Here is a 288358-nt window from a genome sequence, read left to right as displayed (position 1 = left end):
GGTATCTACCAGGTGATCTGTATCCGTGGCAAACCATAAATGCCACAGCATGAGGCAGTGGCTGGGATCCAGGGATTCAGGATCTAGTCCTGACAACACTATGGACTGCTAAGTGGCCTGGGGCAGGTTGGACACAACGTCTAGGCCTCAGTTTTCCTAGCTGGACAAAGGAAATATTACTACCTGCTGTGACTCACCTACTTCATGCAGACCAGAGGATCACAGAGTCATCTAGGTTCATGAAGGGACCCCTACCTCCTCCTCCTTCAAAGGAAGGCATGGGGTGGGGGGCGCAGGACAGCTAGCAGACAGGACACGGGTCTGGTGCAGGTCCACAGTGGGATGGGACAGAGCCTCGTTCTCTCAGGAATTTTCCTCTTCGTCACCCTCCCCAGCCTTTGCTTGTGGATCTCTTCCAAGTGGAATTTCCTGAACAGCTTATCAGCAGGCAGGAGGTCTCTGCACGCAGAGCTGGGGGTGGAGGGGTCGAGAGGGATTACGTAGACCGTGGGGGGGGGGCAAGGGGAGTTGGATGGGGGACACAATGGACCTGGTCCCTAGAGGAAGGCTTGTTATTCCCCAGACTGAAGTCATACACTCCTTATCTGGAGTTAGGAGCCTTGTCTGGAAGTCACCTGCACAAGGGAATTTTTTTCCAGTCTCCAGGAAAGCCCCATCACAGGACCCTGAACCCGGCCTAAGGTGGTTTTATGTTTATAGTAAACATTAACAGTTCTTGCTTGCAGTTTTACTTTCCTTTTTCTCTATATTATTAGCCTCGTGATGGTGATTCATTATATACTTGCTCTCTTTACTTTGATCCAGTGGCGTCTTATCACCAAAAACTATAAACCCTGAACTTATAAGAAAGAGAAACTTAGAAGCAGCCTGTTTCTCTCCTAAGTACCCTTATTGATTGACTTATTGATTTATTGAGAGAAAGAGAGAGAGAACCTGGGCAGGGGAGAGGGACAGAAGGAGAGAGAAAGAGAGCCCCAAGCAGACTCCATGCTCAGTGTAAAACTCAATGCGGGGCTTGATCCCATGACCTGAGCCAAAATCAAGAGTCAGATGCTCAACCAACTGAGCCACCCAGGCACCCCTCTCCTAAGTACCTTATAAGCAGAGCATTTTTGGCTGCAATGGGACAGGCCAACTGACCCGTGGTCTCTACAGATTAGCTTCCCTGGGGTCAGCGAGGACAGCAAGGGCTGCCCTCAGCCACCCACAGCGTTGAAGCACTCCACGGCCAGCCCCAGTCACCCTCTCCTTCCTGCTCCCTCTGATTTGGCCAATGTGACCTCATTGTTTCCCTGACACATCCTGAGTTTTCCACCTTGCCATGAGCTGTGCTCACTATATGGACTACCCGAATTTCCCCTCCTGTCCCCAAATAGCCATTTGCCCTATATGTACAGTTCAAATATCACTTCCTCTTTGAAGCGTTTCCTGCTCCCAGGGCTAATATTGCCTTCCTCTTTTTCTCCCACTAGCACTTCATTATTCATGTGTTTTAGTGTCTAGTCAGGTGTGGTTTTTTTTTTTTTTTTCCGGCATCATTTTTACACTGAGGCATACTCCACATTCCATAATATCCACACCTTTAAAGTGTGCAGCTCAATGGTTGTTAGTACATTCACAAAGCTGTGCAACTACCAGTGCAATCAATTTTAGAACATTTTCCTCACCCCAAAAAGAAACCTTGTACCCCTTAGCTATCACTCTCTATTCCTCCCTGTCCCCAGCCATGGCACCTACTAACTTACTTTCTGTCTCTGTGGATTTGTCTATTCTGTCACATGATATGGGGCCTTTTATGAGTGGTTTCCTGCTCTTAGTAAGCTTTCAAGCTTCATCCATGTTGTAGTAGACATCAGCACTTCATCTCTCTTTTAAGTTTATTTATTTTGAGAGAGAAAGAGAGCACAAATGGGGTAGAAGCAGAGAAGAGAAAGAGAGAGACTCCCAAGCAGGCTCTGCCCTTTCAGCACAAAGCCCAACGCGGGGCTGGAACCCATGAACCATGAGATCATGACCTGAGCCAAAGTTGGACCCTTAATCAGCGGGAGGCACCCAGGCACTCCATCACTTCATCCCTTTTTTATGGTGAAGGACTACCCATTGTATAGGTATACCACATTTTGTTACGCCATTCATCAACTGATGGACATTTGGGCTGTTTTCCACTTTGGGGCTACTATGAATAATCCTGCTACCAATATTTGTGTACAAGTTTTTGTGTGGACATATGATTTCAGTTCTCTTGGGTGTATACCTATGAGTGAAATTGCTGAGTCATATAACTATGTTTAGCTTTTTGAGGAACTACCAGACTATTTTCCAAAGCAACTATTTTTTTTAACCGATACAGAAATTCGTTTTCATTCTTAAAAAAAAAAAAGCTCAATATTGCAGTTAAACTTAAATTTTTCTCAATCATTTCTGCTACCCCCACTCCTTTCATCAGGGTTAACTCTCTTATCCTTCTAGATCCTTTACTATGCATTTACCAATACACACATACTTTACATATTTTTACATACATTAAACTTATTATATGTCATGTTCTGTATGTCAGAAATATCGTGATAACTTATCCTTTGTAACCATGGTACAAAGTTCCCCATGTGGATAAACCCTAATTAATATAAGATCACCCACACACTCTCTCCATTTGTTTTAATCCAATGACTTTCCATCTCACTAGTGTGAGTGTTAGATAAAACTGGGGCAATAGGGTTAGAATACCCTATTTATTTATTTATTTAAATGTATTTATTTATTTAAAAGAATTTTTAATCTTTATTTTTGAGAGAGAAGAAAGAGACAGAGTGCAAGTAGGGGAGGAACAGAAAGAGAGAGGGAGACATAGAATCTGAAGCAGGCTCCAGGCTCTGAGCTGTCAGCACAGAGCCTGACGTGAGGCTCCAACCCACAAACCGCAAGTTCATGACCTGAACTGAAGTCGGACATTTAACCGACAGAGCCACCTAGGTGCCCCAGATTATCAATACTTTAAATTTCAGTAGGTATTGTCTACAAAATTTTTTGTGCAATTTCCATTCTGTTGGTATCTTATTGCTGCCTTCATTTGCATTTCCCAGATGCTGGTAAGCAAGATCATCTATCATAGGTTCACTGGCCGCTTGGGTTGCTTTCCCTGTATGTGATCTTAGCCACTTACGTGGGGAGTTATTTGGGCTTTTCTTATTAATTGATTGTAGGAGTGAATGTTGTATATATTTCAACATCAGCCCATTCTGTTATATATGCTGAAATACTCTATTTCCTGACTATTAACTTGTCTTTTAGTTTTATTTATGGTATCTTTTGGCAAACAAGAACTTTTTTTAACAATCTGTATGTAATCAAACTTGTCAGTCTTCCCTTCATTGTTGTGTTTTTTGTTTTAAAAGCCTACCACAAGGTGCGTCATTAGCACAGTAGGTAGCGCTTCAGTCTCATAAAAGGCTACCACTGCTGTGAGGTCAAATATTTCCTTATGTTGTTCTTTAAAATATCTTGAACACATCAAACGTAGTAAATATGCACAAGCACGTAACATAATTGCAAAAATTAAATTGTATCGAAAGACATGTTAGAAATTTGCTCAGCAAATTATATAAAAATAAATTATTTCAGATTTGAATATTATTGATTAAATGGAAAAGTCACGTGCTATGATTCTGCAAAGATAGAAACTCAAAGGAAACACCAACTGCAGTAACAAAGTCCAGGATTTCGGTGGTTTGGCACAACAGAGGTTCAGTTCTCATCCACATTATAGTCCAATGCTGTGATTCCTGGTTAGCTCACCTTCTGTCTCATGTTTTGACCGTCCCCTAGAATCTCAGTGTCCTTCATACCCAGGAAGTACACTGGGGAAGAGAGGAGCCTCGGACCAGATATAGCACATATTGTTTTCTCTCACATTCCTTTGGTGAAGGTTCAGAATGTAGTTCCAGGCTGGGCAGCTGCTTCCCAGCAACAGCCCTGTACTTGTACTTGCTTTGAGTCTTGCCAAAAACCCATGCGTTATGGGTCCAAGGGAGCTCTGTTTTCATGGACATCAGGGAATCTCTTTATGAAGGGAGCAGCTGGGAATGGCCATTAGGCGTATTGCACATCTCTTCTATGCTACTGCATGCTCCATTGTGCTCTTAGACCTCACCGTATTTGTATTCTTCCTTTTTTCTTTCATCTTTTCTCATGTTCCAAGATTCCTTACTAATTTTTCTGTTTGGGGAACCTTCTTTTGTCATTCCTTTAGGTTTGTCGGTAACGAATTCTCTTAGTTTCCCTGCATCTGAGAAGATCTTGATTTCCTCTTCATTCCTGAAAGATCATTTCTCTGAATGATCAAATTCTGAACTGATAGGTTTTTTTTCCCTGTCCTTGAAAAATGTGACACTTCCTTCTGGCCTCCATGGTTTCAGATGAGAAAACTACTGTCATTACAATTGCTTTTTCCCTAAATGTAAGGTGCTATTTTCACTGGCTGACAGTAATACTATATAAATACTTGTTACATGTATTACTGGTTACATGTGTTACTGGTGCAGCCACTCTGGAAAACAGTATGGAGGTTCCTCAAAAAATTAAAAATAGAACTAACCTATGATCCAGCAATTGCACTACTAGGTACTTATCCAAGGGATACAGGTGTGCTGTTTCAAAGGGGCACTTGCACCCCAATGTTTATAGAAGCACTATCGACAATAGCCAAAGTATGGAAAGAGCCCAAATGTCCATCAACGGATGAATGGATAGAGAAGATGTGGTGTGTGTGTGTGTGTGTGTATATATATATACACACAACAGAGTATTACTCGGCAATCAAAAAGAATGAAATCTTGCCATTTGCAACTACGTTGATGGAACTAGAGGGTATTATGCTAAGCGAAATTAGTCAGAGAAAGACAAATATCACACGACTTCACTCATATGAGGACTTTAGGATACAAAACAGATGAACCTAAGGGAAGGGAAGCAAAAATAATATAAAAACAGGGAGGGGGACAAAACATAAGAGACTCTTAAATATAGAGAGGGTTACTGGAAGGGTTGTGGGAGGGGGGATGGGCTAAAATGGGTAAGGGGCATTAAGGAACCTACTCCTGAAAGCATTGTGGCACTATGTGCTAAATTGCATGTAAATTAAATAAGTAATTTATTTTATTTTTATTTTTTGTTTTAATGTTTTATTTATTTCTGAGAGGAGAGAGACAGTGTGAGCAGCTGAGGGTCAGAGGGAGACACAGAATCTGAAACAGGCTCCAGGCTCTGAGCTAGCTGTCAGCACAGAGTCCGACGCGGGGCTCGAACCCACGAACCGTGAGATCATGACCTGAGCCGAAGTTGGATGCTTAACTGACTAAGCCATCCACGTGCCCCTAATTTTAAAAAGGAATTTCTATTTAGCTGTTTTTATAACTTCTAGCTCCCTACTGATGCTCTCTATTTGGTGAGGCACTGATAACATACTTTCCTTCAATTCTTTAGACAGTTTCCTTTAGTACTTTGAACATATTCGTAATAGCTGATTTAAAGTCTCTGTCTAATATGAGTGGCCAACAGACTCATGATAAGATGCTCAACATCACTTATTATGAGGGGAATGCAAATCAGAACTATAATGAGATATCACCTCACACCTGTCAGAATGGCTAAAATCAAAAACATAAGAAACAACAAGTGTAGACAAGGATGTGGAGAAAAAGGGGATGGGAGGGGATGCAGACTGGCACAGTCACTGCCACTGTGGTGCAGTAATGAAGGTTCCTCAAAAAATCAAAAATAGAACTACACTACAATCCAGCAACCACACTACTGAATATTTACCCAAGGAATACAAAAACACTTGATTCAAAAGGATATATGCAACCCTATGTTTATTGCAGCATTGTTTATAATACCCAAATTATGGAAGTGGTCCAAGAGTCCATTGATAGATGAATGGATAAAGAAAAGCCATAAAAAAGAGAAAGAAGCCATAAAAAAGAATGAAATCTTCCCATTTGTAGTGACATAGATGGAGCTGGAGAGTATAATGCTAAGGGAAATAAGTCAGTCAGAGAAAAACAAATACTATATGATTTCACTCATATGTGGAATTTAATAAACAAAGGAAAAAGGAGAGAGAGAAAGACAAAGCAAGAAACAGACTCTTAACTACAGAGAACAAACCGATTACCAGAGGGGAGGTGGCTAGGGGGATGGGTGAAATAGGTGCAGGGGATTAAGAATACATTTATCATGATGAGCACTGAGTAAATATATAGAATTGTTGAATCACTATATTGTACACCTGAAACTAATATAGCACTGTATGGTAACTAAAAGAGAAAAGAAAGAAAGAAAAAGAAAAAGAAATTTAAATTTAAAAAAAGAAAAATAAATAAAATCTTTGTCTAGTAAGTTCAACATCTAGCCTTCTTCAGGGACAGTTTCTAGTGACTGATTTTTTTCCTGTGTATATGGGCCATACTTTCCTGTTTCTTTTCAGGTTATATATAGAGAAGTAGTTATTTTTCCTTTGAAAACCAGATCCTCTAGATAATGTAATATGGCAACTCTGAATCTGACTCCACCACCACCACCACCACCACCACCACCACCACCACCACCACCACCACCACTACCACCCCTGCCAGGGTGTGTTGCTACTGTTGTTTGAATATTTGTTTGTTTAATGACTTTCCTGGACTAGTTCTGTGAGGTCTATATTCCTTATAGTGTGCAGCCACCAATGTCTCCACTCAGGTAGTTTCATAGTTAGCTAATGATTGAACACAGATTCTCTTAAATGCCTTGAGTTATAAAATCTTCCACTCTTTGCCAAGGAGCTCTGTGGGTTGAGGCATGCCTTCAATGCTCAAGCAATTTACAACTCTGTCTTAGTCTTTACTTCCTGCTTGCACAGGACCTCAAGGTGAGTCAGAAGCGAGAGGCTGGGGCCCTCTCAGACCTTTCCAGACCATGCACTCGGTCGTTTAGATCTCCAGAAATGTACCAGAGCTTTTCAAAGTCCCCTGTGAACACCTATCTTCTCAGGTCTTCCTTTTAAGTTTTTGGCCAGGCTCATGTTTGCCCCAACTGGTATCTCAATCTTAGGCGGCTGTGATGTTAAGCAATTGAAGCTGATTGTATTTGAGGAATGCCTTGGGAATAAGGGTTTTCCCAAGTAGAAAGCTCCAAGCTGCAGTAAGTAATGACAACACCCCATAAATCCAGCTTTTCCAATGAATTGCCATACAGGTCAAATAGTGATGGACGTTGGGGTGATAGAACTTTCTGAGATGCTCCTAACCCAATCTGTCCCCTTTATGGCCTCAAGGCTGCTGGTTTTTAAGGCTACTATGGAGCTGGGACTATAGGGATGGCAGTAGGCCAAGTTCCAACCCCACAAACCCCACTGTTCTTACAAAGTTGAACAGTTTCTCTTGGATAAACCCCTCGTCAGGTTGTTGTTAGGCTTTGGTTAATAGCTAGAGTTCTGGAAAAGTTTATTTTTATAATCTTGCCAATATTTTTGTTGCTTTTATGGAGGAATGGATACACAGATCTCCTTACTCCACCATTCCAGAAGTCTCTCTGCTCTGGTTACAGGCCCTTTCTAGGATCAGGCTTGCTTAAGGGTTAACTAATAAGAAGGTATTCACTGGTGATAGGCTTAAAGTGCTGCCCTTGACCTGGAGTTGTCTGGATTTACCAACAGAAGGACACTTAAAAGATGAAAAAAGAATCTATAGAAATCATTCCAAAATCCTGGGGTGACATGGGGGCCCTTGGTAAAACTCAGTAGGCTACCACCACTCACATTCAAATCCCTGACACCTAGCCCCCTGCCCTCTTGGCTACTTCCCCTGGGAGATGATTTTTCCGGGGGGAAGGGAGATGCTATATTTTGGGTATTTCATCAAAGGTACAAGTTTCATACTCATTATTCTCACACATACCAGTAAAGAAAATGATCTTATTTCCACTTTACAGATGAAGAAACAGGCTCACAGAAGTCAAGCCACATGACCAAAATCAGACCATTCATGAGTGGTGGAGAGGGGATCCTACCCCAGAGTAAGCTACTCCATTGTCACCAAGCCCAATGTATTGACCCACTGGCTGGCAATGGTGTGGGTAGGGAGGCAGTTGATGAAGGTGTTACTTAACAGGTATGGCTTGCCGCCACCAAAGCACTTGCTGAGGTGGGCTCCTGGGTCAACTCCTCCTTTCATTCAGGAGTCAGGGCCTCCTGGGAGTCCCCCCAAAACCAAGGGTGGCAGGGGAAAAGCCTGGCTGTGACTTCAGGGCTGGGAGTGTAGGACTATCCCCTTCACATACTCAGCAAAATAAAGTCCCCAGGCCTGAATGCCCGAGCCACACCCAGTCCACAGCAAGCCCAGGGTGTATCTGTAGTGGACAGAGGGTATGGAGATGCCCCAGCATCCTGACAGCCGCAGCTCCATCCACTCCCTCTGACTGCTGCAAAGAGGATATAGTCATTGCAAATCATTCACAAAAGACAAACTTTATTTTGACACCTCAGAATTTGGCAAGGAAATAAGCATAGCAACAACAGCGTAGTCTCACGTGCAGAAACATCTTCAGCTATGTGATCTCACTGGAACCTCACAATCACCCTGCAAGGCAGGCCGGCGAGTAACTACTATCCATTTTATGGAAGACACGTCAGAGGTGACCCAGCTTCCACACAGGATTGTAAACATTCCACTCAGATGCCTCTCTATGGCTGGTCCAGGCTTCTCAATACCCAGGGACGGGCTGGGATTTCACCAGATACATGCAGTTACCTTAACTTCCCCAGCTATAAAGCGAAGAATCATACTGTCCCATCTCTGTGCAAAGTCCCTTCTCGTTGATGTGACCTACATGTACCAGGATTGCTAGGTCTACGGTGGCTGTACCAGGTGGCCAGTCAAAAGCCTAGGAAAGCCCTGGGCACAAACGAACGTGAAGCTAAGCAGTGGGAAGGGATCAGAAGCCTGCTGGCCCACTGCTGAACCACTTTCTAGAGAAACCCCCTAGGAAGATCGTTCTGGTGTGGGCAGAAAAGGGGGCTCCTCCTTGCCCCACTGACCCCAACCTACTGGGGAAGACGGAAGAGTCATTGCCCTCCTGCCGCCATCTCTTCTTGAGGACAGGCTTTTCTGACTCTTCTCCAGAACCAAGGCGGGGCTGCACCTCTTCTCTCTGGAGACCCCCAGGCTCAGAGCTAGATTCAATTTGCCATCTGTATCAGGTGGCCTTCCTCAGTCCTCAGCGTAGGAGGGCCCCGCACTGGGATCACCGCCTTGATCTCCCGGCGACATACAGGGCACGAGGCCAAGTCCCTGAAGATCCGCAAGGCACAGGAGCTGCACAGATGTGTGTGGCCGCAGGGAACAAGGTAGGTGTTGGCGGTGTGGTGGAAGCAGACGGCACACTCCTCTCCTGTCGTGTCTGGGAAAGGGGACGACACAAGTTGGGGTACATGAGGGCGAAGGGTGGGCAGCCAACTCACGCCAAAACCACAGGACAGAGAACCACACAGTCCTATCCTGACTACTACTTAATGCAAAAATGCTCACAACATAATCAAGTGAAAAAAAGTGGGAAGAAAACCATACTATACATTCATATATATCACAAAATTCCAACATGGAAAAAAAGGAAAACAGCACAATTCCCCATAGATGTATGACTACAGGCTACTAGGAGGAAATTCCCCCAAGAGTCAGCGGTGATTTTTTTTACTTCCTTATTTATTGTTTAATATTTATTTTCTTTCTGTTTGACAAAACTTTTATGACGAACATGGATTGCTTTTTAAAGCAGGGACAGTATAACATTATTTGTTCATGAATGTGCTCTTGTAACTTGAAAAGTTAGCCAATGTTCTAGAAGCAAAGCTGTTAAATTGCTTTTAGGTTTCCAGGAGGCAGAGCCAAATCTTTTGGCCTAAAGCCTGTGGGAGACTTTGTGGGACTTGGAAAGACTTTGTGAGCTCCCAGAGCTGCGGTGGGGATCGGGGCTCTGGCTCTGGAGTCCCGGGGAGTCAGTCCCGGGTGTTGGGGGAAGCCACTCACCTTCGGGCTGCAGAGCCTGGTCACTGAAGGCCCCCGGCACGGTTGAGGGGAAGGCACGGGCTGTGGGATCTGAGGCAGAGAGCGAAACTCAGGGCCCAGGAAGAGCAAAGCCCAGGTGCTCCCGCCCACACCCCACCCTTGAAGGAGTTCCACCTGCTTTCTTTCCTGGGTTTGCTGGGCTGGAGCTGCCCGCTGATCTTACCGCCCCGGCCATCCCTCCCCCAGTTCACCCAGCAGAGATTTTGTGAAGCTGTCGATGCTTTTTCCTAAACCTTGCTTCCTTTAGACATCTCCCCTTTGCCCCTGGTGCTGCTGCCTGACTGGAGACCCTCAGGATTACCCCCCTTCCTAAACCCAGACGTGCATTAAAATCCCCCAGGAGGCGGGGGAAACAGGTGCTTGGCCCCACTCCAGACCTACCAAATCGGATGTCCCAGGGGCGAGGCTTCGTCACCTGTGGCTAGTGATTTTTAAACCAGTGCGTGGGGGTGGGGTGGGAAGGGGGGCTGGATTGCTTGTACAGGCCCGTGGACAACCAGCACAGGAGTGCCAATAGTTCTTTTTACGCATATTTCCTGGATCCACTCTCCCTGAAGTCCACTCTCCTTTCAGGTGGCTAGAGGGACGGTTATGGTTTCCCCACTCACTGACTGGACGGCTCCCTTCGCCCCCACAGGCAGCCTTCCTGTGTGCCTCCAACTAACCCCTCATACCTCTGTCCCCTTTGCTTGCCACCCTTGACACCCCCGAACTCCTACAAAGGCAGCAAAACCCAGTCCCCAATCTCTCCTTTTGTGAAACAGCCATTTAACAGATGTTGGGAGCGCTAGTCCTAGCTTCTTAGCATTCCCTAGCGACAAGGCTGCCCTCCCTTGGGGGTCTTGTCCCTACGTCCCCAGCGCCACTGACGTAAAAGTGTGCAGGAAAAACTGAAAGGATCTCCGCACGGCTCTGCACGGGGACGCAGTACCACGCGAGCCTCCGCTTGCCACCCCGGGGACGGCGCCTGGGTCCTCGCGGCTTGCCTCACCCAGTAGCGCGATGGCCTTGGTGGTCCCGTACACGTCCATCACGGCCCAGAGCGGGGCGCCCATGAGCACGTCCTTGCGCAGCAGGAGCCGGCGGCCCCCGTTGACCCTGACGAAGAGTCGGCCCCTGCGGCTCACCCAGAAGCAGACCACGTCCCCCGCCAGCGCGCAGCCCTCGGGCACCATGGCCGCCCACGTCGGGCTCTGCAGCTCCAGGTCCGGGCACACGAAGGGCGGCAGGCTGGGCGCGGACACCTGCGCGGGGTCCAGGCGCGTGAAGCCCACGCGGAGCCCGCCGTACCAGCCTCCCTCGTGCCACACCACGCGGAGCACCACCCGCTCGCCCGGGAGCACTGGCCGCTGGCTGAACACGATGCCGTCGTGGAACGTGGCGTTCCTGCGCGCAGTGCACCGCTGGGCGTCTAGATGCACCTGCATGCCCTTGGCCTCAGCGTGGAAGCGAAGTGTCTCCTGGGGTGCCTTGGCATCTGCGGGGGGTGGGGGGGGAGAGGGGAATGGTGGCGTCAGTGTGGTCTGGATCCGGACTCCCTCCCTCCCCAGAGCCATCTCCACCCCCACCCCACCCCCATCTCCCCGGGGGCCATTGCCCCAGCCCTCATCCAGGGAGCCCCCCCAGAGACCTGATTAGAGCCTGGTGAGGAACACACTTTGCGTGCCTGGGATCTGAATTCCTACTATGAATTCCCCCGGCCTCAGTTCCCCCCCCAAAGGGATGTTGTAAAATCATGCCTGTAACGGTCCTACATATCTAGTCATGGTTATTGGCATTAAATAGAAAGAACAGGTGTTAGTATATATAATATGACCTGGGTTTTGTTTGACACATATGTTTAACACACACACACATATATCCTCCCTGTATCTAGAAACAACTTGAAAGGAGATGGGCCTGCTAATTGTGCTCAACTCTGGCAGATGGGTGCTGGTTTGGGTGTTGTTTTCCTGTTTGTCTGACTTTATGATTGTTTCACAGAGAAACTTCATCATTTGTGAAGGCCATGGCCCCCAGTGAGGGTGACTTCCTAGGAGACAACGGGGTCCAATAGCTCCCCCACAGAGCCAGAGGGGGCAGCACAGGCTGGAGAGGGAGACCCAGGTTGGGGGTGGAGGGATCACTCAGTATGGTGGGGCTGAGCCAGCCAAGGCCCAGGGCTGAGCTTTGAAATCAGGGGACTTCCCAACCCCACTCCACTTGGCAGCCGGGAGGGGAAGTTCCCTACCAGGCAGCCTTTCCTCTCAAGCTTCAGGACTGAGCTTGGAGGAAGCTAGTGAGCTTCCTGCACCAGAACTGCCCTTAGCCAGCTCCCCACACCTCATCTCTCTCTTCTCTCTCTTCTCCCTTTCCTTCTCCCTTCCCCCACCCCTACCCCCCCACCCCTGCTCTTCCTGTCAAGCTCTTCCTTGTTTAGAGGAGGGAAACTGAAAATAGAAAGGGAATTCAATCAGGGGATGCCTTGGGGGTTCAATTGATTGTCTGACTTCAGCTCAGGTCATGATTTCTCAGTTCGTGAGTTCAAGCCCTGCATCAGGCTCTATGCTGATCGCTTGGAGCCTGGAGCCTGCTTCAGATTCTGTGTCTGCCTCTCTCTCTGCCTCTCCCCTGCTCACGCTCTGTCTCTCTCCCTCTCCCTCTCTCTCTCAAAAGTAAACAAACATTAAAAAGGGGGAGGCGGATTCCATCCGGGCATGAGCCTGAACCCAACCCAAAAGAGCAAGGCCCCTTCCCTCCCAGATCTCATTCATTTCCCCAGCTCGGCTCCTTTGATCACTCACAAGACTGCAAGATTCCATCAGATCACAAGGAGAGGACACTCAATCTGGTCAAGAGAGACACCCTTGAGGTCATAGTCAACCTGTCCCTGATGGCTTCAGGCCAGAGGCAAGTCTATTCCCTCAGCTGAGGCATTAGGGACAAGCACTCACTCTGGCCTTGCTCACAGGGTCCTGCTATTCAAACTCATCCCTCCCTCACCCACATCCCCTGCATGACCATCACCCCTTCCTGGAATACCCCAATCTCTCCCTTCCTTCCTGATAGTCTGCCCAGATGCCTTTCCCTGGAGGCTTTGCACAAGCAAAGGGAAGTCCCCAAGTAGGCACAGATGGTGACCAGGAGTCAGAGTCGAGGGCCCTGACATCGATGGACTTGTCTTCCGGCCTACTGCAGAGTTGCTGCAGGAGGCTCTGTGGGGGGCAGCCTTGTCTGATATGCAGATTCTAGTCCCCGCTCTGTTGCTCACCTACGCAGGTCACTGCCCCACTGGGTATAGGTCTCCTTATCCACCAGTGGGATCGATATGCATGGTCAGCCAAGACCCACAGTCTCCACACAGGATCCCCAATGTGAGGAGTTGAGTGCCCACTTGGGAAGGCATCATGGCTTTCACATGTCTCCCCTCCCCCTGCCACCCCCACCCCCCACCCCCCAGGTAGATTCAAAGATAATCTTTGCAACAAGTTTCTTGGAATCTAAGTAACTGAAGGGTCAGCCTTCTGCTCAGCCAGAACCTCCCCAAATCTTTATCATCTCCTTCATCTTCACCCCTCCAGCCCTCAAGCCTCTCCGGTGCCAGGCACCTATTAACCCCTACAACTTCTTTCACTCCTCCCATGACCTGCAGGGAAGTGCCCAGAGGGAACAGAGTGGGGGTGGCTCTGCACATCTTTCACAGCCAGGAGTGGGGAAGCCCGGGGCCCACTCCTGCCCCCACCCTCCTTGCTGGAAGGACCTTGACCTGGAATCCAGACCCAGTCAGCACAGCAGCAGCAACAACAGAAGCTTGGCCCCCACCCTCCTTCCAACCTCCCTTTCCCACCAAGCTCAGAGCACTACCTGCTGGTTGATGTGTGAGCCTCTGGTGCCCTTAGGGAGCCAAGGGCTGAGGCTCCAGGCTCTCTGCCCAGAAGGGAGCAGGGTTCTGAGATACAGTCCGGATCTCTGATGGCAAAAGAGCAGACTCTCCATCTCCTGCCCCTGCACACTAAGGGAACGCTGTGGTTTCAGGTGAGGCTCCCAGAGAACCACGGTGCCTGGCAATCTTTTGGTTTGTGCTTCTGGAAGCCCTGTAAGCTGGCAGGCAAGGTGAGTTGCATTGGCCCCAGCCTGCAGGTGAAGAAACTGAGGCCCTATGGGAAATGGACTCGCCCAAGTTTCCACAGCCTCCCCTCTGCTTCTTGTGTTCCTTGCCGATCAAACTTAGGGCTCCCACTTACCAGCCAGGGAAGTGAGCTGGGCCCCCATCAGCCTGGGGTCCTTGGGGCACGGATCCTTGGATCTGGAAGGACTTGTCTGGAGAAGCCCAGTGGACAGGTTTCCAAAGACTCTCAGCAAGTCCCCTTGTGATGGGTCAGGATCATGTTACATAGTTGATGATTAATTAGATGTTGCTGTCACGGGTTACGATATCCAGGGAATTTCCTGACGATTGGCTCCGGCTCGCAGCAGAACCGCTGCAGCTGGCTGACTTAAAAGGAAGCAGCGACTGGGGAGGTGGCCTGGGTAGGATTTAGGATAGACCGCTCCCTTACTTCTGACGATCGATCAATCAATCAATCGTTGTCAGCCAGGCTGTGCATTATCATTGCCTGAAGCACATTTATAAATACACACACCCAGACTGACTCCAGGGGCAGAGGGCGGGGCCCAGCATCCGTAGTTTTTAAAAGCGCCTGGATGATTCTAATGTACACTCAGGGTGGAGATTCACTGCTACAGACCCCGGCACGGCACACACACAGTGCTTAATCGATGTTGCTTAAGTGGATTGAACTGAATGAGCTGCATCCCAGGACCTGTGAAGTTGCCCCAGCTCTGGGTCTCAGGCAGAGAGGAGAGGGGTGAATCAGACAGAATGGGAGAGGTATTGACTGCTCCCCCAACCTTGCTGGAATCAGAATTCTGCTTTCCACAATCTACTACAAAACACATAGAGTCCCAGAGGGGAGGTCATGCCTGGCTCCCAGTGTGTTAGCTGTCAAAGAAGTCAAAGATCTGGAATGCCTGGCACACCTAGTCGGTAGAGCAAACGACTCTTGATCTCAGGGTTGTGGGTTCAAGCCCCATGTTGGGTGTGGAGCCTATTTAAAAAAAAAAAAAAAAGAAGACAGAGATCTTCTGTCCCCTCCATTTCTATAGGGAAACTGAGGCTGGTGGAGGGAAAATGGCTTGTTCTAACCTGGTGCTTCTCACATTGCAACAGGCACATGAATCTCCTGGAGATCTTATTAAAATGCTGCTTGGTTCAGAAGGTCTGGGGCTATGGCTGGGATTTTACTTTTCTAACAAAGTGGTTCTGTGGAACCCACTTTAGGTGGCAAGGCTCTGGGTTAGTTTGGAGACTTGTGAGTATCCTGGCCCTCCACTTCCAGGCTAAGACCTTCCCCAAGACCCCAGATCAAGGCCATGATCAGTGGCTACTCTGAACTCAGCTAAGGGGATAGATATCCCCATGCATGTCCCAGGAGGAGCTGGGGATGGTGGCGCCGGTGACTGGGCTGGGGAGATTGTGGAGGCATTAAAGGATGAAGGGTCTGGAGACCCAGATTCTGCCTCCTGTGTTTCCTTGCCGTCCCCCACCTTTCCTGGGCCCTGGTGTCCCCATGTGTAAAGCAGGAAGCCAAGGTGAGCTAGTCTATGGGCCCTTCTAGCACAGACGTGCAGCCACTTTAATCTTGGCAATGGAGAGGAGACAGCAGTCTGGCCCCAGTTGACTTCAGAGGTTGCCTGGACCCTGGATCTTTTCCATACCACACCCCCAGCCAGGCCCCCTCCGTGTCCCTCTCTAGAAGCAGTGTTCTAAAGGCCAAAGGCAAATTGGTCAATAACAATCACAGTGAGTCCAAGGTTGGCTCCAGCTGGTCCAGGCTGAGGCAGGGGCCCCACACTTTATGGTCCTGCTGGCCCAACCTGAGGGATCCAGCTTAGGGCATCCCCTTATCTCTTATCAGTGCTAGGGCCCAGAGATCTCTACCCTCTCTCTCCAGCCCTGGCTCCACGTGTATCACTGGTTGCCTTGGGTGGTGGCCAGACTTGGAGCCAAGAGCACCTTGTTGACAAACTACATTCTTACAAAAGAAGTGATTATGGAAGCTTATCAGGGAATCAGGTCCTGAGCCTCAAGCCTTGTGGGAAATTAGCTAGCAAGCCGTAGATATCAGGGGAGGCGATGACGACAGGCTGAGGGGGTGTGCTTCCATCTTCAGGACCCCCGTGGGCCTAGGCCTTTCTGAGAGCTGCCATCCCACCTCAGGCCTGACACCTGGGGCACAGGGGGGCACAGGCGGCACCTCCATCACCCACTCCCATGTTTGTTCATTTGACAAACACTGCTGTTCTAAGCCCAGTACTGTATCAACTTGATAACCCTCATGGCAACTTCTCAAAAATGTCTATTTATTGTGATCATTTCCACTTTGCAAACCGGGAGAGCGAGGCACAAAATGGTGAAGCAAATTGTTTACAATCACAAGGCAGTGACTTGGCCTTGGCCATCTGGCTCGAGAGCCAGTGCCTTCACCACTGTGTTCTTGTAATTGAACCAAGGCCATAAAAGCTGACAGAGCTTTGGCGGTAAAGAAAGACAGCTACCCAGGAGAACAGGGAGCGAGAGTTCCCAGTCCCCAGCTCCCAATGGCTTACAAGCAGGGGTTTTTAAAGGATGAAAATCCAAGGTGAGGGTGTCAGGGTCCTGGATCATGCTGATGGATTAGGGATTAGGTCGGCTATAATATTTCCTTTCTTGATCATCTGACATCTCCCTGACTGATCATGGTCAGGTAGTGGCTCTGCTTCAGGGGCCTGGAATTGGGACATTTTCTCAGTGGAGGACAGATTGCTGTCATCTCTAGAGAAATTCTCCATCCTGTGACTATCACTAGCTGCACACTAGGAGGGTTCTTTTTTCTTCCAAACATGGCACATTATGTTTGTTATCTCAGGCAGAACAGCATCCCACAGACTTTGTGGGATGCAACTTTATCTTATTTTTACAGGTTGATGAAACAGTAACTAAGGGCTACAGGGCTCCGGTCAGAGGCAACTAGGAGCCATATGTCTGAACCGTGGGGTCTGTGGGGGCTTGCATCCTCGGTTTCACTCTGCCCCCTCCATGCCTCCTCACTTAGGCCACTTTGCAGCCTTCTGAGCATTTATGGGCCCTCCCTGTTGCACTGTGCTGGCACACAGTAGGAGCTTTGTGGATTGTTGTTAACGGGTTGCCTTAGTGTGAGTCAGAGATCACTTCAAGATGATGGAAATGGCACCCTTCCCTCCCCTCCAGGCCACCTTCACAGCAAGACTGCTGTGTATTTGCTCCCAGGAAGTGACTAGCCCTTTGGAGGAGGGCAGCCTCAGACAGTCATTGAAGCGCCCCCTGGTGGCTATAGTCAGTACTGCAGGATGTGCTGAGGCCCTCAAAGCTAGGAGGGTCACCCTCAGGCAGGGAGGTGGGAGGACCAAGCTTCTGAGGCCTCTGCACCTCCTCTCCTGATCCTGAAGCTCCTCATAGTCCCTCCGTCCCTCCCCAGGCTTCCCTTACTGGCAGTTAACCCTCAGTTAGCCCAAGGACCCATCATTTCAGAGGGCTTTCACTGAAGTCATTTCCTAAGTCGCCTCAAGTGCTCTGAGAATCCGCTGGACAGCTATTTCAGTCCCCACCACACTTGCCCAGGGCTCATGCCAACCATGATGGAGCAGAAGCCAGTGGGAAGCAGTGGGAGCCCAGCCCAGCCCAATCTGGGACAGGTAGGCAGCCCAGCCCCTTGTATCTCCCGCCACGGGGGCCCTGGGACCCCTACCTGATGACACCTGCCTGTGTTCAGCTGTTCCCCCACCGAGCCAATATCTGGGAGGGCAAGGGGCTGCCATGCCTGGAAATCAGACCCTAGAACAATCGGGGCTGGGTGTACAGAAGGTGGTCAGCAATGATTTGTCAGTGCCCAACAGTGCAGCATGGCAGTTTCTTCTAAAATCGTTGGCAGGAGAATGGAAAAATATCGCCATGTAGTCACACCATGGAAGACTCCTGGCAATAAAAACAAACAAATTACTTTTATCCACAGCAAGGTTAAACCTCATTGATGTGATGCTAACCGAAGAGAAGGCCCAGGAAGCACCCACCACGTGCCTTCATTTACATGAAGTTCAAAAACTGGCGAAACTAATCCATGGTGTGAGAAATCAGAATAGTGCTCACCTTCGGGAGTTAATGACTGGGAAGGGGCACAGAGGAGCCTCTGGGGTTCTGGAACTGTCCTCTACCTTGTTTGGGTGATGTGTTTACACATGGAAAAATTCACACAGGTGGACGCTCCACTTGCGTGTTAATTGTAGCTTAATTATATATTAGCTAAATTCCCTTCCAGCCCTAAAACTTGTATTCTGAGTGAGCTGATAAACAATGGATTATCTATACTCCCTTGGAAAATCGGCCTGAGGAGCCAGAGCGCTTGGCTAGCACTGACACCTGGTGGAGAGAAAGGGAACTGACTGCGGGTCTGATATCTGGAGGGAAATGCTTGGGGACCACACAGGCTCCCACTTGCATCCTTGGGTACTTGTTCTCCTTCCTGCCCACTCGATTCCTGCTGATGCACCACCTAACAACTCTGTGGGTGTGGGGGGAGCTAGTTAGATCTGTGCCGTTACTTCCATCCTGCTGCCCTGTCCAGATATTCCGGGGTACTTGTTCTGCTATGGGCCTCCCTGGCCCTGGGACCCCTAGAGCCTGCCCTGCCAGCATCAAAGCCCCTTCTATGGTATTAGCATGGAGCCTTTCAGAGAGGGGAAGTACTGCTGGGTTGGGGGGGCGGGCAACTGCCTGCTCAGAGGTAAGAGAGAGGGGAAGGGGAGAAGCTTAGGTTTGGTTTCCTGTCTTCCTTCTCCCTGTGTCCCTCTCTTCCCACACACATCTGTCAGAGTGTCTGTCCTGGGAGTCTGTGGCAGCTGCCCTGGGGATGGTGTGTGTGTGTGTGTGTGTGTGTGTGTGTGTGTGTGTGTGTGTTGGGGGGGCGGCGTTCAACAAAAATGTACTGATCACCTCCTATGTGCCAATCACTGTACTAATTTCTGGATACGCAGAGATTGAAGAAAACCCAATTTCTTGTCTCTTGGTCAATTTAGGTATGCCCAGGTACTTAGGTAAGTGCTATAAGAAAACCAAACTGAAGGGGCACCTGGGTGGCTTAGTTGGTTAGGCATCGGACTTTGGCTCAGGTCATGATCTTGTGGGTTTGTGAGTTCGAGCCCCATGTTGGGCTCTGTGCTGGCAGCTCAGAGCCTGGAGCCTGCTTCAGATTCTGTGTCCCTCTCTCTCTGCCCTTCCCCCACTCGTTCTCTCTCTCCCTCTCTCTCTCAAAAGTAAATAAACATTAACAATTTTTTTTTTTAAAAAGGTAACTTTAAAAAGAAGAAGAAGACCAAACTGAGGACTGGGAAAACCATGGCTGCGGTAGGGGATTGCCATTGTCCAGGGAATGGATGAAGGTTTTGTGGAGTAATAGCTGTTAACACCAATAGCAACAACATGATTAGGCCTTCAACAGTAAGAAAGGGAAGAAAGGCATCCCGGGAAGGAAGAATCGCATATGCAAAGGCATAGAAATGTAATTGTGCATATTGCCAGTTAGTTGTATCAATTAAGATCAGGATTTACTTGTACATAACAGAATATCCAAAAGAATAGTGGCTTGAAGGAGAGCTGCTCACTTCTTTTTCACATAAAATTAGTTGAAAGTGGACAGTCTAGGGTAACCATGACAGCTCTATGGCCCTAAGGAGCCCAGGTTCTCTCTAGTTTTCTGCTCCACCATTCTAGCACTGGCTTCCATGCTTAAGGTCACTTTACAGACCAAAAGGGCTGCTGGAGCTCCAGCTAGCACATCAGCATTCCAGGCAGTAGGAAGGAGAAAGACCCAAAAAGGCATTCTTTACAGCTAAGCTAACTCCCTATAAGCCAACTGCAAGTTGTGACATATCCTTGGCCTGAATTTTGCCATGTGGCCACAATAAGCCATAAGGAGCCTTGGGTCAGGGGTCTGGAACAATCTGCTTTGGGGAAGGATCCGTCAGGCAGAACACAGCAGGGTGAGTGCAGGTGCAGTCAGGAGTTGTAAGTTGGGGTGCAGGGAAGAGGCAATGCAGGGCTGAAGAGGGCACAAGAGGAGAGCCAGAGTCAAGCCCTGGTGACAGTGGGAGGTGATACCAGGTGCCAAGGGAGGGACACACACCTGCTGAGAGCAAGCCTGGGAGGAATACAAGTCTGGGAAGAGATCTGAGTCTGAGGTGGCTGCAAGCCATCAGGTCAGAGGGCTCAAGGGCACCTGAGAACCCAAGGGGAAGCTTGGGCTAGAGGACAGGGCTGGGCACATAGACCTGGGAGTCAGCAGTCACAGTGGGCAGTGAGGTCAGTGGGCAGGGGTGCCCCGCTGTTGAACAGAGGAATGTGCTGGACCCTCCAGAGTTACTAGGCAAGGAGGACAATGGAGCGGGCAAGTTCATAAGCTCTGGAGCCAGACAGAGCTGAGTCCTGACTTTACCACTTAACAGCCATCACCCCCAGGCCAGCGGATTGCCCTAAGCCTTAGCCTTCTCATCTGCAAAATGGGAACAAAGGGGCCTACCTTGAGGGCTCATAGGATTGAAGGGGTAAGTGTTTCCCAAAGGGAACTGCACTCATTAGCGAACACCAGGCCTTATTATTAAAGGGGCAGCCTTCCTCTTATTGAAGGGGACATCAGTGCCTTTCTTGGGGCCATAGGTGTACCCTGTAGTCTTCCTGCTGAAGGACGGGTCCCCTGGAGCGCTTTGTGGGCTCACTGGGGAGTGAATCTGAGCCCTGTGCATCTCCAGGGCTCTGAGGACCTCTGACCCAGTATGGCCAGGCTCAACCGAATCTCTGGGCAAGAACAGCAGCAGCCCAAGCCGGTAGACTGGGAGAGGAGGTTATGTTTTTGCTAGCAGGAGGGTGAGGCCAGCCATAGATGCCACAGAGATGATTTTAGGCAGACTCAGCTCGTTTTGGAAACTAAGGAAGGCAACAGTTGCTGGGGCAGAGGGAAAGGGTCCAGCCAGCCATGACGAGCAGCGGCACGTCCTCTGTGTCAGCCCAGCCATGGAGCACAGGCAGGCAACATCCAGCCAGGGGAAAAGGCCCAGCAGGGAGTCTGGGAAGACACCCCCACCTCAGCCCAGAAACCGGTTCATCTGCTTCGCATTCAGAAGGACAGTCTAGCCCTGATCCCTAGAGTGATCCCAGACAGAAGCCAGCGCGTCAGGGACAAGCCTGGGAATAAGGGCTCTCCAGGACCCTGGGGTGGGGGTGGGGGTGTCAGAGACATGGGAGGTGCCAGGAGCTAAGAATGGGGCCAAGAAGGAGGAGTGGGAGGCAGCCAGGTATCGGGTGGGATGAGAGCTGGGAAGAGGCCACTGGGTTTTTCCAGGCCGAGGGGTCCATGGTTGGAGGGATGGTGGCAAACGGCAGGGGGCAGTTCCTGGGGAAGTGAAGGTGGTGTGAGTGACTGTATCCTCTAGGCTGTGAGTATAGCTGCAGGTGACAGAGGTTTGAAATGGCTCAATACAAGAGGCTCATTCCCTTCAAAGTGTAAGTTTGGGGCTGGGGGCTCCCAGCATGGGCCAGGGCCCTCCAACTTTCACTTACCCTTGCTAGGGGAATGGCCTCCTCCATGTGGTCCAGAGCGCTTGCCCCACAGCACCGTGCCGCCAGCAGGAGGAAGGGGCCAAGGCAGCACAAGGCAGGCCCCCTTCCCTTCAAGGCACAGCCAGGAAGGTTCCCATGACCCCTTAATTCAGCTGGAATCCCATTGGCCAAAGCTTAGTCACTTGGCCACTCCCAGGGATAAAGGCTAGGAAATGTAGCCTTTATTCTGGACAGTCCTTTGCTCAGCCAGAAACTGGGGCATGCTGTTGCTATGAGAGAGGAGGAGAGAATGGCTATAGGAAGAAAAACGAGCGGTCACGGGGTGCAGGGGAAGAGGGAGGGGGTTGCAGCCAGAGGGCAGCGGGTGAAGGAAGGGAAGCTTTGAGCATGAGAACACCAGCACACGGGTGTAGGGTCACGTGTGTGCATCCCGCAGGTGCCTGGCCTGAGTGCCACGCCGCTGTGGAGTCACCACAGGTGGGTGGGGTGGGAGCTATTGTTGCTGAGAACGAGTTCTGCTGGCTAGGAAGACAAATCACCGACCTTTCCAGCAGAATTTTTCAAGATTCCCTGGAGGTCCTTCTGGCCCCACACCAAAGCCAAAATAGCATTGAGAGAAAGAAAATATTTTCCTTCCACTCCTTTGAGCTTTTGGCCATTGTCATTGGGTCCAGTGCCTGGGCCATGGTCACGGTCCTTGGGGGGGGAGGAGTGACCACCCTCCCAGACCCCTCCATCGTGGCAGAGCTGGGGCTCCAAATATATGGCCAGAGTGGGCTCCAGACTATTCTGTCCCTCTAGGGAACTCTCCTCTCTCCCCATGAGCTTTAGGAAGCAGGGTAAGAACAGATCCATCGCCTAGGGATGAAAGGGTTAACAATAGGGGTGTCTCTTCTCACTGGACTGTGTACCTATTGCCTTCTGCTGCCTCTCTCTGCTCCTCACTGTGTGTAGAAATATATAATTAGGGGCGCCTGGGTGGCTCAGTCGGCTAAGTGTCCGACTTTGGCTCAGGTCATGAATCTCACGGTTCATGGGTTCAAGCCCCACGTCAGGCTCTGTGCTGACAGCTCAGAGCCTGGAGCCTGCTTCAGATTCTGTGTCTCCCTCTCTCTCTGATCTTCCCCTGCTCACACTGTCTCTCTCTCTCTCTCCCAGGAATTTTTAAAACTAAAAAAAAAATAAAATATATAATTGGAGGGAAGGAAGATAGGGTCTTTAAATTCAGTCTCAGTAGGACGTAGTTGTCCTGAGGGTTGATTTCCCCCTGGGTCTTTTGGCTACAAAATGCAGCATGTGCTTTGGGCACCATGTTGTGAGTTGACAAACAGTTTGCCCCTATGTGCTGCATTCTCTCGATTTGTGAGTGGACACCTGTCTCATCCTTGGCGCATGCCTTCCCTGGGGACTTCATTAACTCGATTCTTTCAGCCAGGCAGTTGGCAAACATTCCCAGGGGCTGGTGTCAGGTAAGTACCACAGAATAGCTTAGTGTGGTCTCTGCCACCCACGGGCTCTGGGACTTGGCTATGTTACAGATGGGGAAACTGAGACTCAAGGTTGAGTAGCTGGTCTAGGTTAAACCGGGGTTGATTCCAAAGTTCTTTATTCTTGTACTCATTCTAATGTTATTTATTTATTTATTTTTAATGTTTATTTATTTTGAGAGAGACAGAGCATGAGCAGGGGAGGGGCAGAGAGAATTCAGAGAGACACAGAATCCAGAGCAGGCTCTAGGCTCCGAGCCATCAGCACAGAGCCCAATGCAGGGCTCGAACTCAAGAGCTGTGAGATAGTGACCTGAGCCGAAGCTGGCTGCTCAACTGACTGAGCCACCCAGGCAGGAGCCAGAGAGGGGCAGAGAGAGAGAGGGAGAGAGAGGGAGAGAGAGGGAGAGAGAGGGAGAGAGAGGGAGAGAGAGGGAGGGAGAGAGGGAGGGAGAGAGAGGGAGGGAGAGAGAGGGAGAGAATCTTAAGCAGGCTCTGCACCACCAGCACAGAGCCCCATGTGGGGCTCAAACTCACAAAACTGTGAGATCATGCCCTGAGCCAAAACCAGACTTGGACGCTTAAACAACTGAGCCGCCCAGGAGCCCCCTAGGAGCCCCCCATTCTTTTACTAATTCTAAAACAAAGATAATTGGCTCCTAAGCAAAAGCCCTAAAGGCATGTGAAAAACTGTGCAAAAGTACTTACACGTAGTTGGCAGCATGTTTTTTAAATCCCCATTTCCTTGTTCTCAGGTGTGTTCCGGATAGATTAGGTAGTGAACCCTGCGGCTTCTGGATAAGTGAGCAGGCACCTCTTTGGGTGAGATTGCACACGGGCATGGGTTTGTGGGAGCCACTCTGAGTGCAGAGCCCATGTGTGTGCTTCCAGGCCTCTTGCACAGCCGGGTGAGCCCTTCTTAGAGCTGAAGTAACAAGCCTGAGCTGAGCCTTCCTTTTAGGTCCAGAAGGGAGACCACCGCCTCCCCTCGGAGTCTGCGGGGAGAGGGCAGCAGAGGCCGCCATGTTTCTTCAGGCTCCTCTAGGCCTTGTTCCTTCTGTGGAACCCTCCTTTCCTGTGGATGTTTTCCTCCCTGCAGCCAGCACACCCCAGGGTAGGCTCTTCTTTGCTTTTACTCAACTACCACAGACACAGGCATTTGGTGTAAGCCCCTGGGGCACGAAAGGAGAGAAAATTCACAGCAGCTGAACTCAGAGAACAAAGTTAAATGAAGCTCAACCACTATTTCCAAGGGTCCTGGGATGTCTCTACCCTGAGGGTTTCTCGCTGTTCGTTCTTTAGGAGCCAAGGCCCTTCCCTTATCCCCCCGGGTCCTGTGTTCTTCCCTTGTCTCAGAACCAGCTCTCACCTCCTCACCCTCCAACTCCTGTTTATTTCTTCTCTGGAGAGGGTCAGCTCCCCACCCCCAACTAACACCATCCCCAGGCCTAACTTTGCAGGGTCCCCAGACTCCCTGAGGTGTTCTGCTGAACATCAGGATCATTGCTTTCAGATTCTGGCAACATCATGGACTGAACCAACACCGATACCCCTCCCCTTGAAAACACTGAGAAATGTAGAGCAAAATATTAACTGAAAGATAATAGAACCGCAACAGAACTTGAAGAAATGGTGGGGAAGCACCCAGGTGTCCGGTGGACAGAACGAATTTGCAGTCAGAGTTGAGCTCTGACCCTGGATATGTGGGCTCTGATGACAGAGGCAGAGAATCAACGCCCTCCAAGTGTGGCCTTAACAAGAAATGGGGGCGCCTGGGTGGCTCAGTCGGTTAAGCATCCGACTTCAGTTCAGGTCATGATCTCACAGTTTGTGTGTTCGAGCCCCCCGCCGGGCTCTGTGCTGACAGCTAGCTCAGAGCCTGGAGCCTGCTTCGGATTCTGTGTCTCCCTCTCTCTCTGACCCTCCCCTGTTCATGCTGTCTCTCTCTCTCTCTCAGAAATAAATAAAACATTAAAAAAAAAGAAGAAGAAATGGAACAGAGACCCCTATATAAGCTAGAACACTGAAGGGCTGCCCCTCAGGAAAGAATCTACCCACCAACTCAGAGAACTTACAGTGAATCTTGTCTTGGCTTAGGGCTCTGGGAGAAAAGATTCCTAGGAAAAGTCAAAATTTAAAACGGGAAATGTTCAGGGAAGTAGCATCTAAATTTATGCTGTCCATGAGGCAAAGACTTCCCAAACTGAAAATTGAACACAAAAATATTCCCCTTTGGGCTCCTGGGTGCCTCAGTCAGTTAAACATCCGACTCTTGATCTCAGCTCAGGTCTGGATCTCGGGGTCATGAGTTCAAGCCCTGCACTGGACTCTGCTCTGGACGTGAAGCCTGCTTAAAAAAAATAAAAGGGGCACCTTGATGACTCCGTTGGTGAAGCATCTGACTCTTGATATTGGCTAGGGTCGTGATCTTGCAGTTGTGGGACTGAGTCCCGTTTTGGGCTCCATGCTGAGCGTGGAGTCGGCTTGGGATTCTCTCTCTCCCTCTGCCCCTCCCCCCGCTCTCTCTCTTCTCTCTCTCAAAAGTAAGTAAACTTAAATTTAAAAAAAAAATCACCTGTTGAGCCCTTTGAGCAATTGTAGAAATAAATACAAAACAGATCTAAGACCATTTTCACAACTCAGGACACACAGGACTCTCACAGAACAAAACCACTTCACTGGAGATGAGGTCACAAACACCAGTGACAAATCACATGAAGACACCATCTACTGTGAAGGAGAGTCAGCAAGTGTAATAAACAGAGAGTCATTATCTCCAAGAATTGGGGATGATGGAGCAAGCTGAAAATGATATCAAATCAGTATGTTAAAATGATTAAAAACTGGGGCGTCTGGGTGGCCCAGTCGGTTAAGCATCTGCCTTCAGCTCAGGTCATGATCTCAGAGTTTGTGGGTTCGAGCCCCACGTCGGGCTCTGTGCTGACAGCCAGCTCAGAGCCTGGAGCCTGTTTCAGATTCTGTATCTCCCTCTCTCTCTGACCCTCCCTGCTCACGCTGTCTCTCTCTCTTTCAGAAATAAATAAAACATTAAAAAAATTTTTAAATGATTAAAAATATAAAGGAAGGAATAAAAAGGATAGTGAAGGAACAGGATACTTTGAAAAAGAACCAATTGAATGAACAAAATTTTGCTAGATTGGAAAAAAGATATGAATCTTCAGATTGAGAAGGCATACTGGGTCCTGGGTAGGATAAATAAAATAAATCCACATATAGACACGGCAGAGCACCAAAGATAATCTTAAAAGCTAGCAGAGAGGAAATATGGCTCACTTGAAAAGGGGCAATAATCACACTGATTGAAGACAACTTATCCACAATAATAGAGGCCGTAAGATAATCCATGTATAAATCTGAACAGCCATTGATTTGGGCATCACTATGTTTATAGAAGCATTATTTACAATAGCCAAATGATGGAAGCAGCCCAAGTGTCCATCTATATAGATGAATGGATAAAGAAGATGTGGCATTTATTTTCAATGGAATATTACTCAGCCATAAAAAGAATTAAATTTTACTATTTGTAACAATGTGGATGGATCTAGAGGGTGTAAGGCTAAGTGGCTAAGTGAAATAAGTCAGTCAGAGAAAGACAAATATCATATGATTATACTCATATGTGGAGTTTAAAAAAACGAAACAAGTGAATAAAGGGGAAAAAAAGAGACAAACCAAAAAACAGACTTTTTTTTGTTAAAGCAGACTCTTAATTGTAAAGAACAAACTGTGAGTTACCAGAGGAGGGGTAGGGAGGGAGATGGGGGAAATGGCTGAAGGGGTTAAGAGCACACTTACCTGATGAGCACTGAGTAATGTGAAGAATTGTTGAATCACTGTATTGTACATCTGAAACTAAAATAACACTGTATGTTAATTATACTGGAATTAATATGTTTAAAACTAAAAACACAACAAAAATGTCACTGATTTATGCCACCACCAATGATAATAAATAATTTGAGATGTTAAAACTGAGATGAAATAAAATATTAGATAACAATGCATGGAAAATGAGAGGTGGGTAGTTGGAGTTGAAGCTTTTAAGATCCTTGGCATTGTTTGGGAAGAGAATAAAGATACTGATTAATTTCATCCCTTGTTAAGTCAGATGTACATGATAGAGATGTAAATTAACCACTAAAAGAAGAAAAACCCTGGGGCTCTCGGGTGGCTCAGTTGGTTAGGCATCCGACTTCCGCTCAGGTCATGATCTCACGGGTTCGTGGGTTCGTGGGTTCGAGCTCCGCATCGGGCTCTGTGCTGACAGCCAGCTCAGAGCCTGGAGCCTGCTTCGGATTCTGCGTCTCCCTCTCTCTCTGACCCTCCCCTACTCATGCTGTCTCTCTCTCTCTCAGAAATAAATAAAACATTAAAAAAAAAAAAGAATAAAAACCCAGTATGTCACATCCAAAGCACTACAGGGAAAACGGGTGAGCATAAAGAAAATCTGAGGCAGCAAAAGGAGAAAAGAAGCAAAGCAAGAACATGGTGAATGTAAGACAAATAAAAGAACAAGTTATGAAATATATCAATAATAACTAGATACGTAAAAGGACTAAATTTGCCACTTACATAGCAGAAATTCTTGGACTACAGTTTTACAGCTCTAGCTCTATGCTATTTATAGGAGATATATCTAAAACATAATGATAGAAATATTGGAAACATTTTTGTATGAAGCAAATACGAATCAAAAGAACGATAATGTAGCAATATTAATAGTAGACAAAGTCACTAATAGGGAAGAAGGAGTCACTATACAATGATGAAAACAATAATTCACCAATAGACTAAATCTTGAAACTGACTGCACCTAATGTCTTCAGAATATACATAACAAAATGGGGTGCCTGTGCGACTCAGTCAGTTGAGAGTCCCACTTCTGCTCAGGTCATGATTTCACAGTTCATGGGTTCGAGCCCCGCGTCAGGCTCTGTGCTGACTGCTCAGAGCCTAGAGCCTGCTTTGGATTCTGTGTCTCCCTCTCTCTCTGTCCCTCCCCCACTCACACTCTGTCTCTCTCTCCAAAATAAATTTTAAAAAATTAGAATATATATAACAAAATATTTACAAAACTACAAGGAAAACTGGCAAGGCCACGATGACTGTGGCAGATTTTATTTTATTTATTATTATTATTATCTTTTATGGTGCAAAGTAAGTTTATGTAAGCACGGAGACAGGACTTCTGGGCAGAAAGAGCTGCACTTTTTGCTGTGTGAGTCTGGTGGTTATATACTATTTTTTTCTAAATATATGTATTGTCAAGTTAGCTAACATACAGTGTGTGCAGTGTGCTCTTGGTTTCAGGAGTACATTCCCATGATTCATTGCTTACATACAACCCTCAGTGCTCATCCCAGCAAGTGCCCTCCTCAATGCCCACCACCCCATTTTCCCCTCCCCCACACCCCTCCCCATCAGCCCTCAGTTTGTTCTCTGTATTTAAGGTCTCTTTTGGGGGTGCCTGGGCAGCTCAGTCAGTTAAGCGACTGACTTTGGCTTAGATCATGATCTTTCTTTCAGTTGTAAGTTCGAGCCCCGTTGGGCTCTGTGCTGACAGCTCAGAGCCTGGAGCCTGCTTCTGAATCTGTGACACTCTCTCTCTGCCCCTCCCCTGCTTGGTGCACTCTCTCTCTCTGTCTCTCTCTCTCTCAAAAATAACTAAACATTAAAAAAAAAAAAAAACCCTTGGATGTTTGAAATACTAAAAAAAAAAAAAAAGTCAAGTCTCCTATGGTTTGCCTCACTCCCTGTTTGAAACTATTTTTTTCCTCACAGTGGCTGATTTTATTTATTTTTTTATTTACAAAAATGTTTATTTATTTTGAGAGAGAGAGAGAGATAGAGAGCGAGTGGGGGAGGAGCAGAAAGAGAAGGAGACAGAACAGTGGCAGATTTTAAACCAAGTGCTATCAACCCCAAATCACAGAATCTTTCCTTTAACATAATCTAATTCTAGACATAAGTCCTTCACCCGCCAGCACCTGTAAACTGAAGGAAGCGGTACATATTTTCATCACCCTGTGTGAATAACTGCACACTTGTTAGGCAGCAAAAATGTACATAGCCAGATGCTTTTATAGTCATTTCTTTTTTTTCTCTTGCTACAATGCATGAGCCTCAAGGAGCAGCAGCTGTCCCGGGAGAATTTCCCTTAAACCCTGAGGAGCATCTATTTTACACTCAGGATAGCTGTGCGCCTTAAGACACCAGGTTGCAGGGGCGCCTGGGGGGCTCAGTGGGTGAAGGGCCGACTCTTGATTTCAGCTCAGGTCAGGATTTCACAGCTCGTGGGATGGAGCCCCACACTGGGCTCTGCGCTTCAGCGCGGAGCCTGCTTGGGATTCCCTCTCTCCCTCTTTCTGCCTCCATCTCTCTCTCTCTCTCAAAATAAACTTAAAAAAAAAAAACCCAACAACCCTTCATATTAAAAAAAAAAAAAAAAGACACTAGATTGCAGTAATCTGAGTTTTTGTAAATTAAATCCTACTCCCCGGCACATCGATGCTTAAATGTATACTGCATACTCACATATTATAAATTCTCAAGGCGAGTACTTTAAAAAAAAAAAAAAAAACCTTAAATGTGATCTTATCCCACATGAGAAGCAAATGAGACAGAGCAAATGCGTTTCCCAGGGCCCTACAGCCAGTGTGGCGACTGAGGGGCGCCAGCACCTGCCTTCTGACTTCAGAACTGCATTGAATTTCACGTCACAGAAACCCAAGGATGGTGGTTAACCACACGGGGGCTCATTTTGTTCAAAGGACAAGAAGCCCTGGAGTGGGAAGTTCAGGATGTACAGCTGCTCAAGCAAATCACCAAGGATCCAGCACCCCGTCGGCTTCCTGTTCTGCTTCCTCGGCAAGTGCTTTCTTTGCTACGATTTCAAGAGAGCTGCCAGAGAGCTGCCGTACGCTGCTTCACCTTCCAAGCGGGAAGAAAAAGGAAGTGACAAAGAGGAAGGGACAGAGCCTCTAACAGGAAAGTCAAGCCCTCCTAGAAACCCCCCGCTGACTTCTGACATCTCATTGACCAGCACAAGGTCTCGAGGCTACCCCTAGCTGCAAGGGATGCTGGGAATTTATTTACTTAATTTTGCCAACTCCATCAAAATCGGGGTTCTGCCAGGTACTCCTTTAACAACAAATTAGCTCACATTCCTTTTTTTTTTTTTTTATATTTTTATTTATTTCTAGGAGAGAGAGAGAGAGAGAGACAGCATGAGCAGGTGAGGGCCAGAGAGAGAGGGAGCCACAGACTGAAACAGGCTCCAGGCTCTGAGCTGGCAGTCAGCACAGAGCCCGACGCGGGGCTCGAACCCACAAACCGCGAGATCATGACCTAAGCGAAAGCCGGACGCTTAACCGACTAAGCCACCCAGGCGCCCCTTTTTTTTTTTATTTTATTTTTATTTTTTTTAATTTAGCTCACGTTCCTTAATCGCCTGCTGTTTCTAGGACCCTGGCTCAAGCCCTCACCTCTAGGTACTTTCCAGATTAGGATTTCTTTTCTCCCGCATGTTGTCCTCACTGCATCACATTGTAGCTTATCCACAACTTTCCCTGGAAACTAAATTGTCAGCTTTCTGAAATCAGGGACTACAGTAAGGAGGAAAATGAGTTCATGTAGGAAAGCACTTGTGGAGTCTTCTGGGCCATACAAATACAGGGTGGGGTTTTAATTGTCTACATCTGTATCAATACGTTTTGTCCAATCCGCCCCTCCCCCCCAATGGTGGCTCTGTCTTGCACACGTATGTGTTCAGCATGTGTATGCTCTATCGCTTATCACTCCACGTGGGCATTTCCGTTCCGTGCTCCCCCCCCCCCGTCCCATTTCTGCTGGGTGTGCAAGATCTCAGGTAGCATCCCAGCCTCTAGGTACCCAGGGGTGCCCTCTCCAGTGGAGAAAAGCCGCCCAAGGTCAGTGAGACTCCCCGGCCCTGCGAGCACTTCCTGATGTCCACTCCAGGCCCCGGGACCAGCCCGGCAGCCCGGGATATGCGGTGAGCTGCGGGAAGGGAAAGGGTGAAACGGAGAGGCCAGGACAGACTGAGCTGCAGGGGGGACTGAAGCAGCACCAAGCACAGATGAGGACTGGAGAAGGCCTTTGTCCCCCAGAAACCAAAGCCTACAACACCCCCGCCTCGGTCTGTAAGGCCCTGCTCCCCGCTGGGACAGATGCAGTTCTGTCCAGCTGTGAGAAGAGAGCAGGATGCAGGTTGCAAGGCTAGTGACCCACACAAGGCTGATTTTTCACACATTGATCTCACTGTCTTCACATCCGGACTAAGGTGTTTCCATTTGACAGATAAGAAGAGTGAGGCCCAGAGGCTGAATATCACTCCAGCGGCCACACAGTAAGCGATGGGACGGGGAGTTGATCTGACGCTGAGCTCGTCCCCTCTCACTGAAGACGGGTGCCGTGCCTCCAGCTTAAGGCACCAGCACGCCCTCTGGCCTCATCCCTGAGGTGGCAGGTGGCTGAGGCAGCAGGGGTCAGACCGGAGAGAGGAACCCCTACAAGCTGAGGTGCCTGGTTGCCACCCTCCCATCTGTGGCTCCCGCCTCCCCCTCCACAGCCAGCAAGAGCAATTCTATGGGGCGCAGGCTCCCGTGGGCTCCCCACTTTTGGGCAGAATCCTCAACTCCTCCATCCGGGGGCCATCAGAGAAAGCTCCCCAGAATGCAGCAGACCAAGGCTTTTATGAGAAAGCAAATCATAAGAAAACCATCTCCTTGGGAGGAGTTCGTTGGGACAGAAACTGCAGATTGGTGCCAATGCTGGCCTGTCTCCACGTCAACATGTACAACGCATCCAATGCTAAATCCCTGCGAAGAGTCTGTCAGCGGTGCGGTTCCTCTGAATAGCAATGACAACAGAGATAGTGGCTCCTTTCTAGAACACACACGGCTCCTCTTTCTAGTGCCTGTCATGATCTAGAGAGGCATTGCTGTAAGTATTTTACAGATAAGGAAACTGAGGTTACTGAGGTTAGGTAACTTGACCAAGGTCACATATTTAGAAAGTGGTGGAACTTTTCAAAATACTAAGTTGGGGAAATGCTCGCCATTTGCAGAGAAGTTTTCGATAAAGCCTAAGTACACAGGTTTCCAGTTAACCTTCACTTACCCAGAAAAATCAATTTCCCAGAATGTCCCTACATACGCGTGCACGGCATGCCTGCCAGCACTTGGGTTTTTTGATTAACAGAGCTCTTGACAGGGGCGCCTGGGTGGCTCCATCCATTGAGCATCCGACTTTGGCTCAGGTCATGATCTTGTGGCTCGTGAGTTCGAGCCCCGCGTTGGGCTCTGTGCTGACAGCTCAGAGCCTGGAGCCTGCTTCCAATTCTGTGTCTCCCTGTCTCTCGGCCCTTCCCCTTGCCTCTCAAAAATAAATAAAAATTAAAAAAAAAAACAACATACAGAGCTCTTGATAAACAGGCCAGACAACAGGGGGAAAATGTACAGAAGCCAGTTAACCATAGTCTTGTATCCTTGGAGACCCCCAAGTAAAAGGTAGTAAAACATACTCCTTTCAGAGCCACCGCAGGGAAGGGAGGGGGTAGGAAGCATCCACCACCAATAAAGGCACAGGCATATTTTTGGTCCCCTCTCCAACTCCTGTCTCTCATGAGCAGCTGACCCAGGGTTGACAGGCCACCTCCCTGTACTCATTGCAATGCTGAGGGAAAAGCAGGGGACTGGCAGGCACAGGATAGCTCTCAGCCACCAATCTGCAGTGTGGCATTGAGCAGGGACCTTTCCTTCTGTTGAGCTTTGTTTTTCCATCTGTAAAATCAGGAGTCAGCAAATTTTTTTTATTAAAAAAACTTTTTTTTTAAGTTTATTCAGTTTTTGAGAGAGAAAGACAAAGCACGAGTGGCAGAGGGGCAGAGAGACAGGGAGACACAGAATCGGAAGCAAGCTCCAGGCTCTGAGCTGTCAGCACAGAGCCCCATGTGGGGTGGAACCCAAGGCCCCCAGAGATCATGACCTGAGCTGGAGTCGGACGCTCAACCAGCTGAGCCACCCAGGTGCCCCAGGAGTCAGCAAACTTTTAATGTAATATTCAGATAGTGAATATTGTAGGCTTAAGGTCACAGTCGCATTGTTTTTTTTTTTTTAATTTAAGTAATCTCTATACCGAATATGGGGTTCAACTCACCACCCTGAGATGAAGGGCCCCACGCTCTTTCAAATGAGGTGACCCACATATTCTTTTTTTTTAAAGATTTTTTTTACAGTTTATTTATTGATTTTAAGAGAGAGACAGAGACAGCGAGCAGGAAGGGGCAGAGAGAAAGAGAGAGAGAGAGAGAAAATCCCAAGCAGGCTCTGCACGGTCAGCACAGAGCTCGACGCAGGTTCAAACTCATCAACCATGAGATTATGACCTGAGCTGAAACCAAGAGTCGGACATTTAACTAACTGAGCCCCCAGGAGCTCCCATAGTCTTTTTTTTTTTTTTTTTTACACAACCCTTTAGGGGCACTTGGGTGACACAGTCCACTGAGCAACTGACTCTTGATTTTAGCTCAGGACATGATCTCATGGTTCGTGAGTTCAAGCCCCATGTGGGGCTCTGCACTGATGGTGCAGAGCTTGCTTGGGATTCTGTCTCTCCTTCTCTTTGCTTCTCCGCTGCAGGTGCACACACTCTCTCTCTCTCTCCATCAAAAATCAATAAAAACATTAAAAAATTTAATAAAAAAATTAAAACAAACAAATAAAATAAAACAACCCTTTAACGATGTAAACCCTATAAAAATGGAACCAGGCCAGCGAGGTTTCCAAGCATGTACCACGATAAGGCAGAACCACCTCTACCTCCCCACCTACCTCTACGTTCTCATTCAGCTCCTTAAAACGGAGATGCTCCCACCTTTCTCCCAGGAGCAGGGTCTCCCTTCAACCCTCAGGACTGATAGTCACCCCCCTGCTCTAGACCATTTATAATAGGAACATATTTCATGTCAGTATCAGCGGCTGCTCTAAGCCCCTAGAGCGGCCCCTTCCTTGGTGGCTTCCTCCTTCTCCAGACCTCCCTGTAACTTAGCAACTACAGAGGGATAATGCCAGGGGTTCTGACACCAGTGGCCCGGCCCTGCCAGCCCCACCCACTAGCACCTCCCTGCAAAGGCGGAGGGGGGGGTGTCTATGCACCTGTGTCCTCCTCACTTGTTCAGCTGACCCCACATGTCCCTGACCTTGGCCATGTTCTGTGCTTGTCCTTGCGTGTGCTGTACATCAGCCAGGCCCTCTATGCCACCGTCGTCTTGTATCTATAGGATCATCTGCTTGAGAGCAGCTGTGTTGCCGGCCCTGCCTGGGAGCTCATGATGGTCCTGCTTACGGGGCGAATTTTGTGCTGAGGTGGTGAGCTGGGCTGAGTGGGCAGTGTGGCCGGCCCCGGCCAGGTGTTCGCGGTGGCCGGGAAGATGAGCCATCAGCATCTCCTTTCCACACCTGTCCTGAGGTCAGAATGAACTTGAGTCCAGCAGGCTCCCTGAGCCAGAGAGTTTCTGTGACTGCAAAGGCTGGGCAGTTGAGTCGGGGTCCAAGGGGTCAGAATCCACAAGCTGAATGAGGAGAGCCCCCTAGGCCCCACCTGGCCCTCCGCACCCTGGCAGTTTTGCCCGAAAAAATGATGAACTGCTACATACATGTACATCAATGTTTCTCTCATGACAGTTCAAAAAAAAAAAAATGACAGTTCAAAAAAAAACACAAAACCTTGTTAACTTGGGGCTCACTGTGTCCACCAGGATGCTGGCCAGAGGGCTCAGCACTGCTGAGCTAAGGGGCCTGGAAGTGACATTGAGTGTAGGGGGCTGTGTCAAGGATGTCAAGCCTACTTGAGTGATTCTTTTCAAGTTGGTTTTAAGCTGCTCTCTCCGGTGGGAGGCCAGGCCTTTTGGAAGAGGGGGTAGAGGCCCCCAGGAGTATCCACATGAGACTTCCAGGGAAAATTCTGAAGAGCTTCATACCTCTATCCTCAGGAGGGTGGACAGGCATTTGCAAACTGGTGGAGACGGAACAGCAGAGGGAACAGAGGAGGTAAACACACAGCAGCATGAGGGTCTTGTTAAATGACCTGAGAAGGGTGGACGCAGGCCAGGGCTTACCGGATCGGGCAGATGGGGTTCTCTTTCATCCCTGCCGGAGCACCCCAATCACCTGGGCTCCAAGGAGGATCCCTAGAAGGCCCCAGACGCCCAACAGAGCCCGTGGGACTGGAGGAAGCACCATTTCCCCAGCCCGGCCCTTTCTGCCCTGAGCCCTTCCTGGCCCCTTTTCTGGGGAAAAGAACGATGTGGGGGCACGGGGCTTTCAGCGAAGCCCGAGGGGCCGGGGAGGCTCCGACCCAGGAGCTCCCTGCCTGGCAGTAATTTGGGTCCCTGAGAAATATTGGCGGCCTTGGCTAACCGAATTATTCTTTCGGTTTGAACCAGCTCCCCCTTTTGACTCAGATCCGGCTGGGCAAGGAAAGCGCTTTCAGAAACTCCCGCCCCGTCCTGCCAGCCCAGAGGGAGAGGGCGGGGGCGCAGCGCAGCCGCTCGGAGACAGGCTCCCGCCGCCCGGAGTTGGGGGCCACGGGTCCCCTCCCCCTTCCCCCCTCCACCCCTGTGCCGCCCAGCCCGACCCCCTACCCCGAACGACTGGCCCCTCCTCCGCTGGGCGCCCGCTGGGGCACCGGAGGCCTGGGGCGCGAGCCCGGTTCACCAAGCACGTGCTTAAGGCACCAAAATAGAAAAAGAAAATACTTGGAAAGAATTTGATGTTTCCAAACGAGCATCGAAATCGCCTTACGGGAAAAGTCGGTCTTGTGGGACTTCTTTACACTAATTTAACCGTTCAGAGGTGTTTTTATTTCAAATTACGCCAGGGAGTGGGCATCCTGATCTTTTTCGGGGCTTAATGGCTCCCCCCGCCCCCCCCCCCTCCGGCCGGGTCCCAGGGGGCCTCAGGCCTCTGTGCCTCTTTAGCGGCACCCCATGTCAAATATTTTCAAGTCCCCTTGTCAAATCCCTGGGGCCACAGGGCCGCCCAGCTGTTATTTTGCAGAATTTCTCTCGCGGCTGCCCACTAGCAGTTTTGCTTAATGCTCCTGCCACTGACTCACAAGGGGAGGAGGGGATTTCTGAGCTGTTTCAAAACTTAACCAGAATAGTCGGGGGTTCATGCAGTCCTTGTTTATTTTTTCATAAAAGCCCCCAAAGCCAACAAAATATGACACATACAACAGAAGGGAAGGTGGGGTGGGCAGGGGCCTTCCAGGACCAAATGGCCTGTCTGCTTATCAGAGCTGGAGCCCAAGCTTCCTGTCTTTCTTCCCAGAGGCCTGGCTCCGACCATGCCTGCCGCTTTGCTCTGGGCTTTGGAGAAGAGCTGGCATTTATGGACGGGTTGCTCCTGCCATGCATGGTTCTAAGCTCTTTATAAGAAACAGCTCATCAAGCGTGCATACTTGCACTAGGAGGTGTGAGGGCTATTATTATGTTATCCCCATTTTACAGATGAGAAAACTGAGCAAGAAGAACATCACTGACTTATGGAGAAAGATCCTGCTCAGCCACAGCAGGCCCCAGACTCACCAGAGTGAGGCTCCTGGGTGTCTAGAACTTCCCTATTGCAGAGGCCAGTGGGTTCAGAGCTTGGGGACGCCGAGATCCTGAAGGGACTGAGGATGTGCCGCCCTGAGTGGCATCCCCAGATCTTGCTTACTGCCACCACCGAGGATCCACCAGCACAAGGGATACCCAGTTTGGGGGCTCTGATCCAAGCTGCCAGGCTGGGGCCAGAGGGACGGAGTGACCACCAGGCCTGCAGAGTTACCCAGCCCTGGAACTCCAGGAAGAAGGGAATGTGTGTGACCTGAAGGTCAAAATATAGAGTATCTGCCCTTAAAAATTAGGAAGTTCTGCCTTGGGGAAGGCCTAGATGGTATATGGTGATGGGGGAGGGTGGTGGGAGGACGTGGAAATGGATATCCTGCCCTTTCTACCTTCCTTCCCCCCCCTTCAGCCCCTTCTGTAGATCTTCATCGCACACCTGCTATGCGCCTGCCCTCAGCGGCCTCTCACTTGCTCCTCTTCCTTCCCAATTCCTTTTTTCACCAGCGGAGATCTCCCGAACCAGTGTGGAACCTCAGACAAGTCCCTTCCATCTCTGAACATCAGCCCTGGAAGAGTAGTGGCCTGGGCCCTGTGGCTCTTCCAGCAGATGGTGCAGGCCAATGGGAAGGACCACCCCTAGCCAGGGGATAGAGCCTCAGTGGATGCTGGACAGTCACACAAAATGACATGGGACTGACCACAAGAGCAGCAGTGTGGCAAATGTCACAGCAGAGGTATATGCTGGGAGCCCTGGGACCCAGAAGGGATGTGGATCCCTGCTTCATGTGGAGCCTTGGACGAGGAGCAGAGGTTCCTGGATGGACATGGCAGGACCTACTGAGACAGGGAAGGGCATACAGGCACAGAGGGAACAGCACGCACAAACACTGGGTGTCAGGAACAGAGCACACAGCACTGGGAATACAGTCCTCTGGCTGTATTGGAAGATTTGTCGGGGAGGGGCGAATGTCAGGCTGCCACCAGGACCAAGAGCTGGCCCGACACCCAGAGAAGCCACCTACATGTGGCCTTGTGTCTTCAGCTAACTAATTCCAGTATTCGGTTCTGGAAGAGCCTGCTGAGGCCAAAGCCGGGAGGGAAGTCAGTTGTAACAGCAAAATCCCACAAGGCCAGCCCCATGGCCGAAGAAACCAAGGCACAGATGGGCAGCTAGGGAGAGGCAGGATGGCTGGACAATCATCTTCCTCTCCAGGGTGTCCAAGGTGGGCCAACATGGTGCCCCAGCTGCGGAGAAGGAAGGCCCAGGGGCTGTGGGCCCTCTGGCATGGCTGAGTGTGTCCATGTGTGTATGTGTTCCTATGCGTGAGCTAGGGGCTCCTCTGCACGCATCCTGCGTGCGCAAATGCCCAGGTTTGCACACATGCGCTTGGGTGCACGGAAGCAGAAAGCATGTACGGTGGGTGTGGGGATAATTTGAGCTTTTGGTTGGCAGAGGGCAAAAGAAGGAGGGCCTGAGGTGCAGGCAGGACCATTTGGATCTGAGTTCCCCTTGGCTTCTTCCTGCCAGGCACTGCTTCAAACACCGTTGGGACGTCAGGGAGGACAGACCTCGCCAGTGGCCGTTGCAGGGTGGGTAATGCCGAGATGATGAATGCAGAGGCCTGGCCTTCAGGTATGGGACTAGGTGTGAGGAGAAGCACAGGGAAAGCACAAAACTTCTAACGGACCTGAGTTCTGGGAGCCATAGGGTCCCAGAAAATTCCAAGCCTGGAGGCTTTAGTTTTGATGTTAGCAAGGTCCCATGTGTTCCTTTGGGGAGCAGGAGCTAAAGCAGCCTCCTCCACCCCAGAGTGCAGGCTTGAAGTATTGAAGAGGCCGATGGAGCCTTCTCAGGTTGGAGAGGACTCACTTACCATGCCCATAATTCCTCCTGGCATCCCGTCTAGACCCTAAGACCCCACCAAACACTTCAAGACTTTGAAGCTACTACCTGAAAACTTAGAAAACCTGATCAGGTGGGGAGTCTCAGGGCCCAGCCCAGATCACTAAGAACAAGGCCTGGGGGAGGTGTGGGGGGTGGAATTCAGCCTAGGTCTTCCCTGGGGGGCACACGGGGCAGGGCTGTGCAGGAGGGCCCCTGGGGAAGATGCCTGTTGTGCTGAGAGATAGTTGGGATGGGGGAGTGGGTTAAGTACTCACGTCTTTACTGTCTTCCCCGGGCTCAGAAGCACACTGCATTCGCCCCGTCAGAGGCTGTTTTCACATAACACCACCAACACAACAGAATAGTCATTTGTTGAAGGCCTATTTTATTTCTACCCTCATATTAGTCTTGCAGGGTAAGTATTGCTACCTCTGTTTTACACGTGGGGAAATTGAAGATGAGAAACGGTGAGGAGGTCGTGCTAGCACACCTGCCAAAGGGGGCGCCAGGACGGGAAAACCCCCTGCCTGGCTTCAGAGCCTGGGCGGGTCCTGTTCCAGTAGCCCCGCTGAGACTGAATGCAGCCTCCTGGGAACCTGGGAACCTGTCTGTGCATCCCCTGTCCTTTGGTTGAATGAATGAATGAATGAATGAAAGAAAGAAAGAAAGAAAGAAAGAAAGAAAGAAAGAAAGGGCCTAACTCACTGCCAAGAGTGAATGTGTAAGGAGCTTAGAGCTGGGCCTGGCTTGCCTCAAACTGTCAGTCACTCTAAGCTTCAATTATTCTCTGCTGCCTTGGGGCCAGCTCGGGAAGCCAGTGGGCAGTCTCCGGGCCCCAGCAGCGCCCCCTGGTGAGGATCCGGGTTGGGACCTCCGCGAGTGGGAGGGTACCTGTGTCCGGCTCGCAGCTGGCACTCACCTCATGTTGCTGGCCCCGGAGGGGTCTCAGACAACTGGCTCTAGATGCAAAGAGGCTGCTGCTTGATCAGATAGCTCTCCACAGTTCATCATAATCCTGCCCTCAGGACTCCAGAAGCTGCGCTGGTGGTCATCGCCACCCCCATGACTTTGCTGCAAGTTTAAGGGAACTCTCAGGAGATCGGGGACCCTCTTTTCCTTGCTCCGTGTCTCCAGGCCGGTCCCCAACCCTTCACTCCGACAGTAGGCCTGCAGCTGCCGGGATATGAATTCTGGAATCCCGGAGGAAGCGGGGGACACTGAAGAAAAGAGGACCCCTCTGGCGTAGTCCTCCCCGACCCCCCCCCGCCCCGCCCATGCACCATTCACCTTGTAGGGCTGCCCCCAAGTGGGACACCGATTCTTCCGACAAGGGGCAGCCCCAAACTTTCCCCGAAGCCCTTACCAACATAGTAAACTGAGGCCTGGTGGGACGCGAACCCCCCCCCCATTCCCCGCCTACCCCTCCTTTGCCCCCCACCCCGCTAACTGGCTGGCTGCCCGAGCCCAGGGTCCAGCTGTTAAGGCCCTGGCATCTAGCCCCGCCCCGGGACAGGGCCGAGCAGCCGAGGCGCGCCAGCCGCGCCCCCTCCTGGCTGGGCTCCCGGCCGGGCCTCTGGAGCCTGCCTCTCCCCCTCTGATGTAAACTGATATTTTAATTCTCTTACAAGGAATGGTGTTTAGAGAAATGACTTAACCGGATTACTCATCGTCTATAATGACTTGGCCTGGCTCCGAGGCTATTCCTAGACATGACGCTTGAGGCTTTGATTCTTTCTTTCTCCGCTTGTGCTACTTTTTTTTTTTTTTTTAATACCAAGAAATTACAGCCCTGTGCTCGCAGCGGCCCCGCCCCTACACGCCCCTCGCACAGCATCCTGGGAGACGTAGTTCTCTCCTAGCCCGTCTGCCGCGCCGCACTCTAGCTTTTCGCATCTCGGCCAGGTGCAGCGTGCGGCCAAGTACAGTCGTGCGGCCAGGTGCAGGCGTGCGGCGGGGTCCATCCTGGGAACCTGCCTGTGATAGGGACCCCTACAGGAGAAACCCCTGTTGTGCGGTGATTGGGCAAGACACTTAACCCGTATGTGCCTTGGTTTACCCCTCTGTCAAATGGGAGACAGCAGTACATCATGTTGAAGAGACAACTGAGATCTTATTTTAAGTAAAAAGGTTGCACAGACCCCACGTTTTAAGAAATTTTTGTCCTGTGCATATGTACTGACCTCCAGTCTACTTACTACTTTGTATCACAAAGTGACACAAAGAACCAGACTTCCCGTCCCTCCAGTTAACTGGGACCTAGCCATCAGATGAGCCTCCGAACTTGTCCAGCACTTACTCTCTGCTCCTCAGCGCCCTCAACTGTAATATGCGGCTAAATACAGTGTCCACATCACAGGGTCGAGATGATACTAAATGACATAATTGACCTAAGATGCTTGGTATATGGTCTGATAAACACTGGTCCAAGGCATTGCACCCTCCCAGGGCCAGGCTGTGGCTCAGTGACTGTGTGAAGCAGAAATTCTCTGCAGTCTATGAAGTTGGCAAAACTACATCTTCAGATCCAAAAGATGAAGTCTTTGTTCTGGTTGTGGCTACATCCTCAGTGTCTAACCCAGTGCTGGCACATAGTAGGACCAACAGCAGATGTTGGATAAATGAGACATTACCCCTGCTTTCTAGATGAGGAAACTGAGGGTCCAACAGGTCAAGTGACTTGCTCAAGGCCACATAGCTGGGCTTCATAGTCTGAGTAGGGATGGAAACCCCAATTTTTTCTCTTTGTCATCACCCTCCCCCATACACAGGGGAATTGGCTTTTACCTTTCAGGCTCAGGAAGGGCAGAATCCCAGGGGTCCACCCAGCTAGGACCGTGGTGGGGTAGAGGAGCTCCTAGCAGGCCGGGCAAGGCCCAACAAAGGCAGTTGTTCCAGATTCAGCTGAAGGGCAGGGCTAAGGGGTGGGGGCTGGGTGGCGGGGGTAGGGTTGGAGGGAACAAGCAGTTGGGTGTAGACAGGGCTCCCTGCACGGACAAAGCTTGGGGAAGCTAGTTTTCATGTGCCCTAGGGGAAAGTGGCCAAACCTCTTCTGGCTGGAAGTTGGGCCCTTGGCGAACTCCATCTTGGCTGGATCCCTGCCCCAGCACCACACCTCCTCACTCCCTCACCCCCAGCAGGTCCCCAAAGGCTGAAAGCTATTCTTGGCTTTTTCTAAAAGAGGCATTTGAAGCCATGAGCCAATTTTTTCCATTCCTGAGCTTGGGTATCATCTATTTCGGGCGTTTGTTGTTTTCCATGAGTTGCAATGCCACTGTGAAGCGGCCTTTCCTGGACAGCTAGCGCGAGGGAGCAAGGCGGGGCCAGCCAGCGGTTAAAAATACTTCCCGCTTCATTTCGCCTTTGAAAACAAAGCCCTGGGGGCCTTGGGCAACTGCTGAGCCTGGGAACAGAGCTTCCCAGGGCAAAAACTGGCTGTGTGTCGTTTCCTGAGTGAGCTGGACAGGCTCGTGTGGGTCTCAGAAGAAGCAACACTGACTTGCTGTGTGACCTTGTGCAACACACTTAACATCTCTGGGCCTAGTGGCCTCCTTTCTAAAATGAGGCCAGGTGGACAGCTCTTGAATGGTCTCTCCAGCTCTGTGAGCTCCTGGAGGAGAACCACCCCCAGGGCCAGATTTTCTTCCTAGAACTGGGCCAGCAAGGGTTGCTGGGACATGGAGGTTGCAGTTCAGAGAAGGCAGCTTTTAGCTTTAGCTCAGTCTCTGGGAACACTTTGTGAGCTTCTAAGCCCTGAAAGTGTTCTAAGGTGGTCCTGAATGTTCTCAGAGGACTCATGTAATCGAAAAAAGATGAAAGGCCATTAAAGAGGGAGTTATTTAAAGATACTGTGGTAGAGCCACACCAAGACACGCAGCGCCAGAGTTATGAGACAAGCAGATCTGTGTTCTGACATGGCGAGATCTCCAAAACCTGTCGTTGACAAAAAAGCAAGAATGGAGCAATTAGAAATGTATTATTCGGGGCACCTGGGTGGCTCAGTGGGTTAAGCAACTGACTGTTGGCTTCGGCTCAGGTCATGACGCTACAGTCCTGGGACCTTGGGAAGGAGCTCCGAATCAAGCTCTGTGGGTCGTGGAGCTTGCTTGTTTCTCTCACTCTCCCTTTCCTTCTACCTCTCGCCTGCTCACAAGCTCTCTCCCTCTCTCTCTCTCTCTCTTGCAAAAAAAAAAAAAAAAAAAAGAATTGTATTATTTGTTTAAAACATGCATAAAACAAAGCTAAATACTTTTTTGCACCCTTGATACATATATTTATGAACATGCATAGGGCAAGTTCTGGAAGATTTTACCCAATCTAATAATAGTCCTTATCTCTGGGGCAAGGAGGGCACTGAATTTGGAGTGGTGTCAGACAGTGCCGATTTGTTTGTAATGTTTTACAGAAAGAATGCATTTATTAGTGGGGTTTACTTGTTTGCTTGTTTGTTTCTATTGAGATCCATTGAAAGACACCAAGACAGGGGCGCCTGGGTGGCTTAGTCGGTTAGGCGTCCGACTTTCGCTTAGGTCATGATCTCGCGGTTCGTGGGTTCGAGCCCCGCGTCGGGCTCTGTGCTGACTGCCAGCTCAGAGCCTGGAGCCTGTTTCAGTCTGTGACTCCCTCTCTCTCTGACCCTCCCCTGCTCACGCTGTCTCTCTCTCTCTCTCCTAGAAATAAATAAAACATAAAAAAAAAAAAAAAAGACACCAAGACATTGAAGAGCTAGGCAACTCCTCTCAGGCTGTCCTGGACTGGGACCCCATGGACCGAGGGTGCAGGAGGGGTACAGTGGCTGTGGGCAAGAGGTGGAGGTGTGAGATGGAGGCTTGAGCAATGGAAGTGTTTATGCTTTTAGGGAGGCAAATGGAGATGTTGTTCCTGTCCAAGCTTTATTGGCCATTGTAAATTACATTCTATTGCAAACAGTTGCCTCAGGAGGTAATTACATTTAGATCATATTGTTCTCAGGTTGGCACAGGCAGGTGTTGACTTGCTGAGGCTTTGCACAACAGCCACTGTCTGTAAGTGTGGTTGGCTGCCTGGATGGAAGAATTACCCTATTCCCTGGTGGAATGAGCTGCTGCTTTGTAAGGTAGTGAGTTCTTTGTCAGAGGGGGTATGCAATCCAGGAGAGAGGATCTAGCCCAGACGGTGACCCTGCGGGGAACATCCAGGTTTCTGTCCGGAACCTCAGGCAATCAATCCTGATAAAATGGGTGAACAGGGGACTAGAAAGGCCATTAAACTTCCTGATGGCATCCCACTGCAGTGTCGGCCACCACAGCCTCAGCTGTCCTGGAGAGTTTGTGAACTGGTAAGTGGGGCACACCATTACAATCACCATGAATGAGGGTTCTGGGCAGTCACTAAATACTGTCGATGATGTGTCTATTACCGAGTCTACAGGCGCTGGTTCTTACTAAACGAGCCATTTTGAGGGAGACAAGGGAGCTCACAGTGTTGTCTGCTCTGGACTGAGCCTATGGGAGATCTTCCATCCCAGGGCCACCAACCTGCAGCCCTGGTCCATTTGTTTAGGTGGGCAGTAATGAATACAAAAAAGTTTGGTGGGTGACTGGGTAGGAGGGCTCCTCAACCACCTGTATTTCAAGTCGGCACCTCACTCCTGGATTCCAAAACTCCGTTGAAGCTACTGGTGAGCATCTTGCTGGCCCACTACTTCCTCACCAGCGCTGTGTCTTCCCCTCACGCTCCCTCCTCCTCAGGCTGTTGTCCCTGATTCTGTAAATGGCACTGCTGAGAAGTGGTGGAGGTGACTGGTTAAGGAGGCTTGTCCTGGAGCCCCAATGCCTGGGTTTTCGCTCAGGCTCTGCCATTGGCCAGTTGTATCACTTGAGGCAAGTAACCTCTGAGAGCCTCAGTTTTACCTTATAAAATGGGAACAGTGTGGGGCGCCTGGGTGGCTCAGTTGGTTAAGCAGCCGAATTTGGCTCAGGTCATGATCTCACAGTTCGTGGGTTCGGGCCCCGCGTCGGGCTCTGTGCTGACAGCTAGCTCAGAGCCTGGAGCCTGCTTCAGATTCTGTGTCTCCCTCTCTCTCTGACCCTCCCCTGCTCATGCTGTCTCTCTCCCTCTCTCAGAAATAAATAAAACGTTAAAAAAAATAAAATTGGGACAATGATTTGATGGGAAATATCTAGAGTTGTACTAAAATAATCAATAGAAAAAAACTGAGTGCCTACTGTGCGTTAGGAACAGGGTTCAAGTCCTAGCTAGCCATATGTTGAAACCTTAGCCTCTTCTTTCAAATTGTGGTAAAACATACATAATATAAAATTTACCATTGTAACCAATTTGAAGTGTACATTTCAGTTGCATTAAGTTCATTCAGGTTGTTGTGCATAGATCACCCCATCCATTGCTACTTTTCCATCTTGCAAAATGAAAACTCTGTACTTATTAAACACCAACTCCCCATTCCTCCCTTCCCCCAGCCCTTGGCAACCACCATTCTACTATTTGTCTCTATGAATTGGACTCTAAGTACCTCATATAAGTGGAATATACAGTATTTGTCCTTATGTGACTGGCATATTTCACTGAGCATAATGTCCTCGAGGTTCATCCATGTAGCGTGTGTCAGAATTTCCTTCCTTTTCAAGGCTGAATGATACTCCATTGTATGGACATACCACAGTTTTTATACATTCATCTGTCCATGGACGCTGGCTCGTTCCAACCTTTTGGGTGTTGTGAATGATGCTGTGAGACCTTGGGCTCTCAAAGGCAAGCCTCAGTTTCCTCTTCTGTACCACGCACCTGGCCAAGTTACTCTTCCCTACAGTGGAAGCTGCCTCAGTGGGCTCAGCAGCGACTTCCGGTGCTCACTGCACGCTAGCCTCACCCTCAGCTCCCCAAGCAAGTCATGCCCTCTTGCTAGAAGGCTTTGTAGCTGCCAATCCCTGGCCTTGTGACATCTGCAGGTGTTGTCCCAAGAGTTTCTGGGACCCCACATAACTTTGACCAAAGGACTTGCTAGTAACTACCTCTACCTCTATGTCGGTCTGGGTGGGACTTGGAAAATACCCATGACCCAGTTCAAGTCAAAGTCAGATGCACTTTGCTCAACCCAGTCAGCCCCAGTGTCCTGCTGACGAGCAAGGAGGAATTTTCCAAGATTAGCTTTATCCTTAGAGGCAGCAGTGATTCCTGCGTGTCCTGCCTATTTCAGGTACCTCGGTCTCTGAGCCTGGGGAGAGGGAAAGCGCACTACAACTCCCAGAGGACCTCGGGCTCAGGGGGCGGCCCCGGCCCCCGCGCGGAAGAATTGGACCGACCAACCGGAGCCCAGAGCGGGGCGGGGGCGGTGCCCGGGCGGGGCGGGGCGGGGCTGTGGGGAGGAGGCAGGCTTGCTGCGCCGCGGGCCAGTTGCGCCGAGAGCGCGGGGTTGGAGAGCCGTGCATGCCGAGGGCCTCCGGCGGGCGCCGAGGGACCTCTCCGGGCCATGGGTAAGCGGCTCCTTGGCCTGTCCCGGGACGGTCCTGGCGGCCTCGCGGGGAGGGCGAGGTTGCCCTGCCAGGTGCCCTGCGGGCCCTCGGGGCCCCCGGGGCCGCCAGGAGGGGCGGAGCGGGGCGCGGGGTGGACTACCGGGCGAAGGCGCGGGCAACCTAGCCCGGCTGGGGCGCCAGCGCCCTCGCCCTGCGCTGGAGGGGTGAGGCTGGGTGTCGGCGCTCACTCTTCGAAAATAGGAGAGACAAAAAGTTCTGGCGGCCAGGGGCTTCCCGGACGTTTATCTCGAAACTCTTTTCGTCGTCTCTTGGCTGAAATTTACCAAGTCCTGTACGGTTCTGTCATCCCACTTCCTGCTGTGGTTTCAATCTCGAGCTGGTCTCAGCTAATTTGTTGTGACAGGCTGTCCGCAGCAGTTTCTCTGCCTCCCAGCCCCCATGTGACCCCCCCGCCTCGCCCCGTCACATCCCCGCGGTTCTCAGAACCCGCCGGCGCCGCCGAGAAGAGGCACCGGGGTCTCTGGGCGCGCGGGGCGCTTTCCACTGCGGCCGCCGTTTCCTGAAAGTGACTCTGCGCGGGTTTTGAAGAACTTGCTCAATGCACTTTGAAGAATCAACTGTTCCTCTTTCAGCAGAGGATCCTTCGGCGGTTACCGGCTTCCCGCCCCTTACCCTTTCTCTTTCTCTTTTCTCTTCCCTTTTTCTCTTTTCTTCTCTGTTCTTATTCTTGCCTCCTGTCTACCTTCCTCTGCCCCCCGCCAGGAAAGAGGTGTCTTCCCTCTTTGCTGTCGTCTTCTTTCTTGTGTCTTCTCTTTCCTCGGGTCTCCTGAAGGGACAAGGCGGCGGCCCCGGGAGTGATGGGGGGGTGGGGAGGGGAGAGGGAGCTAGAGAGTTGAAGCGCAGGCTGCGCGCGTGCAAGGAGAGAGATGTTTGCCTTCGCATTCAGCCGGAGCCGGGGAGTTGGTGCGTCTCGGTCTCTTCGCCTTTCAGCCCCGCCGAAGCGGGTTGGGGGTGGCGGGGCTCTCTAAGCGCGAGACTTTGAGGGTTCGGGGTGCAGGTCTGAGGCCTCTGCGCTGGCCGGGTCCATCGTCCCTTTGTTTTCGGGGCGGTCAGCCGTCAGGGAAGGGTCCGCGGGGCCAAGGGGAGGATAACAGGTGCTTCTCGCCCCCCTCCTGAACACCACTATTGAGGGCATCATTGTCTCTGCGCCTAGTTGCCCCCTGGGGCAAAGGAGGGGTGGGAGATCGTGTCTAGAGAGTCTAGCGCCCAGATCGGAGTTCCAGACTCCACCGGAGCCCCGGGGACCCATCTGGGGCGTGTAGAATTGGAGTGGCAGAGGTAGAAAGGACCTCAGAGGATCAGCACACACACACCCCACTTTCTTTGATTTACAGATGGAGAAACTGAGGCTTAGAGTGAGGTCTGGCAGTGAGAGAGAGGCAGACTTCCCAAGACCTCTCCCCTCCCCCTTGTCCTCCTGTTACCTGGTGGTTAACTGGCCAGGGACTGCCCACCGTCCCTCTTAGCCCCTGGGGTCTCTACCAGGAGGGTGGAAACGCTGAAAGGCTATGGAGTGCCCCCAGGCAGGAGTTAGGGGCCTTTCTCAAGGTCCTGGCTGTGTCTCTACTCTTGGGCCATGTCTTGAAACAAGCCACTGAGCCTGGTTTCTCCATAGGTGGAATGGGAACATGGACTTTAGTTCAGGGGGACATAGGAAACAGACCATAGATGGAGCTGTTACTGTTATCAGATACCACCCGGACTTGGAGGGGAGGGACCATGAGGATTCTACCTGTCCTGGCATAGGGTCTTTTAGGACATACCAGAGCTGGCTAACGGGGGACAGGAGGCCTAGTGGGGTTAGGGGATGGTAGTCTCACATTTGGAGCCCCCCCCATGTCACCTACCTTTCTACATTTTTCTCAAGACTGTCATCTTGGCCCTGGCTGCTCTCAAACCCCGTTTTCCTGTGCCCCAGCTGAAACACTGAGGCAGGGCTGGGGCCGAAGCAGCACCCTTCGGGGGTCCCTTGTCTGGGCTCATCTGTCCTCAGTGCTGGCCGGCGGACAGCCCTTGGCAGGTCCTCCCTCCCCAAACTGCCCACTGGAGAAAGCTCCACACCGAGACTTTGCCAGGCAGCCGGCTCCTGGGCCACAGAGTGGACTGGCCGCCTCAAAGGCTGTCTTTGTTTCAGCTCCAGCTCAAACTAAGAGAAACTTAAGCCAACAACCTCGGGCGAGGTGGGGCGGTTTCTGCTGGTTGTTATTGGGCTGCTGTTACCATTATTGACGTAATTGACGTAATTGACGCAGTGCTCCCAGTGGGTGACTTTTCATGAAAGGAAGTGTTGCTTCCTTCCCATCACACCAAGGGTGAATGGGGCGGGGCAGGGCAAGAGAGAGAGAGAGAGGGAGAGAGAGAAAGAGAAGAGAAATATAAGCTAAGCGGTGCCATCTGGCACTAGGTCTCTGACAGGCTCTATGGCTTTGAACTAGTCACAGCCCAAGCCCCTCTCTGGGCTTATACTGCATAATATACAGTGAGATACAGTGTGGGGAGTGAGCGGGACAGGCGGACTTCGGATCTCACCGAAGGGACTCTGTACACACTCACACGCTTGGCTGTGGTTTGTGTGGGAAGCCTTGTTTCTTTCTTTGTCCTGCTTAGAACACTGGGCCCGTGGGCGTCTGGCACCCCCTCCCCCATGGAAGGGACACTGCAGTACAGAGGCAGTGGCTGACTTGGTAAAAGATGCACCTCTGTGGGGCCGGAGCCCCTTCTGACTCTTACCTGATCTCAGCCTGTCAGCAGGAGCAGACCTTTTAGCAGATTAATAGGACTGGTGTGATGGGGGATTGCAGACCCCACTCAGGGAAAGAAGCGAGCCCTTGGAGCAGATACGGAGCTGGGGGTCTCCCTGCTCCCATTAAAAAGTCTAGATCTCAGGGCTCAGAGTTTTGGGACAGTCAGACTGCTCTGGTTCTGCATCCCAGCTTTGCCACTAGTAAGCTGTGTGATTTCAAGCAAGTTACTGAACCTCTCGGATCCTCATGTATTGTATCTGTAAAAGGGGGGAGATCATACCCACTGGGTGGCTGGGAAGATTCAGCGAAGCAGTGTACAACAATGCCTCATCCACGGCCCAGCACAGCACGGAGCTGAGTTGGGGGAGTGTATAATTCGGAAAGGGAAGTAAGGGAGCGCTTGAGAACAAGTAGACTTCAGGGAGCATCCTCTTTTGGAATTAGTGACTGAAACTAATCTCTTCACTGCTGTGGGTTCAGGTTCTGGGCTTTAAGCTTGGACTTTAACACAAGCCATGGAGTTAAACAAAGCAGATTCCTAATACCAGATGGGTTTTGGGCAGCACCGCCCCCCTCAGCACCCTGGCACCCCTGTTCACTGCCCAGTGAGGCACTGAGTCACAAGGGCCCAGGAACTCATCTCCTGGCCCAGCCGGCAGCCTCCCGGCAGCGAGAGGAGAAAACAACAGAGGCCATGGAGTGAAGTCCTACTGTAGATTCCCAAAACTTTTCTCACACTGTTATCTTGCTGCACCAAACACGAGGCGTAAGCGCAACAGAAAACACACAGGGCCTTTAAGAAGGAACGTCCAAGGACAGCAAAGAGAGACCTGAATCTGGGGAGACGTGTGGTCCTGAAAAAGGAAGGTGCCGTATCAGAACGCTGTTCTCTTTCTTCAGAGTAATTTCTAGGTTTAAATGCAATTCAACCAAACCCCAGCGGGGGAGGGTGTGTGTGTGTGTGTGTGTGTGTGTGTGTGTGTGTGTGTGTTTAAGGGAATGTGACAAAATTATCCTGAAGTTCAGATAAAATTATTTAAAAAGAGTAATGTTGGGGGACTTGCCCTCTGGATAGTAAGCTGTTTTACAATTAAAAGAGTGTGCATGAGTACTGGCATTCCGCAGTGAATGAAACAGAGGAGAAACGTCCAGAAACAGCTTCAAGTGTGTTCCTTTTGTTGTTGTTTATTTGAGAAAGAGAGAGAGAGAGAGAGAGCGCACCAGGGGAGGGGCAGAGAGCGAGGGAGAGAGAATCCCAAGCAGGCTTGGTGCTGTCAGCGCAGAGCCCAATGCGGTGCTGGATCTCATGAACCATTAGATCATAACTTCATCTGAAATCAAGAGTCGACTGCTTAACTGACTGAGGCACCCAGGTGCCCCTTCTGTAAATCCCTTATAAGTCTTTAGATTATGGGGAGAGTAGCATTTCAAATCACTGGGGGCAGGGCATCTCTCAGTCAATATTGGGACACCTAACCACTGGGGTGAAATGTGATTAGATCCCCTTCTCCTACCTTATAGATTCCAGCTGTGTTCACAGTAAACAATGAAATAAGCGTCATCATTGTTGTCATTATTGCTTCCTGGATGGAAAATGCCGTGTCTGAATGACATTCCTTTCACCAGCGGAGGTTTTCTTTCTGCAAGTTGGATCCACCAACCCGTTACAATGGGGCATCCAAGGCTTTGTGACAATAGCAGGACAGTAACTCAGTGGCTCCTGGGCAGCAGCGGTCACTCGGGAGCAGGTGGCATTCTCGTGCCTCTGCAGGCCGGACGTGGTTGGGAGACTGGGATGGCCGGTCCCTGGGCCCCTTTCCTCCTGCTCAGAGCCGGGAGAGCAGCCCAGCCCAGCCCTCCCTCAGGCAGCCCTGGAAAGTATGGGAGCTGGGAGCCTGGCAGGCAGGGGGACGCGCCTGTCACCCGTGGCAGGGGGTTCAAAGTTAGCTTTCCTGAGTCTTCCAAATGAAGATGATCTGCCACCCTGATCCACAAATGCCTGGGGAAGGGAGGCTTTGGGGTAGCCAGGGACAGGACAGAAGGTGCCCTGGAGAAGGAGGGAGAGGCTGTGGAAGTGGGGCCCAGAAGGCCCTGCCAGGGGCCAGCGTGCAGAGAGCACACTAGCCTGGCTGGGAAAGAGTGGAGGCTGAGTTCATTTGGGGACTCAGCTGGACGCAGAGATAAAGAGTGTGTTTCCCTTTGTGGCTCTAGGCAGGAGCTCTCATCCTTCTCCTGCCTGGGGTTAAACGGCTCAGATTGGTGACCTCCTTTCCAGGTAACCCGAGTGCCCGGCTCCAGCAGTTTCCCCCTCAGTGTGGCCCAGGCAGAGCTCACCAAGTCTGGAACCAAGCAGAAGGGATAGAGGTCCTCTGGCCCAGTGGCTCAAAAATTGGCTGCCCCCTTTGAAATCCCCTGGGGAGCTTTACACTGATGCCCCTTACAGAACCTTAAATCAGACTGAAGCTGGGGGTGGGGTCATAGTCACCAGTGGGGACATAGTCACCAATGTCTTTAAAACGCTCTCTGGTGATTCTTATGGGTCCCAATCATACCACTTTATTTTTCTGCGGCAGGGGGCAGCCATTCACGCGGGGCGCATACCAAGGTTGCAGGGAGGCTCCGGTGAGAAGCCCCAGTGACAGCACTTGTAGGAACTCAGGGTGGAGAGAGTCCTCTGATGCCGAGAGGCCAAACCAGCAGGAAAGAAGGCAGAGAGGGCGTGAAGACAGGTGGAGAGAGCAGGAGGGCAGGCAGAAGAGCTGGGGGAAGTGGCTGAGCCAGTGACCTGGCCCACTTCAGGGATTCAGGGAGAGTGGGCCAAGGACGCCAGGGTTTCTCCCCCATTTCACAGAAGGGAAGACTGAGGCACAGAGTCACCAAGAACCTGGTTGGAAAGGCATGCGTTGGGGAGGTGGGGGTGGGTCGGTTGTTAGCACCTGGTTGTTTCTGGATATTGACCATGCCTTGAAGCCAGCCTGGGAGGAAGGCCTGAGTGCCTTTCTCTTTGACAAGCCTTAAGATCGGTGTCTCTTCCAGGCTTTTTTGGACTCCTCATCAAGGCTTTGCAAATGCTGGTGATGACAATAGCAACTATGATGGTGGCAAGGCCAGGCCGCTTGGACTGGTGGTCAGACAGCTCTTGTTTTGAACCCTGGTCTCCCAAGGAGACCAGCAACGTAGCTTCTCTGGCTCCAGTTTCCCCTCTTTAAAACGAGATCCCTCCTGGGGACGCCTGGGTGGCTCAGTCGGTTAAGCGTCCGACTTCTGCTCAGGTCATGATCTCGCGGTTCATGAGTTCGAGCCCCGCGTCGGGCTCTGTGCTGACAGCTCAGAGCCTGGAGCCTGCTTCAGATTTTGTGTCTCCCTCTCTCTGCCCCTTACATGCTCGCTCTCGCTCGCTCTCTCTCTCTGTCTCTGTCTCTCTCAAAAATAAATAAAAACATTAAAAAGAAATTAAATGAGATCCCTTCTGGGAGCACCTTGGTGGCTAAGTCGGTTAAGTGTCCAACTCTTGATTTGGGCTCAGGTCATGATCTCACAGTGGTGAGATCGAGCCCCACCGCGGGATTCTCTCTCTCCTTCTCCCTCTCTGCGCCTTCCCCTCTTACATGTGTGCACACACACCCTCTGTCTTTCAAAATAAACATTTTTTTGAAAAATGCGCTCCCTTCTGGGACTAAATAAGAGAACACACATGGAAGAGCAGGGACCCGCGCGGCATGAGTGAGTAGTTGCCGGTGAAGCTTCCACGAGAGGCTACCTAAGGGGACACTGTCCTATGGCCAATGGTCTGGCCTCGAGGACCACGCTGGTACGGGTTTATTGTTGTTCTGGGGATTGTTTCTCCAGGACAGAAAGGGAATCTCACAGGTGCCCAGCGGTAAGGCTTTCCTGAGCTGGAGCAAACCAGGAGAATGGGACGGCTCATACCAGGTTAACAAAAAGGAAAAGAAGGTTAGAAACAAAGGGGAATCCGGAGTTCCCGGCTCCTGGCCTGAGGTGCGCGCTGCCAGCCTGTCAGAGGCCGGAAGCGGTTTCCAGTGTTTTTTGCAGGGACACGGGTGTTGCGTTCTCGCAACTTTCAGCTCACGCCTGCCCTTAGTAAAAGGGTTCCTCCTGCCCTCCATGCACGTTGTTGTGAGACTCCCCGCTGAAACCTGGCGCCTCCCGTGTGGGGTGCTGGGGGGGCCTCACTGAACTGTCAGGAAGCCACACACGCAGTGAGCAGTTCAGTCTGGATGGCTGTCAGTGGCCAAGGGTCCCCAGCGGAGCAAGGTGGCTGTGCTAGGCTGGGGGCTGAGGAGGGCCACCCACAGGAGTGGCTTGTCAGGGGAGAACTGAAGGGTCACCGGACCCTTGCAGGTGACAGGAGCAAGTGGCAGAATCAGGGGGCGGTTAGGCTTCTGCCGGTGCTCATAGAAAGGTCAGATGTTTCATAACAGGAGCTTCTAGTCTTCTCGATTATTCCTGGAGGATCCAAGCACCCAGGGTGGTGTTTGGGGCTCACCAACGTGGGAACCTCTGCAGCTTTCCCATTTGGGCGGAGGTGCCGTGAAAACGCTCTGCCTGAATGTGGGGCAGGTTCTGGAGACAGGATTTCCCTGAGCGACACGGCCCCACCTTACTCTCCTCTGACTTCACCCCAGGGTAGTCTTAAGTTTCCCTTCAAAAGATGTGGGGAGCTGGCTGGAACAGAGGAAGGAACAGCAGCAGGGGTGGGGCTCAGCTGGAGGTGAGCCTGGCAGAGAGGAGGGAGAGCACATAGATAGGTGTGTGTAGAGGGCCGGCCTGTGTGCAGCCAGGGACCAGGGGCAGAGGACACACTGCCTAAGGAAGGGGAGGACTTGCTCCCACCTGGCGGGTTCAGATGGGGGGCGGGAGGGCCTGCATCTCTCCCAGACGACCTCTCCTCGTTGCCTGTTCTTCTTGCCTGAATCTCAAGCGCTCTCCCCCCCCCGCCCCCCCATCCCTTCCCCTTGCTCCTCTCTTTGCAGCACCTCCTGTCAAAGGGAAAAGGAAACAGTCAGAGGAGGGTGATCCCTTAGACCCATCCGTGTCCCCTCAACCCGATGGTGAGCAGAGCAGGAGCCAGAGCCCCATCCATCTGGAGGTGAGTGGGGCGACCCCTGGGGGCCTCTTCCCTGCCCCCCTCTCCCCTGTGCATAGTCCCAGGTGAACTCTGGGACTCCCCAGGCTCTCAGGCAGACGTGTTCCCTACGCTCCAGTCTGCAGAGCCAGGAGAGGGCCCCGGCCCTGTGGTTTCGGGCCTGCATCAGGTGTGGGAGCTGGGAGCCAGGGACAGGAGGACCCGCCCGTCACCTGTGGCAGGGGTTTCGGACTTAGATTTCCTAGCAGAACCCATCTGCCTGGAGCCCTGATGAATGAAATAGATAAAAGCACTGTATTAAGATGTAAAACCACATGTACCTCCATGCATCCCTCCAAGTTTACAGCGTGGGTCTTAAAGTCCCTCCGTGAGATCACTAAGGCCGTTTTGGGGAGTGGGATCTGAGAGGGAGCCACGGGCGACACTGCGGATCGTTGGCCTCGGCATCCGTTCATCTTGGCCACTTGCTTTGGTGGCACAGTCTGGAGTAAACGTCCTGATTCGCAAAGAAGAGTAGTTGCAGACGGTAACAGTTTTTAACAGCTTGTGTGGAAGAGCAGACCCAGCGGAAGAGCTGCCGAGAGAGTGCCTTCCTTCTGAGGCCTGCACAAGACCAGCTGCCTTGGTCCCCAGTGTGTCACAGTTTCATAGGTGACGCGTGAGTTTGTGTGCCGTTCATTATTGGAGGTCTCCATTCAGTGTCAGAAACATTGAAACCATACTAGAATCGAATATTTTGGGAATGCACAGCTCTCTGTACCGTTCTAGGCCCTCATGGTTTACCTTCTTCTGGTGTTTGGGGCCTCCCCATCCAGGACATGGGAGCTGTCTGCTCTCCAAGCCCTGAGCCCCAACTCACTCAGACCCCTCTGCCCTGAGCCACCAGCCAAATGACTAGCATCAGCAGATACTGGCCCTCTGGAAGCAAAAACCACAGGTCTTGCGCATCCGGTAGAAGTGTGTGGGGGCGCCTGGGTGGCTCAGTTGGTTAAGAAGTGTGTCAGGAACCCAGGATCGGGCTTCACCACCCTGAATCCAGCAAGCAGACTGGCAGCTCAGAGAGGCAGGCCACCATGGCAACAGCTCGGTGGACACCGCACCCCACGCTGCCAGAAAACACCGAGCACCTTTGTTCCTTCGGCCTGGGGACTCTGAGCCTGCCACCAGGAACTCGCAGTCTGGCAGAGGAGCTGAGACACAGAGAGAACAAATCCAGAGCAAGAGAGAGAAGTGATCTCTGCTGGAGAGAGGCCTGGGAAGCTGTAGGGCTTCTCCTAAGGCTGTCTCTGGAGCCAGGCCTCCGTGGACCCTGACCTGGGGTCCTGGGCACTGACAGCTGATGACTGCTTCTTTCTGATGCCAGAGACAATCACTCCAGCCCAGAGCTGTAAGCTGGGTGCTGGGGGCCTGCTCCCTCCTATGGGAGCCTGAGGTTGGGGCCCACATGCCTCCTTCCTCCCCAGCAGCCAGTGGGCTCCACCTGTCCCCAGCCGCCCACCAACTGGGGGCTCATCCCAATGCCTCCTGTTCTTTCCCCAGGACTCCCCCGAGGCAGGCGGGGAGCGGGAGGAGGACCAGGAGCGGGAGGAGGAGCAGGCCTTCCTGGTCAGCCTCTACAAGTTCATGAAGGAGCGACACACGCCCATCGAGAGGGTGCCCCATCTCGGCTTCAAGCAGAGTGCGTCCCCGGGGTGCAGGCAGGGAGGGGGAGCCTGGCAGGGGATCCCATCCAGGTAGGGTGTCAGGGCAGGCACCTCCACTCTGGACACCTGGGTGATGCCAGCCCACAAAAAGGGCACCCCCCCTCCAGGCACAGGGCTGCAGTGGGTGGGGCCGGATTTCTAGCCTCATTGGCCACTGGACTACCAGTGCACAGGGCCTGGCACCCACCCATTGCAGCGGCCCTGTCTGGGTGCGTGCTGGTTCTGTGCCTGCCCGACAGGTCCACGGGGAGCGGGCTGCTGGTTGTCCCCTCCCCCTTTGGAGACTGATAGGGGCCCTGCCTTCTCTTTTCTCCAGTTAACCTGTGGAAGATCTACAAAGCAGTGGAGAAGCTGGGGGCCTACGAGATGGTAAGGAAGGTCCTCTGAGCCCTTGCCTTGCTGCATCTCCCGGGCCATCCCTACCACACCCTGTGGGAACCTGGGGAGGAAGGGCCCTGTCTGGAGACAGACCTGTCCCCGCCTCCAGATAGGAGGAAGAGGCAGGGTCCCAAATCCCACCCCTTCCCCAGTACTCTGCATGCTGTGAGCTGTGGGGAAGAGGGCCTGCCTTACCCGCTGCTACTTTGCTGCTCAAAGCAAGTTTTCCCGTCTTCCCATCTGTTCTGTCTTCCCCGTGCTCCCTTTGCCTGGAAAGCTGCTTGGGCCAGCAGCCGGGCAGCGGCCCCTCGGAGAGAGGACTGGCTAGCTGCCCAGCGCGCCCCGTCCCGCCTCCCCGCCGCCGCCACCACTGGAGAAGCAGCTGCAAAACTGCAGTCCTTGTCTCTGTCTGTGTCCACTGGGGACCTGGAGCTGCCAGGACCCCACTGCGCCGGTCGTGCCCTCATGGTGTGCCTTTGCAGGTGACTGGCCGCCGCCTCTGGAAGAACGTGTACGACGAGCTGGGGGGCAGCCCGGGCAGCACCAGCGCGGCCACGTGCACACGCCGCCACTACGAGAGGTACGGTCGCGCGAGACCCTGACCATGGGACACCTCAGCCCTCACCTGGGGGCAGGGCAGGGCCAGAGCAGTACCCGGGGGCCGGGTGCGGGGTGCAAGGCGGGACAGGTGCGGGCACGAGGCAGGACACCAGCCACCTGAGCAGCGTGTGCTGCGTTCATCACCTCCCAGGGCTGGGCTGGGGTGGCCATACCGCATGCCTCCTGGACCACATGAGGAGAGGTGGGAGGTGTGGCGCGTGCCTGCCAGGCTGGCCTCCTGGTGGACACGCTGTGCTCCTGTTCAGGCTGGTGCTCCCATATGTGCGGCACCTGAAGGGGGAGGACGACAAGCCGCTGCCCCCTTCCAAACCCAGGAAGCAATACAAGATGGCCAAGGAGCCCCGCGGGGATGACGGGGCCACCGAGAAGCCGAAGAAGGCCAAGGAGGAGAAGCGGTTAGACCAGGTAAGCTCCGAGCCCACCTGGGGCCGCCACGTCCCCAGGCCTCCACGTCCCCTGGTCCCCTGCCAAACACCTCCCTCTCCCTGCCCACGTCATGGCCACAGAGTGCCTTGCCCAGAATAGCCAGAACCCACTCTGATGGCAGATCCGTGGGGGGCTCCAGGGTCATGGCTGTGCAGGTTCAAATGAGGGGCCCTTTGGGGTCTGAACTCCAGCCTGAGCCTCTTTCACCAGGCCCTGGGCCCTGTGCCCATTCAAAGGACAGGAGACAGTTTGAAAATTTTTCACAAAAGCGCTGGAAGAATGAACAGAGGCTCTTGGGTACCCCTCTGTGACTCTCTGCCACAGGGCCCCTAGGTCAGGATATGGGGCTCACACCCAGCCCTGAGGCATGAACTCTTCTCATTCCAGATGATGCCGGGAAAGACCAAACCAGATGCTGCCACTGACCTGGCGCGGCTTCCCGGCCAGGAGCCCCCCAGGGATGGCACAGAACAGCCAAGCCCAGCCCTGGGGCCCTCTCTGCCCTTCGTGGGTGCCAGCGGCTGCCCAGAGGCCTACAAGCGGCTCCTGTCCAGCTTCTATTGCAAAGGAACACATGGCATCATGTCCCCACTGGCCAAAAAGAAGCTCCTGGCCCAGGTGAGCAAGGCTGAGGCCTTGCAGTGCCAGGAGGAGGGCTGTCGCCATGGGGCAGGCAGCCCTAATGGGGACCCCCAGGCATCCCCAGCTGTTCTCTCGGAAAGTCCTCAGAGCCCAGGAAAGCCAGCTGAGAACTCCCGGCACCGGCTGACCCCTCAGGAAGGATTACAGGCACCTGGTGGCAGCCTCAGGGAGGAGGCTCCGGCGGGTACTCGCCTGCCAGCCCCCATCTTCACTGGCTGTTTCCATGCGTACCCCACCGAGGTGCTGAAGCCCATCAGCCAGCACCCCCGGGACTTCCTCCCCAGTCTTAAAGATGGGGCGCTATTGGGGCCCCCTGGCAAGGAGGAGGGCCTGCTGGTCAAAGAGCCCCAGCTGGTGTGGGGCGGGGATGCCAACCGCCCATCTGCATTCCATAAAGGCAGCTCGAGAAAGAGCAGCCCCTACCCCAAGCCCAAAGCCTGCTGGGTGTCCCCCATGGCCAAGGTCTCTGCTGAGAGCCCTGCACCCCTACCTACCTTCCCTAGCATCCCAGGCCTGGGCAACAAGCGCAGCCTGGAAGAAGAGGGCTTTGCCCACGGTGGCAAAAAACTGCGGGCAGTGTCTCCTTTTCTTAAGGAGGTGGACGCCAAGGAGTGTGGGGCCAAATCCATGGGGTCCGGCCTGGCTGTGTCCTGCCTGCTGGGCCCTGCGCTGGGGCCTGCCCTCCCTGAGGCCTACAGGGGCACCATGCTGCGTTGCCCGCTGAACTTTGCCGGCACCCCGGACCACTTAAAGGGCCAGGCCACGCTCCCCTTCAGCCCCCTGGTCATCCCTACCTTCCCGACCCACTTCCTAGCCACGACGGCACCCTCACCCATGGCCACCGGTCTGATGCATTTCCCCCCGGCATCCTTCGACAGTGCCCTTCGCCACAGACTTTGCCCAGCCTCATCCGCATGGCACGTGCCACCAGCCGCAACCTATGCAGCGCCCCACTTCTTCCACCTCAACACCAAGCTTTAGGTCAGAGCCCACGGGGCTGTGCTTGTGCTATGCAGGGTCTGAAGTGGCCTGAGTCGGGGAGGCACTGCCAGGGGTCTGGGCTGGAGCCTCTTCCCCAGCAGAGCTTGGCTGTGCCCAAAGCAGGAATGTGCCCCCTGTCTAGGCAGCCTGGCACAAAGAGGGAGGCGGTGGGAAAACTGGGTTTGTCTCAAGGAAGCAGCCCACGCCTGGGGCCCCAGTTGTCACAGGGCCATGGGAGAAGGCGGTGCCGGGCTGGCAGCTCCCAGCTAGGTCCCTGGAGCAGAAGCCAGGAGCGTGGTAACGGGCCAGGGAGCTGGGTCGCAGCTTGAGGTATGCAGGCTGCCCATGGAAAATCCAATAAAAGACCAATGTGAATCCACCCAGCCCTGAGGTGTGCATGCATGGTTTGGACCTTCGCAGGGGCAGCTGAGGCTGGGGTGTGCTCGGGGGCGGGGGCATTGGTGGCAGGGCTGGGGCAGCCAAGGAGAGAGACCTACCTTGCATCCACCCAGATCTGAAATGCTCCCCACCCTGCTGAAGAGCAGGACCCAAAGCAAAACTCAAGTTTCCTGTTCACACTAGGCTGCGACATTCGTCTTGTGCTTTCTGTCCGCTTTCACGGTAGAGTCTCAGGGCAACTGCCTGTCAGGTGGGGGGTCTGAGGTTCAGAGAGGGCTGGTGACTTGCCCTGGCCCCCCCCAGGTAGTGACCAAGCAGAGCTAGGCATTTGGATGTGACCCCAGTACCCAGATCTAAACCACAGGAGCCCAAACAGCAAACCGTAGGAAGAGCCCTGGGGGCCTCCGGTGTGAGCAGGGAACCTGAGTTGGTCTGTCCTGGCAGTGGACTTACAGGGCCTGCCTCCCAGCGAGTCCCCACCCCACTGACCCCCGCCTGCTGCCCAGGGGTGGCCCCGGAGGTTCCCGACTTAGGTAGGTGCCTAAAGGGAAAGGGGAGCAAAGGGGCCAGAATCTTGGCCTGGGCATCTGTGTTCATTAGGTAGGGTCATTCTGGGGGCTCACTCAAACCCTGCAGCCTGATGCTCTCCTTGCTAAAGGCTCTGTTTGGGGAGCAGTGGGGGGCCATCTGTCTCAGCAGGAGGGAGGGCGGGAAGGCCCCTTTCAGAGGCTTCCGGCCCTACCCAGGCTGCCTGTCCTCAGAGGCTAGAACAGCAGCCTGCTGACCTGCTGAGCCTCACCGTTCCTGCAAAGGCTGCTGCTCCCCCATGTAGGATGGTAGGGGTGGGGCCAGGCCCCTAACTTCCAGCCTCCAGCCCCAGATTGGTCAACAGTGGCCTTTGACCTGCTAGGCTGGAACTTTCCTGCCTTCTGGGATACTCAGGACCTCAGGCCATGGGAGAGGTAATCCAGTGTGCCTACCCAGTCCCCACCCCATGAGTTGGCTGAGACCCGGATGGGTTCTGTTTGTCCAGTGCCACCACTGAGTATGACAGGGCGCACACAACATATCTGGCACCAGGGGTTGGGCTACCAGGGCTGAAAGGCATCCCATCCAGCCTCCAACTCTGGAAGCTGCCTGTGGAGGGGGAGCTCAGGTGTGCACGGGCCAGAGAGCTGGCCCCCTAGTAGCCAGAGGGTGGCAGTCACCGCTCTTGGCTCTATGGGTGTCCCCAGTCCCCACCTCCCTCCTGGGTGATGCCAGATACCAGCCAGAGTAGCGGCATGACCTCCAGTCCCAAGCCCCCGGTTCCCACATGCTGCCCATTCCTCCAGGCTTCTGGAATCTCAGTGGTGAACAACGAGAGCTGGGAGGGCTGAATTCTGCTACCCTCCCTGTGAGTGCCCTAGGTGCTGGGCCGCAGGCCACGGGGTCAGAGTCCCTGGGTAAGGGGGCGGCAAGGGCCACCTATTGTGTGCAGGATCCTGCCTGAGATGGGACAGGGTCGCTGGGGTCCCTTTTATCTACAAAGCCACAGTGGCCTTGCTCTGGCGAGGTGGGAGGCGCACCGAGCAGATCTCGGGCACAGACTGTTCAGAGCTGTGAAGGTGGTGCCCTCTGGAGGCTGTTTGGGGAGACTGTGCCTGGTGGAGAGGCTGCGGCCCTTGCTTGGGTGTCAGCAAATACCCAGGGCTTAACGTGGGCATGCTTCCTGGGAAACTCCTGCGCCCTGCATTTCCGGTGTGCCGCTTTACATGTTTCTCACTCACCCCTCAGAGTTCCGGGGAAGGTACCGTCCTGATTTACAAATGAAAAAACAGCTCTGAGCCATCTAGTAGGTCCCAGAGGTGGCTGACGTGCAAGCCTGACTCACCGGAAGGACATCCTGCACGTGCCTCCTGGGCACTGCCGCCCTAACTGCGCAGGCGTGCTGCGTGTCGTCCTGTTTCATACTCTCTATTCTTTTGCATTCCTGCTGTGTCCTGACCGTCCTTGCCTCTGCCCTGGGGACACACAGGTCAGCAGGACGGGCCCAAACCTTTCTTTGGGGCATAAACCATGTTTTAGAGCCCCTTTCAAACTGTCTGTGGCATTCAAGCTGCTGAGCGTGGCGGTGAGTGGAGGCGACTCTGCAAGGGACATCTCTTCCTCTGGTGGCAGTTGAAGCAAAAGGCCATGTGTCAGGCATTCAACAGACACGGAACATCTATTCCTAGAGGGCGCCAGGCGCTTTTTAGGTGTTGGGACGGACATGTCAGTGGACAAAACACTCAACCCCCTGCCCTCATGGAGATGACATTCTACAGGTGACGGGGCAGAAAATAAATGAATCAAATACAGAGCGTGTCAGGAGGAGTTAAGCCCCAGGGAGAAAAATAGGGCTGGGGGTGGAGTGTGCAGTGTCTTTTTGCGGTAAAATATAACTCAGCATAACATTTACCTTATTTTGCCCATTTTGAAGTGTACATTTGAGTACACAAGTGTACAGGGTTGGGCTGCCATCACCACCATCCATGTCTAGGTTACACAGAGTGGCCAGGAGCTCTCAGTAGAAGGTGGTATCCAAGCAGTGGCTGGAGGAGGTGGTGGAGGGAGTCATGTGGCTCCTGAGGGGAGAGCAGAGGGAAGGGGGTGGGGGGACAAGGGTTGAAGCCTACGGAGTTGGAGCAGCCTGAGCGGGGTAGGGTGGGGGGGTTCATGGTCTCCGGCTCTCACAAGAGGCTTGTGGTTTCTGGGTGGGACTACATGCCGGGGGGTAGGGGTGGCAGGGAGCCCATCTACAGAGACACAGGCTGCACGCTTGGGCGCAGGTCTGGAGGGAGTGGGGGCCGTGCACAGCTCCAGTGAGTGCTCCTGTTCTCCCACGGAGCATGCCGGAGGAGGAGCAGGCTGGAGGTCTGAGGAGGGAGAAGGGCAACTAGAGATCTCCAAGAGAGGGGCAAAGCTACACAGAGCTGGTGCTGGGGCTTCTGGAAAGCCTGAGTTCCCACCCCGGAGACAAGCGGCAGGAGTTTCCGTGGGACGAGCAGCCGTGAGGTGGTCTCCCTGCTGGCTGGCTGCAGAGCTGGGACTTGGAGAGGGGACGCCAAGTCCCACATGAGTGGGAGCTGCACCGGACAGCTGGCTGAGCAAGGGTGACTGTGATGGGGGTGGGGGGCACAGAGCAGAGGCTGGGGGGATGCAGTGAAGGACCCCTGGATGGTGGCATCAATGGATGGTAGGTCCTGGTGGCTTCAGAGGAAGGATGAGGGGATGAATTGGTGGGAAGACGTGCTGAGGGAGGGCTGAGGGTGGGTGAGGAGGCCTGTGTGCAGGAAGCTTTGAAATCAGCACAGTAGCACAGCAATGGTTGGGGGGCAAGGCCTACCTCTGAGTCTTTGAGGATCAAGAATTGAGGACGGGGGGCGGGGGGACGCCTGGGTGGCTCAGTTGGTTGAGCATCCAACTTCAGCTCAGGTCATGATCTCACAGTTCGTGGGTTTAAGCCCTGTGTGGGGCTCTGTGCTGACAGCCAGCTCAGAGCCTGGAGCCTGTTTCAGTCTGTGACTCCCTCTCTCTCTGACCCTCCCCTGCTCACACTGTCTGTCTCTCTCTCTCTCTCTCTCTCTCTCAGAAATAAATAAAACTTAAAAAAAAAAAAAAAAGAATTGAGGATGCGGAGGACAGAGCATAGCAAGGACTCTTGGCATGACCTTCAAAGTGGGGGGTGGCGCATAAGGTCTGGAAGCAGGGCTTCATTCAGCACCCTCAGAGGAGCCTGATGTGTCCCACGCTGGAGGGGCGGCAGAGGTGGGCCCAGGGTTGGCCGGCAGGGGAAACCCCACAGGTAAGAGATTTGCTCTGACGCTCAAGACCACAGCATGTAGATAGTGGCCTGAAGATGTGTTTCGTTTATTTGAACTGAGGTGATTAAAAAAAAAAGTTTTTGCCAGCATTTAAAAAATCCAGTGATTTCCCATAGAAGTTTGGGAAACTTCTTTTTAAAAATCAGAATGTCCGGCCACAAGAGACCACTTCCTGGAGCTCGGCAGTGGCTGCTGCCCCTTGAGCAGGGATTCCTGCCCATTCAGTATAGTCTCCCTGACCCCCCTTGTCCTCAACCCAGAGGGACCCAGCTCCAGCCTGGTCTCCCCTCCATTCAGGCCTAAGTCTTGCTGCTGTGTGACCACTAGGGGGCAGCTTTCATTCTTTGTTGTCCACAAGATCAGTTTCCTAAGCAAGAAAGTCACTGCTGGGAAACTCAGCAGGGCTTCCAGACCAGAGGGCAAGGCAGAGCCTGGTTGTTGCCAAGTCATCTGTGCAGCGTCCCCTGGTGTATGGGGACAGGGGCAGGCAATGGTGGGCTGGACAGGGCCCCGGCATGGGTCCCCATCCTGCCCAACTCCTGACGTATCAAAAGCCTTTGCCCCTCCCTGGGCTACATGGTGCATCTGTGAAAGGAGTACAGTCACTTCCAGGTTCTGCCTGTGACCCAGAATGAAGCAGATAGGGTCTAGTGACTGACAAGGGACAGGTGACCTCCCCCCCCACACACACACACTCCTGGTCCTGGGAGGACCTTCCCAGCTCCTCTGGGCCCCTGGCCACTTCTGGAAAGCCAGTTCTCATCTGCACACAGCAAGTGGCAGCCACTGTGAGGCCCCCACAGGGAGGGGGAGGATCTGCTGGAGGGAGCTGGGAGTAGGGGCTCCAGGCAGGGGTCTTAGAAAACCAGCTGCACCACCAGCAAACGCCCCGCCCCCCAGCCCACCCCCTCCCCACCAGGCTTCCGACTGCCTCCAGGGTCCCTGCTTGGCCTTGTCACCCCTCCCTTGACAGAGCCCCAGTTTGGGGAGGAAAGATCAAAGAGCTGGAAGCCAGAACACAGGCCCTGAGACTGCTCCCCCACAGGTTCAGTGAGGGTTCTTAGGCCCTGTACTTGTAAGCAATATCAAGGAACTCTCACCCAAGCAGGAAGGAGCTTGCGGGGCTCAGAGACCCCAGGAAGAACTGAATAACCGCCCCTTCTCTGGGGCACTGCCATCTGGGAGCTGGAGCTGCCTCCTGGCTCATCTCTTCCCAACCCCAAGTTCACTGATGCCACCCTGGTAGCTTGAACTAGGCCACACTGACAGCATTCACACCCCCCAGGAACCAGCATATGTACCAGTGAGAGCCTCCCCTTTCCTTGTCACTCTGTGCCCCTCACTCTTGGGGCTCCAGTATTTAACAGCACATCGCCACCATCTGGCTGACCCTCGGCGCCTGTCCCTCCCGGTGGGCCTCAGCTCAAGGATAAATTTTGAGGAGAGAGGGTCTGATCTTGTACCCTGTGCTTACCTGTGTTCCCGAGGTACCAGCCTGTTATTTCAGGTAGACCTGTATTGTCCAGATAGACCAGAACGGTGGCGGCCAGTGGTGACATCAGGGGAATACAGTTTCCCTGGGCTTCCATTTCCTCATCTATAATATAGAAGTGAGTAATTTCTACTTCAAGATTTGTGGGCAGTGAAAGTGCTTTGTAAACTAAAGTTCTGGATGCGTGTGGATCATCACCTCCTTCTCTGCAGTTCCATCTGGCCAGCCTGACCACCCCTGCCTGCCCTTTATCTCAGGGCTTTTTTTTTTTTTTTTTTTTAATGATTTATTGTCAAGTTAGGAAACATACAGTGTTAGTAACACAGTATACAGTGTAGTCTTGGCTTCGGGAGTAGATTCCCGTGATTCATCGCTTACATACAATACCCGGTGCTCATTCCAACAAGTGCCCTCCTCAGTGCCCATCATATCGCTCATGATCAGGGAAGTACAAATCAAAACCACACTGAGATGCCAGCTCACACTGGTCAGAGTGGTTGACATTCACAACTCAGGAAACAACAGATGTTGGCGAGGAGGTGGAGAAAGGGGAAACCACTTGCACTGTTGGTGGGAATGTAAACTGGTGCAGCCACTCTGGAAAACAGTGTGGAGGTTCCTCAAATAATTAAAAATAGAGTTTCCCTACCACTTAGCAATAGCACTACTAATAATTTATCCAGAGGATACAGGAGTGCTGATTTGTAGGAGCACATTTGCCTCAGGGCTTTTGAAATTCTGGCTTATTGCTGGTTGCTCTGGCTTCTGACTCAGAGCGATCCTGACCTTTGGATCCTGTCTGGGTCTGGGTCAAGAATGGTGAATCTGGTTGGCTTGGTCAGTTAAGCATCTGACTCTTGATTTTGGCTCAGGTCATGATCTTGAGGTTAATGGGATTCGAGCCCTGAGTTGGGCTCCACACTGACAGCATGGAGCCTGCCTGGGATTCTCTCTCCCCCTCTCTGCCCCTTCCCCCCTCAAAATACATAAATAAACATCGGGGGGAAAAAGAATGATAAACCTGCTTTATCTCAGGTACCAGCTCTCATCATTCCTGGTTGCCTGCAGTTTGGGGTTGATGGAGTCTGAAAGTGATGCATTGATTAGTAATGTCTGCCAAGGACGCAGGGAAGTGGAAGATACTCACCTGCCACAGTGCTGCCATCCTCATCTCTCTCTCTCTCTCTCTCTCTCTGCATGATCATGGGCCAACTTAGCACCACATCTCAGCTGCAGGTCCTGTGCTCACAAGCAAGGGTTGTGGGGCAGAAGAGCTGGGGCCAGAGATCCCAATCCTAGAAGCCTGGGTTAGACATCACTTGCCTGGGTAGTAATCAGGGAGGCAAGTTCTTAGGAGAATTATTCCCCCCTCCTCCCAGAAGCGGTGTTCCCCCCATCCCCATGAGCTGTGTGGAGAGAGGTAAGTGATGATGAACTCCAAGAGTAGAGTACAGTAGAACAAGTAACCTTGTGTGTGGTGGAAATGAGTAGATGATCCATTAAAAGAATTCCAAATTCCAACTCTGGTCGGCTCACCCCCTCCATAAACTTGGCCCATGGCCCTCTGCCCTCAGGTTAAAGCCCAAATGTCTTAGTTTGGAAGGCTCTTCCCTCAGTCTTCTGGCTCTATGCTCCTCCCAGCCTCTGTCTGGGCTAAGCCCTGAGGTACCACCTCAGCTCTGGAAGCACAGAAAGCATTTACCTGAAAAACTTTTCTCTACTGCTCTCACTATTCCAGCCTCACTCAGAAGTTTTCCTTCCAGAGCCTCACTGGGTTAGGTGCTTGTCCCCTGGGCCCCCACAGCACCTAGTACTGCTCCCATGCTGCCACTGCGGGACCTATTAGAGTCTGCACCCTCCCCCCACACTGTAGGCTCCCTGAGGGAAGTCCGTGGTTCCCCCTCACCACCAATCCCAAGTTCTACCTAGCCCACAGGACAGGTGTCCTGGCCCCACCCTATGTTTTAGCCCAATTATTATTGGAAATGCTTCCCTTCAGAGTGTTCCCCAGCTGCCTCTGAGTGGTTCCCAAACGACTTGCTCAGGAGCCATCCCCAGGTTATTTCTAGAGAACTGTTCCTCACCCTGTCAGCCCAAAATGCTGGTGGCCCTGGAGAGGAGCAGCTCTTCCTAAGGGACCCCAGCCAATTCCTCGCCTCGTGGTAGAACCCACTCTTGACTATTGCTTCAGAAATATGGGCCAAGCCCCTTCTCATTGCTCCCCCCCCCCCCCCCCCCACGACTAGGCAAGAATAGTAGCAAGATTTCATTAAGCTTTCAGGAAAAACAGAAGGGAGCCACAACCCATAACTTCTTGAAATTACTACTCAACCTAACCCATATGGTGCCCCACCCAGTTCCAAAGGCAGCCTTAATAGGAACCTTATGAAGATATCTATCCATTACTTTTTTTAATGCTTATTTAGTTTTGAGAGAGAGAGAGTGTGAGTGGGGAAGGGGCAGAGAAAGAGAGAGAGAGGGAGACACAGAATCCAAAGCCAGCACAGAGCCTGACGCAGGGCTCAAACTCACGAACCGTGAGAACATGACCTGAGCCGAAGTCGGGTGCTTAACCGACTGAGCCACCCAGGCGCCCCTATCTATACATTACTCTTAACATTTCATCATAAGGGATCCACTCATAAAAGATCATCAATTACCACAGCATTTTGCCCACTATAACCATCCCATTTACCTTTAGGCTTGTAATACACACTCCAACCACTAGAGGCACACTTACCAGCAACAATAAGAGACTTCACTTTTCACCCACTCACCTCCCACCCCGCTCCCCACCGAGGACCTGCAATACCAGTGAGGTAAGTCTTAACATCTCCCTCCTTGAAAATTCCAGTTCCTGCTTCTGATCCTTGGAAGCTCCTGGCCTGGGCCTATGTATCAGGAGCCCAGACCTCCAGCCACTCTCTGCAGGCAGCGCCACACCTTGGATGTTAGCCGACTCACTCCCTGCCTCAGGGAAAGGAAGATGGTTTCTTGGGCTTCACCCACTTTTGAGGCTCTTCTCTCCAAATCCTCATTTCCAGTCTCAGAATCAACCTCTGCTACTGGACCAGTGGTTAAAACTTTTGAGACTGGGAGGCACAGGGATTTTGGGTCTGGGCTAATGGAATAAAAGAAGCCAGAAAGAGACTTGGAGTGGCTCCTGGCTGCACTGAAGCCTTCTGCATCCCTCCAGTTTACATCTGTTGCCAGGATTTGCCCCTTTCTGTCCACCTTCAGTTCCCTTATTCTACCCCTCGAGGGACTCCACAAGGGAATTGCTATGGTCTCAATGTTGAAAAAATTTGTATGTTGAAAACCTAATGTCCCGTGTGATGGGTGTTAAGACATGGCGCCTATGGGAGGCAATTACGTCATGTGTGCAGAGCCCCTGCGAATGGCATTACTACCCTCATAAAAGAAGCCCAAGAAAATTCCTTCGCCCCTCCCCTCTTGTGAGGAAACAGCGCAAAGTCAGCCTAGAAAGCAGGCTCTCACCAAACACTGAATTTGCTGGCACTTTAATCTTGGATTTCCCAGCTTCCAGAACTATGAGAAATAATTTCCATTGTTTATAAGGCACCTAGTTTGTGGTATTTTGTTCTAGTAGCCCAAATAGACTAAGACAAAACCTAGGAGGAAGCTGTTGCTGTGGGCATGAACGTGCATACATGTGTGTAAGGCATGTGGGTATATATGTAGGAAGTGCACATGTGTGTGTAACTATGATAACAAACAAAATATTACCCATTTCCCCATGTCCCTTCTCATCACATTCCCATACTTCCCAAACCAGGACTTGGGACATGTGGTTTGACAGAAATTTTTTTTATAATGTTTATTTATTTATATTTTGAGAGAGAGTGCGCATGCACAGGGGAGCATTGGGGAGGAGTAGAGAGAGAGGGAGACAGAGAATCACAAGCAGGCTCCACGCTGTTAGTGCAGAGCCCAACATGGTGCTTGAACTCACAAACCGAGAGATCATGACCTGAGCTGAAATCAGAGTCTGACACTTAGCCAACTGAACCACCCAGATGCCCCTATTTCTGGGAATGTATTATGGAAAATGATTGGAGATGTTTGGCAATAGAAGAAGAAAGGGCTCGTAAGTGAAAATCATACCTCTGATAAGACTGTCTGCATCTGTGGCATTGAAATTATGAACAGGAAGGCTATAGAAAAATAGGCTATAGCAAAATAGAAAAAAAATACATATTCACATATTATTTTAAATTAAAGTTTATCTTTTAATGTTCACTTGAGAGAGCATGCACTCTCGAGCAGGGGAGGAGCAGAGAGGGAGAGAATGAGTCTCGAGCATGCTCCATGCACAGTGCAGAGCCTGACTTGGGGCTTGATCCCATGATCCTGGGATCATGACCTGAGCTGAAATCAAGAGTCAGATGCTCAACTGACTGAGCCATCCAGGTGCCCCCATTACTATAATTTTTTAAATGAGTTCTTAGTAGCTCTCTTTGAATGTAGGCAACAGGAACCATCTTGGTAATTTAAGCAATGATGATGGCTCACACACTCGAAGGAGTAGATAGAGGATCAGGCCCTGGAAAGTGTGGGCCAAATCTGTGCACGAGGGTCTGGAGGCAGAGATCAGCCGAGTCTCCTGGGGGCGGTGGGTGGAGGTGGCCAGAATGAATCTGCTCGTGTGTTACTGGGGTCACGGGTCTGATTAAATGCTTGGTCAGGAGCACGTCTGCACACAGCGATGCTGCAGACTGTCAGTTGTCCACCTAATACCCATCCCCCATTTGCTCTCACTGACAGAATTCCAACTAGGACCAGGGCATCATCCCAGAATTCATGGGACACAATTAATGTAAACCAGTCACAACAATTCTGTTCCCCACTTCCCTAGCCTCCTGGCAGCTGGGAGCCAGCACCCAGTTCTGACCATTCAGATCTGGTACCGACTGAAGTGTATCCCCTCCAAACTCATGTTAAAGCTTTAAGTCCTAATATGACGGTGTTTGGAAATGGGGCTTTTAAGGAGGTAATGAAGGTTAAATGAGGTCACAGGGTGGGGCACTAATCCAACAGGACTGGATTCTTATAAGAAGAGACATTAGAGGGGCGCCTGGGTGGCTTAGTCGGTTAAGCGTCCAACTTTCGCTTGGGTCATGATCTCGCGGTTCGTGGGTTCGAGCCCCGCGTCGGGCTCTGTGCTGACTGCCAGCTCAGAGCCTGGAGCCTGTTTCAGAGTCTGTCTCTCCCTCTCTCTCTGACCCTCCCCTGCTCACGCTGTCTCTCTCTCTCTCCTAGAAATAAATAAAAATTAAAAAAATAATTTTTAAAAAAAAGAAGAGACATTAGAGAGCTCCAACTCCCCCCACCCCCGCTAAGGACCAAGTGAGGATTTAGCAAGAAAGCAGCCACCTGTATCTCAGGAAGAAAGGCTTCATCAGAAATCAACCCTAAGAGACCTTGATCTTGGACTTTGTTGACAGCATCTGTGTGGCTGCAACAGGCAGTGCATGGCCATGTCCAGAATGATCCAACGATACCTATTCCCCTTCCAGAGCCAGGCAGCATCTACCGGACTAATGGAACTGAGTCAGGGTCATGGCTATGCTCCAGGGAGGCCCTGCATTTCCTAGGCATCCCAAATTTTTCTTGGAGCCTGAGGGAATTCCCAGAATCCTCCCCATAAATCCCTCTTTGAGTATAAACCATCCAGAAGCAATTTCCACTACTTGCCACTCAAACACCACCAGCCATCCAGGTGTCCTTTATGGTGAATGTCCAGGGGCTCTAGCCATGGGTCCCAAGCAGCAGACCCACATCAGTGGAGTTGGGCTGAGCCTTGTCCCCTGCCAAGTTGGTAATGGCTGAGAGGACTTCCCTGGGCCTTGTGCTGAGCTGGGCCACCGAACAGCCCTCTGTGGCCAAGACAAAGATATTGGTCTTTGGTGGCCAAAACTGCTTCTCCGTCACTTTTGGCAAAGCACACCCGAAGGCAAGGAACTCCTGGTACCCTAGTGTCCTGGGCTTCCATTTCTTAGATAAGTGAAGGACTCTGTCCAGACAGTAAGTCAGGCCTCTCTGATTTGTAATAACGGGATGTGCCAGATAGTGGAGAAGCTGAATCACTCCAGAGTTTTCAGTAAATACTGCTTAGTGTTCAGCTACAGTCGAGAACTGGGAGCAAGAAGGAGAACTGACCACTCTTTTCTAGGAAAAACCTAGTCAGCTGTATGCAATGCAAACAATGCCTAGAGTTTAGAAGGCAGTCCTTGCAGCTTCTTTGCCCTACTGTTGGGCCTTATCACACCTGTGCTTGTACAGAAAGCGAAGGAAAGCCAGTCAGACACAGGGGCGTTTGGGGTCTTAATCAGAGAGACAGAGGGAGGAGAGAGGGTGTGGAAAGTAGGTATGAGATCTGCCCTCCCTGACCTGCGGGAGGGACGAAGGAAGGTGCTGCTAAATGATACAATGGTTTATGGAGGTCTTGTCCTTGTTGGCGAAAGACATAAAGCATCTAGTTTGCTATTCTTCTGTTTGTGTATCTTGAACTCAAACCAATTATGAATTCATGCCTACTGAGAAAAGATAGGAAATGTTTCTCTGTGTTACTTCTTATTTCATTTTGTTTTGTTTTTAGAGAAAGTGTGTGAGCAGGAGAGAGGAGCAGAGAGAGAAGAGAGAGAATCTTAAGCAGTTTCCACACATTAGCACGGAGCCCAATGCGGGGCTCATCCCACAACCCTAGGATGATGACAAAGCCAAAATCAAGAGTCCGAAGCTCAACCAACTGAGCCACCCAGGTGCCCCTTCTCTGTGTATTCCTGACCCACAGCTAAAATTTTAGAATTGAAGCTATAAGCCCTATTGGTATGTTCGAGTGTGTAGTATTTTACCTTCAGATTATCAAATTAGTTAAATTATAAATCTCTTACAGGACCTCTATTCTGATCGAGGTTTATTTATCTTATTGATGAGAGCTTATATAAATTGAATATTCCTAAAATTCCTCCAAATTAAGGACATTGAACCTCTAATACTTTCAATGGGGGGTGGGGGGAAGCATACACACTATGTTTAAAACAGCTATGTTTAAAACAACTCAAATGTTTTTTAAGAATTCAATATCACAGGGGCACCTGGGTGGCTCAGTCGGTTGAGCATCGAACTCTTGATTTCAGCTCAGGTCAAGATCTCACCCTTGGTGTGTTCCAGCCTCGCATCAGGTTCCCCCTAACAGTGCCAGCGTGGAGCCTGCTTGGGATTCTCTGTCTCCCTTTCTCTGCCCCTCCACCACTTATGTGCTTGCCTGCTCTCTAAAAATAAACTTTAAAAGAAAAAAAAGAATTCAGTATCACATTATATATGTGTGTATGTGTGTATATGTGTGTGTGTGCGTGTGTGTGTGTATGTATATGTGTATATATATATATTTTACAAATGGTACTAATTTAATATTGTTTTAACAAAAACATCTATGTCTTCTCTGTTATCAGCATTAAGCTAAGCTTAGCGCGTGCGCTTGGGTCACAGAGTTGTCTTGGGGGGGGGTCTCTGCAAATGGGTCCTAGCATCCCCATCCCCGTCACCGGTGATCATGCGCCAAGTCCTGCGAGGGGTTGCAGCCGAGGTTTCCATGAGGTTTCCACCAGCCCACAAGTGACAGCCTGGCAGCCGTCCCCTGCAGCAGCTGCTCCAGGCCACCCACGACTATTACCGGCGCCGCCTGGGCTCCACCTGCAGTAACAGCACCTGCAAAAGTGCCTGCCGAGTATCCTGGGGAAGCCGTCCCTCACCACCCTGTTCTCTCCAAGGCCCGCCCAGCTCACCGGTTGGCAAGTTCCTTTTCAGGTAAGTCCACTCTCCTGTTCACCGCTATGGGGTTGGAGTCCCCAGCACGCTGGGGATCTCCCCAGGCCTCCGGCAGCTTAGTCACCTGTGACTTGACTCTGGAGGCCCCAAGGAAGCAGCCTGGTGGCCAGCCTGGCAAAGCGAACACCCAACACCCGGCCCCCAATCCTGAGAGGCCACTGCCAGGCTTCAGGAGGCACTAGGCTCATCAGAGCCTCTCCCCTCCCCTCCCCTCCCTTCCCTCCACTCTCCCCTAGACTAAGCAGGCTGCAGCAAGCAAAGCAGTTGGGATTCTTTTATACCAAAATAACAAAACCCCAAAAAGGAAGTTGAGAGAATCCCACTCTTACAATCTAAGCCACCCACAAGTCTTCCTGACACCCTGTAACCTTGTACCTTACACCAGGTGGAAAATAAACTCCAAGCAGCCCGTTAAAAGAAAAAGGATAATATAAGCTTACATTTTATTCTATTTGGGTATGTTCTTTTTATACTCCTGCAGATTTACTGATCAAATAAGCTAGCACCACTTTTTATTTAATGTTTATAATATGAAAAACTTATGGGGTGCCTGGGTGATTCAGCCGGTTAAGAAGCTGACTGCAGCTCAGGTCATGATCTCATGGTTTTTGAGTTCAAGCCCGCATCAGGCTCTGTGCTGATAGCTCCTAGCCTGAAGCCTGCTTCAGATTCTGTCTCCGCTGCTCTGCCCCTCCCCTGCTTGCTCTCTGTCTCTCAAATATTTTTTTTTTTAAAAACTTGTTTAATCAAATTGAATCATTATTCTGATAAACTTCATTTCAAAAGTAATTATATTTTGCAGTGTGTCAACTAGAAGATAATGTCCAATAACTTTAGGTAACCTAAAATCTGAGATTGATTCTAAAATATATATAAAATATATATATTTTATATATATATATAAATATATAAAATATATATTTTTAAAATATATATAAAATATATATATAAAGTATATATTTTAAAAATATATAAAGTATATATTTTAAAAATATATAAAGTATATATTTTAAAAATATATAAAGTATATATTTTAAAAATATATAAAGTATATATTTTAAAAATATATAAAGTATATATTTTAAAAATATATAAAGTATATATTTTAAAAATATATAAAGTATATTTAGGCATATATTTAGATCTATTAATAAACATGTTCATTTTTGCCATCTTGAGAAGTTGTAATACAATGGATGTATATGGATATAGAAAGTTGTATTTTTGCAGAAAGAAATTTTACATGAGTTTGGGTCAAAGCTAGCTAAGGATTGGTTTTTGACATGATTTTCAAAAAAAGTTTTATTTAGAATCAAATATTATACTGATCCAAAATCAGAATTTGGCTTTCTCTGTTAAAATGACAAAATTTTCTTGGATTATAGGTCTCCTGTTAATAACGGCTTGGTTAAAGGCTTTCTTTACCTTCTAGTTATCTGCTTAGAGGACAAAGATTCTGTGTCTTAACAGAATAATTTCTTATGCTTTAGACTGACTTTATCATGTCCTTGATTATTTAAGAGAATAAAGTCCTCTCACTTTTGAAAGAGTTAAGGATTTTTTTTACAGTCATGTTTCCTTTAAAAATTGTTTTACTACTATTTTAAATAAGTTTTAATGTTTATTTTTGAGAGAGAGAGAGAGTGTGTGTATGCAAGCAGGGAAGGGGCAGAGAGAGAGAGGGAGACACATAATTGAAGCAGACTCCAGGTTCTGAGCTATCAGCACAGAACCCAACCAATGCAGGTCTCAAACCCACGAATCATGAGATCATGACCTGACCTAAAGTTGGATGCTTAAACAACTGAGCCACCGAGATGCCCCATGTTTTACTATTATTTTCGTTAATTGTGGTAGCCAAGGGGCACTGGCTGGCTCAGTTGTTAGAGCATATAACTCTTGATCTCAAGGTCATGAGTTCGAGGCCCACATTGGGCATAGAGATGACTATAAATAAATAAATTAAAAAAAAATATATATATATATGGTAGGGATGCCTGGGTGGCTCAGTCCATTGGTGTCTGGCTTCTGCCCAAGTCACGATCTCGTGGTTCATGAGTTGGAGCCCTGCATCGAGCTCCCTGCTGTCAGCACAGAGCCCACTTGGGATCCTCTCTCTCTCTTTCTCTCACTCTGCTCCTTCCCCACTCATTCTTTCAAAACCAATAAATAAAAAATAAATTTAAAAAATATGGTAGTCAAACATTGTTTTACAGTAATCAATAATCCTACCTTAAGTGCTCAAAACTCCTGATAGAAGCTTTGGATATTTTGTCTTCTTCAAATCAAATCCTCTCTTAAATGCATATAAATAAGTGAAAGCCGCCAATCTGAAAAGGCTACATATTGCATGTTTCCAACTAAACGACATTCTAGAAAACACTAAACTATGGAGACAGTAAAAAGGTCAGTGGTTGCCCTAGGGTTTGGGAGTGGGGTGGGTAGGGGTGGAGAGTCCGGGAGCAATAGGCAGAGCACAGAAGAATTTTAGGGCAGTGAAAACACTCTGTGTCATACCATAATAATGAATACGTGTCATTTATTTTATAAGTAAAATCTTAATTTAAAAAATCAAATCCTGAAGATTATCTTTCATACCTAAAACTGTCTTTAAGATTTCCCAGAGGGCCCCTAGAAAAGCATTTAGGATTTTTTTGTTTAATTTTGTAAAAAGAGAGGTATTACAAATATTAGCCTTCTCTGATACGTTACTATTAATGAGCAGCACAGAAAGGTTAAATCAAGAGATGCTTTCATTCAGGTAAAATGTTACTAACATAAAATTTTCAGAAATTGTATGCTGCAAAGGAAGTTCTAGAGAATGGTCAGTGCCCTAGCTGTCTATAATATGTTTCTATTTATTAGAGTCCTAGTGCTGCTTTGCCTGATACTAGACAAAAACAGGATAGTTTTTCGATATGTTATTCAATCATAATTTGTCAGTTTTTAAATTGTTAACTTGGTTGCAACTTTATTTCCTGGATTTTTAAAAAGTTTTATTTATTTATTTTGAGAGTGAGTGAGTACAAGCAGGGAAGGGGCAGAGAGAGGGTGTGAGACAGGATCTCCAGCAGGCTCTGTGCTAGCACTGAGCCTGAAGCAGGATTCGAACCCACAAACCATGAGATCATGACCTGAGCTGAAATCAAGAGCCGGACGTTTAACTGAGCCACCCAGGTGCCCCAGGCCGGTGGTTTGTAAAACATTTTTTTAACGTTTATATATTTTGGAAATAGGAGGGAGACAGAGCGTGAGCAGGGGATGGGACTAGAGAGAGGGAGACACAGAATCTGAAGCAGGCTCTGGGGTCCAAGCCATCAGCACAGAGCCTGATGTGGGGCTCGAACACATGAATCATGAGACCATGACCTGAGCTGAAGTGGGATGCTTAACTGACCAAGCCACCCAGGCACGCCAGGCCAGTGGTTTTTGATTAGAGATTCACATCGTTTATCTATGGAGTTTTATTAATACACAGGCATTTACAACCTAATCCAAATTTACAGGATCTCTTTCCTTGATATTCTTAATATATTCTTGGTGTCAAAGAAAAGATCAAATCCAGATTTAGTGAGGAGAGATTTATTTGAAGGATTACTACAAGGGCATCAGTAGGGGAGGGACACTTGCAAGGAGGGGTGAGGGACAGCATATGTGACCACTGCAACAGGGAGCACCCCAGGATCTGCATGTGTCACGTGGGTTAGGCAAAAAGAGCTTTTCTTTTATAGAAAAGAATGAGTGTCAGGAAGTGGGGTGAAAGGGTGGCATGAAAGGATAGTAAATCAGAGTGTTTTACCCTGACACAGTCTCTTTTCAGGAGGGTTTGTGTGTTGGCTGAAGGTGGGCCAAAGGTCAGGGGCCTATGGGAAGGAGAGAATCTTAACCAAAGTCCGGTTAAAAAGCATTTTGTTGCCATTGATCAGTGGGGACAAAACAATTCAGCTAATCCTTTATGAGGTAAAGCTCAATGAACACTAAAAAAGATAAACTCAAAGAGACCCACACTGACACATACTAGAAGCAAATCTTCAAAAGACAAAGGACAAAGAGCATTTAAAAAGCAGTAACAGAGAAGCAAATCATCACATACAAGGGGACTCATTAAGATAACAAGCAGATTTTCCATCAAAAACTTTGGAGGCCAGAAGGCAGTGGACCGATATATTCAAAGTGCTAAAAGAAAAATCTGTCAATCAAGGACCTTGTGTGTGGCAACTTGTCCTTCAACAGTGAGGGAGAAATTAAGAAATTTCCAGTTTGGCAACAATTGAAAGGGAGTTTGTAACCACAAGACCTGCCCACCAAGACATGATGAAGGGAGGCCCACCAGTTGAAATCAGAGGACACTAGACAGTAACTCGAAGCCACAAGTAGAAGTAAATATTTCAGTAAAGGTAAATACATAGATACTTATTAAATGCAGTGTTATTGCAACAGTGGTTTGTAACTGTACTTTTGTTTGCTTTCTACACGATTTAAAAAACTAATACATTGAAAGAAAAGCAATTATTAGTATGAAAGCTAATATTACTATAACTTTGGTTTCTAACTCCAAATCTTTTTTTCTAAATAATTTAAGAGACTAATGCACTGAAAAGAATCATTAATTTATGTTTTGGGGCACACAAGATATAAAAATATAATTCTGTGATATCAACAACCAAAAGGGGTAGGGATAGAGCTATAAAGGAAAGAGTTTTTGGTTTGTTATTGAAGTTAAGCTGGTTTAAATTCAAATTAGAGTTATAACTTTAGTATGTTAAGTGAAATCCCCATGGTAACCACAAAGAAAATAGCTATAGAATATACACAAAAGGAATTTAAACACTCACTACCAAAAAATCAACAAAACACAAAAGATGACAGTAATGTAGGAATGAGAAACATAAAAAGCTCTACTGCATATAGAAAACTAATAGTACAATGACAGAAGTTAAGTCCCACCCGTTATCAGTAATTACTTTAAATGTAAATGGACTAAACTCATCAATCAAAAGACAGAGACTGGCAGAATGGATAAAAACATATGATCCAACTATATGTTATCTACAAGAGACTCACTTGAGATCCAAAGTCACAAACAGGTTGAAAGTGGAAGAATGGAAAAAGATATTCCATGCAAATAGTAACCAACAGAGAGCAGGGGTGGCTATATTAATACCAGAGAAAATAGCTTTTAAATCAAAAAAGACAAAAAAGGATATTATATATTGACAAAAGGTTCTGTACAGCAAGATGATATAACAATTACAATCATACATGCACTTAATGACAGACCATCACAATATATAAAGCACAACTGGAGAGCATTGAAGGATGAGATAGACAGTTCTACAGCCATAAAGACTTCAGTACCCCACTCTCAATAATGGGTAGAACAACCACACAGAGATAAGTAAGGAAACAGGGGACTTACTACCATGAACTAGGTCTAACTGACATGTACAGAACACTCAACAAAAGGATACATGTTCTTCTCAAGTACGTGGAACATTTTCCAAGATAGATCATATGTTAGACCATAAATTAAGTCTCAATAGATTTTAAAAAATAGAAATCATAAAAAGTATCTCTATCTACAACAGGATGAAGTTAGAAATCAATAACAGGGGTGCCTGAGTTGCTTAATTGGTTAAGCATCCGACTCTCGATTTTGGCTCAGGTCATGATGACAGGTCATGGGACTGAGCCCCATGTTGGGCTCTGCACTGAATCTCCTGTTTGAGATTCTCTCTCTTTCCCTCTGCCCTTCCCCTGCTCGCTTGTTCTCTCTCTCTAAAAAAAAGATAAAAACCCTCACTAGGGACAATGAATTACCAACAGCCAAGTAGCAAGCTGTAGCCAATCAAATAATTAAAAAAATAAATCAACACAGTTTTAAGCAACCAATGGATCAAAGAAGAAATCATAAGATAAATAAAATACTTAGAGATGAATGAAAATGAAAACAATTAAAAGTAAAAATAGAACTACCATATGATCCAGTAATTCCACTTCTAGATATTTATCCAAGGGAAATAAAATCACTGTCTCAAAAAAAAATCTGCACCCCCGTGTTCACTGCAGCATGATTTACAATATCCGACTCATGGAAACAACTGAGGTGTCTACTGAGAGATGAATGGATAAAGAAAACGTGGGGTGTGTACACACATAGACACACAGGAATATTATTTAGCCATAAAAAAGAAGGACATCTTGCCATTTGTGAGAACATGGATGGACTCTGAAGGCCTTATGCTAACTGAAATAAGCCAGACAGACTTCGAAAGTTACTAAGAGAGTAAGTCTTAAAAGTTTCGGTAAAGAGAACAACAAGAAGCAAGGATGTGGCTTATGAGACAGTAGAGGAAAATGCAGTGGTGTGGCTATTAACTAAACCTCTTGTAATTATTTTGATATTTATGTATCTGAAATGATTATGCTTTACACCCAAAACTAATACAGTGTTACATACCAATTATATCTCCACAAAAAAAGTAAAAGAAAACCTTGCAAAGAAAACAAAACACCTGGCCTCTCTCTCCGACCTCAGGGACTGTGAAAGCCCAGTGGGGATCCCAGGCCTGCATCTCTTCTGGGATGTCACACGAGGCCTGCTAAAACAGAAGACTGAAAAAAGACCTAGAGTTTCATAGAGAATACCCATAATCTCTAGGTTTCAATCAAAACCACTCAACGAACATACCAAGAACCATCAGAATAGTTGGAATGAGAAAAGACAGTGGACAGACTGTTAACACTGCAATGTCACAGATATTAGAATTGTCTAATGAGGCTTGTAAGGCAGTCGTGATAAAAATACTGCAGTGAGCAACTGAAGACACACTGGAGACAAATGAAACAAGAAACTTCTCAGCAAGGGCTGCTGTGTTCCATCTTGAGGGGTCCCCCTGCTCCCACAAAACCTTCCCTGACCACTAGTCCTGCCTTACTGAACCTTCAGTCCCAGAATTCCTGCAAGAACAGACACAGCCTTAATTACCAGGCTTCTGGTCTCTGGTAACCTTGAATGTGTCGGTCTTCCTTCTCTAGTGACACCATGGGAAAAAACTCTGTGTTTCTCTCTCTCTTTTTAAAAAATCTCTCACAAATTTCAGCAAAAAAACAGGTGCACTTTATAGACAGGCGCTGATGGGGCACCTGGTGGCTCAGCCGATTAAGTGTCTGACTTCAGCTCAGGTCATGATCTCACAGTTCATGGGTTTGAGCCCCATGTGGGCTCTATGCTGACAGCCAGCTCAGAGCCTGGAGCCTGTTTCAGATTCTGTGTCTCCCTCCCTCTCTGACCCTCCCCTGCTCAGGCTGTCTCTCTCTCTCTCTCTCAGAAATAAATAAAACATTAAAAAAAATTTATAGACAGGTGCTGAAGGGGTCCCGAGTGAACCTACAGGGGCTCCTAGCACAGCACCTGATAGGAGTCTACACTGCAATCAAACAGGTCTGAAGCAATAAAATGCACCACAGAGAATCATTTCTACCAAGCGGGTTTCAGAGTTCAGGGCACTCAGGAAACAGTGGAGAATGCCAGCCATTTGGATCAGGCTCCCTGTACCTTTGACAAAACTCAGACATTTCTTTTCTACTTACAGGCCTGAGAAGAAGGTGCTAGACTTCCATCGGTTTAACGGTCAGCTCCTGGGTTCACACCACCTGCCCGGTAGCCTTCCTCTCACCGGGGGCCCAGCACACAGCCCCACGACGCGGCACTGGGCACAGCGGTGCAGGAGTGGATGATGGGGAAAGGTTCCTCCTCGTACCTCCAGACCCAGGGGACACGAGGGTCAAAGGCCACCTCCTGGAGTGACCTAGCTTCATGTCCTCAGGATGTGGCTTATGAGACAGGAGAGGAAAACGCCAACCCTGGAGAAAGGCCTCCGAGAGTCTCAGTGTGGCTGGGGGAAATCAGCCGAACCAGCCGGGCCTGCGGGCTACGCAGGGGGCCAGGGACCCAAGACAAAGAGCACCTGCTGCTGAGGGTGGGGCGAGCGCACGCTGAGCCTTACAGCTGAGCCACCATCCCAGCAAAGGACAGCATAAAACCAGACATAATCTCCAGAAATTTATTGGAAACACGATACAAACTGATTAGTAGATGGCATCTACTTACAGACAGTCCACACTGCAATATCACGCTCTGAATGAATTATCCTGAGGAAACACTCATGACCACTGATGCATGGTCCAGGCTAGTGTCCTCTGGCAGGGAAAATCAGAAACTGGGGACAGAGGCAACGGAAGGGAGGGATGGACAGAAAACTAGGACATGGCTTTCCTGAGGGGAATGGTGGGGTGGGGTTGCTAAATGCGTAAATTCCCCCAAAGGAAAACAGGGACGGCTGTTAAGAATAAAGGTTTGCGCCCCTCCCTTCCACAAGCATTTTCCTCTCTAGGTGAGTGGGAGTCTGCAAAACTCCCACGGGGGCAGCTCCTCTGTCTACCCTCCTCGGGGTCTTAGGATAGCATGAGGACAGAAACATGAGGCTGGACATGACACAGGGCAGACCGAGGCCACGCGCGTCCCAGGCTGCCTGCCCTCAGACCCGCTCCTCGGCCTCCCCCACGCTGCTCTGAGCGGGGCCTGGCCGCTGCGGCGAGCTTGTCCCGGGACCCCAGGTCGGCTGGCTTCCAGCGGGGTTTAACTAACGAGAGGCACCTGAAGAAACCATAGAGCACAAGGAAAGCAGAAGCCGGGCTATTGGTCCCCCACACCTGCCTGGGGAGCAGGGACCTTTAAAACTCCCGTTTTAAATACTCGGAGTGGCTTCTGTTTCCCCGGCTGGACGCTGACTGACGGAAACCGGGCTGTGGGCAAGGTACAGCTGTGAGAGGCGGGCTGAAAACCAGTCTGTCCCCTTACACACCATCTAGGAGGGGGCAGGTGCTGATGGCAGAGTGGGACGGTCGCTTGTGAACTTCTGGGTCCTCATCCAAGGGAACACAGACCAGGCTCGGCACAGCGTCCCCAGGCACCTCCGCGGTGGCCCGTGCAGACAGACCCCGCATGCCCACCCCGCAAGCTCGCCGCACGATGGTGACACTGTGGCCCCAGGAAGGGGGTGGCTGGGAAACCGTGTCAGCAGCGACTGCTCCGAACGGTCAAGGCAAAGGCTAGAGGCTCCTTGGTGTTGTTTCCCTCATTCCCTGGGGGAATTCAGTCAGAATGCTGGGGAACTTCCCAGAGATGAAGTGGGAACAGAAGATCTTCGTCAACATCCTCTTTGTGGGAGGATGGGGCTGTAGAACCAGGAGTTCTTACTACAAGGTGAAGGGCTTTCTTGGTACATGTGGGTCAAAGCAAGCTGCACGTGTCCCATAGCTAAATGTGAGCCAGCTGGGGAGGGTGGGCCTCTCTGTCTCCCTTCAGACCAGGCTTGCCCCCCCTCCCCGGCCCCGTCTACAAATCTCCTGGGCCTGGGTGAGGAGGGACTCTCGAGACAAGCAGAGAGAAGGAAGCTGGCCACAGAGTCACGGGCAGCAGACTTTTCTCTAATCAACAGTCATATTTCACATGGGTCAGGAGAGGTGCGTCAAAGGGCAGGGGAGTCATTGCACCCCCTGTGTCCGTGTGTGACAATAAATCCAGGGCGGGACACAAAGATAGCCTTCCCAAGTCTTTCTTGAGAGAGAACACGCCACGTGGCACGGGAGGCAGAGCGCCCGCGGCCTCTTCTGGGTCTTTTTGGAGGGGGCTTCTCGGTAGGGAACCCTGAGGGCGATGCCTGTCCCCTCCGCCCTGCTCCCTGGACACCCCTGACCCAGGCCCTCTGTTGGGGCCCCAAGCCAAGACCCAGAACAGCTCCAAGAGTCGGCAGTGGTGAGAACATCCCCAGGTCACCCTTGCAAAAGCCAAAGATGAGAAGCGACTCCTTAGGAGGGAAGCCACACTGGCTGCAAAACTGGAAGGAAAAGGCAGCTCGATCTCTCAGCGTTGCCTTCAGCCATCATCCACCACGTTCTCTCTGCTGAGCTGAACCCAGCCTCTGGGGATCTGGATGTCTAGAGTGCCGTCATTTTAGTGATACTGCAGTCGGCTTGGGGTGGGGGGGTGGGGGGCAGGGAGTGCCAGCTCAATGGTAGTCATTCTGTCCTGCAACCACCTGGCTGTCTGGCCGCTCATTCAGCCACAGACCCCAGGGACAGCTGGAAGGCCAGACTGCAGTTTTCCTTCACGGTGCTGTGAGCCTGTGCCCTGCAGCCCGTCCCTGCAATGGACGACAGGGGAGTGGCCAGACTCACGTGGGCACTGGGTTTTTCCTGTTCCTGCCGCTGTGTGCACCAAGCCGCGGAATGGCCAGCCTGGCGTGCCAGCGAGGGCTGCTGTGAGGGCAGGCAGGAAGAGCCCCAGCCAGGGGAACCGGGTCACAGGCACATGTTCCCGGGCCTAGGCACGTGTGATCTCAGAAATGTCTGGGCCGGAAAGGTGGGGGGCTCGTGGTGTCATATGTACATACATACTCACCTGCACACACAGATCTCTGACTTCACCCTCAGAGGCCAGACAGATTCCGTCTGCTTAAAACAAACCTGGGTGATTTGTGGCTCGTGGAAGGAGCAGCCTGGCTGTAAGTCCTCGGCGGCTGGCTGGGCTGTAAGGGAACAGGGCACTACACGAATGGCTTGTCACAGTGATATACACGCTCGGCTCCGTTTTAACACCTGCTCTTGCTGGAGCTGAGACCAGGGAGAACGGAGCAGAACACCAGCCTCTATCCAACAATAAAATACACATGACGTGAAGAGTTCACAGGCTTACCAAGGACGATTTTCTTATTTTTTGTCAGAATCTCATAATTCTGTACCTAGGAAGGGTGGAGGAGGGGGAGCCGAATATAGGATGCAGAGGTGGGAGCAAAATTTCCCCGTTAAAAAAAAATAGAGATGAAGCCTATTGAGAGAAAGCCAGGTGACAGTAATGGCAAGGACGGGGGAGGGATATCATGAACTGAATAAATACTGGCACATTTCTTAAGAAAAATCCACTCAGAAAGATGCCGTGTCCCTCCTGGTCGCCATCGTGGCGCCTACGACAGGGCTGAGCGGACACATGCAGGGCGGCAGCAGCTCTGAGCTCTCAGCAGCCCCACTGCCCCAGGAGCCGCTGGGCCTGGGAGCGGAGGGCTGGCAAAGGAGGAGGCGGAGGGGCTCCCTCGTCCCCTCAATTTTCAGGCAGGTCCCGCCGCAGGACAGTGAGGTCTCTGAGAGGAGCGAGGTGACGCTGATTCACACAATGGAGATGCAGCTCTGGGGACGTGCACTCCCATAGTTTCTTCCCCTGCCCCACCGAGTCTCGAGGGGGCACATGTCTCTCACTGAAATGTTCTGGAAATGGGGGCTGCCTCCTTCCCAGGCACGACTGTGAACATCAGCAGGACAGTGTAGCGAGTCTTGGCTTATAGGATGAAACAGGGATGGCTCAGTCCGACACGCAGCATGTGAATTCTGGGGAAGGAGAGAGACAGGGTCAAAGTCAAAAAGAGTTCTGATGGAGGAGGCCGGGCGAGAGCAAGGACAGAATCAGCTTTCCCACCAACAACATCACAAACTTCAAGGAAAGGTGGCCTGGCATTAATTCAAATAAAAGCTCTCAGGATAGTTTAAGGCTGGACCAAAGGAAAGTCTACCTGCGGCCAAGAAAATATGTGAATGACACTGAAGTATCTTAAAAGCTGGGTTCTGGATGGGTGGGTTTGGTGGTCACTGCCAAGGCGTACAGCATGCCAGGCAAGTGCTGATGGGCTTATCAAACCTACATCGCGGAACGTCTCTGTGCAGACACTAAGGAATGGGGAGCACAACCAGCCTGGAGGAGACAGCGTGGTCTGAAGTCACCATAATTCATTACGGTGACATGGGCACTCAGAGGCTAGGAACACATTTTCCTACAGGAGGTGAGTGAACCTCAAACACCCACAGTGTCATAGCGGCCCCTCTTTCCCACCCCCTCTGCTTCCCCGCAAAACCTTCAACTCTCCTTCCCAGAGCCCGTTATCTAGGGACTCAACAGAAACAAGTAGACGAAAAGCAGAAGTGGCCTGCAAACCACACCATCATCATCTGGTGTTACTGACAAGGTTGTGAAACCTTTCACTTGGTTATCAGGAAAGTGGCTGGGAGGGCAATGGGGGGCGTTTGCTGAGATGGGCCAGGTGCCCCCGCCAAGGGAGTGCTCAGACATGCTCTCCCGTCACACGCCACTCTGCAACCAGGGGAGGACGCAGGGACGCTCACCTTCACAGCCTCCCGCCATCCTGAGGAAGGTCTGCAGGATGGAGCAGAGCTGCGCCTTCACTTCAGGAGCCTGTCTAGAATAGGGGAGATATAGGTACACAGCCTGGTAGTTGATAGGGCTTGGCAAATATGAGTTAAATAAAAACCCAGATAATTCTGTTTAGGACTCAGGCAAACGTTCACTTTATGGAACTTACTATGGGATATATAACTGCATTATTTAACTTTCATCAGAACCTTGTGAGCATCAGAAAGGGTAGGAATTTGCTCGAGGTCATATAGTGAGTAAGTTGAGGATTAGAACCCAGATCTTCTTAATTCAGGTCAAGATTTCCCAACTACACCAGGTCACCCCATTCTCCATCCATCCCAGTAAGAGCATACTGTCCTCTTCAGTGTCTAAGTGAAGGGTTATGTATGTGTCAGAACCTCTGGTATTTCTTAGAAAGCTGTCTGTCTGTCTGTCTCTTTTCCAGGAGGTAAAGGGGGGGATAGTCTGTCATTCATTTTTTGTCCAATCCCTGTGGAATGAAGCCATCTGCAAGAAGAGCCACCTGTAAGAGTTTCCCAAGTTTTTGATCTGCCTTGGTGAACTACGCTTTCTTTGATCTGTGCTAAACTTACCTGCTTCAGTTTCAAAAGCAACCCTCTGGCATCCAGGTTCACACCTGCCTTCTTCACACTGGCTGTGGTTTAAAGTTGAGATATGTCACCTCTCTGCATTCCTGGCTGAAGAATTCCAGTGCTTACCATCTGCCCTTGCAAGGCTATCACGTCACTGCCCCGTACTCAGAGCTTCCTCAGCCCCACTGCATTTCCATGAAGCAAGGAACAGTCACATGCAGGGCGCTGATACAGAGGCCCCAGCACTGCACAGAGCTCCAGGACAAGATGGACACCCCTTCTCAGATCTTCTTCCTAGATGACATAGCCTGAATCATTTCCCCTTTTTGCTTATAAATACATCCTCAAAAGTATTAATCTATATTTGCGACTTCTTTCTATACTAACCCAGATTCATAAGCATTTGGTTTTTACAAACATTACAAACTCTCGGTTTAAACTATTCAGAAGTACTTCATGTCCATGGACTTGGAGAGTCTACACTCTAACCAATGCAATGGAAGCAATTTTCTTGAAGGTTTCCAGCTGCTGGATTCTGAGCTCATTTCCATCCCTTCTGTAACCCAGAGGAGAAGCCACCATCAGAATTTTGGGCGCTGGAAAGCAGATATACGAGTGATAACAGACTATGCACTCAAGAAAGCCAAACCTAAAGCTGGCAGTGTGGAAAGCCAAGAACCCAATTTGTCCAAAGGGCCCTCAAGTGGCTCAGGAATTAACACTAGAGACCTCTGGCAGTGGGGGAGGGAGGCTGAAGCACGGAGATTAGTTGAAGGCTGTTTGAGAAGCAGCTGGACCCCGAGAAGCCCTCCGGACTCCATACCCCTAGGCAACTGCCTGCCTCCCACAAGTCTGAGTGTGTATCCTCTGAAGAGAACCCGACAGAGGGTCTCAGTCCTAGGGGACACCAGGCAACAAGCACAGCTGAGGGCAAGGCTGGCTACTCCAAAACTGAGGAAGCAAGTGAACATATGCCTACCGGTGGTGAGCCCTCCAGTCTTCTTCCCATTTAGCTCCCAGAAAGCATGCAGCTAAACCATAAACTTTGGGGGAAGAGATTGTTTCGTGGTATGGCATTTGTGTCCCCAGAAAATTCCTGTCTTGAAACCCTAATGCCCAATGTGATGGTATTGCGAGGGGTAACCTTCAGGAAGTGCTTCGAGGGTATAATCCTCCTGGGTGGGATTAATGCTCTTATAAAAGAGACCCCACAGAGCTCCCTAGCTGCTTCCGCCATGTGGGGACACAGAGAGAAGTCAGCAGTCTGATAGCTAGGAGAGGGCTTTCACCAGAATTCAACCATCCCAGCATCCTGATCTTGGACTTCCCAGCCTCTAGAGCTGTGAGAAATAAGTTTATGTTGTTTACAAGTGATTCGTCTGCAGGGTTTTGTTATAGCAGCTGAAATGGACTAAGATAGATGGGAAGAATCTTCTCTGGGAAATGTGACCAGTCTATGAGAACAGACCTGGAGATAGTGGCATTTGGGTCACTGAGCAAACAGCCCAGCCTGATCACCATACTGGGAAGTGTACTACAGGCTCCCCCCCACAAGCAGAACACAGGGCATTCAATCTGATTTTAGTCCCCTACTCTTCAACATTAGTAGACAACCACAGGTCGCCAGGGGAAAACCTCCAACATAAATGTCAGAGACGAAAACAAAGAACAGAGAATTAAAATGGGAAGAAATAGACTGTTCGGGGAGAACAAAACTTAAAAAACAGGAAATGCTATCATTAATATTCTCAGAGGAGTAAAAAAAGATACAGTATCCATGAAACACAATCAGTATGCTATTTTAAAAAAACAAAAAAGCAAAACCTGAGAGAACCAACGGTAGTTGGGAGGGAACCTATAGAAAGATTGAAGAGTTCTGCATTCTGTAATGGTGGGCTAATTTATACTGGACTAACCCTCCAGCCAATAACGGTAACAAACTTTGGATAAAATATGAAAAGACAACTGCCTGAAGATTCTGGAGAGCAACCACGGATCAGGCAAAAACTGGAGAGGATATGATCCTTGAAAAAAAAAAGTGAGATTAAGTGAGATCCACACATAACTGGCTTTTCCTTTGTGGGCACTTTTTGTGGTACAAAAGAAAAATGGCTCAAGCAGAAAACTACAGTCTAAGTGGACCGAGGAATCAGGGAGAGTCCAGAGTTTGAGGCCACCAATACAGCTGGCAATATAGGAGATCCTGGACAGGAAGAGGACAGAGAAAGGGAAGCTGCCATATCAACATACAAATCCCCCTCAAATCATTGGCGGATTCTGGAACTATGCAATTGTGAGGTGGGACTCCACGGAGCCCAGATGGAAACACCAGCTGGAAAGCTAACAAAGGCTGAGCAGCAATCTCAGCAGCTGTCTAGTATTGGGAAGACAGAGTCTGGAGTTCAAGTTTTGCCAAGTTGGAAGGGCTGGGCAAACAACTTGGTCTTTCCATTGAAATCTCATGGAACTAAGAACAAAACTGAAATAGATCAGACCTATTAAGCTTTAAACCAAGTATGCATAGAATCAAAGTGACCTGCCAATTTAAATGCGTGCTAGAACAAAAGTCAACACCCTGCAGAAGAAAATAATGGAATCCAAAGTCTCTAAAACTTATCATCCACCCCGACCAGTATTCGTTAAAAATTAATGGACTGATAAACCCATTGAAAGAAAATACAGTTAGTAAAAAATGACTAATGAATGATTCAGATGTTAGAATTAGCAGATATCGATATAAAATATTCACTATAGGGGCACCTGGGTGGCTCAGTCAGTTAAGTGTCTGACTCTGGACTTCAGCTCAGTTCATGATCTCACAGTTTGAGAACTTGAACCCTGCGTGGGCTCTGAGCTGACAGGGAGGAGCTTGCTTGGGATCCTCTCTCCCTCCCTCTCTGCCCTTGCCCTGCTCACTCTTTCTCTCAAAAATCAAACAAACAAACAAAAACCCCAACAACAACAACAACCTTAAAAAACACATAAAGAATAGATGATTGTTGGGACACTTGAGTGGCACAGTTGGTTAAGTGTCCAACTTCCACTCAGGTCATGATCTCATGGTTCATGAGTTCGAGCCGCACATCAGGCTCTGTGCTGACAGTTCACAGCCTGGGGCCTGCTTCAGATTCTGTGTCTCCCTCTCTCTTCCTCCCTGCCCCCACTCACGTTCTTTCTCTCTCTCTCAAAAAAAAAAAAAAATTAAAAATTTTAATAGAGAATTGTTTAAAAAAATAAAAAATAAAATATTCTTTATTAATTTGTTAAAGAATCTATAGGGGCACCTGGGTGGCTTGGTTGGTTAAGTGTCTGGCTCTCAGTTTCGGCTCAGGTCATAATCTCATGGTTCATGGGTTTGTGCCTTTTGCTGGGCTCTGTGCTGATAGCGTGGAGCCTGCTTGGGATTCTCTCTCTCCCTCTCTGTCTCCTACATGTGTGCATGTGCTCTCTCTCTCAAAATAATAAACTTTAACCAAAAACAAAGAAAAAAAGAATCTTTAAAAAAAGATGAATGTGATGGGTAACAAGATGATGTATTTTGGGAGAAATATTTGGAAACTAAAAGGAAATTCTAAAACTGAAAAATACAAAATCTGAAATGAATAATTTGTTAGATGGGATTAATAGCAGATCCAATACTGTAGAAGAGGGGCATCTGCTTGGCTCAGTCAGTAGAGCATGTGACTCAGTCTCAGGGTCATGAGTTCCAGCTGCATGTTGGGTATAGAGTTTATTTAAAAAAAATACTGCAGAAGAATCAATGAATTTGAAGATCTCTAAAAAAAAATTACAGAGAATATGTACTATATGACTCCATTTATATAAAATTCTAAAAAATGTAATCTGTGGTGACAAAAAACAGATCAGTGGTCACCTGAGATGATTTGGGGGAGATGGGGTGTGTGGGAAAGTAGATTATAAAGGGGTATAAGAAAGGTTTTCAGGGTGATGGATAAGTTTATTAAGTATATAATCGATGGATAAGGGATTGTGGTATTTTGTGGTGTATACATATGTTAAACTTATCAAGTTGTACGTTTTATTTTGATTTTTTTTAAGTTTATCTATTTATTTTTAGAGAGAGAGAGTGAGAGTGCACGGAAGCAGGGGAGGAGCAAAGAGAGAAGGGGAGAGAGAGAATCCCAAGTGGACTCTGTGCTGACAGCGTGGCTGTCAGTGGGGCTCAGTCTCACAAACATGAGATCATGATCTGAGCTGAAATTAAGAGTCAGATGTTTAATCAACTGAGCCAGCCAGCTCCTCCTCAAGTTATTTTTTTTTTATATTTTTATTATTTATTTCTAGGAGAGAGAGAGAGAGAGACAGCATGAGCAGGGGAGGGTCAGAGAGAGAGGGAGATAAAGACTCTGAAATAGGCTCCAGGCTCTGAGCTGGCAGTCAGCACAGAGCCCGACGCGGGGCTCGAACCCACGAACCGCGAGATCATGACCTAAGCAAAAGTCGGACACTTAACCGACTAAGCCATCCAGAAGCCCCTCAAGTTGTTTATTTTAAATATATGTATTGAAGGGCACTTAGCTGGCTCAGTCAACTGAGTGTCCAATTCTTGATTTCAGCTTATGTCATGATCCCAGGATCATGGGATACAGCCCTGCACTGGGCTCCACACTAATTATGGAGCCTGTTTAAGATTCTCTTTCTCTCTCTCTGCCTCTGCCCCTCTCCCTACTCATGGTCTCTCAATCTTAAAAAAAAGTAAAAAAATATATGTATAAAAAGATATATGTATATATGTGTATATATATATGGATATATATAAAGATTATTTCACAGTGATAAAAAGCTAAAAGACATAAAGATTCTAATTATATATATATATATATATACATATATATATCTCACCAATAATAGAATTTCAAAATATTGAAGGAAAAAGTGGACAGAATAAAGGGAGAAATAGACAAATCTGGTTGGAATATAAATTTGAGAAAGTCTCCCAGAAAATAGAGCAAAAAGACACAGAAAGAAAACTGGAGAGAAAAAAGAAAATCAGAGGACTGGTGTAGGAAGTCTAATGTCCAATATCTTGACCCTTTCTTCTGCTGACTTTACAGTTCCAGATACCTTAAATGTGGTCAGCCTTGTTTCCCCAGAACTCACACTTGGCCTTGTTCACTGACCCCCCCCCCTGCCCCCCCATGGAAAGGGGCTCCTGTAATCACTCAGTGAAGCTGTAATCAGACTGTCATGGAAACAGTCTTCTCAGATTATCTTCTTCAGGCACCTCCGTTTAACAAAGTTGCCTTCAAGCTTGCTCTTCAGTTTTACATTAATTACTTTTGTATTCATTTATATGTAAATAATTGTTGATAAAAATAAATATTTGGTTGAGGGAGAAAAATGCATAAATTATAACTCAGATGTTTTCTGAGCTTAAAGAGTACTCAGTCATCTGGAAGGGAAAACAGGAAACAGGAAAAGAAAATAATAAAGAGCAAGGTTGGGAAGCTTAAAATGAACCCAGTGGGGAGTCTCCAAACCAACTAGTCTGTGACAAATCCTTCTATTTCCATTGCCCTGGGGAATCTGTAGATTCCGAACACTCCTCACTTCCACACTGGGACCCAAAGAAAATGCTTAGGAGGATATCTAAATCAGTTGATTTCTGGAGTTGGTCTTGACTTCCCTGGGGCATCAAGATCTAGTACTGATGTCCCAATGCCTTTCTCAGACATATGTGCCTGCTCTTCTGATGGATGGGCCACACATATTCTAAGGAAGAGTTGTTTCTCAGGGACCTAATCCCCTTCTTTGGCTGTCTCCCTCACTTTCCTTTCCCAGGCATCTACCTTTCCTCACAAAAAACCCAGGACTCAGCTCTCAAGTCAGGGGTTCGCTTTCTTTCTCAGAGATTCTCTACATGTCACTGAGACTGGGAATACATTGAGACAGGCTGGTTAAAAAGGTTTCCTGTAATGACCCTTGCAGGCAAACAGACACATTGGTTGAGGAGGCCAGAGTTGCCCCTGAGAGTTGAGGACCCTTGAGTAACTACCATGGCCTTCTGTCCCTCTTCTAAGATCACCATATTGCTAAAAGGGTATCAGGGGTAGACCTCTGACAGGCTCACACACTAGTATTTCCCTCAGGAACAGGATAAAAGTATTCTCTGGGAGAAACTGTCATTAGTAAACTCAGGAATGGTTCCAGTGGTGAGCAAGTTGACATCCTTCCAGAATATTCCAAAACACCAAGTTGTTAATTACTCATGCCTAATGTACTTGGATCTGTCTTTCTCTACAACACCACCCTTATGACTTCACAGTATGAGAGAACATCCACTCCCCTCAGATAATGCTTCGATGTCCTGAAACTGTCTAGATATATTAGAGACATAAACCCCGAGGCCATAATGGTCCATTGGAAAATACTGGAAAAAAAAATTCAAAGGCACTTTTATCTCTTAAACCAGGTTGTAACATGCCATCCTGAAACAAGGAGATCAGAGGCAAGTCCAGGGGCACTTGATGTTCTTTATGATCATAAACACTATTTTGGAAGATTAAAAACAACAACAACAACTGTAGTCTTTTGAAATGATATAAGAATGTTGACAGAAGGTGGCCTGGGCCCAAACATGCCTAGGAATGTCATCAGCTGTTGCTAGCAGTCTATTTTTGTTGGGATTTGTGAAGACAGCAGATGCATTCCCAGAGCGCCCTCACTGGTACAATGGACCTCACTACCACCCATTTCCCAGAGTTGGGATGCAAGCAGTTGGAGCTGCTGAATCACTGATTCAGAAACAAGTCATCCAAAGGACAGTCTTCACACCCTAGATCATAATATTGTACTTAGAGGCATCTACACTGGATACCCTCTTCATAGGGGACTTAGAGAAATGATATTACTCATTGTGGAAAACAAATAAGGAAAAAAACCTCTGGATCTGCAGTGAATTCACAGACCCCAGGGGAAATAAGCCAGAAGAGAGCAGATAAAAAAGGAGTTTATTGTACAATTCATCAATTTCCTTGGCTTCGATGCCCTGACACTGTCCCACTGATAACTTACCTTTCTCCTGAGCCTATTGCTTTGGTTTTCCTGACACACTAAACCATGCTTCAGTAGTACCCCTGGGACAAAAGCTGTACCATCTCAGAAAAAGATGACAAGAGCACACCTCCAATTGATGTCCCCTTGGTCATATGGAACAAAATGGAAATTGTTCCGTAAGGTCCCCATTTGATAAAGACAGAGACATAGCAGGCAGTCGCCCTGTCCTTGTGCAGAGAATAAAAGATCTGCTGCCTGGGGCGGGGAGAGCCTGGGCATCTTTTTAGGGGTCAGGGAAGAGGGGTCAGCCCCTTTCTGTCCTTTCTGGAATTTTTCCTGACTCAGCCCTCACTCTGTAAAAGATTCCACGGTCTCAGGATGCTGATGTTCAGTCCCCTCTGCTGTAAGGTCTCTAACTGCAGGAGCCTACAGGAAGCTAAAGGAGCCCTCTTTCTCAACCTAATTTCCTGTCTTTAATACTCCTTTAAATAGCTTAATCAAAGGCAATTTCTCTTTAGAGATACAAGGCCCTTCTAATATGCAAATATACTTTGGAACATACCCATTCACTTTCAAACAAACCCATGAGTCATTTTCATTTTTCTAAAATCATATTTTTATGTAAGAAATAAATGTAAATAAATGTGTTGACATTTTATTTATATGCAGTCCACATATGACTACAAAAACTTTGGTTGATATCTTGACAATTTTCAAAATAGCTCTTCTTTAAAGGGTGGGGGATAGAATCTTACCTCTTAATGAATACCTACCATGAGTCAGAGTCAATGCTGGGTGTACCCTATAATTTAATTTAAACACATTTCACTTTTAGGTGATTCTGTGAATTTTCTTTCTTTTTTCTCCCCTCTCTCTGACATTAATATAGTTCTTATGCCCTACATTCCAGAAAAAGTAGGGGGTATGTTAGGAGCAGAAGAGCCTCACAGGGGCAGGAGATGGAGGGACAGCTTCAATCAGACAAATGATGGCTTATTACACCTCACAGTCTACACACAGAAAAATACCTACTACGTTCCTCTCTATATTTACAAACACACACCCATCTCCAATGCTCAGAAAGCATTAACATCTCCCAGGTACTTGCTGCACTCAGCACACAAATCCTGGTCCTTATACATCCAATGCAAACAACCCCAGATTGGAGCTTGAATTTCATATCTGCTTGTTAAGAATGTGGCTTTAGGGAAATCCCTCTACCTCTTTGGGTTTTTTCATTATTAAAATGCATGTTGTAACACCTATCTCATAAAGAGTATGGAAGATCAAGTAGCATAAAGTCGGAGCAATATTTTTAATCATTATCACAACCCCATTAAGGCAAATTAAATTTGTACTTTACAGAAGAGAAAACAGGCTTAAAGAATCTAAGTGATTCACCCAAGGCCACACAGGAAGTAATCAGAGAAGTTAGCAGTAAATCCTAGCTGATTCCAAACACTCAGAAGTACTTTTTCCCCCATGGCACAGAGAAATCCCATCTCCCCTGCTGCTCTCTCTTTTGGGCTCTCATACATGGAAAGGCTTTCCAAGAATTGCTCTTTTATCCCCACTGATCTCAGGGCTTTCTCTACTCACAGCCACGTGGAGTTAACCAAGTGGGCCAAATGTGGTAGGTACTTGGTTTGCTGGCAATAAAAAGGCCATCAAAGCATCTGTAAGTCAGAAAAGGAGACAGGATTTGGAAAGCACATGATTGCAGGCGGCACACCACTGGACCAACCACCTGATGGGAAAGACTGGAGCGTACTGGACTGTGGTAAGGAGTCATGTAAGTCTACGTTTCAAAATTTCATTCTTCCTGTCATTACTGACCCCAAATAATGAAGCTTCCTATGTATGCAGATTCCATTTTCACCTTTGGAGTTTAAGATCCAGTAGGGGAGGGGCGCATAGGTGGCTTAGTCGGTTAAGCATCCGACTTTCACTTAGGTCATGATCTCGTGGTTCGTGGGTTCGAGCCCTGCATCGGGCTCTGTGCTGACAGCCAGCTCAGAGCCTAGAGCCTGTTTTGGATTCTGTGACTCCCTCTCTCTCTGACCCTCCCCTGCTCACGCTGTCTCTCTCTCTCTCTCCTAGAAATAAATAAAACTAAAAAAAAAAAAAAAAAAAAAAAAAGATCCGGTAGGGGAATCACAGTGTGGCTGGGTGCCATGGTTTAAGCTTAAGAGAGGACCCAGAGGTCTGATTTCCAACCATCAGTGCCTTTAAGGGGCCAGGGCCAGATGAAAGACAGTGACTTTCAGGAAGATAAGAAGAAACTGCCCATCATTTAAAACAAAAAAAATTTTTTTTAAATGTTTATTCATTTTTGAGAGACAGAGCGCAAGCAGGGGTGGGGCAGAGAGAAAGGGAGACACAGAATCCAAAGCAGGTGAGCTGTCAGCACAGAGCCCAACAATCGTGACCTGAGCAGAAGTCAGATGCTTAACTGACTAAGCCACCCAAGTGTCCCTCCCCTCCTTTCTTTTTTTTAATGTCAGGTAAAATTCGTTCTACCAGTAGGAATCCAGAGCATCTTTTTCCATCGTCATGAACTTCCAACTGAAGATGGAGGGTTAGTGAAGGGGGCAAGCTCCTGAGAAGGGGCCAGGAGGCCCTACAGCTGAGAGACCTGGATATATCAGTACTCGGGTTTTGTTTCCAGTTTCAGCATCCTGCTTGTTGTGCTCATCTGTCTGACATGCTGATAATTAAGTAGCAATGCTAACTGGTTTTATTACTGGATCACAAGGCAAGGCTTTTCCATGAGTTTGTATCCATCAATTCCAGTAAATGATGGTATTGACTAGCCCATGAAAACTCTCTATTAGCCTTTTTTTTTTTTTTCCTAGTACTTTGAGTTCACCTTGGAAGCTCAGGTTAGTCTGGATCCTGTGTCGAGGAAATAAGAAACAGACCCTTTATCCCAAGGAAAAGCTCCACTGGGAATACAAAAACGGGGACATTTTCTACAATGTGTGTTTCTGTTACACTTGTCTCTCAGATCCACATCCATCCATTTAAAGTCAGTTCAGCAACACTGAGGCTGAGGATCTGCAAATACTTCTCCTTAGCCATCCGGATCCCCGATACACCAGTAGGGGGAGCTAGAGGGAGGCTGCAAGGCTGGTGGCCACAGAAGGCACTTGCTGGGTCCAGTTCCTGCCTCACCCCCAAGTAGCCACAGTTTGCTCAGTTCCCAGCTTTCCTTCATGCTCCCAGAGCCGGCCTCCTCAGACCTGAGAGCTGTCAGCACCGGCCGAGCGGCGCCCTTCCTCGGGGCCTCAGTTCAAGCTCCTCAGGCCTCCTCGAGCCTCCTCGAGCCTCTAGCTCATGATAACCCCAACTTCTTGCTTTTGCTCTCCGAACCCTAGGGATGGCGGCTGCTTCCTGTGCCCCCCCTCCATGTTCCACCACCTATTCTGTCCTCCAAGACCTATAATATTGACTTCTTATGTTAAATTAGCAAGCAGGACTTCTCTGCTTTCTACTTTGCTGACAAATACAGTGTATCTGAGAGCCACAACTTTTTTTTTTTATTTTTTTTTTAATATTTTTTATTTATTTCTAGGAGAGAGAGAGAGAGAGAGAGAGAGAGACAGTGTGAGCAGGGGAGGGTCAGAGAGAGAGGGAGTCACAGACTGAAACAGGCTCCAGGCTCTGAGCTGGCAGTCAGCACAGAGCCCGACGCGGGGCTCGAACCCACGAACCGCGAGATCATGACCTAAGCGAAAGTCGGACGCTTAACCGACTAGGCCACCCAGGCGCCCCCCACAACTTCTTTTATAAACCGTGGTTAAAAGAGCAGACTCTGAAATCAGCCTCACCTGATTGGGAATCCCAATCCACTTATGCAGTACCTGGTAACTTTGGAAAATTTAATTTACCTCTCTCTAGGTCTCATTTTTCTCACTCTCATTTATTCAATCAACATTAAGCACCTACTAAGTTCCAGGCACTGTGCTAGGCAGTAGAAATACAATGTTATGCAAAACAGTTAAATACCCTGACCCCCTAGAACCTTCTGTCATGTGAATCAAATGAGATAACACAGGTGAGGCACATGTCATCCCACCCTTCAGAGAGCAAAGACAAAAGGGTCTGGAAGGATAAAGGCGTCTCCAGAAAATGAGGCAAGTGTCTTTCCCTAAACAAGTTTGAAGGTCTTGGTCAACATAACACCAGGGATTCACTCACTGTATGCCCTGTCTTTTCCTCCTGTTCAGAGCAAAGAAGCAATGACCTTGCAGCAACAATCTTTAGAAGGAAATGGGCAAACAGGTGTAGAGAGGGAACGCTATGAGGTGGCATTTTTTAGAAATTCTAAATATATAGGTAGCTGTGATAATGTGAGTTGCAATGTGGAGCTAGGACTGGGACCAGAGTGGGTGTGAGCATTGGGCACAAGTGGAAAAAGAGAGTAGAGAGCTGTCATTTCAAATGTAGTCACTACAAGAGTCTTCTTACCATAAAGTGTACATGTACATGCCTGTGTATGTATCAAATGAACTGGAACTTAATTTCTGCTTTCTGAAACAGGACTATATACCTAGAGAGGCCAGGGAGGTCATGAGATGGAAAAGAAAGATCCCTCATTCCGTTTAAGCCTGAATCCAAAAGGCCCAGGCTGTGGGCAAAGAGAAGCTGGAAAGAGATCTCATCTCCACATTTGGACATGATCCGTCCTTAGTCTTCTGCTGTCTAGATACCAGGCATATTGTGGCAAAGATGGCCAATGTCCTTATTAGCAAAGAAGTATTTCTGCAAGAATACTGTGTAGCTAAGTTCTTAAAAGTCGTATCTGTAACATATTGATATCCTATAAATGCAAACTAAACTCTTTAACCTCAATTTTTTATTCATTTTGACATCACTGTGACCACAAAAAGTCATACTGAAGGAAAACAACCCTGGGAAATTATTACTAGAAGGTCTATTCCACATCCCTGCTCTAGGGCCTCATTATAAATAATTTACTGTCACTGAAGGAATTTAGAGGCCCTGAAGACATGAGAAGCCTGGAGAGAGTTTTACTCGTAAATAAATACCAACATTTAAACAATCAAGACAGCCTCAAATTCCAGGACTGTTGAAATGAACAATATATACTGCCTGCATGATTTATTATGCTTGTGCTGAGGGTCCAAATGCTGAGGATAATTCAATTCCACCTGAAGAGTCATTATAGGGCCAAGCCCCACGAGAAGTACTTTGGATAAGAGGTGATATTTCTCAGCTTTTCCATTTCAAACAAATTATTATTTTTGTATTTGAGACATCACCCAGGCAATTCCCTTCATGACTTGTAGCACTCTTGAGCAATTAAAATTTTTTTATAAGGTGAAAGTAGGGGACAAATGCCATATCCAAAATGATCCACAGAACGCTGAAGAACCGCCCCTCCCCAACCCCGAGAGCACGGCTGCCTCAGACAGAAGGTGAAATCATCCCTTCTGCTCAAGGAAACATAAGTGAGCAGTGAGCATGCATCCCAGCAAGAACATTATCGCCTAGCAGAGGCAACCTGATAAATACAGACTTCCTCTCCAAACAAGTCTCCTCACAGGGAATGTGAGCAAAGGGCCCCTTCTGAGGAGATGGTGAAATATCACTTGGCAAGATGTCCTCACTGTGGCACACGGCAGCCTTCCCTCTTATCCCCTTACCACACATTCAGTTCAATTGGAACGTAGAAGAAACCTGTTTGGCACACGTCTTGCATTTGTCATGGGACATGTCTCTGCGACAAGGGCAGAGAGGCCCTGGCCTATCAGACCAGCTCCCTCCCAACCCCGAATTTCTAGGCTTACATACCATCCAGGCCATTGTGATGACTGTAGTTTCTTTTCCCCAAAATGCTCAGAGATGTGTGATTTGGGGTGCTTAGCATCCTCTTGGTAGTAGGGGTTTGCAGGCTTGGTGCAGACCGAATGACATTAGGTTTCTTCGAAGGATGGATCTCTGGCAGGGGGAGAAAAGGTTTCTCAACTCAGAACGTGGTATTAAAAAATCTCTGTGTGCACTTACATTGCCTAATAGGCACACATCTTACTCCTTAATGAGCTGAGAGCCAGTTTCTTATGAGCCAGCCTGCTTTCCCAAGGACTCGCATAATGATTCAGCTTCAAGTGCTGTTACCATGGCTTTACTTATCAAAAGTGAGCTGCCTCTTCCTCTGATAGCTGGAGCTCGGAGCTTCATGTTGGGAGTATGAGCAACAACAGCGACAACAAAACCACCAACAAAAAGCCCCTGCCGCTTCAGAAGGTCACTTAAACACAGATTCACTAAGGGAATAAGGCAACCAACTCTTCAAGGTTTTAGAAATGTAGAGCTTATTTGGAGAAGTAGCCTGAGAGAGAAAACTAACTCTGGGCTCTATCAAAACAAAAAAACATAGCATGCGGCATGTCTGGGGTGGGAGAGGTTTCTGAAAAACAGGATTCCTCTTCCGGCCCTGCCAGGGTTTAGGACCAGGGGTAATCGCGCCCAGTCCAGAATATTTTGATACAGCTGAAACCCGACACCAAACTCACAAATTCTACAGTCGCAGTGGACGCAGTGGAAGAAACGCTTTGATGGAGGATATATCACGCAACGATGATGTGTACGTGGGATATTGTGTTTACATCAAGTATGTTGTCGTCAGCCATGTAGCCCAGAAATGCTTGCATATTTTGGATAAAGCAGACAGATCGAAATTGCAGCCTGTGGGAACTGGGTTTGAGGATCTCAGTCTGTTATTGACACTGGGCTACCTCTTGTCCAAAGCTAAACCTGCGCACTGAGTCAGAGTCCCCAGCTGTGCACAAGCCACCCTGTGTTCCCAGGGGGGCCAGGATAGAGGCCTCATTTCCTGAAGTTTAGGGAAGACTGTTAGGATTGTTAGAATTACTATATCTTGGTTTGGTAGAAACTCTACACTTGCCCACGTTCAGGAACAGATCAAGTGCTAACCAAAATGTAGTGCTGATTTTTTTTTCACATGGCACCACTTTTCATTACAACCTCCACACTACACTCCTTCCAGTCCAGACAACTTGCCTCTGGACTCACTGAAGCCTTTGTTTATCAGTTCTCTTAGCCTCACAAAGGGAAAAATATTTTTTTCCTTTTGTTCTACCTATTTAAATACTACTTATCATTCAAGGCTGAGATCAAATACTGCTTTCTCCGCATGGGCTGCCATAACTCTCATCATAAGTAACTATTCCTTCTTCTAACTGTCCAATGAATATTGCCTGTAATTCCTTTATAGGAGCTAATCATTTGCCTAACTGTCCTTACCTGTGTGCTTTCCCTACTAAACTAAGATTTTGGAGGGCAGAGTCTTATTCATCTTGATGTTCCCCCAAATCAATTAGCATAGTGTCTTGTACACAGTAAATACTCAGAAATACGTTAGGTAGGGAAGTGGCTTAGCTAGTAACAAGAGCACAGGATTGGGCTGATCTAGTAGGAGCAAAGACCAGTTTGCCCATAGGAGGAACACACAGTTATCCATGGAAAAACTAATATGCAATGTTATATTCTATTTCTTAAGATCAGAGACTTTTCCTTGCATGGTGGGAGATGGGGCTTCTAGGCTTAGGTCCCGTAAGGGAATATAGACAGCAACGTTGAAGGACTTGATCACCATGACTAGGTCCTGCCAACGATAACCAGGTGATATTTTCGGAGGCTACCAAAGCAACTCTTTAGGCCCTGAGAAATAAAACAAGAAATATGGTGACCAAGTAAAATCAAAGAGGGAGCTGGGAGCTTCTGACTCATGGATGTGCTCATGAGGACCAGATAATATACCATGCTCAAGGCTACATTTTGAATTTTAAAGGCATGTCTAGAGTCTGAACACTTCATAACTGTGTATCTTTCTGACAGAGCAATAAGGTTCAATGCAACTTTGAGTACCTCTTTCACTTTTACTGAGAAAATAAAAAAGTGAGAATATTAGAAGCACAAAAACATGCCATTATAGCTCCTAGGTATATTAGGAACCATTTTAGAAACCATTATTTTGTAAATTACCTTAATACTCTGCAAAAAACAAAAAGAGAGTGACTGCCTACTGATTTTTAAAAGTACTATTCTTAATTGTGCTATTTCAACATGTATATGGAATCATCACCTTTGGCGATCTTCAAGTTAAATAAGTTGATAAAAACCAGAAAGCAATACAAATGTTCTCCTTTCAAAGTAACCTTAATTGGTACAGCAAAACCATAAATATTTTTAAAGGTAGGTTAAAAACACTTTTATCTGATTAAAAAACATAAGCCAGTCAAAACATTAAGAATATTCATCCTCTAAACATTTAGTGATTCTTATTTTCCTCTTTTTGCTTCATCTGTATTTATATCCATAAATAGACATTACATTTTTATTTCATGACATTTTGGGGGGAAAGTAAACATATCCATAACTCTGTGTATATGCTCTGTGTGTATACGTTTTGGTAATACGAAGAAAAGTTTCTAAAACAAAATAAAGTGGCTATATATATGAAAGTATCCAATTTCAGCTACTTGAAAGGCTTGGACTTAGTTTAGGTGTGTCAATTTAGAGAAGCCAAATACTTAGAAGATACGGAAATTGTTGTTTGAAATTTTTCCCTCTGTTAGAAAATACCCACCTAAGTACCCAATGATACATGCCAAAGGTTTCCTAGTGCTTTTGCTTTTCAGTGGACTTCCAGAAAGTTCGGCATGTCTGTCTGCATCTGAGGAGAGAAGGAAACACGAAGACAACCAATGAGGCTGATTTCTCTACCTATACTACACACGCTGCAGTGGAAAAACAGGTGCAAGTGGAAGGTGAGGCAAAATATCTATCAGATTCCTGCATAATTTCCTTTGGGGTTTGAGAAAACTGTCTCTAGTTCTGGTTCCCAATTACTGAAGGAAGGATTTACCTGGAGAATGCTCACTTAAGCGTCTCAGAAGAGTGTGGCTAACATACATCGTACACACATGCTTTCTTTCTGTGTGCCTATCTGAAAAATAGTGGAAATATGCTTCCGTTCTAGCCATGACAGTGCTTCATTACAGTAGAAAAACTTCCAGGCACCATAATGTGAAATCAGTCCTAATTTAAGATTAATCTGGCATAGAAAACAAAAATGACAGCTGACAGAGGAAACACACTTGGCCATCCCTGACCTACAGGGAGTGAGGCTCTGCTGAGAAGTTTTAATCTCTCTTGATTAAACTCAAGTCCATTAGATGAGAGCCTCATGTGGGTAAAAGCGGGTCATTGGCTTTATCGCTGGTTTTCTTATCCTTCATATCCTACTATGATGTGAGTAGTGCTGAGACTTAAAAGGTTACCTGTATGTAGACAGAGTATGTCATCCAATAGTCAGAACAGTATGATACTGTGAGAATGGATATTAGCATTCATAAAAGTTCACATCACATTCTTCATACCCTACCGGAAGACATTTCAGACAGAGAAAAATAAAGCATACGGCACACTCTCTCAGTTGTAATTAGCCGTCATTAGGGTGGAAGAGTACATGCAGAACATGGCTGCTCTCACACTGAAGAGTTAAGTTACAAAAATAGAGTTTGAAGGGACCAAAAAAAAATGTGTATTGAAATGTTTTTAAATTTGCAGATATTGTCATAAAGCTTAACAGAGTAGTATTAGCAGATATTATTTTGCTACGTTGATGCCTTTTTCCCACCTTCAAATACTTGACAAAAATGTCGTGTAGGTTTTCTGTGGCTGAGACCACATTTTTAGGCATGCCTACAGGAAACTGCCTTTGACAACCATAGGAATTCTCTGCAGTGTTAAAATGTACAATTCAATCTGGAGTCTCAAATCATTTAAAATTAAAAATTAACTTTTTCATAAGCTCTAGCCCTCTTTTTCACCAAGGAAACTATAAAAAAATTTTAATGTTTTTTATTTATTTCTGAGAGAGAGAGAGAGCATGAGCAGGGGAAGGGCAGAGAGAGAAGGGGACAGAAGATCTGAAGCAGGCTTCCCCCTGACAACATGGAGTTCAATGCTGGGTTCAAACTCACAGACCGTGAGATCATGACCTGAGCCGAAGCTGGACACTTAACTGACTGAGCCACCCAGGTGCCTCAAAACAATTTTAACTATGAAACAGAAAGAGGTGGGAAAATAGAATAAAAAAATTTACAATAAACAAAGCACATACTGCAGAGAGCCTCAAATAATAGGAATCTGAATATGTACCCCAAGCACTGCCTAATTATTATACAATCATGGACAACTATAAATGATCCAATTTCTTTTCCTTCTGGCTCAGCGGATTTCCTTTGGAAAGAAAAATTATTAAGATATGAAGTTTTTCCCCTGTTGTTGAATAGTAGTGAAAATAGAAGAAGAAATTCTAAGCATATTTTGGAAGAGTAATCTAAATAAACATTAAAAAGCAGCACGCGGGGGGGGGGTTGCCTCGGTGGCTCAGTCAGTTACGCCTCAGACTCTTGATTTGGGGTCAGGTCATGGTCTTGTGGTTCATGGGATCAAGCCATATGTCAGGCTCTGTGCTGAGCATGGAGTCTGGTTAAGATTCTCTCCCTCCTCTCTCTCTGCTCCTCCCCCCACTCTCTTTCTCTCAAAATATATAAACATTTTTTAAAAAAAGGCAGCACAAATCCTGCAGGGATCAAATACCTGCCCAATTAGTAGGAGTTAATACTAAATAATTCCTTCATGTAAAATTCAAGTTCTACTTGGGACGAGGACAAGAGAGAATTTTGTTTTTTCTATTAAGGAGAGAAAGTTTGAATGAATCAGGCTGGTACTTCCTTAGTGTTTTGGACAAAGGCAATCATTGTATTACTAGTAATAAGATTAACTTTGCACCTGTTCCCCTTGATAAGGCCGGAAGGAAAACTGCCAGTGTGGCTGCACCTGATGGACTCCCAAAGGACTGTCACCTTGACAAGAGTCAACAGAATGAACAGCCTATCAAAGGGGTCACCGACACAATCCCTAAACATACTTCAAATTAAACTCATCTGCTTTTAATTTCTCATTAAGTCAGTAGGATTAATGATGTGATATGCCAAGTGACAATTTACAAGGCACCTGAGTAGGAGATCAAAGCTCCTTAGGAGGATCACTAATTTCCAGTATGTTTTAAAGAAAGTAGTTGGTGGCAAGAATTCTCAGACTCAACGATGAGGAAATTAGGATGGAACATGCTAAAACTACCTAGTCACTGTCTAACATCAAAACTGCATGTATTCTTGGGGGGTCTGGGAGCTCAGTTGGTTAAGTGTCTGACTTTGGCTCAGGTCATGATCTCACCATTCGTGAGTTCGAGCCTCACGTCAGGTTTTGTGCTGACAGCTGAGTCTGGAGCCTGCTTTGGATTCCGTGTCTTCCTCCCCCCCCCCCCCCCCACTCGCACACTCTCTCTCTCAAAAATAAACATTAAAAAAAAATTAGGGGCACCTGGTGGCTCAGTCAGTTAAGTGTCTGACTTTGGCTCAGGTCATGATCTCACCATTCATGAGTTCAAGCCTCACTCAGACTTTGTGCTGATGGCTTAGAGTCTGTAGCCTGCTTTGGATTCTGTGTCCCCCTCTGCTTCTCTCTCAAAAACAAAGATTACCAAAAAAATTTTAAAAGACCTGCATGCATTCAGTGATATACTCTGGATATGCATGCGGAAAATACCTTCTGCCCCAAGGGAATGATCATAAACATAGGATTATTGGGTCTGCACTTGAGTTGGTTAAACAGAATCTTGGTCTGCACTCAAGAACAGGCCGGTGGTGCCATTTGTCAGTCCGTCCTTGCTCTCAAATTATTCACCTAACTCTATTGAAACACAGAGCATTCATTGGGATGCATTAAAAGTGCACAGATAAAACAAGCCACCTGAGAGATGCCCAAAGAACCCAGAAGAAATCAAAATATGCCAGAAAGAGGGAGAACATGGGTGCCTCACTCAAATCATGTGGCTGCACACAGGCACATTTCTTCAGCTTCCTAGAGTGCATCTTCTTGAGGTAAACCTAGAAAAACATTGTTGCTTTTATTGCAACTCAGCCATTTCTCTAGAATGTTTTGGAAATATATGTGTGTGTGTGGTGGTGGTGGGGGGGATAAAATAGAAAAACTGCAAAAAGTACACACTGAATTAAAATTCAAAAAAACAGCTCACATAGGCTTCCGAGATTGCTGTCAAAATAAAACCACCCATGGAATTTTCTTAAAGGAATTGCAAAGGCACTTCTATTTTTATTTATTTATTTTTAAGAAAGCTTCCTGCAAGCTTCCTACCCAGTGTGGAGCCCAACATGGGGCTTGAACACATGACCCAGAGATCAAGACCTGAGCGGAGATCAAGAGTCTGACACCCAACCGACTGAGCAACCCAGGCACCCTGCACAGGCATTTCTTTTTCTTTCTTCTTTTTTCTCTTTTTCCTTCTTTCTTTTCTCTTTTTCTTTCTTCCTTTTTCTCTTTTTCCTTCTTTCTTTTCTCTTTTTCTTTCTTCCTTTCCATTCTTTTTCTTTCTCTTTCCTTCCTTCCTCTTTCCCTTTCCTTTCCTTCTTTCCTTCCTCTCTCTCTCTTTTTAGATGTTTATTTATTTTTGAGAGAGTGAGCAAGCAGGGAGAAGCAGAGAGAGAGGGAGACAGAATTCCAAGCAGGCTCTGTGTCATCAGCACAGAGTCCTATGTGGGGTTTGAACCACAAACTGTGAGATAATGACCTGGGCTGAGTAGGATGCTTAACCAATTGAGCTACCCAGACATTTTGTAAAGACACAAAACCTAGGTGTCTTTAAAAAAATGATAAATTCAACTATGTTAAAAAAAATCTGCTTGACAAATACATTGCAAACAAAGTCAAAGGCAAAACGGAGTAAATATTTGCACCATATATCACAGATCAAGAGTAAACTTCCTTCAAATATAAAAAGTTCTCACAAGTCAGTAAGACTTCTAATAGAAAACAGGCCAGGGGCAAAAACAGTTGATAGAAAAGGAAATACAAATGGTTTTCAAATACATGCAAAGATTTCTAGCTCATTCAAAATGAGAAATGCAAACTAATATACCTTATGCATCACCTGTCAACTGGTCAAGGGTTTCAAAGATTGATAACACTGCTGGTAAGGTTCTAGAGAAACAGGCATTCTCTGGACTTCGTGGGTAGGAGAACAAATCACAGTTTTTCTAAAGGTTCCTGGGTAGTGACTATTAAAATTCCAAACGCATGTTCTTTGACTCAGATGTTCTACTTTTAGGGGTCTGTCCTGTAACCTACATGCACATTTCACACATTAGTATGAAAGGCTATCTGTATAAGGATATTTGTTGCAACATTACTTATAATAGAAAATAATTGGAAATAACCTAAAAATCTGTTTACTAGGAAACTGGTTAAAGTAAACATAAAACAGATTATTATGCAGCTGATAAGAAAAAATGGTAACTCTCAATGGCCTGGTATGGAATGGCCTCCAAGATATGTTAAGAAAGGCAGGGGCATCTGGGTAGTCAATCTGTTGAGTGTCGGACTCTTGATTTTGGTTCAGGTCACGATCCCAGGGCCATAGGATCAAGGCCCGCATGGTCGTGGAGCCTGCCTCAGATTCTCTCTCTACGCCCAACCCCCCACTGCCCTCTCCCTGCTTGTTCTAAGTTTGTTTTTTTAATGTTTATTTATTTTTGAGATGGGGGGTGTAGAGGCAGAGACAGAAGGAGACAGATCCAAAATGGGGTCTGTACTGACAGGAGAGAGCCCTATGTGGGGCTCGAACTCATGAACTTTGAGATCATGACCTGAGTCAAAGTTGGATGCTAACTGACTGAGTCATCCAGGCACCCCCCTCTCTCTCCAAAAAATAAAATTAAAAAAAGCCAGGTATAGAACAATGTAGACATTCAACATTAAAACACAAAAAGAACACACCTATGCAGACTGGTATAGATACACAGAATTTCTCTGGATACGTTAGACACTATGACAATGTTAAGTTACCTCTGAAGACGGCAGAAGTAGGAATGGCAGTAAGATTTGTAACCATTTTTGTATCTTTAGAAAAATTTAAAGTACCCACTCAGAAAAGAATTTTTATTACAAATAAACTACCCCAAATACCAAAACAAACCAAAACTGTTCTCTGCTAATACTGGAGCTTGAAAGTTTCACACGATTTCATAGAATTATGAACTTTTGCTGAGAAATCTCTAGGGAAAAAACTCCTATAAAATATATATTAAAAACTTCTGAATACAGGCCCTTGGGATATTTCCAAAGGTGAATAGCATCTTCAAGCATCAAAAAATGGCTGCAGGCTCAAGGAGCTTTACACTAGGGAGTGGTGGTCATTCAAGTCAGAACCCACTGAATCACCCAGGCAAGCTACCAAGGTGGCAGGTCAGCCACTAGGATCCCCTTCTCTGGCACTATAGCTTGATCTACGGAATGCTGCTGAAATACCCACTTCTACTTAACCTCAGTTTCTGAGGATCCTGAGTCTCAAGTTGTAACCCTGTGCTCATCAGGTGTGGGGTGATTTTACAGATCTTTAATAAAGCCATCAGGGGGCTCAGTGGTAATGTCTGATGGCGATAACAAAGGAAGGACACCATTATCATATCATGGCTTTCTTAGCAGGTGGGGTGTCAAGGGGGAGAAGAGACAGGCTGTCTGAAACTTAGCAACCCATGCTGTTGGTCTGCAAATCTTGTCAAGGACACAACACTTCTCTTTCTGCAGTGTTTTGGTTTTTGGTCTACCAATCCGTCATTGGTCTACCAATCCGTAGTAGGCACTATCTACATGATAGAACTGGCTGAGGCATTGTGTGTTAACGTTAGTAATATGGAAGTAATAGTTAGTGACTGTTATAGTAAGTAATAAGTCACGGACTTCTATATTTTCGTATAAAGGCATATTATAGGGGCACCTGGGTGGCTCAATTGGTTAAGGGTCTGATTTAGATTCAGGTCATGATCTCATGGCTTGTAGGTTGGAGCCCCACATTGGATTTTGTGCTGACAGCTCAGAGCCTGGAGTCTGCTTCTGATTCCATCTCACTCTCTCTGCCCCTCCCTCACTCATGCTGTCTCTCTCTCCCTCTCAAATATAAATATTTAAAACATTTGTTTAAAAGGTGTATTATTAAAACAAATAGATATTTGGGGAATTTGGTTTTTAAAAAATCACCTTCTAGGTTGCCTGGAAGGCTCAGTTGGTTGAGTATCCAACTTTGGTCATGATCTCATGGTTCATGAGTTCGAGCTGTGTATCAGGCTCTGCACGGACAGTGCGAAACCTGCTTGGGATTCTTTCTCTGCCCCTTCCCTGCTTGCTCTCTCTTTCAAAATAAGTAAATTTAAAAAAATAAATTAAAAATAAAAAATCACTCTATATATATCACATATGTACATATTTTTAAACATGTTGATCATTCCATATACCTGTTTTTAAAATTGTTTTTTAAAATAGGAAATATATTCCTATGGCTCAAAGTTGGATAAGTTTAAAAGGATAAACAGGGGGAAGTCTCCTTTCCACCCCTGTGCCTCAGCCTCCCAGCTTCCCTTCCCACAGATATTACTACTTCTTACATTTTCTCTGTGATACTTTATGGATTCCCCTTTTTACTGTTTTAATGCCATTTTCTTCATGAAAATAAAGGCCAGAGGGTGCTGTTGCAACAAACCAAAAAAACATTTTCTCTAAAAGGATCAACTTGTTAAGTCAAACACTTAAGTTACGATTATGATCTGCACCATCTGAGAATTTATCTCACTAGCTCTTCACTCTTGCGCGGCCCGTCACCCCATGGACTCTGGCGAGGCCACTGGTGGGGACAGCGCTGCCAGGGTCAGAAACCGTGGGAGGGGTCAGCTTGTACAGGGCTTAGAAGTCTCAAGTTCCCAGGGAAAACTATTTGCCTTGGTAATATTATGAAGAATTATTCTAAAATGCATCAATTAGAGCTCTTGATCCATCAATATCTATAGAATTACGGATTCCATCTGCTCTGACAGTCCATCCATACTGTTATAGGGATTCTTAACTTTTTCTGAGGAGGGGTGGGGGTCACCACTGCCCTTGAGAAATCAAGGAACGCTTACTAAAAAAAAAATAAATAAATAAATACACCTATACATTCCCACTGGACCAAAGATGATTGTCTCCAGACATCAGGTTATTAACGTCTCATCTTCTCTGTAACAAGCCAAGATCAAGGGCCTGCTGGAGAAGTTTTAACAAGGTACAGATAAGAAGGGAGAAGATGGTGTAAGAATCAATTAGATGCTCGAAGAGTTCATTAGCTGCCTGTCTGGGAAACAAAACAAAACAAAACAGTGGATGGCTGCTGAAACTTTGTAACTGTAAATTTCAAGGTAAAATTATTCTGAAAATCTGATTCTATATGTAACTTGACCAATGAAGCAAAATACATATAAAATATGCTCCTTGAATCCCATCACAACAAATGACTCTGTCCTTTTATTATTATTATTATTATTATTATTATTATTATAGCTCTGTGTTTATAGAAATAAGACACATATAATTTAACCTTGCCCCCTCGGCAACTTTTTTAACAGTGTGGCCTTTCAATTGAGAATACATAAAATGACGTAACAGAAAAATACACTTCATTAAGAATAATCAAAATAAAGGCAACTTGCAAATTTCCTGAGCAACTAACGGAAGAGCCACGGGAAAGAGAAGCTTCCTCAGCTGCCGATTTAGTTGATGATGAATTCTCTTCCATTCATGGGAACAAACAGGATTTTGGATCCTGGCCAATTTTAATGGAAGAATTTCATTCATTTTTTTCTCATGTTTTATTATCCTGTTTAGTTAAGAAATTATATAAATGTGTTTTAAATCAGCTAAGCAGTTTAGATGAATGTAAATATTTTCCAGTTCCTTAAAATGGGTAAGAAAGTGTAATGAACTCAGAAATGCTAGCATGAAATACCAGCCTAAGACCCAAATAAACATGAGTGTAATGTAGCTAAATTTCCCTCCATGGGACTCAGAGAGTACCACCATTTTCTACTCTCTTTACAAAGCACTTTTTTCTCCTTATAAAGCTTTTACCTGTAACTTGTAAAGCCTTTCAACCATTCTGTTGAAAATCACCTCTAGGAACAAAAAAATGATTTCCAATCATCACTCCTTAAATGGACATCCTCTTTAAATCAAAGTGGAACATCTCATAATACATTTCTTTTCTCACAAAGAAAAAGCATCTACTCAATGTTCATAAAATTTCCTCTCTGTTAAGCCAGACAGCAGGTTTTCTCATGCTTCAGGGGAAGAAGTGGCATGGTCTAACATGGCAGCCAGGCATGTGACTAAACGTAGCAAGACTAGAACCAGAGCCTAACACACAAATTACGGACACATTTTAGGCGCACATGGTAATAATAGAACAACCCACAATTCACTGATACATATGACCTTTGTTCTAACCAAAAAAAAAAAAAAAAAAAAAAGAAACATAAGCAAGACTGAACATGTTGGAAATGGGAGTAACAGGCATGTAAATGTTACGCGGTAATGTATGTATGATTATGAAATGGAAACCAAATCGGACAAATAGAAAGAATGCTCAGCCACAAATACGGTCACCAGCCTGTCAAAACTAAATACATATTTGGAGAAAATTCACGCCAAAAGACACTCGAGTTCTTTTACAATTTGCTAAATCTTCAGATAACTGTAGTGTTTGTTATGAAGCTGTGAATTTCTGTAACACTGTAGAACTGTAAAAGGTTCATGGGAAAGTGAGAGGTTTACAAAGACATGCAACTTCTCATTAGTGTAAACTGGCAAATTTTATTCAAACCTAACGAAGCCATGTAAGGCTGGACCGCATGTCTCAACCCTGGAGTTTCACTGTGACACCATCCTTAGGGATGACACGGCGGCACCACCTTACAGGTGAAAGTGCCTCTTCAACAAAGGTTCTTAGGCAATTCCATCACAAAGCCTCACTGGACAAGGGCACCTCCCACCGATTCCCTGCTGGGCACTATTCTCTCTGCAGAGAGACTGCAAGAGGTTTCAGGGTCTCCTTTTCAGCTTGGCATGATACAAATGGCAGCAGACAAAAACAATGTTAAAAAAAATAAACCAAATAAAAGGCTGTACACAAGAACTTATGTTTATTGCAAACAAACAAACAAAAACAAAACAAAAGAAAAAAACAAAAACGAGAGATAGGGAAGGAGAGAAATGGTCGTAAGCACAACACATAAGGTTAAGAATTTAAAAGCATCTTACATTCTGCCCTAATGGCAGCATAATTAATAGGAACAAACGGCCGTCTCGCTGCCTGCCGCAGCCGAAGGGTATTTTTGCAGACCTGACGAGCAAATTTTGTGAAATATGTAGTGTGAAGGAAGAAAGCTTGGCGGGTCTTCACTGAGGACTTGGGGCTCCCAGTGTTCCGGACTGGCATTCCCTGCATGGCCTGACGAGACATGTGACTCCTGATGCGAGGGTCCTGCAAAACAAGACACCAACAGACACGTGAAAAATAGAACACTGTTTGCATCAGGCTCAAAAGAAAAGGCAATGTTTATGTTTTCCACAGAACTTAATACTCTATCCCCACAGGACAGGATTTAAAAGTATGCACTTTTGGGAAGGGGGTCAGGGAGGAGAGAAGAAAACTGTGTGGGGGTGGGACAGTGTGTGATCATATTTTTGTGTTTTTTTTAAGTTTTTATTTTAATTCCAGTTCGTTTACACAGTGTTACATTAGTTTCAGGTGTACACCAAAGTGATTCTGCACTTCCATACATTGCCCTGTGCTCATCACAAGTGCACGCCTTCCAATATTTGTTTCTAAATGGACCTTAACAATCCAAAATCACATTCACAATAGTAAAAAAATTCCCAGTGGTGTTAAATCTCCTCTCTGGAAGACACAGGTCTATAGACGTACACATTGCCTGGTAGCTGCCATCTATGAGAATTTTGTCAAAATCCTCCTTCAACTGTTGTTCACCTCAAGATTGAGTCCATACAACTTTCTGGTCCCTTCTATGATAGCCCAGGGCAGAAAAAAGGTTCAATTTGTATTTACTACTTTCTGTAGTAAGACATATTTTCAACAGTACTTAAAGTTGCAAATTATTAAAAAAAAAAAAAAAACTAAATTTGCAAGCTCTCTACTTATGCTAATACCTCCCACACACATTGTTCTTTTGTCTGAGTAATCACACAAGACCAATATTTTGAATACCTGAAAAACTCTGATTCGTCCCTGCCTCTCTCTCCACGCCCACCTTAGATATTGTGGTGCTATGTTTAGTTACAAAAAACAGCTCTGTTTGTTTTTAAGTTATCTTATACTGTACCTCTGTTTCCAAGGAGTGACCTAGCCAGTGAAATGAGATTTCAACATAAAAGACTATTACTCATATACCTCTGTGGTTGGGCTGGGAGACAACTTCTCTTCTTCCGACTGGGTGGGCATTTTCAGGCCTCCATATTTTTTCCAATAGAGCCAACAGGTTGCACACAATCTACACTGCATATTAGGTGGACCCCAAGAATACCACTGATGAGACTGTGTAGCTAAAGACAGAGGAAAAACACAAAAAACAAGAATGCTATAGAATTTGTTAACATTAATACACCTCCCATCAAATATTTTAAAAATATTCCAAAGCCATATTTAGCTTACAATGTTATTTTTCTTCCCACTCCACTAAGACAAACATAAAAGTCTAACACACACATGTTTTTTTCAAGACTCAGAATTCATTAAACCTTTTATTTATATATATATGAGTGTCTATGGCTTCTGTGGCTCCTGTTAAAAGAGGCTATTAGATGAAGCATCCTATATAATATTCTGTGCTATTACCGAGGGAGTTTTGTTGATTAAAAATACTTTCTACTGTGTACATTTCTGAAAATAAGTTATCAGAAAGATATCATTATTATTATTATATTAGTGTTTAAAGTCTAAATCTAGGTTTCCACACCAATGGTTCAGAAACTACCTCAGAGTTTAAGGTGCTCAGAGGGGTCCCACTGATTAGGGCAGAAATCTGCCAGAAATGGGTATCTGGGGACACCTGGGTGGCTCAGTTGGTTAAGGTCCAACTCTTGGTTTTGGCTCAGGTCATGGTCTCACAGTTCATGAGATGGAGCTCACAGTGTGGAGCCAACCTGGGATTATCTCTCTCCCTCTCTCTCAAAATAAAGTAAAAAAAAAAAAAAAGAAAGAAAGAAAGAAATAGGTATCTGTTTTCCATTTCTTTAATCAGTGAGCAAAATAATTATTTTAATATTTCTCCGTTTAAAAACAGAATCCCTGGGGCGCCTGGGTGGCTTAGTTGGTTAAGCGTCCGACTTTCACTTAGGTCATGATCTCACGGTTCGTGGGTTCGAGCCCCGCGTCGGGCTCTGTGCTGACTGCCGGCTCGGAGTCTGGAGCCTGTTTCAATCTGTGACTCCCTCTCTCTCTGACCCTCCCCTGCTCATGCTGTCTCTCTCTCTCTCTCCTAGAAATAAATAAAAAAAAACATTAAAAAAAAATTTATAAAAACAGAATCCCTTTCAAGACTATAAGTCCAGATCAAGTGAGCATATGCAGCCAAGATCACAGAATGCTTAAGACCTAATAACTCAGCTGATTTATCACTTAGCTAAATATTGCAAGCCTGTATTGGCTTTGTTACGCAGCTTGAATTACTGCCACATAACATTTAAAGTATTCCCACAACGGATGAGAAGTTTAAGATAGAAAACACTAACACTAAAACACTGAGTTTATGAGGTACATAACATTTATAATTCTATAAGTTTGCCTAGGAATACTCTTCCTCTAGTAAGTTACCTTCATCAGGTCAAAATGTTCAAAAGCACATCAAGGTGTCAAATAAAAGTTCACCAGCCAATGTCAGAAAGAGAAAATATACTGACTATAATAATCAAATTGCTTCTTAGTTTTTAAAAAATTTTTATTTTAGAGAGCACGCAAGTTGGGCAGAGAGGGAGAGGGAGGGAGGGAAAGAAGGAGGGAGAGAAAGAGAGAGGGAGAAAGAGAGAATGAATCTCAAGCAGGCTCCCTTCTCAGCACAGAGCCAGGCATGGGGCTTGATCCCATGACCCTGGGATCATGACCTGAGCCTGAAATCAAAAGTCAGACACTCAACCAACTAAGTTAAGCCACCAAAGGTGCCCCAAAGTGCTTCTTAGTTTATCGAGAATAATACGGTGTACATATCGTGCATTATTTCTGGTGGACTCCTTGCAAGCAGCAGCCCAAAAACCATTCCTTTTGTAATTTAAAACACTGAAGTCAAATAATTTGATTTTTTTAACACAAATTTCAAGAATCCTAAATATCAGGCATGGACCTATTTTGTATTCTGAATATGAAATTTTACTTATATCTAAAGATACACTTTTACCCATGCTAATCATGCCATGTCATTTTAATATTTGCCAACAAACATCTTTCCCTTGCATAACTACCTGAAATTAAAAACTGACAAAAAGAAACACCAAATCCTATCTTTCTATAAAGATAAATTTTACATGTATAAGATACATTTTATATAAATATTACTTAGGGAGTCTATAAATTAAATATTATAAGATAAAAATTGCTCATTTGTCATGCACATATAAAAATGACAGAATAATTATTTAAATGGGTATGTGAGACTCCATATAGGAGTCTAAAAGGGGTAAAGTAAAAAAAATAAGACACTTCAGATTCTGGGTCTCCCTCTCTGCCTCTCCGCTGCTCATGCTGTCTCTCTCAAAAATAAATAAAACATTATGGGGTGCCTGGGTGGCTTAGTCGGTTAAACGTCCAACTTTCGCTTAGGTCATGATCTCAAGGTTTGTGGGTTTGAGCCCTGCGTCGGGCTCTGTGCTGACTGCCGGCTCAGAGCCTGGAGCCCATTTCAGAGTCTGTGCCTCCCTCTCTCTCTGACCCTCCCCTGCTCACGCTGTCTCTCTCTCTCTCTCTCCTAGAAATAAATAAAAATATTTTAAATAAATAAATAACTAAAACATTAAAAAAATAATAAAAGACAGATTAAGCCACAATTTGTCTGTGGGATTCTTTTTATTTTCATTTAAATATAAACTTCAATATCTAAGAGTTCCTAATTCAAAGGCATCCATGGTTCAAAACATAAAAATTTTTGACCAAAAGAATGTAATTTTCCAAAAACAACAATACCCTTTAGTGTTTCCATGCTGCAGAGAAGTGGTTAGACATGTGGTGTTTCTATGAAGTCGGCGATTTGGCTCACACTTTTCCTTGGTTTCAGGTAAGATAGGTTTTTTTTTTAGACTTTTTGTAATTTCTTTTAATGTTTATTTATTTTTTGAGAGACAGAGAGAGACAAGAGCATGAGCAGAGGAGGGAAGAGAAAGAGAGAGGGAGACACAAAATTTAAAGCAGGCTCCAGGCTCTGAGCTGTCAGCAAAGAGCCTGACGTGGGGCTTGAACTCACAAACTGTGAGATCATGACCTAAGCTGAAGACAGGTGCTCAACTGACTGGGCCAGCCAGGTGCCCCTCAGGTAAGATAATTATATGGCCTAGTTTTCAGAGTCTTTTCTAGACTTTAAAAATAAAATCTTTAAAAAAAAAAAGTAAACAATATAATCTCTTAAAAAAATTTTTTTTAAGTTTATTTATGAGAGATAGAGACACCATGAGTAGGGGAGGGGCAAAGAGAGAGGGAGACACAGAATCAGAAGCAGGCTCCAGGCTCTGAGCTGTCAGCACAGAGCCCGATGCAGGGCTCAAACCCACAGACTGAGATCCTGACCTGAGCCGAAGACAGACACCCAACCGACTGAGCCACCCAGGTGCCCCATAAAAGTCTTTTCTAATGCTGAAGCTTGGCATGGACTATGGAGCAGAGGTACAAGTGCTCTTCATCCCCATGTCCTTAGGGCAGGAAGCTATGTCTATCCTTCCAAAGAGCTGCTGAGAGACAAAAACTGGGCACCAAGTAGACTTTCAATAAATATTAGTTTCCTGTGCCAGAGTGGTTCAGTCAGCTGAGTGTTTGACTTCAGCTCAGGTCATAATCTCACAGTTCGTGAGTTTGAGCCCCACGCTGGGTTCTGTGCTGACAGCTTGAAGCCTGGAGCCTACTTCAGATCCTGTGTTTCCCTCTCTCTCTACCCCTGCCCCGCTCACACTCTGTCTTCAAAAATAGAACATTAAAAATTTTTTTTTCAATATTAGTTTCCTTCCCTCTTCAGGCCACTTTGATTATAAGGACATATAGATTACAATGTATTAATGTCCATTAAGAGATTATATTGTTGTTTGAAAATTTTATTTTTGTAAGTTTATTTATCTTGAGAGAGAAAAAGAGAAAGAGAGAGAGAGAAAATGCATGTGTGTGCACACACACGTTCAGAAGAGGGACAGAGAGGGAGAAAGAGAGGAAATCCTGAGCAGGCTCCACACTGTCAGAGCAGAAGAGCCTGACGCGAGGGTCCATCTCATGAACAGATAACGACCTGAGCTGAAATCAAGAGTCAGACACCCAACCAACTGAGCCATCCAGGCATGTCAAGATTTTAAAAAATGTAAAAATACAAAAAGTGAGGGGCATCTGGCAGCTTCAGTTGGTAGAGCATGTGACTCTTTATTTCAGAGTTTTGAGTATGAGCCCCATGTTGGGTATACAGATTACTTAAAAATATTAAATCATTTTGCTTTTTTTGTTTTTGTTTTTGTTTTTTTTTTACAAATAGTTTACTGTCAAGTTGGTTTCCATGTAACACCCAGTGCTCATCCCCACAAGTGCCCTCTTCCATGCCCATCTCCCCCTCGCCCCAACACCAAGGAGTCCTCAGTTTGTTCTCAGCATTCAAGAGACTCTCATGGTTTGCCTCTCTCCCTTTCCCCCACCATTTCCCCCCTTCTTCTCCCCCATGGTCCTCCTTTAAGTTCCTCCTAATCCTCCTATATGTGCAAACACATGGTATTTGTCCCTCTCTGCCTGACTTATTTCGCTCAGCATAACACCCTCGAGGTCCATCCATGTTGCTACACATGGCCAGATTTCATTTTTTCTCATTGCCATATAGTATTCCATCGTATAGATAAACCACATCTTCTTGATCCATTCGTCCGTTGATGATTCGTCCGTTGATGGACACTTAGGCTCTTTCCATGTTTTGGCTATTGTTGAGAGTGCTGCTATGAACATTGGGGTACATGTGCCCCTATGCGTCAGCATTCCTATATCCCTTGGGTAAATGCCTAGCAGTGCTATTGCTGGGTCATAGGGGAGTTCTATTGTTAATTTTTTAAAAAAATAAATCTTTTTTTTTTTTAATGTTTTTATTTATTTCTAGGAGAGAGAGAGAGAGAGAGACAGCGTGAGCAGGGGAGGGTCAGAGAGAGAGGGAGTCACAGACTGAAACAGGCTCCAGGCTCTGAGCTGGCAGTCAGCACAGAGCCCGACGCGGGGCTCGAACCCACGAACCGTGAGATCATGACCTAAGCGAAAGTCGGACGCTTAACCGACTAAGCCACCCAGGCGCCCCTAAAAAATAGATCTTAACACACATGACCAAAAAAAAAAAAAAAAAAAAGTGTATCAATTACTTCATCGCACCAAACCAATTTAACATCCTGGTCAAATATAATGTCTGTTAGTGTCTGACAGGTTTCAATATGGATAAATACCGATAAATATACTGGGGCCCTGAAGGCAAAAGCAAACGCCCTAGAACAGCATCTCCCAAACCAGTGCACTCTGAGGGAATCTGGTCTAGGGATTGATTAGAAATAGCAGTTTATCCACACACTGGTCTTTCTGACAGAATTTTCTGGAGCCTTTAATTTGTCAAAGTATACTAAGAAACTCCAGAATTGGATTTGGTATATTTTGTGGGACCGTGGCTTGCACAAAGCTAGTAACCACTCCGTGGCTTGGCAAACACGGCTGTGGAATACTCAACTAATACAACACCCCACAGAAGCAAAGCAAAGGAAACCCAATATCGAAATTTAGTGTTCAGGCAGAAGGAAAGGACAGACATCTATTGCTTCCACTGCTCTCTGAGCAGTGCGCCTCAGATATTGCAAGAGGATATCCCCACTCCCGCCCCTCAGTGCCAGAGCAGATGCACTTCAAAGGGGAGAAGAAAGCCCTGCTGGAGAAGTCTTACCGTAGCAGCTCTCACAGGCTCGCCCTAAGAGAGGGTTCTGTGGCTGGAATGTGGTCCCCACAGCTCCATTCACAGCTCCAGGTTTGCCATTGCTGGCGGATATTTGGTTGGGATTTGGTTTGCTGCTTTCAATGAAATAGGTGATAAAAATGACTTGTATAACAAGGCAAAAGTCTCTATATCTACTTAACTATGTATAAACATCTGAAGGTTTAGTAGGTAAGAAATAAGCTGGTAACTATAAGGTGTTAAAATGAACTCAAACCATTTATCTTTGCAAAACAAGGCCCTGTAAAAACCAATCTCTTATGCCTGTTACTCAAAAAGTCAATAGAGCCATTGGCTCTTCTCCATCCAAATACAATTTCCTTAGAATACCTTCTGCTGCTTTTGAAAGATACAAGCTCCTAAGCTTTATCACTTATCATGGAGTCTCCTGAGATTAAAAGATAATTTTTTGGATCAAATAAATACAGCCAAAAGCAGTGTGTTGTGTTTAGAGAAAACCATTGTGCCATTCCGGCTACAGGTGTGAAAGCTGTTGACTCTGAGTTGGCTCTTGCGGGAACTGCACAAAAGCCACGTACACGTTCAACAAAGACATTGTGGATGTCAACAGAGCCAATCTCTAGAGTGTACGCTGCTGGCATTCCAGGAGATTTAACCATTTATGATAATAATTTCTACTACGTTTGAATTTTTATGAGGAAAACTACCATAGCATTTTAAATTAGAAAAGCCAACAAACCTATTTCGAGGTTTTTCTTTTTAAGAAAACATTTTAGGAAGAGGAAAAAGGAGACACCTATCAAGTATCTACATGTAAATTCCAGAGGCCATACTTCCTTAGAAATAGGTAGCCCAGATTACCTTCTATGTACTGTGCAAACACGGCTAACTTTTCCCCATTTAGGGTAAGCTAACTCCCCTGCTTATAAAGCCAGGCTCAAGAATACAACACGGTACACATGACATGCTCTCAATAAACTTGTAATTCATTAAACATATATTTATTTATTTTTTCTTAAATAGTTTATGTCAAGTTGGTTTACATATAACACCCAGTGCTTAAACATATATTTATTGAGTGCCTAGTAATTAAAACTGCCTGACCTCAAGGAGCTTTCATTCTAGAGGAGCTTCTACTTCTTTTTATTCGACAGAAGATAAGCAAAATAAAGTAGCCAACTATTTGCTAGCAATGAATGCTGAATGACTAAATGCAGACCATAGTCTGTCTCCCCACGGCTACCGAAATAATGAGAGCTCAAAACTACCAACACAGTGGGGAGTTTCAACACAGAGTTGGCTCAGGAGTTTCCTCTTTGATGTTCCCTGTTTCTTCAATTCCATTTACCAGTGAAAGCCTATTGTATAAACTTGGCCTGATGGCAAATTACAATTTCTTTCTGGCATTATTACTATAACTCTTGGGTGACACCCCACCACCACCCCAGAAGAAATCATTTAACTCCATGTGCACCGAGGTCCCCATTCTGTAACAGGGCTATTATTTACACTTCTAATCTGTGCCAGCAATGTGTTTTCAAGACAAATCATTTTCTAAAATATATTTTAAACAACACAGAATGCGTTTTTCTTCTTATAGTTTGCAGCTGAAACTGTACACAATTAAAAGTGATGATTTATAATGACTAAGATTTCCAAGGGTGTGTAATAATATTTGATTTTTAAAAATCTACTGTATATAGATAGAAATGATGGCCCCTTAAGTCAAATGACTTATCTCAGAAGGCTTCCCCCAAAATATGAAAATTTCTGACATTTAACCCAGGGCTAAATATATGTGTTAAAGAAGAGCTAATACAAATTTACAGTTGAGTTGCCTTAAGCAAACACAATTTTAGCTGTTTAATTCAATTTCAAATGTTATTAGACTGAATAGAACACTGATCTTCATTATAATAATCGTGAAAGGAGGACAACAGTGCAAAGACTCAATGACTACAGGCATGTGAATCGCTTAAAATTAGTTCTGCAAAACCAAGTACCTACAGGTTAATTCTCAGGTGACCAACGTCAGTGACCATTTGAATAAATTTTTACTCTGTTAAGACAAACATACTAAAAAGGTTTTTCAAGCTCCATTATACAAAACTGTCCTTTAATCTACTACTCAAACCTCTCTTCCCTCATCTGTATTCCAGATTCTACTCCCAGTGCCCTCCTGAGAATTTTGTACCTTTGGTTCTCTTTCCTGGACCCTCTTCATGGTCATGTAAACCTATTTCTCCTATTTAAAAAATTCTCTTGGGGCGCCTGGGTGGCTCAGTTGGTTAAGCACCCAACTTTGGCTCAGGTCATAATCTCACTGGTTCATGAGTTCGAGTCCTGCATCGGGCTCTGGGATGACAACTTGGGGCCTGAAGCCTGCTTCCACTTCTGTGCCTCCCTCTCTCTCTCTGCCCCTCCCCTGCTCGCTCGCACGCTCTCTCTCTCTGTCAAAAATAAACATTCAAAACGAAACAAAACAAACAAAAAAACCTGTTACTCTTCTCCAACCTACCCCGCAAAGCCAAGAGCTGGAGCACTCTCAACTGGCCTTTCCAGCCAGTTTTGTTGAGAGCTGCCAGTCCTCACGGTCTGCAGTTCCTTGGTTCGTATGCAGCCTTCACCACTACATTAAAGACGACCAGTGACCTACCTCCATGTTGCTAAATTCCCAGGCTATTTTTCATCAACATCTGACATAACTAATTAATCTCTTTCTCTCCTTGAAATACACTCCTCTCTCAGCTTTTGTTGATAATGCACTCACCTTGCTGTCCTACTTTATTTGATAGGTAAATCCTAGATTTCCTCAAGCTTGGTCCAAGACCCTTTATCTTATTGCTCTTCCTTAAGAAGCTCATCCATAGTTTCAAACACAATATGATATGACGATGGAGCTCAAATTCGTGTCTCTAGTGCAAAACTTTCCCTTGAGCTTGAGACCAATATATCCGACATCATATTCAACACCTCTTTTTGGATAGAGCAAATTGAGAATGACCTATCTTGCTTCTCTGCCAGTTTCTTAGCTTGGTGAAGAGCACAGCAATGCACCTTGTTGTGCTGGCCAGAAATCTGGGACTCTAGCTTGACATCTCCCCTCTATCTCTCCATACAAGTCAATCACCTCCAAGTGGTGGACCGTTTCCAGGGCCACAACCCCAGGCCAAGCTACAGTCATGTTTCTTCTCTAAGAACTTCAAAACTGGTCTCCTTACCTCCACTATTACTTCCCTTCCCCAAACCATTTTCTAAAATATAGCCAGTGATCTTAAAGTATGAATTTGATCATGACACTTTCTTGTTTAAAATCCATTTCCACTATTCATCAGATAGGTAAGCCCCTGCCTACCACGCCAGTCTCCCACAGCTCACCAGTCTCTTTATATAAGCTACAATGCCTTTCTCTCAGCTCCTTAACTATGTTTGCCCCCTTCCTATCTCAGGATCCCCTTGACTTGGAAAGCCTCTATCACCTGCTTAATTCTTCCTCCTCCAGAGTATTCAAACTCACTTCCACAAGGAATCTTTCCTGACAGCATCAACTGAATCCGGTCCCCCGTATAAATTCTCATAAAAGCTATTCTATTCTCCATCACAGCACTTGTCACACTAGGCAACTGTTTGGCATTGTCTTCCCCACACTAGAATGCAGTCTGTCTTCTTAACCTTTCCATCTCTAGTACTGAACAGAGTGTACTCTGCTCTGCATATAGGAGACAGCCAGGCTGAAAAGAATGATAGCATAACCTAATTCTTAATCTATTATTTGTTTCAAAATGCTCAATTTCAGAGTTAATTGTGAAATTCTTCAAAGTACTCAGATTCTTATCCAACTCGACGTAACTTCATACCTCCTGTTTAGGTAAAGATTTATGTAACTTTTTTTAAAGTTATGCCTAGAAACTGTCTTGGTCTTCAAAAGTCGTTCACTTAGAGCAGGGTGGCACTGTAAATACTGTAAGCTCCGTGAATATTACGATTTCTGTCACAACCACTGAACGCTGCCACAGAAGCACGAAAGCAGTCATACACTACAACTATACACGAATGAGTAAGTCTGGGTGGGTTAACGACACCTTCTTTACAGAAAACAGGCATCAGGTCAGATACGGGCTGCAGACTAGAGTGCACTGGTCTTTAAAAAAAAAATCGAGAAATCGAGACTCCAACAAACTCCATGCAAAACGTAACAAAACGATCATCTGGGTTAGCAGGTGAAAACTGGTTAAAGGTACTTGTCCTTGGCTGTGACAGCACTACAGTGCACGAGAAAGCTGCCGTGCTTGCCTCTGAAAATCCGACACATGAATCACAACATGGTTCTCTTTGGGGAGTTGCTCTTTTACAAATTACTCAAATAAAATATTCTAAAATACTGGAAACTACTGCAGAAGGGACATTAACCGCTCTGAATAAAAATTATGAATCCTGTAAATTACATGTTATCTGCCTCAAGATAAAAATATTATTTAAAAAAATCACAATTCATGGTCTATGAGGCTTCCTATATTAAAAAATGTATATTAATACATCAAAATTCAGTAAACAAAACTCTATGTGTAAAACAACTGCACTGAACACAAAGAGTGAGAAAAATCTTGGAGCAGTACATAGCATTTTGAGCAAATTTCACTTTAATCCCCAAAGAACCTAGTATATCACTATATACGCGGTGCTTGGTATAAACTAAATTTTCCTGAACAAATGAACAACAAACTCCAAAGACCTCAAAAAAAAAAAAAAAAAGATTATAATTCATTTAAAACGTAGCAAATGAAAAGCAAACTGGCATTCATTCTGATGATAGTGCTTCCTGAGCCCTAAAATAATGATGATCGAAGGAACAACAGACACGTGAGACAGGTCATACCTATTCTTTACTTATCCAACATTAACAAAGCACGGTTCTTATTACTTCCTCTACCCGTCTCCCAAGCAAGCAATGTAAAATCCTCAACCAAATAAACAACTTCAAAAGGGCAATGCATACTATCCACTCCCCAAAATCCATCCCATAACACAGTTTCAAGTAATAGAGTTTCACAGGTTAGTTTTCTGATGCTGTCCCTGCAACTTTCCTAGGAGTATACTGCATGGTCGTTTCCGGTTAGTCCTTTTGTCTCCTTGGGGTTTCGCCCACCAGCCAACTTTCTTTCTGAAAACAAAAATCACTGTAGTGGTATAATGGACAGCAAGTCTCATGCTTTGTAATGGAAGAAAATAAGATACACAAAGAAATCCAAATTCGTCTGAAACTGACCAAGATGACATATTTTGTTTTGATAGAATAAATACTGACAAATATTTAAAAAGATTTCCATTACTTACTAAGTTGGGATATATACTTGTTTCAGTTTACTCTCAGCTTCTGCTGCCTTTAGACGTTTCTGATCAAAAGACAGATAAAAAATTTTACATGCAATGCCTAATTATTGCCACTTCATTGTCTTAGAAAAGTCACATGAAAATGAAATATTAAAACATCATTCAAAAACTGCCATTTTAAGAAGGGCCTTTCCCTTCATGTACACATTTTTAAACTGTACTAATCTGTAAGACAAGTGACTAGATTCTGAGGTACAGACTGCAAGTATTAATAACATTTTAGACACAGGTTTTAAAAATAAAGCCGTAAACAAGTCCAGTTTCCACTGCTCCCTGACTGAGTAAACAGGACTCACAGGTGACCATTTTTTCTTTTCAAATTTAGTTTCTACTTTCTTTACAGCCCTTCTGAGAGAAACACACACATTCTTTTATTTAAAAAATTTTTTTTTCTTCGAAAATGATTAGTTTCAAAGTCTATGCAAAAGACAGAGATAACAACTCTCCTAAGTACAATTGAATAAACACTTATCCTCAAATGTCAAGAGATATGCAATAAACTTTAAAGCCTGGCTGAATTCACATCAGATTTTAAGGGCCAAATGTAGGAAAGGAATAGGGGTAAGATTACATAATCATATCCAGAAAATGATAAACACAGTAAGTGAATATAAACAAGGAAGGAAAAAAAATATTGTAGATATCCAAAACAAAGGCAAACCAGAATACAAGACATTCATCCATTTTCTTAATGAGGAGAAAACAAAAAACATTTAAAGGGATAACTTAAAACTTTTAGAGACAGAGTGAAAATTTTTGGAAATAATTCTCTTCAAAAATTTTATTTATTTATTTCAACTTCCCATAATGCCATCATCTCCACCATCTTTAGGGAATTTTTTTGCCTTGAAACATGCAAGTGTCCAGAGTACATGATCTTCACTTCTCCCTATGTTGTTTGGAATAAACACTTCAATTTTTCAACAAGCCATGGGTATCTCTTCACTATTCATGACCTTACTCACTATGATCATTTAATATCCAACACTTGTCACTATGTGATCACATAACTTAGGGAAAATAATGACTGTTAAATATACTTGTTCCTTTTTTTACCAGCTCTAACCTGTGACTAGAATGTAAAAACAAGTAACTGAAGTCACTAAGGAAAATGCCCCTTTCCTCAAAAGGAATAGTACTCAAAGTAAGAAATTGAGAGAATTACCTCAACTTGGAACATTTAGGAAGGACTCAAAATTAAAAGATTCCCTGCTTTTAGAAATAATTTTGGAGAAAAATTTATGCACCTTACCAGAGCATCAAACTAGTAAGACTAACAGTTAAAGTCAAAGACTTAGGAGATACAAGTACGACACAAATGTCATCTAAGGAGATTTCAGATGATCTTTTAAAATATCTCAAACTGTATGGTTGATGGCAGTGGTCTAAATTTCTAATACTTCATAAAATAACCTCACATCTTAGATCATTCCCATCAACTATCCTCAGAAAGAGATGAAGCACCAGGCCACCTGCAAGGATAATGCTACCTCTCTAATGGCATCTCTCCCTGTCATCTTTCCAAAATATTTATCATAGTGACTTTGAAGTCAGAAAATACTAGGACTCAAATCCTAAAATAACATCTTAAGGTTGTTAAAAACAGTATAGAAAAGAGAAAGCCAACAAATTTAAAATTAAGTGTATTGCTAAGAAATATTAAGATATAAAAACAGAAAGCTCACTTTAATGCAATAGTATTACTAGTAGCAATATGAAGAAAATTACCTGCTGCACATATCTGTCAGTAGTTTTCCACATGTAATAATATTCAATGATGCTAGTCAATGATTTCCAAGGGAGCTGAAAAAATATTTTAACAGGATAATGAAAACAAGGTGCTGTAGGAATGGTTTTCTTTTTTAAACCACTTTTTTAAAATAATGAGGCAAATATCCACACAGAAGATTCACTCTAGGAGAGGTGTTTGAGAAAACTAAATTCTTAGCAAAGCGTACCCCAAACAAGTTATATTCAGTGAGAGACTCTAATAAAACACAGTCTATTTCTCACCTCCCATTTTGTTAAAGATTATAGACATTATGACTGATAATATTTCAGGACCTATTCAGGAAAGTTATTCTCAGGCTACAGGTGGAATGAAGTAGTACAATGTTTAGAAATGACACTTCAATGGATTTAGCCTAAGTTACTTTAACTTCCAAAGGCCAGCTACAACTTGGTGTCGTTTGGTCTCTAGCGTAACAGCTCTCATCTTTTCCAAAACTGCTTTATTTTGACCTCTGTAGTTGTAAATAAAATAAAAACCTAAATCTCAGAAAGACTACACAGCTGAGTGTGGCTTGCGTTTGAAAAACAGGAAGTTTATTACCCTTTGCTATTCTCCATAATTATTCAAAACTGGCCAAATGAGCTGCTACTAAGGAGATTCACAACCAAAGAATATATTGAGTACGTCCCTCTGTAAAGGGAAATCTGTCAGTCATCCCAGATGCAAATCGGAACAGATCAAACCTTCAAGCAAATGACTGTCAACGGTTACAGTTTTTAGCGGCTGCGTCAGATTTTACAGATAGGTGACTCAGCACTCTCTCTGACTTCTAGCTAGCCTGCCCTAATGCATTGTCGGGATTAGAGTCAAAATAGCACTTCCCAGACCCCACTGCAGCTAGGGTTCTGCTTGAAATCCACGTGTACGATATCCACACCATTCTTTAGTCACCTCCACATTTCACTCACCTGTTTGCTATAAAGAGAAAACAGATGGAGTTTTGAGAAAGGAACTTATTTTAAGCTTAACTGGGTAGCAACTCCAACAGCAGTTACAAATGTGGCCTCTTTAAAAGACCAAATCAGCACAGCCACTGGCATGTATGTGCATTGCAGCTAAAGCGAAACAGTTTTCTACAACCCAACAAGCAATCTAATGGAGTTGAAAGTGAGGGATGGGGTAAGGAGCCGACCACAAGACCTCACAAGGCAAGACCTCAGAGGATGCTCACAGGCATGTCCCCTAGGCTTCAAGCAAGCTAAGACCACTTATTCTGCTAACTATTCTGAGAAACAGCCTCTGGCATGCAATTATCTGGAAGCCTGAGAAAAGGAAGTCAGGTGACTATGTAACCTGAGCTTCATCATCAGGCAGATTTGATCTGAGCCATCAAGTCCTAATCAGCTGTGCTCAGCACCACCACTCTCTTATCAAGAAATACAGTCTTGAAGGCACAAATGACATGTCCCAGTGTGTCTACTCATGTTGTGCTATCATTTCTCCCTCAACCCTCACAGCTCCACAGGAGTTCCCTATGACCTATCAAGTGAGGAGGGAAAAAAATCTGAATGTGGCAGATGGCTTTGCATGATATACTGGCACCAGCCAGAATTCTACTGCTGCAGCATTTTGGCCCTGAGCAGGACTGTCTCTAAAGCACAATGAAGACGGGAGATCCTTTGGGAGGGCAGGACATTAGAGTCACCATCTGGTTTTCTAGTCTGAGTTGAAGGAAAGGTGGCCAGAGGTACTAATCCATATTCACTCACGGAGAGTGGTTATCTACCTGTCATAATGATCAGGGAGGGATTTGAAAGGAAGCAGATTAGAAGGTTGGTAACAATGAGGCTTAGGAAAGAGGTTTGTGGGGCAGACACCTCTGAAAGGGCCCAAGTGTGAGGATCTTTACTGTCCCCATGCTTATCAAAGGCTCCTCTTGGAGAGAAGATTCTCATTAATATCAAGAGGGCAAGATAATCTCCTCTAGGCCTATCAGCCAGCCTCTTTCTCTAGCCACAACAATGATTGCTCAAAGGATACATAAACAAAATGGACACACAGAGGCAAGCAGAGATTACACATGGGTACCCCCACATGGATGTCCTCTCGCCAAATCTGATCTGATTACTCCAGGTGTCCAATCTGCAAGGAACAGAGGACATGGGCTTCCAACATGGCACCATTCCTGGTAACATGTCAGTTACATTAGACTCTCAAAATCCTGGAATGAACAGACATCTTGTTCTTGCTCAATAGACAATTATTCTAAATACAATTTGCCTTTTCTGCCTGTAATGCATTGGCTAGCAATACCAACCACAGACTTTTGAATGACTTATTCTCACAGAACAGCTTCTGACTCAGGGCTCAGAACCCTCAGGAATAAAGGTCTGGGTCATGCTACCAAGTTAAGAACTGGTTATCGAAGGTAATAAGGAGAGAACATTGGGGGGATTCTAATTTGAATGACAATGAAGGCCTCAGGATGAGTTTCAGAAAAGAGAAAGGTAGACTAAAGAAGCTATCTATATTTTCTTCCTCGTTTGTCATAATTATTTTCCTTCAGCAGGAAGGAATTCCGTTTTTGTTTTTGTTTTTTGAGAAAGAGTGAGTGAGTGTGAGTGGGGGAGAAGGGCAGGAGGGGGGAGAGAGAAGGAGGGGCAGAGAATCCCAAGTAGGCCCCATGTTAAACTATGTCATCCCCACCTTGAAAATGAGAAGAAAAAAAAACAGATAACCTACAAAACCATACTATTCTTGAGCTAATGGTACAAGACAATCAACTGAACCGGATTCCAAAGTCACTCAGTACTCAGAGACTAGACTCATGAGCTATTTTTCCTTTGGCAAAGCACCAATAATAAACAAACAAAACAAATAAAAACAAAGTAAGAAGAAAACAGCCAAAAATGTACCAAATTATTAAAGGTCAACAGTGACCTAGGATAACTGTTTAGCATCTATGGGAGCCCTAGACACCGGTGGAATCCATCCACGTTTGCCACGGGTCTCCATCAGGTGTTCATCAGAAAGAATTGGGCCAGAGCAGGAAACCTGAGAAAGCCCCTGTTGGTGGTGAAGTGATTTGAATCTACACAAAGAAATGAAGAGAGGCAGAAATGGCAACACTTAAAAAAATAAATGAACAATATGCAAATAAATATGAGGGAAAAAGGTTATTTTAAATAATCATTTTAAAAAGATCACTGTCTAAAACAAAAGAAGTAACAATTCACTGTGGAATTTAGAACATAGGCAGAAATATGTATGACAAAAAAAGCACAAGAATGGGAGGGAGAAATTGAAAATGTATTGTCACATCGTTCTTCTTCTTTCTTAGGTAAGCTCTACACTCAATATGGGATGGATGAACTCATGATAGAGATCAAGAGTCACATGCTCTATGGATGGAACCTGCCAGGCATCACAATCACATGGTACTTATAGTCTGTGTGATCTAAGTGGATTTGACTGAAGACAGACTGTAAGACATTAAAGATGCATAGTGTAAACCACTAAACAAACAAAAGTTTAATTGATAAGCCACTAGCAGAAATAAAACTGGAATAAAAAAATTAATTTAAGGGGCACCTGGGTGGCTCAGTGGGTTAGCCATATGACTTCAGCTTAGGTCATGATTTCACCGTTCATGGGTTGGGGCCCTGTGTTTGGGCTCTGTACTGACAGCTCAGAGCCAGGAGCCTGCTTCGGGTCCTGTGTCTCCCTCTCATTCTCTCTCTCTCTGCCCCTCCCCCAACTGTGCTCTGTCTCTCTCTCAAAAATAAATATTAAAAAAATAATTTAAAAAATTTTAAAAGAGGGAAAAGAACAAAGAACAATGGGGCAAATGGAAAATTAATGGTAAGATGACTGGTTTAAACCAAAACTTATGTTATTGATAATTACATTAAAGGTAAATGGTCTAATCAATCCATGTAAAAGGTAAAGATTGTTAGAATGGTTTAAAAAAAAAGATCCAACTGTATTCAGTCTACAAAAAGCTCAGTTCAAACATAAATAAGATACAAATAAAGTAATGGAAACAAGATATACCATGTGATCAATAAAATAAAGCGGGAATGGTTATATTAATAGACTTTACCATAAGGAATATTACCAGGGATAAAGAGGTATGATGTAAAGACAAAAAGGTCAATCCATTACAAGAATGTAATCCTAAATGCTGAATGAATGAACCTAATAACAGAAATTCAACATAATCAAAGCAAAAACCTATTGCAACTAAAAAGAAAAACAGAAAAAAAACAGCTATGGGCGCCCCCATAGCTAGAGACTTTTAATACTGCTCTCTCAACAACAGAACAGGTAGGGGCGTCTGGGTGGCTTAGTAGGTTAAGCGTCCGACTTTCGCTCAGGTCATGATCTCGCGGTTCGTGGGTTCGAGCCCCGCATCGGGCTCTGTGCTGACTGCCGGCTCAGAGCCTGGAGCCTGTTTCAGTCTGTGATTCCCTCTCTCTCTGACCCTCCCCTGCTCACACTGTCTCTCTCTCTCTCTCCTAGAAATAAATAAAACATTAAAAAAAAACACACACACACAACAGAACAGGTAGACAGAAAAATCAGTAAGGCTCCAGAAGACTTGAACACCATCAATAAATCTGACCTAAGTAGCACTTATAGAACATTCCACCAAATAGCAAAATATCTCTTCTTGTCAAGAGCACATGAAACCTTCACCATAATAAGACCATATACTAGATGAAAATCAATCACATCTCAAAAAAGTAAAATTTGATTTTTTTACAAAGTATGTTTTCTGATCACAACATAATTAAACTGGACTTCAGTAACAAAAATAGGTAAAAAAATGCAAATATGTGGAATTTGCCTCTAAATAAGCCATGAGTCAAAAAAGAAAATCAGAAAGAAAAATGAAAAATACTTTGATGGAAAGAAAATGAAAACACAACTTATCAAAATGTGGAGAGAGGCCTTGTAGTCCTGGGCCTGCTGAGGTTGAGAAAGGAGCACTTAAGAAACCCTCCCACATTCCAGGCCCTGCATTAAGCATAGGTAAGAATTTAAAGTCCGTGGATGTTCAGATCACCTCCTATTTAACCCTTCAGTGAAGGAGGAACCTGCCCCTCAAAACATTATCAGATGGTCAGGACGTACAACACATGACACTGAAGACAAAACAGAGGAGACTGATTGGTTTATTAGTCACAGATACAGCCCAGGAGAAGATGACACCATGTAGAGCCACGGTGGGTCACCAGGGGCTGGGGAAATGAGGTTTTGTGTGACAAGAGAGTGAGATGTGCCCTGGTTCTGAAGAGAGTCCCCAGGGGAAGATGTGACTGGCCTGTCTGAGTAATTCTGAGGACTGGCAGAGAAGTGAAATCCATTAGGTTGAAGGCTGAGGGGGTGCGAGAACTGGGCAAGTGGGGGTCTTTCCTGCTGGGTGAAGGATATAGCTGGCAAAAGTAGTGGAACTCACAGTTAAGTTTTTGGGGCCCAGTGAGGCTCAAAGATGTCAAGGCAGTAGATGAAATTTTAGGTCTTCCAATACAGTGGTACCCTGAAGGTAAACAGAACAACCAAATCCAAACCTGGCTCAACTACAGATTACATTAATATATTAAAGGATCTGGTTAAAAAGGTAAGACAGCACACATGAATAGATGGGGAATTTAAACAGAGAAAAGTATAAAAAGAAAATATAAACGTTAGCAAAATATGCTATCATATTTGAAGAATTCCTTTAAGAAGCTTATCAGTACCCTGGACACGGCAGAGAAAAGAATTAGTGCACTGAGGGGCGCCTGGGTGGCTCAGTCTGTTAAGCACCCGACTTCGGCTCAGGTCATGATCTCATGGTTTGTGAGTTCGAGGCCAGCATTAGACTCTGTGCCGACAGCTCAAAGCCTGGAGCCTCCTTCAGATTCTGTGTCTCTCCCTCTCTCTGCCCCTCCCATGCTCATGCTCTGAATAGTAAAATTGTAAAAAAAAAAAAAAAAAAAAAAAAAAAAANTTAGTTTTGTTTACTGCTGATTCCCTCTGTGTGTGAAATAATACAAAGCCTGGCATTAATAAATATTTATTAAGTGAATGGATCAATGACATTGACCAAATTAAAATACTGTATTCATATATAGATGGGGAGAATCTATGAGTTGATTTTTAATATTTCTTTTTTATGAGACATATATGCTCATGGATAAATGAGCCATATAAAAAGATGAGATTTAGGGGCACCTGGGTGGCTCAGTCAGCTAAGCGACCAACTCTTGATTTCAGCCCAGGTCATGATCTCATGGTTCCGTGGGTTCAGGCCCCGCGTCGGGCTCTGTGCTGACTGCCAGCTCAGAGCCTGGAGCCTGTTTCAGTCTGTGACTCCCTCTCTCTCTGACCCTCCCCTGCTCACGCTGTCTCTCTCTCTCTCTTAGAAATAAATTAAAAATATATATACATAAAAAAAAAAAAAAGAAAGAAACTATGTCAGCCAGATAGACACCCTTAGAGTACTGAAAAAGAAAAAAATGAATCCTACAAAGAATAACATTTTGGGGTGCTTAACCGACTGGGTGGCTCAGTCGGTTAAGCATCTGACTTCGGCTCAGGTCATGATCTCACCGTTCATGAGTTCGAGCCCCATGTCGGGCTCTGTTCTGACAACTCAGAGCCTGGAGCCTGCTTCAGATTCTGTGTTTCCCCCTCTATCTCTCTCTGCCCGTCTCCTGCTCACATTCAGTCTCTCTCTCTCTCAAAAATAAACAAACATAAAAAAAATAACATTTTTGTTAAAGAGGACAAGAAGATAATTTTAAGACAAGGCTAAAATCACTGTCAGCCAAGTACACTCTCAACAAATGATTACAAGGAAAGTTTCAACCTTAGAAAGTTACTAGGAAAAGACAAAGCACTTCAGCACAAAGCAAGCTGAAGAAAGGAAATGACAAACATAAAAGCAGAAGTTGATGAAACAAACAAACAAACAAAATCAATCAAGCAAAAAAACTAGTTCTTTGCAAAGATCAAAAACACTGATTAAGTCCTTTCTGGACTGATGAGGAAAATTACCAGTATCAGGAATGTGAGGGGGCATCACTGCAGATCCATCCCACAGATCTCTGAAGGATAATATGAGGTTATGAACCACTTTATAACAATAACCACTTTATGACATTTTATGATAGGGATACCTGTCTTTGTATGCCACAGCTATGGAAATGAAAATAGCCCTGGGAGGATCAGAGTCAAATAAGAAGCTATGGCAACACAGTGGTGCAAAAGATGAATAACCATAGAAAGGATCACCAGGGAGGTAGGCTTAGCTGAGACGCCTGGAAACGGCTACAAACAAAGGAGGGTAAAGGCTACCAATGTACGTGGGTGCCAGTGTGGTCCCCTGTGGCCCGCTCTGCAGAGGAGCCTGGCAGCCGTTGCCACCGAGCACCTGGAAGACCTCAACAGCCTTCATGACAGCTGCAGAGCCCCTGCCACGTGCACAGCAGAGGACTGTGCAGTACTTGTTGGCACGGACTCCAGCCGCCTACTCTGCAGAGGAAACTGACGGCTTCTACCACTGAGGTAACCAACAGCCATTGCTGATACTGACCTCCTAGGGAGGGAGATGCCGCTGCACCCCTCCCAGAAGACGCCGCTGTGTCCCCACCCCAGGAACAGGGCTGCCAGCCCCAATCTCCAACTCGGTGCACATCCAGGACGCCAGAACTCTGGCTGCTCCACATGCACCCACACTCCAGACCTTGATTCCATGGTGGTTCTGCATGCGTTCACATCTCAGTCACTGACACTGCAGGCTAGCCAGCACACCAGACTCCAGACTGCCGTCGCTCTGTGAGCATACATGCTCCGCTCCTGGTTCTGACCCAAGGTGATCCAAGCCTCAGGACCACTGCCAAGGCAAGGATACCCTGAAGCCAGATCCAATGCCAGCAGGGATCTTTCGGCAATGTCACACCCCATTGAGGGGGAGAGAGAGATAGAGAGATCAGGAGGTCCCCAGCAGCCTTTGCCATCAAAGACCTCAACAGCCTTCACTGCCGCTGCAGACACCTGGAGAATGGGCTGTTGAGGACCCCTGCAATCTTAATCGACAATGACCTCAGCAGATGGAGCTGAACATACACTAGGCTGATGGGCCTTCCCAAGAGCTGGAACCATCATATGCAAACTTCCAACACCCTTGTCCCCATGGCAGGTGAAGGCCTCTCCCTCCCCACTAAAACCAGTCTGTGAAGTCTGGTAGAGGTGACTTATCAATCAAATGCACAAACATCAACACAACGCTATAAGAAATATGATTTAAGGAAACAATGACATCACCAAAGAAACACAGTAATTTTCCAGTAACTGACCCCAAAGAAATGGACAGCTATGATTTCCTGATAATGATTTCAAAATCATGATTTTAAGGAAGCTCTACAGCTACTAGAAAATACAGATAGAATTGAAATCAAGAGATAGATTCCAATACCAGGAAAACAATACACAAAATAAGTTCAACAGAGAGAAATCATTAAAAAAAAAAACAACCCACAAGTTCTAAAGCTGAAGAATATAATGAATTCAATGAAAAATGCAATACAGAACATCAATAATGGACATTTGTGAACTCAAAAACAGGCCATTAGAAATTATCTAGTCAGGGTGAAAAAAAGAAAAGTGAACAAAAAAGAGTGGGTCTAGTCAGCAGAAGGAAGGAAACAATAAAGGTCAAAGCAAAAAGAAATGAAGTATACATCAGAGAAACAAAAGAAAAGATCAATGGAACTAAAGAGTTCCTTTTTTGGAAAGATAAAACCAAACTGACAAACTTTAACTAAACTAAGAAAAAAAGAGAGAAGACTGAAATAAATAAAATCAGAAATGAAAATCAGAGGAGACGTTATAACTGATACCACAGAAATATGAAGAAACATAAGAGACTGCTATTACAATGATACACCAACAAACTGGATATCTAGAAAGGATAACTGCCATAAGAAGCTATCAATGGACTTTTCAAATAAGAATTTCCCCATTTCAAGGAGATTATCAGCTTAATTAAAGAGAGCGAGTCCATAACTACAAGGACAAAAGGAAGGACATAAAAGCAGACAAGATTATCTAGTATTTAAAATACAAGTAAGATACTACATAACACTGAGAGGCGTCAAGGGCCGAAAACCCATAAAGCAAATTTTCCATACTGCTTGCTACAGGTTGTTTCCATAGGAAAGGTCCACATCACATTCAGGCTCAGCAATTAGTAAGATAACTAGAAAAATATAGAAGGTTGAAAGGAGAGCAACAAACTTAAGAGCAGAGCTCAGAAGTATTTTGTGCAAGTAGTTAGAAAAGCTATCTGTATTTTAAACCTGGAACCTCCTGACCCCGGGTCTTATAATTGCTTCCCAGAACAAATGTCAATTTCTCCCTCTGTAAGACCAGCCTTCATTCTATGTTGAGTAGATAAAAATTACTAAGTCACAAGCTTGCTAAATGAAAACTTTAAGGTTTACCAGATTTCTAATAAAGATAAAATATTCCCGTGTCAACATTTTATGTGCAATTTGCTACTTACAAAGTCTTGACGTATGTCATTGAAGTCTTTGCCGTATTTTTCCAGTGCCTCTTCAAATAAACTAGCTTCAGACGCTGACCACTCTTCCATTTCGTCTCTGCATAAAACAGGTCCTCCAAGTGGTACTAAGACACTAATTGCACTGCTTAAATCATAGCTGTGCCTGTACAATGTATCCATGGCATGAAACTAAAGAAAACAAACAAAATGGAGAAAAAAGATCAGCCAGAAATGCAAACTTGGTCCATTATTTAAGAACAGAAATCCTAAAATGCATGATGCACTTAATTAACACTAATATACTTAGGTGTTTATTTTCTAAGTAACAAAATTAAGAAAAATTTAAAAACCAGATTACCTATCTGTTGTAAATGTAAAATATCATTTACTGCTTTCAGAAAATGTTGATTTGTACCTTATAAGATGTGTATTAAAAAAAAAATGCATTCATTTGTTATAGTAACCTAACCATGAAAATCCAGGGCCTCCAGGCACAGGAATTAACTGGGAAGCGAGTAAGTTTCACCATCCCGTTCGTTAAAAGTGCCACAATCACTTCAGCATTATACAGGGTTGTTTCCCTTCCTTGACAAGGGAAAAACAGATTATGTATTAGAGAAAAAATATTCTCAGGTTGGATTAAGACGATGATGTACTATGAAGACAGTTACAGAAAACAATGGAATTGAGAATCAGGGTGACAAAACCAAACTACACATCCATGTTAAACAAACAAAATGAAATGCACATCCATGTAAAAACAGTAACTTGGCTGAGATTTTCTAAGACAAAGAACAGATGAATAGACTTGCTTGAATCAGCTAGGCTAGTGTAGGTTTCCTATATATTTCAAGAGAGAATGATATGAAGAGTAATTTGAAAAGAGGATCAGATAGATTAGGATAATATACCTGGTTTTTTTTTTTATTTTTTTAATGTTTTATTTATTTCTAGGAGAGAGAGAGACAGACAACGTGAGCAGGGGAGGGTCAGAGAGAGAGGGAGTCACAGACTGAAACAGGCTCCAGGCTCTGAGCTGGCAGTCAGCACAGAGCCCGACGCGGGGCTCAAACCCACGAACCGCGAGATCATGACCTAAGCGAAAGTCGGACGCTTAACCGACTAAGCCACCCAGGCGCCCCAATATACCTGTTTTTTTTGGCAAAAGTATCTTGGGTCTAGCTTACTTAAAAAACACTCTTCTTCCCATTAGAAGCAGTGAATAAACAGGTTCCAAAACTTTAAATTTGAAACACTAGTGACGTCATTTCTAATGGAGAGCAAGAGATTGATTCATAACATATACACACATTTGTTTACGTAGAAGGGAAACTGGGAAACAGGGTGATTGGCTCCACTGTGTCTGGATAAGATGTAGGGGTGGCGTGGATTTCGTTGGCAGGGTGACCGAAACCTTACCAAGTGAGGACTAGTTCTATTTAAACTTTCTAACATATCAAAGCCAGGTCCTGCAGCTTGTACACAAAGTATATACTGATATTAAAATGTTCATAAAGGAGGATAGCATCACATCCATATGAAAACATGTCTCTTAAAATTTAGCTGGTGAGTTCCTACTACTCATACAAGAATATAAGATAAACTCAAATATCAACTAATATCTGTTAAAGAGAAAAAATTATTGGCTACAGGATCCATTAAAAAGACATATTTACACTGTGATACATTAAGACACCGAATAAGGGTTTAAAATATGAACTTGTTGACAGAACTAAAGGTGGGATTTAGGACATACAGACATATTTAAGGTACAGTAACTAACTGCTTTAATAAGGATGAACACCTCTCTTAAATAAATCACTGGATTCCACAAAACAAAAGCAAGCAGGAATCTCATTATCTATTCCTTAGTCATAATCACAGCAAGGACCACTGACCAGGTATATAGTCTTTTGCTGTATGTGTCACAATCATGGAATAATTTTGATTTTCAAGTGAATTTCTTCTCACCATTCCACAACAAGGGTTACAAAAATGTTAGAATTGATCTTTACTCTTTGCCTGTGCTCTGCAAACTTCATAATCAACTAAACTCCCCTTTCCTAGCTAAACTTCTCACGTGACAGACTCATCACTTTAACTGTACAATACACTGTTAAACAAGTTTACATCACCCCTGAAATTAATTAGTTTCTAAAAAACTGATCTATGAAAATGAAAGCAAAGTCCAAGAGCATGTAAGGATCCCTTCAATTTAATATATTACCATAAAAAATTATTTTTAAACTAAATTTACAATGGATAACAAAACTGAAGAAGCTTAAGTGGTATTCAAAATCAAGAATTATACAAATTAACTTTGCTGTTGAGATTCCTCAGGAGGTGGTAGTTTTTATAATTAACAGGTGTTCCGAAACCCAAAGTCACAAGACTAAATGAGTGTTTCTCAGCTAATATTGTAGCAGCCACTCAAAGCATGAAAGAATCTTCAGTCTTTCGTTCATGAAAGGTGAAGAAAAGGCTTCTCTTACAGGTACTTTTACAAATGATGATAGGCTATTATCCAATAGGGTTTCAAAGAACCAAAGTAATATCACAGCCGTTATAAGTGATTATGACCCAAATCTGAAGTGAATAGATTGTGAATGGAGTGTGTGTTACTGAACGCCGAAGTAAACACTGGCTTTCAGAAGACTAACTCCTGCACTGTCACAAATTAAATGGAAAGAATGGGTCCAACTTATAGCTAACCAGAGGCGATGAAACCCCCAAAGTCCGCTTTGAAACACAGCCCAGAGGAGAGTGTCGTCATAATCAGTCTGTGTAGAAAATCTACATCCCATTACACATATGCACTGTGGAATTCCCAGGGAATAAGTTTATTTAAAGTGATGACCAATTTCATAAAGGAAGCCAACAATATGGGCTAGAGGTCCATACTAACTCCATCTTTCTCACACACATAGGAGTCTCCTTTTGAATAGGCTTTTATAGAGTTCAATATCACCCTTAAAAGCTGTAAGTAAAACACAAAATTTACCTTCTGTAACAGAAGAGACAACATCAAAAGACTCTCAGAAATAGGCTAACAAAAGACATAGAAGTCTGACATATGACTTACGGTTTATCAGTAAGATCATAAAAATTCCAAGAGCTAGACATATAAGAGAACACACTGGCTGATTCCATTTATGTGAACTTTGAGAAGAGTAACAATCAATGGTGAGAGAAGTCAGAATAATGATTACCTCAGAAGGAGGGGGGCGATCATTCACTGGGAAGAGGCATGAGGGAAGAGGCACAATCTTTTGAGACTGTGGTAATGTTCTTTATCTAGATCTGGGTGGTGATTACACGAATGTATACTAATATACAAGTTTACAAACTATGCACCTAAGTGTACTGAATACACTTTACTGTATATATACCTCAATTTAAAGTAACACAAAGAATTTAAAGACTAAATGTAAAATAAAAGAAACTCTTCACTCCCCCAGATAAATACTTTACAAGGATACCATGTTTTCAATAGAGATACAGATACACACAAGATCCACTCAAATCTAAATTTAAAAATCATAAGAACTCAGCACAAGCTGTTCTCTCTGCCAAATAGTGGTGAAGGTGTTGTCACATTTCATCTCATTCATAACAGATGGAGATGACAAACAGAAGTATTTTCAGAGAAAGACTGACAATGAAATCTTGGCAGCGAATTTCTCATCCTTTGTTCATTAAGTAGAATCACACAATAGTAGACTGGATTATTATTCAGCAAATATTCACTCCCTCCCCTGGACCTCCATAGAAGAGTAGACTTCCACTCCACTGAGGTGGGGCCTGTCCACGTGACTTGACTGGCAAATAAGATGTTCAAGATACTAACATAACAGAGCCCTGACATGTGTTTGCATATCTAGATTTGCCCTCTTGAGCTATTGCTTCGTCATGAGAGGATGAGATACACATGGAGCAGATCTGGACTCACACTGTGGCTTGGCACCTAAATTGGCCCAGTCTAATTCAGCAGAATCCTAGACAATCTGCAAAGGAGTACATAAGAAATTATGTTCTTGTTGTTATAAGCCACTGAAATACTAGGCAGTGTAACAGATACTGTGTTTTCCCTTTTGAGAATAAAGAACTTACTCACTTTGTGCTAGATGTGCTGTGAGCAGACTGCCCTCAGCTGTCACCTTTGGAATGATCTCAAAAAGAATCATCACCCAAGGTCATGCCCTTTTCCTGGCGCAGCCTTTATCCAATGATGCAGGAGTGTATAGGCTCAGCCTGTCACCCAGATTTGGGACAACCTTTCTAAGTGTCCCATGGAGCCGGCTGAAGCCGCATTCATAGGGCATCATAACCTACTTTCTTCCTCTGTTCAATCCTGCCTCCATCCCTTCTCTTCCACAGGTTAGGTTTGGTTTTTTTTTTTTTTTTTTTTTTTTTAATGTTTATTTTTGAGAGAGAAGCAGAGCATGAAGAGGGGAGGGGAAGAGGAAAAGGGAAACACAGAATCCGAAGCAGGCTCCAGGCTCTGAGCTGTAAGCACAGAGCCCAAACGGGGGTTCTCGAACTCACAAAGCATGAGATCATGACTTGAGCCAAAGTCAGCGATGCTTATCTTAACTGACGAGCCACCCAGGGACCCCACACAGGTTTTGATTCCTAACACATTTCCTACATATAAATCTCTATCTTAGAGTCTGTTTCTCACAAACCCAGTCTGTAACATGTAGCATTATTTTGACAACAGCTAATTGATATACATATATATTCAATCCTAACTATTGACTTGCTCAGAACTTTACAAAAACTTTATATGTGTACTTCCAACACAAGTTATAGCATTCAGAACACTAAATCTATTTAAAAATTAATGAGCATATGGTTTTCTCCAAGCAGAAGGTGAATATAAACTCTTAGGAGTAAGCTGTAAACCATGATCAAGGCAAAACATTTAATATATATGTAAAAGAGAAGTATGCTATGTATTCTCAATTTTTGCTTCAATGCATAGTATTCCAAACAAAATCCCTCATTCATCATCAAATTTGTTAAGACTTGGTTGTCATTCATTCAAATCAATCTCCAAGACACCCAGAGTCATGTCCTTATGTGTACTCAGACCTTTTGATTATCACAAGAAAGCTACAGGGGTAGCAGGCCACAGTAACCCCATGGCCCTACATGTCATCTGCCTTGCAGAACTAGGAATTCTCCCCCCCTGGCTCTGGTTCTAGACACAAACCAGACAAATACAGTAAAACCTTGGATTGCAAGTAACTTGTTCTGCGAGTGCTCCATAAGACAGCAAACATTTCTAATGAATTTTAACTTGATAAACAAGTGTTGTCTCGCAAAATGAGTAGTATGTAACGAGGAATATCACCTGATCACAACTGAGCCGGTGGTTCTCTCTCTCTCTCTCTGAGTCTCTCTCTCTCTCTCTCTCTCTCACTGCAGGATTGTGGATGATTATCTCCCATGCTTGGATGCTCGGTCTTATGCCACGGTGTTTGGCAGGAATCAGTGATTTTTCAGAACAATGAAAGGTGCCCACAACTGGCACTCGTGTATTTTTTGTCACTTCAAAGCACCCATGGACAGTCCTTTGCTTTTCCATACTCAGGAATGCTTTCCTTCATTCTAGGCCAGGCTGCCTACAGATATAGACCCTTTCCTCTGCTGCCTTATTGACAGTTACATTAAATACAGTATATGACAAAAGAGTATTCATACTGTACTGTAGTCACATCCGTGTGAGTGTATACAATGCCCCCCATGCAGAAAAAGATTCCACTGAGCCAAGAGACAGCAGTGATTCTGTTAGTGAAAGTCATCCTACACAATAACCCTCCTCTCTCTTGTCTCCCTCACACCAGCCACCAAGGTTCACAAAGGTAAGTACAGGTTAATTTGTTATTTTTCTTTATATTTTATTATTTTGTAATGATTACAATATTGTAATCATTTTTACATGAATATTTTTGGGTTGTGGAATGAATCGTTTTCATTATTTTTTATAGGGAAATTCGCTTTGACATAGAAGTGCTTTGGGTTACAAGCCTGTTGCTGGAATGAATTATACTCACAAACCAAGGTTTTACTGTATAAAACAACTATGTGAGGACATTGAAGAACAACCAATGCAAGCAAGGGGAGGCTAAAATAATTCAGGAAGAATATGTATGACATGTGAGCTTCCACACTGATGTAACCTTTTACCTTAATGGCATTTTCTAGACTGCTACAAGGCAGAACAGACAAAACCAGAAAGTTTCCTTTGTACTAGGCTGAGGTAAAAGTGGCTAATACCCAAGGGACAAAATGCTAGGGAGGATTATAGGATTATATTCCAAGGCCTAAAGGAAATCACAATATATTAAAAGAATTGGTATATGTGTTCTCTGACCACAACCCCCAAGGCAATTGAGATAAATTTATGAACCTCATTTCCTTGGAAATTAACTCACAATTAAATGCCACACTATAAATTAGGAAATACTTAGAACCAAATGATAATGAAAATACTACATATCAAACTTTAGTACATACAGAGGCACATTTATAATCTTAAATATTGATGACGGAAAAGTAGACAAATACAGCTGATGGGCTAAAAGTCTTTTAAAAAGCTGGAATCGGAGGAGTGCTTGAGAGGCTCAGGCAGTTACGTGTCTCACTCTTAATTTTGGCTCAGGTCATGATCTCACAGCAGGGAGACAACTCCGCGTCAAGCTCCCAACTAGGCGTGGAGCCTCCTTAAGATTCATATTCTCTCGGGGCGCCTGGGTGGCTTAGTCGGTTAAGCGTCTGACTTTCGCTTTGGTCATGATCTCGCGGTTCTTGGGTTCGAGCCCCGCGTCGGGCTCTGTGCTGACTGCCAGCTCAGAGCCTGGAGCCTGTTTCAGAGTCTGTGACTCCCTCTCTCTCTGACCCTCCCCTGCTCACGCTCTCTCTCTCTCCTAGAAATAAATAAAAAAAATTTTTTTTAAATTAAAAAAAAAAGATTCATATTCTCTCTCTCTCTGTCTCTCCCCCCGCCCCTGCAAAAAAAGAAAATAAAAGTGGAACAGGAATATCAGAGTAAACCCTAAGAAAAGTAGAAGGAAGAAAATATACAGGGAAAAAAACCCTTAAATATAAAACATACAATAATAATAAAAAGAAAACATACAATAAAAAAAATCAAGTCAACTAAAATCTCATTCTTTTAGATAATAAAAAAGAAAAATCTAGCAAAACTGTCATGAAAGAAATGGGAAATGACACACAAACAGAATAAAAAGCTACTTATAACTGGAGACTTACCAAATTATTCTAATTAAAGAATACTCTGAAAACTTATGTCAGTAAATTTGAAAATTTAGGGTGAAATGGAAAGTCTCTTGACTTAATTGACCAAAATGGACTTAAGTAGGATTAAAATTTATTTTTTTAATTATTATTATTTTTTACGTTTTACTTATTCTTGAGAGACAGAGTGAGACAGAGCGTGAGCGGAGGAGGAGCAGAGAGAAGGAGACACAGAATCCAAGGCAGGTTCCAGGCTCCGAGTAAACATTCAGCACAGAGCGCGTGCGATCACAACCTGAGCTGAAGTCGGACACTTAAGTGACTGAGCCACCCAGGCGCCCCTAAAAACTTATTTTAATTATAAATCAAATTATAACCACATCCCAAACTAAGTGACATTCTACAACATAAATAGCCGGCAATTTGAAAATGCCACAGTCACAAAAGACAAAGAATGAGGGACTGTTCTGTACTGAAAGAAATTAAAATGATATGACAACCCAATAAAGTAAATGATTTCCAAGTAGATCTTAAACCAGAAAAAAAAATTTCTTTTCTTATAAAGAGGCTACCTGAAACAACTAGAAAATCTCACTAAAGCCTCTAGATTAGATAACAGCACTACAGTAACATTCATTTCCTGCCTCAGTGATATACTTAGAAGGAAGAAAAATTTCGTGTTTCATATGATTTACCACAGTGGTAGTCTTAGTTTTAATTCTAATTTACAGCCTTGGGAACATAGACAGTACTCTTAAGTTTTAGGAAACTGTGTTTTAAAAAAATTATATGAATTCTCATTTCATCAATTTTATACTCATTTTGAATACTAGATTTCTGATGTAAGCTGATACCTAAAATTTTAATCTGAAGATTTATATACTCTGTAGAGTGCAATTCCTTTAAATGTTGTAATGACTGTGAATTGCAATCTATCCTCAAATTCCCAGTACCCCCAAGGCCCTAAATGAAATATGTGATTTCAACAGGGCTCATGAATGAAGAGAATGAAGTACATGATTAATGGCTAGCAATTGTTACAAAGAGTTAAAATCTGAAGAATAAAATTACTGTTGGTTAAGTCAACTTTTTCTTTTCAAGAAAATGAGTTACTTACTTTTTCAAAGTTTTTCTTGAGGAGAAAATTTTTATTGTAAAAATTATAGCTTGTTTTAAGGGGAAGATCTTTTATTATTTTTTAATGTTTATTTATTTTTGAGAGAGAAAGAGATAAGTGGGGGGAGGGGCAGAGAGGGAGAGAGAGGCACAGAATCCAAAGCAGGCTCAGCACAGAGCCTAACATGGGGCTCAAACTCACAAACCACGAGATTATGACCTTAGTGGAAGTCTGATGCTTAACCAACTGAGCTACCCAGGCGCCCTTAAGGGGAAGATCTTTAAAATCATTTAATGATCTCCTTGTAACAATTATATTACAATGTATGACCACTCATAACATAATGACCATATTCAAATTTGATAACCTACTACAATAACAGTAAATATGGCATGATAAAAGCCCTATCAGACAATCAATAATGATATAAAATCAGAAGAAAGTAAATGAGACTCAACAAGATTGGGGGAAAGGGGGGAATATATCATTGTTATCACCATCTCAACAAACAACTAGTATTACCAAGCTTTTAACACTGTGCCGCACACTGTTCTGAATGATTTACAAGTACCACCTTGTTTACTCCTCAAGTTGATGCCACATGGTAACTCAGAGACAGACTTTTCCAGAGGCTGGGAAGAGGGTGCCAGAGATCTTGTTCAGGACACTGGGACATCAAATACTCTCTTCCAGTGTGGACAGAGTCTCAAGAGCCAGCAAGGCCCGGTGTTTATGAATATTACCTTAAATGAAGGTGCAAAAACTGTCGAATATAATTTCTTCTGAATGTTGATGGAAGCTCAAAAAGAATTGTACCATAGCAATAAATCACTGGTCTTCCACACAACCTGGGCAGCCAGTTCCACAAAGAGTTTTATGCCCCTTAGAAAATCCAGGGGCCCAGGGGGCGCCTGGGTGGCTTAGTCGGTTAAGCGTCCGACTTTCGCTTAGGTCACGATCTCACGGTTCGTGGGTTCAAGCCCCACGTCACGCTCTGTGCTGACTGCCAGCTCAGAGCCTGGAGCCTATTTCAGAGTCTGTGTCTCCCTCTCTCTCTGACCCTCCCCTGCTCACGCTGTCTCTCTCTCTCCTAGAAATAAATTAAAAAAAAAAAAAAAAAAAAGAAAGAAAATCCAGGGGCCCAGGAAAAACAGCACTGAGGTGTGCTCTGGGTACCTACTGCAGTTCCATCAAGTTCTATATTCTTGGACACATACATCTGCAATTTGTAGAGTTATGTCTATAAACCCTCTTCTTCTTGTCAATAGATAACCCCCTGAAGCAGGACAGATAGGTTTCATATTAGTATTCCCATTGCCAGTGAGGAAACTCAGGCATGAGGAGGTTATGTAACTTGCAGAAAACTAAATGGATCATAAGCTATAGGTTCGGGGCGTTGGCGGGGAGGGGACCCAGAGAATCATATAAGTATATCTACTTGTACACTCATGTTCATAGTAGTACTATTCATAATGGCCAAAATGTAGAAACAACTCAAGTTTCTATTGAATAAACACGATGTGGTATATGCACACGATAAAGTATTATGCAGCCTCAAAAAGGAAGGAAACAATGACACACCGTACTATATGGATGAAGCTGAAGACATTATGCAAAGTGAAATAAGCAAGTCACAGGAGGGTAAATACCGTGTGGTTCCATTTAAATGAAGTACCCAGAGTAGTTAAAATGACAGCAACAGAAATCAGAATGGTGGTTGCTAAGGGCTGGGGAACAGGGAGTTATTATTTAATGAGGACAGAGTTTCAGTTGGGGAAGACAAAAACATCCTGGAGATGGATGCTGGTGATGACTGCACAAAAGGATGAATACTTAATGCCAGAGAACCGTGCACTTAAAAATGGCTAAAATGGCAAATTTTATGTTGTGTATATTTTACCACAGTTTCTAAACAAGTATATCCAATGCCAGAAACTTTCTATAATTCCTGGTAGACTGTGTGTGTTCAGCTCTGGTGACACAATGACATTATTATTCAAATATATATATAATCTCTCTTAGTGATGAGATGCATTCAATAAAAGATCTATTAACATGCTAAATAACATTTAAATAGAAATATACTCCAATGACCTATTCTAATAAGAACCTATTGTCCTATGTCCCAGAGATAGAAACTAATTTATTCATTCTCAGATATTTACTGAATACCTAGTAAATATATCCCAGGAATTATGCTTGGTACTGGGAATTCAACAGTGAGGAAAAACAGATATAGTCACTATATTGATGAATACTGCAAGCTAAGATGTAGGGAAGGGGAAGAAGAGAGACACACATTAATGAGATAATCACAAAAATCACAAAATAAAAAGTAATTACAAACAATTAACTTGGAGGAATGTTGTTGCTTCTCTCCATGAGCACATCACAGAGTAACCTGCCCTAGACGGACAGATTAGACAAGATTTAAAAAAAAATTAAGAGTTAATTAGGTGGTGGGGCAACTGGGTGCTCAGTCAGATAAGTGTCCAACTCGGTTTTGGCTCAGGTCATGATATCACCATTTGTGGGTTAGAGCCCAGCAATGGGCTCTACACTGACAGTGCAGAGCCTGCTCAGGATTCTCTCTTTCTCCCTCCCTCTGCCCCTCCCCCACTCGTTCTTGTTCTCGTTCTCTCTCTCACTCTTTCTCTCTCAAAATAAATAAGTCTGGGGAGCCTGGGTGGCTCAGCTGGTTAAGTATCTGACTTCCACTCAGGTCACGATTTTGTGGTCATTGAGTTCAAGTCCCACGTTGGACTCTGTGCTGATAGGTCTGAGCCTGGACCCTTTTCAGATTCTGTCTCCCTCTTTCTCTGCCCCTACCCCACTCACACTCTGTCTCCGTCTCTCAAAAATAAGCAAACATTTTTTTAAAAGTTTAAAAATAAATAAATTATGAAAAAAAAGTTAATTAGGTAGGGCTGTAAGAATGTCCAGGCAAAGGGAACTAAAATTGCAAAGGCCCTGTGGCAGGAAGCAGGCAATGGAATCAAAGGAAGGCTGGCTGGGGCCCAGAGGACATAGAGGGAAGTGTGGGGATAAGGGACTGGAGAGACTGGCCAGGCAAAACCCCACAGCTTTTTAAACCTGTTTTAAGGATCTGGGTTTTTACCCTGAAAGCTATTAAAAGCCACTAAAAGGATGTAAGATAGGAGAGAGCAAAATCAAAACTGCATTTTAAAAAGATCAGATAGAATTAGAGATATTCCAGAATGCAGTCTCCTCCCTATGAAATCAACACAACCTGACCTTTCTCAGAACAAGATTCAGCATCACAAAACCTGTTTCTAGTACTTAGTCTGTCACCAATTAAATATGAATCTTTATATAAGTTACTTCACCATTATCTCTAATATGGTCTATCCTTGAAGATTTCTGAGGCCTCAAACAACTTAAAAAACTCTCTTTTCTCAGATCTTATCCTCCAACTTGCTTTGTCCTCAGAGTCCAAGAAAAGAGAAATCTAGCACTTCGACCATTACCTGTTCTCTGAGACTTAGGCTGTGCTCAGGCAACAGCTCCCTACCAATGCACATGGCACCCTCCACCCCATAACAGGTCCGGCCTTCCACCAACTACTTACAGACCACCTTGGGGTTTACTGTGTTCTAAAGAATTTTGTTTCCCCAACGGGGCGAAGGGAGGTCAATGTAGGTTGTTTCGTTTCTTTCTTTGCATATTGTACAAAGGACACTTTACATTTTAGTGGAATGAAGATGAGATTTAGGAAGCCTCCATGACAACTTCACTGTTTTAACAATTATAAACCTTACCATGTTTCTTAGACTAGCAGTTTGAAATTCAGTCTAGCTATGATTGTAACAGGTCTCAAAATAAGAAAGTCAGACCTAGCAATCTGTGGGCAGCTTAATTACCTGCTCCCAAAACACTACTGGTGATTCGACAAGTAGCATGCAACGTGTAGGATAAACAGATGCTTCAGATTAGGAATGCTGACAGTTGGCTACAGTCCCTTACAGGAAAAGCCTCAGTGAAAATCACCTAGGACAGGCCACCAGAGTTCCATAACCATGCCTTCTCTGCAGTGAGAAGTCTTCACATACAGTCTGGTCACCTGATGGAGAAAGGTACTAACGTGACCTGTATGGACGTGAAAACACTGAAAGAAAAATAAGAACTTGACTCTCCAAATTCAACTGAATGATGACTATAAAATTTTTTTTCTTTCTGAGAGAGAGAGAGAGAGAGAGAGACAGACAGACAGACAGACAGACAGACACAGCATGAGCAGGGGAAGCTCAGAGAGAGAGGGAAACATAGAATCTGAAGCAGGCTCCAGGATCTGAGCTAGCGGTCAGCACAGAGCCTGACGTGGGGCTTGAACCCACGAATGTGACATCATGACCTGAGCCGAAGTCAGCTGCTTAACTGACTGAGCCACCCAGGCGCCCCTGAATGATAAATCTAATTTTCATTTATTTTTTTAAATCTAATTTTCAGGGGCGCCTGGGTGGCTCAGTCGGCTCAGGTCATGATCTCATGGTTCATGGGTTCAAGCCTCATGTCGGGCTCTGTGCTAACAGCTAGCTCAGAGCCTGGAGCCTGTCTTTGGATTCTGTGTCTCTCTCTCTCTCTGACCCTCCCCTGCCCACGCTCTCTCTCAAAAATAAATAAAACATTAAAAAATTTTTTAAAAAATCTAATTTTCATTTCATGGCACAAAACAACTTCCCAGCTTCTCATATGATCTTTTTGGAAAAGAATCTGCAAAACTCATATTATCAATGTACAAGTAATCAACTTCTAAGCACTCCCACTTATTTCTATAGAAGTGCCCCCGGGATTTTTTATGTTAACATTGAAGAGGAAGGTATGAGGCTACCGGGCAAATAGGACTAAAGGTGCAGGTCAGGGCATCTGAAATAACAAAGCGCATCAATTTCTTCCTGTTTTTGTGACTTCTGAAAGATATCAATTTTATGGCTCTGAAAATAATCTAAACATAAGAACAAGATATAGAGTCCAAGTAAAGCTGAACTTAGGCTTGTTAGAGCAGGAAACCAAAGCATTTCAATGTTGCAGACAAAAAACCAGATCTTCAGTACTGCCTGATCTGACCCAGACAACAATAATGATTTTTAAACCCAAGCCATTTTAAGGAAAGTAGAACAGAAAACATGTAATCTGGGAGACAGAATCCCAGGCAGGAGTTAAGAACAGATCCAAATCCTGTCTCTGAAACCAGCTGTACAAACATGACAAATGCAATTTCCTGGACCTCTGAGTACACTTCTGCTTTAAAAAGTAACAATTATAGGTGCACCTGGGTGGCTAAGTCGGTTAGGCTTCTGACTCTGGATTTCAGCTCAGGTCATGATCTCAGGGTTATGAGGTCGAGCCCCATGTCGCATCAGGCTCCATGCTAAGCACAGACCCTTCTTAATATTCTCTCTCTCCCTCTACTCCTTTCCCCCACTCCTGTACTGAATACTAAAGGAAACAAAACAGAAGAAATGCAAACACTGGAGGGTGTGAAAGCACCCGCCCAGAAGAAACATGTAAGCAAGTGCTGCAAAAGATACACACAAAATGATGTTTAAACTAATTAAGGTACACAGGTTGTGTTCTTTTTAAAACGCTTCTTTTATGACAAATACTGAATCTTTAAAAATTCTGCCCTCTCAGGGGGCACCTGGGTGGCTCAGTTGGTTAAGTAGCTGACTTTGGCTCAGGTCATGATCTCACAGCTCAGGAGTTTGAGCCCCACATCAGGCTTTGTGCCAACAGCTCCGAGTCTGGGGCCTGCTTTGGATTCTGGGTCTCCCTCTTTCGCTCTCTGCTCCTGGCGCCCCCCCCCCCCGCCAGTGCTTAGTCTCTCAAAAATAAATAAATAAACATTTAAAATAAAATAAAGACTGCCCTCTACCAAAAGAAATTCACCCGCTGTCCCTCCAGTCACCACCAGTGGGAAGCAGAGAGTTTGCTGCAGCGGGAACCAGAAGGCCACGTACCTGCTCTTTGCCTGTTCACACCTATCTTGAGGCAGATCAGCCTGTCGCAGAGCTCTGTACTGTCTCAGGAAAAGGCTTTCCCTTGTCACTTCTCAGACAGGGTAGAGGGATCTGCTGCACTACAACACGGGGAGCATCTCTGGTTATAATTTGGGAAATGTTACCTCAGAAGATCAGGATTATACCACACGAGAAAGGCTAAGTGCTAAGTAACAGTATATCTATACAAGGCACAATCACACAACATTAAAAAAACAACAACAAAATCAACTTTCCAGATTCTCATGATGATAGGAAAGAGTATTTTATATTGTTAGGGAAAATATGGTGGGGGGAGACAAAGTACAAAAACTCTGACTTAGGAGTGCCTGGGTGGCTCAGTTGGTTAAACATCCGACTTTCGCTCAGGTCATGATCTCACGGTTCGTGGGTTCAAGCCCCGTGTCGGGCTCTGACAGCCAGCTCAGAGCCTAGGGCCTGTTTTAGATTCTGTATCTCCCTCTCTCTCTGACCCTTTCCTGCTTACGCTGTCTTTCTCTCTCTCTCTGAAATAAATAAAAAAATAAAATAAATTAAATTAAAAAAAAAACCCAACTCTGATTTAAATGACTTCCACTATGTTGTAAAAATAAAGTTCACGTGGGGGCACCTGGGTGGCGCAGCCGGTTAAGTGTCTGACTTTGGCTCAGGTCATGATCTCAGGATTCGTGAGTTCAAACCCTATAGTGGGCTCTGTGCTGACAGTTTGGAGTCTGGAGTCCGCTTCAGATTCTGTGTCTCCCTGTCTCTCTGCCCCTTCCCCCACTTGTGCTCTGTCTCTCTCTCAAGAATAAACATTAAAAGGGGCACCTGGGTGGCTTAGTCGGTTAAGCATCCGACTTTAGCTTAGGTCATGATCTCGTGGTTCGTGGGTTCGAGCCCCGCGTCGGGCTCTGTGCTGACTGCCAGCTCAGAGCCTGGAGCCTGTTTCAGTCTGTGACTCCCTCTCTCTCTGACCCTCTCCTGCTCACGCTGTCTCTCTCTCTCTCCTAGAAATAAATAAAACATTAAAAAAAAAATTAAAAGAAAAAAAACCACTCCAGATAGATTTATAGTCATGAATATGAATACTATTTTTAAAGCATTAGAAAAAATGAAACAAGTGAAGAATGTACAAAGGATATGAATCTAAAATACAAAGAAGATAAACCCTGAAGAGTCAATAAACATGAAAACCTGCTTAACCTTATTAAGTAAGAATATAAGTTAAAATGAGGCAAGCATGAGGTTAGTACAAACTTTAGTCTGAAAATACACAATGTTGAAGCCAATATAAAAAAAAATGGATGAGGACAGGAAAACACTCATTGACTGCTTACGGGATTATAAATTTGTATCAGGGATTATAAATTTCTATCAGTTGTCTAAGTGTCCGATTGTTGATTTCAGCTCAGGTCATGATCTCATGGTTCACGAGATCGAGCCCCACATAGGCTTCTGCCCTAAGAGGGTAGAGCCTGCTTGGGATTCTCTCTCTCCCTTTCTCTCTGCCCCTCTCCATCACATATTAGTGCGTGTGTACACACACTCTCTCTCAAAATGAATAAACATTTAAAAAATAAATACATAAATTTATTTCTGCCTTGTGTAGAATAAACTTGGCTGTGTTTGGTCAAATTTAAAGTGAGCACTGCCCTATGAATCACTATGAATAACTATTCCAATTCTAGTTATGCCAGAGAGCTCACATACATGCTCACACAGGATATGTATTGGGATTTCCAATGCAGTATTATGGATAGTAGCAAATAAAAAATGTTTTTGAAGGAGCCCAGATGTTCACCAGTAAGAGAATACATAAATAATGTGGTGCAGTATTCCATGAAGGAGTACTACAAATACTACCCAGTGGATAAAGTGAGTGAACTGGGTATGTGCTTATTAACATGGTAGATATCAATAATAGGCAAATAGCAAAATGTCACAGAGTAAATTGAAACACATGCAAAACAATCTTTATGTTGTTTTCAGACACACAAATACATAGTGGAACTAGAAAAACTAGATACACAGCAAATCTGTGATAGCAGCTGCCTCTTTACAGGAAATAAGAGTGATGGGGGTCAGGGGTACAGAGAGGATGCAGAATGGGACTAGGGAGACAGTATCAGAGACTCAAAAGTATAACCGCTGAGATTTCTTTAATCCAAAGAACTAAAATACTAACATTTGTTTTAGGCGGCATTATGTGGAATTTTATTACATTATCTTCTGTTCTATCCTGTAATTTGCGGGAATTACTGTTCATAATACACGGAGTGGCTGAAAGGAAATATTACAAAATGGTGAGAATATTTTACTCTGGGTAATGAGTACAAGACTTTTGTTGCCTGCTACTGTACTAAATTTTGGCATTTTTCATAATAAGCATACGTTAATTTTATAATTGAAGGAAAAAATCTTGAACATGGAAAAATATACAAGTAGTGATTAGATTCCATATAATTTTGGTTCACATAAATATCTGTTGGCAGGATTGTGAAGGTTTTTACAAATGTGACACTTGTACTCTCACTCCTTCGGTAAAGTCCAACTTCTAAACAACCAAAATATAAACCTATTTTGAAACCCCTAAACTTTTACATAAAACATTAACGTACCAATGGAGAACAGAACTTGCTTCTACAAACAATATTCCAGTCTCTAAGATAGCATAGAGGGCTCCCTGATGGCTATAGACTGTTCATGCTTTCACCATTATCTATAGTATAAGAAAGCACTGTAAGAAACGAATTTGATGTGCAATCCAGTATGAGTTTTTACATTCCTGTGGTATTTCGGGGAAAGCATTTCCAACTGGAACATAATGAGAAAGAAAGAACCTCTCATTGTATTCCATTCCATCAGAAAACAAAATTGAGACTTTTAGGAGTGGACTTGGGGAAACCTGTTGTGAGGTACTGAGTGCCAGTACCCTAAGTACCAAGGTCTGGATTAGCATGGAAGAACCGGAGACAGAGAACAGTGGTTAGATTTTGGATACATTTTGGGGGAAGAATTTTCAGGACTTTTTGATGCATTTCATTTGGCAGTGATTATGGCTTAAAGAGGTGAAAGGAAGACATGACTGGAAGGTGTATTTCTCTAAGTTGGTAACTATAAAACTCTGATAAATTTAACAGAAAAACAAAATTATTGCTCACATTTTTTCTGCATACTCTGGGCAAGACTGCATTTGCAGTCATCATCAACAGAGCATGGTACTGACTTTTTTTTTAGTTTATTCATTTATTAATTTATTTTTAACATTTATTCATTTTTTGAGAGAGAGAGAGAGAGAGAGAGAGAGACAGATAGTGTGAGCGGAGGAGGGGCAGAGAAGGAGACACAGAATCCAAAGCAGGCTATAGGCTCTGAGCTGTGAGCACAGAGCCTGACGTGGGGCTTGAACTCATAAACTATGAGATCGTGACCTGGGCTGAAGTCAGACATTTAACCGATTGAGTCACCCAGGAACCCCTTTTTTTTGGTTTATTTTGAGAGACAGTGAGTGAGTGAGTGAGTGAGTGAGAGAAAGAGAGAGAAAGACCTGAGCTGAAATCAAGAGTTGGACACTTAACCAACTAAGCCATGCAGGCACCCTCATATTAATGATTACAAGAGAATCCCCAGAAATTAGTATCCAGAAGAGACAGGATGGATAACATAGTGTCATGAGTTATGGTATATCCAGCACTAAATAAGTGGCTGCAGAAAGAAGACCTACATTATTTCATAATAAATTGGCTGTGAAGAGGTATGGTATTGTGGAAAAAAAACTATGGAACTTTTATTACATGTAATTGGTATCCATCAAATAACCTCACCAAAACTCAGTTTTCTCATTTGTAAAATGAGCACATTATCATGCTTGTCTCAAAAGGGCCGTGGCAATCATAAAGAAAAGTAACTTCAATCGGCAAAATCCTGGGGCACCTGGGTGGCTCAGTCAGTTAAGTGTACTACTCTTCGTTTTGGTTCAGGTCATGATGTCACGGTTCGTGAGATCAAGCCCTGTGCTGGGCTCTGTGTTGACAGTGTGGAGCCTGCTTGGGATTCTCTCTCTCTCTCTCTCTCTCTCTCTCTCTGCCCCTCACCTACTTTCTCTCTCTCTCAAAATAAACGTAAAAACAAAAACAATCTGCAGGTCTACTTTGCTGGACAGTGCAGAGAAAGCAGCTAAGCGCCAAGCTCAACGCCTGGCCACAGCACGCATTAGAGGTGTATACTGAACATGGGAAGTTGCACTGTTCATGAAGAGAAAAAAGGAAATAGTCTGAGAAGAAGCAACCATAATGTAATGAAATAATGTACAAAAACAGAACCTTTTTCCAGTGAATATTCCACAGAAACTTATAAATATTGATACTGAATAATGACAGAGTAACTCCTATAGCCAACAGTTTCAAGAGGTGGTCACGTCCACTTAAAAAAACTGTAAAGCACTGGGGCACCTGGGTGGCTCAGTTGGTTAAGCATCTGACTTAGGTTCAGGTCATGATCTTGTGCGGTTCATGGGTTTGAGCCTCACATTGGGGTCTCTGCTGTTAGCACAGAGCCTGCTTTGGGTCTTCTGTCTAACTCTTCCCCCCCGCCCCCCCCCCCGCCCCCCCCCCCCCCGCCACACACACACTTTCTCTCAAAAAATAAACATTTAAAGACAAAAGAGTTCCTTCTCACATTAAAACAAAAAACTGTAAAGTGCTATATATATGACGTGTAACAATTTAAGTACATAGATAGAGTATGAGGGGAAAAAAGTATAAAAGTGAAAAGAGATGGGTCAGAATGTTGTTTTCCTCAGAATATGTTTTTATTGTTTCATACCTACTCCATCAGCAGTCCTTATTCGTCTCAGCTCACACACATAAGCGGGGACTTAGGGTGAGACTCCCTACCCCCAGTCAACCAATCAGCCAAGCCAAATCAACCCAGCAGTCAGCAGGGCTGGGAGCCAGAAGCCTCTTTCAACAGAAAGCTCTCCCATCCATAACACTGCTATACTGGCTTTAAAATTAAAGCAGCAGAGGAAATAATAACCCCGACATTTCAAAACCCAACTTACCAGGGTGATGTCTCGAGAAGCTGCAGCTGCGCTCATATGCAAACTAGGCTGCCGCACGGAGCTGCTGCAATCAAGGGCCCGAGCAAATGTCCCAACAGCACTGAATAATCCACAAAAACAAAGAAGAAAAATTAAGGCCCCATTAGTTTTTTATACTTAAAAAAACACATTTGGGTAGTGTGTGAAAACTGTAGAAGTCAGCGCTAAGGACCCGGGGCCTGCGAGCAGAGGTCTGAGTGGGAGGCTCAGTCTTGTCTGCAATCAGCGTGTTGCGCCCTGGGCGGGATGCCTCAGTTTCCTCCTATGTAGGGAACAGTGGTGGCCAAGAGGAGCGCTATGTTCATCTCTGCTACAATTCTTTGGGGTGCGGGGGGCTCGTTTCCTTCTTGCTCTCGGTGTGCTCATTTAGGGAGGATCTCGGGGCGCGGGGGACTGCATGAGGCAAACTGCCTCGAGGACTTATGGGAGGGGGACAGCACAGCGATGGAACCAACCTCCTCTGCATCTAGCAGTGTTAGAAAGTCTTCATTCCTGTGTATCGGCCTCCAAGAGAGGAGGTAATCTCCTAAATAGGCAGTGGGCAATTCTTTCCCATGTTCTTTACAGGTGGGGCTCAGCTGGGTCAATACTGCTTTACACAGGAAAACAGGTAAGTTTACACAGGTAAATAACAAATATAGCTGTCGTGTGGGTATGCGCCATGGAGAAGAAAAAAAAAAAACCAAACAAGTTCTTGGATGTCTGAGAATCAAATATCAAATGAAAAGTATTTTACGCTTTCCGCATTGACAAGGCAATTAACCATATATGGGTTATTATAATGAAACCGAGAAAAAGTGATTTGTGAGCCATAAAGGCGGGAAAGGTCCACTATGAAATGCCGTGGAATAAACAATTTGGTATTCAACTGTGCTCAAAAAGTGAGAAGTAAACGCAGAGTTTGACTATTACTCCAAAACAAGTTCTGACCACTTTTTTTTAGCCTAAATTGTGAGATCCCAATAACATTTTCCCCTTGAAATGAGGTATCATCAGTTGTAGCAACTTCTTCCCATAAAGGCTCAGGCTATAATAGATTTCCACCTAAGAAACAAATAACAATTGCCACAACACTTTTTTTTCACGTAATGATTTAAAAGGCCTTCCCATGGAAAAAGCATGAAATGAACATTAAGACCTGCTGCTTGTTGTATTTTATTTTAATTTCTTCTCTTCCCTTACTATACTGTAAGGAAGTTAGCTGAGGAAGAAACCTTTTTAATGTTCTGATGAACATGTAATGCACATGCACAAAAGCACACCCTGTACAACTATGCAGCAATAGCACCCCAGAACCATCCATGTCACTAACACCCAGGTCAGGGAACAACAACAGCAGCCCAGAAGACTCCTACTCCTTCCCAACCTGTCCTCTCTCCTTCTTCCCCAAAGAGAACCACCATCATGGGTTAGTTTTGCTCATTTGAGAACTTAATAGAAGCACACACTATGTACTCTTTTCACATGCGGCTTCTTTGTTCAAAATGATGTCTGTGGACTCACCCATGCTACTGGTACTAGAGGCATGCACTCATTTTCCTTGCTATGGAGTATTCCTTTGTATGATGCCCCCTCCCACTCTATTGTTGATGGATATCATGTCCAGTTTGGGACTATTCTGGGTAGTGCCATGAATGCCATCTGTAGATGCATCTTTTGGTGCACAGGTGTCTGTATGTACTTCTGCTGAGTACACATTCAGGAGTGACACTCAAAGGATGTGTGGGTCAGATAGCAAACTGGTTATAGCAACTTACACTCCCACCAGCATGATAGGAGGGTGATGGCTGCTCTACCTCTTTACCAATGTTTGGTACTGGCTTTTAAATTTTGACCGTTCTGGTGGGATGTGCAATGGTATTTGATTATGGTCTTCATTTGTATTTAGAAGATTTTTTTTAAAAACAAAAATTGAGGGAGTGCCTGGGTGGCTTAGCTGGTTGAGCATCCAACTCTTGATTTCAGCTCAGGTAATGATCTCAGAGTCCTGGGATCAAGCCCCACATTGGGCTTTGTGCTGAGCATGAAGCCAGCTTAAGATTCTCCCTCCCTCCCTCTCTCTCTCTGGGGCGCCTGGTGGCTCATCTGTTTGAGTGTCTGACATCAGTTCAGGTCATGATCTTGTGGTCCATGAGTTCGAGCCCCACATCAGGCTCTGTGCTGACAGCTCAGAGCTTGGAGCCTGCTTCAGATTCTGTGTCTCCCTCACTCTCTGTCTCTGTCTCTCTCTCAAAAATGAATAAATGTTAAAAAGAAAAAAAAAAAAACCTCAAGATTCTCTCTCTCTCCCTCTGCCCCTCTTCTCATGCTCTCTCTCTCTCTCTAAAAAAGAGCAAAAAAAAAAATGGGGCGCCTGGGTGGCTTAGTCGGTTAAGCGTCCGACTTTCGCTTAGGTCATGATCTCGTGGTTCGTGGGTTCAAGCCCCACGTTGGGCTCTGTGCTGACTGCCAGCTCAGAGGCTGGAGCCTGTTTCAGAGTCTGTGACTCCCTCTCTCTCTGACCCTCCCTGCTCATGCTGTCTCTCTCTCTCTCCCCTAGAAATTAAAACACACACACACACACACACACACACACACACACACACACACATTAAAAAAGAGCAAAAAAAATGAGAAAGGCACCAAGTGCATCTCCTTTGTGTCTTTCATGCTGGCTTCAAGGAAAAAGGAAAAAACAAAGAAAATCAAATTTAAACCTGCAATGTCTATTAAATAACCCCAGATCTGGGTAATCTGCCTGGCATCTCTAGGCCAGTGGTTCCACCAATGATTAATTTCCGCCCTCACGTCTACAGTCTCCTCTGTCTCCTGACTGGCTCCCCAACAATGTACATCAGGTCTCCACCTGGTCACCAGTGGCGGGGTGTGTGGGCACTGGAGTCCAAATGCCTGGCCGCCAACATGATGTGTGACCTCCATGATGACAGACACCATGAACAGTGCTGTCATGTCCAGGTGGGCTGAGACCCGTCTCCTTTGCGTCATGAAAAACTGTTCAATGGAAAACTAGAGAACCTAGTGAAGACTCTTGTAATCATGTCTGTACCAACTTGATTCTAATATTTTGCCAGGCTTGGATCATTTTTTAAGGAAATAAATATTAAAATTTTGTTAGAGCTTCCTGTACACATCCCCAGAACCCATACATATACATGATACACATACTCAACTATATGCCCATTAACGAAGACACTGTTTGTACACGGTAAAACTTTTATAAGTGATCATATTGTGTGTATCCTCACTCAACATTATTTTTGAGATTTATCTCTTTGCTACATATCCTTTAATTCGTTTATTTTCATTATTGTAAAGTAATATTCCATTACTGAATATACTTGAATTCACTTAGCAAGTGCTAGCTGATGTACGCTTAGTTTTTTTCCCCAATTTTCCCACTATTTACTATGTTATGATAATCCCACTTACTTGCTGCCTTGCAATAACTCCACCATGAGTATCATTTACTTTTGTAATTGAAAAAATAAAGATAAAGTTTTGTCCCATTCATTTCTCAAAGGGTGTGGTGGGTCAAGTGCAGGGGAGCAAGCCAGTTGGGCAGCCAGGCTTAATGCTCTCCAAGAAAGCCAATGCTTAGCAGCAGGTCTTCCTCATGTGGAGGTGCAGTAAGGGGAATGCAAGGTGCACATTATTACACACACCTGAATAGTCCCCATCTAGTGTAAAGGACCTAACTGCTTTAATTAAAGATATGGGAATTCCAGTGGTGAATTTCATCTTCATACTGTCTGTGGTGCACACAATTTTACAAGAAGAAATTATTATTTTCTTAATCAGTAAATTAATAAATACATTTTCAAACAAAAACTAATGATTAATCATATTTAGGAAGTGGTATGATACATATTTCGACCTTCTTACTTAACTAGAAAAAGAACACAACCAAAGGAAAGGCAGAATACAAAGAAAGGAACACATATACACCTATAAATTCTTATAAAAAGCAATTTCTTGGGCCAGCTCAGTTGGTTAAGTGCCCAACTCTTGATTTCAGCTCAGTTCATGATCTCACAGTTCGTGAGTTTGAGCCTCGCACGGGGCTCTGTGCTGACCCTGCTTGGGATTCTCTCTCTTCCTCCCTCCCCCTCTCTCTTTCTCTCTGCCCCTCGCCCACTTGTATGCATGCAATATCAAGTAAAATGAGTAAACATAAACACACACACACACACACACAAAATGTTTAAAAAAAAAAAGAAACTTCTTGACTCAACAGTGTCATACTTACCGTGCTACAACTAAAAACTGGTCAATCTGGCGATCTGTAAGTGGGCTATTTGGATCCCAAACTTTAACTTCCAATTTGGACTGTTCCCTCTCATCTGATTCTCCTGTCCAAGAACAAAAGAAATGGAGTCTTGTTATTTAACAAGGCAACTGTCACATTCGGCTGATGACTGTGGGCACCACAGCATTCAAAATGTAAGGCAAATATTTTGTGATTTTGGTACATTATTTCAGCAGACAGACAACATTTTGTAAAGTCAACACTGATAATAATACAACCAAACCAACCATATGAGATCTTCATTTAGTTAGTAACATGTATTTCCTGGGGCGCCTGGGTGGCTTAGTCGGTTAAGCGTCCGACTTTCGCTTAGGTCATGATCTCGCGGTTCGTGGGTTCGAGCCCCGCGTCGGGCTCTGTGCTGACTGCCAGCTCAGAGCCTGGAGCCTGTTTCAGAGTCTGTGTCTCCCTCTCTCTGACCCTCCCCTGCTCATGCTGTCTCTCTCTCTCTCCTAGAAATAAATAAATAAAATAAATAAATAAAAAACAAACAAACAAAAAAAAACATGTATTTCCTGAGCACCTGCATGTGTGAGGTACTCAGCCTCATACTGAGGGACATAAAGACAAAACAAAAAGCACTCCTGCCACGAGATACTTTCACTGGTAAAACTAACTATATAAGTCACTATGATACAAACAAAAAGAAATAGGTGTCATAAGGGACATACAGAAATGGCTGTAAGATTCCAACAATTAGAGAAATCACTTCGGACAAGCTAGGGAATGATGCCATAAAGTGCGTGGCATTTCTGCTAAGAACTGAACGGTCTGATTGCACCAGCAGGGAGAAGGACTTAAAGTAAGAAATAAGAATATGAGCAAAGTAATGTGGCTTTATGATGTGAAAGAGAGAAAAACAGCTCATTTTGTCACAAGCGAATTAAAGGGAATGAGAGAGTACGATAACTAAGAGAAGAGGTTATGAACATATCACTGAAGATTCTACACAGATTTTACTTCGAGGTAAAGAGAAGCACTAGCCGTTTCAGTAGGAGAGTGGCAAGACCAGAACCAAACTTTGTATCTCACACTTAGCAATGGTATGTGCTTTGCTTTACAGAGATATCTGATGAAGACAAAACATGGTGCTGACACTGATGGTAGAGAGTAAAGAGAGGAGATGTCTGTAGCAGGTCAATTTCAGGTCTTGAGAACTGCATGCATAGCGTTGGCATTAACAGAAAGCAGCAATGCTAGCAGGGCTGAGGAAAAGGCTGGCAATAATGCAAGATGCTTTCTTTATTTTAGGAATCTCTCACAAGGAGATAGATCTGTTGGGCAGGACTCAATGTCAAGACAGGACAGTAATTGAAGAGACATGGGAGGCAACTGGAGGTCTGATTTTTTTAAAAAATATTTTTATTTATTTCTAGGAGAGAGAGAGAGAGAGGGAGAGAGAGAGAGAGAGAGAGACAGCGTGAGCAGAGGACGGTCAGAGAGAGAGGGAGATACAGACTCTGAAATAGGCTCCAGGCTCCGAGCTGTCAGCACAGAGCCCGACGCGGGGCTCGAACCCACAAACCGCGAGACCATGACCTAAGCGAAAGTCGGACGCTTAACCAACTAAGCCAGCCACCCAGGCGCCCGGGTCCAATTTTCAACTATGGATTTCTTATTAGGCTGTGGACTGGTTTTGGCTTTGTTTAGCTTTTGATTTATATGAGGCAGGATGCCCTGCACTGGCTGTTATGTGCTGAAGCTAAGCGTCCCTGATGACTGACAAACCTTGGCTAGGAACCTCAACTGTGCTCAGACCTAATATAGGAGCAAGCAGGTATCAGGGGCTCAACAGGAGAAAGGGGGTAGGGGAGGGTGGCAGACCTAGCCTTTCCATCTGCAGCCTCCTAAGTCAGCCACTGCTGTCAGGGTGGGACTTGCCCAGTTTTGTTCAAAGGCAGGTAACCATACAGCCAATCTCCACCCCTAACATAAAGAAGCACAAGCAGAGCAGAGCGAGTACTAGGTCTAAAGTGTTTGAAAGGATTTTGGTTTTCATTGTTTTTGCTTACAATTCTCGGCAACCTAAGCCAAGACATTCAACATTAGCTCACAGTTAAAAGCCAGAAGATTTGCAAACTGTATGAAACTTGAGAAAGTAGAATGACACAATTACACTTCCCTGTAATCTGCAAATGATAAAACTTAAGATAAATAATAATGGTATGGAGGCACCTGGGTGGCTCAGTGGGTTAAGTGTCTGACTTCTGCTCAGGTGTGATCCCATGGTTTGTGGGTTCCAGCCCCACATCGGGCTCTGTGCTGACAGCTCAGAACCTGGAGCCTGCTTTGGATTCTGTGTCTCCCTCTCTCTCTGCCCCTTCCCAATCACGCTGTCTCTCTTTTTCTCTCAAAAATAAAGAAATGTTCCGTATCGTGGGGTGCCTACGTGGCTCAGTCAGTTAAGTGTCCAACTCTTTATTTTGGCTCAGGTCATGATCTCACAGTTGGGAGACTGAGCCCTGCATCAGATTCCATGCTGGTTGTATAGACTGCTCAAGATTCTCTCTCCCTCTTAAAAAAAAAAAAAAAAAAAAGAGTTCCATATCAGTCACTCTAAACTAATGAGAATCCCCCATTTTGGGTTTGCCATATAATTACATTTATATCACAACGTGATCATTTCTTCACAGGGGAAAAAAACATTTAAGAACTCTTGAATAAACCTATTTAGAAGCTATAAGACCAAACGCTCAGCTAAGCTCGTACTAATCTTTGGAATAGTCCTGGTAACTGGTATGAGCCAAAGACAGGACCAAGATTACTGGTCATGTTCACGCTACTCATTGCAATAATTTCACTCCACTGTTCCACTGAAGATAACCCGGGCAATTAGTCCAGTCCCAATCTCATCCCCACCAGCCTATGAATATCCTCCTAATCTCTGAATTCTTAAAAAATGCATTTACCAACTAATTACATAAGTGTATATATATAGCACCTTATTTTTGCTTCAAAAATTCTTCATAATTTTGAAAAAAATGTAGATTCAGCAATGATTTTAAATGTGGTATCCCTAACCCTCCAGCTACCTACAATTTTAAGATTTCTAGAAAACATGGATGAAAAAAAGAAAAGAGAAAATGTAGACAAAGAACTTCTTCAGTTTTATCACCTAAAAGTACATTATGTTGTTCAAAGACTCTGAAGAACTAAAGCTGTATGGAACTCATAGGCTCTTTCCTGGATAATTGGAAATATTCTCTATTCTAAACACAATTCACTTTCTTTGCACCAATCATCAAGGTACTATACTTTTCATGTTATATTAAATTCAGAAACTCACAGAGATGCCATTAGTCACCATCTTTATTCAATATGGTTCTGAAGGTTCTGGCCAATGTTTTATATTATGAATCAAAGGAACTTACTAGAGACAAATATTGTGTATCATTTACATGTGGGATCTAAAAAAGCAATACTCAGAGTGGAACAGCGGTTACACGGGGCTACAGTATAGGGAAACTGAAAATGGATAGACGTTGTTTAGAGATACAAACCTCCAACTAGTAGAAAAGCAGGTCCTGGACATCTAATGCACAGCACAGTAATTACAGTCAGTAATACTATAAACTTCAAAGTTGATAAGAGACTAGATATTAATTGTTCCCACAACAAAAAGAAAGTATAATCATATGATGTGATAGTGGTGTTAGCTAAGCTATGGTAGTAATCACATTGCAACATATAAATTCATCAAATCAATATACGGTAAACAAACTTATACAGTGTTACATGTCAATTATATCTCAATAAAAATAACATAAAAATAAGTAACTAGACACTATAAAAAAGTAACAAGGCACAATAAAAAAGAATATAAAAAATGTAGTGCCATTCCAAAGAAAATATAATGTAAAAAAATATATCTTCTATTATAGCAGCAAAAATATAAAACACTAAGAAACAAAACGAGTTATATTTATATAAAACGAAACTTTCAAAGAAGATAACTTAAAAAAGAGTAAAGATTTAAAATCCTAAGGCTATCATTTCTGTACAAGTACACCAAAAGGCTAAATTTCACAAAATTTAGTTTTTAAAGCCAATAAAATAATTTGAATATTAATCTCCACAAATCCAATTCTTGATTTCAGCTCAGGTCATGATCTCACAGTTCATGAGTTTGAGCCCCACACTGGGTTCTGTGCTGACAGCATGGAGCCTGCTTGGGATTCTCTCTCTCTCCTTTCTCTGACCCTCCTCTGCTCACACTTTCTCTTTCTCAGAATGAATAAATGAACTTAAAAAAATTAATTAAACTGGGTGGGATTATAATATACAGCAATAGAAATTAAATGATGTCGTACTGGCACAAATAGAAACAAAAGCACAGAAGTAGACTAGATCACACAACAATTTATACTTCATAATTATTACTTTTTTTAAGTTTGTTTGTTTAATTTATTGAGAGAGAGAGAGAGAGAGAGAGAGAGAATTCCAAGCAGGAGAGCCCAATGTGGGGCTTCAACACATAACCAACTGAGCCACCCAGGCATCCCCAAAGTTAAGTAGTACTATAATACCACAAATATTAATGCAAAAATAACATTTATTGTTAACTATTTCCCAAGAACCCTTAGAGCACGGTTTCTCAACCTCAGCACTATTGATACTCAGGCCTGAATAACTCTTTGTTGAGGGGGCTGTCCTGTGCATTACCAGACGACCAGCAGCTTCCCTGGCCACTACTCACTAGAAGCCACTAGCATCTAAGCCCCACCGCTCACTCCCTCTACCAGCAGTGACAGCCAAAACTGTCTACAGACATTGCCTAATGTCCCCTGCCCCAGGGTTGAGAATTACTGTTCTACATGGTTGCAATTAACACCTGCTTACACCTAATTGTTATAGGTTGGTGTTTTTAAGTTAGTTAACATCCACCACATTTGTTGAACCGCACATTCTGCAAAATTACACACTAAAAAACTAGGGTTTGCGGAAAGTAAGACTTTGAAAACCTACGAGGTAAGCAGAGAATTTTTAAAAAGTAATAATCATAATAAAAACACTAGCACAGTTAAGTCTCTACTGACATTTGCAACAAAAACAATGGTTGGTTGTATAGTTTCTACAAAAGTAAAAAACAAAACAGGGCACAGGATTTTTTTTAACACTAGGGGAGAATATCTTCAAAGCCCCTTCATCGTTAACTCTCAAGCTTCCCCATATAGCTTTATCATAGTGGAAAGTGCCACAGATTCTGAAGCCACGGAACCAGGCTTTACTTGCACTAGAGGAAAGGAATTCTTGTAGAATTTCCATCTTTTTTTTTCTCTTAAACTGTCCTCATCTGTGAGAATACTTACTTCCCTGAGTGCTGAGAAAAGTCTCCTATAAACTGACCAACTTCCATGCTATACTGACATTTCGCTACTTATCAACCACATCTGAACTAATTCAAGTTAAAAAGCAAGTATTGTAGCAGAAGAGATTATACTAATTTAATTCTTTAACTCTCAAAGACAGACACATCTTGAAATGCCCAAATATCAGCAAGAGTTATTTAACTGATGGCAGGAGACCGTGGGGGCCGGGGAGAAGCAACTCCAACAGTAAACACTGAGTGTCAGGCACTTTGCTAAATGCTTTCCAGGATTACTTCATTGGATCATCACAACACTATGAAGTGTGCACATACATATTATTCTCTTTTTAAAGAGGAGGACATGGGGGTGCCGGGGTGGCTCAGTGGGTTGGATGTCCAACTTTGGTTCAGGTCATGATCTCGCGGTTTCTGAGTTTAAGCCCCACGATGGACTCTGTACTGACAGCTGAGAGCCTGGAGCCTGCTTGGGATTCTGTGTCTCCCTCTCTCTTTGTCCCTCCCCACTCTTGCTCTGTGTCTCTGTCTCTATCTCTCTCTAAAATAAATAAACATTAAAAAAATAATGAGGAAATGGGAACTTAAGAGGTGTTTTTCCCAAGGTGACTCAGCGAAACATATTATTGCTAGGTTTTGCCCAAACCTACAGACCCACAGTCATTTTGGTTTATTAATTTAAATGTTATTATAACAGTTTTTGCAGTTACAAATTTTAATTAATATTTAAATAGATTTTGTTGAAAATTTCAGTATTACAATGAAATAAGAATTCAAAACTTTCCATGTTATGACATATTTTTCAATGGAAAATTCTCTAGGTGGTTTATTCAAGCTCAATAGAAGATTTAAAAAATCTCAAAGAGACCTTTATCTTCCTTTGCAAACTACATACTGATCTTTCCAGATCTCAAGAGTTTGTTAGATGGTGGGTAGCCATAAATGAATTTTAAAATTCTGAAACAACAAAAAGGTTTATTCACTAGCAAGACAAATGCCACAACAACGTTTTAGAATCCATCAAGACACATTCACAACAAAGCAAGCCTGTTATATATTCTGGCACGGTGCTGATGCTGCCACCTACTCGGGGTATTAATTCAGGCTCTAGATCCCATGCCAATGCAAATTGGAATATGGCCACTGGTCAAATGTACCCACTCAGGAGTATCAAAAGGGTTAGTAAACACAGACTGCAGCAAGTCCTAAATATCTATTGAGTATGGTATTTTCTACTATTTAATTTCCCTGAGGACAGGTACTAGCTATGTGTATTATGCTAATGTCCATGTTTTTCTTTTTTAATGTTTTTATTTATTTTTGAGAGAGAGAGAAACAGACAGAAAGAGAGCATGAGTAGGAGAAGGGTAGAGAGAGAGGGAGACATGGAATCCAAAGCAGGCTCCAGGCTCTGAGCTGTCAGCACAAAGCCCCATGCGGGGTTCAAACTCATGAACTGTGAGATCATGACCTGAGCCAAAGTTGGCACTTAACTGACTGAGCCACCCAGGCGCCCCTACAAGAATGGTTTAACTGCTGGTATACCTATTTGCCATCTTATACCCTCTCCCTGAAAATATATTAATTACAAAAAAAGAAGTTCTTTAAATCTTGCATCTAGTTAGTTGCCTGATTATACGTGAAATGTAACATTTTGGATACGCTAAATGCTGTAGGCTCAAATAAGAATCCAATGTGCTTCTTCATTTATGAAGAAAATGAAAGGAAGAAAAATATGGTGTTTTTCTTTGTTAAAGATGAATACTTATAGCTAACAAATTATAAACTTAAAAAGAAATTTATAGGGGAGCCTGGATGGCTCAGTTGGTTGAACATCCGGCTTTGGCTCAGGTCATGATCTCGCGGTTCATGTGTTTGAGCCCTGCATCGGGCTTTGTGCTGACAGCTAGCTCAGAGCCTGGAGCCTGTTTCAGATTCTGTGTCTCCCTCTCTCTGACTCTCCCCTGCTCACACTGCCTCTCTCTCAGAAATAAATAAAAAAACATTTAAAAAATGTATAGAATCTATATGACTAAAACTATATTAGGAAAAATATTAACATAGGGAAAGGGAGAGAGAGAGGGAGAGAGAGGTGGGGGGGGGGGAGAGAGAGAGAGAGAGAGAGAAGTGAACTGTAAGAGACTCTTAACTCCAGAGAAGAAACTGAGGGTTGATGGAGGAGGTGGGTGGGAAACAGGCTAAATGGTGATGGGTATTAAAGAGGGCACTTTTTGTGATGAAGTTATAGGTAAGTGATAAATCACTGGGGTGTTATAGGTAAGTGATGAATCACTGAATTCTACACCTGAAACCAATTTACCATACATGTTAACTAACTTGAAATTAAAAAAAGAATAAAAGAAAAATGAAACCACAAGACTCAAAAGTAGCCTTGAACAAAGAAAAAGACATCCATTGTTTCTAACTAAGACTTTTCAAAAGCATCAAAAGTCTGTTCTCCCTAAATTAACTGAAATTCCTCCAGACATAGTTAAGTAAGATTCAAGCCAATAATAAAATTCATTTGGAAAAATAAGAGGAGAATTAGCCTCACGAGACATTAGCCATACACTACAAAGTCACTATAACTAAAACAGTGAGTTATTATAACATTAACAGGCAAACAGGCCAGTGGGACAGAATAAAAACCTCAGAAAACAGATCCACGTAGACCCACAGAAACAGGCTCAATATTACAAAATGACCAGTCACCTCCCAAAGGAATAGGTAATATTAATACAATTTCAATCAGAATTCTAATGAAATCTGGAGGGAAGAATTTGACAAACCAATAAAAAATTCAACATTCAGGAAAAAAATCTCTGAGATGAGACACCGTCCCACACTGCCACACAAACAGGATATTTTAAAGAACAGTGAAGGGGAACTTGTTCTATAATAAGAGATAGATCAACTTGGACCTGTCATCTATCACACAATGAAACATTGAATACAATTTCATGGATCGCTATATAATAGTTATATATAACTGGAGAACATGTTAAATTAATAACAGTGTTTAACAGTGGAGCAAGGAGGGATGATCTAAGGGCCTACTACTTTTCGTTTTCAGTTACTTGCACTTTCTACCACAATCCCTATTGTTTGCAATAAAGGTAATTTTAAAATCTAAAAAATGGGAAGAAGCGAATACACTGGAGCCTCCACTGTTATGCTATGTTGCAAAGGGACTTGGTCAACAGCACTTCTAACTGTGTGGTTTATCTGGCGATTGTGTGTAATGAGGAGACAGGACTCTAAGAGGGGAGTACTGAACAGTGGGCTTCAGTGTGTAATTCTCTCAGTCCTGACAGTCACTGTGGTATCTCGAGAGAAACAATGGGGCCTCTCTCCCACCTCATCCATAACAACCAGGCTTTTCTTATTTAAGGTCATACTGTACAGTGTTTCATCTGGAGAGAGGATTCTATTACCTAAATAAAGTTTATAAACCACCCACCCAAAAGACTGCCAGGAGAACCACTATATTAAAGGCAACTAAGACTTGTTGATGAGGGGTGCCTGGGTAGCTCAGTTAAGCCTACGACTTGACTCTTCATCGATGCCGGGCTCCATGCTGAGTATGTAATCTGCTTGGAATTCTCTCTCTCTTCTTCTCCTCCCCTTTCCCACTCACACTCTCTCGTGTGTACGTGTTTTCTCTCTCTCTCTCTGTCTCTCAATAAATATATATAAACATTTACAAAATCTATTAAGGGGCACCTGAGCGGCTCAGTCAGTTAAGCATCCAACTTTGGCTCAGGTCATGATCTCATGGTTCATGGGTTCGAGGCTTGTATAGGGTTCTGTGCTGACAGCTCAGAGCCTGAAGCCTGTTTCAGATTGTGTCTCCCTCCCTCTCTCTCTCTCTGCCCATCCCCCACTTGTGCTCTCTCTCAAAAATAGACATTAAATTTTTTTTAATCTATTAAATAAAAGATCTATTACATTAATGAGCATTTAGTCACATTTTCTAAATACAAAGTATGCCTTTGTCAGAGAACTGGTACAACTCTCTAAATGCTACAAGCTGTTAAGAATCATTCCTCTTACATATAAGAACTTCAAGTCTGGTTTGAGGAGAACCGTAGAATAAATTACTGCATTTTATGAATCATTTTGTTTCCTAAAATCATTCTTTTTAATTCCAATGTAGGCAGAGGCTCCTGGGTGGCTTAGTTGGTTGAGCGGCTAACTCTTGATTTCAGCTCAGGTCGATTTCAGGATCATAGGATCGAGCCCCACATGGGGCTCCATGTTGAGTGTGGAGCCTGATTAAAATTCTCTTTCTCTCTCTCCTCGCCTCTCTCCCCAGCTCATGCTCTTTCTTAAAAAACGTTCTAATCTAGGTAGATACACTTTCCTAATTACATCACACTAACCAGTCATTATGCCTCTCAGCAGTAAACACTGTATTTAAAAAGTTCTCTGGATAAACAAAAACTCGTGAGATTCCATGACCTGATTCTTCTGCCCACTGTTACTTGAAACATTTCAACTTCATGACTTGGTTCAGCATTTCTCTCTCCATGAGCAATACACAATAATTTCCAGGCTTTCTACATACCAGGGCTTATGCTCTGTGCCCAGGGGAGAACCACACAACCAAGAACTTGAGTGTTGATTTTAAAATTTCTGAAGTCAAATAATAAAAAAATAGTATACAAGACAACATGAACGACCGATCTGCAGAGTTCAAAGCTGGGAGAGAACGGAGTTCAGGGAAAAGGGACAAAGGCTGCTGAGGAGATGAAGAACGTGGCTGGGGGCCTATGCACACATGACACAGGGCCCTTCCTGGCTTTTGGCTTGTGCACAGATGGATTTGCCAAACTACCTCACTAGGAATATATACTTTTGTCCAAAACTCACAGAACTATTCATTAAAAAGGGTGGAATGTACTGCATATGAATTAACCTTAATTAAAAACAAGGGAAAAACCCACCTGTCAACGACTATCTGTAAGACAATTTGGCATTTTGTATAAAATTTCAGAAACACATGCCCTAATACTCAGCAATTCTACTTTATTTGCCATTTATATCCAGAGTGCAAAATTATCCATTATATTCATTATAGCATTGTTTGTAAAATTTAAAAATCAAGTTGTTTTATTTTTCTGGATAAAATAATGTTTAGTGAACAGTTAGGTACAGAAACATAGGTCTAAGATGACACTTTTAAGGACTAAAAACGTAAAAATTCCTTCTGGAAGATAAGTTGATTTGCACGGATGAGAATGTCAATGAATGCAATCTCTCCACCTATAATAAACTGACTCACTACTCTCAATCTGTTCAAAATCATTTCCAAACACAGGTGAGTGCAGACATAAAACTCTGTACTTCAAGCTTAATCTTTATTGACTGACTTTTCCTGGTACTTAAGTTCATGAAAGCACAGACGTCTGCAGCCTGGCACTCTTCACAGCCACCACTAACACTGATGTGTACTACAATTCTCAAACTCTATCGTGAGTATCTGTTGATTTAACTTTTCTGCATACATTTTCTTAGAAGTATGACAAGGTAAAGAGAAAGAACATATGGAAGAACGCCTATGTTTTTATAAAAGTTTAGTTTGGGATGCCTGGGTGGCTCAGTCGGGTAAGCGTCCAACTTCAGCTCAGGTCATCATCTCACCGTTGGTGTTCGAGCCCCACATCCGGGTCATTGCTATCAGCGCAGAGCCCACTTCAGATCCTCTGTCCCTCCCTCTCTCTGGCTCTCCTCTACTCGTGCTCTCTCTCTCTCTCAAAAAAAAAAAAAAAAACCATTTAAAAGAAGTTTATTTTAGTAATCTCTACACCCAACACGGGGCTTGAACTCACGACCCCAAGATCAAGAGTCACAAGCTCCTCTGACTGAGCCAGCCAGGAACCCCTCCCTGGAAGTACTGATATGTTTTAATAATCAGAGGGCAAAAACAAAAAGTGGAGGCCTTTTTGTGAATAACACAAATCGTAAAAGACTTTAAAGGAAATGACTAATAAATTCCAAACTTTTGTATGATAAAAAATAAAGTAAAATATATTTAAAATTTAAAATCACTATTAAAAAGTTTTTAATCAAATAAATATGTGGGGAAAAGGTTTATAATCCTTGTAAACAAGGTAAATACTTTTGTGTTTGTTTACCTTTAGTAGTCAAGTAATTCTTGCCAATAAAAAGGTAAATAACCAAGTAGAAAAAGCACAGGATGGGAACCCTGGGTGGCTCAGTCCATTAGGTGTCTGACTCTCGATTTCAGCTTGGGTTCTGATCTCACAGTTGTGGGATCGAGCACCACACTGTGTTCTGTACTGAACTTGGAGCCTATTTAACATTTTCTCTCTCCCTCTCCCTCTGCCCCTCCCTAGCATGCATGTTCTCGTTCTCTCTCTCTCTCTCTCTCAAAATAAGAGGGTGCCTGGGTGGTTCAGCCAGTTGGGCATGAGACTCTTGATTTCAGTTCAGGTCATGATCTCACAGCCGTATGATCAAACCCTGCAGACTCTGTGGTGACAGCACTGAGTCTGCTTGGGATTCTCTCTCTCCTCTTTCTGCTCCCTCCCTGCTCTCATGTATGCTCTCTCTCTCAAAATAAGTAAACTTTACAGTTAAAAAAGAAGAAAAAGAAAAAGCACAAGATATTTAATTAAGGGCTAAAGATAACTAGGGCAAGCATAATTTCAATTTTAAAACATAGCAAAAAACCCTAAGACAATGATATATCAAAATGTGGGCGAGAAATGGAGGGTGAAAAAATCCTTCATAAACAGTGTTGGTAAAACCACCTGGTTCTTTCCTAATACAGTAATAGCCTTTTTGAAGCGCAAAGGAGCATTTTCAATACGTAAAATGTATATGCGTTTCACCTCCAAGAAGTTATGCTTGAAAAAATATACATGCATAGCTTTTCTAGTAGCATTAATTTGTAACATCGAAAATCGTAAACACTTTGGGCGCCTCGGTGGCTCAATCGGTTAAGCACTGACTTCGGCTCAGGTCATGGTCTCACGGTTCGTGGGTTTGAGCCCCTCGTCGGGCTCTGTGCTGACAGCTAGCTCAGAGCCAGTAGTCTGTCTTTGGATTCTGTGTCTCCCTCTCTCTCTGACCCTCCCCTGCTCACGTTGTCTCCATCTCTCTCTCAAAAATAAAACATAAAAAAAAATTTTTTTAAAGAAAAACGTAAACACCTAAAAGTATATCAATAGGGGGCTGGAAGAGGGAATTATAGTACATCACGCAAATTTAAGACCTGCATAGTCAGTGAAAAGAATAAAAGTTGCTGTGCTCATAGAGAAAAGTACTACAGGTACATGGTTAACTGAGGAAAGCAGTCGCAGATTAACACGTGCACCACGGCACTGCCTGTGGCCTGTCCTGGATGGAGGGTAAGCCAGTGAGAACCAAACAAACACACCCGAAACGACCATAGTGACTAAATATGGTTTTGGAATGAAGGAAAGCAGATGATGTTCATTTCCTACATCACACATTTCTGCGTTTCATTTTTTAACGTTAAGAATGTTTGCTTTTGAAATCAGAAAATAAAGGTTTTGCGTGTAGAGTTTTAACAGGAGAAAGAAAAATTGTCTTGTTAGGAAGATGTTTTGAAAACGCAAAGCTCTGAATCTCTCCCATACATAAACTACCCAGATTAGCCCGAATCCCCATCAAAATGTAACTGTTCACTAGAGTCCAGGCCCCCTCAGTTAGATGACGTAGGAGCATTCTGGATTTCCAGGCATGTACGTATCACATTAAGACACAAGTTCAACAATACCAATGTTCTTAAAGTTGCACTTAAAAGGAAAACACAGTCAGAAAACTCATAAAAATGTAAAATAAAAAACAAACAATTGATCAAATTATTTTCTGTTGGTATTTGTTGTATTTCTACAAGTAGAAGAACTTGTAACTTTTAAACTTTACCCCAAAAGATGTTTCTCCCATATGAGGAAAAGAATATTTGAGTTTCAAAACATTTGTTTTCATAGGACTTGAAACCCAAAGAAAAACATACCTTCTAAGAGCATTTCTGGAATGTCTGCTTGATATCTAGGTCCCACTCTGATTTCACCTTTGTCAGCTAATAGTGTTTTCACTGAAGGGTCATAGACCAAGGAGTAGAAAAAGGTATCCTAAAAAAAAAAATGACAGAAAATATGTAGGTAAACTCAATTCCTTCTACTTCTTATAAAGCAATAAGGCCATGTCACGATAATAAAATCATAAAACTTCAGAGAACGTAATAAAATTTCATTTTGGTGAATAAATTCATAAATCTTGATGAAGAGAACGATGTTATTAATGTTACTACATGAAACAGTATAAAATGAAATCAAGCAAAACCAACCTTACAATAAAGGTAGATTATGAAATTTTGTTGTGTGTTTGTTTTAGTCTAAAAGAAAACCATTTAACTGCTCTAAAACAGGATTCTGAAGCTAGCAAAGCTAAGCTCTAAGTCAAAGGTAAGACACCTGAATCAAGCAATCATTTAAATTCTCTAAAGCCCACAGCAAACAAGATGGACACCAGGTGCCCTTACTCTGGAGTATCCATCCACATTTCACCAACATACTCAAATGATTACACATTTCACATTAAAGTTTAGAATAGCTGAGCTTACATACAATTTACTAATTAAAATGTCACACTGTATTATTCATTAAACATCTATTAATTCCAATTCTGCAGTTCTCCTTTAAATCCTGAAGCGTTCATATTTATATATATATAAATAGGTATATAAACATAACTACCTACCACCACCAGCATACCCACTAACTTTCCAAAGTCCTTTAAAATGCAGAAAGGCCCTAGTTACTGAGCCCAATGGATAACGTGACCAGCCTACCAGGCCTTTGCTAAATTCTGCTCACTACTGGAGGTCTTCAAAGGTGTTGTCCCTGCTTCCTGCTACGATTCTGAGGGTTACCTACTAGACAACTCTTCATTATATCCTGGAGGGCCTGCTCAGCAGCACTTCACCAAGACTGCGCCAAGCAAGCTGCAAGTAGGAGGTAATCTACCAGATTTTACCAGATTTCTCCTTACAGACTGTGATAAAGGGAAAGGAGAAAATAGGACAAGGTGATACCATCCATTCAGAAATCTTCCTCATGGGTCACGGTCAAAAGAAAAGACTAAACAATAAAACACAACAATATGACAATTTACGCATAGAAAAAAAGTCTACCTAGGGAAAGGAAAAAAATCTGCAGAATATACAAACCAACCTGCTCAACAGGCTGAATGGGGGGGATCAATATGTAATCAGAATTGTTTGCTTTGTAAGACAGGAGCCACAAAGAATGTTAGTAGGTGACTAACACTACCGCCACTGGTGCAGCATGGCTTTCAAAGTATGCATACTTCTGGTCGCTCTTATTCTGTAAAATGTGTTAGGACAGTATTCTATAAAAAATGGGATTTTTCCATATTTTACAGTAAAACAAAATGAAACTATTATGTAGGGTCACACAGGTTGCTTAAGATCCCTTAAGTTTATAAGGGTCAAATAGGGAAATTATTCAAAGTGTAAACGTAATCTAATTTTACAAGAAATAAAAAATTGTGATTAGAAAGTTGTCCTTTGAGGGGTGCCCAGGTGGCTCAGTTAGTTAAGTATCAACTTTTGATCTCAGCTCAGGTTGTGATCACAGGTTCCTGAGTTCAGCAAAAATAGCACTTAAAAAAAAAATTATACCATCTTAACAGCCAAATACAGCAGTAAAATAAACTGAAACATACTCATGTTTCCTTCTGTTATTTCTGCTTCTGTGAACTAATGCTAACATCTGAGCATTCTCTTTATCCATATGTTGACTGACAACAAACACTATTACTTTCTTTTCTAAATTTCACAAGAGTAAGTTATAAAGACTATCAACCTTTTTTCTGCCTTGAACATTTACCTCCTCTTAGTTTGCCCTATTCAATGTTCTAATGTACACTAGTTCCACGTGTCTGCATCAATCTCTTATAGTTATGTTTTCTTCATTTGAGATGAGGGACAACACTTTTAAGTATAATAAAAAATTTATTTTGAAGAAAATATATCCCTTTGATTCTTTAAACACATACACACACACAGATTTTGGAAAACAAAAACAACGTGACAGTATAAAGGTTAAATCCTCAAATGTCAACAGTAAAAATTTTCCCATCGTGAAATATTCATTTTACAGGAATTTCCTCCCTCCGATGAAGTATATGCTCTCAATTAACTTGATAAAAAAATGTTTAAAATGTTTGTTGAAGTTCACAGAAAGAAACACTTGTAGTTAACCAAGTTTACTGGGATACCAGGAAAGAAAGCAAACCACCAGTGCTAAGATCTCATCTGGAAAAAGCCGAACAGAAAAACTCTTTATTTAAAAAACAACAACAACAACAACAAAAAACAAACAAAAAAAACCAGGGAGGAGGACCTGTACACTAAAGTCACTTAGTTCATAAAGCCAAAAATATTTCTACTGCTTCCAACTAAACCATCATACCTTATACAGCCTTTCATTGTCCACTTACAGAAGACAGGCACGGGAGCTTTCGCCAACTCGTCTCTCAGTTCACCAGAAAAATCAAATGACCTAAATGTACTCTGGTCATTATACTTCTATATAATGCTGCAATAATTTGTTGCAAGAAGAAATAAATTCAAAGGTATGGGATTCATGTGAAATTGAGGGGAAAAAAAACATAAAATAATTGTAATTGTGAATTACCTCTTTATCAAGATATGACAATACTGACTCTGTCTCATTCAGAAGGGCAACACTGCATTTTCCCCTGTTGAAAAAGGGAAAAAGTGAATGAATGTAAGAAAGGCCACCTCACCTTCACAGTGATGACATACACAAAGTCAGGAATATGCAGAATGTAAAATTGCTGTTAAGAAACTAGATGGCAGATAGGAATATACATAAATGTTTATACGTAGACTCGCTTTACAATCCTGGTATTGTATAATAACGTAAAAAATAAGACTTTTTGTAGACATTTACTGTGAGGCTAACCTGTGGAAGGAACTGTTGTTAGGCAGTAAATTTTATAACATAAAACACTTCAGAGGTATTTCCTAATTATTACAGAGGAAAAAAAGGAGTACAATGAAACCTTCAGATTAAAAGTGAATTTCTGAATCTCTAAAGAGTTAATATGAAGTGATTTTATACAGGGAGTCGTTAGACAGACTTCACCATGCAAACCAGTACCTAAATAATCTTCGGATTTTTTTAAGTAGAAACTGCATATGAGGACGTAAAAATAATACACATTCATCAAGATTAACTAGCTTACCTTTACTGACCTTGCTTTAAAGACTAGTTAAAAATTAAATGCACTGCCATAAAGTAAGGGGCAAAATAAAGATCTACAGATTCAAAGACCTTGAAGTCTGATGGCATTTACCTTTGATCATAGCCCTTGGTGTGAATTTGAAAACGAGTGTCTATTAAAAAAAAAAAAGAAAGAAAGAAAGAAAGAAAAAAAAAAGGAAAAGGCTTGCCAGACTTGAGAAAAATTAAGGTTATACAGGTAGAGGCATTTATTACAAACACTTTTAATTATCCTATCTTGAAAATTTCTGTAGAGCTACAAATTTGACAGGAGAATTTTGACAGACATTTCAAGTTACAGAGATTTGGATAGGACTCCCAAAATATTTTTTTTAAGTGTCATGATATTATTTGATTTTGTGAATAAAAGTCACTTCTTGCTCATCACAAAATAACAAGCAAAAAACTAATATGTCACATATACATTGAATGGGAAGCTAAAATAGCAGGCTGTTGGAATATCAGAGTGAAAAATAATTCAAAGGAAAAGATTGCCAAAAGCAAAATAAAATGTAAAACACTAACACATTGGTCAAAAATTAGTTTACCAAACATTTTGCAAATGTATATTTCTTAAGGTTAAAAAAGTTTTCCCTTCATAAAAACAGCTTTTTCTGGTAATCACCTACAGTTAACATCACTTCAAAAGACTTCTGAGAATATGCATTATTTCCATATTATCCTGTCATATCTCTAATTTGGTTAGCGAGAGTTATAAAGGTTTTTGGTTTTTCTAATACATTTTATTCATGCAAATTACTGAAGCAGAAAAATTAACATTATTACTTCAGAGCCTATAACAACACTCACAGTCAACAATTACCTGACGTGCTCTTAGAAAGGACAGAATTAGGAGCAGGGAAATTGCTCGGCTGAGGTCTGAACATCTACAGCTGTCACCAGAAGAACTTCTATGACCTGTGTGTATGCTCCGAACACAGGCAGTGTGCATGAGTGGGTTTCCAAAAATAGGTTTCGTCTATTTTTTTTTTTTGCCTCTGTAACAGCTGACAAAGCAGTATTTCTAACATTTAACACTTAATTACCTAGAAGAAATAAAATCTTGTTTTTTAAAGTTCTCTAAAATCACTTTTTTTGAAGTGCAGAGGAGCAAAAGCTGAATATAGATACCACTTTCTTTAATAGTCACTTGAAGTTCAAGGACAAACAATACGGCATACTTAAGAGTCTCCTCCATACTGTCTGAAATGATGAGAGGATTTAAACTGAATCACCAAACCACTATTTTCATATCTGTATTAGGAGATAAGAAAACTCTGGTTATATACTCTTTTAGAGATAGGGCATGACTACAAAATCAAGAGGATATCCAGCTACTCTAAAATATAAATTATTTGGGGGAATGTAGCTGTTATGCAAAGATGAAAAAATAATACATGATTTTTCATTTGTAAATTTTCTTTACCATAGCTATGTATTTTTGTTCCAAATTAAAAATGAAACTCTGAGGGGCACCCAAGTCAGTTTAAGCATCCAACTTCGGCTCAGGCCATGATCTCATGGTTCATGAGTATGAGGCCCATATTGGGCTCTGCGCTAACAGCTCAGAGCCTGGAGCCTACTTTGGATTCTGTGCCTTCTTGTCTCTCTGACTCTCCACTGCTCATGCTCTGTCTCTTTCTCTCAAAAATAAACATTAAAAGTTTTTTTACAAAAAAAAGAAAGAAAAATGAAAATCTGACACTTAAAATATTCAAATACATATACTAACAGCTAACAAAGCAGGAGGTTGAGTCAGATTATTTTATGGAGTAAATACGAATATGTAATTAACAGATGTACTACCACGCCAAGTGTTGTTGATAAAAGTAGTTTAAAAAGAGATTTAAAGTGCTGGCTTCCTTTATGCTGAACAAATCTTGGCTCAGAAAAAAAAAAAAAGATAAATTTTAAGCTAACCCCAAACTAAAGGAACTATTATCAAACTGTGAATATAGATGATCCAACTGATTTATGCTAAATCTGAAGCAATGACCCTAATTGTGCTCTTCCACCATACTTCCATTCTTAAAGAATAAAGATACCCAAACATGATGATAAAAATATAAAATACATCAAGGACCTTAACACAATCAAAGATCACTCCAGGCCTATATAATTATTTATATTGCTTTTCTACAAGAACTATATATAGTAACACAGAATTTTTCACTGAAAAGAGTTTTAAAAACCTACTCTATTTGCTTCAGAGACTGGGCAGGGTGTTGGGACAAAGAGAAATGTGAATAAATAATTATGACACAACGCAGTCCTGTGTTTTATGGCAGCTTCTGATCAGCCTATCTGCTTAACAGGATATTCAGTATACTCCCACAGATTCAAAAACCACATGTATAATGTGCACCCAGGTTATAGATTTATTTTATTTAAAGACACTACCTATTTGTATAAATGAAAGAAGTTTAAATTAGCATTCATTTCCCCAGTGCCTGAAGACTTTCGGTTTCATACCACTGCAGCTTGTAGAATGAATGGTGCAGCACCACTAAGGTCCCTGCTTAGGAAAGTGAAAATTTCTTAGTGTCACACCAGACTTATTGAAGCCAAATGTCCTGGGGAGGGATCAAGAAATCTGCATGGTTAACAAGTATCACCAAGTGATCCTTAGTCAGATTTACCGAATCCAAAGATCTCAGGGAGGGATCAAAGAATCTACATGGAAAATAAGCATCACCCAGTGATCTTTAGGCACAATGAACTTGAAAAACTCCTACTACAAATGGAGTCTGACTAAACTTCCCTTGTTCAATGAAAGACAATAGTTTTTCATTAAAGAAAGGCATTTTTCTCAATGGTGTTATGAGTCTTACAGTTGTTCTGGATTCTGAACATTTTCTCATGCTAAATTTTGTGATTGGAAATTCAGCAAGTAGACAGTTTTAAACAGTATTTAATCCAACTTAAAAAAAAAAAAAAAAAAAAGAAGTTCCAGGAGCCTGGTTGGCTCAGTTAGTTAAGCGTTCAACTTCAGCTCAGGTCATGATCTCAGGGTTTGTGGGTTCGAGGTTTCTGTGCTGACAGCCAGCTCAGAGCCTGGAGCCTGTTTCCAATTCTGTGCCTCCCTCTCTCTTTGACCCTCCCTTGCACACGCTGTCTCTCTCTCTCAGAAATAAATAAAACATTAAAAAAAATTAAAAAGAAAAAGTTCAAAGATCCAAAATGCTTTCAGAAAATTTCACAAAAGCAATAGTGTAAAATAGGGCAAAAGGAGATTCAAAATTCTGAATGAAACGATTTCCAAATCAAAATTTTATGCCTAAGCAAATCATCGGTTAAGTGCAGAAAACATTTTCAAGATGAGCAAGGACTAAGAATTTTTTACATTTTGTAAGACTAACTGAAAGGCAAGGCAAGAGGGGCACCTGGCTACCTCAGTCAGTAGAGCATGTGATTCTCGGTCTCAGAGTCTGAGTTGGAGCCCCACGTTGGGTATATAGCTTACTAAAAAAATACAGAAGAAGAAAAAGGAGGAGTGCCTGGGTGGCTCAGTCAGTTGAGTGTCCGACTTTGGCTCAGGTCATGATCTCATAGTTTGTGGATTCGAGCCCCGCATCAGGCTCTGTGCTGACTACTACCTCAGAGCCTGGAGCCTGTCGTCGGATTCTGTGTCTCCCTCTCTCTCTAACCCTCCCCTGCTCACACTGTCTCTCTGTCTCTCTCAAAAAACAATAAAACATTAAAAAAAAAAAAAGATGAAAAAGGAAAGGGAAAACAATTATTAAGTCCACAGAAGATAAAAGGTTGTATGAGAAAGAATATATGGAGAATCCTTACATGTTCATAAAATACAATGACTGATTATTAAGTTAAAGAAAAATTGTGATGTATTAGAAACACAAGGGAAAGGAAATAGAGAAAAAGTAGAGATTTCTAAAACTGAAAAAGTATAAATAAATAAATAAATAAATAAATAAATAAATAAAACTGAAAAAGTGAGAGTAGCAGTATAAGAGGTATAAATGCAGGAGCCACTGAGAAAAGCTGAAAATGACTATGTGGGGGATCTCTGCTTATGACTGCCTTGGATGTTATCACACAGGTTTTGATTTTTAAAAATACAATTTAGGGGCAACTGGATGCTCACTAGGTTGAGTATCCGACTTTAGCTCAAGTAATGATCTTGCAGTTTGTGGGTTCCAGCCCTGTGTCAGGCTCGCTGCTGTTGGTGCAGAACCTGCTTTGGATCCTCTGTCCCCCCACCCCTGTCTCTCTCTGCCCCTTCCCTACTTGCACACTCTCTCTCTCAAAAAAAAAATAAACATTTTAAAAACTCCAATATAAATCTTAAAACACACACACACACACACACACACACAATTTAAATTGAAAGTAAAAGAGGGATCCTGATTAGATAAAGTATATAAATTTGTATAAATAATATATACATACCAAGGAGGCAAAGATTATTTACCATGACTCTATATTAGGTTTTCTCAGTTTGGCACTATTTTTCTTAATGTTTATTTATTTCTTTTGAGAGGGAGAGTGAGCATGCACACACTCGGGAGAGACAGAGAATCCCAAGCAGGCTCCTTGCTCAGCACAGAGCCAGGCCCATGAGATCAGGATCTGAGCTGAAAAGAGTTGGATGCTTAACCAACTGAGCCATCCAGGCACCCCTCAACTTTGGGATTATTAACACATGAAGCCAGGTAATTAATTCTTTGTTGAGGAGGGCTGTCCTATGAAAGTAGGGTGTTTAGCAGCATCCCGGGCCTCTGCTGACTGGATGACAGTAGCACCCCTACACATAGCTGAAACAACCAAATCTGTCCAGACTTTAATGAATGGTCCCGAGGAGACAAAACTGCCCCTGGTTGAGAATCACTGTTCTACATTATAGAACTGATGAACCATGGGCTAACTGTATCTTTCTAACAAACACTTATGGACTGTGTTATATAAGTGAATGAATGTGATTTTATGGATCTTTAGACTATAAAAAGGACCAAAAAAAAGGGAAAGAAATCTGGAATCCTTTAAACATTTCTATTCAAAGATACATTTTCAAATACTGCTTTAACAGATGTTAAGAAATAAAAATTAAAGAAGGCTAAAAACAAAAGCAACAACAACAAAAACGTAGAACATCTGTTTGAGTACAAAAGATAAAGGAATAAAAAGCCAAGAAGGCCAAGCTTAATGTGATAGATCAATGGATTCTGCTACGAAAAATGACAATTAGTGTTTTGGAAAACTCATTCTGTCTGTGGTACGTAGAGAATGCCAAAGCAACAAAGCTTTAATCCATGATTCTGGAGATTTGATAACAAATATGAAACAAACTATAAAAGAGGTATTCAAGGGTGAAAAAATCCTTCTCTTGGTGCCACTTTTCCCTTTTATAGCTAAGACAAAGTAGAATGTCCAAAAGAAAGCAGTAGGTGCTAGGAAGATTCTCTTCCCTGGGACAGGATGACAAACTGTGCTGATTACCAAGGCACTTCCACAACCATACGGACCACCAGAGCTTAGGATAACATGTAAAATAAAATTTCATCCAGCCCCGTGCTTTTCTGTACTGGGACTCTGATCAGAGAAGGAAACACTTCAACCCACAGATGATAAGTTGATCATTTCAAAGTAAAGATTTTACCATACAATGACAACATTCAAGAGAAAGTGTGCTAAACACATGGGCTTTAAAATGTAGGGCGCCTGAGAGTGGCTTAATCGGTTAAGCATCTGACTTTGTCTCAGATCATGATGTCATGGCTCATGAATTCAAGCCCTGCATCGGGCTCTGTGCTGACAGCTCAGAGCCTGGAACCTGTTTCAGATTCTGTCTCCCTCTCTCAACAATAAATATACAGTTTTTAAAAAAAGTTAAACTGTGATATGATTTTTCTCTTCACAGTATTTGGCTTAGGTCAAGATCTCATAGTTCATGAGCTCAAGTCCCACACTGAGTGAGCTGGAGCCCGGCTTCATGTAAAAAACATGAGCGCCCCCCCTTCTCTCTCTTTCCCTTTCTCCCTCTTTCCCTCTTTTTCTCTGCGCCTCCCTCACTTGCACCCACTCTCTCAAATAAATAAATAAAAAATAAAAGTTGGCTATTTTTCAATAAAAATAAGTCTTTTAAAACTTGTTTTCTTGGGGTGCCTAGGTGCCTCAGTCAGCTAAGCCTCCAACTGAGGTCATGATCTCACAGTTGGTGCTCGTGAATTTAAGTCACTAAGTTTCAGGCTCTCTGCAGTCAGCTTCAATCCTCTGTCCACCTCTCTCTCTTCCCCTCCCGTTTGCTCTGTCTCAAAAACAAACATTTAAAAAGTAATTGTTTTCTCAAGTCACCTGGCTGGTTCAGTCAGTAAAGCATGCAGGATCATGAATTCAAATGCACATCAGGTGTAGAGCTTACTTAAAAAAATTTTTTTTAGGGGCGTCTGGGTGGCTCAGTTGGTTAGGCATCCGACTTCAGCTCAGGTCATGATCTCACAGCTGGTGTGTCTGAGCCCCATATTGGGCTCTGTGCTGACAGCTTGGAGCCTGGAGCCTGGAGCCTGCTTCAGATTCTGTCTCTCTCTCTTTCTGCCCCTCCTCTGCTTGCACTCTGTTTCCTCTCTCTGAATATAAGTAAACATTAAAAAAATTTTTTTTTAAATTTTTTGGGTGGGGGAGGCACCTGGGTGGCTCAGTTGGCTAAGCATCCAACTTCAGCTCAGGTCATGACCTCACGGTCTGTGGATTCGAGACCCACATCAGGCTACTTGATGACTGCCCAGAACTTGGAGCCTGCTTCAGAGTCTGTGTCTCCCTCTCTCTCTGCCCTTCCCCGCTTGGACTCTGTCTCTCTCTCAAAAATAAGTAAATATTTTTAAAAAGTTGTTTTTTAAATTTATTTTTGAGAGAGAGAGAGAGAGAGAGAGAGAGTGTGTGTGTGTGTGTGAGCAGGGGAGGACCAGTGAGAGAGGGAGACACAGACTCTGAAGAAGGCTCCAGGCTCTGAGCTGTCAGCACAGAGCCTGACACGGGGCTCGAACCCACGAACCGTGAGATCATGACCTGAGCCAAAGTCGGATGCTTTACCGACTGAGCCACCCAGGCGCCCCTAAATTTTTTTTTTTTTAATTTGAAACAGAGAGAGAGAGAGAGAGAGCGAGAGAGAGAGCACAAGTGAATTAGAGAGGGAGAGACAATAGGCAGGGGAGGGATATAGAGAGGGGGAGAGAAAAAATCCCAAGCAGGCTCCACGCTCAGCATAGAATCAATCCAACATGGGGCTCGAACTCGTGACCCTGGGATAATGGCCTGAGCTGAAATCAAGAGTTAGACACTCAACCAACTGAGCCACTCAGGCGCCCCTTGTCAAGAATATTCTTGGGGCACCTGGGTGGCTCAGTCAGTTAAGCTCAGGTCATGATCTCACGGTCCATGAGTTCAAGCCCCGTATTGCGCTCGGTGCTGACAGCTCAGAGCCTGGAGCCTGCTTCGGATTCTGTGCCTCCCTCTCACTTTGTGCCCCCCCGCCCCATCCCCCTCCTCTTTGCACACACTCTTTCTCTCTCTCTGTCTCTTAAATAAACATTTTTTTAATGGTTAAAAAAGTACAAAAGGGGGGCGCCTGGGTGGCTTAGTTGGTTAAGTGTCCGACTTTCGCTTAGGTCATGATCTCGCGTTCGTGGGTTCGAGCCCCGCGTCGGGCTCTGCGCTGCCAGCTCAGAGCCTGGAGCCTGCTTCAGAGTCTGTGTCTCCCTCTCTCTCTGACCCTCCCCTGCTCATGCTGTCTCTCTCTCTCTCCTAGAAATAAATAAAAATATTAAAAAAAAAAAAAGAATTAGCCAAACAAAATATGAGAGTTCAGAATCATAGATTGGGTTAAAATAATGGAGAAAATATTAGGAATGAATCAGGCATAGAGTGAAGACCAGAGAGAGTATTAGGGATGGGGTGAATTTCAGAACAAGAGCCTGTAGAACTCTATTTTTGCTATAAAAAAAAGTTATGATGTGGTGCACGCAAATCATTGAAATATAATTTCATTATACAATCAACCATACTTCATGTCCTGTGTCATCAAAAACATAAAAAGATTTATAATGAAAAACCCTCTAAGAATTCATTCTTCAATAAAATATAAACATAAAGATTTCTCTGTGAGTAACTATAACTAAATCAGAAACTATATATAGAAATGCCAACTTTTAGGCAAGATGACCTAGTNCTTCAGAGTCTGTGTCTCCCTCTCTCTCTGACCCTCCCCTGCTCATGCTGTCTCTCTCTCTCTCCTAGAAATAAATAAAAATATTAAAAAAAAAAAGTACAAAAGGTGAAACAGCAAAACATCAAGGAAACACAGGAGGGCACCTCCATGATCACAGGAAACCTCTGCCTATTCCATGGTGGTAACATTTTGATTCGGTTTTGAATGAGCATTCTTTCTGAGTGACAACGTATTCTTACTCCAGTTTCATTCTGCTCTTTCACGTATATCAAACTTCTCAGGCATGTCTGTCAGCTTCTCAAGAAAGGAATTTTTCCAGCCTTTATTTAACTGTCCTCCCCTCCTCCTGCTGTTCCATTGTTTCTTTTCCAGCCACATTTCTCAAATATTTAAAAACAAACCAACCAACCTAGAAAGAGCAAAGATGACACCAGTGGCGCTGAAGAATAAGCATCGCTTAATGAGAGAGGAAGCTACAGATGAGTAATGTGGCACCTCTGCCGTTCCACATCCGTTACAGCAACACGCAGCCAAAATGCAACGAATACACGGAAGAGTAGGACAAAAAATGCACTAAGGATGCACCAAAATGTCAGTGCTGCTGAATGGAGAACTACAGAGGGTGTGTGTGTGTGTGTGTGTGTGTGTGTGTGTGTGTGATAAAGACAGTGAATCTTTTTCTGTATTTGACATTTCAACAAATTATAATTCTTTCATTATCAGAAAATAACCAACAAAGTTTGTTTTTAAATTTTAATATGCAGTAATGTTGAAGGAACAACAAAATGGGACTATTCATAATATACTGTGGTGGGAATATATACTGACAATAATTTAAAATTTTTCTTTAATGTCATTAGACATTTTTGAGAAAAAGAGACAGCATGTGAGCGGGGGTGGGGGGGGAGGGGAGGGCAGAAGGAGAGAGAGACAAAATCCAGAACAGGTTCCAGGCTTTGGGCTGACAGCACAGAGCCCACACGGGGCTCCAACTCACAAACTGTGAGACCATGACCTGAGCCAGAGTCAGACACTTAACCAATTGAGCCACCAAAGCGCCCCTAAATTGACAATAATTCTTTTTTTTTTTTTTAACGTTTTATTTATTTCTAAGAGAGAGTGAGAGAGACAGCGTGAGCAGGGGAGGGTCAAAGAGAGAGGGAGATACAAAATCTGAAACAGGCTCCAGGCTCTGAGCTGGCAGTCAGCACACAGCCCGACGCGGGGCTCAAATCCATGAGCCATGAGATCACGACCTGAGCTGAAGTTGGACGCTTAACCGACAATAATTGACAAAAATTGACAATAATTTTTTTTTTTTTTAAATTTCTAGAAGAGAGAGAGAGACAGCGTGAGCAGGGGAGGGTCAGAGAGAGGGAGTCACAGACTGAAACGGGCTCCAGGCTCTGAGCTGGCAGTCAGCACAAAGCCCGACGCGGGGCCCGAACCCATGAACCGCAAGATCATGACCTAAGTGAAAGTCGGACGCTTAACCGACTAAGCCACCCAGGTGCCCCAAATTGACCATAATTATTGAAGGAAACAGCATTTTGCAAGAAAACTATTTGAAAAATGTACACCTAAATTAGAAAAAGATCTGTTGGGGCACCTGGGTGGCTCAGTCGATTGGACGTCTGGCTCTGACCCAGGTCACGATGTCATGGTTCATGAGTTCAGTCTCCATGTTGGGCTTGCTGATGCCAGCCCATCGGTGAAGAGCCTGCTTCAGATCCTCTGTCTCTTTCTCTGTCTCTGCCCCCCCACTTACACTTTCTCTCACAAAAATAAATAAAATTATTTTAAAAAAGAAGAAAAGGTCTACTGTCAAACAGTATGTTATAGTTAATGATACGAGTTTAGCACTACTGGAGAAGGGAGGATAAAGAGGAGTTCTCAGTGGATTTCCATTTATTCTGTCTTCATCAGAACCAGCCATGTTGTCAGGAAGGAAGCAGAAAAAGATGAATGCAAAATGGCATTTTCCTTCTCTGTCTAATGTCCAAATTTGCAAATTTTGAAATAAACTTCTACTCATTATATGCCTAATGTGTTTTCATTTCAAAAAATAAAAAAGGAAAGTGTAGAAAACCATAAAGAAGAAAGTTGCTTGCATTCTCTGATATTAAAACAAATCTGAAATCCATCAAATAACAAACTCCTATTTACATTCATGATGTAGCTACATGCTTACTAAATGAAAATGATCTCATTTATTCATCTAGTAAGATCACTGAGTAAATAAAATAAAATAATTCTTCAATAAATAAATCAGTATATATCTCTCTCTACAAACATGCATCGAGAACTCTGCTTAAATAAAATCCCACAAGTAGAACTGTTAGATCAAAGGCTATGTACATATTACAATCTAATTTTTCGGATTATACTAACACTTGAATACAGGAGAGTTATTTATCTGTTTCCCTACCCTTATTAACAATGGATATTAAGACAAGAACTATGGTCATCCATCACCCAAATAACTCTTGTTCACTAGAAACTTCCATTCTCCCTTTCTCATGGTTGCTACATACTGCTCATAAATTCACTTTATTCACTGACAGTATATATACAAAAACAATTTCCTACCCTCTTCTGCCTAGCCCTCCCAGTAAAAGCTTGACACTGACTCTGAGTAACTCACTCTCCCCCAGAACCCTGAGCAACCTGTAATTCCATACATCCAATCTTTAATTCTCATGAAAGGAGAGGGGCGCGCAATCTAAAATTTCACTTACTATCAGTAATAATTAAGAAGAGATTATTCTATTATCTGTTGATGATTTTCATTTCCTTAAAGATAACAAAGTTAAATGAAAACTATGCAAGCTTCAAATTTGGACTGGCTATTCTGTGCTGTGCTCTGCAGTAGGCAGGAAAAAGATAAAGATCCCAATCTTCAAGAATCTAACACTCTGGGACATCTGGGTGGCTCAGTCGGTTAAGCATCCAACTCGATTTTGGCTCAAGTCATAATCTTACGATTCATGAGATCGAGCCATGTGTTGCGCTCTGCATTCACAATGCAGAGCCTGTTTGCATCCGCGCGCTCTCTCTCTCTCTCTCTCCCCCCCCCCCGCCCTTCCTCGGCTCTCTTTCTCTCAATATAAATGAACTTTCAAAAAATAAAAAAGGAATCTTACACTCTAAGACGGTGTCTAGACAAATCTAGACCATCTAGACAAATTATCCCTAAGCCACAAGATTTTTATCAGCTGCTTAAGATACTTTTTCAATTGAATTAAGAAAGCTCCTCATTTTGGAGGTGAGAAGACCATGCAGAAGCAACAGGGTATCGCACAAACCAAGAAAAGTTTACTACAAATTGTTGCTACAGCCGGTCTTCCACAGAGCAATAATGGTCATTATGATGACAGCGATGCTTCTATTCTGGAATCTGAACCTAAATTTGTTTAAAAAGATAAGAATATAAGGCTTTCTCTAAAGCACCTGCCATTAAGGGACTGCCTGAACACTATGTGCACCTATGTCTTTAAGACTTATCCTACTGCTGACATCACATATAGGTTCTGGAATAGGTTCTCTGGACTTCTTAAAAAGCATAGTCAAGGGTTGAGCAATGAGGTAGACAGGATCCTTACCACAGATGCTCCGAATGAGGACCAGGTCTGTGACACAGATATAATGGTTTATCTAACACCACTCACCCTCATAACAAGATAGACTTAAAGAACAAATCGTCAAGTCCAAAGCCCTTACTACAGGAAAAATTTGAGGCCAATAATCAACAGGTACCTAAGAAAATGCCTTTAAGACACAATGAAGCATAACTTCAAAGGCTGTGATCCAGATCCCAAGGCTGGCAAGCAGGTAAGGACTGGCTCTTTTTAAATAACTAACTACCTGCAGCAGAGGCCTGGAGTAGGCATTAATCATTACACGTATAAGGCTGTAATTAACAGCTTATAAAAAGCCAAGCTCTTTGTGTTCAGGATGTGGAAAAATGGACACTGGACCATATATAAGACACATCCATAAGCTGAGACACCCAATCAAGCAGGCAGTTCCTACTTCTCACTATGTATCTAGCATTACAGCATCATCTGTTAGTATATAACAGTACAGTCTATATGATTAACTTAGCTTTTAATTCAGTTCTGTCCATTTGACTTGAACATATCATAGAAAAATTATGTGAAAAAATAAAATATCAAAGAGCCTGCCTATCCAACAAGTAACTCAATAGCTTTCTTTTTATCTCTGATGTTTTTTTAACACTTACAGTCACGTATATATCATAATGCTGTCTGTCTATCTGCAGCCAGGTGGTCTGGTTCAATTTCTCAATCTGCCATGTAAGAGCTGTGAAAGTGACAAGCTACTTTATCTTTTTGTGTTTCAGTCTCATCTGTAAAATGGGGATAATAACAGAACCTACGTTATAAAGTGATTGTGGAGATTAAATTAAATACATGTAAAACAACTGGAATAATATCTGTCACAAAAGTTGAATGGAAGAATTTTTGAAAGCCAAGTTCAATCAATATGGCCTATCTGTGAGACTGAATACAATATTATGTATCCATAACAGGTCTTGCAGCTGCGTAACAATTTTATGGCGCTTTAGAGTGTTTGTAGCATATAAGCTATTACTGATGACTTAAGGCACTGTGCATGAAACATGCTGCCTCTCTCCTTACCACCGCCACCCACCCCCAAAGAAATGTTCCAAAGATATTTTTATTGTTCAAGTCCTATCTAGCTCGCAAACACAAGGTGAATCACTAACTATCCAGAACTGTCCCGGTCCTGGTTTACGTTCTCTCTGCCAGCAGAATCAGAAGGAACAAAGAGTGGTCTCCAAATCACTTTGAAAGCATATACTATCCAGTGAGTGTTGTCGCTCTCAAACTACAAAGGATCTCAAGAATGTTTGCTCCTACGTTCCATATGGCACTGAGGAAATTCTGGGCACTTGATAATGTCCCTGGAGAATAAAAAGCCAGTATTCACCAAATTACCCCTCTTTGCTGCCAAAGAACAATGGGGCTTCAGTAATTTTCTCCTGTTATAGCAGAAATAGATAGGGCATAACTTCAACATTAGCAAAATGTGAAGATCACTCCAGTGTGTACTTATTCCACAAATCAGCCTCTGGGCTGGTCAGCATGGCTCCCTGCTTTGGCCAGAGACTATCCCTAACCCCTAACATTTCAGCTGTTAGAAAACGATAGCTACAGATGAGAAAATGCGGCTCTGAACTAACCCCTCTCAACTTGGAAAAAATAAAAAGCAAAAGCCTCATCGATTTAATAATTCAAAAAAAAATTACCAGTAAATTCACCCAGTAAACCCCTTGAATTTCTAAGATGGGGACCTCATTTTATTTATCAAGCACTCAGTAAGGGCCTTAATCTAGAATATACTCAGGAAATAACGTTCAACAGTGACTGAATGAATGATCATGTATTCTACACATAATTTCTATGTTCAACAAAAGGGTATCTTGACAATTATATTTCAAAATACTTTCTTAGTTCTATGGATGACGAAAAACACATTACTAGTTTTTCCATTCCAAGCAATCTGTTAAAGGAAACATTACTTATAAACAGATTCTAAGTTATCAGGATGGTAAATTAAAAATGTACTTTTGTGTTTTGGGTACATTTTTAAAACCATTTGTCAGATTCTCATTCTGGCAGGATTCTTATGACTAGCCACATTACTTCTTGAGCTTAAAATGAATCCGTAGAATCTAGCTTCTTCCAATTAAGTAATAAATGCATATGGCTCTCCAACATTATTAGTTATATATGTCTTTAAGAAAATTATGAAATATGTTTTCATGTTCCATCTGTTTGTACAAAAATTAGCTTACTTTCCTACTTCTTAAAATACCCCCACTGGTAGGTAAAATCACTGTTTCTATATTACCTGGCCAGATTATTTTTTCCAGCACAGGACCTAGTCACACAGAATACACTCACTCTGGCCTATCTAAACACAGTGTCCCCTAAAAAAACTAATAAAGCAATGCTGTGATGCTAACTGCTAAGATCAATTTATTTCTGAAAAGATTTCAAGCACTTGGAATTCCAGTATCTTTGCCATACATTTTCTACTCTAGAAAATCTGTGTCCGTTTCTGAAAAGAGAAATATGCACAAAAGTCCTGGGAGTTGGGTATGTGGTGTGTGTGTGTGTAATACAAGCACCAAATCACAGCTTAAGAAAGAATCCAAATCTGTCTTAATCTAAAAAAGATGCAATACCCACACTGGGGGCTAAAGAAGAGGGGCCAATTTTCAAAATAAAGAGTTAATACCATGTATTTCCTTATATAAACGGTTGTTAAGACAATCATGACTAGGAGAGAGCTGAATTAAAGAAACAAAGATTGCAAACAAAAGTTGAAGAACTTTCCTTAACATGAAGGGGACAAAAACCTGCATCTCCCCCACGCGCCACCCCACAGCCACATGAATTTGTTCCCTCTGCATCAAACACGACCCACTCTCTCCAAGGTTGACTAAATGCCAAGTTTACCTGACCCTGAGGGCCAGTAACTGTCCATCTTCTGAGTTCAAACATTTTGTTGGACATCCAAGATATTTATGCTTGAATTTTACCACTTCCAGCATATCCTAAAAGATCTCACCACTCATCTACAGCCCCTAAAACTACAAACCAGGGACAGAATGGTTCACTTTTGCTTATCATCAAAGCATAGAGCAGATGCAAGTAAGTAATAAAACATAGAAAGTTTCCCATTCCAGAGTTCCTCAACAGAAAATACAGTCTACAAAGCCAAGAGTCACCTGCCTGGGAACCAAATCTTGTGTTTCAGTTCTGGGACTCTAATGACTGACTCCTTAATGTTCTAGAAATCTGGAGAAGACCAGAATTTCCTAAAATAGTGTTTGCTGGATATTGCTCTACAGAATGCTAACAGGTATTCAAATCAATTAGGAAAGTCTGGATTAAAATAAAGCTAAAATGGTTACTTTACTTCAAAACACTCGTAGGGCTTTAATAGGGTAATAACACTATAAATTTTCAAGATAAAATTCCAGTATCAGGCCTATAGTAAACTAATTTGAGCAAGATCATGAGAGAGTTTGGAAATGCTTCAAAGTAGGCTGTTGTGTATTTCTTCTAATTGTCACAACATTACTGAATACTTCACATCAACTTCTAAGAAGTTCTTACCTGATATGTGTTGCAGGCAGAGATTCATACTGGCGGGACAAAAAGAGCTCCCGGTGTTTCAACTGATGTTTCTGTTTGTCAGTCAAGTCCGCCTCAATTGTTGTTTCAGATTCTTCCTCAATTTCTTCTACACAAATAAAATTCAAACAATGTGTTATTACAAAGCACATTTTATCTATCTGGATATTAAGAGAGGTCACCCTTTCATTCAGTATTTTCTTCAAACCAACAGATTTTATTATTTTTTATTTTAAACTTAACAGATTTAACTTGTTATCTGAGTTACAACCATAAAATGACATTAATCAGGCCACAAACAAAGAGGAAGAACTCTAATTTTAAAATGGCAGATGGGGGCACCTGGGTGCTTCAGTCAGTTAAATGTCCAACTTTGGCTTAGGTCATGATCTCGTGGCTCGTGAGTTCAAGCTCCATGTCTGGCTCTGTGCTGACAACTCAGAGCCTGGAGCCTGCTTCAATTCTACCACCCCCCGCCCCCCCCACCACCTCGCAAAAATGTTAAAAATTTTAAATAAGATAAAAATAAACAAAATGGGAGATGGAACATATGCATATACCTCCTCTTCCCCCATAAAAATCACACCAAACAGCAATTAAAATGTACAAACATTTCAATGAGAGTAAAAACGGGAGCAATACTGGAACAAAACCTTTTGGCCAAAAAAAAGTTTTAGAAGATGGAAAGCAAATGCAAACAAACACACACACACACACACACACACACAAACCCAGAAAGCACACACTTAGCCAAAGAAAGGAAGTGACAATCTATATTTGTATAGACAGGTGCAAAGAGAAGGCAAGCACAAAGCTTGAGGTGTCTTAGCCCTCAAAGATACCATAAAGTGCAGGGAGAGAAAGAGGAGTGGGCGAGAGACAAAGCCAGGAAGAAAGGTTGAAAGTCAGTCCACTGACAACACTATAACTAAATCCCAGCATAATCAGTAAAAAAGAGAGAAGATAACACTTTTAAACTTTGGTAACACAAACAAAAAGCTAATAGGATTGTAAAGTACTATTAAGGTAATCTCTCAGAAATTTCAACACTAAGACAAAGAGACAAATAAGCAAAAACCAAAAGATTTTTAAAAACTAAAAGATACTTCATAAAGTCCAAAATCCCAGGAATAAAATTTCCGGACAGAAACAACAGGGAAACATATTTCCTTGTCTCTTTTGGTAGCGAGAGGGTGTGGGGGAAAACTTCTCAAAAAAATGATTCAAGAACATTTCCTCTTTTTGTGAAAGAGGAGTGTCCAGACTGAATTTCTAGCGCACTTAATTTAAAAAAAAAAAATTCTTAAATGTTTGTTTATTTTTGAGAGAAACAGAGTACAAGCAGGGAGGGGCAGAATGAGGGAGATGCAGAATCCGAAACAGGCTCCAGGCTCTGAGCTGTCAGCACAGGCACCGATGAGGGGCTCAAACCCATGAACCATGAGATCATGACCTGAGCCAATATCAGACGATTGACCAACTGAGCCACCCAGGTGCCCCCACACTTAATTTTTTTAAGTGCTAACATGAGATCACGAACATTTACAGAAAAGAAACATAGGTCACATGCAAAGAAACTAGAATCAGAATGGAACTCTAAGCTGCTATCCAAGAGGGAAAATGGCAGTCACCCTAGAATTTTACTTGGTTTCTTGTTTTGTTTTGTTCTGCTTTGTTTTTAATTTGAGAAAGACCAAGTGCATACAGGAGCAGGGGAGAGGGGAGGGGGCGGGGAGTTAGGAGAAAATCCCTAGCAGGTTCCAAATTTATCGTGGAGCCCAACATGGGGCTCAGCCCTGGGATCATGTCCTAAGCTAAAATCAAGAGTCGGACACTCAACTGACTGAGCCACTCAGGCGCCCCAGGATTGTATTGTAAAGTGTAAATTATTTATCAAGTCTGGAAACAGAGTAAGAACAATCTCTTTCGTTCAACCAAGATTTATTAAACGCCCAAAAAGGCACTATTTGAGGGATTGGAAACAAGCAGTGAGCAAAAGTTATTGAGAAGCAGCATCAGAAGCAAGGGACAGGAAACAGCAAAGTATTATATAAGTTTGAAAAAAAACTGCATTTAGGGGTGCCTGGGTGTCTCATTCAGTTAAGCTCCAACTTCAACTCAGGTCACAATCTCATGCCTTGTGAATTCGAGCCCCATCTTGGGCTCTGTGAGGATGGCTCAGAGCCTGGAGCCTGCTTCTTCTGCTCTCTGTCCTTCCCCAACTCGTATTCTATCTCTCAAAAGTAAATAAACATTCAAAAAATAATAATAAGGGCATCTCGGCATCTCAGTCGGTTGGGCTTCCAACTTTGGCTCAGGTCATGATCTTACAGTTTGTGAGTTTGAGCCCCACATTGGGCTCTGCGCTGACAGCTCAGAGCCTGGAGCCTGCTTCAGATTCTGTGTCTCCCTCTCTCTCTGCCCCTCCCCTGGTTGGACTCAGTTTTTCTCTGTCTCTCAAAAATAAACATTAAAACATTTAAAAAATTATACTAAAAATTTAAAAGCCGCCTTTAATAATCTTTTTAAAGGGGTACCCGAGTGACTCAGTCTGTTAGGCGTCTGACTTCAGCTCAGGTCATAATCTCACATTTTGTGAGCTCAGCTCAAGCCTCACGTCAGGCTCTATCTACACTTTATGCTGACAGTTTGGAGCCTGGGGCCTGCTTCAGATTCTGTGTCTCCCTCCCTCTCTCTCCCTGCCCCTCCTCTGCTGCCCCTCTCCTGCTCACGCTCTCTCTCTCTCTCTCTCAAAAGTAAATATTAAAAATGAAATATTTTTAAAGAAAAAAAATGACCAAGTGTCATTTACAGATATAATTCCAAATAATTTTAGATACAAAAATTTCCTAATATATCTCTTAGGGCTCACAGATCCTCTGCAGTCTTACCTGGACCAGACTGTGGGAACATCAGGGGCTCTGAGGACTCAGACAATGATACTAATGGAAAGGGGTGGGGGTGGGGAGGGTTGCTCTTCACTTAGAAGAGCTTAAGTTTAGGACTCTAAGATCTTAATTTTGGGACACTGATGGGCACCACACCCCCCAGGGACACACAGAAATATATACACATATGTTATATTCCTCCCTATTCTTCTAAATTCCTATTTGTAGACCCAGAACCACAAGAGATTTTATCACATATAATTCTCTAGCTATAGCAGAGCTTTTCAACTGCATGAGGATAATGAAAAGGCTAATAAGCATCAGATCTTTTCTACAATACTTTCAAATTTTTAAAACTCTGTAATTGAAAATGAACCTGAAAAACAGATTTAGAAAAGACTCACCTAGCTCAAAAAAAAAGACTAAAATGATTTTAAATTCTTTGAATATTCTTTTTAATGAACTACTTACTCAAAGAGAAACACAGCCCTAAAAGAGCCATTTACTTGCATAGATATTTCACCAGTGGAAATCAATGAAGTTATTGCTGCATTAGCACTATCAGCACCAGCAAATATCACATATAAAATTATACTCTTTACTTAATTAGGATTTGATAAATTGTTGTTCTGTAAAACGCAAGCTAACTGAATTCTAATGCATACCCTGTACAGCTAAAACCACAACAAACTCTACCAATAACAGCAGCAAATCTTATTCTCTTATACAACCTCCTAGTGCAGCATGAAAAGGACTGGAATCTCTTATGTGCAGCCACAATGAAAAGAGAAATCACCACAACAGTACCTAAAAGTCACCTTCAAAATGTACTAGTTAAATTTCATTTACATGTTTTTATAAATTTACATTGGCTTCTAAATAGGAATGATTCTCATGCTATTAACATCCTAAAAATATTAAAGAGTCACAATGGCAAAACTGGGATTTAGACAATGAAAAAGTTTAAAAGATCTTATCATCAGAAATTGGGTACATGGTAATATATTCATAATTTTTAAAAACCATTTTACCAAGTTTGATGGAACATCAAATTTGCTCCCTTCTAGCAGTTATTAAAGTATAAGAGAGACTGATACCAAATTATTTTCTATACTTTCTTTATAGTTGGAAAACTTTCTGTACAGTTTACTAGCGATAAGACCCTGACGAGAAGCGTAGAGCGGAGAGAAACAACAGAGAAGGAATCTGTGCAATGGGATTGTATAAACTCTCTACTCTTTTTTTTTTTTTTAAATGTTTATTTATTTCTAGGAGACAGAGAGAGAGACAGCGTGAGCAGGGGAGGGTCAGAGAGAGAGGGAGTCACAGACTGAAACAGGCTCCAGGCTCCAAGCTGGCAGTCAGCACAGAGCCTGACGCGGGGCTCGAACCCACGAACTGTGAGATCATGACCTAAGCGAAAGTCGGACGCTTAACCAACTAAGCCACCCAGGCACCCCTAAACTCTCTACTCTTAATACTAGTATCTTCTGGGACGCCTGGGTGACTTAATCGGTTAGGCATCCAACTCTTGATTTTGGCTCAGGTCATGATCTCATGGTTCGTGAATGCTGTGTCGGGCTCCATGCTAATATCACAGACCCTGCTTGGGATTCTCTCTCTCTCTCTCTCTCTCTCTCTCAAAATAAATAAATAAACTGAAAAAAATACTAATATCTTCTGTTTTAGTAGTATGGGCCACATAATGCACAACCCACTAAGGCTCTTACGAATTTCAAAGTTTTAGACTGCAGGATGAGAAAGAAGCCATAGCCAAAAATCTCAGCAAGGCTAACTACACATGCGGGCTGAGAGGGGATGGGACAAAGTGAGTACACACAGTGTCCAAGAAGTGGGGGTCAGAAAGCAAGTCAAACTAGCCAAATAGTCCAGAGCACCAGAACATCCACCAGACTGAGATCAGTCTTCTCAGCAGTAGGTTACTATCAGGAACTTGGACAAAGCTTTAGAAAATGGGCATGTGATACGTACAAGACCAGATACCACTGATGAATTTAGGTATCTGAACAAGGGACAGAAGAGAGGGAAGGAGTAGCTTTACTTGATTCTAGGTACTTCTGGACTTGAAACGGTGTTCTTCAGAATAGTTTAGCATTCTAATTCCTACCAGTTAGTTGGGAGGAATGAAGGGAAAGTAGACAGAAGGAGAGTCCTCCACAGGCTTCTCCCAATCTTCCTTAGGTCTCTATTTAATGGAATATCAGCCCACAATGATAAGATGTTAGCTGGTACAGACTGTACAGAAAAGCAGGTGGTTAAAAATTTGTCTGGAGATTCATTTAACAAGTACCCAAATGTTTGGAGACATATTATTGGGACTGAAAATAGCTCAGTATTGATGTAACTCAAGTTTGCCTAGTAAGGAAAAGAAATCTGAAAAAAGGAATAAGCAAGTTGAATAAAATTAGAAGGATTTTTCTGACAATTGAGATTTCAGGAAACTAACTGAGGGAAGAAAAACAGTTTGGCAGTTTAGAGACAAAGAATCAGTAAAGAAAAATCAGTTATATTTTCATCATTAGCAATGAAAAATCCAAAACTGAAATTAAGAAAACAAGTTCATTTACAATGGCACAATAGGAAAAAAAAAAAAAATACTTAGAAGAGTATTTAACAAAAGACGAAACTTGTATCCTAAAAACTACAAAACACTGTTGAAAGAAATCAAACAATAAATGAAAAGACTACATTCACAAACTGAATGACTTTGTATGGTTAAATGGAAATTCTCTGTAAATAATCTATAGATTCAATGCAACCTCTACCAAAATTCCAACTGTCTTTTCACAAAAATTGAACTAACCCTAAAATTCATGTGCACATAAGTGACCCATAATAGCCAAATTAATTTAAAAAAAGAATTTAAAAGCACACACACACTTCCAGATTTCAAAGCTACAGCAAGACCGTATGGTATTAGCATAAGGACAGACATACACATCAGAGGAACAGAGTCTAGAAAGAAGCCCATACATTTATGGTTAATTGATTTTGGACAAAAGTATCAAGACAATCATTTCAGGGGGCACTGGTGTGGCTTAGTCAGTTAAGGGTCCGATTTCAGCTCAGGGTCATGATCTCGCAATTCCTGAGATTTAGCCCCACGTTGGCTCTGCTCTGAGAGTGTGGAGCCTGTTTGGGATTCATTCTCTTTCTCTCTCTCTCTCTTTCTCTCTCTTTTCCCCCTCCTCCTTCCTCTCTCTCAAAATAAATAATCTTTTTTTTCAAAAGACAATTTGTTGGGGAAAATGATTTTTTTCTACAAATGATACAAATTTTTTTCTACAAATATCAAACTGGATATGAAGAATGAAGAATGAAGTTTTACTCTCACACTGTATTTAAAAAAATGAATGCAAAATAAATCAAAGTCCTAAATTTAAGAGCTAAAAGTATAACACTCTCTGATAAAATACAGCTATAGATCTTTATGACTTTAGAAGAGGTAATGGTTTCTTTAGTATGGCACCCTAAAGTATAAGCAAACAAAAATATATATATGAATTGGTGTAGTAAAATTTCTATACTTAAAAGGACACTATCAAGAAACTAGAGATGGGGCGCCTGTCTGGCTCATTTGGTAGAACATGTGACTCTTCATCTTGGAGTTGAGTTCAAGCCAAATGTTGGACACAAAGCTTACTTAAAAAAAAGAAGAGACAATCTACACCACAGAATGGAAGGAAATATTTGAAAATCATGTACCTGATAAGAGGCTAGAATCCAGAATGTATAAAGAATTCTTAAAACTCAACACTGAAAACAAAACTCAATTAAATAATGGGCAGAGTATTTCAATAGACATTTCTCCAAGAGATATGTAAATGGCTCATAAGTAAAGGAAAAGATGTTCAACATCATTAGTCACTAGGGAAATGCAAATCAAAATATACTGAGATATTTCAAATCAACTAGGATGACTACAATAAAAAAAAATATGTAACAAGCACTGGCAAGAATGTGGAAAATTGGAATCTTTGTACATTATTGGTGGTATGTAAAATGGTGCAGCTGTATTGTTCAAACAGGTTGGCAGTTCCTCAGATTGCTAAACATAAGTTACCATAAACCAAGTATTATTCAGCCATAAAAAGGAATGAAGTGCTGATGATTTATTCTACAACATAGATGAACTTTGAGACATTATACTAAATGAAACATTATGAAAGTGAAAGACACAAAGGGCCATATACTTATATGATTCTATTTATAAGAAAAGTCCACAATAAGCAAATCCACAGAGACAGGAAGTAAATAAGTAGTTGCTGGAGAATGGGTGGAGGGGAAATGAGGGAGTGAGTGATAACAGGTATGAGTTTCTTTACGGAGTGATACAAATGCCCTGGAATTAAATAATGGTTATGGTTGCACAAATTTGTAACTATACTAAAAGCTACCAAATTGTATACATTTTTTTATTTTGTTTTATTTTTTTAATGTGTTTTTTTTTTTTTGAGAGAGAGAGAGAGAGACAGCGTACGCAGGGGAGGGTCAGAGAGAGAGGGAGATACAGAATCTGAAGCAGGCTCCAGGCTCTGAGCTGTCAGCACAGAGCCCGACACGAGGCTTGAACCCAAGAACCGTGAGATCAAGACATAAGCTGAAGTCGGACGCTTAACCAACTGAGCCACCCACGCGCCCCCCAAATTGTATACATTTTTTAAAAAGATGAATTACAGGGTATGTGAACTGTATCAAAAAGAAATAAAAAGCTAAACTTGAGAAAAAAGTCCAATAAAATGCAAAAGGTCAGTGGAGCCACCATCTCCCAGTTATGCATCAGAATGACCAACACAAAGGGAAAGAGGAGCAGCACCTGCTATATGTTCCCTAGGCTTTTAGAAAACACAGAGCTATTCCTTCGGCCACATTCATGCCCATCCACAAGAAAGGTGATAGCAGACATCAAGGGAAGGCACACTGTTCAAAAAAGAGTGCCCCACAAACATTATCATGGCAACACTGAGGAGTCTACAGTGTTGCCCCAGCATGCTGTTGGCAAGGTTGTAAATCAGCAAGTTTAGGGCAAGATTCTTGCCATGTGAATTAATGTACATATTGAGCACAGTAATAAGCACTCTAGGAGCAGAGATAGCTTCCTGAACTGCATGAAGGAAAATGGTCAGAAGAAGGACGTCAAAGAGAAAGGTACTTAGGTTCATCTGAAGCGCCGGCCTGCCCCACCCAGAGAAGTGCACTTTGTAAGAACCTGTGGAAAGGAGCCTGAGCTATGGGAGCCCATTCCCCAGGAATTCATGGCATGATAGTTATTAAAAGAGAGACAGACAGACAGACAGACAGACACCTCTGGACCGTAAAAAGAAATACAGACACACAATGCAAAAGGCCAAAAGAATAGATAAATTTCAGTACAGTCATGAAATGAAATTCTATTCAGTAGATAAAAATGCATGAGTGAATCCAAGTACCAACATGCATGGATCTCCAAAAGTTGATGTTGAGCAAAAAAGCAATCTGTAGAAGGATACATATGTACGAGAACATTTACTTTTTTTAATGTAAAAACAGTGCGCTATAAAAATACACACACGTATATAAAAAATATGAAAACATGAATGGAAAAAACATACGAAGTTAAGATATCAATTCACCTACGGAGAAACTAGGAAGTGTACGGGGTTAGGGAGGGATACACATGACACTTTAAGAATCTGAAGCAAAAATGTGAAAATATTAAGAGAAGACAATGCTGGCTGGTAGATTCATAATTAATACTACATTATTAACTCTATTCTGCTTCCTAAAAATACTTCAAATTAAAAAGTGAATAGGACCCAACAGAAGGGTCCTGTTCCCTGAACCAAAACTCTAATACAGGATAAGTTCTATCTTTTTTTTTCTTCATGGCAACAATGACCACAGTTGATAATCATTTCTTTTTATTTTAATGTTTGTTTATTTTTGAAAGAGAGAGTGCGAGAAGGGGAGGAGCAGAGAGATAGAGGGAGATGCAGAATCCGAAGCACACTTCGGACTCTGAGAGGTCAGCACAGAGCCCAACGCAGGGCTCAAACTCACAAACCAAGAGATCATGACCTGAGCCGAAATCTGACACTTAACCAACTGAGACACCCAGGCACGCTGACAATCATTTCTTTAACCTGTAACTTTGTTTTCTTCATCTCTTTCGATAACCTTGCAAAAATATAAATTTCAACTGGCATTCTGGCATTAACCAATTTCTGAAATATATGCAAATAAATATACATATATAAAAATATTAAATGTACAAGTAAATTTTGGTTTTGAAAATTAAAAAAGGAAGAGGGCAAAACAGAAAAGTAGGATGGCTTGGGAGATCAAAATCAGGCAGGAACTAAGAACTGAATGCTTTTATAAAGAAATGCTCAGTCAGTTGAGCGTCTGACTTCGGCTTAGGTCATGATCTCGCAGTTCCTGAGTTCGAGCCCCATGTCGGACTCTGTGCTGACAGCTCAGAGCCTGGACCCTGCTTTGGATTCTGCGTCCTGCCCCCCCCCCCCCCCCCGCCGTCCACCAACCCCTCTCTGCTCTTCTACTCACACTGTCTCTCGCTCGCTCTCAAAAATAAATAAACATTTAAAGAGGCGCCTGGGTGGCTCAGTCGGTTAGACATCCTACTTCAGCTCAGGTCATGATCTCACGGTCTGTGGGTTCGAGCCACGTGTCGGGCTCTGTGCTGACAGCTGGCTCAGAGCCTGGAGCCTGTCTTCAGATTCTGTATCTCTCTCCCTCTCTCTCTCTCTCTCTCTGACCCTCCCCTGCTCATGCTGTCTCTCTCTGATTCTCAAAAATAAATTTAAAAACATTAAAAAATTTAAAAAAAAAACATTTAAAAATTTTTTGTGTTTTAATGCATTAGGGGTCCCTGGGTAGCTCAGTTGGTTAGGTGTCTGACTCTTGATTTCAGCTCAGGTCAATGTTCTCACAGTTTGTCGGACTCTGTGCTGACAGTGTAGAGCTTACTTGAGATCCTCTCTCCCTCTCTCTCTGCCCCTCTCCCGCTTGCTCTCTCTCTTTCTCTCTCAAAAGAAATAAACCTAAAAAAAAAAAAAAGAAATGCATGATATAAATAAGGGAGAATAATGGGGCGGATGAAAAGTTAGCAGAAGTAAAAAGATCAAATGTAAAGCTGGAAGAAGCCTCTGAGATTACGGCACTTGATCTATTCAGACTTTCGCCAGTCTCCATGTGGCAGAATCCCCTGCTCTATGCCACAAAGCAGCACCCACATAAGCTCGGATACTTGTCACAGAATGCCTTGCACTACAGTCATCTGATTTAGAGTCCCTTGAGAGCAAAGATGGGCCATTTATCTTTGTATCCATGCTCTTTTACTTGTGGGGATTCAAGAAGTGTTCACCGGAGACCAGGTAAGAATTCTCAGGTAACACTCAAGTCAGTGGCTGCAAGGATAGATGCACAAAGTTAAGACATAAACAATAGGAGAGTAACTATAAAAAAGTTACTGTTCAAGGGGCTCCACTTTTCACAATTCTTTCAGGATCTAACAGGGGGATGGAGATCTGGCTTCAGAGTCACACCTGAATTCAAAGCCTAGTAACACATGTTCCCAGTTATGTGACCTTAGGCAAATCACTCTTTGTAATCCTCAGTTTCTTTATCTGTAAAATGTGTACATAATTTCTGCTCCCTCATAAGGTTACTGTGAGGACTGAGATAATGCATAGAAATTGCTTAGCACAATGTCTAACACAGACTTAGGTTTTAAAAAACTGCTATTACTATATGTATTTTTTGCTTTTGTTATTTTTTGTTTGTTTTTTTTATTTTTTAAAGAGATAGAGGCAGAGGGAGATGGAGAAGGAGAGAATCTTAAGTGGGCTCCAGACCCAGTGTGAAACCTGACACAGGGCTTGATCTCATGACTGTGAGATCACAACTTGAGCTGAAGTCAAGAGCTGGATGCTTGACCAGTGAGCCACCCAGGCACTCTGCTATTACTTTTTTTTTTTTTTTAATGTTTATTTATTTTTGAGAGAGAGAGACAGAGGTAGGGACAGACAGAGAGGGAGACACAGAATCCAAAGCAGGCTCCAGGCTCTGAACTGTCAACACAGAGCCCAACATGGGGCTTGAACTCATGAACTGTAAGATCATGACCTGAGCCGAATATAGATGCTCAAACAACTGAGTCACCCAGGTACCCCTGCTATTACCATTTCTTAAATGAACTTTCATATGTTTTAATATGATCTTTGACATCTGGAAAACAATTCCTATATTCTACAGTAAGGTTCTTGGGGTGCCTGGGGGGCTCAGTTGGTTGGTCATCCAACCTCAGCTCAGATCATAATCATGGTTCATGGCCACGGAGCCTGCTCTGGATCCTCCGTCCCCATCTCTCTTTGCCCCTTCCCCACTCGTTCTTGCTCTCTCAAAAACATAAACTTTAAAAAATAAATCAACATAATAATGGTTCCTAGTTAAGAAGGCAAATCATACTAAAATAAAAAATTAAAAATCTGTTTTCACTTTATTAAAAGATTTTATTTTTACATAATCTCTACTGTTTTTAAGCTTTGTAGTCTCAGAACTACTCATACTCTTAAAATCCTATCTAAGACTTCAAAGAGCTTTTGTTTATATGCATTATATCTACCAATACTGTATTAGAAATTAAAATGAAGGAAAAAATCTTTTTCTGAGAGAGAAAGAGAGAGAGAGAATGCCTCTGTAAGAGTAGGGGAGGTGCAGAGAGTAGGGAACACAGTGGGTCCAAAGCGGGCTCTACAGTGAGTGCAGCGAGCCCAATGTGGGCCTGAAACTCACACTCATGACCTGAGCCGAAGTTAGATGCTTAATCAGTTGCACTACCTAGGCACCCCTCAAATGAAGAAATTTTTAAAACACAAGAAATAACAAGCACACAGTCTACATTATTATGAGTGGTGACGCCATTGTGTGTCATACAGTCCGTGGAGAAACTCAGCTATATACTCATGAGACAGTTAGTGGGACAATTAAATGACAACTTAGTGTTACTATAAAAATCGTTCTGTCCTCCAGAACTCCCTGAAAGGTATTCAGGAATGACTGACCTCTGCACAAGAATTATTAACTGAAATCTAACCTGAAAAGAAAAATAAAAACTGCCTGAAGCAAGAGGTTTTTTACTTTATTTGGTTTAAGAAACCTGCTACAAATTTTATCTTCACATTGTATGATATAATGACTCATAAGTTGCTCTATAGCAAGTTAGGATCCCATCAGAAATCTAAGCTATTTCTGCTTTACATTTATTTATTCAAAGAACACTGCATCTGGCAAAGGCTGCCCAATCTTTTAATATATTCAAAGTCCATCTGGAATTTTATACAGCCTTAACATGCCACCATGCATTTTCCTACTTGCTATCAATTTTTAAATTTAAGTAACAGAACAAAAGGATTAGAAGTAATGAAATTTTCCAGCACCACCAGACCACCATCCTCTCCAAATCATTATGGACACAGAAGCCATCATCTTCCTACAACACAACTCACCTTTCTTCTGCTTTGATTAAAAGAACAAAAAAACAAAACACAAAGCTCCCAATAGCTTTCAACCACCAGTGGAATCAAAACTAAACATTCATGGCTGAAAAATCTCCTAATGAACAGTCTTGCCATATGTTTGACCTATTCCCATCCCAACCCCACCCTTTTCCTGGCGAAAGAAAAGGAAGGAAGGAAGGAAGGAAGGAAGGAAGGAAGGAAGGAAGGAAGGGAGGGAGGGAGGGAGGGAGGGGGAGGGGGAGGGGGAGGGGAAGGGGGGGAGAGAGAGAGAGAGAGAAAGAAAGAAAGAAAGAAAAAAAGAAAGAAAGAAAGAAAAATTTTATTGATGTGCCTACCAATGTGTTCAGAGATATCTGTGAGGAAGACATAAAAGTCGTGCCCCGATATGGGGCATCTGGGTGGCTCAGTTGGTTGAGTGTCCAACTCTTAATTTTGGCTCAGGTCATGATCTCGTGGCTCCAGAGTTCAAGGTCCACACTGGGCTCTTAGCTTAAAGTGAGGAGCCTGCTTGGGATTCTCTAACTCCTTCTCCCTCTGACCATCCCCCACCAGTACTCTCTTCTCTCTTTCTCAAAATAAATAAACTTATTTAAAAAAAAAAATAAAAAGTCCTTCCCTGATAGATTATAGTTGACCTAGGATCACAGAGGAGAATATATTATTTCAAGTGTGGTTAAGTATTATAAACTTCTGTAAGGTGCTCCGGAAGTATGACAGACGAAACTACTGTAGCCTGAGGGGCCAGCAGAGCCTTCTGTGAAGAAACATAGCTTAAGTGAAAACTGAAGGAAAAAGGGGATTGGGGTGGAGGGTTCCCATCTTTTTAAATTAGAGAACACATGATCGTACAAGGCTGGCCCAGGCCTTATCTGTAATTGAGGCTGGCTAGACCATGGGAATTTCCTGCATCTACCACCTTCACATCCTGCTGACTAAATCAGTGGAGAGCCTCATTTAGGACAACTAGAACTGTCCTGGTTTTAAAACAAAGTCCTCTGTTCAGAGAACCCTTTAGGACAGCTGGTCACTCTAGCCCTCATTTTATTCAACCTGAGTATGACCCTTTGGCCTAAAAAAGGAAACTTACAGTCCCATAATGGTGAAAATTTTAAAGACTAAAAATATGAAATCTCATGAAGAACATAAATCAACTGGAATTACAATACATTAACAAACAAAGTAAAAGTTGGCTGGGCCACTTTGGGAAATTTTTTGGTAGTATCTACTGAAGTAAATTTATGCCAACCCCATAAACCAACAATTCCATTCCTAGTCATTTACCCAAGACTAATAGAGTTTAAGTACACCAAAGGACTTGTACAAGAGGTTCGTTCCTAGCAGCTTTCTCATACGAGCCCCAAACTGGAAACCACTCAGATGTTTATCAAAAGAAGAAGGAATACCCCTGGGCCAGAGAAAAGAACAAGTGATAACAAGCAAGAACACAGACAGATCCTACAGGCAGGGTGCTGAGGGAAAAAGTCAGGCACAAAAGGGCAAATACTTTTTGGTAGGTAGGTACTCCATCTAGATGAAGCGAAGAACTTGGCAAAACTAAGAACAGATGGTGGGTAGACATCACAACAGTGATTACCTGTGGGAGGAAGAGGGCAGTAGGGACCAGGAACGGGCACAAGGAATCTAATTAAGGTATTACAAAGATTCTCTAGCTTGAGCTGAGTATGTAATAATGTAATGTAATGTAATATGGAGGTCTTTTTTTTTTTTTTTTTAATGTGTTACTTATTTTTGAGAGAGAGAAAGAGAGAGCATGCACAAACCGGGGAGAGGCAGAAAGAGGAAGACAGAGGATCCGAAGCCAGCTCTACCCTGACAGCAAAAAGGCCAACTCACAAATGGTGAAATCGTGGGGCGCCTGGGTACTAAGCTCTCGGGGCACCTGGGCAGCTCAGTCGGTTGGGCGTCCAACTTTGGCTCAGGTCATGATCTCATGGTTTGTGGGTTCGAGCCCTGCGTCGGGCTCTGTGCTGACAGCTGGCTCAGAGCCTGGAGCCTGCTTCCTATTCTGTGTCTCCCTCTCTCTCTGACCCTTCCCTGCTCACACTGTGTGTCTCTCTCTCTCAGAAATCAATAAAAGAAATTAAAAAAAAATTTTTAATGTACACATCTGTAGAAAATTTTTTAATGTACACATCTGACCTGCACACTTCACCCATTCCATTGTATTTTGTATCTTGACTTAAAACAATTTTTTTTAAATAACTAGGATTTCTGCTTCCAGGCAAATGAATTAACAGGAACCAGACCTACCTTCCTATCTGAAACAACCAAAACAATTCAAAATTAATAAATAATTTAAATAGCAGACAACAGACAAAATACATGAAACGTCAGTTTTCTTAACGCTAGACCACTGGACATCAGGTGATGAAGAAGAAGAATTCTTGAGAGACAGGATGCAAAAAGAGATGAGCCCCTAACATTACTAAACTGCTTGAGAGAACTTCCAGGCAACAGTGGAAGGAGAAGAAACTGAGGCAGAGCCTAGCAGAGTCCATGAGTTAGGAAGACAAGGTTGAGCAATCAGGGAGATCAAAGCAACTAGAGAGTGAAAGAGTACCAGAGAACAGAGAAGACCTGGAGACTGCAAGGGGTGATCTTCGATTAAAATACCAGTCAAAGCACATGAGGAAACCACCAGAAGCCAAGGAAAGAATCACTGGGAAAGAATCAGAAGGAACAGTGTCCACTGATCACACAGGGCCATGAACAGATTTGTTCCCAAACCGCTACACTGAAAAAACTTTTAATTCACAATGTAGAGTGCCTAGTGTACACAGAAAAGTCTTGCCTAAGTAATGGAACAATTAGGCCCTAGATTGAGCTCTGACTGCTCCATGTTCACTTAACAAAGATATGTAAAGTCATAAACACAGCAACCAAAAGGATCAAATGGTTTCCAAGTAACTTGAGTGCATCCAAGAGCAAAACTCACGATTTAGAGGAATATGAAAATATCCAGGACGCAAAATAGTAAACTTTACCATGTCTACTACACACCTAATAAAAGGCCTAAATTCAAGACTGCCTGTACCAACTGCGGCCAGAGTGAAGAAACCAAAACTCTCTTATACCGCCTGTGGGAATATAAAATGTTACAATCACGTTGGCAAACAATTCACGGTGTCTTAAAAAGCTAAAAATACCCCTATCACATGGATAAAGCCATTCTAGTCCAATTCAAGAGAATGTATGTCTGTGTAAAAACCTGTAAACAAATATTCACAGCAACTTCATCTGTAGTAGCCCAAATCCAGAAACAAGTGAAATGTCCATCACAGATGAGTGAATAAACAAACGGTGGCACATCCATACAATGGACAGCTACTCAACAATAAAAAGGAATAAATTATCAAGGCTGAGAGACATACTGTGTTCATGGATTAGAAGACCCAACATGGTTAAAATGTCAATTCCCCTCAAATTGATTAATGGGTCTAGCACACTCCCAATCAAAATCCCAGCATGCTTTTTGCACAAGTTGACAAGCTGATAGTAAAATTCAGATGGAAATGCAAAGGATCTAGGATATAGCTGGAAGAACTCCGAAAAAGAGAAATCAAAGTTGGAGGGCTAACATTACTTGATTTCAAGTATTAAAAAACTACAGTAATCAAAAGGAGGTTATTGGCAAAAAGAGCAACAAGTGGATCAGTGGAACAGAATGGAAAAGGCAGAAACAGCCGCACATACATGACCAACAGATTTGACAAAGGCATCAAAGCAGTGCAAATGGAAAAAGGATAGCTGTTCCCACAAATGGTGCTGGAACAACCAGACATGCACACACCCCCCAACCCCACAAAAAAAGGAACTTAGGTATGGATACCTTGCACTATATATAAAAATTAATTGAAAGTGGGTCATAACTTAAATGTTAAATCTAAAACTATAAAACTTCTACAATACAGGAGAAGACTAAATGACAGCAAAGCATGAGAGTACAATTGATTCATACTTTCTGGAAGCTTCTTTGGGAACATATACTGCTAAAAACCTTAAAAACTGTATATACCTGCTCTTTGCATCATTCAAAAAGAAAAAAAGACAATAAAAAAAGGTACATTATGAAAGAGTATTCACTAGGATGGTCACCGAAGCATTCTTCTATTCCTTTTTCTCTGTAAACTAAATAATCAGAAATAATTCTACAATGGTATACTCTATTTACAGTTGTGAATTGTGTGACATATGAATTACCAATATAAGAAAGATGAGTTATTCCTCACTATAAAATACAACCATTTTCAAAGCTTTAAGCCAGCCACATGGAAACCAAGGACCAGAAAATTTATAGTCTACCATGGACAAAATGGAAACAAGAATCAATCACAGGTACAGGATTACAATAACATTTCTTACAGACATTTTCTGCAGTTTATTTCTTTCTGGAAGCCTTTCACTAATGAGCTTCATAATTTCTAAAATTTTCTTATAATCCTGTCATCCTTTCCTATCCTATTTATAGTCTTTTATATGAAAAGATATACAGTCATAAGCAAGTTTTTAACAAGTCTTTTCAAATAAGGGGAAAATATAGAAAACATTTCCCCAACTATATAGAGTACTGAGTAATCTGAAAACCACCTCAACAAAGGAAATGGCCTTGCTACTTAAACTAGAAAAACACAACAAAGGAGTCAACCATATTACACCTGAAAGGCAGAAAGAATTATACAAAAACAGGAAATAAAATCTTTTATTTTTGCTGTCTCTAGAGATGTCTTTCTAATATCCTAACCTTCAGTAATTTTTCTACCAGGTTGAATTTAATTCCTGCCAGGAAGCATAGTTTCATCCACATGCATTTCCAAAACTCTTAAATGTAAAAGCAAGTTTGGCCAACCAGCTATTTTTACAACCTTGCCACAAAGACTCACAAGTCCCCACAGAAAGAAAATATTCATGCAGCTTTAACGACTGATGTCAAGAGTGGGAAAAAACACAAAACAAAGCAAGATATCATCGAAAAAAATTATACTAAGAAGAATGAATTTATAAAAAAAATCTTTATTTATGCAATGAAGCTAGATAGAACCAAGATATTGTATCAGATGGTGTCCAAAACTATACTTTATTCCAAGATCTATAAATACTGGCCAACAGAAAGGTTTAATTTGGCTGTGAAGAAATGTAATTTTTCCACTAAACTGAGCAGTGGGGAGAGGAGATGAGGCTCATAAAGTGGTATGGTTGGGAAAGTAACCCTTTAATCAAAGGAAGAACTCTCAACCCTTCTTATTTAATCTATACAGGTAATATGCAATTTATACTCTATCTTTCACTCAAGGGAATAAAAAGAAAAATCAAGAGTTGGTCTGATATGCAGTATCAAACACAGTACACGGAAAACACAAAATAAACAAGTAAGCCTTTAACATCCTACAGCAACCGAGCCCTTAACAGTTCAAGGTCTTCCACCAGTAAAAATATAATACATCCTTCGGAAGTTTGAAAAATTAATGCAAATTCCAATGTGGACTGAAAACAATTGCTGATCGGAGTGAACATGTAATGGTATTTCATCATTCTATTTCTATATTAGACTAAGAGCTCATCATGTAACATTCCTATTCTACCAAGAATCATTTTATTCCCCATTCTTTTTTACCAAAGGACAAAAGTAGGGCAGAAGAAAGTCTTTTTCCCTAAAAACAACTTGAAAATATGCATTCTTGGAATTTAAGTACTTCTGCCTTTCCCTTCTCCAAAAAAGACTCAAATATAAAAACAAGTTTACATCTAAAAAATGTTAAAAGTTAATAAATACTAACAGGGGCACCTGGCTGGCTCAGTCAGTAAAGCAAATGGCTCTTGCTCTTGGGGTTGTGACCTCGAGCTCCATGCTGGGTGTGGAGATTACTTAAATAAATAAACTTTAAAAAAAAATACTAATAATGTTATGCCAAGGGAATTTACAAAGGGCCCTTTAAAGCATGAAGCACAGGGCCCTGGGATAATTATTCTGAGCATCAGTTTAAGAGGGTTTTAGTGTAGAGGGGGATCTCTTTGAGGGAAAGAGGGCACTCGGAGGGCTCCTAAATGACCACAACTTCCCCTTAACTATAAGCACCCTCATTAGGAAATACGTAACATATTTGCAGCATACTGATCTCTGCCAATAAGTGCTGTACATATTAAGTAAAATATCTCTTCCAGCTAACTCATAGCTCTTTACCCTGTCCTTGCCCACTTGTGGATAGTGATGGTGATTGTGGTGGATGGTGGTGTTGGAGCTGCTGGTGACAGGGGAATAGCAACATGCTCTAGGAAAGATACACAGTGAGGACTCAACTGTCCTATACAAGGGAGAAGTCCTTGGCCATCGCAACAACTAGTCTTGCAGGGTTGTGCTTCGCAAACGTACAAGGGGCACACTGCTGCTCTTCACTGTACACCCACCCACACACTTCTATTTGTCAAATAATTTTTATGACATGATGGGACTATGTACTATAGCCCTGAAAGGGGAAACATAAGTATGAAAAGAGAAAATGTTTTAAGCCCACCAGCTCTCTACAATGCCTTAAAGTGTTGTTTATTATACACATAAAATGAAAACAAAAAAGTGGGGGGGGGATGCCTGGGTGGCTCAGTCAGTTAAGCGTCCGACTTTGGCTCAGGTCATGATCTCACAGTTCGTGGGTTCAAGCCCCACGTTGGGCTCTGTGCTGACAGCTAGCTCAGAGCCTGGGGCCTGTTTCAGATTCTGTGTCTCCCTCTCTCTCTGACCCTCCCCTGCTCACACTGTCTCTCTCTCTCTCAGAAATAAATAAAGCATTAAAATAAATAAATAAATAAGGCCAAGAGCCCCTTCTTACATCTTGGATGAAAAAAAAACAAGGCAATAGAGGAAAAGAATAGAGACTATTTGGACCTTAGGTCTAGAATCTGTGTTATGCCACGATGCCTACTTGGCTCTTTAGGAAAGGAGCATGGCCCCTGAAAGCCTTACGATAAATGGGTGAAGGCAGAAGCCGCCATCAAAGATGCCTCTCACTTCAGCTCAGCAACAGAAATGGCCAAATCCAAGAGGGTTTTCTTAAGTATTCTCTCCACCTCTCTGCAAGAGTTTCCCATCTATATCGTTGTGTTCTTAACCAAAACTGTGATGATACAATTCTCTTTACTCTTTTATAAAATGTTTAAGTGACTAGGGTACTCAAACTTGTGAATGTTCATTTCTTTTAAGCATGTGGTGTCACTTTAGAAACCCCCCTGACAGGAAGGGGTCAGGTCTCCTTCCCAGGTATTTCACCTCTGCCACAGCACTTATTATACACTGTGGTGAAACAACACGTGTCTGCAACCCCCAACACTAAAGCCTTTCAGAGCGCAGAGTAGTGTCTGGTCACTGTTAACATACCTAGCACTGAAAATAGACACTTGTTCCTGCGGAGATGTTCTGTGAATTATTTATTGAAGAACAAGATATTGGAAGGAATGCAGCCCACTGAAAAGAAATGGGTTTGGTATTTCCAATTCTAGTTCTAGAATGTCACTTGCTTGATGTATAATTCTGAATACCAAACACAGCAATAATGATCCTTATCTACTATCATCTATCAAAATGCCACCAGAGTAAACATTTGGATTTTCTCAACTTCATTCCTTCCCTTTGAAGACATCTGAAACTTAAAACAAGATCCTAGTGGGGCACCTGGGTGGCTCAGTCGGCTGGGCAGCCAACTTCAGCTCAGGTCACGATCTCACCATTCGTGAGTTCGAGCCCCGCGTCGGGCCCTGTGCTGACAGCTCGGAGCCTGGAGCCTGCTTCACATTCTGTGTCTTCCTCTCTCTCTGACCCTCCCTCCCCTCCTCGCTCTCTCTCTCATTCTCTTTCAAAAATAATTTTAGGGGCGCCTGGGTGGCTTAGTCGGTTAAGCGTCCGACTTTCGCTTAGGTCATGATCTCGCGGTTCGTGGGTTCGAGCCCCGCGTCGGGCTCTGTGCTGACTGCCAGCTCAGAGCCTGGAGCCTGTTTCAGTCTGTGACTCCCTCTCTCTGACCCTCCCCTGTTCACGCTGTCTCTCTCTCTCTCTCTCCTAGAAATAAATAAAACATAAAAAAAAAAATTAAAAAAAAAAATAATTTTAAAAAACATTAAAAATAAATAAAAAATAAATAAAACGAGTTCCTCATTTTCCATGCACGACAAGTTGTGCAAGGAACTGGCATAAACAGTACCAAGAGGCTATGGGTTCACAGCCCCAGTGAGGCTGGGGTCACCTTCCTGAGACCCTTAGCCATTAGCTAGGAAGGCTGAAAAAGTGAAGCTTTGATGCAGTCCATTCTCCAAGTTCTCAGGTGTTGGGAAAGGAGTGAGCATCAACAGCTTCTGGATATGATCTCTACAGTCTTGGACTGAGGCTTTAGGTGACCACTGCCAATCTCCTCTTCCCTGGCTCTGCAGGACAACTGAAACAGCATGCTGCCAGCTGAACTCCAGGGAAGGCTTCAGAGGAAGCAGCTTCCCACATGGGTCAGTTCTCTGTACTGTTGTTACGGGAATCCTCCTGGGTCCCAGCCTAGGATACGACCTTCAGTCTTTCCATTATTTCATAAGCACCTAATTCCCAGTAAGAGATCATATGTAGGCTGGTTTGTTTCTCTCATGACTCCGACTGATATAAAAAGCTACCGTTTTCTGCATACCTCATGATCCGCCAGGTCCTTTATTCATTTTATTTCTACAACTCTCAAGATAAGGAGGATAGGTAACAAGGTAGAAAGTATTAGTATTAGTAAAGTATTAGTAAAGAGGAAGACACTAAGGCTCAAAAGGATTAATTAATCTGCCCAAGGCACATGACAAAATCAACATTAATATCCATGTCTGGCTCCAAAACCTGTTTCTCTACACAGCCAAATTAGACAAACATATAATGGGGTATAGCCATGTTTATCTTCTCCAAAGTAAATTTAAAAAAAAAGATAAATAAAACAGAAAAGTAGCAGAGGACAGAATATCGTTTGAGCTAGGTAACCTTCGGTCAAGGACTGAGCTACAAAATACAGAGAGTTTGAATAGATTATGTATATAATAAGGTCCTCCACATCTAAAATTCTATAGTTTGAAATCTTAAATGAAAACATACTATGTGGAAACTAATTTGACAATAAACTATTTGTAAAAAAAAAAAAAAGAAAACATACTTTGTAGCTATTCTAAATAAAGGCTACACACACACACACACACACACACACACGTAAAAGCACTAATAGAAATCAAGGTAGCAATAGGAAGGTATAGAATTCAGTGTGTATATTACTATACCTCAGTGAAACCATTTAAATAGTAATCTGTGGAAAATGTTATATTAGCTACTGCCTACAAATATTATTTTCATTCAATTAGTCATATGAAAATATAAAACATGAATCCACAAATTAAGTAGAAGCTAACACAAACCTTTAAAGAAGCTAAAGAAAATCTAATTATTGGAATGCCTCACTTAATAATGATCAATAAGTGGGGCGCCTAGGTGGCTTAGTAGGTTAGGCGTCTGACTTTCGCTTGGGTCATGATCTCGCATTCGTGGGTTCGAGCCCCGCGACGGGCTCTATGCTGACTGCCAGCTCAGAGCCTGGAGCCTGTTTCAGAGTCTGTGATTCCCTCTCTCTCTGACCCTCCCCTGCTCACGCTGTCTCTCTCTCTCTCCTAGAAATAAATAAAAACATTAAAAAAAATAATAATGATCAATAAGTAATGTGACATCAATTTTAAAGTATTAATGAAGTACTAGCTTTGTTTAGGGGTACCTGGGTAGCTCAGGCAGTTGAGCATCCAACTCCTGATTTCAGCTCAGGTCATAATCTTACAGTTGGCAAGTTCAAGCCCCAAGTCAGGCTCCACGATGGGTACACAGCCTGTATGGGATTCTCTCTCTCTGCCCCTTCCCTGCTTGAGCATGAATGTGCACTCCCTCTCTCTCAAAATAAATAAATAAACTTAAAGAAAAAAAAAGGAAGTTTAAAAAAGATAATAACAGCCATTAACATTCAAAGTAACGGATCAATAAGAAAATGTGTATTATAAAACATAATTAACTTGTCAACTAGTAAGCCTCAGTAGTATTTACAGTTGATAATAATCTGGTTAATGAGACACAAACTTGCCATAACTGCTAATTATAAAATGTCATTCCCCAAAATAAAAACATTTTAAACAGCAAGAGAAAAATGTCCTTATAAGTGAACATTTATTACTTTTAATGCTGTAACGAAAAATAGATTTTTGTGCCAACTCCAATCAAGTGGTAGTAGCTGCCTGGAAAGGACTGAGAAGGGTCTGCAGGGACAGAGTTGGGGCTCAGGGTCTCAGATTAGCCAGATTTGAGCCTGGACTCAGAAAAGGAGATCTCATGTCAGGCTGATGTCAATGTACCTACACACGTAACAGACTAGACTAAGAAACAACAGACCTATGGGCTATACTCTCATAATGTCAAACTTCCTAAGAAAATACAATAGACATCTAGAATTAGAATATGTTTAGCCTTATCCCTGCTAATAAAATTTGTGGTCAAAGTACAAAAACTGGAACGAAGAAAGTCTTCAAATGCCAGGGTAATTTTCTTTCTTTTTTTTTAAAATTTAAAAAAATTTTTTTAATGTTTATTTTTGAGAGACAGACAGACAGAGTGGGAGCAGGGGAGGGGTAGAGAGGGAGACACAGAATCTGAAGCAGGCTCCAGGCTCTGAGCTGTCAGTACAGAGCCCAATGTGGGGCTCAAACCCATGAACTGTGAGATCATGATCTGAGCTGAAGTGGGATGCTTATGAGTTACTGAGCCCCCAGGTGCCCCATCTTTTTTTTTTTTTTCCTTAAGTTTATTTATTTATTTTGAGAGAGGGTGTGACAGGAGCTGGGGAGGGGCCGAGACAAGACAGAGAGAATCCCAAGCAGGCTCCGTACTGCCAACACAGAACCCAGGAACCTGAGATCATGACCTGAGCCAAAGATGCTCAACCAACTGAGCCACCAGGCGCCTTGCCAGGGTAACTTCCTATTGTATTTCCCCTTCTGTCTTTAGGATTCCTCTTCCAAGTACACCTGGCTCTTGAGCATCATGGGCTTGATGTGCAAGGGTCCACTTATATGTGGCTTTGTTTCAATAAAAACAGCATGTAAATGTATTTTCTGTTCCTTAGGATACACTTAACATTTTTTTCTCTAGTTTACTTTATTATAAGAATACAATATATGATACATATAGCATACAAAATATGTTAAATGACTGTTTATGTTATCAGTAAACCTTCTAGTCAACAGGCTATTCGTAATTGAGTTTTTGGAGAGTCAAAAGTTATATGGGGATGTTTTACTGTGCAGAGGATTGGTACCCACACCCCCTGCATGGCTCAGGGGTCAACTCTACTAAGATTTCAACAAATGAGCTGAACAAATCTCAAAATAGACACAGCTGCTGATGAAATAAGTCACCAAAGTATTAAATCACAGAATTCTCACAGTAAGCCACACAAAAGGGCTAAGAAATAAAAGAATGACACCAAATGAATAGAAATCATCAACTTTTGTTTAAGGAATTCCATAAAGAGAACAAAGAGAACAGAAGAACAACACAGGGGTGCCTGGGTGGTTTAGTTGGTTTAAGTGTCCAACTTTGACTCTGGTCATGATCTCACGGTTTGTGAGTTCAAACTCCACATCAAGACTCTCTGCTGTCAGCCCAGACCCTGCTTCAGATCCTCTGTCTCCCTCCCTCTCTGCCCCTACCTAGCTCTCTCTCAAAAATAAAATAAATATTTAAAAATTAATTTTAAAAATTGCTAAAATAAACAAATAAATAAGAAAAACACAGAAACAGCAATCTTAGAAGAAAACACCTCTGAGCTGAAAACAAAATAAAGGTCCTCCCTTCCTTCAACACATTCACCAAACAGAATGGTTGCTAAGGTCCAACATGTAGACATATTCTGGTAAGATTTCAGAACACCAATTCTATGGAGGAGAGTCCTTCCATTTCATCATTTTGGTTAGCTTTCTATCTCTTGTTAATTTTATTTTTTTAATTAATTAATTTTTAATTGTTTTATTTCTGAGAGACAGAGAGAGACAGCGTGAGCAGGGGTGGGTCAGAGAGAGAGAGGGAGACACAGAATCTGAAACAGACTACAGGCTCTGAGCTGGCAGTCAGCACAGAGCCCGATGCGGGGCTCGAACCCACGAACCGTGAGATCATGACCTGAGCCAAAGTCGGATGCTTAACCGACTGAGGCACCCAGGCATCCCTCTTGTTAATTTTAAAAGCTTGTTATGCACTCTGCCCCTGCAGGTACTAATGTATTAAAGAGGGCTCTTTGACTGTCCAGGGCCTGCCCATTCAGGAAGTGTTCTTTGAATGGTGTCTATTGGTTTCTCCTGTTGAGACTTTTGTTATTTTATTTCCCTACTCGTAGTGGTATTTGGGACTCTCCACCATGTGTACATTGGCTTGTTTCTTAAGGTAGCCCTCTCAAAAGATTTTCACTGCCTTTCTTGTATGGGGCAAACACATCAGAGACCTCGTGTCAGCACCCAGACCTCTTGGTGAGGAGATACGTGTCCTGGGGCCCCTGGAGGAGCGAGTCTCCTGGGTGAGTTCCAGGCTTCAGAACCCAGAACACCAATTCTAAAAGAGAAGAGCTTCCAACGGATAAAACATGTTACCTACAAAAGAGTAAGAATCAGACTGACATCAGACTTCTTATCAATAACACTGAATTCCAGAAGACAATGAACCAGTTGCTCCAAAGTTCTGAGAGGAAACTATTTTGAACCAAGGATTCTATAAAAAGCCAAACTAGCATTCAAGTGTGATGGTAAAATAGAGACATTTTAAGGCAGGCAAAGATTTAGAAAGTTTACCACCCACAGACGCTTTCTGAAAAAAACTTTGATAACGACACATTTCAGCAAAGCAAAACACAAATGTAATTCAAAAATAAAGATAACTTGGATACAAGAAACAGTAGCGAGAGAACAAATGAGAAAAATGAAGATATAAACATTAAAAAGCAGCTATGTAATATAAGACGGACTTACATGTAAAAGTCCTGAGAACAGTGTCTGGTGCGATGTGCTGTTATTAAGTCATCACTGCTTAATTCTAAAATTCCAAAATTCTAGAACAAAATACTGTAAAATGGCAACATTGGAAGGTAGAAGACAAGGAAGACAATGTAAGCTAAATGTTTTTCCTTATTCTAAGGGGAGAATAACTGGTGGGAAAATATAAGGTTAAACGTGTCCATTCAAATGAAAGGATATCTGTATTTTTCCTTCATTGAGTTAAAGATTTTCCCATTACAAATTATTTTAACAAAATTTAAACTTAATATAAAACAGGCAAAAGGTTTAAAGAAATATAAAGTGGCTTCTATAAAAAAGCCACATTTTTATAAGAAATGTAAAATAAAACTATACCAAGGTAACCATTAGATTAGTAAGGATCAAAAACCTGATAGTAATCATATTGGTAAGGGTGAGAGGGATTAGGCACGCATTCACTGATGGTAGGTATAGGTATAAACTGGTACCCTATCTGAGGCAGGCAAGTTGACAATATTTATCAACATTACAATGTATAACCTTCAGACCTCACAATTGTGATTCTAGGAATCTATCCTAAATATAGATATTCTGTTTATACATGCACTTAATGGTATGCATGTATGAACTATGGAACAGTAAAGGGTGATAAACCCAGTCCTCCACCAGTATATAGTGGTCACATTATATTCCATAGTACAAACTATGGAATATAATGCAGTCAGTAAAAGAAAGAAGTGATATGGAAGGATCTCCAAGATAAATGAGAAAAAAAGCAAGGGCCAGGAAAAGTAATATACAGTGAATCTGAAGTCAACTCTGGACTCCTCTGTGAGTACATGAAAACATTCCATTGGATACAGAAGCACAGGTTTAAGGAGACTGATTTTTTTTTAAAGGTAATAAAGACCTTTTTTTAGTTTATTTTGAGAAACAACGTGTGCATCAGCAGGGGAGAGGCAGGGAGTGAGTGAGAGAATCCCAAGCAGGCTCCCATAGTCAGCACAGAGCCGAACACAGGTTTCCAATTTATGAACTATGAGATCATGACCTGAACTGAAATCAAGAGTCAGTCAGATGCTTAATCAACAGTGCCACCCAGGCATCCTGATTGATATTTTTAATTAAGCTGTAGGCTCAATGTGGAGCTTGAACTCATGACCCTGAGATCATGGTCTACCAACTAAGCCAACCAGGCACCCCCCTCAGGAGATCAAATTTTATTTTTTATTTTAAGGAAATCAATCTTCATTTATTTTTTAAAATGTTTGTTTATTTTAAGAGAGAGCAGGCTTGCATTCACACAAGCAGAGGGAGGGTCAGTGAGAGAGCACAAGAGGATCACAAGCAGGGTCCACACTGTCAGCACAGAGCCTGACAAAGGGCTCAATCTCACAAAAAACTGACTTAGCCATCAAGGCGTCCCCATGAGATCAATTTTTAGATCAGCCTCCTCAGATGCTAGTTCCTATTCTGCCTGAGAACTAGCACAAGGTAGAGGCATCTGGCTGACCCGTCTCTTCTCATTTCCACACTCCTCTTACCTCTCTACCATCATAAATCTTCTAGTGAAACACAACCCAGGGGAGTAAAAACCTCCAGGGCACCAGGGAGACAACACACACACACACACACACACACACACAATATAATCTCTAAGAAGCCTCTTTAACCAAAAGATCAGAAACACACACAAGTGGGGCTTTGTGTCTTATACCTACTTCGGTTACAAAGAAATGTGGTATTAAAATTGGGGTATTTGGGTAGGTATTAGGATGTTATGGATTCAGAAATACTTAAGGCTATGGCATTAGATGTCTCCCTATCAAACTGATAGATAATGAGCAATTTTCACTTAAAGACTTCATTTGTGGGGGTGTCTGACTGGCTGGGTTGGTTAAGTATCCAACTCTTGATTTCCACTCAGTACTGAGGTGGGCTCCATACTGCTTGGGATTCTCTCTCTCCCTCCCCAACTGAATGGTGGTCAAAAAATACTATCACTCCAGGGTACCTGGGTGGCTCAGTCAGTTAAGCATCTGACTTTGGCTCAGGTCATGATCTCACAGTTCGTGGGTTTGAGCCCCACTTTGGGCTCTGTGCTGACAGCTCAGAGCCTGGAGCCTGTTTCAGATTCTGTGTCTCCTTCTCTCTCTGCCTCTCCCCTTCTTGCACTCCGTCTCTCAAAAATAAATAAACATTAAAAACATATTTAAAAATAAATAGAAAGAAATTATCATCACTGGTTATATGTCGACTATACTTCAATACAAAATAATTTTTTAAAACATTAAAAAAAAAAAATCACACCTAAGAAAACAGTCCCAGGAAAACAAAACAAAACAAAACAAAACAAAACAAAACAAAAAACAGGGTTGCCTGGCTAGCTCAGTTAGTAGAGCATCGATTTTCAATCCCAGGGTCGTGACTTTAAGACTCATGTTGGATATGGAGCCTATTTAAAAACAAACAAGCAAACAAAAAATAAAGAAAAAAAACAGGGAGTGTAAAAAACCCTGAAGTCCTCAGTCCATCACAGCAAGACTCCAAGTATTATCAGAAGTCTATCTTAGAATTCAGAAGGAGATGACTGCCTTGGCTATGTGTAGTACTCACTAAAACTGCAAAAAAGAAACTTTCCAAAACAGTCAGTGTGATTTAGCTGCCTAGTTTGTCAATAAGGACTCACTTCACCATTAAGGTTTACCGGTGATCATTTTCCAAGACTGAATAAATGAAATCTGTAATTCCAACAATCTGATCAAAATATATTTAAATATAGCTCATATTATACTCTATACATGCCAATTTGCATATCATATATTTAAATATATTTTAAGTACATACATAGTATAAGATTCATACATTTTCCCAAACAATTTTAAAATGCAAAGGTTTATTATTGTTTTTTTTTTAATGTTTGTTTATTTTTGAGAGAGAGCACGTGAGTAGGGGAGGGGCAGAGAGGGAGAGAGAGAATCCCATACAGGCTCCATGCAGTCATCACACAGCCCAGTGTGGAGCTCGATTTCACAAACTCCAGGACCATGACCTGGGCCAAAATCAAGAGTCAGACACTTAACTGACTGAGCCACCCTGGTGCTCCTAAAATGCAAAGGTGTATTTAAATGAACATTATTTCAACTTCTCCAAACATTTCTGCATATTTTAGTTTATATAAGGTCCTGGGAGGCCTGGGTGGGCAGTCAGTTAAGCTTCAACTTCAGATCAGGTCATGATCTCATGGTCCTTAAGTTCCAGCCCCTCACTGGGCTCTGTGCTGACAACTCAGAGTCTGAAGTCTGCTTCGGATTCTGTGTCTCCCTCTTTCTCTGCCCCTCCTCTGCTTACTCTCTATCTCTCAAAAATAAATTAACATTTTTAAAATATTTAAAATAAGGTCCCTATGATAGTTTTGTGTCTCAAATTGGCTAGGCTACCATTGCTCTCATTAGAAATATAATCTAGGCGTTGCTGTCAAAGTTTTGGTAGATGTAAAAGAGAGTGTCCTCAATAATCTGGGTGGGTCTCATCTAACCAGCTGAAAGTCCTCATGAGTAAATCGGTATTGCTCTGAGGAAGTGATTCCATCAACCAGCCTACCAGTCAGGATTTCAAGCTTGCCTGCCTGACCAGCCTCTACAATCATATAAGCCAATTACCTGCCATAAATCTCTTTATGTATTTACATAACCAGTTGGAAACGATATATGTGTATGAACAGGTACACAGGGGATGATATGTATGCATGTGTGTATATGTATATAAATATATGTATACACAAATACACATGTCTAGGTATATGTATAAAATCTACAACTGGTTCTTTTTCTCTGGTAGAATACTAAATGATACAATCCCCAACAGATAAAAGAGTAATAAGTATAATTAACAGTCATTTGTTACGTGTTGTTGATGCTACTGTGCTTCTCAGAAAATGAGACCACAAAGGACTCTAATCACTGGTTAATAAACCTCTTCTGAGTCTGGTGCTTTCAAATTCTCTCCTTTCAGCAAAACTGAAGGATGACCTAATTGAATTGTCAGCTGCTAAACCATTATTAAAAATCACTTTTGATGAAAAACTGCTATATGATTTTGCAACATACAACTCAGAAGAACCAAGAAAGAGACATTTGTTAGCTCTGAGGGCAGAGGTTTCTGTTGCTTTGTTCACCGCTTATCCCTGGAGCTTAGAAGTGTCCAGAACATCGTATGAGTTCAAAATACATTCGAAAAATGAATAAATGAGCAAAACTCTACCACTGTCATCTAATTACTTAGATGAAAACATTTTGTCAAAAGCCACATCTATAAACCCCAAAATCAGAAAGAGAAAATGCCAAACCCTGTCTCATTCTAGCAATGAGTTACATTAATACAAGGATTCATTATCTAATTGGGAGTGAGAGGAAGCCCCATCTATTTTGGTAAAAGATGATTTCCAGTAAAAATGTATTTTTATGTTTAATAATTATCATATTTTTAATAATACTTGTACTATAATAAATTCAAAAGAAAATTTTAAGACTGAGCCTCATGGACTCAGGAAATATAAAATATTTTTAATTTTTATTTATACATTTTGTTGCAGAAAAGGATATAATGATGAATAAACCTTTCATGCAATAAAATACATTAGGCTAAAAGTCTATGGAGAAAACTAAATGCAAAGGAGCTCTCAGAGAAAAAAGGATCACATAAAATTTCAAACTGTTAGAATAGAACTTGTTTTCACTTTTTTTAACCTATGATGGTGGGTAAATTGTTACAATATTTCTTTTCCACCACAATACTTTATTTATTCGTTTATTTTTTGAGAGTTAAGTGAGAGAGAGACACACACAGGGAGGGGCAGAGAGACAGGGGACAGAGGAGGATCCAAAGCAGGCTCCAGAGTGACAGAAGAGAGCCCAATGTGGGGCTCAAACTCACGAACCGCAAGATCATAACCTTAGCAGAAATCGGTCGCTTAACTGACTTAACCACTGAGATGCTCCTCCACCAAAATACTTTAAAGAATGATATAACAATTTACTGTTAAACATCACTATTTACAACACACCAAATATTACATCTTTGCAACTATTTTCATTTTTTTCTTTTTTTTAAGGTCTATGCCCATTATGGGGCTTGAACTCATAATCCTGATATCAAGAGTCATATGCTCTATAGACTAAGCCAGCTAGGCACCTCCAAAACGATTTTAATTTTTGATTAAAAACTTTAGATGTCCACTTTATTTTTTTGAAAACTGGCACACAATGGTACATTAGTTTCAGGTGTAGTGAACAATACAGTGATTTAACAAATTCATACATTACGCTGTGTTCACCACAAATGTAGTTATCATCCATCACCATACAACCTACTATAATATCACTGACTATATTCCTTCTGCTATCTTTTATTCCCATAATGTATTCATTCCATAACTGGAAGCCTGTATCTCCACTCCCCTTCACTAATTTTACTCATCTCTCCACCCCCACCCACTTCTGACAACCTCAGTTTGTTCTCTGTATTTATAGGTGATTGGTTTTTGTTTGTTTATTCCTTTGTTTTTTACATTCCACATATGAATGAAATCACACAGTATTTGTCTTTCTCTAACATTTCACTTAGCATAATATTCTCTAGCTCCATCCATGTGGTCACAAATGACATGATCTAGGGACGCCTGGGTGGCTCAGTCAGTTAAGCGTCCGACTTTGGCTCAGGTCATGATCTCCTATGTCGGGCTCTGTGCTGACAGCTAGCTCAGAGCCTGGAGTCTGTTTCGGATTCTGTGTCTCCCTCTCTCTCTGACCCTCCCCTGCTCACGCTGTCTCTCTCTCTCAGAAATAAATAAAAAACATTTAAAAAAATAATGAAACAAAAACAAAACAAAATGGCATGATCTCATCCTTTTTTATGCTGCATAATATTCCTGTGCATGTGTACGTGTGTGTTGTGTGTGTACCACATCTTCCTTATCCATCCATCAGTGGGACACTGGGTTACTTCCAGATCTTGGTTATCATAAATAATGCTGCAATAAACACAGAGGTGCCTATATATTTTTGAATTAGTAACTTTGTTTTCTTTGGGTAAGTAGACAGTATTACTGGAATATATGGTATTTCCATGTTTAATTTTTTAAGGAACCTCCATACTGTTTTTCACAGTGGTTGCACCACTTAACATTCCTACCCACAGTATACAACAGCATACAACAATTATATGTAAACTTTACAGGGGCACCTGTGTGGCTCTGTCAGTTGTGCATACAGTTCTTGGTTTTGGCTCAGGTCATGATCTCACAGTTCATGAGTTTGAGCCCTTCGGGCTAGCCTGCATGGGATTATCTCCCTCACTCTCCCTCTCTCTCTCAAAATAAATAAATAAACTTAAAAAAAAAAAAGATGTCAACTTTATAATGTATAAGAGAGTAAATGTTTCTTAAATAATTAAGGAAAATAATTTCAAGAGCAAAAAAACATAAAAACCACTATGCTGTGCTACCATTTTTTTATAAAAAAAAAAGCGTTGGGAAAATACATATATACACATACGTATGATTTCCTTCCATATGCATTGATTTTCTCTAGAAAAGACACCAGAAACTAGTAACAATGGTGATCTGTGGGGGAGATTAGGGCTTTGGAGACTTGATGTGGGGAGTTTTTGCACTGAGTATACTTTGGTACCCTTTAAATGTTGACCCATATTCAAATACTACCTTCCAAAAAACAGATTTTTAAAATAAAAAATGTGAAGACACAAAAAAAAATTGTGACGGCAACTATTATAAGACTGCAAGTAGGATGAATGCTTTCCTAAAAAGCAGAAAATTTGCTAAAACAAACACAAGGAAAGGAAGGTGGGAAAACACACACACGAGTTAAAATAAAGCATGATTAAATACCAAAGAATTAAATATCCTCACTGAAGTTAAAGACCCTCAGAATGGGTTTAAAGAGACCAAAAAATGGAAATAAAATATATCCAGCTGTAAATGGATTAAAGGGATATGACACTCTAGATTAAAAATAAAAGGATAAAAAAGATATAAACTAAGGGTGCATGCACCAGTCAGTTAAGTGTTGAACTCTTGACTTCGGCTCAGGACATAATCTCACATTTGTGGGATTGAGCCTTGCATCGGGTTCCATGCTGACAGTACGGAGCCACTTGGGACTCTGTCCCTCTTTCTCTGTGGGGCTTGAACCCGCGAACCACGAGATCATAACCTAAGCCAAAGTCAGACGCTCAACCAACTGAGCCATCCAGGTGCCCTGGGTGGGCGTAGAGATTACTTTAAAAAAAAAAAAATTGTCTCAATTTTTTTTTAAAAAAAGACTTACTAAAAAACAAAAAAGGCGGCGCCTGGGTGGCTTAGTCGGTTAAGTGTCCGACTTTCGCTTAGGTCATGATCTCGCGGTTCGTGGGTTCGAGCCCCGCGTCGGGCTCTGTGGTGACTGCCGGCTCAGAGCCTGGAGCCTGTTTCAATCTGTGACTCCCTCTCTCTCTGACCCTCCCCTGCTCATGCTGTCTCTCTCTCTCTCTCCTAGAAATAAATAAAACATTAAAAAAAAATTAAAAAAAGAAAACAAAATCAATCTGACTTTTTCCCTCCTTGGTCTTTGTTTTCCTCCTGGCCTATGATAGCATCACTTTTCTTTTGGGTGTCACTCTGACCTCATCCTACAAGTTTTTAAGGTACAGTACCTTCACTGACATTCACTTTGGAATCCTTGCAATTGAAGATTTTACTTCTCCTTTAGCACAGAAGTTGTCTATAAGCACGTTTTTTAAGCTTCTAAATTGGATACTAACATGGCTTGTTATCCTTTTATTGTTAGTTGTTTACTTCATTGCCTTATAGACAGAATGTTGCTTGTGCGTTCCTGTTTTTGCTATTTGTTAAAAGGTTTTCCTTGGGCCTCATTTATAGATGAATGTTATGAATAACAGTCTGTCTTTAATGGGAGAATTTATCCCACTCACATAGTTTTTGCTATTTGATATGTGGGGCCTCATTTTGGCCATCTTGTATTTATTTACCTTATTGTTTTCATCCCTCTTCTCTTGAGTTAGGGCCTATTTGAGACCATTTTAAATTCATCTATTAATCTAGTAATACAAGTGAAGTAAAATCAATGTATTCTTCCATTGGTTATGCTTAAATCAAGATATAGCAAATACAGCAATCTATCCAACATAACTGAGGGGCACCCAGGTAGCTCAGCTGGTTGAATGTGTCTGACGTTGGCTCATGCCATGATGTTATGGCTCGGCTTGTGGGTTCAGGTCTCATGTTGGGCTTTCCACTAACAGCATGGAGCCTGCTTTGCATTCTGTGTCTCCCCCTCACTCTGCTCCTTCCCTGCTCATGGTGTGCTCCCTCTCCTCTTCTCTCTCAAAAATAAACATTAAAAAAAAAAGAAACGGGTGACTAGATGGCTTAGTCAGTTAAGCATCCGACTTCAGCTCAGGTCATGATCTTTTTTTCTTTATTTTTTTTTAATGTTTTTTATTTATTTCTGAGAGTGACATAGAGAGAGACAACATGAGCAGGGGAGGGTCAGAGAGAGAGGGAGACACAGAATCTGAAGCAGGCTCCAGGCTCTGAGCTAGCTGTCAGCACAGAGCCCAACGCGGGGCTGGAACCCACGAACCAGCCCTGAGACGAAGTCAGACGCTTAACCGACTGAGCCACCCAGGGGCCTCTATAAGATTGAAGTTCTTGAGCCCCACATTGGGATCAGCACTGATACTGATAGTGGGGATCCTCTCTCTCTCCCTTTCTGTGCCCCACCCCAACCTGCAAACGCATGCCCGCTTTCTCTCTCTCTCAAAATAAACTTAATCGGGGCGCCTGGGTGGCTCAGTCAGTAAGCAACTGACTTCGGCTCAGGTCACAATCTCGCAGTTTGTGGGTTCAAGCCCTGCATCAGGCTCAATGCTGACAGCTCAGAGCCTGGAGCCTGCTTCGGATTCTATGTCTCCCTCTCTCTCTGCCCCTCCCCTGCTCGTGCTCTGTCTCTGTCTCTCAAAAAATGAATAAACATTAAAAATCTTTTAAATAAATAAACTTAAGGGCATGTGGGTACTTCAGTCAGTAAAGCGTCTTGACTTTGGCTCAGGTCATGAACTCACGGTTTATAAGTTCAAACCCCACAACTGGCTCTGTGCTGAGAGCTCGAGGTCTGAAGCCTGCTTCTGATTCTGTGTCTCCCTCTCTCTCTGCCCTTCCCTTACTCATGACCTCTCTCTCAAAAATAAACATAAGAAATTTAAAAATAAACTTAAAAAAAAGAAATATAACTGAACAATACCAATAATCTTCCCCTTCCCTCAAAAAAGACTTGTATTTCCATACTCTGTGCTTTTAAAGTATATTTATTTGAGAGAGGGAGCAGGCAAGCAAGGGAGGGGCAGAGAGAGAGGGAGAGAATCCCAAGGAGGCTCTGCACCGTCAGAGCAGAGCCAGATGCAGGGCTCAAACTCATGAACCCTGAGATCATGACCTGAGCGGAAACCAAGAATCAGACTCTTAACTGACTGAGCCACCCAGGTGCCCCACTCCCTCATGTCTAATGATCTGATAATACAAACCTAGATATTTATTAGTTAGATATTTTTGTATACTAAAAAATGCCTTTATTGGATCGGTCATAATGTTATTGAATTCTCAACTTTAAATAATTTGCTCTTCTAATAATCCTCATTTTTTATTGGTAACTTTTTTTAAATGTTTATTTATTTTGAAATGGCATGTGCAGATATGCACAAGTGGGGGAGAGGCAGAGAGAAAGGGAGAGAAAGAATCCCAAGCTGGTTCTATACTATCAGAGCAGAGCCTAACCTGGGACTTGATCTCTAAAACCATGAGATCATGACCTGAGCCAAAAGTGTGAGATCAGCCGCTTAGTCAAGAGCACTTGGTCACCTTTTTTTTTTTTTTTTTTAAACTTTTTAAAAACTTTACAGGATCCTCAGTTTTCCTTTGGTGTTCTGAAATGAAGTATCTGTGATTTTTTTTTTCATTCAACTTGAAGACTGTCCTTTAATTCTGGGGAAATATACTTCTTTTTAATAATTGCTCCTTTTCATTTGTTTTCTTTCCTTTCATTTTTTTAAATTTTCAATGTTTATTATTTATGGAGAGAGAGAGCGAGTAAGAGCATGCAACAAGGGCAGAGAGAGAGGAGAGAAAGGAGAGAGAGAATCCAGAGCAGGCTCTGTGCTGACAGCACGTGGGGCTCCATCCCAGGAACCATGAGATGATAACCTGAGCTGAAATCAAGAGTTGGATGCTAAATGGACTAAGACACCCAGGTGTCCCCTTTCATTTATTTTTATTATTTGAATCCATCTATGTCTTTATCATTCAGTCCTTCTAGTTATTCTTTTATTTCAACAGGCATTTTTAACTTCCCAAAAACACTTATTCTAATTATTCATTTATAACTGTATATGTTATGTAGGATCAATATGTATATGCATAAATATATATGTATGTAAAAATTCACACAGGAATGTCTATAAATTTTGATTTTTCATAAATGTTTCAAAACTGGGGTTAAAACTTACATATTCATATTGTTATTTAGTTCAACTATACATTGTGCCATCTGCCTATGTTGATATATGTACATCTATTTTCATTTGAATGGCTGAAAGGCATTCTAGAATATGTGCAGTAAACAAAGTTTGTTTAGTTTCCTACTGCTGGACACTTAGGGATCTCTTACTTTTTGCTATTACAAAGGCACATTTCCTTGAGTACTTGTCTATGATTAGTATCCACTAATGAAAATACTGAGTTTTAATTTTGCTTGGTATTCCCAAGTTCTCCCTTAAATTTCAGGACAAGACAGTATCAATCTTAGATGAGTCTAATTTTAACTTTTTTATTATTTGAAGCTTTAATCTCTAATTTTTGGAATTAAGAAAAAATTAAGAATTTTTTTTTAAGTAACCTCTATGCCCAACATGAGGCCTGAACTCACACTGCCAAATCAGGAATCACATGCTCTACCAACTGCGTCAGAATTTTTTTAAATCTGTACATACCAAGTAACTTCCATGTTCTCAGCATTATGGTGAATGTTAGCGCATATATTAAGTCAACAAGAGACATAGTTTTTGTTCTATGATACTCAGTTTACTGCAGTGATTCTTCAACAGGGACTAGTCTACAACCTAAGAAGTCCTTTGGAAAGGGTGAGTTAGGGGAGAGGGGGGGACCACAACAGGAGTTGTAATAATGTTTTATATGTAATAGAATGTTAGGGGCGCCTGGGTGGCTCAGTCGTTTAAGCATCCCACTTCGTCTCAGGTCATGATCTCATGGTTCATGGGTTCGAGCCCTGCGTCAGGCTCTGGGCTGACAGCTAGCTCAGAGCCTGGAGCCTGTTTTGGATTCTGTATCTCCCTCTCTCTCTGACCCTCCCCTGTTCATGCTGTTTCTCTCTCTCTCTCTCAAAAATAAACATAAAAAAAAAAAAGAACATTAGACATCAAATTCAACACCAAAAAACAAATAAGCCATATAAAAATGAGCAGAGGATTTGAAGAGACATTTTTCCAAAGAAGACATACAGATGGCCAAACAGACACATGAAAAGATGCTCAACATGGCTCATCATCAGGGAAATACATATCAAAACTACAATGCCTCACACCTGTCAGAATGGCTAGTATCAAAAAGATAAATAACAAAGGTTGGCAAGGATGTGGAGAAAAGGAAACCCTCATGTACCACTGATAGGAATATAAATTGGTTGGGGCGCCTGGGTGGCTTAGTCGGTTAAGTGTCCGACTTTCGCTTGGGTCATGATCTCGCGGTTTGTGGGTTGGAGCCCTGCGTCGGGCTCTGTGCTGACTGTCAGCTCAGAGCCTGGAGCCTGTTTCAGTCTGTGAATCCCTCTCTCTCTGACCCTCCCCTGCTCACGCTGTCTCTCTCTCTCTCTCCTAGAAATAAAAAAAAAANGAGCCTGGAGCCTGTTTCAGTCTGTGAATCCCTCTCTCTCTGACCCTCCCCTGCTCACGCTGTCTCTCTCTCTCTCTCCTAGAAATAAAAAAAAAAAAAAAAAAAAGGAATATAAATTGGTATAGCCATTGTGGAAAATAGTATGGAGGCTCTTCAAAAAATTAAAAATAGAAATATATATATGTATATATATATATATATATATGATTCAATAAGTCACTACAGGGTACTTACCCCCCAAAAAAGGAAAACAATAATTCAAAAAGATAGATGCACCCCTATCTTTACTGCAGCATTATTTATAATAGCTAAAATATGGAAGCAACCCAAGTATCCATTGATGGATGAATGGATAAAGAAAATGCAACAAACACACACAGGAATATTAAAAAAGAATGAAATAGCCATAAAAAAAGAAATAAAATCTTGCCATCTGTGGCAACATGGGTGGACCTACAGAGTATTATGCTAAGTAAAATGTCAGAGAGATAAATGCCATATGATTTCACTCATATGTGGAATCTAATAAACAAAACGAATAAATTAACAAACAAAAAACCAAACTCGTAAGTTTTCACCAGTGCAGAGAACTGGCAAGTAGGGGAAGATGGGCAAAGGAGGTGAAGGGGATTAAGAGGTACAAATTCCCCATTATAAAATAAATAATTCTCAACTAATCTGAAACTAATAAAAAACAGAAAAGAATGTTAGACACCTTATTTAGCAGAAGGCAATCCAGTACCAGAGAACTGATCCACATGACTTTCAATGTCCCTCTGAACATTTCATATAGGCGAAAAACAAGACGCTCTTACTGGAAACAAGAGCGAACTCCATTTTATGAATGAGAACAGAAATATTTTGGATAAGGTTTTAATATAACTGAATTTTCCAGGAACGTAGTCATCATATAAAAACAGAGAAGATTGACTATTTTGTGTTGTTCAGAACTTACCAAAAGCACTGCTCTGAAAAGTCTCCAAACATTAGAATTCTTAATATAACATTTCAGTCTAATCTACAACTGCTGCATTGCTAGCAATACCATGCACCATAATTTCATGATCTTCCTCTAAGGTCATGCCCCACTGTTACACATACTAAAATACATTATGTGCGATCTTATTATATTATATATTCTATTATGATAGTCTATTACTGTTAGTTTTTTATTTTATATATCATTTAGAAAGTTGTTAGTTTTGTTGTTTACATTATAAGTTATACTATCGATGGCTTTCACTTCAGACTAATAAAGAGGGTATTTTTCCTGACTTGTGCTCACTGTGGCCAAAAAATCAAGTATAAGGAAAATATTCAGTGAAAGATTGTTTAGTCAATGGTCAAAAGAAAACGAGGTGTACTTACAGAAAACTCCTAGTTCACATTTATGCTCCAAATGTGGTAGCACACAAATATATAATCAGTTAATCACAAACATAAAGAAACTCATTGATAATAATAACAGTAGGGGACTTTAAGACCCCACTTACAGCAATGGACAGATCATCTAAACAGAAAATCAACAAGAAAATAAGGGCTTTGAATGACACACTGTACCAAATGAACTTAACAGATATATTCAGAACATTTCATTCTAAAGCAGCAGAATATACATTCTTCTCCACTGCACATGGAACGTTCTCCAGAACAGATCACATACTGGGACACAAAGTAGCCCTCAACAAGTACAGAAACACTGAGATCATACAGCACATATTTTCAGACCACAGCGCTATAAAACTCGAAATCAACCACAAGAAAAAATTAGGAAAGATAACAAATTCTTGGAGACTGAAGAACATCCTACTAAAGAATGAATGGGCTAACTAAGAAGTTAAACAGTAAACTAAAAAGTACAAAGGGGTGCCTGGATGGCTCAGTCAACTAAGCACCCGACTTTGGCTCAGCTCATGATCTCACAGTTCATGGGTTCGAGCCCCGCATCGGGCTCTGTGCTGACAGCTAGCTCAGAGCCTGGAGCCTGTCTTCAGATTCTGTGTCTCCCTCTCTCTCTGACCCTCCCCTGCTCACGCTGTTTCTATCTCTCTCTCAAAAATAAATTAAACAAAACAAAACAAAAGTACATGGAAGCCAATGAAAATAACACCACAGCCCAAAACTTCTGGGACGCGGCAAAGGTGGCTGTAAGTGGGAAGTATACATATAGCAATCCAGGTCTTCCTAAAGAAGGAAGAAAAGTCTCAGATACACAACCTAATCTTAACCTTAAAGAGCTGGAAAAAGAACAGCAAATAAAACTCAAAACCAGCAGAAGACAGGAAATAATAAAGATTAGAGCAGAAATCAAGGCTATTGAAACCAAAAAAAAAAAAAAACAACAACAACCCAGTAGAACAGATCAATGAAACTCAAAGCTGGTTCTTTGAAAGAATTAACAAAACTGATAAACCACTAGCAAGTTTGATCAAAAAGAGAAATGAAAGGACCCAAATAAATAAAATCAAGAATGAAAGAGGAAAGATCACAACCAAAAGAGAAGAAATAAAAACAAATATAAGAGAATATTATGAGCAATTACATGCCAATAAAATGGGCAATCTGGAAGAAATGTACAAATTCCTAGAAATATATAAACTACCAAAACTGAAACAGGAAGAAATAGAAAATTTGAACAGACCTATAATCAGTAAAGAAATTGAATTAGTTATCAAGAATCTGCCAAAAAACAAGAGTCCAGGGCCAGATGGCTTTCCAGGGTAATTCTACCAAACATTTCAGGAAGAGTTAACACCTATCCTCTTGAAGCTGTTCCAAAAAATAGAAATGGAAGGAAAACTTCCAAACTCTTCCTATGAAACCATCATTATCTTGATTCCAAAACAAGACAAAGACCCCACTAAAAAGAAGAATTATAGACCGATTTCCCTGATAAACATGGATGCAAAAATCCTCAACAAGATATTTGCCAACTGGATCCAATAATACATTAAAAAAAATTATTCACTATGACCAAGTGGGATTTATACCTGAGATGCAGGGCTGGTTCAAAATCTGCAAAACAATCAGTGCTTCATCACATCAATAAAAGAAAGGACAAGAACAAGATCCTCACAATAGATGCAGAGAAAGCATTTGACAAAATACAGCATACTTTCTTGATAAATACCCTCAAGAAAGTAGGGATAGAAGGATCATACTTCAAGATCATAAAAGCCATATATGAAAGACCCAACACTAATATCATCCTCATTGGGAAAAACTGAGAGCTCTCTCCCTAAGATCAGGAACAAGACAGCGATGTCCATTCTCACCACTGTTATTCAACACAGTTGAAGTCTTAGCCTCAGCAAACAACACAAATAAAAGGCATCCAAATCAGTTAGGAGGAGGTCAAACTCACTCTTCACAGACAACATGCTACTCTATATGGAAAACCCAAAAGATTCCACCAAAAAACTGCTAGAACAGATCCATGAATTCAGCAAAGTTGCAGGATATAAAATCAATGCACAGAAATCAGTGGCATTCCAAGAATGAAGCAACAGAAAGAAAAATCACAGAATCGATCCCATTTACAACTGCACCAAAAACCATAAAATACCTAGGAATAAATCTAATCAAAGAGGTGAAAAATCTATACACTGAAAACTATAGAAAGCTTATGAAAGAAACTGAAGACACAAAAAAAGGAAAAAATATTCCATGCTCCTGGATAGGAAGAACAAATATTGTTAAAATGTCAATACTACCCTAAGCAATCTATCTACATAGTCAATGCAATCCCTATCAAAATAACACCAGCATTCTTCACAGAGCTAGAACAACCCTAATATGTGTATGGAACCAGAAAAGACCCCGAACAGCCAAAGCAATCTTGAAAAAGAAAAACAAAGCTGGAGGCATCACATTCCCGGACTACAATCATCAAGACAGTGTGGTACAAAAACAGACACTCAGATCAATGGAACAGAATAGAGAACCCAGAAATAGACCCACAAATGTATGGCCAACTCATCTTTGACAAAGCAGGAAAGAATATCCAATGGAGGGACCCCTGGGTGGCTCAGTTGGTTAAGTGTTTGACTTCAACTCAGGTCATGATCTCACGGTTCGTGGGTTCAAGCCCCGCGTCGGGCTCTGTGCTGACAGCTAGCTCAGAGACTGAAGCCTGCTTCAGATTCTGTATCTCCCTCTCTCTCTGACCCTCCTCTGCTCACTCTGTGTCTCTCTCTCTCTCAGAAATAAATAAAAAACATTAAAAAAAAAAAAAAGAATATCCAATGGAATAGACAGTCTCTTCAGCAAGTGGTGCTGGAAAAACTGGACAGCAACATGCAGAAAAATGAACCTGGACCACTTTCTTACACCATACACAAAAAAACCTCAAAATGGATGAAAGACCTAAATGTAAGACAGGAAGCCATCAAAATCCTCAAGGAGAAAGCAAAAGCCTCTTTGACCTTGGCCGTAGCAACTTCTTACTCAACAAGTGTCCAGAGGCAAGGGAAACAAAAGCAAAAATGAACTAATGAGACCTCATCAAAATAAAAGGTTTCTGCACAGCAAAGGAAACAATCAACAAAACTAAAAGGCAACTGACAGAATGGGAGAAGATATTTGCAAAATGACATATCAGATAAAGGGTTAGTATCTAAAATCTCTTAAGAACTTACCAAACTCAACACCTGAAAAACAAATAATCCAGTGAAGAAATGGGCAAAAGGCATGAATAGACACTTCTCTCAAGGAAGACATCCAGATGGCCAACCCACACATGAAAAATGCTCAATATCACTCATCTCCAAGGAAATACAAATCAAAACCACACTGAGATACCACCTCACACCTGTCAGAATGGCTGACATTAACAACTCAGGCAACAGCAGATGTTGGCAAGGATGCGAAGAAAGAGGATCTCTTTTGCACTGCTGGTGGGAATGCAAACTGGTGCAGCCACTGTGGAAAACAGTATGGAAATTCCTCAAAAAATCAAAAATAGAACTACCCTATGACCCAGCAATTGCACTACTAGGTATTTATCCAAGGGATACAGGTGTGCTGTTTCAAAGGGGCACATGCACCCCAATGTTTATAGCAGCACTATCAACTTTTGGCTATCAACAATAGCCAAAGTATGGAAAGAGCCCAAATGTCTATCAACGGACGAATGGATAAAGAAGATGTGGGATGGATATATATATATAGATATATATAGTGGAGTATTACTAAGCAATCAAAAAGAATGAAATCTTGCCATTTGCACCTACGTGGATGGAACTAGAGGGTATTATGCTAAGCCAAAATAGTCAATCAGAGAAAGACAAGTATCATATGACTTCTTTCATATGAGGACTTTAAGATACAAAACAGATGAACATAAGGGAAGGGAAGCAAAAATAATTTAAAAACAGGGAGGGGGACAAACATAACAATTCTTAAATATGGAAAACAGAGGGTTACTGGATGGGCTGTGGGAGGGGGGATGGGCTACATGCATAAGGGGCATTAAGGAATCTACTCCCGAAATCATTGTTGCACTAGAAAATTGGATGTAAATTTTAAAAATAAATTCAAAAAAAATAATTTAAAAAAGGGAAACTAACGGTTCATTAAATACTTTTAGTAAACAGCCATAAGGTTTGATACTGATCTTAAACTGTCATCAAAATTACACTAAAACAGAAAATCTATTATGATCCTGTTCCAGTTAACTATTGCTGAGTTACGAATTACCCTAAAACTTAATGGCACAAAACAACAACTATTATATTTTGCTCACAAGTTCAGTGGGTAAGGAATTCAGACACAGCACAACAGTCTTGCTCTTGCTTCACAATGACGAGGGCCTAAACAGGAACTCAAGTGGGTGAAGCCGGATCAGCTCGTCGCTCCTTCAGTCACATGTCTGGCTCCTGGGCTCTCAGCGAGGGTTGTCAACCATGGCACCTATCTACGGCCTCTCTATGTGGGTTGGCCTTCTCACAGTACTGGTGGCTGACTTCCCAACAGTAGTATTCTGAGAGCAAACATTCCAAGGGAACCAGGCAGAAGCTGTATGGCCTTTTGTGACTTAACTTGGCCTTGGGAGTCACATGTCATTACTTCCACCTCACTGTACTGGTCACAATGACCTAGACTCTATCTAACAATGGAAGGGATACTAAAGAATTTGGGGACCATATTTTAAAACCCTGGAGATTCTTTTCAGCCAACCAAGATGCTAAAACAAAACAAATGAAGGCCTGACTATTCTTCAGATCTATTCCCCTCGCTGAATTTAAAGCCACAAATATTTGTATCAACAAATATAATGAATAAGACACATGAAGCCTAAAAAAAATGATCAGGATCAGGTCCCCAACAGTAAAGAACTTAACAGTGAGCACTCAGAATGTACAAACTATGTGCTAAGACCAGGAAAGAAAGCTGGAAAGGACAATACAGATATATTCAAAACAATCGATTTCAGTACTTTATCAGTTGTTACTACTGGTTACAAATCTTTTAAAAAGAGGTGCCAATTCTTTTTATAAAAATCCTACTTAAGTCCAAAATTCCTATAAAATATAATAGACACTCTATATCTATTTAATAATTATAAATCATGTACTACATGAATCTTTAAAAAATAAGTTCCCAATATGCCCTTTGACACCAAAACATTTTATAAGAACATGACTCAGACCAGGATGTGATAAGAACTGAGTATAGAAGTCATGTCACCTTTTACCTATAAAAAATCATGACCTTATTGATTAATAAGATTACCACATCCTGGGGGAGCCAGGGTGGCTCAGTCAGTTAAGCGCCCGACTTTGGCTCGGGTCATGATCTCACGGTCCGTGGGTTCGAGCCCTGCGTCGGGCTCTGTGCTGACAGCTCAGGGCCTGGAGCCTGCTTCAGATTCTGTATCTATCTCCCTCTCTCTCTGCCCCTCCCTCACTCGTTCTCTGTCTCTCAAAATAAAATAAAGACATAAAAAAAAATAAAAAAAAAATATTACCACATTCTGAAATGTCTCAATAATTAAAATTTTAAGAATGATGTCAAGGGGCACCTGTCTGGCTCAGCTGGAAGAGTATGCAACACTTGGCCTCAGAGTCATAGTTCAAGCCTCACACTGGGTGTAGAGATTACTAAAAAAAAAAAAAACAAAACAGTAATAAACTTAAAAGAAAAAAAGAATGTCAACACTACTTCCTGATTCTACTCAAACTAGTAACACAAAAAATGCCAGGAATTATCAACAACTTGGTAACAATATGAACATAACTTAAAGTAGACAGGATCAGCCTTTCTCTAGTTCTCTCCAAGAGCTAATTCTGGTTTTATAATGTTGAGTTAGAATAAATAAATCTTCCCATCTTCTTTCCTTTCCTCCCTTCACAGAGCTCCAAGTGTATGCTTGTTGTAGTAGAAACATAGGAGCAAACAGAATGAGCATTCATCAGAAAATAACTATTTTCATTCACTAATTTCATTACTAGTGAAATAATGAATTAGTGAAATTAGTGAATTAGTGAAATTAGTGAAATAATTAGTGAAATAATTTCAATATTAATGAAAATAACTAATTTCATTCAAGGAAATTCTAAGCAAGGAAGAGAGCGATAAGTACAGTAAACACTGTACCTTTTGCCAAACAGGTTAAATAAAGAGGAAGGTGATTTAAAATTTAATTTCCTAAAGCTTTATATTTTAAGAATCACAATTTAAAAGTATATAGTATGTTGAGGCACCTGGCTGGCTCAGTGGGTTGAATGTCTGACTTCGGCTCAGGTCATTACCTCACAGTTTGTGAGCTGAGCCCCACATCGGACTCACTGCTGTCAGCACAAAGCCTACTTCAGATCCTCTGTCCTACCCACCCCCAGGCCCTGCCTCACTCATGTTCTCGCTCTCTCAAAAATAAATAAAACATTAAAAAAATTAGTGCTTTAAAAAAAGTATATAATAGGGGCGGCTGGGTGGCTTAGTCGGTTAAGCGTCCGACTTTTGCTTGGGTCATGATCTCGCAGTTCGTGGGTTCGAGCCCTGCGTTGGGCTCTGTGCTGACTGCCAGCTCAGAGCCTGGAGGCTGTTTCAGATTCTTTGTCTCCCTCTCTCTCTGACCCTCCCCTGCTCATGCTGTCTCTCTCCTAGNAAAAAAAAAAAAAAAAAAAATTAAAAAAATAAAATAAATTTAAAAAAAAGTATATAATATGTCAAAAATACATCTAAAACATGGGAAAGGCCATAAAGAATACTGATGAAGTTCATTTTCAAAAATTTCAGTCCTAAGAACCATGTCCATCTGAAACTGTCTTTAAAACAAAATTGCAGGGCGCCTGGGTGGCTCAGTTGGTTGAGCATCCAACTTTGATTCAGGTCATGACCTCACACTTCATGGGTTCAAGCCCGGCGTCGGGCTCTGTGCTGACAGCTCAGAGCCTGGAGCCTGTTTCAGATTCTATGTCTCCCTCTCTCTCTGACCCTCCCCTGCTCATGCTATCTCTCTCTCTCTCTTTCTCAGAAATAAAATAAAATAAAATAAAATAAAATTGCATTTCTACTAGATTAAGAGAACCAACACTGCTTTTTAAAGTATGTACTCTGGCCTTTAGTGAAATTACCTTAGGAAAGAATTAGTAACAAGACTATAGTCTGAATTCTTTTCATCCTAAAAAATAAAAATACCACCATAAAACAGACAATCTGTTAAAAGTACATGGCAATCTAGATACAGCACCGCCAGCACTCAAAGAGAGTCTCTCCCCTATTGCTCCGACTGTGGTCACCAAGTCCATTTTTCAGTAAAAGGAACCGGGGCTCCAGACATGAGGTATGGGACAGGAAGTTTAAAAGATGAGCCTGGAACATCTTGTCATATCAGAGAGGCAAGTAACATAACAAAGGCTACAAAGATCATGTCAAAATGATTCAAGAACCATTTTCTTTGGAGGATAGATACCAGGAACCACCTCATTATTTTTGAAAACTGATAATAACTAAAAAAAGGAAAAAGCACCTCAAGTCTTTAATTTAACCTGCCTTTCCTACATCTGAACCTAAAGATTAACCTGATAGCTGACACAGGGAAAATTCTCTTCACAGAAATAGTCTACACCAATAAATGAGGGACTAGGGGCACCTGGGTGGCTCAGTCTTCTAAGCATTGGACTCCTGATTTTGGCTCAGGTCATGATCTCATGGTTCGTGGGATCGAGCCCCGCACCAGGTTCTGTGCTGACAGCAGGGAGCCTACTTAGGATTCTCTCTCTCTGTCTATTCTCCCTGACCCTTCTCTGCTCTCTCTTTCTCTCAAAATAAATTATAAATAAATAAGTAAGTAAATAAATAAAATGAGGAGATGATAGAACTAAAAGCATAATTGTCACAACTTTAATGAATTAATCCAGGCAATCATCAATCAATGATTAATAACATTACAAAAAGATAGCTTAAAAATACTGAGCCTCACAGGCTCAGTCAACTCAGCATGTGACTCTTGATCTCAGGGTTATAAATTTCAGCCCCACACTAGGTGGCTGTTTTTATTTATGTTATAAAAGACATTAGTAGGAAATTTTGCTAACTCTAAGTCTACAGTGAGTACCATCATGCTCAGTTAGAAACGAAAATCTCCTTGTTTTTCAAGGAGATGTACACTGAAGTATCTTTAGGAATCAGGGGAAGTATGTCTTCAACTTAAATGGCTCAAAAAAACTAGTAAGAACATAGATATAATAGAGGAAAGAGTAAAATGTTAATATTTTGGAACCTACGTGAAGAATATATGGGGTTTCTTGGTAATGTTTTTAATAATTTCTCTATAAATCAAAAAATTATTTCAAAGTAAAGTGTCAAAAAAATTAGACACAGGAAACAATACATAATGGACCTCATGAGAGAAGTACACAATATTACCTCATGAAGCAATTTTGCATCCCTTACCCCACCTCTCCCTCCAAAATAATCATGTGGATTTAGATCCTCTAGAATCTGGAACTATTTGTCTACAGAAAAAACGTGGTAAAGGACACAACAAAGATGCAATAAACAAACTCCAGACCAAAGGAAACTCCTATATAGGTGAACAATCTGTTATCTTCAACAAAATAATGAGAGATAGAGAGAAAATATATGAATGAATATCTACACAAAAATTTGTACATGAATGTTCACAACAGCATTATTCAAAATAACCAGAAAGTGAAACAATCTAAATTGCCTATCAATTGAAGAATAAACTAAATGTATATCCACCCAATGGAATATCACTCAGGTATAAAAGGAATGAAGTGGGGGTGCCTGAGTGGCTCAGTCAGTTAAGCATTCAACTTTGGTTCAGATCATCATCTCATGGTTTGTGAGTTCAAGCCAGAATCATCAGATTCTCTTCTTCAAATCCTGTCTCCTTCTCTCTCTGCCCCTCCCCCACTCTCTCTCTCAAAATAAATATTTATAGGGGCACCTGGGTGGCTCAGTCGGTTGAGGATGTGACTTCAGCTCAGGCCATGATCTTGTGATTCATGAGTTCAAGCCCCATATGGGGCTTGCTGCTATCAGCCTATGAGAGCTGAGCCTGCTTTGGAATCTCTCTGCCCCTCTCTCTACCCTTCCTCCACTTGCACTTTCCCAAAAATGAATGAATGAATGAATGAATGAATGAATGAATAGGAATTCAGGCAGTAACATGGAAAAAACTTGAAAACATTATGCTAAATTTTATTTATTTTTTTTAATTTTTAATGTTTTTATTTATTTCTGAGAGAAAGAGAGAGAGAGCATGAGCGAGGAGGGTCAGAGAGAGAGGGAGACACAGAATCCAAAACAGGCTCCAGGCTCTGGGCTAGCTGTCAGCACAGAGCCCGATGCAGGGCTCAAACCTACAAACCGTGAGATCATGACCTGAGCCGAAGTCAGACACTTAACCAACTGAGCCACGCAGGCGCCCCAACATTATGCTAAATTTTAAAAAGCCAGACAAGAAGACACATTATCAGGGATACCTGGTTACTCTTGATCTTGAGGTCCTGAGTTCAAGCCTCTAGTAGGGTGTAGAGCTTACTTAAAAAAGGCAAAAAAACAAAACACCTACCCACACACATATGATATGATTCCATCATAGGAAATGGCCAGAACAGGCCAATCTATAGAAACAGAAAGTGGATCAATGGCTGCCAGAGGCTGAAGAAGGGGTAATGGGAAGTAACTGATTTCCTTTAGGGATGATGTAAACATTCTGAAATTAGACAGTGGTAATAGTTTTACAGCTTTGTGAGTATACCAAAAGCCACTCAATTGTGTACTTCAAAAGAAGGGATTTTATGCTATGTGAATTATGTATCATTTCAAAATAATGAGTGAAGAAATTATAAAAGAAAAATCTGAAAACTAGATATTTGGTGATACTAATGTTTACAGAATCCCAAATGATCAAAGAACGATAAAATGAGTAGGCTAAAGATTAAGAACAAGGCTGGGGCACCTGAGTAGCTCAGTCGGTTAAGCCTCCAACTTCGGCTCAGGTCATGATCTCACGGTTTGTGGGTTCCAGCCCCGCATCGGGCTCTGTGCTGACTGCCAGCTCAGAGCCTGGAGCCTGTTTCAGATTCTGTATCTCCCTCTCTCTCTGACCCTCCCTTGTTCACGCTGTCTCTCTCTCTCACTCTCTCTCTCAAGAAATAAATAAAACATTAAAATTTTTTTTAAAAAAATTAAGAACAAGGTATTCACATAGGTGCTAAGTATCTCTCCCCAAATAACTTATTACATACAAAGGGACACCACCCTGACCAAGTCATCAAACTTACCACAATCGATATTAGGACAAACCCCATTACGTGTCTCCTAATATAATGCATAAAGAGGGATACAAAAGACTAACGTGGCATATCTACAAAAATTGCACAGCCTTCAAAAACATAAGAAAACACCCTGAATCTAATCATGAGGAAACATTAGACAAACACTAATTGAACAATGTTCTACAAAATAATGGGCCTGTTTTCTTGAAAAATGTTAAAGTTAAAAAACACAAAGAAAGACTGAGGAACTGGTTCCATATCAAGGAGACAGGGCAATAAAATACAATGTGTGAGTCTGGATTTTATTCTAAACAAAGAAAAACAGGGGCACCTAGATGGCTAAGTTGGTTCAGCATCTGACTCTTGGTTTCAGCTCAGGTCATGATCTCTCAGTTTGTGGGATCAAGACTTGCACTGGGCTCCACAATGACAGTGCAGAGCTTGCTTGGGATTCTCTCTCTGCCCCTCCCCTGCTCACGTACATCCTTTTTCTTTCTCAAAATAAATAAATAAACACTAAAAATAAATAAATAAGGGGCACCTGGGTGGCTCAGTCGGTTAAGTGTCCGGCTTCGGGTCAGGTCATGATCTCATGGTTCATGAGTTCAAGTCCCACATCTGCACCACCAGTGCAGAGCCTACTTGGGATTCTCTCTCTCTCTCTCTGCTCCTTCCCCACTTGCACTCTCCAGTGCGCATGCATGCACGTCCTCTCTCTCAAAATAAATGATTAAAATTTATAAATAAATAAATAAATATAAATAAACTAAGAAAAAATATACACAGTTATAAAGAACACCATTAGTACATAAAATATGATTGAGGACTACAAATACTGGTTTTGTGCGAATATTAGGTTTCCTGCATTGTTTACTATACTGTGGCTATGTAAAATAATCTCCTTGCATTTAGGAAAAACACACTGATGTCTCCAACTTACTCTCAAATGATTCCTTTTATACATATAAAAAGAATGATAAAGTCAATAGGGCAAAATGTTAATTGCTGAATCTGGGTATAGGCTATATGGGAGTTCCTTGTATGGTCCAGCACTTTCTGTATGCTTGAATGAGGCCATATCTTTTAGAAATATATACTAACGTATGTACAGATAAAAATAGTAAGCTTTCTCTGATGAGCTTCAAAATAAGGGAACAAGTAGGGGGTCCAGATGAATTAATTGGTCATTTACTGAGAACTGTTAAAGCAAAGTAATGGAAACATTAGGTGGGCTACACACTTCTCTGTACTTTTGTATATCTGAAGTTTTCTGTAATAAAAAATTTTAGAGGTGTCCATAATGGAAAGTTTTTTAAGCAGAGAAATTGAGGCTCAGGAAAATTAAGCCCAGTTTTGAAATCTCCCAAATACATGATTCGCTCTCCATTAATCCTCCTATACAACCTCTTTATAAAGCAAGAACTATTCAGGCCATTTTATTCTCCCCACCTGAAATTTTGGTCAATACCAACAGAAATACAGTAAGATACTTCTAACTCCACCATACTTAAACATTTAGCTACCTTTAAGAATAAAGTCAATAAATAATAGAAGAAACAAGCAAATGTAGATAGAAGTAATCTACCCAATGACCTACAAATTGCTGAGAAGGTAGAAAAACCAACTGAGGGGCACCTGGGTGGCTTAGTCAGTTGAGCAGCCAACTTTGGCTAAGGTTATAACCTCACAGTTTGGGAGTCTGAGCTCCTCGTTGGGCTCATTGCTGTTAGTGCAGAGCCTGCTTGTGATCCTCTCTCTCCCTCTCTCTCTCCTCCTCCCCAGCTCACGCTCTCTCTTTCAAAAATAAATAGAACATTTAAAAAAAAAAAAGAGAGAGAGAAAAAGAAAAACCAACAGATATCTAAAAAAAAATTTTTTTTATGTTTACTTACTTTTCAGAAGGGGAGACGGAGGAAGGGGGAAAGGAGAAGGGACAGAGGGAGAGGAGAGAGGATTCGAAGCAGGCTATGCACTGAGTGGAGAGAGCACCATGTGGAGCCTGAACTCACAAACCATGAGGTCATGACCTGAGCCAAAGTTGAGACGCTTAACTGAGCACCCAGGTAGCCCCTCTCTTAGATCTCTTAAACGTGACTTCTAAGAGTCAATACCAAGGGCCTATTCAATTCTGATTTTCTACATCTACAAGCCCAAAATAGCACCAAAATGTGGCCATGCTGAGACTCTCCAAGAACAGTTAGCAGAGACAGTGGCACCCGGGTGGCTCACTCATTCAAACGCCCGACTCTTAGTTTTGGGTTAGGTCACAATCTTGCAGTTGGTAAGACCAAGCCCCGAGTCGGGCTCTGTACTGACAGCAAATAGCCTGCTTGGGACTCCTCTCTCCCTCTCTCTCTGCCCCTCCCCTGCTTATTCTTTCTCTCTCTCAAAATAAACATTTAAAAAAATAATAAAAAGTAGTATTTTGGTCTCATACAGGAAGGACAAACAGGAATGCCCTGAATCTGCCAATATATAATTTGTAATTATAGAACAACTCACATCATAATAAACACTTTTTATACAAAAAAACATTAATTTAAAAACACTATGAACTACAACAGAAAATACAGTAGGAATTTAACTTATGAGACAACCAATCTGCCAGGCTAAACCAGCAACACAGTAGGTAAATAATTATCACACAGATACAGCATAAACCTGTGTACACAACTGCCTCCCCTACCCCACTACCAAAACACTTGAGAAGCTTCAGGATCCCCAGAACCAGAGCATTACAGATCACAGTGTCAAACTGAAAAAATTACAGACATATAATGGCCTAGACTCATATATTTTATAGGATGAAAATGGCTTTCAAAAGCTGTACTAGGGCGCCTGGGTGGCTCAGTCACTTAAGCGTTCGACTCCTGGTTTTGGCTCAGGTCATGAACTCATGGTTCTGTGAGCTTGAGCCCATGTCAGGGTCCATGCTGACAGTGCAGAGCCTGCTTAGGATTCTCACTCTCCTTCTCTCTGGTCCTCCTGCGTGCTGTCTCTCTCTCTCAAAATAAATAAATAAACTTAAAAATAAATAAAGTACTGTACTTATGTTTCACATCTTCTTTCTTAAAATTTAAGTCATTTTTCATTTATGATTGTGTTTATTGTTTAAAAAAAATTTTTTTTAATGTTTTATCTATTTTTGAGAGAGAGAAAGAGAGACAGCCTGAGCAGGGGAGAGTCAGAGAGAGAGGGAGATACAGAATCTGAAACAGGCTCCAGGCTCTGAGCTAGCTGTCAGCACAGAGCCCGATGCAGGGCTCGAACCCATGAACAGTGAGATCATGACCTAAGCCGAAGTCAGACACTTAACCGACTGAACCACCCAGGTGCCTCTGTGTTTATTGTTTTAAAAAATTAAAGGGGTGGAACACCTGGCTAACTCAGTTGGTAGAGCATGTGACTCTTGATCTTGGAGTTGTGAGCTCAAGCCCCAAGTTAGGTGTAGCAGTGACTTAAAAATAAAATCTTTTAAAAAAAATTAAATAAAGGTTAAGTTGAAAAGATTAAAAATAATAAGATAAAAAAATAAAAGGAGCTAAAATATGCCAAAGCTATTGATTGGGGGGAAAACATACAATTAATCTACAAAGAAGGGCTCAGAGTTGCAACTGACATCACAATATCTAAATGCCACTTTGCACTTCTCCGGCAAATCTTTTTACATACAAACCTAATATACTGTACATATGATAAATACTCAAAATTTTTAAAAATGTAAATATTATCCAGTTGTTTCAGAGGGGGGGAAAATGCCCTCCAAAATATCAATGAAGTATAAATTGCCTCATCCCCAAACCCTTACAAAACCACCAGTAAAAACTGAGGATGGCAAAACACTATGCTGACTATGCAAAAATCTACTTGCAGAGTTATTTCAGTGTATTGACTAATAAGCATATGATACAACCTAAGAAAATATATACTAAGGCCAAGTACCACCCAAAAAATTACTCCCACCTAAACTAAGAGGAACACAAATGGAAAAGCAAAAAGGTTAAAAAAAAAAAAAAAAAGGATTTTTCCTCCTATCATGGAAAACAAAAAACTTCAAACATTTTTTAATTAAAACAAGACAAATTAACTTACTAGCATGCTTGTCTGCAAGCATTATAAGCGTGTTGGAAATATCTCGCCGTCTATAAAAGCACACTACTTTTGCTTCCACGTTGCCAGTTGCGGTCTAAGAGATAAGAAAAATAAAAGTTATATGTACTGAAGAATAGACTCAAATAGTTTACAAAACTAAATATAACACAATGACAAGATCAATCTCATTTACACTGTGCCAACCACAACTACAGGATAATCAGAGAGCTAAAAAAATTCCAACGAGGATGTGCAGCATTTGCAAAGGTTCCAAGTTAAACTGAAATGTCAAACACAGAGTAACTTACTGGCATCAATTAATTTAAAGTGATCACACTCCTTTCATGGCTAAAACCAGATAGTTAAATCTGCTTCGCCCTGAGAAACTAATCCCCCAAAGTTTCAGAGCCAAACGTAAACTTATTTCAGACAGTAAAACATATCTCCTTCCAAACCCACTCCAGAAGCACAGACTACAAGTAAAATCATCCGGCCCTCTCCTAAATGCTCCCATGTTTCACTGATGATGAGACCCTGTAGGTGCGGGCAGCTGTCACACAGAATGGAGCAGATGACCTGGAAAAGCATTCTCCTGCCCTGGTTAAGTCTATGAATCTGTAATAGTCAATCTTCTCAGTAGTACTTAGTTGACTTTCACATATGAAAGTATAAAAAATATGAGTTATGAACGCTGAAGTTTTTATTTATTTTTGACTACAGTCCAGAATACAAACAATATTCAGTTAGGCTGTAATTTGCTGCAGCTGGGGCCCAGGTTCCTACTCTCCTATTCATTATGAATTCTGAGAACTTTCAAGGTCAGTCATTAACTACAAACCTCCTTGTAAAAACACATAGATTACAGTAAAATGATATTGTCATTTCCAATTTCAAACAAATTTGAGAACAGATTTTCAGAATTTCTCTGTGCTTACAGATATATTCAGACATAAAGAAATAAGAATATACATACGCTGCAGTATATCTGTCAATTTTATGAAGTTCAGCAGCAGTATTTTAGAGTGAGAATAGTCATGGAGAAATATTGCCCTTTGAATTGAACTCATATTAAATCCTAATCGAAGTGCTTCTATATTTCACAATATTGTGATCAAATACATCCTCCAGAAGTAATGATCCAGCAATCTAATAAATGAACAGGCCAATATTTCTTGTAAATAAAATCTATCAATGACTACAATTATAAGCTCTTTATCAGTTTTGCTTTAAGACCAAAGTACATTCAAAGCCCAATGCAAGTGTTTAAAGGCATAGTTTTTCAGCCTTTCTAGTGAATTCCTCCACTAGGAATACTATACAAAATATAACTCAAAACTGCTTGGGGTGGAGGAGCACAGTTCAAAATAAATGGTCTCACGGCACCTGAGTGGCTCAGTCAGTTTAGGATCTGACTTTGGCTTAGGTCATGATATCACGGTATGTGAGTTCCAACCCCACATCTCATCAGGTTCTCTGCTATCAGCGCAGAGCCCACTTCAGATCCTGTCTCCCTCTCTCTCTGCCCCTCCCCCACTCATTCTTCTTCTCTCTCTCTCTCTCAAATATAAAAAATAAACATTTAGGGGTGCCTCAGTGGCTTAGTCCATTGAACATCTGACTTCAGCTCAGGTCATGATCTCGTGGCTGGTGAGTTCGAGCCCCACGTCGGGCACTGTGGTGACAGCTCAGAGCCTGGAGCCTGCCTGGGATTCTGTGTCTCCCCCCTCTCTGCCCCTTCCCCACTTATTCTCTCTCTCTCTCTCTCAAAAATAAACTTAAAAAAAGAAAATTTTAAAAATAATAACAAACATTTTTTTAAATAAAGGCTCTTCTGGACCATGCACACACTTGGCTATCAGGTAGTTTATTAACTACAGTATTCCTCTTCCCCTCCACAATGACTCACATACAACACACACACACACACACACACACACACACACACACACAACCTCAAACATTCCTCTAAAGTTGAGCTACTCAAACAGTGGTCCAATGCCCTGTCTACAATTGTTGCTGTGTAATGAGAACAGGGACTGAGAGTGTGTATTAGAGCACCTGACAGTTAATTTTAATCTATTGAACCTAATAATGAAAAATGAAGGCTTGTGGTTTTATAAGCCTATTTTTAAACTTCATTTTTCTACTATTTATTTTTATTTTATAAAAGTAGTCTGAGATAGTGAACATTCTTAAAAATCTTTCACCACAGGGGTGCCTGGGTGGTTCAATCAATTGGGCATCCAACTCTTGATCTCCACTCAGGTTCAGGCTCAGTGCTAAGAGTGCAGAGCCTGCTTGGGATTCTCATTCTCCCCCCCCCCTCAAAACAGATACATAAATGTTAAAACAAAAAAATCTTTGGCCACAAATAGTTCGCCAAGCACTGTTCTAAAAACCTAGGTTAGGAGCGCCTGGCTAGCTCAGTCAGTAGAGCATGACTCTTGATCTCAGGGTTGTGAGTTCAAGCCCCACATTGGGTGTAGAGATTTTTTTTTTTTTAATGTTTTATTTATTTCTGAGAGAGAATGAGACAGCGTGAGCAGGGGAGGGTCAGAGAGAGAGGGAGACAGAATCCGAAACAGGCTCCAGGCTCTGAGCTAGCTGTCAGCACAGAGCCCAACGTGGGGCTGGAACCCACGAACCGTGAGATCATGACCTGAGCCGAAGTCGGACGCTTAACCCACTGAGCCACCCAGGCGCCCCTAGAGATTACTTTAAAAACTTGAAGAAAAAAAATATTTAGTATATATAAAAGTCTGATTATTCTTTCAAGTCACCACATGTCTTCTGAGCCCTTCCTCTGTGCCCTCGCACTGAGCTAGGCTCCATGGATACACAGTGCCCACCCTCACGGAGCCTCCACTCCAGCGAGAATGTCTGTTCACATCATCTCATTTCCAACCCTCTAAAGCCCAGTTGGAATCATGTCCGTCACCTGATTAGAAACCTTCACCAGTTCCCTACAACTAAAGCATACGGTAAGATGTTCCTGACAATACTGACAGCCTTATTTTCCTTTACAACTTCCCTTCGCCTCCAGACTCTACTTCTCTCCCTCATGGAAGCAGAACAACCTGCTGGGGGAAGGCAGAAAAAGCCTCATGGAGGAGGAAACTGGGCAGAGAGTTCTAGGAAAGAAGGAAAGGAGTTCAACAGGATGGAAAGCAGAGTGTCCAAGAAAAAAGAAGGACTAAGCAAAACCACATAGGTGGGAAAACCAGATATATGTGTAAAGAAGAGCCCACAGTGGATGTCAACTTCTCTGTCTTCTTTTCTCCATGTACATTGCAGCCACTTAAATTCCTGTTCTGTCAAGCATATTTACTGAAATATCCTCTAGCAATAAGGGGCTTTTCTTAAGCTCTAAGATCATTTTAGTCAACCTCATACTCACGTCTGTTTCTATCTCAGAGTTAGAAAGTACATTATTTAAAAAAAAAAAAAAAACCCACACACACTTTCCATTTCAGAACATCTGTGGTTTGCTCATACTAAAGAACAAGTGAAAAGGTACTTTCCCAATTTCTGTCCTTATTCCCAAGAGACCCAAAGTGGTAGGAGAGGTCTCAACTTGGATTTCATGAAAGGGCTTCAAGGGACTGTCCTGAAATTATGTGCAAATGTAGATGAAGGCAGAGGGTGGCATCAGATTCTCAAAGAAATTAGTGACTCCCCTCTCCCCAGCAAAAAAACATAAGACTAGAAACAGTAAAATGAATCTCAGAGCAAGTCATATGGCTAATATACAGAATATGAAGGTACAAACTATATAACATACACACCAAAAAAATTTTTATGTGCACACAACTTTCTCTCAACATGCATGCAGACACAATCTTTTTCTTTTTTTAACTTGAAAGAGAGAAAGAGGAAGAAAGAAAACAGCAGAGTAGGGGAGAGGGACAAAGTGAGATACAGAATGTTAAAAAGGATCCATGCTCAGCACAGAGCCCAACAGAGGGCTTGATCCTAAGAGCTGGGTTCATGACCTGAGCTGAAATCAAGAGTTGGCCGCTCAACCAACTGGGCACCACCACCATCCCCATGCCGCATAAGTACAGTCTTTAGAAGTAGGAGCAACACCCAACCTAGATAATGACTGAATAAAATTTACAAAAGTTGTTTTTATTTTAATCTTATATTCATCCTCCAAAAGATCATCTTCACAAGGGGTGCCTGAGTGGCTCAGTCGGTTGTGTCTGACTTTGGCTCAGGTCATGGTCTGTAGGTTTGAGGGTTTCAGCCCTGTGTCAGGCTCTGTGCTGACAGCTCAAAGCCTGGAGCCTGCTTTGGATTCTGTGTCTCCTTTTCTCTCTACCCCTCCCCTACTTGCTCACGCGTCCTCTCTCTCTCTCTCAAAAATAAACATGAAAAAAAGTTTAAATAATAATAAAATAATTTTTAAAAAAACCTACATTCTATTCAGAAAATAATTAATAGGGGTGCCTGGCTGGCTCAATTAGAAGAACATGTGACTCTTGATCTCAGGGTCACAAGTTCAAGCCTCATGTTAGGTGTAGAGATTAAATAAATAAAAACTTAAAGAAATAAAAGAAAGGACATTAACCTATTTTAGTAACTATCTTCTTAATATTTATTTATATTTTATTTTTTAATTAAATTTTTTTTAAATTTATTTATTTGGAGTCAGGGAGAGAGAGCACAACCCGGTGAGGGGCAGAGAGAGGAGAGACAATCCCAAGCAGGCTCCAGGCCATTAACGAAGAGGCCCATGTGGGGCTGGAACTCATAAACTGTGAGATCATGACCTGAGCCAAGATCAAGAGTCAGACACTTAACTGACTGTACCACCCAGGTGCCCCAAAATTTATTTATTTTTAGTAACTTCTACACCCAACATGGGACTTGCATTCACGACCCTGAGACCAAGAATCGCATGTTCCACTGACTGAGCAAGCCAGGGACTCCTAGGTTAATGTCCTTTCTTATCCTGGCTTGTCAATTAGAACATATCAAGTACTCTTAAATTCATTATTGGGATTTTCCATCATGTTAATATTCCCCACTTTGCCAACTTGACCTGAGGCTACTCTTAGGGCCTGGATCTGGAACACTTGTGTGGCCTATCTCCCATGGCTACCTCTTTCTTATCCTTTAAGACTCAACTCCATTGGCATCTTATGTGGCTCAGTCAGTTGAGCATCCAGCTTCGGCACAGGTCATGAGATCATGCCTTGTGGGTTTGAGCCCCCCACTGGGCTCTGTGTCAACAGCTCAGAGCCTGGAGCCTACTTTGGATTCTGTGTCTCCCTCTCTCTCTACCCCTCCTCTACTCATACTCTCTCTCTCTCAAAAATAAACATTAAAAATTAAAAAAAAAAAAAAAAAGACTCAACTTTAAGTGTCCTTAAAATCTTTTCCCCTTCTGGGGCACCTGGGTGGCTCATTCGGTTAAGCATCTGACTCTTGGCTTCAGCTCAGACCATGATCTCATGGTTTGGTTCATGAGTCCAAGCCCCTTGTTGGGCATTGCACAAACAGTGCGAAGCTTGCTTGGGATTCTCTGCCTCTTTTATGCTCTCGTTCTCTCTCAAACATAAATAAACTTTAATGAAAAAATTTCCTTTGGGGAGCCTGGGTGGCTCAGTTGGTTAAGGGTCCAACTTCAGTTCAGGTCATGATCTCACAGTTTGTGGGTTTGAGCTCTGTGTCAGGCTCTGTGCTGACAGCTCAAAGCCTGGAGTCTGTTTCAGATTCTGGGTCTCCCTCTCTCTCTGCCCTGCCTTCCCCCCCCACTAATAGTCTATCTCTCTGTCTCAAAAATAAATAAACTTAAAAAAAATGTTTTTAAATCCTTTGCCCTACTATCCAAAAAAAGTGACCTTTGCTATTCTCTATGTCAAGGCTCTTGTTTATTTCCTTCTTAAAAGTTAACATCATTTTCGCTATTTTTTTTCATACCTGGTAACTTGTCTTTTCATTTGCCTCCCTCATGACACTGTAGACCCTGAGTGGGCAGAAAATACTTTCACATTGTTCACTGTTGTATATCTGAGCTAGCCTAGTGCCTGGTATACAAAAAGTACTCAATAAATATTTGTTTAATGAATTATTTAAAATTGGATATCTTGGGGCACCTGGGTGACTCAGTCAGTGAAGCGTCTGACTTCAGCTCAGGTCATGACCATGCAGTCCATGAGTTCAACCCCACATCGGGCTCTGTGCTGACAGCTCAGAGCCTGGAGCCTGCTTTGGATTCTGTGTCTCCCTCTCTCTCTGCCTCTCCCCCACTCATGCTCTGTCTCTCTCTCAAGAAGGAATAAACCTTAACAAAAAAAAATACTTCTTTTAAATAAATAAAATGAGATATCTTTGGGCAACTGGATAGCTCAGTTGGTTGAGCGCCCAACTTCAGCTCAGGTCATGATCTCACAGTTTGTGAGTTCGAGCTCCACACTGGGCTCACTGCTGTCAGCACAGAGCCCACTTGGGATCCCCCGTCCTCCCTGCCCCTCCCCCACTGGCATCCTCTCAAAAATAATTAAAAAACATTTTTTAAAAATTAAAAAAAATGAGATATCATTTCCACATCTCTTCAAAAATAAAGGCCCTATATACATATTTACTATTTAACACTAGTCAATCTTACTTATTTACCCAATAATCCATCTATTTAAACTGCCACTGTCTGAAATTACAGACTCCAGTCTCTCACAGTTCAGTAATCCCCAGCCTCCCAAAAACCATTATTACATTAAGGACTCTCTGCTAAAAGCAGAGGACCAGGAAGAAGGTGAGGATGGGAAGACAAGGGTACTTTATAATTTTTTTAAGTAGGCTTCATACCCAGCACAGAGCCTAACATGGGGCTTAAACTCACAACCCTCATATCAAGACCTGAGCTAAGATCAAGAGTCAGAGGGTTAACAGACTAAGCCACCGAGACACCCCCTGTTTTTCAAATAATAATTTAATATTATTATTATTACTACTAATTTAAGTAGGTTGCACACCCAGCATGGAGCCCAACACAGGGCTTGAATTCACAACCCTGAGCTCAAGATCTGAGTTGAGATCAGGAGTCGGATGCTCAACTGATTGAGCCACTCAGATGCCCTGAGAGGGATACTTTTGAAGTGAACAGTAATATGACAATAAAGGAGTGTGAAATGAGCCAGGTTCAAGCTAGACAGTACAATCCAGTCATTACCACTGCATACCTCTCAACAACACTCCATGATGCATCTACCTTAAAGGTTTAAGATTATTTTGAGAATCAAAAAAAATAACAAATGTGAATCCCCAGATTATACGCTTCCAGAACACCATGCCTGATGGTTGGAAATTTAGCACAGCTGCAATTTTCCTTCTAATTGTGGGATACTTTGGCTGATGATTGTCTCTACTACTGGATCTATTTTTGCTCACCCCTGAATTCCTAAAACTGCATATCTAAAAATGCCTGGCAGGTAACAGGTCCTCAGAAATATCTGTAAAATGAACGAATCAAAATAATTTGTAAACAGTAAAAGCTATGTGCAAGCATTAACAACAGACATTGGAGAAACCATTAATTCAACAAATATTTACTGAATGTCTTAACCATGTACCAATCACTTTATTCTTTTTTTTTTTAATCTTTTTAATGTTTTTTATTAACTTCTGAGAGAGAGAGACCGTGTGAGGAGGGGAGGGTCAGAGAGAGAGGGAGACACAGAATCTGAAACAGGCTCCAGGCTTTGAGCTGGCTGTCAGCACAGAGCCTGACACGGGGCTCGAACCCACAAACTGTGAGATCATGACCGGACCCGAAGTCGGATGCTTAACTGACTGAGCCACCCAGGCGCCCCACCAATCACTTTATTCTAAGGCACTTGGGATGCGTTAGTGAACAGAAATGATCACTACACACATAGAGCTTCCATTCTAGTCTGGGAAAGCAGGCGATGAAAAGAAACACAATAATTAAGTATATTTGAAGGTGATAAATGATAAGGAAAAAAAGGGCAAGGCAGAGCAAGGTACAGGGGATTAGAAAAGACTCGGTGCTCCTAAGGTGGGTGCACATGAAAATAGCCAAGAGGTTACTGTGCTGGCAGCGAAACGAACAAGACAGTGTGAGAGCCAAGAGTGGTGGTCAGAGGGATAAGGAGGTGCCAAAGAACATCAGTCTCACAGGCCAACATTTCTCTTTGTACCCTAATTTTCTAAATAAAACTGGTAAACAGCTTTGAGTTGCCTACAGTCTTATACTTTACATCAATAACATTAAAAGGTTAGAATGACATTCCAAGAGTTCCCAGTCTCTTCATTTGGTGGCAGTGGTCTCAAACTATGATAGAATTTTTACAAATGCGAGATCCATGGGGTATCTCCAGAAGCAAACCAGGATCTCAGGGCTCATAAACCAGAAATGCCCTAAACCACACCCCACTTCCTGGGACTCAGAACCGGCCCGGCCTCCAGATGGTACTTTGGGGGAAAGCTTTTAGCGAGAAAGCCCCCAACATTTTAACAGTCAATTCTCATAAACTGTACAAATAAGTTTCACAGTTGGTTTGGAGGAAAACAAGAGCATCATTAGCAATCTATGGTTCATATAGTTTATGACTGTTTTCAGAAGCCACCATTGCATTCATATGCAAATAGTCACAATGCTTCTGATGTCCTGGACACCAGCCACCAGGGACAAACCTTAATATAAAAGTCTTATTTACTTAAGGCCTAAAGTAGGAAGCTACTTTGCATTATACCAAAACTGTATTCTTATTAGCCTAATCCAGAATTTTATAAATTCTCTTCAATATTAGATTTCATAGCTTTCTCCTTCTAAAGATGACAGAGGAAAATCATGAATCACTAAAAAGAGAGAAATACAATTATGACTCTAAATATAAAAAAGCGACTGAATTATGGGAGTGACCTGCTCGGACAAGCTCTGAGCAGTCTCAAGAAATACGCAGATGTTAAATACTCAGTAAATTTAATATCACAGGTAATTATAAAAAGCACAAGAATATTCAGAATCCTGGCTAACTCTTTAATCTGCAATCTCTACTTTCAAAGAGTCTAGGACTGAAAGTAAAATCACCTCTTATGCCCTTTATCTAATTACCCTTCAATGGAAAACAATTATTTTTTAATATTAGAATCAAGAAAGTTCAGTGTATACCTTGTTGAGTTCTTCTATCCTCCTGATTAGGTACGGGTTACTAGAGGAATTCTCGAAGTAGACATAATCTGTAATTAAAGGAAGAGCTTAATCTTTTCAACAGAAAGTTCACATTTGTCAATCTATGACTTTCTGTATTAGGCAATTCACATCCAAAATGAAGCTCGTAATTCATTCCCTGATAAAAGCAAATTTAGTAATACAACTTTAATGTATTTCCTCATATGCCTACCATTCACAGACCCTTATTTTCCTGGCATTTTCATTTCAATTAATGTTTTATCAAGTTCTCCTAGACTTCCATGCCACCCATCACTTCTTTAATAATAAACAAATAGGCCCCTCTTCTCATCATTAAGTAGTCAGAGCTGACTAAACATGTCTTTCATGCTATAACTGCCTCCACATCTTTTCCCTCCAATCCAATTTACCCTGGAGTATGCTTCTCACATAAAACTATTGACCTAAGACAGTTTCAGAGCATCCTGAAAAGCTTAGCAGCCCAAAGTACATTTCAATCACTTAAGAAAACAAGGGAAAACAAAACAAAAACCAATCAGGTGAGCGAAGCAAGTAAGAGGAAGCACACTGACAAACTTTTCCACAGGTCAATCTGAGGTGATTGGGTGGGCAGCAGTGTAGGGACATGAAAAGGGGTTCACTTTCTGAGAGAAAGAGCTCTCTAGGGACCTCAAGATTTTTAAAAAACTCTTTACCATATTTAATCAAAATCCACGTAAGGTTTTATTGTCAAGAAATCACTACCGGCTTTCAATAAACAAATTTTCAAGGGTGGCTTTTCCTCTCATCTAATAGGCTCACTGGAAACTTCCCACTGTGTGTTTATTTGAGAGGTTGGGCTGCGTTGTTATTGTCTATCTTAGTGGCTCTTTCCCGTCTCTCTTCTGCAAAGTGGCCTCATTTAGCCAGGCCATTCCCACCACCATCCATCAGGAGCTCAGCTAATGAGCAGAGAAGAGCGAGTCTCACACACAAACACGCCACTTATCTGAATTATTATTTTACCAAGAAAGAGGGAGGAGGGCGTCGTGAGTAGGGAGAAAGTTTGTTTGACCTTATTTCTCTCTACTGCAGAAGGCTGGGAAGGAGGCAGACACCAGAGCAAACGTCCAGGCAGAGCTCAACTCCCCACCTCTGGCTGCGGTGCCCTGGCCCCACTGTACCCCATCTTGGGGGGCTGGGCAAGAAACGGGGGTGGGGGGGGAGAAAGGAGAAGTGCAGGGCCCCGTCCCTGCAAACAGGCCTGTCCAGCTGTGCCCCTGGCTGAGCCCCCATTGCCCTCACCCCCACCCCCACCCCACTCCCACTACAGCGGAGGAGTAGAGGAACGGGGGTGTCCCCCCATCCTCTCCAACACCCACAGCGTGGAAGCCACGCGGGGAAAGACCACCCTATTAGGGGGTTCGACGGCCCATACCCAATGCGGGCGTCCTGGAGGGGGGCGTCTGATAATTCACACCCCTAAGTACAGGCCTGGCCCTAGAAAACTGAGTGGGGGTGGGAGCGAGGGGGAGGGTGGGCGCCGGCCCCAAGCGGGCCACAGTCGAGGGAGGGGCGGGTGGCGGGGGTGGGAAACCCCGGTCCCTTCGGCGGGCCCTGGCGCCCCCCGCCCCTTGCGCCCTCGGCTCCCAGCGGTTAGGATGAACTCGCCCCGATCCCCGACTCCCGAGCCCGCTCCCAGACGGGCCGGGTCGGGCCAAGCCTTCCTACCTCCGACCCGGTACATGTTGGCCGCCATGTCCGCCCGCCCGCCCGCGGAGCCCGAGCCGAGCCCCGCCCGCCGCCGCCGCCGCCGCAGCCGCCGCCGCCGCCTCAGCCTCGGCCGCCGCCGCCGCCGCCGCCGCCGCCGCCTCGCCACGGGGGGGAGGGGAGGGAGGGACCGAGAGGAGGGGGAAGTGAAGGGGAGGGGACGCCACGGGGTGGGGGCAGGTTACCGCCCCCAGCGACGGGCTTGCGAGGCCGAGTGGGCCGGGCCGGGGGAGGTCGCTGCGGGGCCGGCAAGGACTTGGGGAGGGCGGTGGCTTGGGGGCCCTTGCTGAAAGTGGAGGACCCTAGGGCAAGGGTCGTGGCCGAAGCGGAGGCCTGTACTCGCAAACGCGGACCTGGAGCTGTTAGAGAATTGGGGTGGGGGCAGGGGCTCAGGTTCTCCCGGGCCGGTACCGCCTCAGCCAGCACCCAGTCACCTGGCCACCTCCAGACAGGTCTTCCTCCGTGCTCTGTCCCTGGGAAGCCCCTGCGTTCGAGACCTCTAGCACATGGGCGCCAGCCTCGAGGCAAACACTTGGGTACAAATATGTGCACGCCGCAGAGCACCTTCCTTGTGGTGACGTTAATGCAATGGGCCTGTAGCCTGCACACCTTGGGGCCAAGAGGATCCCAGGTGCTTCCAGCATCCCCAGGGAAAGTCAGCTGGGGACAAGTGTAGAAAAACTGACGCCCTCCCAAGTTTACCCAACTGCATTGGGGGTCTGTCAGCGTTCACCCCAAAACTGGGCTGAACAGAACCCACTCCCCCACAAGTGGAGGCCTTGCCTCTAGACAGGCCCTACACAGTGCTGCCCTGCCAGCAAAAGAGGTCCTTAGAGAAGGGGGAAGGGTTCTTTTTGCCCATAGGGGAACAGGACCCTACATTTCACCACCAGCCACAAAGGAGGAGATAGCTTAGTCACCTTGCCATTGATAGACCGTTAACCAGTTATGTGCCTAAAGCTTTTAAATCATTATTAGGGGCGCCTGGGTGGCTCAGTCGGTTGAGCGTCCGACTTTGGCTCAGGTCATGATCTCACGGTTCCTGAGTTCGAGCCTCGCGACGGGCTCTGTGCTGACTGCCAGCTCAGAGCCTGGAGCCTGCTTTGGGATTCTGTGTCTCCCTCTCTCTTTCTCTGACCCTCCCCTGCTCACGCTGTCTCTCTCTCAGAAATAAATAAAAAACATCTGAAAAAATAAATCATTATTAATTTCCCAAGCGAATTCTCTAGGCAACCCCTATGCTCTCAGCCTTCATTCCCTTACAGGAAACAAACAAAAAAGTAGAGTTAAATCTTAGCTGGCGATCCCCCAAATGTATGCAAACAACTTTCTTTAAAAAGCCAATCCATTCCAAACTACTCCCGGACATTGTTGTATAATCAGCATATAGATGATCCCTCACCTTCTGGGCTGTTTGGAGTTTCTGGTGATTTACAGCTACATGTTGGTGACTCTGGGTGTGGGGTCTGTGCAGGGATGGGAAGTGTCCCCAGAAAAGAAGATTGTGTTTTGTTTGTATGGTGATGGCATTTGTGATGGTCTAGTATCACAACTTACTCAGTTAAAAAAAATTATTTTCCACATAGCTGAGGCAAAGTAAAAAAATAAAAATAAAGCAATTTTGCCTGAATTACCTTATGTGTGACTCAAGTTTCTTCAGATATAAAATGGGAACATTGGGGCGCCTGGGTGGCTTATCGGTTAAGTGTCCGACTTTCGCTTAGGTCATGATCTCGCAGTTCGTGGGTTCGAGCCCCACGTCGGGCTCTGTGCTGACTGCCAGCTCAGAGCCTGGAGCCTGTTTCAGAGTCTGTGACTCCTCTCTGACCCTCTCCTGCTCACGCTGTCTCTCTCTCTCTCTCTCTCTCTCCTAGAAATAAATAAAACATTAAAAAAAATTTTTTTTTTAAATAAAATGGGAACATTAATTCCATTTCACAGGTGAGTTGAGGATCGGTCGTGATGATATATGAATATGCTTTATAAATCATTCAGCACAGAGCACTATGAAAATAACAGGTGTCTGTTGCTTTTTATTAACTCCATAATGTTTCAGATTCCCAAGGGTTTTATGCCATGTGTACAATGTGAGCCTGTGTTAGCTCTGCTGACCCAGAGAAAAAAGCAGAAGTGTTTTGTTATGCACACTGAATAATTGTTGTTTATCATCATCCTTTTACTGGAGATCCCACGGAAAACATATTGTGACATATCTGACATCACTCTCTCCATTTCCATGTGACACATAAATAGGTTGAATAATTCATCTGGAGTCATCCAGTAAACTGGTAGCAGTATTGGGATTATAATTCAGCCCTTTCCTCTGGCCTAGAATTCTCTAAACCAGGAAGCCTTTTGTCAAGTGAAAAGGCCACCTGTAAACCATAAACTACAAAAGAATGGATCACAAGCTTTAAAGGCTTTGACCACTCAATTATTTTTAAATAAATGAGCAATTTTTCCCCTTCAAAATATTTCTGTATTTCTGTTAGTTCTGTATTTCTGTCTCATTCCTCCAGCTGTGTGCACCTTACCAGGTATTTGTGGTGACTGTACTAACCATAATTAATGGGCAAAAGGTGCCAAGAAAACGTCCTCCATCCATACCCACCTCGTTTCCTTAGGAACAGTCATATCCAGAAGTCCCCAATGAAAGGCCTCAGAGACTGGGGGGGGGGGGGGGGGGGGGGGGGGGTTGGAGCAGGAAGTATGATCATGTCAGAACCCAGGGCCTTTTCCTTCCTGTAGATTCTGTATATTCAATGTCTTCTACCTCCAGCTCCTTGGCCTGTGTCTTCTACATAGTACATGCTCAATATCTGAAAGCACAGAATACCAATGATGGGCTCAGTATAGTTAGAGAACTAGGTACTGATTTGAATGCAAGGACTTTGTCTATGAAACCTATATACCTCCTAATATCAAAGAGGTACTGCCGAAATGGAGTTTAGCAAATGTTTAGAGATTAAAAGAAACCCTCAAATCAGAGAAAGGGTGGAAAAGTCTTTACCGTCAAAGGAAGCAAAGGTACCTCTACCTCCAGAGGCTGTGTGGTTCAGATCACCACAAACTTGTCGTCCACCAGCTCAAACCTCACTCCTAGTTTGGCTATTTAGCTGTAAGACTTTGAGCAAGATACTTGCCCCTCTGAGCCTCAAATTCTTCAAAAAATGATTAGGGATTGGGACCTATAGCAAAGGCTTGTGCTAAAAATTAAAAATATAAAGTGTTTGACACATATTAAGAGTTTCTGGGGTGCCTGGGTGGCTCAGTCAGTTGGGCGTCCGACTTTGGCTCAAGTCATGATCTCATGGTTTGTGGGTTCGAGCCCCACGTCAGGCTCTGTGCTGACAGCTAGCTCAGAGCCTGGAGCCTGTTTTGAATTCTGTGTTTCCCTCTCTCTCTGACCCTCTCCTGCCCATGCTCTCTCTCTCTTTCTCAGAAATATATAAAATATTTTTTCAAAAAAAAGAGTTTCCTATGTATTAGCTCCCTTCGCTCTATGCCAGCCACCCTCACCACTAAGGAAGAGGTCTCTTAGACCTTACCAGAAATCCCAGGGCAAATCCAGCTTTCTGTGGGAAAAATTTCCAGGCACAGCTATTGTGATTAAGGAATCATGGTAAGGTGGGGGTGGTGCTTGGGTGGCTCAGATAGTAAGCATCTGACTCTTGATTTGGGTTCATGGTGAGTATGGAGCCTACTTGGGAATCTCTAGTTCTCTGTCTCTCTCAAAATAAATAAATAAACGTTAAAAAAAAAAAAAAAAGAATCACGGTAAGAGATTGTCTAAAGGCCCAGTGTGTTCCTTATGCTAGTTTCTAGCATCCTACCACTTAGCTTAAGAGAAATGGATGCTCAAAAAAGCAGTAAGTGGGGACTCCTGGGACACTCAAGTCAGCTGAGTGTCTGACTCTTGATTTTGCCTCAAGCCATGATTCCAGGGTCATGGAATCAAGCCTCAGGACAGGATCCAAGCTGAGCATGGAGCCTGCTTAAGATTCTCTTTCTCTCTCCCTCTGCCCCTCTGCCCTACTCACACTTTCTCTGTAAAAAAAGAAAGGAAGGAAGGAAGAAATAAATGAGATAGAGTTGATTTTTGTCTCAATCTAAGGATAGAGTTTTCATACAGGTGCTACAGAGCTGGCCATGGAATCTAGAAGCTTTGCGATATTGTGATATTGGATATTGGAACTTGGGTGGGAGAGGGGTGTCTAGAATCTAATTAATCTGAAATTAGATGCCAGGTTGTGGATAAAGGATTACATCTCTTTTTAAAAAATTTTAAATGTTTTTTATTTATTTCTGAGAGAGAGAGAGAGAGACAGTGTGAGCAGGGGAGGGTCAGAGAGAGAGGGAGACACAGACTCTGAAATAGGCTCCAGGCTCTGAGCTGGCAGTCAGCACAGAGCCCGACGCAGGGCTCGAACCCACGAACCATGAGATCATGACCTGAGCTGGAGTCGGACGTTTAACCGACTGAGCCACCCAGGCGCCTCTAAAGGATTATATCTTATTGTTTGTGTTTTCTATGATTTGTTTCTCTCTCTGTGTGTCTCTCTTTTTTTCTTTTCTTTCACTAACTTGTTTTGTTATTTAGTAAAATTCTTTTGGAAAAAGGCCAGCCTGTCTCTGATATCCTAAGGAGGTCCTAGGTTTTAAAGGCATATGTAAATGTATCCTAGGAGAAAGCTAAGCATGTAACAGCAAGAATCAAAGCAGGGAGCCCCTGAAGGAAAGGAAAGGAGAGGAGAGTCAGGAGTTGTGTAGCTTCGAGAGTCAAGGAGCTTCTCTTTCCATCCATCTCTGTGCTGAAAACATGAAGCTCAAGGCTAATCCCAGGAAGTCTTGGTTTTTGGAAATGTGCTTTTTAGGATTCTATGGTTTTCTAATGCCCTCAAAGGGGATCTGGCTCAGCCATTGGGTTGCCACTCTAGTGACAGCATTTCTTCCATGTAGCAGAAAAGGGACAAGAAATCACAATGGGGACAAGCATGAGCCCCTGGAAGGTTGAACTAATTGATCTTAAAGTGTCCCTTTTTTAGCTGGCATATTGCTATAAATTTGAACGTAGAGATGGCTGGGCCGGACAGGGTGTGGAGTTAGGAAAAAGAATTGTAAGGAGCAATGGGAATGTCTATGGGATCTAACACATAGTGTTTATAGGAAGTCACAGGCTGCAGTAAAGAGATTAGATAGGGTGGGAAGGGTCTAGGCAGGAGATCAGTTGGTAAGTTGGTGAGAAGTGTTGATGGCTTGACCTAGGGTGGATGCAGGGGGATGGGAGAAAAGTAGAGGGATCTGAGACAGATTTAGGAGGTAGGGGCTATGGGATCTGATGACTTTGGAGAGGCAGAGTATGAGTAACAGGGTGGGGAGAGGTAAGATGTAGTGAGTTTAAAGTACTGTAGGGAAAGGGGACTCCTGGCTGACTCAGTAGGAATAGCATGCAACTCTTGATCTCGGGGTTGTGAGTTCAAGCCTTACATTGAGTGTAGAGATTACTAAAAAATAAATAAACTTTAAACTTTTTAAAAATGTTTATTTATTTTTGAGAGAGAAAGAGAGAGGGCATGAGTGGGGGAGGTGCAGAGAGAGAGGGAGACAGAGGACAGGAAGTGGGCTCAGTGCTCACAGCAGCCAGCCCGATGATGCCGGGCTCCATCTCACTAACCACGAGATCATAACTCAAGACAAAGTCAGATGCTCAACTGACTGAGCCACCTAGGTGTCCTAAATCCTAAATAAATAAACTGTTAAAAATAAATTAATTAATTAAAAAAATACTGTAGTGGAGGCAATTTGGGGGAAGAGGGATAGTTGACAGATTTAATGTGAAATGAATTGTGTTTGAGGTCCTTTTGGAAACATCCAGGTAGATGTTTCCTCTTTAGGAAAGAGGTAGATGAATAGACCTAGAGCTTAGAAGAGAGATCTGGGCTGGAAATAGACTCTTCTGTGTCGCCATCTACGCAGAGCCCGGCCTGTCTTGTCTAAGGAGTAAACCAAACCCTGGCCCCAGGGGAAGAAGCAGGTTCCCTGAGTCCTTCAGCTTGGGAAAAAAACAGGTTTAGCAGGTCCAGGTTCAGGAGATCAGAGTCCAGGTCCAAATGTGCAAACAGGCAGGGCACGCGCAGAGAGCCTTACAAGTGGCTGACCAAGACAGACAGTGAAGACGAAGGAGAATGCCCAGGGCTGGCCATTTCACAAGGGTCATTCTCAGATTGAGAGAGTCCTCCTCCCAGCTCTGGAAAAGCAGCCAGGATTGGGGAGAAGGAAGGAGGAAAGCCAGAAAGAACAGGAGAAAGGAAGAGATCCAATCTGGAAAAGCAAACCTGACTATTTCCTAACTTACCTCCTTGCCTCTAAGAGCATATGGTGGGTTGAACAGTAGTCTCCCAAAAGATATGATTTGTGAATGGGATCTTACTTAGATAAAGGGTATTTTCTGATGAAATTAAGTTAAGGATCTGGAGATGAAATCATCCGGGATTAGAATGGGCCTGAAATACAATCACAAGTGTTCTTATGAGAAACAGAAGACATAGAGTGAAGAGAAGTCCATGTGAAGGTGGAGGCAGAGATTGGAGTTACTCAACCATAAGCCAAGGAATACCAAAGACTGCCAGCAATCACCAGGTATTGGTGAAGAAGTATGGAATGAATTCGCCTTCAGAGCCCTCACAAAGAATCAATCCAGGAAGTCTGGGTGGCTCAGGCAGTTAAGCATCAGACTCAATTTTGACTCTTGATTTCAAATCAGGTCATGGTCTCATGGTTGAGTTCAAGCCCTGCATCGGGTTCTATGCTGACAGCGAGGAGCCTGTTTGGGATTCTCTCTCCCTCCCTCTCTCTGCCCCTCTCCCACTCACTCTCTCTGTCTACGTCTCTCTCTCAAAAATAAATAAATAAACATTTTTTTTTTTTTAAAAGAAGGAATCAACCCCACTGACATGCTGATTTCTGGGTTCTGGCTACCAGAACTGTGGTGAAAGTATGTTTCTTTTTTTTTTTTTTAATGTGTTATTTATTTCTGAGAAAGAGTGAGACAGTGCAAGCAGGGGAATGTCCGAGAGAGAGGGAGACACAGAATCTGAAACAGGCTCCAGGCTCTGAGCTAGCTGTCAGCACAGAGCCTGACACGGAGCTTGAACCCACTAACCATGAGATCATGACCTGAGCTGAAGTCAGATGTTTAGCTGACTAAGCCACCCAGGTGGCCCTGTAATAGCCTTTCATTGCCATTCACCTATTCTTTCAGGTGAACTGTGTCTTCCTGTAGGACCAGTGAATTCCATAAGTACAGGCCACTTACGACATTTTTTATCTTAAAAAAGTTTTCTTGGTTGTAAGTGATGTTGTGTTTAATAGCATGGGCTGAAATAAAGCCTTCTGAAAGTTAAAAAAAAAAAAAAAAAGTCCAAAAGATCACTTAAGCTGCAGTGTAGAGGATAGACTGTGGGGAATGGAAACAGGGAGACTAGTTAGAAGCCTAACAGAGTTCAAGGAGGAAGGAGGTGACAAAAGTTTGGAATAGAATTGTGGCTGTCATGGCCAATGGAGATACATTTTAAGGCAGAGCCAACAGTTTTTGTTGAAGGGTTGAATGTAGGAGATGAGAGGACAAAATCAATAGATGTTAGTGCTTCCAACTGCTTGTAGATGTCTGTTCAGAGGTGTTAAACAGAGAAGCGGATATGGGCTCGGAACTCAGCACAGAGACAAAGGCTAAAAACGCAAATCTGTTTAGGCAGTCCATGAAGTTCGGGACTGGTCGGGTGAGCTGAGAGAGACTGTAGACGGGAGAGGCGGGCAGAAGCCTGAGCCCTGGGGCAAGCCAGCATTTTGTCAGCAGGTTCTGTACCCCAGCCCGCACCAGAGGAATTACTACAAAACTGAGCCCCGCCCCCCAGAGATCCTTCTTTAATTAGTGCAGAGTGGACCCTGATTTTCAGTTAAAAGGAAAAAAAATTCTCAAGTTATTCTGAAATACAGTCAAGACGGAGAAATACTCATGTAGTGGTCAGAAAGAGGAGAGGCACAGAGGGGACTGAGGGAGTAGTGAGGTAGATGTGAGAAAGGCCAGAGGAATACAGGTCCCAGAAACCAAGGGAGTAAGGGTGGGGTTCAGCTGTGACTAATTAGGGCAACAGATCGACCACTGGATTTGACAAGGTGCCCGTTATCAGAGACCAACTCCCTGCTACCATCTTTCCTTTGGTGGCTCCTGGCTCTCCAGCTACCCGGGCAGCTCAAAATGAATTCCTAGAGATTCTACAGACTGAACGACTCCAAGGGCAGAGAGTGGGGCTTCTGAACTCCCCAGACTGAGGAGAAGACTACAGTTTGCTCTTTTCATCAGCTCCTTTTATGTTTATCTGTGGTTTATAGCAGCTGCCCTTTCTAAAAGAGACGGAGGGGGAAAAAATAAATTAAAAAAAAATAATAAAAGAGACTGAAGAAAGTTTATTTGCACTTTTGATTTCAAAAAGCACAGAATATGTTGAAGGGCTCAAAGCTATACTTTGAACTCCTGGATAAATAAATCGTTGTTTATGTTTCCTTTTATCTCTGCAAAATTTTGGAGGAAAAAAGCACGAGTATTACAGAGCTGCCCCAAGGAGCTTCTCTTACAAAGCCAAGCCAGGACCATATCATTAATGACAACTAACACAGTGCTCCCCATCTAATTGCACAGATCAGAGAGCACTGAGGGGTTAGCTGCAAAAAGAGGGCACCTGGAGGCAGTTTAATCTTTTTGAGGTTTTGGCAAAGGACACCCAGGACTTGTCCAGCCAAATCCTTTCTGTAAGAGGAGACAAAGTGTGCATCCCCTGGAAGCCCTAACTTTCCCCCCAGGCTTCTGGAATAATGGGGTGAAATTTGGACTGTGTTCTTGGAATAGAAGGCAGAACCCATGTTACAAGCCAGAATTCTGGAGGTGAAGGGAGAATACAAGGTTCCAGCATTTTGTGGAGTCTCCTTATTACCTCTGCCCTTGAACTCAGCTGCTTCCTTATATTTGGTATCCTGATCCTCTGCTCTATATTCACACAGAATCTAGGTCTGACCTGTTCTAAATGGCCCTGAAGGGGCATCTGGGTGGCTTAGTCGGACTTTCGCTTAGGTCATGATCTCGCGGTTTGTGGGTTCGAGCCCCACGTCGGGCTCTGTGCTGACTGACAGCTCAGAGCCCGGAGCCTGTTTCAGAGTCTGTGACTCCCTCTCTCTCTGACCCTCCCCTGCTCACGCTGTCTCTCTGTCTCTCTCCTAGAAATAAATAAAACATTAAAAAAATTTTTTTAAAATTCTAAATGGCCCTGAAGTCTCTCCAACAGATGGAAGCCACCTTGAAGGTGGAGTCCAAACATTCTGTGGCCTAGGTGTTCCTGCCTTTTCCTGCTCCTCCAACTCTCTCCATTAGCAACACCCTTGCACCCCCTCATGGCCTCTCAGATCTGGACTGCAATAGGGACAGCACAATGACTCCATCCAGGAGTAGTTTTGAGAAGAAGCCTTCAGGCTCAAGACGGACTTCTCTGTTCTAGTCCAGCTTCTCCCAAAGCGGCTGCAACGGAGGGCAGGCCCTGAAACTTGAGGGATGGCATGACTCCCAGCCACTGGCATGCTCCTGGGATCAGATGCGTTATTTATGATGCTGGTGTCAGCATGGCTCCCAGGCACCAGGGGAAATGGAAAAGGCACTTGGGCCTGGGCTGATTAAACTAAATATTTAAACAGGAATCAGGAACTGAGGCAAAATTCATTTTTCTTCAGTAAGGCAGAGAGCGCCACAAATGACTTCAAGGCTGGGGACTTAGTAAACACCATGCTGATCATAAGGGAAGACTGGAGGCCCCTGTTCCTCCACTGTCAGCGCCCTGATCCCTCTCTGGAGCAGATCTCAAGGGTTTGCAGGGGGACGTGGGAGTTAGAGAAGGGGAGGGGAGATGGACAAATGGGGAAATGGTTTGAGCCATTGTGGGAATGAGATTAGGAAACACCAGGACAAAAGTCAGACTGGGTTCATGCCTCCGGCTGCCTTTTCTTTCTCCAGAGACTTCCATTTCCTGGTCTCCCAAGATCTGTTCCATTGCATTTGCCCACATTATCACACTTACCTTTTGATTAGTCAGAAGGAGGGTGGTAGGGTGTCAGGCAATCATGAACCAACACTCTTGTCTTAATTCTTTTTATCCCACCAGAGACAGGTCCCAGTCAGGAAGCTAACCTCCATCCACTTGCACACTAACACGGAGGAGACCGTACACAGACAGCCCACAAGGGAAACAGGCCCTCCATTTACAACATCCAGAAACCTCCAGGTATGAACAAAGATGAGATCTGAAAAGGAAATTTCCTGGTGGGAAGAAGCACCTGTCATTTGGTTTGGCTCTTCCCGCTGTGTTTTTTTTTCCCTCCCTGTAGGGTCCCTCACTTATATTTCCACACTAGTCACCATCCCTGGCCCCAGGGATGTGATTTTCTCAGTCCCAGCATGAACATGCTCCCTTCTCCCGTCCTCTTATTATAGCTAAGACAGGTTGACATTTTCAAAATTAACTTTTATAAGAACTTAGGAAAGAACGGGAAATAATTGCAGAAAATACAAATGAATAAGTTCAATTCAGTTCAATATTTATTGAGAGTCTTGTACTTAGCCAATGTGCTGTACTCTGAGTTACCCTGATGGATAAAATAGTGTTCTGGTCCTTAGGAGTTCACTACCCAATCGAAGAGGTAGTCATGAATATATGATGAAGTATAATCTAATAAGAAGGGGGCCATGTTAGCCCAGAATTGGAAGCAATTAATATGGTCTGCTGTAGGGGTAGGTAGGGCTGGCCAGAGAAGGCTTTAAGAGAAGGTAATATTTGGGGTGCCTGGGTGGCTCAGTAGGGCAAGCATCTGACTTCAGCTCAGGTCATGATCTTGCGGTTAATGGGTTCGAGCCCTGTGTCAGGCTCTGTGATGACAGCTCGGAGCCCGGAGCCTGTTTTAGATTCTGTCTCCCTCTTTCTCTGCCCTTCCTTCACTCGTACTGTCTCTCTCTCTCTCTCTCTCTCCCTCTTAAAAATAAATAAACATTAATAAAAGAGAGAGAGAAGATAATGGACTTTCAATTAAAATGAGGATTTTGCCTGGTAAAGACTCAGAAAGGACATTCCAGACAAAGGAAGCAGCATATAGAAAGGACATACATGGCATATGAGAACCAACTGCAAAGTTGGTTCAAGGCCAGATTGCTAAAGAGTTTGACCCAATCATATGGTGTCTATAGGCACTGGGGAGCTAACATGATTATGTTTGTGTTTAAGTAAGAAGTAGAGTAGTGGCTAAAATTTAATAAATTGGCATTTTGATTTATGCCACAGTCTCCTATGAGTTAAGCATAAGTATATTAAGTTTCTAGACCTGCAGAACTGACAATTGAGCATGGGCTAAAATATCATCACCCTAGGAAATGCCTAGGCTCCCTATAAGACTTATTTAATCCTTGGGGCACCTGGGTGGCTCAGTCGGTTAAGCGTCCGACTTTCGCTTAGGTCATGATCTCGTGGTTCGTGGGTTCGAGCCCCGCGTCGGGCTCTGTGCTGATTGCCAGCTCAGAGCCTGGAGCCTGTTTCAGTCTGTGACTCCTTCTCTCTCTCTGACCCTCCCCTGCTCACACTGTCTCTCTCTCTCTCTCTCCTAGAAATAAATAAAACATTTTTAAAAAAGACTTATTTAACCCTTAAAGTTTATTTATTTATTTTGAGAGCAAGAGAGTGCAAGCAGGGGAAGGGGGAGAGAGACAGAGAGGGAGAGAGAGAATCCCAAGCAGGCTCCACACTGGCGCGGAGCCCCATGCAGGGCTCGTACTCACAAACTGCAAGATCATGACCTGAGCAGAAACCAAGAGTTGGACGCTTAACTGACAGAGCCACCCAGGTGCCCCCATCAGAAACATTTTTAATTAAGAGAAAAAAAAAAAAAAAACAGAAAACAATGGCATGGACACAAAATAATAGAGAAGAACTTTCTGAAGTCAAGTTTATCAGTTCAGAAATTGTCACTTCTTGGGTGTTGGGATTGCACCCCTTTCCCTTGAACCCATCCAGGACCCGATCGGCTGCTTGGCAGAGATGTGGGGGAAGACACTGAGGCAGAGGGAAAAGGCAGAACCTCCCCAACCTTCTATCTCACCTCAGATTCTTGTTCCTTTCTGAGATATAGCCTCATTCCACCCCTGAGTTCATGACACAATCCTCTCCTTAATAATACATTTCTCCCCCTAAACTAACTTAGTTTAGCTCCTATAAGCCAAAAAACCCCCAAACAAACAAAACAAAACAAAAAACTTAAGTAATATAGCTAAGAAAATATGAGATCACAAATGCCTGTGGACTCCAGGCTGAGATGAAACTTTTTTGTGTGGGGACCACAGGGAGCCTCTGAAAGGTTTTAAGCAAGGGTGCGACAAGCATCTTAGAAACAGCTCTCCGGAGCAGCAAGGAGGACAAATCTGAGAAGGGAAAGACTAATGCAAGTAAGATAGGGAAACTAAAGGGACTCCATCTTTAGAAGGGCTCCGTCTCTGCTGCTTTTCTTTCTTTTCTTTTTTTTTTAAATGTTTTATTTATTGCTAGGAGAGAGAGAGAGAGACAGCGTGAGCAGGGGAGGGTCAGAGAGAGAGGGAAGATACAGACTCTGAGATTGGCTCCAGGCTCTGAGCTGGCAGTCAGCACAGAGCCCGATGCGAGGCTCGAACCCACGAACCGCGAGATCATGACCTAAGCGAAAGTCGGACGCTTAACCGACTAAGCCACCCAGGAGCCCCCTCTCTGCTGCTTTTCTGCTAGCCCCATTTACTCATGTTCCCTATTTCACCTTGCATTTGAATAAACCAAAGGAGCTATGTTACTGCTCCAAGGGGGAGACAAGAAAGTTAATCATTCTCCGAGTTTCATCCTAGGCCCCCAAATACCTGACAGCATCTAAAAAGGAACTGGATCCCAAACACTTTCCAGGATATGAGCCTCAAACAAATCTCAGTCGACACTGGCATCTATAGCCCCTACCTTTGGTAATTTATGGAATAACACCTATTGTTCACTTGACAGTCATTTTTAAATTTTTTTAAATGTTTTTATTTATTTCTGAGAGACAGCATGAGCAGGGAAGGGTCAGAGAGAGAGGGAGACACAGAATCTGAAACGGGCTCCAGGCTCTGAGCTGTCAGCACAGAGCCTGACGTGGGGCTTGAACCCATGAACCGTGAGATCATGACCTGAGCTGAAGTCAGATGCTTAACCAACTGAGCTACCCAGGCACCCTTGACAGTCATTTTTTATTGGACTCTACCCTGGATTCCTGAAGGAACACATACTGTGGACCCCTTTCTAATAAAAACCCCTAACACCAAGCGACAATGAGACTCACTCTCCTCTCCTCTCCTTTCCTTTCAGAGTCTCTCAGACACCCTGTCTGCTATGCTCTATCACTTATGCTCTTCAGTAAACTCTGCTTTTACTTCTTTCTGGCTCAGGTTTGATTTCTATCCTGTGCTAAGCCAGAAACTCTCTTGGCTGGTCCTGTGGGGGCCCCTTTGGGTCTTTGGACCTGCCTAAGTCCAGTTACAGAAAGCATTTTTAATAGTCCAATTATTACAGAAAGCTTAAAAGAAAAGATTTATTTATATTTTATTTTGAGGGGGAGAGGGGCAGAGGGAGAGGGAGAGAGCATCCCAAGCAGCCCCACACCCAATGCAGAGCACAATACTGGGCTTAATCTCCTAACTGTGAGATCATGACCTGAGCCAAAATCAAAAGTCAGATGCCAAACTGACTGAGCCACCCAGGTGCCCCAGGGTTTTAACTTTAAGTAATCTCTACACCCAATTGAACTTGAACTCACAAACCCAAGATCAAGAGTACCATGCTCTACTGACTGAGCACCCCACAAAAAGCTTTCTCAGTAGTCCAAGTGAGAGATGGTTTTAAGACAGCCTTCTTCATAGTCTGTTTGTGACTTGCTGATTGACTTAGATTCACTTCCATTCTGAATTATTCATTAATTACCCAAGAGAGAGAAGGAAAGAATAACTGAATCCCTACAATGGCTACAAGATCCTACCCCTCTGATTTATACCTCTACCCTTTATTCTCTGCTATGGTCTTTTGCCTATTTCCCAGCTCCCTAGAGCTCAGCAACACTGGTCTCCTGGTTATTCCCTGGCTATACCAGATACTCACCTGCCTCACGGCCTTTGTAATTCTGCTTAGCCCCAAAACTCCCTCCCTCACCTGCTAACATCTTAGCTCAAACACCACCTTCTCATATGGCCTTCCCTGCCATACTATTTAAAATTATAACTTCCACCCAACTCCCTAGCACTCCCTATTGCTTCCTCCTGCTTTATTGGTATCTGACATACCACATATTTCACTTATTTATTATCCATTCCTTCCATTAAAAATGTAAACCCTTTGAGGATAGGTAGGTTTATCTGTCTGTATTATCGACTAATGTCTCTTCAAGGCCCAAAATAGCACCTGGCAGGCAGAAGATAATCTAGAAATACTTACTGATTTAATGAGTGAACTGAATTTGAACTGTACTGGAGAAAGTCCTTCTAATCCACTATGCTATCAAAGTACTGTGTGCATTAAAAGAAATTGCCTTCACGGATTCTTCAGTATCTCTGCAATTAAGTAAGATAGATTCCTTAGCACAATATTTAAGGCTAGTCATTTAAAATCTGTCCTGGGATGCCTAGCTGGCTCAGCCAGTAAAGCATGTGACTCTGGATCTTGGGTTTGTGAGTTTGAGCCCCACATTGGGTGTAGAGATTACTTAAAAATTAGGCCTTTTTAATTTTTCTTTAAATGTTTTAGGGGCGCCTGGGTGGCTCAGTCGGTTAAGCATCCGACTCTGGCTCAGGTCACGATCTTACGGTTCGTGGGTTTGAGCCCCGCGTCGGGCTCTGTGTTGACAGCTACCTCGGAGCCTGGAGCCTGCTTCAGATTCTGTATCTCCCTCTCTCTCTGACCCTCCCTTGCTCAGGCTCTCTCTCTCTCTCTCTCTCAGAAATAAATAAAACATTAAAACATTTTTATTTTTTAAATAATGTTTTATTTATTTTAAAAAAAAATGTTGGCCACTATTTTATTGTTTAATGTTTTTTAAAATTTATTTCTTAGAGATAGGGAGAGACAGTGTGAGTAGGGGAGGGTCAGAGAGGGAGATAACAGAATCTGAAACAGGCTCCAGGCATGAGCTAGCTGTCAGCACAGACAATGTGGGGCTCGAACCCATGAACCATGAGATCGTGAACCTGAGCCGAAGTTGGACGCTTAACTGACTGAGCCACCCAAGCGCCCTAAATGTTTTATTTATTTCTGAGAGAGGGAGAGAGACAGCGTGAGTAGGGAAGGGGCAGAGAAGGGGGAGAACAGAGGATCTGAAGTGGGCTTTGTGCTAACAGCAGTGAGCTCGAACTTACAAACCGTGAGATCATGTCCTGAGCTGAAGTCGGACACTCAATCAACTGAGCCACCCAGGTACTCCTCAAATTAAATATTTTTTTGAAAAATAATCTTTAAAAATAAATACATTAATTAATTTAAAACCCTGTCCCCGATTTTTCCTTCTCAGTCTCCTGTCCCACGCTTCTTCATATACCCGACCCACCAGCACCTAGAGCCCTTTGGGCTTGACTCAGCTTTGACCTCCCACATCCACATTCTCGAGACCTGGCCTTCACTCTCTCCGCCTCCACCGTACTAAACTCTCAGTTTAGACAAAAACTCCTCCCCAGGGCACAAACCCCTCATCACTCTGTAGTAACACCACAGTTGTTTGGGCCTGTCCCTCCACTGTTTCAAAGGGCTGCAAACCTGGCTGTTCATCAGGACCCCGGGGCAATTTGTTTTCTTGTTGGTTTTCCTTTTTCCTGCCAGACCTCACCCTAGACCTATAAAATCTGTCTCTTTTTGGTTTGACTGGGGAAAAAAGATGATCAAAACCTAGTTGCTGCAGGTGAAACTGTGGGCAGTGGCCACCCCAGACTTGATTATACACATTTTACTAAAAAAAAAAAAAACAAAAGAAAACCAAAAAACCCCCTAAAAAAACAAACCACAGAGGTCAGGGAAATGCAGGATCTTGCTTCAGGTTTCACAAAGCCAAGTAAGAGAGAGGAAGACATCCTAATTCAGGGTCCAGGACTGCCAGCATCCCACACAGACTTCTCACCCAGTGTGGGACCAGGCCACACCCTCCACTAATCTCCAGGAGGCCTTTGTTTGAGTGGAGCCCCTTCATTAGCATGTAACAGTAGAGACGTCGAAGGTACCCTCCTGTTTTGCATTTAGGATTTAAGTGCCGGCAATCACCAGGCGGCTCCATTGTCATTGCTATTAGCTGAACTTAATGGTCTTTTATTAAAACTATAAGGTCCTCCCTCCCTCGCTCCCTTCCCCTACCAGGTTACAAACAGAGTGAATTCTGGAATCCACCAATCACCTTTTCAGGAATGGCACACGGAAGCTTCTTTTAAGTAGTACCATTATCATTGTGATTAGTGTGATACTGAGCCCTTCCTTTACTTCTTGGAATTTCTCTTGGAAGGCAGATTCCGGATACTGTGCTTAAAGGAATTTCAATACATAGAATTTTGGGTTGGAAGGCCTCCCAACTGCTGGGAGACTGTGAAGGCTCGAGGTCTCAGGTCAGAACGTCTGGTTTGGAATCTCAACTCTGCTCCCCACCCCACTGACTTGGCGGGGGCTGAAACCCCTGGGCTTCGATCTTCACATCTGTAAGCTATCTGCTCTTGTATCCCAAAGTTCTGATGATCATAATGGAGTCTTTTATTATTATTATTATTTTAATTTCTGAGACAGAGAGAGAGACAGTGTGAGTAGGGGAGGGTCAGAGAGAGAGATACAGAATCTGAAACAGGCTCCAGGCACGAGCTAGCTGTCAGTACAGACAATGCGGGGCTCGAACCCACGAACCAGGAGATTGTGACCTGAGCCGAAGTTGGGCGCTTAACTGACTGAGCCACCCAGGCACCCTGATCATAATGTAATCTATTGAACATGGTTTGTAGACTTGAAACCTTCTCAAAAATCTTTCATACACCAGACACAAAGCTTTACATGTTTTCTCTAATGAGATAGGCATTATGCTCTAATTTTACACATAGGAAATCAGATTCCTCCTTGGCATCCCTCCCTGTGTACACATGCCCCACCTCCCCATTATTAACTCCAGCACCTCGAGTCTATCTGGGGAACTCCCACCCGACCCTCCAACCCAGAAGCTTGGCCTTCATTGTCCCGGTTGTTTCCCCAGAGCATTTCTCTCCTGAAGTACTAACAAAGCTTTGCATTTTCTTAGGTTCTTTCTATCCTCCAGAGGGATCTCGTTGTCCTGCAAATCTCCTGAGCCACTCGCCTAACAAGCTCCACTACTCTCCCCCCCCACCCCCCTCCCCAGTTTGGCTTAGCTGGAACCACCTTCAGTCCCACATCTCCCTCCCCTGACTGTACTTGCTCTGCTATACCACACTGAGATGCTAAACACCGTCAGAGCTACTCTTGTGCTCCTCCACCTCCTAGCCTTTGTATTAGCTGATTCTCACCCCTTTGACTCCACTAGGCAATTCTTACTTGGGACTAGAAGTACATCTTTCCCAAGCACAAAGGCTGATGGATGCTCCTCTGTGTTCCCTTGGCACTGGGGCGCATAGCTCCATCACTGCACGTTATATATCTGTTCATGGCTCTGGAATGTACTTTCCGGCGTCTAGGTCGGCACATATTTGCATTGGGAAGAGTGAGAAATCAACATTAATGTGGCGGAAGGAGGGAATGAGGTTATAATGCCTGGTGCATAATGGGATATGACACTGGACAAGCAAAAACTAGAAAATCGAGGGGCACCTGGGTGGCTCAGTCGGTTAAGCGTCCGACTTCGGCTCAGGTCATGATCTCACGGTTCGTGGGTTCGAGCCCCGGGTCAGACTCTGTGCTACTAGCTCAGGGCCTGGAGCCTGCTTCAGATTCTGTGTCTCCCTCTCTCTCTGGCCCTCCCCTGCTCAGGCTGTCTCTCTCTCTCAGAAATTAATAAAACATTAAAATTTTTTTTTTTAAAACCTAGAAAATCGAGTCTTGATGGCTAAGAAACTGAGTTTTACTCTAGGTGATCAGGGAGTTTTTATGTAGAGAATAAGTAAGGAAGTTAGGGAGGAGGCCATTGCAATTGTCCAGACAAGACATAACAGTGCTTAACCAAAAAAGGCAGTTGTGGCGTTGGGGAGAGGAGACCGAAGGAGAGGATACAGGGAGGTTTGGCAGTAGTTAGAGGGAAATGCCATCAAGTGCTTGTTTGGTTATGTGGTAAACATGGATTTGTAGGGGAAGATAGTTTTATTTTGGTCAGAATAAATTTTTGGAGTATTTATAGCAATATCCAGCTTGGTTGGAAATCTATATCTAGAGCTGAGTGTAGAGCAGAGAGCTATAATAAAGATTTATGGGTCTTTTCTATACAGGTGACAGTTAAAACCATAGAAGTAGAGAGGATTACAGAGGGGAAAATTGTAGAATGAGCTAAGAATCTAGCATTTTTTCATGTGTCCCTTCTTGTTATAATGTCACAGATCCATAAATCAAGTGACATTAGTTAATCCACTTGAGAATTCACTTGAGCATAACTCTTCTGGGATTAAAAATCTTGATGGTCACATGACCAGGCTGTTTTCTACAGCAACTATCACATGGACCTGGGGTACTAGAGGCCTCTACTCTCTGTGAGACCTAAACAAACCATTGTGGTGATCAAAGGATGGGCTGTTCAAGGTCAGATACTAGTTGGTTGTCAAGTACCACCTATTGCCAAGTAGCCAGGCAAGAAATGGCCAGGGTGGTCTTTGGTGTTCAGTATCATTCTCATCACATTTGAGGATCACATTTGAGGAAAATTATAACAATATAAGCCCATGACCTACATTTTCTTTTTTCTCTTTTAAATATTTATTTATTTTGGAGCTCCTGGGTGGCTCAACCAGTTGAACATTGACTTCAGCTCAGGTCATGATCTCAGTTCATGGGTTTGAACCCCTGCATCGGGCTCTGTGCTGACAGCTCAGAGCTTGGAGCCTGCTTCAGATTCTGTGCTTCCCTCTCTCTCTGACTCTCCCCACTGCTCACACTCTGTCTCTGTCTCTCTTTCTTTTAAAAATAAAATAAACATAAAAAAATTTAAATGTTTATTTATCTTGAGAGAGAGAGCATGTGGCACGGGATGGGGAGAGAGAGGGAAAGTATCCCAAGCAGGCTCCCAGCTGAGTGCAGAGCTCGGTTTTAAGGTGGGGCTCAAACTCATGACCCAGAGATCATGACCTGAGCCGAAATCAAGGGTCAGACACTGGGCCACCCAGGTGCCCCAACCTCCATTTTCTGAGAACTCACCCACACTCCCACCCCCTGTGCAGAGCTGGGATCAGGGCCATGTTCGTCATTGACAGGGGAAGAAGGGAAAGACGCCTGGCTCAGGGGAGTCAGTTACTCAAGAATGTAGGAGTATCACAAGTACTCGTGAATCCATGTACTTGATCTAGGAGTACACACATTTTAGAATTTTGGCAGAGGGAAGTCAGCTACCTTTTCTGTGAGCACAGAGGAAATTCATCTGCAGAGAAAGCAGAATAAAGCAAGGAATATCAATGTAGCCCCCAAAAGAGAGAGAAACAATGACAGCGAAAATACACTAAAAAATGGAGAAAATGGCTGCCTTGGCTCCTCACAGCGCTCCATTTCTGGATTTCCCTCCCAAGGCCTGTTTTTTGGACCCATGGCTTCTGTCTTCCTTTTTGCCTAAGCCGATCTGAGCACTCTGCTGTTATTTCTGTTATTTACAACCAATCTAGCGATCACAGTAGCCATCTGGGTAAGGGCCTCAACGGGAGAAGTGGTTAGAATAGGTATTACAGAGAAGACTTGGAGAATGCCTAAATGCTATCAAGAGGCTGAAGTGTATCCTTAGGACTGAAATGGATTTAGCAAAAGCTATAAACTAATCAACTGTTACTATGACTGAAAAAAGGATCCTGGAGGGTACAGGAGGTTAGTACAAAATGGGTGCTTTGTAGTGTTTATTGAATAACTAAAACTAAAAGGCAAATATCACATTGGGGGGATGACTCACAATAAAGGGAAAATACTTGTTCTACTCACATTTTCACTTCTCCTTTTAGCAAAAGTTAGCTTCTACTACGAAACTAATGCCCACTATTGGCTGTAATGGGCATTATTTGGTCTATGTACAGCTGGACCCCGTCTCCTCCTTCACGCCACTCAACTCCTGTGACTGGACAGGACATGTGATGCACGCTGGACCATCTAGAGTGTTCTCTGGCATTTTGAAATTTCCAGCCATAAAGGAAGGTGCAGCTCCTTTCTAGTGGTAGATGTGAGGCTCGAAGCTAATTTGTTTGACAAATTTCCAGCTGAACAGAAACAGCCAGTCTGTGGCAGGAAGGAAAAATGCAGATGATGCAGGCAGAGAGAGGGTGGCATTTGAGTGTCTGATTCGAGTGTCTCTGAGGCCGGCTGCCTCTGCCCTTCTTGCAGTTTGATTACATGAGCCAATAAAGCCACTGATGGGCATATCTGTGCCATGCTCAAGCGTGAGGCATGAGGGACCACTATCCTAATCACCCAATCTGCCAATGAGGCAGGATTGCTGTAGAGATGGTCTTCAGCCTGCCTCTGTGCATAGATTTGATTTGCTGTGTTCCCTCTCCATTTCTGTGAGGCAGAAGAGCTCTTTGGAGGGTCAATGCTCTGTAGCCTCTTTTATTTACATGTTCATGTTGGAAGCTGTAGGGCAATTCTATGGGTCCTTTCAGAATGATGCAGTTCATCAAGAGGTACAAATGTGTTACTCCAGTATTCATTTTCCTCTTCTTAGTGACAGAACCATGATTTTATTCAAGGCAGTAAAGTCATCTTTCTCAAAGGCATTTCCCGGAGTCCTGGGTGGCTCAGTCAGTTAAGTGTCTGACTTCGGCTCAGATCACAGTTTCAGTTTGTGAGTTCAACCCCTGGGTCGGGCTCTGTGCTGACAATGCAGACCCTGCTTCAGATCTTCTGTCTCCCTCTCTCTCTGCCCCTTCTCTGTTTACGCTCTCTTCCTCTCAAAAATAAATAAACATTAAGAAAAATTAAAAAGAGATAGGTAAAGTTTATTTATTTATTTTAAAGTTTATTTTTTATTTTCAAAGAGAAAGAGAGAAAGAGCTTGAGTAGGGGAGGGGGAGAGAGAGGGTGAGAAAAAGAGAGATTTCCAAGGAGGCTCCTCCCTGCAAGATCACAACCTGAGGCAAAGTTAGTTGCTTGACCGATTGAGCCATGGAGGCACTCCTGGTAAAGTTTATTTTAATAATACAGTTTATTTAACGCAGAATATACAAAATACTATCAATTTCAACATAATTGATGTAATCAGTATAAACAATCATTATAAACTATATTTGCTCATATGTATTCAATATAAAAATTGTTAATAAAATGTTTTACGCTTGGGGTGTCTAGCTGGCTCAGTCAGTAGACCATGTGACTCTTCTTTTTAATGGTTATTTATTTGTTTATTTTCAGAGAGAGAGCAAGCATATGCGAGCAAGGGAGGGGCAGAGAGAGAGAGGGAGAGGCAGAATCCTAAGCAGGCTCAGCGTAGAGCCTGATCCCAGGCTCTTATCTCATGAACTGAGAGATCGGCCTAAGTCAAGAGTCAGAAGCTTAACCAACTGAGGCACACAGGTGCCCCAAGCATGTGACTCTTCATCTTGAGCTTATGGGTTCGAGCTCCATGCTGGGTGTAGAGTTCACTTTAAAATAAAAAAAACCAAACAAACAAAAAAAAGATTTTATCGCCTTTTTTTGTTCCAAGTCTTTGAAATCTAGTATATATTTTACACTTACAATGCATCTTAATTTGGGCTGGCTACATTTTAAGTGTTCAATAGCTCCATGTGGCTAGTGGCTACCATATTGGACAGAGCAATCGGACAGGAATAGCTGGTTATAATCTGCCTCTGGTTGTAATCTTGTTAGGGAACCTGATCTGGATCCCCCACGGAAGAACCAAACGGCACTCAGAGACCTTGGAAGGCAGGAGGTTTATTTGATACCTGCAGGCTCAGAGATCACTCTCCAGACGTCTCAGCCCCTAGCACAAACACGGGGGACAATTTATAGTCTGACACTTCCACATTCCGCATTAGTAGTAATTTGGCGTGTGTGGTAAGCAGGGTAGGAAGAACCCGGAAGGGGAGTCTTTGGTCGGGGACTGGAATTTCCCTATCAGTCCTGTCGGCCATCTTCTAACAGATTTTTCCCTATCGATCTCATGGTGAGGTTTTTGCCTCTCTGCCTGACTCTTTTGGATTGATGCGTTACACAAAATTTTATTTTTAAGTTTATTTTTGAGAGACAGACAGAGAGTAAGCGGGGCAGGGAGGGGTGTGGGGGATGGGGAGTGGGGAAGGGTAGAGAGAAAGGGAGACACAGAATCCCAAGCAGGCTCTAGGCTCTGAGACTGAGCCACCTAGGTGCCCTGATGCTTTTTTTTTTTTTTTTTTTTCCCCAGTGCTCTTGGATCTTTTAGATCTTCTTTGCCTCCTGGTCCATATAGTCATGGACCAGCCCCATCTCCATTCTGTGCCTCACCTTGACAACCCGATATCTAAAAGGGAAGTTCAGATGTGCGACATTCCTCTGGTGCTTTTCAGTTATATGGCTGATCCTTCACACTGGCAGTCTCACACCACTGATTCCCACATGCCAAGAGTTAAGATCTTGCAAAGGAAACAGAAAGCGTGGGAGGCAGAATCACCTGATGAGTGAGGTTATTCTTGATGTTAATCACTTGGGAAACTGGTAAGTCCTCAGATTGGCAATCAAAACTGGGACACAGGGTAAGGTCAGGTTCAGAAGGGCTTTCTCTCTTGGCTCTCAGTTGCCCAGTGGATATATGAGGTCATCACATTGCTCTTGGCACCTAAGGACAGGCAAGGACCTGGAGCAGGAGGGATCAAGGCCAGGGACTGGTGCAGTTGTACCAATTCCTGTTGATAGAGCTGTGATTTTCAAACAGTACTCTGAAGCTCCTTGTGTGTGGAGATCCTCTGGGGACTGCCTGAAATAGGATGTAAGGGGGGCAAAGGGGATGCCTACTGGATAGAACTCTATGCTCCAAGACCCCCTCAACCTGAGCAGGGTCTCTTTTATCTACTCAGGCATTAGGTTCTGCAAAATAATTCATTTTTTAAATGGCTCCACTACTTAAAAAAATAAAAACAAAAACAAAAAACAAAAACTTGAAAGTGACCAAGATAGGAAAAAAAAGAAAAGAAAAAATCCTGATGTTCAGAGAGGGTAGGTGGTTTTACAGTGGGTCAGTGGTAAAGCCAGCTTTGAAAGGACCAGGTGTATCTCATAAAGCTAAGCTCCTTTTACAGGAGAAATCGGTAATTTCCTTGGCTCACTACAAAGATACGTGGTGCCTGGAGAGTAGTGAGACCAAGAAGAGATCGCCTGGCAGAATGAATCTTTCACATGTAGTGATAGGATCTAGGCATAATGAACTCCCGCTGAGAATGTGCCCTAACAAGTGAAGGAGGGGAAGTCTCAGGATTCTGCAGAAGAATTTTGACATGTTAATTTATTTTTTAAATATTTATTCATTTTTGAGAGAGAGAGCATGAGCAGGGGAGGGGCAGAGAGAGACAGAGGGAGACTGAGGAGCTGAAGCAGGCTCTACGCTGACAGGAGAGAGCCTGATGCAGGGTTGAAGTCACAAACTGCAAGGTCATGACCTAAGCAGAAGTCAGAGGCTCAATCGACTGAGCCACCCAGGTGCCCTGACATGTTTACTTATTAAAAAGCAGTATTTTTTTTTTGAAGAAGAAAAAGTGTTTGAAATATGTACAACTAAAGTTTGAGTCAACATGCCTTCCCTGGGCTCTTCAAACCTGCATTATCTTTGTCTATTTGTAATACCATGGAGGTCAAGAGGACTTATTTATGCCTTAAGGGGCTCATATATGTATATGGGCATATTCTCAGGGCCACATCCAGCTATTCTCCTTCCAAACTGAACATTCAACATACTTTTTCAGTAAAGAAGAGAAAGTATGGGGCGCCTGGGTGGCTCAGTTGGTTGAGTGTCAAACTCTTGATTTAGGGTCAGGTCATGATCTCAAGGTCATGGGACTGAGCCCCTTATCAGACTCTGCCCTGAGCGTGGAGCTTGCTTGGAATTTTCTCTCTCCCTCTATCTCTGTCCCTCCCCTGCTCAGGCCAGCTTGCTCTCTCTTTGTCTCTCAAAATAAATAAAACATTTAAAAAAGAAGAAGAAAAGGAAGGAAGAAAGGGAGGGAGAGAGAAGCAGGGAGGGAAGAAAGGGAATGACTAACATGAGACAAAGGCATGCAGGCCTCGTTAGTATTCCTGCAACACACTCAGCATGTTGCTGCCTCAGGGCCTTTGCACTCCTCTTTCTCTCTTCTCCAAAATCCTAACCCCTTTCCTTCACTGAGGTTTCTGCTGAATGCAGAGGGCTTCCTTGATCACCTTGTCTAAAAGAGCACTTTAACCCTGCCTTTTCTTCATAGCATTCATCAGCACCTAACATATATTTACTTAAAAAAAATCATTAAACTTTACTTCACAGTTTTGAGTATTGGTCAGGTATGTAATAGAATGTTTATATTTACTTTTTTTGGATCATTTCCATTTCTCCATTAGAATGTAGGCTCCCAAGCTACAGAGACTTTGTTTTGTTCATTGCTGTATTCTCAGATAATACAACAATGCCAGGCACATAGGGATTTCTCAATAAATGTCGAATGGAAGAATAACAAAATAAATCACGGTCCAGACATGGGGAAAGGGAAGCTCAGAAACACAGGCCATCTTCTAGGGGGCCCAGAGATGAGGGTGAATGCAGCTGCCCTCGGGGTGCCTGTCATTTGTCTGGGTTCACATAGCAGAGCACAGTGAGTGTTGGCAGGGCCAGCAGAAGTTCCAAGGAATGCATTAATCATCTTGGCAGGACCCTGGAGGCCTAGGGAAGTGTGGGACATGGGCAGAGCCACAAATCTTGGTCTCACTCATTTCTTTTTTTAAAGTAAGCTCTGTGCTTAATATGGGGCTTGAACTCATGACCCTGAGATCAAGAGTCTCATGCTCTACCAACTGAGCCAGTCAGGTGCCCCAAGATTTTTTTTTGATCTAGGCACCTGCAATCATTTATTGAATCAACGCAGCTTTAATGGGTCCCACAATTAGCACAACCAGGTGCCTGTTGGTTCGCCTTCAACAAGAATTGTGTCTTAGAGAATATTTGAAAAAATACTAGGAGGGGCGCCTGGGTGGCTCAGTTGGCTAAGCCTCCAACTTTGGCTCAGGTCATGATCTCACGGTTCGTGAGTTCGAGCCCTGCATCGGGCTCTGTGCTGAGTGCCGGCTCAGAGCCTGGAGCCTGTTTCGGATTCTGTGTCTCCCTCTCTCTCTGATCCTCTCCTGCTCACGCTGTCTCTCTCTCCCTCTCTCTCTCTCAGAAACAAATAAAACATTAAAAAAAAAAAGTAAAAAAAAAATACTAGGAAAGGGGAAGCAATCAGCTTCAGAGGCAGGCAGTCACCCCTGCACCTGCCTTTCTCTGGGACTGTGTCCGGGCGATGGAGTGATGGAGCTCCTACAATCAGATTGGTGTTATCATTGGTTCTGGGCAAGGATTTCTAGGTCTAGATGGGATTATCTGACTATGGACTTTCTCAAGTGGCATTGGAGTCCCTGGGTACTCTGGCTCCCTGGGAGAGCAATGACATGGCTGTTATTTTCAGTGGCAAAAGAGAGGTAGAAATTGAAGTGCAATAGGACTAGAGGTACATACTGTGCTTCACTTTCAAGAGCCCCACAGGTGCTTCAGTATCCTGTCATGCAGTATTGGTTCCCTCCAAGTTGGCCTTCAGGCCTGGAAAGTTGCCTTACCATAAGTGCTTTTTTTAAAAAATATTTATTTATTATTGAGAAACAGAGACAGACAGAAAACAAGCAGGGGAGGGGCAGAGAGAAGGGGAGACACAGAATCTGAAGCAGGCTCCAGGCTCTGAGCTGTCAGCACATAACCTGATGTGGGGCTTAAACCTACAAAGTGTGAGATCATCACCTGAACTGAAGTTGGATGCTTAACCGACTGAGTCACCCAGGTGCTCCACCTCCCCCTTTTATTTTTATTTTTATTTTTTTTTAAATTTTTTTATTTTTATTTATTTCTAGGAGGGAGAGAAAGAGAGACAGCGCGAGCGAGAGAGGGTCAGAGAGAGAGGGAGACACAGACTCCGAAACAGGCTCCAGGCTCTGAGCTGGCAGTCAGCACAGAGCCCGACGCGGGGCTCGAACCCACAAACGCGAGATCATGACCTAAGCGAAAGTCGGACGCTTAACCGACTAAGCCACCCAGGCGCCCTCCCCCTCCCCCTTTTAAAGTAACTGAACAGTTCTTTTCCTGTCTTCCACCAATGCTCAAATACAAGTTTTTAGGGCATAGTGCTTCCGGATTCTGAGACAAAATGACACCACCCAAAGTTTAGAGGCATCTGTGTCTAGTATAAATCTTGGGTCAGGGTATGTGAAGATAGACATAGAGATGAAGAGGGTCTTAAAATTTCCAAAACAATGGTTGTAAATGTTTCAGGCAAATGTGAAACTTTTTTCTTTTTTCAGGAGGCCAACCAAAGGGGATGTGTAGGGAAGAGAGGAATCAGACTAAAGGAATAATCTGCAAAATGCAGGAACTATTTTGTGACTTTGATGGCTTGAAGAGCCTCCAGTCTAGAACCATGGTCATCTTTGCTAGAGTCAGCATGCCCTGGCTAAAGAAATACTCTAGGGCGGCCACCTCCAGCCATAATAGTGTCTCTGTTTCTGGATAGGTGACTGTAGTACTTGTGGGGAGAGAGGGTTTCTAAGTTACCTTTCCAAAGAGAATCCCAAAATTCAATGACTTAAAGAACAAAGCAGCTTATTTCTCTTTTGCGTAACATCTGAGATGAGTGTTTAGGTCAGTAGGTAACTTTGCTTCTTGAGGTTATTTAGAGGCCAGGTTCCTTCCTATGGTTCCTCCATCTCCTACGGTCTTATCTCCTGGTTGAAGCTGCTTTGTCCAGATTCTCGCAATGGGGCAGTAGAAGGAGACCCTGTGTCAGCCCACCTTTAGAACTTTGAGGCCAAGTTAAAAAATGTAGGTTGAACTATGAATCCTTTTAGGATAATGGTTCATTAAAAATTGATCTTTATGGGGTGCCTGGCTGGCTCAGTCCATACAGCATGTGACTTGATCTCAGGGTTGTGAGTTTGAACTTTCACATTGGGTATGGAGATTACATAAAACTAAAATCTTTAAAAAAATTTCATCTTTGCGTCTTAAATTCCCAGAACCTAGCACAGTAACTACACATAAATGTTGCTAATAAATACACATTGAAATTTGTGCTAGTTAAGTTTCTTTTAGTTGCAAGAAAATATTGAGAGCTTAGTGGAAAGCTTCTCTGAGTGACACCTAGAATTGACAAAAAGGAGCTCAGTACGAAGTCTCAGAAAGAACGGGAACTGCCACAGCAGGGGCCTCAGCAGCTGGTTCATGGACATTTTCTGTAGGGCAATTCTCTGGATTCAGCTCCCAAAACCCTGAGGCTTGGTTGTTATTGATTCATTGAACACTCCAGATCCATCAGCAAGAGAATGTGGTTGTCCCAGGCGGGGCCAGCTGTCATTCCCTATCAGTCAGCTCTAGTCAGGAGCTGGGAGGAAAAACACAGACAAGACCCCTGGTCACCAGACCGGTGTTTTGGGCATTTCTGGAGAAGGGAAAAATTGTCCCATGAATTATTATTCCAATGCCTGACCTCACTCTAGTTCAGGAAGTTTTATAAGCTTCAGTTTGTTAGGTGGGAATGCAGTAGCCAAAGAATAGGACAAGCTATTCAAAGTAGCTGAGCCTTGGGGCGTCTGGGTGGCTCAGTCGGTTGAGCTTCTGATTTCGGCCCAGGTCATGATCTCACAGTTCGTGGGTTTGAGCCCCACATTGGGCTCTGTGCTGGCAGCTAGCTCAGAGCCTGGAGCCTGTTTCAGATTCTGTATCTCCCTCTCTCTCTCTCTGACCCTCCCCTGCTCATGCTATCTCTCTCTCAGAAATAAATAAAACATTAAAAAATAAAATTAAAACAACAACAACAACAAAGTAGCTGAGCCTTGGAGGTGGTTTTGAAAACGTGTATAGATGGCACACACACTAGGCAGTGGTAATCTTGGCAGGGTCTCAGTTTGTTACTTTCATGCCTTACAAATTTCCCAGAGGACTCTGGTAGGTACCTTGAGGTTCTGATGAACCTCCACCATACGTATGGGTCTATGTGTTTCAGGAGGACATGGCTCTTCTGCCTTCCTCTGCCTGTGCTTGGACCTGAAGCATGAATGGAAGCTCAGTCTAATCTCTATTCTACCATTAAGACTATACCTTGGCTTTGCCTTTCCCTGAGCCTTCTAGAAGCATGGGGCTTTCAGTTCCGCTAAGCAGTTTGCTTATGTGTCTTATTCCAGAGGGGCTGACCACCGGAATAGCATTATTCCAGAGCAAGCCCCATAAGACCCACAACTCACCTGCTCCAACCTTCCTGGGGACGCCACTGTGCTCTGACTATACTCTTCCCGCAAATTCAAGACACAGGCATCTCATATTCTGCTGGAAGTAACCCCTCATGATTCTATTGCATGTTGAAGTTAGGAAGGGAGCATGGTTGTTAACGATCTCTCAGTCTCCCCAGTCGGTTTTAAAATTAGGAAGACTGCTCAGTCAGCCTCTATCACTCAGCTGGCAAGATTAGTAAATTATCTATTTGGTAGGGAACTTGGACAGCTTGACTCAGCTGCCTTAGAAGGAAACAGATACAATTATCTGGCAACTAGCCAGCCTAGATGAGCCAGTCTGACAAAAGGCTTCCCAAACTGGCTTGAATTAATGAAAAGGAAACTGTTTTGCCTACATTTTAAATTTTGTTTTATTTTAAATAATTTATTTTTGAGAGAGAGACAGAGTATGCGCATGTGTGCACATGAGCAGGGGAGGGTCAGAGAGAAAGGAAGACAGATGATCTGAAGCAAGCTCTGTGCTGACAGCAGAAAGTCTGGTGAGGGGTTTGAACTCACAGTGAGATCATGACCTGAATGGAAGTTGGTCTTAACCAACTGAGCCACCCAAGTGCTCCTTATTTTAAGTAATCTCTGCACCAATCGTGGGGCTCAAACTCACAACCCCAAGATCAAGAGTTCCATGTTCTTCCAACTAAGCCATCCAGACACCCCAGGTTTTGCCTACTCTTGGGTGCCATTCATTCCTTTGGAACTCTCATTCATGGCCCTGCATAATGATATCTGGTTTCTAAGTGTGACGGTGGGCTCACCCAGTTTGAGTTACCCACAAAGGTGGTACAAGGGTTTTCGAGGTGTATTGGTTATCTATTGCTGTGTAACAAATTACCCCAAAACTTAGCAGTATAAAACATTTATTGGGGCACCTGGGTGGCTCAATCGGTTAAGCGTCTGACTTTGGCTCAGGTCATGATCTCGAAGTTCATGGGTTCAAGCCCCGCGTCGGGCTCTGTGCTGACAGCTAGCTCAGACCCTGGAGCCTGTTTCAGATTCTGTACCTCCCTCTCTGTCTGACCCTCCCCTGCTCACACTGTCTCTCTTTCTCTCAGAAATAAATAAAAAACATTACAAAATATAAAACAACATTTATTATCTCAGTTCCTGTTGTCAGGAATCTGGGCACAGCTTATCTGGGTGTCTCTTGTTCAGGATCTCTCACAAGGTTGTAGTCAGTTTGCTGGCTGAGGGTGCACTCATCACAAGGCTCAACTAGGGTAGGACCTGCCTCCAAGTTCACTCCCATGGCTGTTGGCAGGCCTTGGGTCCTCTCTATTTGATGGCCAGACACATTGCTTCCTTGCCATATGGGCCTCTCTGTAGAGCAGCTCACAACATGGCAGCTGGCTTCCCTCAGAGTGAGCAAATGAGAGCAAGAGAGAACACCCAAGATGGAAGCTGCAGTCTTTTTCTAACCTAATTTTGAAAATATTGAGTTACTAGATCCAGTCCACACTTTCGAGGAGGTGACTATCCAAGAAATCACTGGGGGTCATCTTACAGGCTGCCTATCAAAGGAAGTGTCAAAGATGGAATGCCAGTAAGGGGTTTGTCAGTTCTAGAAGATGTCAGGACAGAGGAGTGGGGTATTTATCAAAGTTGAGGACTTGAGGTTGGAACTAGGAAGCTGGGATGTTAGGGTAGAAAGGCCAAGCAGAAGAAGAGACAGTTTGGGGAAGGTTTTGGGGAAGAAGACCAGAGAGGTAACGTGTCATTCTCATCACCCCATTTCAAGGGATACTTACTATTAACACAGTATCATTGGTGATGCTGACCATTTTGTTCAAATTGTTCCAGCTTTCACCACTGGAAGCCCTTTTAGTTTGACCTCTCTGTTGCTTTGACATACTGCCATCATTGCAGTGTTATTTTGTTTTGGTAGCACTTCCTGACTTTCTGACGCTACAAGATACTCCAGATTTATTGTGTTTATTTCTTGCCTGGCCCTAGACTCAGCCATTTCTCCAAGGAGCCTTGGTTCCTTTTATTGGAGAATGGTATTAGAAACCAAGATCTGGGTGCTGAGTGTGCTCAACTCAACTGTATTTTCAAACTTTATTATTTCCTCACCTAAGGTAAAGTGTGTTATACTTTTTCAAAGGCCTACTTTTGTTTCCATTATGGTTTTTTAATTTCTTTATAAACTTTGTGGATTTTGGGAGTGGGGGGGTGGAGGGGAGCAGAGGAAGAATCTTAAGCAGGCTCCATGCCCATTTTGGAGCCCAATGTGGGGCTTGATCTCCTGTATGACCATGACCTGAGCTGAAATCAAGAGTTGGATGCTTAACCAAATAAGCCACCCAGGAACCCCTCTTTGTATACTTTGATATGCATTTTCTCTTCTGCTTTCTATGTATAAAGGTGTTTAAATGGACTTTGGCTGGACTGATGTCCATGGGTTGTCACCACTAGATTTCTCAGTCACATTTACTATTTCAAGTCTAGACTTAAGCTCCTAGAGTCATTTTCTTCCTTCTGAATGTAAGGATATTGGTTGCCATTTTGCAAAATAAAAATATAACATTTGCCTTGAGTTTGTAACCCTGTAAAAACTGGAATTCTGTGGGCACCTGGGTGGCTCAGTTACTTGAGCATCCGACTTCGGCTCAGGTCATGATCTCAAGGTTTGTGCGTTTGAGCCCCATATCCGGCTCTGTGCTCACGGCTCAGAGCCTGGAGCCTGCTTCAGACTCTGTCTCCTTCTCTCTCTGCCCCTCCCCTGCTCAAGCTCTGCCTCTGTCTCTCAAAAATGTATAAATGTTTAAAAAATAATTTAAAAATTAGAATTTTGTAAACCCATTGTTGGGGAAGGAGAGAGGCTGAACACCCAGGGACCTGGATTGAGTTGGGACCCTAAACCAGAACAGGCTTGAGTTTCATTAAGATGTGTTCATTTGTAATTTTCTGTGCTTAATAAAAAGCCTGGATCAAAGGAAAAGGGAGCAATATTTATGGCATTTTTTTATAATTTATCTCTGTGGCTATTACCCTGAAACTCAAATCCCTTTCCTTTCAGTTTAATAAACACACACTAAGCTTTTACAGAAAGAGCTTTTAAAATACACACACAGAAATGAAGACGTGAAAGTATCGATATTGTACAAACAGCATAAAAATGGTGAGCTAGCAGCATAGTTTTGTTGTCCTGAGATAACCATGATTTGCCCAGCTTTCTTCAGTACAGACCTGGGATTCTTCGAGCCTTCACTTTTGTCAATCAACCTAAAAGGGAGGAGCAGGACCAGAGAGTCTGAGATCTTTCTCCGGCCTTTCTGAGAAGGAGCCTTCATTTGCCTCTCAGATCAGCCTGGGATGCCTGGCGACCCGTGTGCTTCTCTGGCCCTCTGAGTCTCCTTGATTCCCAGCTTATTGATTCTACCCCTCATTGTCTGGGATTCAAATCAGCTGGGCCTAACTTTCCAAATGTCCTTCCTGCAGGGAAGACTTGATAAGTCTGGTTATACTCTTCCTTGGAGCTGTGTCCCGACAGCTTTAAGTGTAGTGTTACCTACCACTGACTACGTGGTGTCTGGAGGCCACTGTCTTCGTAACTTAGAACCCATCTGTTTTCCTGGGTGGAGTCGCTGCTCTTTCCTTTCTGGGGCTCCTCGTGGCCCTCCGGAAGGTTCTTCTTTTAGCTTCTAAAATGTTCAGTTCTGAAGATATCTGCTAAACCAAGAAGGTTGACCTACTGAAGCTCAGTGATGGCAAGAATTCCAAGTAGTTCTCATTTTGCCCCTTAAAGTTCTTCTGACTTGAATTGGTTTTTGCAATACAAATCACTCCAGTTCAACATCTAAAAAATACCTTACACATCCAACAAGGCACCTGCTAAGGCAGAGATAAAATGGGATGCCCCGTGAAGGGGTAACTGGAGATGTCAGCCTCTCCTATGTGCCTAGTTGATTATTTAGCAGGTTAGAAGTGAGGGCACAGTGAATATTCCTCTAGAGGATCCTATGGTGAGGAAATCAGATGAAGTGGCAATGTTACTTGTATACCTTGCATTTTCACAGTCTGGGAGAATTGACTGGCACCATTCAAGCTGGCTTCTGTAAGGGTCCTATAAGTAAGAGGATGTCTTAGCAATGTTTAATCTATACAGCATATAAATATAAATCTTGACTTGGCTACTAGGAGGAAATCACAGTGATCTATAAATTGAAAATCCTGACTAATGCTGATTCAGTGGGAGTTACATTCACAATTTCTCCCTTTCCAAAGTATCTGTTGCTGCTGAGATAGTCCATTGGTATAGTCATTGAGCGTTTGTTGATCCCTTGACACTGTCTAAGTTAAATACAGACTACATCTAGAGAAGAGAATGCCTTGGCATCCTCAAAGGGAACTCGGTAAGCCTCTTTTCTTCTTTCTTTGGAGATTTACACTGACATTTAGTCTAATTGTTCTTGCAGTTTCATCCATCACAATAGAAGCTAGTGAAAGGGTATAAAATGCTTCTCTGTGTTCCTTTGCTACCAAGATTTTTGTGATTGCTTTCCTCTGGAAAGGAAGAAAATCCTCCTTGGAAGACGGAAAGTACTAGCAAGTGTTAAGCAGAGGGTAAGGTCCCTCGCAGGCATAGGAAGGTCCTATCTGCAGATAGGATCTGATGTCACTTAGCCACGTGGTGTTACAGCCAGCATTCTTTTTAGTATTTTTTGCTGAGCCATCGGCTCTGTTCTCTGACCCAGGCCTTAGCGAGGCTTATACCAACCTAATTGCATCTGCTCCAGACCTCCTTTAAAAACTAGTAAATCTTCCAGATTGCTGCATTTCTTAGCTTTCCACTAAAAGCATACTTTTTACTAACCCGTTGGAACATGTATCTCAGGGAAAACAGAGGCTGGGGTTTTGCCATAGAAGGGTATGGGATCACACAAATCAGAACTGGATGATTTTATCTCCAGTTAAAATGGAAAAAAATAGTCTATATTTTAAATTCTGTACTTTAGAGAAAAATGCAATCGCTGTTGCAAGAGTGTATCAATTATTAAGTGTGGAGCCAATGCTATTTTGGTTGCATCTACCAGAAGATCATTTCCAGGAATACCATAAGCTTCATTTCAGTCAACTCCAGCCCCAATCTTTCCTATGAGGCAGAAATAATAGCAGTGGGCATTGGTGGGGGTGGGGAGGAGGGCTGGGATTGTGGGGCAGGGAAACAAGATTGTTACAGGGACAGAAAGGTAAGAACAGCAGGTGTTTTTCAAAGCAGACTCCTCAACTAGTTAATTTTGGTTCATTAATGTTGATACAGGCAGCTCTCTTCTTTGCAGAATGGATAGAACACAGCGGGGGAACTTTCATT

At 43.5% G+C, this 288358-nt stretch overlaps 3 protein-coding genes across 5 annotated transcripts; 1 reads left to right on the top strand and 2 right to left on the bottom strand.

Annotated features, from left to right (window-relative positions):
* Nucleotides 1–8546: 8546 nt before the first annotated feature.
* Nucleotides 8547–14375, bottom strand: NEURL3 (neuralized E3 ubiquitin protein ligase 3). The gene is made up of 4 exons (XM_039231777.1): nt 14348–14375; nt 11116–11601; nt 10086–10154; nt 8547–9459 (listed from the first exon to the last, which is right to left on the bottom strand). Exons 1-4 carry the CDS (start codon nt 14373–14375, stop codon nt 9239–9241), a joined length of 804 nt encoding a protein of 267 aa, XP_039087708.1. The 3' UTR covers nt 8547–9238.
* A 31824-nt stretch (nt 14376–46199) lies between these two features.
* Nucleotides 46200–59326, top strand: ARID5A (AT-rich interaction domain 5A). 2 transcript variants are annotated; one of them, XM_039231763.1, is made up of 7 exons: nt 46200–46281; nt 54080–54195; nt 55732–55870; nt 56212–56264; nt 56756–56853; nt 57140–57299; nt 57708–59326. In XM_039231763.1, the coding sequence occupies exons 1-7, from the start codon at nt 46278–46280 to the stop codon at nt 58941–58943; spliced, it is 1806 nt and encodes a 601-aa protein (XP_039087694.1). In that variant the 5' UTR covers nt 46200–46277; the 3' UTR covers nt 58944–59326. The 2 variants fall into 2 exon arrangements, with proteins under 2 accessions (XP_039087694.1, XP_039087695.1); XM_039231764.1 differs by lacking the exons at nt 46200–46281; nt 55732–55870 and having other exon boundaries at nt 54122–54195.
* Nucleotides 59327–80582: 21256 nt separating this feature from the next.
* MTA3 (metastasis associated 1 family member 3) lies at nt 80583–254290 on the bottom strand. Of its 2 annotated transcripts, none has more exons than XM_039231778.1 (17): nt 254249–254290; nt 252518–252585; nt 243382–243475; nt 190038–190164; nt 174072–174135; nt 171365–171482; nt 157974–158076; nt 153689–153788; nt 134248–134436; nt 124691–124765; nt 122906–122964; nt 117563–117687; nt 111817–111968; nt 110667–110889; nt 101041–101127; nt 98223–98369; nt 80583–83975 (listed from the first exon to the last, which is right to left on the bottom strand). In XM_039231778.1, the coding sequence occupies exons 1-17, from the start codon at nt 254274–254276 to the stop codon at nt 83950–83952; spliced, it is 1785 nt and encodes a 594-aa protein (XP_039087709.1). In that variant the 5' UTR covers nt 254277–254290; the 3' UTR covers nt 80583–83949. The 2 variants fall into 2 exon arrangements, with proteins under 2 accessions (XP_039087709.1, XP_039087711.1); XM_039231780.1 differs by having other exon boundaries at nt 117563–117684.
* Nucleotides 254291–288358: the final 34068 nt, after the last annotated feature.

The sequence above is a fragment of the Hyaena hyaena genome, unplaced genomic scaffold (genome assembly GCF_003009895.1).
Source record: "Hyaena hyaena isolate Hyena2069 unplaced genomic scaffold, ASM300989v1 scaffold_57, whole genome shotgun sequence".
Classification (NCBI taxonomy): domain Eukaryota; kingdom Metazoa; phylum Chordata; class Mammalia; order Carnivora; family Hyaenidae; genus Hyaena; species Hyaena hyaena.
Note: the sequence above shows the minus strand (reverse complement) of the source record. Positions and strands in the feature narration are given on the sequence as shown.

Coding starts and splice junctions, on each gene's coding strand:
- NEURL3 (XM_039231777.1), bottom strand. CDS start 14,375: ATGGGGGCCCAGCTCACTTCCCTGGCTG. Junction 11,602..14,347: donor CCAGCTCACTTCCCTGGCTG/GTAAGTGGGAGC, acceptor CACCCCCCGCAG/ATGCCAAGGCACCCCAGGAG. Junction 9,460..10,085: donor CCAGGCTCTGCAGCCCGAAG/GTGAGTGGCTTC, acceptor CCCCTTTCCCAG/ACACGACAGGAGAGGAGTGT.
- ARID5A (XM_039231763.1), top strand. Junction 54,196..55,731: donor AGAGCCCCATCCATCTGGAG/GTGAGTGGGGCG, acceptor TTCTTTCCCCAG/GACTCCCCCGAGGCAGGCGG. Junction 55,871..56,211: donor CCATCTCGGCTTCAAGCAGA/GTGCGTCCCCGG, acceptor TCTTTTCTCCAG/TTAACCTGTGGAAGATCTAC.
- MTA3 (XM_039231778.1), bottom strand. CDS start 254,276: ATGGCGGCCAACATGTACCGGGTCGGAG. Junction 158,077..171,364: donor TCCAGAAATGCTCTTAGAAG/GTATGTTTTTCT, acceptor GTTCTTGGACAG/GAGAATCAGATGAGAGGGAA. Junction 122,965..124,690: donor CTGACAGATATGTGCAGCAG/GTAATTTTCTTC, acceptor TCTTTTGATCAG/AAACGTCTAAAGGCAGCAGA.